General features: G+C 38.4%; 1 protein-coding gene and 1 long non-coding RNA gene across 5 annotated transcripts; one reads left to right on the forward strand and one right to left on the reverse strand.

Moving 5' to 3' along the window:
• Positions 1-32,662: 32,662 nt before the first annotated feature.
• On the reverse strand, positions 32,663-87,137 carry SFSWAP (splicing factor SWAP). 2 transcript variants are annotated; one of them, XM_067307273.1, is made up of 19 exons: positions 86,755-87,137; positions 84,196-84,365; positions 83,493-83,630; positions 79,952-80,037; positions 75,670-75,895; positions 75,090-75,205; positions 74,083-74,218; positions 69,506-69,743; positions 69,029-69,160; positions 68,545-68,638; positions 66,125-66,302; positions 62,516-62,749; positions 58,060-58,250; positions 46,793-47,058; positions 40,394-40,549; positions 38,907-39,032; positions 36,432-36,602; positions 35,511-35,583; positions 32,663-33,079 (listed from the first exon to the last, which is right to left on the reverse strand). In XM_067307273.1, exons 1-19 carry the CDS (start codon positions 87,015-87,017, stop codon positions 33,014-33,016), a joined length of 3,060 nt encoding a protein of 1,019 aa, XP_067163374.1. In that variant the 5' UTR covers positions 87,018-87,137; the 3' UTR covers positions 32,663-33,013. The 2 variants fall into 2 exon arrangements, with proteins under 2 accessions (XP_067163374.1, XP_067163375.1); XM_067307274.1 differs by lacking the exon at positions 40,394-40,549.
• Positions 87,138-87,560: 423 nt separating this feature from the next.
• On the forward strand, positions 87,561-234,099 carry LOC136993552 (uncharacterized). Of its 3 annotated transcripts, none has more exons than XR_010885925.1 (4): positions 87,561-88,822; positions 89,766-89,962; positions 196,671-196,741; positions 234,044-234,099. It is a non-coding gene; the product is annotated as an uncharacterized lncRNA (long non-coding RNA). The 3 variants fall into 3 exon arrangements; XR_010885923.1 differs by lacking the exon at positions 234,044-234,099 and adding an exon at positions 219,008-219,469; XR_010885924.1 differs by lacking the exon at positions 234,044-234,099 and adding an exon at positions 219,008-219,469 and having other exon boundaries at positions 89,769-89,962.
• Positions 234,100-288,358: the final 54,259 nt, after the last annotated feature.

The raw sequence follows: 288,358 nt of genomic DNA on the forward strand, positions 1-288,358 counted from the left end.
TCCGTGGCTCCTTCCGCGCCTGGCAGCTGAGCGAGCCAGGCAGCGGCCACACGCAGCTTTAGGCCCTCGCGGAGGAGGACGCGTCCCGGGCCCACGCTCGGGCTGCTCCCGGGCACGGGGGAAGGGGACGGCCGTGGCCGTGTCCCTCCGGGGGAAGCACGGGCGGCGATGGGGCTGGGGCAGAGCAGGACTCCGGGGTCAGGCGGTCTCGCCCCGCGCTGAGCCCGCGCGGCAGGAGGGGGCGAGAGCTCGACCCCCAAATTACCTCTTTGCGCCAGGGGCTCGGGAGGGAGGGGACAGAGAGAGACAGGGAGCGGGGGGAGAAAGAGAAAGAAACAACAACAAAAACCCAAAGCTGCTGCTTAACTATGGGAAAGGAGGAAGAAAGAGAACAGAAGTCTAAGAAGTGAAATAAGAAGTTAAAAAAAAATTAGAATATGATCAATACAGATCTGCATTCACTGGCTCCTTTGTTTCACTGATCTTTACATGTTCCTCATGGAATCGGGACCATCTTAGGTACCATGAGAAATAAGGATTCCTGGCTAGATAAGCTCATCTCCTCCAGTCATTTATCTTTCGCATCCTTTGCTCTGCACACAGCCACTAATGTGGGAGAGCTATCGTACCTCTCTGTCAAGGCTTCTATAAATTAATTCATATAATTATTTCCTCAGCCTTCTTAAGGAAAAAGAAAAAGAAAAGAAAAAAAAAGAAAAAGAGAGAAAGAGAGAAAATCTACTTGGAAAAGAGGAGACCTGTGGAGGTCTGATTTGAAATTCACCACACCATCATACCTCCTGCTCCAAAGTCATGCCTGAGGACAGACACTTAAGAGTATATAAAGCGTGTTCAGACTTGGCCATGTCCCGCATGCCTGCTCTGCTCTGATGTTTGCTTCAGGAGAAGAGCATCACAGAAGCTGCTGCAAGGTGGAGGAGAGCCCTTTGGCACCAAGAGAGGCAGCAGTCCCTTGGAGGAGGAAAGGCACAGCAGCATTTTAATCGACAGGGAATTTGGCCGGAGGACCGGCCCTGGGAAGGCCGGCAGTGCTGCGGAGGGAGGGAAAAGGCCGGCCATCCCGCCGAGCTCGACAAAACTGCAGGGTTAGAGCCGGGCGCTCGCAGACATTGCTCAAGGCTTGGTGCCCTCCAAGGTGCCGCAGGCCACCATCACCTCCCCGAAACCGGTCTGCGGCTCCTGCGTGTTACGGACAGGGAACAGCTCCCTGCCCGCCTGCGTGAGCTGCTCGGAGGTCACCTCGGCTGTTTGGTGTTAGTCATCCCACCCCAGGTCCCCATCTACCACGAGACACTGACTCTTCTCAGACCGCTGTGCCAAGCGGGAAGACACACGTACAACACACCGAGCTAGAGGAGAGAGAGGGGAAGAAGAAGGGGGCGGCAGGGAAGGAAGTAGTTTGTGATCTTTTGCCCCGTCATCAATACGAGGGAGAAAACTCCAACATTCAGGCCCCTATGGCCCTGTGCTGGAAAAGGGCCTCTGCTCTTTCCAGGAACTTTCCAAGCAGAAATGTGTTATTTTGACCACACTGCAAGAGAGCGAGAGCAGCTTGGTCGAAGCCTCCCCCTCGCAGTCACAGCGCACACGATCGCGTCTGCTCACGCTCCCTGCACCCATCGCCACCGCAGCCACGCACAGGAGAGAACTGCACCAAGCACCGGAGGCAAGCAGGGTCTCCGAGCAAGAACAAAGAGAAAATACATCTGCCTCCTGGGTAAATCCTTAATGGCATTTCCTTTTATTTCCTCCCAGCTATTTTCTCTGTCCACTGCTCCATATCAGAGCAACCAATCCTATAGACTAAAAATCTGCACTTTGAGTCAGGTAACAGCATTATGCTACAGCAAAGAAACCAGATTTAAAAGCACCATCTGAGCTTGTTTGCAGCACTTAGGAATCCGAGCTTTATTTAGACAGGCTGGAGCCCCGGGGATCCCTTTTACGTGGTTTGCACACCAGCTCCCCCCATGCTTAGCCCAAGTGAAACGCGAGTTTGGGTGCACTGGGCTTCGCCAGGCGCTCAGCATTTCCCAGAATTGAGGTCTCCCCGCCAAACTAGCGTAAAGGCAGGTTATCCCAAATCACTGGATACTTGGAGTGTGTCTCTCCACAGCCCCAGGAAACCTGTGCGAGTGGGATGGAAGGATGGAGGCAGGGTTTGGAGCAGTCAGAGTACCAGAGAAACGCTATCCAAGCGAGCTGCTGCAGTGCCTGCGCAAGCCTGGCAGCGCTTAAACTCCGTGGAAGTGATGCTCCAAGCCAGCCGCACGCGCTTTATGGGAGTCGGGAGCCCAGCAACAGCAGCTCCTTGCTCACAGATTTACAGCTCCCCACGCGGCATCTTCCACTGTCTCTACCAGAAAGCGGCTTTGGGATATATCAGAGCACGGCTCGCCATCAGCCTCCCCATCTGCGCGGTGCCAGAGCGCAGCGGGTCCCCCCTGCTGTCACTGCTTTCCCCCAGGGCTTTTCCTTCTCCTCCCCCTCCCCACACCACACGGATATCCATGCAGCTTAAGGGGGGCAGTAAAGGGGCAGAAAGGTTTTGCCATCTTACAAGAGCTGGAAACTCTTTCAAAAAGCAGCAAGATAAAACCTCATTTTATTGGCACCAATAACCAAGAGGAGGGGAAAAAAAGAAAACACTCCATAGAAGAGCCATAAATATAAATTGCACAGGAATGCAGGAAAATAAGTGCTTGTCGCGTGTTCATAGCCGCCCGGGGAGCCTCAGGAGCTCACACGCGTGGCTCCACAGCTCTGGGGCTGCTGTCCCGGAGCCGATGGCCCTGGCGCCCAGCTCCAGCTCGGGGCTTCCCCGGTGGCATGGCGCTTCCCACCAGCCAGCCAGAGTTTTGCCACCCTAAGGCAAGCCAGGAAACTGCAATTGCTCCCAATCCGTACCTAGGACTCGGCAGTTACTGCCACGGACAGATTTAGGCAGGAAATCTTTCACAAATCCCCCAAGGAGCCCTCGCAGGAATACCCCCAAAGCAGCAGTACAGGGGAGCGGGAAGCCACGGGTAAGAGCTGCTCTGGCTAGACACCCCCCCCCCCCAAAAAAAAAAAAAAACTGAAATGTCATGAAAACAATTTTAGAAGTTTATTTTCCTTATCTAGACCAGATGTTTGGGGAACTTCTTTTGTTAAATAAACAAACAAAACATGATTTTTAAGCCCCTCACTGTATTAAAAGTTATCTTTAAAAGAGGACCGTTCATTTCAGGAAAAACCTTTCCAACTCCAAAAAAGCAGAAGGGCTTTTCTTTCTGGTGCCCTGTGAGCTTCATCGCCACATCGCTTCTCCCCTTTCTGCTCCCTCACCTCCTCCCAGCCTCACTTCTAACACACCTAGGGAGACATAGCAGAGACTATTTTTTTTTTTTCCACCCGTGCTGTTTCCCTCACCTCCCCGAGCAGCTCTTGCTCTGTTTCTCCTCTCCCAGCTGCACCACAGGTGCCCACCCAGGGCAGGCTCAGCACAGCAACAGCAGCCAGCCTCCCCTGCCTCCTTAAATTGCTCTGCCGCACCAAAGCCCCGATCGCAGCCCCCCTGCTCCCCCCCCCCCCGGGCTGCCTCCTGGCCACAGCTTCCTCCCGTTAAACCATCAGCCTTGCCAGGCCTTACCCACCGGGTGCCGGAGCTGTGCAGACAGCCACCTGCCAAATATTTGGAGATCGATGCTGTATTTAAACAAGCACACAAAATTGCTGAAGAATTCTCACAGGTGTAGATGGGCACTGATTTCTTTCCTTTGGGTTTTAGCAGCCCTTGAGCTATTCCGTCAGAAAAGAAAGGCTTTAAACCAAATGGAGTTTTCTACCAAAAATGTTTTGCTTCACTGTTTAAAAATATCGGCCGTGCTTCTGCTGGGCGCGCGTTTCGCAGCTCGCCTGGCAAACGCCGGGCTCGTATCCGACCCCTCCCAGCAGGCGACCCTCAGCAGCTCCGAGGACCCTCTGCCGTGGTGGGGCGTCAGCGACAGTAACGGTGTTTTGCAGGTGCAGAAAGAGCCGGCCGGGCCGGGAGCCGGAGCGCACGGACCCAGCGGGGAGCACCCGGCTCCCTCCGGTGTGCACCGAGGCCGGGCCGGCGGCCGGCGCTGCCTCCCGGGGTGCCCCAGCCCCTCGGAGCGCTCGGAGGTGGGAGGCACAGCCGGAGACAGGGAGAGAGAGGAGGAAAACGCTTTGGGATGCTGGGCACATTCACATGTAAGTATGTTAACACTTTTGAAGAAATTACCATGCCCGGGGTTGAGTCAAGCTTCAGAGCTCTCCTTAAGAGTTTGCCTTTCCAGATGCTTTCATGCCGGGAAAGGAAAGAAATGTCCCCAAAGAGCTGAGGAGAAGGCTGGAAAGGTCAGCCGCCGAGGCAGCCAGCCTCCATGCGATCCCCTCCATCAAGTGCAGAGTGTCTAACGGCAAAGAAAGCTGCGAAAAGCAGTCAGATGTCCTAAGGGCAAAGACCATTTCATCTGCCACGTCCGCCCCGGCACCACTGGAAGGTGGGAAGTGGCTCCAGAGAGAGCTCGGCCCTGGCGCGCGGGGCAGCCAGCACCTCTCTGCTCTCCCCTCCTCTCCCGTCCCGGGAGATGGGCCCGGGGGTTCCCAGGCTGGGGGGAACCTGCTGGTTCAGATCCTGGCCCCGATAGGTTTAGTTAAATATTGCGTTTCAGGCTCAAATGCATAAAACAAGCTGAAGAAAATGAATCATCGCAGTAAATGATAAGGTGAAAAATCTGCTCAATAAAACCAACCGCCTTGGGGCCTCCTGCACATAAAAGAACTTGAAATAGTGCTCCAGCTCCGGAAAAACAATAGAGTTCCCAGAGGAATCCCAGAGCCGCTCTACTTGAGCTTGGAGTGCTTGCAAAAGCAGTGAGAAAACTGGTGCAGAAAGTGTCAGTGCCCTGGTGCTGCCAACAGCCACGTGCGCGTACCTCCTCCGGGGTCTGTCCTGCTGTTTCTCCCGGAGCCATGGGCGGCTTGGAAAGCACACGCGTGTGCAGAACCCCAGCCAGGACCACGACACCTGCGATCTCTTCTAAAAATATTCAGTTAACATTCAAAGTAAAGAGGAAGCTCCTGCCTCCTGTCTGCACTGCAGTAGCAGGGGTGGAGCTGGTCCCTTGACTAATCTGTCGGTAAGACGCACCTGCGAAATCTGAAATTGCCCTGTTTGAGGGGTGCGTGCCAGCTTTGGCGAATTTCCAACAGAAGAGATAAAGGGAAATGTCCTTTCCTTCCTGCCTGTCAGCCTCCCGCTCTCCTCGGCATCCCTCTCCCAGGCACTGGAAACACGGTGCGGGGGTTGGTGGCTGGCCAGGCGCGCCAGTGGCTAAGCTCTGGCCGACCAGCTGAGCATGGGCCACTTTGCTTCTTTCCTGTATACACATTCAGTGATTTTAATGTAAAACTTGGGTTTTCCTACAGAACAGGAGCTCCAAGTGCTCAGCACAGGATTCACAGCCAACGATAACACAACGATTTGAGCGCGAGGCTTCAAAGGCTCTTGGAAATGTCAGCTCTGTACAACTCCCGCGTGCTAGGGAAGCGTGTCCCCCGTCCGCAGAGCAGGCACAGCGTTAAATGTCAGTACTTGTAAGGCTCCTTTGGCAAACCTCAAAGTGCTCTCGCCAGCGCATGGATTCCCTCCTCGCTCCCCACGCGCAAAGGGAAATTCTGCCTCACTGCAGAGGACACCCCAGGGAAAAGCCAACTGCCTGCTGGATACGGCACTTTGTCAGCTAAGAGGCTTTCCAGAATTCAGCCTCCTCCAGGGAGCCGTGGGCATGGGTCAAACGCTGGTGTAGAGGTCTGAAAATCACATTTTTTTATAGCCCATCTTCCTGCAGGCTGGAGATCCACGTGCCAGCACAACGCTATGTGCTTGATCCCCATTATAATGCTAATCCTCTATAGAGTGTGACGTGGCTTTGCTCCTATTCCCAGCAGGAGCTGAGTAGCATCCCATTAATGAAATTATAACCACAGCTCGCACAGCGCATTTCTGCCGAACACATCTGAAATCTCTTTCTCTCAGAGGCTACATAACCAATGCCTGGGAGTTATCTCACTGCTGTTATAAAAGCAACATGATTAGAGAGCTGAACCTAATTTAAATCCCGTTCAATGCTATTGTAAAGCAGCAAGAGACAAGTTGATACGTAATCTGTCGTTGAGGCATCCTCAGAGTGGGCACGTTGGTTTGATACCCAAAAGTTTAAGGGCTCAATTCAGAAACTTTAACATAAATTACAAATCCTGTGTGAACAGGTTCTGTTTGATGAGACTTTCAGCTACTTAGGTACAAGTCTCATTTAACTGTATGACCACTCAAGTGCTCATAGCTGGGCACAGGCTGAAGTATTTTCTCAGCTCCTCAGTTATCCTGAATATGCTGTAGCATCTCTTACCCCAGTGTGAGCAGCGGGTGTGAAGCTGGGGGAAATGATCATAATAAATCTAAAACAGGGGGGGCAAAGTGGAGTATGGGGAAGTTTAATTGTACTAATCAGTTCTGATACAGGATCCTCTAATCCCTCGCTCTACGGGTACAGACTGTGTAGGGGACTGGCATGGGGGTGTAAGTGTGGGATTTTTTAGGCTACATTGGCTTCTCCAGAGAGACAAAAATCCCCAAACTGTCTGGAGGAGAGCGGCAGAGAAAGCTGACGGACACCAGCCTTGCTGCCCTGTTCGCCTCAAATGTGGGATTTGAGGAATCTCAATCTCACACAAATTGCACACAGAAATTAGAGCCCTGAGCCACCTCTCTAGAAATACGGGTGTGAATTAACTCAGAGCCCCCTGCAGCACTCTTGTTAGAAGCAGCAAATTTCTTAGCCTCTCCGCTGCGGAAAGGTGATGCTGCTCCCCACACGCCACCAGGACTCCACCCTGGAGAAGACAAGGTGGCCACCACATCGCAGCACAGCCCTGTTGACCTAGATCAGTCAAACTGGACACTGACATAAGAGATTTTTTCTTGCCCTTTCATAGCTCCCACAACACCCCAACAGCTTCTATAATCACCCCCCTGCAGAGCCTTAACAAATTGCCAATTCTTTTTCACATGGAAAAAGCAAGTTGGCCAGTACCCGAACACAACAGCAGACTGCAGCATTAAACTGCTCTCCTGAGCCTGAAATCATAGAGACCATCTCCTAACATTTGCATTTTATAATTGTTCCTGCAAAACAAAGGAGAGTTGGATCATGCCTTTTTCTCCCCTCCCTTTCCCAGAGCTCCTGAAGCCAGATCACAGAAATTTCGCCTGTCTAGCGGGTGCATCTCTCCCCACTGCCGAGCAGAGGGCTCCTCATTACCCACCTACAGTCACAGAAAATTTTGTCCTACCTAAAGTCAGACCCCGTTCCTGGCACTTGGCCATGCCTGACTTTGGATTTCATGCCCAGCAACCTGTTTTCCTCCCCAGGTTAGACACTATCTCTTACTACAAACTGGCTGCAGGGTGTCCATATCGGGCCATGCATGCAGTGTCTCGTGACCTTCAGCCCTTTATGGGACCTTTGTCCTGAAGCTCCTGTCTCTGGTCCAGCCAGGCTATGATTTCATACTGTATAACTAAACATCTTATGTCATAAAATCGTAATTTGATGGGGGAGAGAAAGAGGAAGGAGAAGCGGCTGTGAACATACAGGAAGGCAAGCAGCAGGGAAGGGACCACAAATGCAGCTCTGGGAGGAGATCCTCTATCCCCTATTTCCTCCTACATGTGAGGCGTAGACCTTACCCTGGGTTTATTTCTGCCCCAACAGGTTTTTCACAGTCTGTAAAAGAAAAAGCTCTTCAGTGTTGAAAAACTGAACAAGAGCTATAAGCAGGCAGAACATTTGTTTCCTTTGATTTGAAAAGAGCTCAGCTTAAGTTATCCCGCTACAAAGGCAGAGGATATTACAAAAATAAACAGGCAAGGGGGTCTGCTATTCTCCAGGTTCCCATCTGCGAAGCAAGGCTGATACTTCCCCACAGAGGGGGGTTTTATGGATTTCCTCAGCGTGAGCTAAAGGTCACCAGCCTCCCAGATTAAACCCACAGCTGGATTCCTTGAATAGCACTGCCTTATCTCCCGTTCTCACTTGCCAGGCTTTGTATCCACCTGCCCCAAGACTATAGCTACCGTGGTTGTTCCTAGGAGCTGAGGTAGCTCGGCTCTGCTCTGCGAATAACTTCAGAATCAGCGTTGAAGTTGACAGGATTAATGGACTTGAAGTCAGGTGAAGGGACAAGACCAAAGGAGTGATGTGACCCAGGTGGCCGCATCCATGGACAAAGGTAGCAACAGCCACCAGCCCAAGCTGGCGTCGTCTTTTTCAGATGTCCAACACCACAGTCACCCCGACCGCAAATGGCCCACACTGGGATCATCAATTTTCTGGCTTCAAATTCTTCAAAAGAGAGGGAGAAGACTTCTAGCTCAGGGAGTTCCCAGCACAGGACGATTGCCTTCCTTGAGGCAATATTTCTCTCTCTGTTTCTGTTTGTCTTCCCATACAGAAATTAGTATTTCTTTCTAGAACTGCCTTTCTCTGCTCAGATCTCTCACGCAGCTGCATTATTCTTCTCTGTCACTCCTGCCTCCTAGGATCTCACCAACCCTTGGCCTATTTTGGGGTATCTCCTGAGGACCCTGCAGCTGTTTCATTGCTTTAGGTGTTAATAATGCTGTAACAAGGCTGAATTTTTAATTCTGTGACTTACTGCACAGTCTAATCTTTCTCCAACACCACATTCAAGTCAGGGCTCCACTCTCACAATCTTCCTCATGTTGACTAACTAACTAGCCCATCACCCTCCCACTGAGATGGATGGGACCAGCCACATTGTACACTGTGTGAGTGAGACTGTTAATCTATTTATTATTTTATATTTACAACCCAATTAAAATGTTAATTATCATTATATTTTTATCTTGGTGCTGAAATAGGGCATAGACAACATCAGAACCCAGTTTTGCTGTGTCAGGAACAGCTTGTAATTCAAAGGGGAAAGAAGCACTAAAATCGAGGTATCAGACCAGAGTTCAGTGGCAGATTTGGAAGTTGGTTTCTTCTGAGCTTAAGTGCCAGACCAGTCATCAGCCTCTCTCACACTCCTCATCTTCGCCATCAACACCAGTCTGCTCTTAGTTGTTGGGACCAGACATATACCTGCTGCAACTAGGAACAGACAGCTAAGTATTTTAGGAAGGGAGTTAAGACTTCCAAAATGAACTCACCCTTTCAGTTCATGTGCTAACAGCACAGACTGTCACAGGTTTATTTTTAAATGGCCTTTCCCTCTACCGGTGCAAAAATTTCTTCCCATTGACCCGAACGACACTAGCAAAGTCAAGTGGAATATATATTCTTTCCTACTCACTAAATATAGTCATTGTTAATCTGAGCATGTTAAAACCAAAAGGGACGAGACCTGGAAAACAGTTAATGCTAACATGATGGGAGCAAAGGGGAAGGGGTGAGGACTAATCTTGTTGAAGGCAGAATCAGATGTTTAAAATGTAAGCAAGTGAAGTGACTATCTGTCTTGGACTTGCAATAGCTCTATCTGTCTCCGGGGACATGGCACAAAGACTCTTGACTGAAGAGAGACAGGTAAGCAATGGTCTCACTGAGTGAACAGCAGCGTGAGAAACAAGGACACATGTTCACATGGATAAAACTGTGGGAGATCCACAGTTAAGCAACCAGCAAAACCAGCTTGCATAGTGTTTGCAGAGCACGCTGCTGTCAGGTCACTAGGAGAACATTTTACAGCCACTTTAAAAACAGTGACCCAAGACAACAGATACTCAGAGTCTCTCTTTTTTTAAAATGTAATATCCTTTTCTTTTAAGTCAGACTTTGCATAAGTTCAAGGTTTCAAGGTCTGGGGGACCCAATGCATTTTTGATAAGCAATGACTTATTTTAGTCAGGTTAGTAGCCATAAACAGAAATTAGCTACACAAATGATAATTTGGCAATGGACTGAAATCATTTGCAAGACCCAACTAGACTACAGCACGAGAAGGTCAGTTCATAGCAGGACTGTCTCATACGAAGATAAAGGGAGGACCAGCCCTGCAGTCAAAAGATTTCAGACTGGTGCGAATGTCCACAGCTTTTTACTGGCCTGATGCCTGGTAAAACCAGCTCACCAGAAGCCCACTCTCTGAAGCACCTAGAAATGACCCTGCAAGCTTTAACAGCTCTCTCTTTCCCAGGAAAAGGAAGATGAGTTTCCTCATCATGGCACAGTGGGGTAGAAAAGCCCAAGAACAAACCCCAGCCCAGCGAGAAGATTTGGGGTTCGCAATAAATCTGTGAACTATGTCGGCTTTCAACATGTCTTTGAAATGGCACAACATCTCTTTAAGCACATTGGCCGCTGTCCAATAGTACCGATTAGCTGCTCCTGCACAGAAGGATGTCACATATGCACCAGGCAACGGCACAAGAGAATCTCCCCTGGCTTCCAAGGGGAACAAGGAGATTTTCACAGCTTGTCGCTTGCTACAGAGTGCTTTGTTAAAACACTGGTGATAATAAGCAAACAATAATGAATTTTTGCTTTCTGTTGGCTATAAAAGCATTTGCTGTTTTTCTTGAAAAGGAAATGACTCCCAACTTAAAACACTCTTGGAGCAACCCAAAAGCTTTTCTTCCAGTCAATGCAAACAAAAACGGGGGAGGAGAGCTAGAGAAGAGGTGAAGGGGTGGTGGTGGTATCAATGGGTACGGTATCTTCGTTGCACAGGTAATGCAACCCATTCTGAGATAACTGTAAAGAGGTGTTAAGGAGAACATCTCTTTCCAGCTTGAGCTTGCACCAGAAAGAAAAGTCAAGAGGAAGTTTTTTTAGTATGTAGCAAGTAGAGATGGGAATGTTTGACTATCTGAGAGACGACAAATGTACTGTTCTTTCCATCCTGAGAGTTTTATAGGAGTAAAATATATCTGTGTAATCCACCCAAGGCCTGACAGCACTTGTAAATCAGTCTGAATGCATCTATGATAGTTACTTGAGAGAAGAGTAGGACACTGCAGAAAAAAATGGATTGTTTCCTGTCGCAGGACCCAAAAAACATGCAAGTCTCCTCACCAAAATCAGTCCATATTAGCCTCCCACTAAATTTAGTGTTGCTGTGAGAAATTCATAAGCGGTAGCTAAGCTTATGCATTGGAATGATTTTTAACACAGCAAATTCCAGTTTTAACAGTGAATTTCATCTGCAGCAAAAAATGGAAGGAAGTACCAAATCACACCAATCCATCAGAAACTGTCAAAATTGACTTTGCTGGTCTGAATGGGTGTCTTTCTCATTCACGCAGTGCTAGAAGTTTAGGGCAGAGAAGAAAATCTGCAGAGTTTATTGGACGGTATTTGACCATACTACAAAATGTGGGTGTAATTAACCCTTGAAATTGGTGACACTACACCTGGGATGAGTCTGCCCATTAGGCCGGAGAGGTGGGAAGGAAGAGAATTTAAAAAAAACCCATGCATATGTTTCAGTTTGATGTAGATGTGGCCAAAGACCTAGCAAACACAATTGTTTATTAGAGGTTAGTCTTCATCTAAAAGTTAATTAGAACTGTACTGCAAAACTTAGGGGGCTCAAGATGCTAAAGATGAACTTTAACGAAGGTTTAATTACTAGAATTACCATGAAGCATTTTGGTTTGAATGCCCCCACTAACAGTATGGGGCTGTGGCATACCTGAGGAAGTCTCCTAAACAATTTATACACACTGCAGTGGCATCTCTCCTCTAGCTACCGCAACAGTGACAGTAGGAAGAAATAATTAAACACTGCAAGGAATACTGAAGTTTAGAAGTCCCTAGCAGATAACATTTTTGTACAAAATCATCACCAGTGCAGAGTGGGATTAGACTCTGCTTCACACATGGAATGATCATAATTCTGCTGTCAACGTTTTTCAACTTGGAAAGCCAAAGTGGCCTCATTTCTGGAAGCGATGAGCCGAGCTTCATTTTGGCTATAATGGCAGTTCAGTGCATTAGTACCTACATCTCCTCTTTAAAAAATGTATGTTACTGGTCTACAGCAAATTCCCATTAAGGAAAAAAAATACATTATGAAAATGTCCTAACAAATTGGGACACAGCTATTTTAATGAAAATGAATACAATTTCATTAATAAGAAAAATATTTGCTTTTTCCTTAGCACATCAGTGTAGCAGCCAGAATGTCTGCAAACCCCGCACTGAGCAACCCTTTCTAACTGGTAAAAACAGAAGCAATGCCCAGCACATCTGAAAAATTGATTTATCTTTAAGGCATTGCTAATAACAGCAACGAAGGCCACAGTCGCAATGGATAAGACCCATTCCATTAAGCTATAGCTTTAATTAATTGAATTACAATGAAATTGGAGTTCAAATTAACATGGAAACAACAGGTCTGACACTGTATTTTTGAACTATTTTTTAACTTATCAAAAAGATAGTGTCTATTATCTGCACACAAGTCCAAATGCGAGGTCCATCTGCTGTTCTCCAAGCTGCCAGTGCAGCTCTGATGCCGGGACAAACTTAGGGGCTCCTGCCGGAGCCCGGCCATGCGGAGCCCAGCACCCGGGGTCGGAACAGCCCCAGCATCTCCGTTTTGCCCATCTTTGCTCCGCCGGCATGGCTGGCCCCAGCCGTCCCCCGCATCCAACGGGAGCAGGGGCACGCATGGAGCTGCTCCCTCCCTCCCTCCCTCCCTCCCAGGAGGGCTCGCTTTTCCTCGTGCCCACTGCAGCCCGAGCTGCTCACCACCAGCGTGGTGGCAAATGGGTCCAGCCTTGGGCCACTCGTCGCCTGGTTCTGCTTCCAACCACGATTCCCTTCCCTGTGAGGGCTGCTCTTCCCCGTGGCTGCTAGGAGCATTTGATGTTTTTTCCCAGCTGTCAGCCAGGAACGGAGTGCTCTCGTGATTCTTTCAGTGACCGTTTCTTACGGGGTTTCAGCTTATAAATCGCACATTCTGGGGAAAGCAGCAGGCGACCAGGCACCGAAGGTCGTCACTGCTCTGCCGACGCTTCTCACCCGCCGCGCTGCGGCGACCTCGGAGGCAGAGCCGCAGCATCCGACCAGGCGCAGGGAGACCCCGCCGACGCCAAAGCCACCGCACGCCCGTGCTCTGCGCCGGCCCAGTTGGGTTGGACAGTCAGTGCCTCTAACCAGGTATCCCAAAAGATTTTAACAACATGATCATAGGATGCCAAAAATCCCCAATAACCCAAACGCTGATGTAACCTGTTTTTGTCACAGTCTTGATGTTCCTGCTTGGAGCAGATGCCTTATTAGCCATTTAATTCTCAGCTTCACAGCAAGGCACTACGAGAGGAAATATAAAATCAACAAGGCAGCTGCAACTATCTTCATGTTCTCTCTCAAATTTAATAGAGATTCATGAGGCTTTGCACTAATGCGATGAGAGAAAAGGATTACATGGCTCTCGTACCTCACTCGGATATAAAGGAGGTGAAAATCAGTAATCAGCACATGGATGATAAAGGCCAGGCAGAAATTATACCAGAAACAATGATGCTAACGGGAAGTAAAGCAGCGCCTCTTCAGCTAAGGCAGTATGTCCAGTTCAGGCCAACCTGTCTCAGAAGTATGTGGCCACAAATAAAGAAGTTTGTCTGCAGTGGTGGACGCATTAGCGTGGTGCGCGAGGAGAGAAAGTTGGACTATTTCCCTTCCAGAAGGGATGGGTAACCCGAGTCATGATAGAGTCCCCCAACCTAGTGGATGGCAGAGAGGAGATAAACTGGTTGTTGCTATTTCCCTTTCCCTGCGAGGCCAAACACCACATGAATTCAAAAAGCTAGCAAAATTTTAAAAAAGGAAGATTGCACTGCAAGGTTTTGTTTTAACTGAACAATAATTAAGCTGCGGAGCAGGGAGCGAGCTCCGACCAGGGCAGCGGCCGCAGACCCTCGGCAGCTCTGCCGCCCTTCGCGGGCACCGCCAGCTCAGGAGGGGCCAAGGTGCTGCTGGCATCTCCCCTTCCCGAGACGCTCCAGCAGTCAGACCAGCTCACTGCCACCACCACAAGGCTTTCAGCGAGCCGGGCAGTCACAACCCCACGTTTTCAGAGCCCAGCCAGTGCCAGCAGGCTGTACCGGTCCCACCTGGGGTCCTGAAGCGGTGCCACCATGTGGCTCCCTTTCCCGCAGGAGCAAAAGGGCTGCAGGCCTTACGGGAACTCCTCAGACCAGCAGAACAAGACCTGTGTTTCTTCCTCTCCACTGGCACCTTGCTGACGGCTGAGCCCTCGTCATGCTCAGTTAAAAAGCATGGACACAAATGACTTTACTGTACAAGTACTATTCTTACCTGTGTAGTCAGCGTTCACTTCCTTTAACCTTCCTCCTCATCTCCTGGACATATTTCACGTGATGCAAAAAGCAGCTGAGCATTAATCCTGCAGCCACTGATCCGTCCTAGTCAGCCCTTGCGACGCAGCCCAGCCCTCCTCCTCCCGCTTCGGCCCCGTTGCTTCCCCCTGCCGTCTCCCCCTCTCTCTCAAACGCATTTTTGCACCTGGATGCCAACCCACCCGAACGGGATCCGCAGCTAGCGTCGTCACTGCCGAGGCAAAGCACGAGAACCCGGCCCGGAGCTGGGCGCCCTGGCGGCGACCGTTCGACGCGCCGCAGACCCAGCCACGGCGTCGTCCGCCCGGTCGGTGAAGTCCCCAGCAGAAGAGGAGAAGGAGAGTCCCTCATGCCAGGGATCATGCCCTGTACTCTCGCCAGCACATCAGGAAAAAGCATAACCCTCAAACCGCACATGAAATGCCCTGAGAAACTTTCCACCTTGTGTCCTTTGTCTTAGATCAGAAAACTTGCCCCTATATATTTTCTTTGCCAACCAGGGAACCTTGTCTGTCATTCAGGAATGCTACTGGGATATAATGGTACCGCTCGGCCTCGGGCCAGCCCGCGTGTGACTATTTATCAGCACCAACACGGCCTGAAAGGGCTTAACTGAGGTTGGACCACAGTGTACCAGGCGCAGGACGCACAGCTACCAAGAGAGGATCCCAGCCCTAAAACGCTTAATCAGGCAGCAGGAAGGAGACAGGAGTTTTTTACGACCCTAGTTTATAGGTGTGGAAGATGTTTGCCAAAGGATGACATAAATTGCGCAAACCTTGGGCAGAGCCAAGACTGGAGCCCCAGAAATAACGTCAATTTATTGCCATAACCTGAGGTCCGTCCCCGTGCCTGTCCCGTGAGCGGCTTGGCTCGGTCAGCCCTGCTCCTCGCCAGGATGTTGGCTACGCGACCGCGCTTTCAGGGCTGCTGTAAATAAAACACGGAATTACACAGTAGTTAAACCAGAGCTTTTTTGCTGATCGTGTTGAAGACAGTGACCTGTTTATGCTTGCCGCATCTCTTATTAAAAATAATGGAGCGGATTTCACCTTCGTAGCTTATTTCCACGGAGTCAGCCTCCGCGCCCCCAAGTGAATGATAATAGCTGCCGTGCCATTGTAATTCCCGCGCAGTAAAGCATGTTCAGACCTGTTACCTCCTGTTTGTTCTTGGCATGGATCATTGCTTCTTCCACCGCTGCGAATGCCAGGCAAAAAAAGAAAAGTGGTCTCCCAGCAGAGGTGTTTAATAAATTTAGCACACATCTGTGAGGAGATCCAGGGACAAGCAAGGCAAGGGAAGCTCCGAGAGGCAACAGGGCTTCACAGTGCTGGCTCCGGCACCTGGAAACGGCCACACTAATTAGTCCGAGGAAAGCAAACATTGGCTGCTGCCGGTGCCAGGCGGCAACCCGAGGTGAAGGCAGAGCGAGAGCTTGTCTTTGTTCATCGCTTCTGTTTGCTACATTAGGGAAAGAAAAGCTGCTGCATCTTTTTTGTGCCTCAGAGGTACTGCCAGCCGCAAGCCAACAAGAAATAATGCAAGAATTGAGTAATTTGTTTTTTGTTTTTTGTTTTTTTTTTTTAAGCTTTCCAGCAGCAATCCATTTTTATTCTGCATGTGGACAATTCAATATCAAAACCACAGAGTGCACTTAGGCAAAGCAAAGGCAAGAATTCATGCAAAGCAAAAAATATGACTTTTTGTCCAGTCCTCCAATTAACTTCACTGGCAATTTGTAACATGAAATTCATAAAAATCCTGAGGCACTTTTTTTTTTTTTTTAATACAGGTAAGCATCTTTTATCTTGCAGGAAATTTCCTTTTTCTTTCTCTGCAGGAAAAGCAAGCGCATCAATAAATAAGCAATGAATCTCCAAAAATTTTCTTTGACTCAAAGGCAACGTGAAATTATACAGCCTAATTCACTTGGAGCACTCCCGCCTCGGCTGCGCACGTGCGTCATTCCCAGAGGCAAGCAGTCCGTTTCTAAAGGACAGTCCATTAACCGTCACGAAAGCCCCTCTCTGCCCCTTTGGCGCGGCCACTGACTCGCTCCCGCCATCCCCTCCCTACGTCAAGTTCCTTAATTCAGCTCTGGCTGCTGGCACAAACAGCCGCCCCCTTTGCAGGCATCGCTTCCCTTTCCAGAGGTCTCTCCTCCGCGCCGCAGTTGCTCTGCGTGCAGAACATCCACAGAAAATGACCCAGGATCTCCGCTGCCCTCCCTGCCCTCGCTCCGCACCGGTCCCTGCGGCCAGATGCAGGGAGCGTTCGCAGGCAGCAACTGCTGCTTCTAGCTCGGTGGGGACCACGTCCCGCTGCCACTGCTTCTGCCCTCCAAGCGCTTCGGTGCTCGACTGAAGTGCGTCGGCAATTTCAGCGAGTCCCTCGAGTTCCTGCAGGGTTTTTGTTACTGAGAAAAGAGTCAGATGGCATTTCCTTCCCAAGGAAGGCAAGTATCATAAAAAGACACTTTAGCTGTCTCAGTTGCCTAAAGCAGCCAGGAATTCGGTACGTCAGGTCACGACATGCACCTAGAGGGGCACCAATTTTGGCTTCCTGCCTGCTGAGCCCTCCAGGAGCTTGGAGTCATTTGGAGAAGGCTTAGTTAGTCCCAGCAGATGAGTCTTGGGATAGCATCAGTCACAGCTCTTGGGGTACTGCAGCTCAGAAGCTAACGGAGGGCCCGAGCCTGGGTTCAAGTCCTGCTACACGGTGTAGATGCACTGGAGATGTTCCTGTCTGCAGGAGAGCAAGGCCCCAGCCATCCATGTAGCACTGGTTCAATATCTAGCCAGAGGGAAAAGCTATCTAAGGCCTCCATCTCAATAGAAACTACCAAGACAGCTCCAGCCCCGTTTTCCTAAAACCTGCAAGGGAAAGGAGTCCTGAGAGAGAAAGAAAAATTGCAAAGCTCGACTCCAGTCTGCGAGCGGTAACAGCCAGCTCCTGACTCGCAGCACAGCTGAGCGCCGCACTTCCCCATCATGCTGGGACGTTGCCCTCAGAGACAGAGGATACTCGCTACCAGAGCTGCCTGAAACATCTTTGACAATAATAAACTGCTCCATCTTGGCTGATTGTCCACAGGAGGGTTTCTCACAGGAGAGACAGAGGATGGGGTGAGCATTTGGCACTAAGGGAGAAGGTGGGGGTTTAGGTCTATCAGCTCTGCTCAGGGTAGGTTTACTTCCTGCCAGAGGAAGGCCTTTACCAGTGAGACGTCATCAGCTTTTCCTTGATCAAATGAGCAGTTACTTGTGCAGAACAGCTCCAGCTGCTTCTCTCCCTGCTAATGTGGCCCAGGCAGTGAAGGACTCTGTGGTGATCGGTTGCATCTATGACATTACTGTGCAAAACGTGCAAGAAAGATTCAGTTTTCCCTCAATGGGAAAACAAAAACACATTTGTAAAGCTCAACATTTTCCATGGAACAGAGCTTTTCAGCCACCCTCTGTCGCCTCTTTCCCCTTCCCAAGGGAAAGCAAACTTGCTTGCAGAGCAAGCCCTGCAGATTCTGCTACCTCAAGAGCTGGCAGCCTTGGACCATTCCTCAGAACATCTCCATTCAAGCACCATTTCCCACTTTTCCTCTTCTGTCAACAGCTACTTCACAGGGTTTGCCGTTCCCACATTCCTCTTGCTTTTTATCTCCCATCTGTTAAAGCCTCTTTTATTATCCCATGCACTTCTTAAGTCAATGATGGTTATCCACGTTCCCTTCCATGCTACATCTGCCATCATTTGCAATTTGGACATATTTTCAGAGGCCTGTTTGAATGCTGCCTTAAAACTTTAATCACAACTGTTTCTCCCAGCCTGAGATAATTGGGTGTTAGAGACTGCTTTTCTTATTTATTTTTAGCAGAAGATAAGACACTTTTACAGGTGTTTCAGCATAGTAGGGGAGGGGAGGAGAAAGAATTCAATTATGTGATCAAAAATATTCAATATTCTTTCCCAAGTTTCCTTCCCTCCTATGCAGAAATTGTCAGCATGTTCAGGCAAGCACACATGCCCCAGCAGCATAAAGGTCATGTTTTACCTGTCTCAAAAGTCCTTCTCTTCAGCAAACAGTCAAATCCTCACCATTTCCAGACGTTATCAGCAATGGAGGGACAGGAAATGTTCCAATCTAACTAATTTTAAGAGAATGTAACAATTATTCAGCAAGCTTGTGTAAATTAGGATTGCCTTAGGTACATTTAGCTAATTATATTGGATTTTACGGTGGAAATATGATGCATTAAGAGCCAGCAACGAAAAGGATGCACTCTGACTCCTGCCCAGTTGATAATTCCTCTTGATTGAAAGGATTTAAATAATGAAGAATTGATAAACATATCTTTGTGCATGCAAAAAGAAAGGGAAAACCCACCTCACATCATAGAGATTTGCTTTCTGAAAAAGCAATTGGGCTTTAAACATCAGTTCTGTGATGGTTATAGGAACACAGACAGCTCCATCATACCAAGTACATACAGATGCACTCAAAGAGCATCCCTGCCCCAGCTGCTCACAAACTAAATAGACACGGCCAAGGGTGGAAGAAAGAAAGCATGAACATTTCTATTTGCAAATAGGGACCGTAGCAAAGAGATTGCCTTGCTGTAAGCCACTTAGGGAGTTTTATTGGGATTCAGAACTGAATTCATATTTCCTGAATCCCACCTGGTTCTGTAGCAACACGACCATCACCTACAGCAGGTGGGTTTAACTGGCTGCTGCTGAGTAGCTGAAATGCTGATGAAGGCGACAGAATGGCACCCAGTGACTGTAAATTGAGCCCAGTAGTGCTGGCTTTTGAAATAACCCACATGCAGTCATTTTATAACTATATTGACAGCAAGAGTTGCATGAATGCCAGCAAACCTGTCATTAGCAGTGTAAATTAGTATGATTTTTTTTTTTTTAATCATAACCATCAGAAAAAAGCCAATCTACATTTAGCAGAGCAAAGTATAATTATTTAAAGGAACCTCTTTGTTTTTCTTTTAGGTGCTGTGTACAAAATAATGTGGGTTATGTGAAAAGGTCATGGGAAAATAACCACATTAAAAACTGCTGTGCATATAACATTCCCCTTCTGCAGTGATGGAGGGGCCAGAGTGGAATACGTGTGAAAGAGATACCGGCTGAAAAGGGAAGTATGGGTGAGGCATACCATCCGGCTTTCCACGTAAGGCAAGGGTCCCTGAGGTTCTCTGCAGCGATTTGAGGTAAGGACATTACTTCTCTTCAGCCACACTCAAAACCACTCGTCCAGGGAGCCTACAATGTTCTGCAGCCTACGTTGGAGCCGTTCCAGTTGATCACACCAGTTGTCCTAGTCCCAGGCCTCACCCCATGCAACCTTCAGTTATTTGGGAACAGGAGGACGAAGAGCTCGGGCGCAGAAAGGATCAGGCTTGGTAGCTAAGAGAGGGCTCCATGGAGGAGGGTGGAAAGACAGCATAGAACTGGCAAACTCATCAGCACCTGTGGCCGGCAGCAACAGTGGCTCGGACTCCACTGGGAAGTCCATCATCGTAGTCCTCATCGCACAACCACATACACGGCCCCCATGGGAAGTCCTGGTTTACCTAAGATTTCAGGAACGGGCTCCTGTCCTGGAAAGCTGTTCTCAAGTCATTAGCCTATGTGAATTCACCAGCAGCTATGGAAATATTTGCACAGTGTAGTCAAAGGAGCGGATGGATTTCCCCATTAAGTCACCCATTTGCAATTTTTAATGGAAAATTATATGCATTGCTCCGATTCTACTGGGACACACTGAGAAGAAATGCAAGGGTCAACAAATCAGTTATTAATATTACGCACATGTACAAATGAAAGCAACAGCAGTTTGTCATTCATCTGAAAGCTGACAGGAATACGGCAGAATAATAGGGTCTTTCACAAATTCAGACTGCAATGCTGCTCCTGACACTGGCATCTAGCGATAGCTTTTTGTCAAGGAGGGGAGGGAAAAACAAAGCTTTTTTCCCCAGAGTGCTCTAGGAAGATCTGCAAGAAAAAAAAATACACAGCTTCTCTAGTTGCATAAATTATGTATCAGGAGCTTTAGTAGGAATGGGGCTTTGTCATAAAATAATTTTCAGAAGAATAAGAAAAGGGAGGCAGTATGTTTTTGAAGGTTGTAACAATGATATAACATGTTATATAGATGGTCATGAATGCCTGTAAGTATTTCCCTGCGCATGTCTATCCACACTTTCCAGGGATGGAGGCAGAAGAGGGGAGCGCTTCCATTAACCCTTTGAGCCAAGTGCCGCTTACTTGCAGTACAGCCTTTCAGTGCAAGCAAAATGCAGTTTCCAGGTCTCTCCCACTCGCACTCAACCTGTCCTGCCCAATGCGGTGAGGCTGTTCCACAGGCAGACCGAGGCTCTGCACAACTGTCTCCAGCGGAGCATCACGTCCGTGTACACCCTCCCAGGTCTTCGGGACAGTACTTCCCAAGACTGGCTTTCTGGATGCTCATGGTCTTCTCATGACTCACCAGCCTGCAGCCCTCTTGCAAACAGACCTTTATGGCTTGTGCTGACTTGCCGGATGCTCTTGCAGCTTGGACGATGAGCGGAGACTCCGTACTGATGTTAGTAATAGTGACCAAACACAGTGCCAGATTTCAGTTAGCTCTATCAGCGCTAACCAGTTTTCGTACTGGAGAGGCCATCACACAGTCCATTTACTGCAGTTTCTGCCCTGCCTCTCTGGAGAAAGCACTGGAAAACCTTCTGGTTTATATAGTAATAACCAATGAGTAGCTCACAGTAGAAAGAAAACTGTACGTTAAAAACCCAGCACAACGATTATCAAATTCATTGTTGGTTTAAGAGAGCATAGATTGAATAGAATGAACGAACTGTGCCAGCTGCAAAACTTCAGACAGATGGAGTATGAAAAAAGCAGCCCTGGCTTCTAGGAATGATCTTCACCTCTTTTGAAGGAGATATTTCTACAGTGAATGTATTTTTAAGTGATTAAAAAAAAAAAAAAAAAAAATTGTGCAAAGATGGTCTTGCTTTTTCTCAATGTTTCTCTGAAATAATTACAAACATAACAGCTCTTCAGAAGATCAATAGGCAGGATTATAAAAATATCCCAGCACAGACCGATTGTTGCTCAATAAAAAATATTATTACTAAGATTCAGCTTTACTTCTTTGTATTAAATAGAGAATATTTACAGCCCAAGGAAGTACTTGTTTCAAACTGAGATGTCATTTTTTAGCTACGTATTAATCTTTTAGGTTCACATCATCCACCATCATCCATTAACTATTTAGTTAACTTCCCTAGCTATCTCCAAGATGTTCTGAATGAACCTACCAGAGAAGTCTTCAATCTCCTTGCTGCTGGGAAGAAGAAAAATCCTACACTGCAGAAGAAACCAGGCAAGGAAAGTTTCTTCACATACCATCACTAGCACTTTGTTTTCTTAAACACAAGTACAAATTAGTGACTTATTTATATGAAGATATTTAAGATGCAAAACAAAGAAATCTGGTATGCCATATTGTGTACATTTACTATTAAGATTTTAATAGTCAAGAATTTAATATATTTAAAAGTAACTTCAAATCCAATTTTAATGCAGAGATGTAACTGAAAACAGAGCATGTTCTAGGCTCTAGAAAAGGGGGAAAATCCCCACCAAAAATGTAGTCTTAAAAAGTTAGAGGAATCCTATAAGGCCTCTCCGGTACTAGGAAATCTCATTCCATCTGTCTACACGAGTGGAAGTGCATTTCTCATCAAACATCTGTGCATGCCAGAACATCATGCTCACAGGACAGGGATACAGATATCCAGATGCAGGATTACTATTTGCATTACAGTATTGCCACCTAAAGATTTTAGCCTCATTGCACAGCACGAGTGCACAAGGTTCATAGTCGAGAGCAGCAACCTTCAACCATGTAATACAACAGCAACATCATACCCCGTTCTCCTTCCTCAGTTTAAGCTTTCACTTCTTGTCACCTCTACGCTGTGCTCAAAACTCTCAAAAGTGGTATGTTGCCCTTAAGCCAACGGTTACGGACCACTGAGCAAAGCAAAGTACCACCATTGCCTCCATCCTTCTCATGAGGAACCGAGCCCAGAAAGACTGAAGTGATCTCGTAACTTCACGTAGGGATCCTGTCGGAGAGTTGGGAACAGACCACACTCCCACCATAGGCCAGCCTGGTGCTTTAGCCACACTAATCTGCCTTACTTCTTGAGATGGATGAAGTTCTCAGTTCCCGTTCTTCTTGTCCTGCTTGGCATGTTAATATGCTGTCACAGTGGATAATACTTCAGCCTCCCGTTGTAGAAATGCGCAATCTAAGACAACGGTAACAGGTGACAGACAGAATTCATGAACAGGTGTTAATTATAAAAGCCTTTGGATAATATTTTTCCCAATGAAATAACAGGTCGAAAGGTCAGTGCAATTAGCAGAAGCGCCCAAGGCCTGACATTGTGCACTTGGCCAGACTTTAATTAGACAAATGGCAACATGTTTGTACAAATCTTGACAATTAAAGCCAGCAGCTAATATCACTCACAATACTTGGCTAAACTGTGTACGGATAAAAATTATAATGAATATAAATCAAAACTGAAGCTATAATGCAGCCTCTTAAACACATTTCCTTCTTTTTTTCCTTTTCCTTGTCTTTTCAAACAGTATTTGGCAACATTGCACAGTTGTATGCTGTTGGGGTTCAGGTTATATTTTGGTTATGGGAGGATTTTTTTTTTTTTTTTTTAACTCAAATATTGAAGTATTTCTAAGTTTTGTAGCAGCCAACACAGAACCAACAAAACACCTCTGAACGTCCCTTTTTCCTGCCTCTGTATTTTGTACACCCTTGTAGCGGCCTAAGGCTTCACAACGCAAACCTTCTAGCCAGGAGCAGTGCTCCTGCAACAACCCACTGACTTCATTCATGCTTAAAGGTCCTCCTTTATCAACGTGATTGCAGCACCTGAGTTGAAGGATACACAGATTTGAAAACCTGTCACCACAGTCAACCACGCTGCTCTACAGCGTGGCCAGGAGTAAGGGGGACGCTGTCACAGCAACCTCAGCTCCTCACACAGGAGTTACCGTCTCACGAGCCCACAGACATCAGCACTGATGCTGAGCACCATTAACCGGGTGCCTAATAACAAAACTCCAACATTTTTTTATGATCAGGGCTAATGAAGATAACAGGGAGATTCCGAATTGTAGAGGTCTTCTTTCTCACCGTATTTGAAGTATTTTACTTTTGACAAAACTCTACTTATAAGCAATATCATTTAAAATGTTAAATAAAAAGGGCAAATTCCTCTGTTTTTTGTGTGGTAGCAGAAAGCTTTTCCCCTCTCCCCGGTGTCACAGAGGAGTGATGCACTTCACTCGTAAGAGAGAAGCAGCACTATGTTTATTGCAGTAAGACAGCGCCTTAACAAAGTTCAACCATAAATAAGAATGATTTAACGAGGCTCGATTGGCAAGGTTCACTCAGTTATTTACTGCATGAAGGACAGGGTCAGATGCGAGCGCAACGGAGACTCTCCCGTTGAGTCATGAGGTTCAGAGAGGACCCCCTTGCTTTCCAAACTCCTCCTGAGAGGAGCCTGCGTGCAGCTGGATCCGATCCTAGTCTCAGACTTGGTCAACAGTTTATGTCTAAGGGATTATGGGCACAATTAATCAGAGATATAACTCAGCAAAGTTTCGCGAAGTTCGCAAAGGTTCAGCATGCTGTTAATCACTTACCAAGGATCTGTCACAGGTAAGGAATCTCTCAACCTGGAGGAGTAACCTTGAGCCCCTGCCACGCAGGAGAGCTCAAGGGGTCCGGGCTGCCCCCTGTTTATGGGGGGGAGATGACTGACTCAGTCATATTTGCATGCTAGACGGGCCTTAGTGGGCGCACGCTGAATCAGCCCCTACATACGTGCTGTTTACAGGGAGGTCAGGCTGAGGGGGGAGAGCACATCGGGGGGGAAGGAGCACACCATCACAGCTGGTCAGAGCGAACATTTTGGCAAAATAACTTGCAGCATTACTACAGGGGAATGAAATGATTATTTTTTTGTGATAGCACCAGCCCATCTCCCTGTTTTACACCTGATGCAGTTTTCCATTAGTTTCAGCCATACAAATAACAAGAACATTTTACAGCGAGGAATTAGCCCGTTATGATTTCTGTTGATAGGCAGAATGGAAAGGGCACACTGGCACTATGTTAACAAATCAGCCATTTCATTCCTTTTCTCCCTTTTGAGTTTTCATGGATACTTCTAGACACTGCAATGGCTCATCCTCCAGACAGTCCAATTGAAAAAAAAGTTAGATTTGGTGATTCAGTGTTTCAATACAAACATTGTTTACAGCATTTTTCCTTGTTATTTCATGACATCAACAGTTGGCAGAAAAAAAAAATCATTTAATTTCATTTGCTGTTCATAGGGCTGACTTCCTCTCCACTTACAGTCTGCTGGCTTTTTTGAAAGGAACATTTTTACATCACAGTGACAGTGTTTCATTTTCTTCATAAAAACAGGTTTTCAGATATCTGTGGTTAGTGTCATGCATTTGAATCAGGTTCTCACGTATCGTAGGTTTAACTCTTACCTCTCCCTCCCCACTTAAAAGAAAGTCTCCCAAATCTTTCGGTTATCAGTAGCGGTTTCTCAAAATGCTCCTGCAGGTTATTTGTCCCATCAGTCCCCTGGGAGCTCAGCACCACATAAAATATCATTCCTTGCCCACTTTGTCTCCTTATCTATAATGCCTTAAAATAGTAAGAGCTATAGAAAAGGATGAAAGATGTGTTTAATTTTTGCCATGCGTGATACCATTGAAGTCATTAGCCACTACTGGTTCCAATGGGAGATTATGAACAGCAGGAATTTAACACGCTCATTCCACAGGATTAATAGATGTATGGCTAACGGTGCCTTTGTGTGCAATGACAGCTTGAGACTGTCGATTTCTACCATTTCCTGATTCAAAAGCATCAGGCAAGCCAACATTCATTCAAGAAGCACAAATAGAAGATGTAACTGATGACAAACATTTGAGAGATGCATAAAAATTTAAAGCACAGGAAGTTTTTGACAATGCGATGTGTGAGTACAGGGCACATTTTAACCGGACCATGTTTTAAGAAACCGCCAATATCCAGCTAGAAGCTCTCCCAAATTATAGCATATCATCGTATTTTTAGATGCATCTTTTATGAAAAGGAAGGAGGTCAATAAAGGTTACTTTAGTATACTAGCTTTTTCCAGTCTTTCTTTGAGACAAATTCTATTGCCTATCGTGATAAGACAGAGGGCATTCACCTCTGGACTTAATATGGCTCTGTAAAGTTACTCCAAACACACAGGATATCACCTAGAATTTGCAGAGTAGATGGGAAAAAAAGAGTTATTTCCATCTTGATTAAGATAGCCAGTCTTTGAGAATTAGGAAACACAGAATTATTGAATAGTTAAGATTGGAAGAGACCTCTGGAAATCATCAAGCCCAACCCCCCTGCTCAAGCAAGGTCACTTAGAGCAGGTTGTCCAGGACCGTGTCCAGTCAGGTTTTGACCATCTCCAAGGACGGAGGCTCCACCACCTCTCTGGGCAACACTTAGAAGTAGGCAGACAGTAGTCAGCCAGGGAGTTAGACTTTAGCAGAGAGAGTCAGGGAGCTGCGAGGGCAGCTGCTCCCTGCAGGACAGGGAGCCAGGAGCTGAGCGTGGCCACACGGTTGACGGGCCAGGGGCCTCGCCAGTCTGGGCCCAGGCCCGCAGTACCTGAGTGAGCAGGGCAGCCCCAGGAGTGGCAGCAGGGATTAACTGAGAGTCCAGACTGCCAGACAAGTTTGCAGTGATGACACAGGTCTGAGGTCCAGCTGGTAAATCAGTCCATGGGTCATGAGCTGTCATGTTGCATATTCAGGATTAATTGTCAATAGATTATCAATCTTCATTCAAATTAGAGGTACTAAATTAACATCTTACAAGTTGCAAGTTCACTGGAAGGTAAAAGTGGATTTGTTATAAACAGTCAGGACTCACTTTAAGATTATACAAAATCCAACAGGGTATTTCCCCACCTAAATTCACCTTGTGCAATACAGAGCAGAGAAAATTCAGGTGAAATTAAAGACATGCTTTGCATTACATATTATCAGGAGTCCTTTGATAGTACAAACAGAATAACAAAAGCAATTCTAGACCAGCTGGCTACCAGAAAGATGGAGAAATCTAATTAGCAGGCAAGCAGGTATTAGCTTTCAACCAACTGCTCCAATAAAGCCTTTCCCTTTATACTTAATACTCAACCTAACTACACTTTTGGTACTGAGAGGATCTCTCTAGAAGCAACACAAAATACTCAGAAAGCACTCACAGTTAAATCACAATAGAAAATAAATCAAACACGGAGCTTTCAACTTAAGGGATATGTTTAAGGGAATTTCAAACAGATTGTCATAAAGTTATAGCCAAATTAATTTATGGTATCAAATAAGGATGTTAGACCACTGCAAATGCTGTATTTCATGCTTTCAGATCATGAGGCAAAAGAAAAATTAGCAAAGAAGTGGATGACTTAGCACTTTAACCTCAGTCAACAGGTCCTTCACTTCCTTGCTTCATATAATTAGTTTGTGGGTATGGATGGGACAAGAGGAGTATATGATAAACTCAACTTAATTTAGTAGAAATTTAATTAAATAGGACTTTGCAATAAAATTCTTCATAGAAGATAATAGGCATTGCCTTAAATTTGAAATGTTATCATTTGTTGTCCCATTTAAAAAAAATGGGCAGAATGGTGCTCAGTTATTTCTAATGCAGGAAGTTTATCTAGTGAGAAAGTCTATATTCCAAAATAATCGGTGTCAAACAAAATGTTATGAAGAGTTACAAGTGACAATTGATGTGAAATTATGATCAATGCCAAGAGACTGCAGATATATCTCAGTGGCTGTCAGCTTCTTGATAAAACCAAGTAGTTTTGAGCAGAACGATTATGCAATTTGAAGGAAGCTGACCTACAAGTGAAAGTAAGGTCTCTTCACCTATAGGAAAAAAAAAAGTATATACTGAGCTCCCCAAATAATTCTCTTTTGTTTTATTACCCACCAGCTGTCTGAACAGCTAATTATGAAGCTGTTCAATACATTTAATTCATTCAAATTAGTGTACCTTTAGAAGAAGTGAAAGCCATTATGAATCCAGCTTTTAAACTACAAAGAATATACTCAGATGGGTGGATTCCGAAAAGTTGATGAAGTATAAGTCATTCTTCAGACTTTCTGCATTGAGAAAGATGTTCTGAAGGAAACTGATTAGAGGATAGATGTGTAGAAGCACTTACTACTTACCTAGGATATTTCGCTTTCCTCTGACAAAGAAAAGGGGGGGGAAGCTAAGGCTACAGACTACCTTTGGTATAGCAACACCTTTGTTTGCCCTATAACTCCGTTTCATAAAGTTATCCATTACTGAGAAATTATTTCCATAATGCCTAAAGATAAAAACAAGGCTGCAAATGACTTAGCGGTTCAAAACTCAACAAGGTTCTAAGTAATTTTCTCACATCTCAATTGAAACAATCTCCACGGAGAAGAGAAAGGATACCACTTGAGCAGCTTCCACGGTCTGCCGGTGGAACTACTTTTTTGAGAGACAGCTGCTCTGCATGAATAGAGACAGATGAAACCTTTTTTTGTATAAAGTGACATTTTTTCTTTTTTCTAATCCACAAAACTATAAGCTGGAACTCCCAAGACAGTAAGGAAAGACTGGTTAACATATAAAGGAAAACAAATGCCCTTCCAAAGTGCTTTGGAAAGCTAGCATTAATGTTCTGAGTCCCTCTGGTTTCTTACATGCATGCAGGGGAAATAATTCAAAGCACCCACAGCTAAACAGTTACTCATATTATTGTAACCTGACTGAATTTAAAGCAAAGCAATCTCACATTACATTCAGTTTCCATAAAACAGAAAAAAAACACCCAACCCTAATACTAGTTACTGCCAACTCAGAGCTACAACACAGCCTTCCTCATGACTACTCAAGCCTACTTTTTTCAAACAAGTCTCTCTTGCACTTTCTAAAGTCCCTCTCGTAGCAACCTCAGGTATTTCCCACCAGAAATACATTTCTGGCAATATAACCAGGTGGTACAGGGCCCCCCTAAGGTCTGTGGCCACATCACAAAGAACTGAGCATGTACAGTTCTCAGGGACAGGAGACTGTGGCAGACGCAGTCCACTTCCCCCTTTCCTGCAGATCTCAGATCTGCTGCTCAGATGCTTAGCAGGGACCTGTATTTGGGTCCAAAGAGAGGTCTCTTTCAGGGGTTGCACTGAAAATCGATACCTGGGAAAGAGAAATTTGAAAATTTTCCACTTCAAAGTTCTGAAAACCCTTGCCTGATATTCAGCTGCACATTCTACTGATATATCAGACACCAGAAATCATACTGCTTATTATAGCTAAAGCTCCGTGCTGTATTTACAGCAGTTACAGCACAGCTAATGTCTGTGAAGACTCAGACAAAACAAGCAGAATCAATTTCTAAATGGGAATACATAGAGAGGAATTATTCTGGCAAAGCAGTCCAAACTCTTATATAATACAGTGAAAATGCCCATTCTGGTGGGAAAGGAAAAAAAAAAAAGAAAAGAAAGAAAACAGTAAAAACACCAGTACTTTTTAAATCCTGAAGAATACAGCCACCCATATGAGAGTGCTAAATGCAAACAAGCCTCAGTAAACAATAAAGAGTGTATAAAAATGCAGTTTAACCTAAATTTTCCTGGAGTTAAACACTCCATCTCACTTCATACCACAAAGGGGATCTCTTTTTCAAGAAGTCACTAAAGCAGGAACCTTCTTAAAGAGAATAAATCTGTAAAGCAGCAGCAAAACAAGCTGCCCAGCCTATTTTATCAGAGCTGTGATATTACATGACAAACAACTGGCAACCTAGCTGCCAGTTATTTAACCATGGTGAGACTTTTGACTCCATTTATGAGGAGAAAGATAAAACTGCCATAAATTTAAAACTGTACAACAATCTGCAACAGCTGTCTACAAAATCTACTTTACATCCTTGTTTATCTCTGTCTTTACTAGCATTTTCATCAACATTATAGAGAAAATGCTATTTCCTTTACACGAGTCAAAGGTTTTTTTAGTGCTAATACAAAAAATCTTAGAAGTAACTTTTAAAAGACGTAGGTAAACAGTGGATAATATGGATATATATTATTGATTAGGTGACTCTTTTTCATCACAATTTATGGGGTCAATAAAATTACTCTGCACCATACACTGAACAGTATATCGTTTCAGGGACTGCCAGTTCTGCCAGTTATTACTGGCCAAAAATTGAAAAGAATCACAGTTTAAATATCATTCTGTCACTCCAGGTGAGAAGTGCCAGCAAGTGGCATATTGACTGCAGTTTTGAACCACCATGTTACCCAAGATTTGAATCATATCAGTGGTGGGGGGGTGTTACGCTTCATTTGAACAAAAAGATTTTTGCGCTGGAGTTACTAATCTGTGTAGTTCTATGCAGTTAACATACCAACTAGTCGTGAATAGTTTTTACCACATGCATTTCTCTAATCCGATCTCTCCATCTGCCCTCCACAAAATTTGACACATTAGAAAGTGAGATATTATCATCACAATCTTTGTTTCCAGATCACAGAGATTTTTGGGGTTCATTAAAACTCCATTCTTTATGAAACCAGAAAACTGCCAATGAGGCCATCTTTTGAATACAGAGACTATTACAAAACCTCACAGTTCAAGCAAGCTTGGGGAAGCATTCGCACGAACCTTTTGTGTAGATAAGGAAATCAGTGCATGCCATCTGATCTATTTATATAAATGATCAGAGCGATGTTTCATCAAAACATACACTGGAAGCACTTTTACAGAATGTCATTAAGTGTTAGTTAAAATAGATAACATCCAGATGGAATAATAATATTTTGCTTTATTTTAAAGGGTAGTTCTGTAAAGGCCAAAAATAAAAATAGCCAACCCCAAACCCCTAAATAAAAGGCAAGACATGAAGACATTTTTGAAACTTGCTAAGACTTAAATCTTGAACCAGCACCATTTAAAATGGATTTACTTTAAACTTATGAAGTGAGATCTAATTAGACATGTTCCCTATGATCCTGAGCATTAGGGGATCAGTTCATTTCTAACTATATGTCCAAATATTGCTTGTGACACCTTGCTCTAGAGAGATATTATTTATCCCAGGCAACGAGGCAGTTCTAGAAATTTTCCTGCCTCACTGAAAATACTGAACAAATCAGAGTTTCCTTAGACTCATAGAACCTGACTTACTACAAAACTAACCATTCTGCCTTCCTTGATGGAAATCCTAATCATACTAACAAACGTCTGAGGTCAAAGTACTTGCCTTGTTTCTTAATCCTATTTTCCTCAACATCCATTAGCACCATCAAAAAGAAATGACCAGGGACTGACTGGTCTCTCAGTCTGAAATGGTAAAGCTGTTCAATCAGACACTGCTATATGTGTGAAGACCCTCAAAACAGATACTAAATAAACTTCCAATCTGCCTAAAATGGGTATGCTGTTCTCAAGAAACAGGTATTTTATTGTAATAACCACGGTATGCACTGCCGATCTGGTATTTGTCTGCTTCCCCACCCTCCTGGACAAAATTAAGGAGAAAAGCATCCAAACTTCAACACCATAAGACTGTGATTCAGCTGTGACCATTGTGTTTAATTTTCATGAAATTTGAAATGAGCTCAGCATACCAATTTTAGAGAACATATCTCCATTTCAGATAAATGCCTTGAATGAGATGCATCAAAACTAATGTAACTTTTTTCATAGAAGATCTTATGATGATGAAATCTATTTAGTATAATTATAAAGCATTTCTAATATATGTCCTTATACTCAGAAATCAAACTAAGTCTATACCTGTAGAAGAATACAGTATAAAATCCATTCACTCACAATTTCTCTTTCAATAATGAAGGCTGGAAAACACCCTTACATCATAGAACTGTAAAGATCCCTTACCAGCTTAAGTAAATTTTAGGAATAACTATGCTCCCACTATCTTTGTATCAGGACTCGTTAAGGTGTCTCAAGTTGTATATTCCTGAACAAAGTGGTATCCAAAGATGATCATTCAGTGATTTGATTCAGATCTTGGTCTACATATATGCCTTCTGATATGCAATGGTACTTATTGAGATTTTTCTTTAAAACAAAGTTTACAAATTCAACTTGACCATTTTAAAACATCAGCCCTCACTTAAAAAAAAACAAAAAAAAAAAACAAAAAAAAGAAAAAAATCATAAAAATGCAGTGTCCCAAGAGCATCATTAACCTATCATCTAAACATACTTATTGTGCAGAACAGCCTTCTTTTGCCTACTGTAATATCCATTAGTCTAAACATCACTCAAGATTTTCTTCCTTCCTGCAGTCTTAACCCCTTTAAACAAGATTCACAACAACCACTTTTAGAAGATTTACGTAACAGTAAGTAAAGATCACATAAATTCAGCTCTAGTTGCAAGAAGATTGGAGGATTCTTTAATTTTATCTTATTTTCAGTGATTGCTTTTTTATATACTCACTTTCAAGCTATTTTTCAGAACATTTTCATTAAAAAATTTCAAGTCTCACTGTACTACACAGAATGCTTAATAAATAAACCTGTAATAATACTGAGTTCACAAGCCTTCTGAAAAGCATTAACTGGTATCTGTCAGTAATTCATAAAAGCTAGTTAATAGCTTCCTCAAAAGTATGAAGGATACTTATATAGAAGAATGCTGTTTTTCTTTAAAGTATGCCTGCTGAACGACCACAGAAATACACTTGCTTCTCTAGCTAGCTAGAGAGAACAAGCACATAAAAAAAGCTACTGACTACTGGTTACCGAATCCAAAGGGTCAACACCTCAAATGGACGCTCGCAGACCATGCTAAATGATGGACAGAAAATTCCGGCCCTGTGCAAAGAACCGTTCACCACTCACATGCGCAGCAAACACGCATTCTTACATCACTGTGTGCACGAAGGAAGATGAAAAGTGTTTCTCCACTCAAGCTGCTCCCACAGGCAGGCTAGAGAGTTGCTACTTTAAAAGGACAAAGTATTAAAGAAAATGAATTTGTAACAGAAGTTAATCCAACAATTAAAGACTCCACAAGAACTCTGTAGCTAATGAAAGGCGTTTCCTTCTTTATTATTGTGTAATACCTTATCACAGAAACAGGATATTTACAAATATACACATATAGACTGCTGATCATAAAATGTTACTGAAGAATTAGTCAAAAAAATCAATTTACAAAAACCAAAAACTTTCCAAAGAGATTCTGGCTGAAAAAATTCAATGAAATTCCAAGGAGACAGTTCTGTACAGAAAGATAGGTTTTAGCTCCTTAAGTTCTGATAATATTAGACAAGGGAGTTGTGAACCAAGTGAGCTAAGCTCAGCTGTACATTTGAGATGAGGCAGTTTTTTATATAATTTTTCCCCCCACATAATTTCGATGGTCAGTTCTCAGGAGGCACTAGTTTGTATGTTTTTGGAAGCTGCAAGCATTGCTCTCACTTTGGCCATAAGATCCTGTAGAAAATAAGAGGAAAAAGATTAGACTTCTTGGGCTTTAAACAGCTGAAGCATGTGATAACTAAAACCTGCATGAAATGGCTACCTTATGCTCCAGTCACATAGGATACTCAGTGTCATGAGTCTCAAATTTTAACAGCCCCTAATCTAAAAGGCTGAAGGAATTTGGAGGAAGTTCCTATAACTGAATCTAAAATCTGCCTTCACTACACTGCTACAAAGTGTTTTACTGAAGTATTTAGAACAATTTCTACGTGTTTTTCTACATGACAAAAAGCATAAGTCAGCTTAACTGGAACTGAAAAACTATGGCTGTCTTCATGACACCCCAAACTGTTAAGCACTGAGAGGGCAAGAGGGGGGGAGGGAAAAAAAAAATGGTAAGAAGAAAACAGTAACAATTCTATACAGGACAGCTTTTACAAACCCTGTGGTCAAACTTTAAATTTCAAAGGCGATTTTAAAGCTGAAACAAAAATTAACAGTGCAGTGGAATTTCCACATATGCCAGAGAGACTGAAACACAAGACTGCTGTGAAACAAAATAGCAACTCTCAAACATGTCTGAGCATCCAGGGGGAACAGCATTACAAAAGCAAATGAAATTTCATCTAAATAGCATCCGATAATTGGGCTGCAAAAAAGTGGTCACAAAATAAAACATGTATATCAGTAATGAATTACAAATTACTTAAAAACATTTCTTCACAAATGCAATGTAGATGAATTAAAATACCTGGTTCTTATTAAGCATTTTTCATCTGAAGCTCTCAAAACACTTCATAGGGGAATTCAGCATCATTATTCCCATGTTATAGATGAGAGGATTTGAATGAGAAAACATACTAAAGTTGGCCAAAGTCAACTAGCACACTGGCAGCAAAACAATCTTGCTGATAATTAGGTAAATTGGATTTCTTTGCTGCCTCAGAGATAACAAGATGCTAAACTAATCTGTACTGGGACATATCTTGCAGGTTCACAGAAGTCCAAAAGCTCTTAGTTACTATTTGTGAAAAGTAAAACAAGAACCGTGTTTTAATGAGTTCTGGAAGCTGTTTGTCAGGGGCATTTTAAACTGTATTGCAGTTTGGTGGCCAGGACTAGTAATCTTTCCTTCTCTTACATCTGCATTTTGAGCAAGCAGACCAATATTAGCTTGCAGATGCTATGCCATAAAGAACATTCAATACAAGAAATACATGTACCAGTAACCTTTGTCTGAAAGGTATATATTTTTAAATGATGGGACGTTTACTCTACCTCAAAGACCCGGACATAGTTCATATCTCATTTCTTGTACTGGCGGTTTCCGTGTGTTTATTTGGTAGCTGAAGAAGTGCTATGGCTTTTGAGCTCTGTTTTCTTTCTCCAGTACCTATAGTTTTTATTGTCCATTTTACTACATATTCCTGTTCTTGGTTTCTCTTCCAAAATGAATCAAAGATAGTGTGTAAGGTACTAGTCTAATAGTATTAACTCCCAACTACCACTATTTCCCTAGGGGAATTACATCTTGGAACAATATTAATTTATTGAAAGAACAATCAGTTTCTATCCAATGAAAAAATAATATGAAGAGCAATTTTGATTTTGTTTTGTAAATTTTCCAAAGCATAATTCAGAAAGAGTGTTCCTCCTCTAAACTTGACATATAAAATTAAAAGAAAGTTAGACACATGTATAAACTGCGAGGACGAGTGAAATTAAAAACTGTAAACAGTGATACTATGTAATCGTTTTTTAAAAATAAATGAAATAATTTTGACAAAGGTTGAGTATCTTAACATTAAAACTGTTAGGGAACCTGAATACATGTAGTTCATTGCACACCATACTAAGGCATATACTCGATACTGTTATTCACAGATAGTCATGCAGTAGTGATTCACAGCAAACATAACATATCAACAAAATCATAACAACAAAAGTTCACATATGTAAACAGCAACAAGGGTAAAATCACTGACTTGAAGATACTGCTCAAGGCAAAGCATACTTGCTTTAGTTTACAAGACAACGTATTTTTCCTCTGTTGCCAGCCCTGCAAACTTAACCTCCGCCAAGGTGATTCTCCTTCGTTCTTTCTTCCATGAATGAAGTTAGAAATACTACCTGGTAAGATGGGCTCTCAATAATACCTGCTGTTGGTAACTGATGATGTTGGTTCCAGCATAAGGTGGACTTTCATATCTTAACAGTACATTAAAAATGAGCTTGACCTTTAGAGGTTTGATAACACTTGAAAAGACAGCAGCTAGAGAAGCAACAAATTTGTTTTTTTTGATAAGCAAACAGATTACGAATGACAATGAGCATGTCTCTACATCGTATGCAAAGCTCAGAATTGTACAAGATATTAAATGGAGAATATGACATGATGGAAATACTTAATCAGGCAAGATGTTCCAAATTTGCTTGTTTGTACCTGAGTGATTTTACTCTGCACTGAAGACACAATCGCTGAAGAGATCTGGCCATCTTTTTCCTGAGAAACTCCCCTAAAAAAGATAAAATCAGAATTAGAAATGTATAGTATACGCTTTCAAGATTCATTTCACTGACCATCATAATTTTGGGCTTTATTGTACAAGTCTCATACATTAGTCAACAGTTTCCTCATTCAACTGGAAGCCACGATAAGTCACAGTCAGAAGAGTCACTCATGCAACTGATATTAGAGAGAAATCTGAATAGCAGGCTAGGGATTTTCAACAGGAGTTTTGTATTTAGCGGAAACTTAATTATGAATCCCTCAAACACATTACAATTTAAAGCAATCCCCTAAAATTCCACTTCAAAGAGTTATCACATTTAGTGACAGTTACCAATTTCTAACCTAGAATTAGGTAGTAGAATTTTCAGTGCAAGCTTTACTTTAAGAGTATGTCAAGATGTTTACTTGAATGAGGTCCACAATCTCCCATTTTCCATACTAAATAATCACGTTTCACCTCAAAGGTAACAGAAACTTCTCTGACAAAATTTTTACTATTTTAAACAGGAAAAAAAAAAAGTAAGTATAGCATAGGTGATGTTAGAAGTCTTCCAGTATTTGAAATCTGATCCTAAAATTTCATTGTGTTGCATAAAAACTCCAGCAGATAACAGTTGCAACATCTTCATTAGACTCTGATGCACACAGTACTGTCTGTCCTCCCAGTGTCTTCTACTTTCAAAAACCCCCCAAAAAACAAAAAACAAACACACACATATATATAGATATCTGTATCTACCTACCTATATATTTATAAATAGATAATCTCCTCACTATACAAATTAGGTCAAAAGATACACTCATGGTCAAGAGATGTCAGCACTGTCATATTACAGTAAGAAAATGTATTACCTGGAGCGTTCCTGGCTGGATTCCCTACTCTCCACAGGAGAGACACTAGTTGAATGTACAGAATTTTTGTGTGTGGATGGTTTGCCTGGTGATGCAGATGGTGAAGGAGACCTAGCTTTGGATTTGGTACGTGATCTAGACCGCCTCTTCTTCTTTTTTTCATGGGGACTTCTGCAAGAAGGAAATAATTTATTGAAGATTTAAAGCAGTATTAAACTAGCTGGGTGGAAGCTACTTCTGATACTTCTATATGTAGCCCTCTTCCACATGATACTTCTCATGCACTGAGCAAGCATTAAAATCTTACCACAAACTGTATTTCTATGGTCACACAAAATACTCCCTCAGCAGCCCTTCTTAAATCACATTAGGTTCAGCAACTACTAGTACCTGAGCCTCTCACCTGGAATATTGCTTTATAGATACTCAGAAATTACTGTCCAGTATTTGATAGTTCAAAGGAAGACAGAGAAAAGTCACTGGAGACTTGCAGAATAACTTTGCAAGAGGAAAGTTCCTTCCTGAACAATACCAGAGAGTTGGTGTATTATGAGAAACTTAAGAGTTTATATACCTTTTATAATATTCATAGCCCACAAATGAACAAACTATGGAACATATATGCAATATCAAGCTCTAAGAGAATTCAACTAGTAATATACTAATGATAGAACTATTAACATCTTTTTATCTAGCTATGAATTTATGCCCTTATGTTTTATATACCAGTATTGACATTACTGTAATTAAAATTACTTAATTAACTTTGAGGCCAAATACCTCATTGTGGGCACATCTCTCTAGCAAGCTGTCTAGTGCATAACAAACACTGAGTTGACTGCTGCCACACAAAATTCAAACCTGCTCTCAGCTATCAGGCAAAACATACACTACTCGCTCACAGAAAATCTAAGTAAACTAGTTTATAACAGAGCTAGAACCCAAAGCTTGCTTCCATTACAGCATTGCGGAAAATGTACTCCACAACTGAAGACTGTGAAAAACGGTCCATCACAGCATCTAGATAGTTACTTGAAAAATTAATAAGTCAGTCCTAAGAGTACTAAAACAGTAGGCTTTCTGCAATCACAGCTGCAATACATCCTCATCTATGTTTAACTCCAGTACTATTTTTCAGTCTACATTTTTGGCATTTACTGCCATATTTTACTGTGCATTGTTCTGTTTTCTGTTTGAGACTTAACAAAAGTTCCCAATTTCTATCTATATAAACAACGTTGTCTGAGGAAGAATCTGGTTTGTTTCACAATAAATCATAAAAAGTCATTTATAGCTTAAATTGCTGAATGGTCAAGCAGCAGACACACCAACACTCTGCACTGGAAAAATAACACAGAGCTATGAAAAATTCTTGCCTTTTTAAGAGGAAAAACATTTTAAGATTCTGAATATTGAATCGTTTCTGCTTAACCAAATTTGCAAGGTGAACTCTACAGAAGCTTCTATTATCTCAAGTTGTTGAACACAAAAAACCCTCAAAGTTTAAGTATACTGATGAAGCTCTCAATTATATACACCACATATCAATCAATTAGAGGCTGACAGAGACTTCAAGTTATCTTAAGAAAAAAAAAAAGCAAACAACAAAGGAGTATTTTAAAAATCATATAGGTGAAAATGAGCTCTTTGCTTCTTACTCCACACGAGATATGGAGAAGAATGTTAAAGAATCTTCAAAGATGAGAAGAAAATTTCTGTATGCTTAGTTTAATAAACTCAATGTGTTCAGTTATGTGTACATTGTATGTGCACATGTATGTGTATGAACAATTTTCACTTCCTTTCACATTGCAATTAGAGGTGCAAAAGATAAGACTTTTGGGCACACACTTTGCAGATGCTTTACTTCTGCAATCAGTGAGCTGAAATAACGCTTGTTACGCCATTTTGATGATAATAGGCTCAGAAAGATGATATGCAAAGTGTGTGCTCAGAAAAGGCACCTCTTGTTTCATACTGCCCATTCCAGTCATACAGTAAAAAATTGCTGAATGTAAATCATACTGATTGCTAAACTGGAGTTTCCCCTTATTTGTGAAGATACGATGTATTCTCAAACAACTTCAAAATACCAGTATGAACAACAAAGTACCAATATATTGCCTCTGTGCAGCAGCCGTACAGCCAGCACAATCAAAGCCAGACAAAACGACCCAACAAGGAGGAATCTCTCAAGTCCAAACAAAATCTGAACTCTCACAGCTAGGAAACAGCAGTATATGTAAGGTACACTGATCTGGTTGTACATTTAGTGTTCAAGCATACTCAAAATGGGGGGAGAAGAATTAGCGCTTCTATGGTTTTTTCCACAGATGTTTCAAAATACCATTTATGATTTATAAAACTTCAGATCAAAAACCTAAGATTTACCTAGGCAGTATACAAAATATCAGACCTGTTTCAAGCCCCTCGCCAGGCTGGCACAAAACATTCTCCAGGACTGGGTACACTTACCTGGAACGTGTGCGTTTCCTACTATTTCCAGGACTATTACTAATGCGATAAGCCGTTGGAACACTCCTTTCCTCTCTCCGCCTTTCTGGTGTGTGAGCCCTCCTCCGAGGTGACCTTGATCGTGACCTAAGCAGGAAAAAACATCAAAAAGTTTGTTTTTTGTTACTTATGCTATTTATCTCATTACTTTTATTTCAGTGGAATTCTGCTGTCACCAAACCCAAATATAACGCCAGCCAAATGCCTATTTTATATCAGCATGGGGGTTTAGTCTCCAAGACTTGTCAGTTACATAAGAATTTCTAACCCATCTGGTACATTTAGGACAGAGTTATCCATTGCTTTTCACTCCCAACAGGGGAGGAAGCAGTTCTCTATGGCAGCGTGTGCTAATGTCAACTTCTACATCAGCAGGCAACAAGGTTTTTACTTTAGTGCAGACAGTCACCTTTTGTGGCAACAGCGTTTGCTGTTACTGTGCTGGCATGCACAAGTCCAATTTGGTTTGGAGCCTAGAATTATCAGGCCTGACCTTGTCCCAAATTAGCAGTACGTTTTCAGAATTGCTGCATCACAGAGATAAAGAGAAATTTTTGTTTTCAGTGCATCTCTAACGCTGACAAGTCCAGGAAATTTTGTCCCTGATGTTGCAGAATAATCCTAACACGGCCAAGATTTTCACCTGTGCAAGTGACTACCAACCCATGACCAGCATTGTTTGGCACTAGCACTTGAACTTGAAATACTTTTCCTATGGACAGAGAGAGACAGAAAGAGAGAAAGAGAGAGAGAGAAAGCATGCCCAGTTAAGATCAGACATCAATTTAAACAGCTTACGCTTTTTCCTCCGTGATTTGGAATTAAGTGGATGTACAAGTAAAACCTGATATTTTTTTAGTAACAAAATCAATGTAATGGGAAAAATCCTGAAGGACGGAGGGGAGGGGGGGAAGACGGAGAAGGGAGCAAGACAGGGACCCTGCTTGAAAAAACGAAAGAGAAAACAACCCCCCAGTCCCCCCCAAATTCTTGGTAGTGATAGTTAGTTTTGGTCCCACTGAGCTACATAGTTCTAATCATTTTACTCAGAAATTTATTTATTTCAAAGCCTTTCCGATTTATGTATTACAGACTTCACTCCATGTCTATTAAGCATTCATCTTCTCGAAAATACCTAATTTGTGTTGACTAAAAGAGAAGCATTTGTGAACCACTGCAGACTCACACCACATATATAAATATGTATTTACACACGTGTACACACACACACACGCCATTTCTCTTACACCTACAGTAAAACAGGCCTACTGAAAATAATAATGATTAAAAAAACCCCACAATGGCAGTTAAGTATTGTAAGTTAACTCCTTTTTCACTTAGAAATCTGATCTTTACCAGGCCTTTCAGAAAGATTAAAAAAGGAAAAAAAAAAACCAACCAAAAAAAAAACCAAAAACAGATCATAAAGTTGGGGGTCAGTCAGACACCTTGACGTTTTACCAGGATTTCCCTCAAAAGAGCTCCAGCAGTCAAATCTTTTCGTTGTCGAAGCTGACTGATAATTTTCCCGCTCTGTTGCTGCTGCCATTGATGAGCTGCTCAGACTCGGTTCCATGCTCAGTGTCCCTGTGGATGCTGTGAGTCTGTGATACGGAGGCACACACTTCACATTCAGAATAAAATGTGCTAGTTTTGGTATTAACTAGAATCCTGAAAAGGCTCAGTCCCTTAACCAAAAGCGGAACCTTAGTGAAAGAAGCTTATATGGACCAGCCTATAAAAAGTCCAAACAATCAGAAAGAAAAACGCATTAGCTTCATTTTTATGAACTGGATATGACTTCCTTGGTTCTACAACATTCTCCCAATTACTAATGTTAAGAAATTTGGCCATTAACTTCAAACAATTAAAAATAGCTTAACAGTTTTACTGTGACACATCAATTATTACTTAGACTAACTGGTATTTCATAAGACACACTATTCATTTAAATAAAGTTAATATCACTTGTGTTTAGTAGCATCCCAAAAGCTTGAAGTGTTACGCAGCTTGGCATGTCTCATTACAATGTAGGAATAGAAACTACATGGATAGACACTGCCTCAGCAGTAAGAAAACAGATTTGAAAGGAGAAAAAAAAAGATACCTGTTTTTACAAAGAACAACTACTTTCAAGTTTCTCTTAAATTTGTGAAACTGAGGCAGAAAGACACACATACGCTTAAGTATTCTATCCAAACTCACTCAAAAGTAACCCACTAATAAAGCATCCCACTACTGATTACTGTTTGTGACTCATTAACTAGATAAACAATGTACATGGCTTAGCACTGTTCCATTACTAGGCAGTATAAAGAAAAAGGATCAAACTGAACTTTAGACTTTCCAACTCTATTCTATTTTAAAATTGAACATCCAAAGTTCATCTGACCAAATCACTAAATCATACAATACATAATGAGCTCCTTTGCATCCCTTCCTCTCTTCTCACACACAAACACACTTACACACATACAATACACCATAAACTCAGATCAAATGCTTTCTATTTGATAGAAAATGAAGACTGACATTAATATGGTCATTATTGACACTTACTGTCCACCAATTGCAAAACCTCAAACTCTTCAGCTAGAGTACCAGTGACTGACAGTCTACAGTACTGTAAAAACCACCCTTATCAGATACAATTCACAACAAATCTGTTATAGTGCTTTAAAGTTAATCAGAAAAAAGGCACCAAAGAAGCACTCACTACAAGTGATTGAAAAGGTACCAAAGGCTGTTTGTTTTCCAAGACAGATTTAATAAATTTGCCTCATCCTTGGCATTAATTACTAATTCATAATAGCTAGTTATCTCTTTGGGACTAACACCTCCACAGAAAGCCATGCCGTAACACCTTATGGTGCTGCTGGACACGGTTTACTGCTTTCCATGATTTTTGTTTAAGTTTAGATCTGTCATACCGGTCCAGAATTAAAACCACAGTATATCAAGAATGGGACTAATTTTTGTACAAAAAGTAACATGCATTTACATAAAGGAACTGCTCTTAGCACACTATATGCCACAATAAAACTAATACACCTGGGTTCCTTACACAGCTACAATTATTTTAACTTGTTTCTATAAAATAGGTTTGGATGCACTAGAAAAATGAATATCCAAAACATTCTTTGAATCAATTTGTTGTTATCAGAACAGAATTTTTAACTTCAATACTGCTGAAGATACATTAGAAAATATGTAAAAAAAAAAAAAAAAAAAAAAAGCACAAATACAAAAAGACTATTTTAAATTAAGCAGAGCCGCTAGACCTTTAACAATTTAAAAGCAAATGATAAGCCAGTGATATAAGTGATATACACAGAGGTATATTGCAACGTTCATCTGTAGGATTTCTAAACACAAAACCTATTTTGAAAATAAACAAATAAATACAAAAACCAAAGAGTAAAAGCTTGTAAAGAACACCAAATTCCACTTGTACAAAGACAGCACAGAAACTTACAGTAAAGTTCTACGTTGAACTTCACTTCTCACATCTCGTCCCTATAAACTTGTCACAATAAGCTATATAGTAACTATGTTTTTTAATCTAATATTACTTTTTCAAACAACTTTTACAATTAACTACTAACTACCAAGAGTGTTTTTACATAGAAGCTCAACACATGTCTATATGGAGACCCCACAACATCTAAGGCTTTAAGAATATTTCTTAAATACAGGGCATGTGATGATTGGTCATTATCACACTTTAGAGTTTATTATTCATCGACATCCAACTGCAGATATTCTAATGAGAAATTATGAAACAAGTATAGCTTCTCTTTTGGTTGTCACAGTTAAGAATAATAGTTGAAACAGTTCCAAATCCAAAATACATATTTTCATTGTGCAGATACATCAAACCTAACAGAAAAGTTACGAAAATTTGTTTATTAAGAAAAAGATCTTGTCTGTTATTCTAAGTGACTTCATTAACAGGTTCTGTAGCAGCAATTACTACAGAAAGGGAAAATTCTAGCTTTTATTTTTCAGTCCACTCCAGAGGCTAAGTAAAACATCAATAATTGTTCTATATTGAGATTTGGAGGTTAGAATACGCATTTTGTACAAAATAGAATAAGGTGACAAGAGCTACACCATACAACATTAGATTGAGACATTCAAATAAAGCAAAGTTACTCAAAATAGGGACATTACAGTTTAATTTAGCACCAATATCCACACAATAAAGATTACCCTATAAGCCCCAATTCAGTAACATCAGGCGAACATCACATATTAACTTCTGCAAATAGTTCAGAACTTTATCCCGGGGGGAATGACTCTTTACACTATTCATTCAGCAGTAAGCTATAACATCTAGTGGTTTAGGAATCTTGGAAAGAATACTGTTCTGGGTCAAGCTTTGGGAAAACGAAAGAGCAAAAAGATTTGAAAGGTGCCATATCTGAAGGAGACAAAATGATAATTAAAGGAAATAAATTGCTCTGAATTAACACCAAATATATAAATAAAAAGGGGGAAAAAAACAACCATCTTCATAGCTAGGCACTAACATTTGCCTTTTTGTTTTGAAACCGTAAGACAAGGCATGTGTTTTAACTTAAACATTAGAGAGAGAATAGATCTATCTGGCTGGGTTATGAATCAGCCTCCCATTCTTGCTTCTTTAAAAAGTTTTCTGGTTTCAGGAGCAAAAGCCTTAATTTTGGAAGCACAATGAACATGTCAAAGCCTAACAGACACTTCCAGTAAAGCCTGGCTAACTATCATCACAATTTCTTATATAATGTGAACCATATGGATAATTTTTCAAGGGTGCTAATTAGAAAAACAGGGCTAGAAAAGATTACTCAGTATTTCCCAGCTATAATTCTTGATACAGAAATTTCCCATGATGGAGTTTTCACAAGCTGTATTAACTACCTTTACCACTGAGACAATATGAAAAGCTTTCTAGTCTCCCTTTTATCAATTTAAATTCATTATTCATTGCCCAGACCTCAGGGACTGAAAGAAGAATGGCCTATTCCCCTCTTTCGTGGCATATATGAAGACTCATTTCATCTTCCTTCAGTCTTCCCAAACAGTCACAATTCCAATTCTTTCATCTTTTTCGCAGCTTCAGTAATTCTTACAGATCTCCTCTAAACTTCCTCTAACTGGTACACATCCTTCTTAAGTGTCATTCACAAGGCTGGACACAATACTCTAGCTAAAGCCTAACTACTGCCATACAGAGCAACAACAAATTTACTTCCCATCTTACAGATATTGTTCCTGTTTATACATCTCAGTACAACCGCCTTCTTTGCAACTGTGGAACTTGTCTTCCGACTGGTGATACTTGATCCATCCTGCATAAGACCTGCTTGTCTTTACTGACTAGATCTTTTTTCAGGTTACAAAAATCATTTCAAATTCTAACTGTCTCCCCATCAACTTGCTCTTTACTGGTAAATAACAATAACAACAAAAAAAAGAGTTAAGAGTAACACAGCTCTACTAAGGTAAACCAATACTGTCACTATATTAAGTAAAAGAGTCAGGAAAAAGGCATTCATTAATTTGAATTACAAGAGGACACTGGGCAGAAGTTTAGGTTTAGCCATGTTCTTTTGAAATGCTGTAATTCAGATTTCTAACAGGTCTCTTACCTGCTGTAGTGGCTACTACAAGTGTTTTAAATGGTCTGCAAAAAGTTCAAAGGGAATTGGCAACCACTGAGCAATGATGATACTGCCATAAAGTCCCAGAGCAAATGGATTTCTGAATTGGAGAGACCCTCAAGAAACCTTGGCTTAAACTGGTAGAAAAGCCTTTTCCATTCAGCTCTAAGTTTGGTCAAGTTTTAAGATGTGGTGCAAAATGTCTTGAAATTTTGTCATACAAATGTAAAATTCAGCTAGCCAGCATCAAGCCTTTTGGACTTCTCAATTAAGGTGTAGGATTCAACAGCTGATCAAGAAAACAACCAACCAGATTTAATCAGGTGTCGTGTTGATTCCTTATGTTAGGGCTATTACATGCCTGTTACCTGATTTGTACCTGTAGACAAATTCAACATGGCACCAGCAGAACCAAATGTAGACTAGCTGAAAGAATTCAAACCTCTATAAAGGACCAGGTATCTTCTGATCACCCTGAAGTCATTGAAAACACATCTTAGTACACACCAAACTGATCTTGCAAGTTCTCAGTGCCAGATACAAGCTCATGCAAGATGCAGCACTGTCTTTATCACATTGAGCTGCATACCCAAGTACTGGTAAGGATCTTCTCAGGTGATTCTTTATCCTTTTGAAGGTACCAGGGAAGACAATTTCATTCTCTCATCATTACTATGATGTTCCTCCTTGATTTTACCATAAATCAATAAAATAGTGGACAAATATGTACAACATAGCTTAGATGAAATGGCATGGCAGCTCTGAGTGAAGATATGGCTTGACAGGGAGTTGACGAGTGATTCACCCGAGGAGACTTTTCCAAGATCTCCTTAGCCCTGAAGAGACTTGTATTCATTTCTTAAGCACAGAAAGCTTCATTCAGCATCACTCCCTTTAACACACTGGTATGCACAGAAAAGGAATGGCACAGAGTATTTTGGAATGTGTCCTAAAACATATGGAGTATCAGTACTGTCAAGGTCAAAGGTAGTCAAACAAGCAGCATGTCAGACCAATCATTTAACCCTGTGCACCAAGTTCTTTTCATTTAATTTCTTGAATCTCTGAATAGCAGAAATGTCTTCAGCAAAGAATCTTAGTTAACCTAAAAACGCAGTATAAAAGAACAAGTTCTAAATCATTAACACTTACTAGTCTTAGTGTTAGATACTTTGCTAAACAAACAAACAGAAAATGCACAAGGAAAATATGCGAACAGAAGTCTTGGCACGTTGCTAAAAAGGGGTAGGAAAGAACTGAGACATAGCTGAACCTGCTTTTCTCAGGAACAAGCATATAAGGCCATAGGCTGGGCCACAAAGATAAAAGGAAAAGAATATACAATTTTGAGTGCATCAGATAAATGTACAGCAATAGTAGCATGTATATGCACAAATCATTTGAATCAAAAGTTACTTAAATACTGTTCAGGTATTCTGTAGCCTGATTCAGAAAACACTACTCCAAGAATATGTCCTCCCTACTGACCACAGCAACTGCTATGTGGTTGGGCTTTGAGATATTAAAAGTTTTACTGACAATAAACTTTAAAGGTACTGAGACCCAAATGTCTTAGATGTGATTAACAGTATTAACAACAGAATATATATTATATAATCTTATAATCAGAGAATTAATATAATGAACTTAACCTCCTTAATGATTAAATATAGAGTTAACTGCACTGGGCAACATTCTTATTTGGTCTCTCCTCCTCCTCGTTTTCACCCTTCTTGGTTCCCTGTCATCTCTCTCCTGCCATTCATTCATCTATCTTTTCACATGCTACTCAACTGCTGGCTTCCTTTCTGAACTTTGCCGTTCAGCCACCTGGTTCTTTATCTCTCATCTTAATATTGTCTGGTTACTTTATTCCAGCAACAGCCACAAACTTCTTAGCAAGTTCTCTTCTTCCTGTTATAATCACATTCCTACATATTACCATGAGGTATTTTACTGACCAGACTGAAAGAGCATTTACTGGTGCAAATTTTGCATTAGATAATTAGAAGCTAATGATTATGTTGTTAAAGTTATTTTAAAAGATGTTTTACATTTGATTATTATTTATTCAGCATCCTAAAGGTGACCATGCTCTTCGTAACGGTTATGAAGAAGCTTACAAAATGAAAGAAGTGCAGAAATGTGTTAAGTATTAGCCCATACAGAACTCTAAAGAATACATTTGATTTCCAAACCCACCTTGAATGCCTGACAGTTCTATAGGCAGTGGGAAGTGAGTGCTTTGCTTTTGAGTGTGATCTAGATCTGGACTTAGACGACGAATGATACTTGGAAGGTGATCGAGATCTTGTCCGAGATCTTTTCTTGTGTTTCTTTCTTTTCTTTTCTTTTTCTTCATCCCTAGGAGGATCTTTGCTTTTGCTCAAAGGCCTTTCTGCTTGTTTAACTTCTAAAGTTGGTAAAGTTCTTACTGCAGTAACAGGACATGGTATACTACTGACGCTCTGCAATCAAAGGTAAACAAAAAACAACACAGTATTCAGTTTTCAAAGATACATACAAATTTTTAATCTGAGAAAGTCTTATATATATGCATAGACAACACAAACATCTCTAGTTCTTTATACTAAACAGAGGGCTAAACTTCTACTCCTGTGCACGCCACATAAATGCACCCTTCTTCTGGCAAAGAAACTTAAGATATCTTGCTCAGTAGTCTTTCCAGCTGTACTATGCATTTTTTGTAGAAATGCTGCATGACAAGTGCAACAGCAAGGAAAATAATACTTAAAAACTCATCTTACATTTTTTGACTTACAAAAGCACATGAGAAAGACGTTCAGCTTAAGAAAACATTTGATAAATCAATAACAATCTACCTCCCATAAATGCTTTAAATCTTCACAGTGCTGCATTAGTATTATTGGGTATGTAAGGCTGACATCTTCAAAACACGTATCTAGCAGTATTTAATAGAGGCCTATACAGTCCCCCAGAGGTATGTATGCAAGTTAGGATACACATGGTAAGACTGTCAGCTTAACTAGGACACAGTTCTGAAGTTTTCATCTGTGGTTGGTTTTTTTTGGTAGAGAAATGCATTCTAGAAAATGGGCACTATCAGATAACGGTTCATCTATGTATCCTTTCTATTTAAAAAGGGATAAAGTTGAAAATACAATCAGGAACTACTGACATTCAAATTTAAGTTCTAAAGCCACTTTCATCCCTGAACTGTGCTACTTCAATTACAATGTCACAAAAAACAGTAAAATAAAATGAAATAACGTTGATACGAAATATTTCTATACCTTGTAAAATAAATATTTTGCATGTAAAGAGCTGGAAAGATCATAAAATGTTATTAATCTTAAAGATAAATCAGGTCATTGCTTAATTCATACTCAGTGAATAATTCTGACTACAGTTAATTAAGCAAAGCAATACTCCAATAAATTTTCATATTATCAGTTTGCACCTGAGAAAATTCTGCTGAATGCCTTGTTTAGAACAACTCAAGTCAGGCACTATAGATATGCTCCTTATTTCAAATTCTGTCACTCCCCAAGCTGCCATTTCAAGGCAACTGGAGAAATCAGTTTCCTTCTGTCATAATTTCCGCTCTGTCTGGTCTGACACTTTCACCATTTGATACAAGGATGCTTACCATGATCAGAATAGAAACTAATCCATTAAAATGTGAAATAACCAAATTAGAAATTGGTGATATTTTCTCTCTCTTTATCCTTCTCCTGCTGTGAATATGTCAAGGCAATAGAGTTGACCACATTTGAATAATTGGAAATTGGGAGTTCCTTCCAGTATTAGAGAGCCATGATTCTTTTCTGAGCTTTAACTGATAACGGCTATTACAATATTTACAGAAATGGCAATGAAGCTGTATTAAACTTGTTTGCTTCAAGGATTTTAAACATTTCATAGCATGATCACTTGAGTTAAATGTAAATGCCCCTCCTATTTCAGAAATGCTGGTTTACTAGAGGCCCATTTCCAATTCCACTAACTTCACAATCCGCATAGAATTCTAGACACCTCATCTCCAAACTCCAAGGTTTCCTCAGAGACTACTGCAGCCTACTTTTGTTCCTCGACAATGTTATTCATCTCTTTATACAGTGTCTTAGTCTTCCCTTTGAAGATTACTGAATATGTAACAGATCAGTTTGCCTTGAAGTAGATACCTCTCCTAGCTTGAAACAAAACAGCTGTAGGCAAAGTAGAGTTAAGAGGGAAAACAAGAGAGAGAACTAAGAAACAACAGCCCTCAGTGCCCAAGTTCATTTAGCTGCATAAAATACAAGCTATCACACCAGTACCAAAAAGGAAATTAATACTGAACAACACGTTACTTTCAGCACAAATGTCGCGATGCTTTCAGCAATCGGAATGGAGAGCCCCAAACGTTCAGCGCCCCGACGCATACAGAAAGCATCGGGGTGCTGAAAGGGTGGGCTCTCCGTGACTTTCCAGAGGCTTTCATGAAGAGGGACAGAGCTGGTCAGATATCTCCCTTAGGTGTGGTCACAAGCTCTCTGCCTGTTCAGACAGAACCGCTTCAGGTTACTACTGAGTCACGTTTGGGAAGCTACAGTGGAAGCCATGCAGAAGGGACTTTTCCCCCTCGGTGAACACGTAGGTCCCGGAGCACAAGACGACACAGAAAAAGAAATCACCTGCTGGACCAAATCTACACAACACACCATTGAGACGGGGAGCTGAGATTATAGCCGTCAGGGCACAACAGCAAGATCAGCTGCGAAGAAAAGCACCGAATCCCTCAGTGGCAACTCCGTTTGCCTTCATGGAAAAAATCACTAGCAAAAGAGTCCAAAACCCCACCTGCGCGGACTGTAGAGCTAAGTGAAAGAACTTAATGCCAACAAGTTGCAAAGCCACACAGAAAAGTTTCTAGGTGTGTAAGTAATGCTGCTGAATAAAAATCTTTGAAAGAATCCACCCTCTTAGTTTCAGACAAATAAAAGAAAAAATAGATATAATTTTGCATTTTCAAGTTTGAATGGCCAACTACACACAAATTAATGGCCGTGAACTGGTGTTTGTTGTATGGATCAGTACGGCTTTATATCTCAAGTACTTTGAACAATAATAATAAAAAAATAATAAACAAAAGCAAGCCCCCCCCCCAAGTTCCAAATGCCAGCAAGTTTCCTCTCCCCCTCCCACAAAATGCCACATTAGTATGCAATTTTGTTTTAATGCTTTTGTCTGTTCTTTTTATAAAACAAGATGAAGAGAGCCTTCCCCCACAAATGGCCTGCCTCCATGCCAAACAAAGATATAAAAACTATATAGTAAAAAAATACAAACTAAGAAATGGATGACCCTGAAAGATTCAGTTTTCCCTAAAGCTCTTCTTTAAGTACTTGTCATATAATATTCATTAGACAATTAAGTTTTGCTCATAAATCAAGGATTTTTAAAAATATATATATATATACACACACAGATATAAAATTATATACAACTTGCACACGTTTATCATTCTGTAGATGCATACTGTAATACCTATGGTCCATTGCTAAAAAAAATAGGGTCAACTACAGCAGTAAGTATCAGAGATATACATGATCTGTACTAGTTGATAACCCTCTTATGCTTGGCAAATCTTGAATAGCATCTTATTTTTAAACCTGCACTATGAATTTCTGTCTCACTTGTAAACATATTATCCTCTGCAGAAGAAAGAATATTGTTATACACAGGACAAATGTAAGGACAAATCATCTGACAAAAAGAACAAAAACAAATCTTCAGAACTGAAAAGATGAAAGAAGCAAAAGAAGTATTGCCTTGTGCTATAGAATCTTTACATTCAAAGGCAAAAAGGCAGATGACATTTGGGACATGCCATTAAAACAGAATTACTTTCAAATTATGTGCTTGTCAATTTTTACAGCATTATGATTGCAAAATCTCTCCTTGTTTAAATTGGAGGGTAAGAGTTATATAGATAAGAGTTTGGGTATAACTAACTGTCTTTTACATGCAAATCAAAGTACTCATCACCCACAAAGCATTTCTGACACAGTATACAATATGAGAGATTAGCAGAATAGTCTGTATTAGAAACCCAGCAAATACATTATTGGCTAAATCATGGCTTGTATACAAAAAATATACTGTACTACAAACACAAACCAGCTGTCACTTACATCAAGTAGCTACTTTAAAGAAGTTAAACACACTGTACTACAGGGAATATATGAAGCCTTGTCTTGCGAACCACCAGTGCTGGCCCCTTCTCCTATTATTGTCAGATATCACCTGTCCCAGTAGATTCTGGGAGACACTGTATCACTTAACAGTCACTTAAGACCACTTTCTTTGAATAGGCCTCCATAGGCCCTCCTTTGGCAGGGACAGCAGGGATTGGACTTCAACTACACAAATTACATTTACTAAACATTTTTGCAGTAAGTAATGATTTAGCAGGTTAGGTTTTCCCTTCTGCAAGATATGTATAATCTGCTATGGTCGAATACTGTTAATAAAAACATTAAGCAAATGTTCAGAAGCAAGACAGACATCAACCCATGCCAATTTTCCTCCCATGAGGCTTGGCTACAACGAGCTGGAGAAGCCCTGGCCACAGATTCTTTTCCTTTTTCTCTACCTATTGTTCCCAGACCCATCTAAAAACAATGTTGTTCATGTTGACAGAGCTGGGAAGCATCAGAGCTTTTAGCTGGCATATGAGTAGTCAAACATTTTAACCCCGCAAAAAGGTGGTATGGCCTACTGTACGTATCCCTTACAAGTGTAATACTTGTATTCAGAATTCAACTCATGCAAAGAGCCAGCATTATTTTATTAAACTGAAAAAATTGTAAAAGAAACAAAACCAACCAACCAACCCCTTCCCCCCAATCCCATCTTAACATGAGCCCTCCCAATATTTAGCCTTACTTAAGGTTTTGGTTCAAAATGAATAAACAAAATTCATGCTTTGGAATCAAGCTTGAATTTCAGATTATGAAATAGTTTAGAAGAAATGCAATTTGCTTGTTAAAACAAAACAAAACAAAAAAACTCTTCAACCCAGCACTCCAAATCAGTACTCCAGTTCTGCATATCTAACTCTTGCAGTCCTTAAAACTAGAAGTTGTTCCCTATCATAAGCCAATGAACTTGTGTTTGTTGATGATGGACAGATTGCAACTAATAGATGTGTTAGTTGGCTTGCTACAAAAGTGTCTATGTGAATTATATATGAAAAAACAAAAAGTGAAATGCTACACAGTTATCTTTTACCCAAGACTTCAAAAAGGGCAGAGATTTGACTAGCTACAACATCACTAGAAGCTGATCCCTTTTGGGGTCTGAGCCCCTGGTCACTATGACCAAACTTGAACATTTTTCAAGTACTGGTCTGATGTATAACTGTGCTGCTGTAATGCATGCCAGTACAGTGAAAAGCCATTTCTGAAAAGCTGTGCTGCTTCATCGCTCAAGCTGATCTTTCAGCCTTCTGTTCCTCTTGCTTGATTTTACTTTAAGCAAAAACAGGAAACCATATAAAAAAAAGGAATTCAGCTACAGAAAAAGCAGATTTAACTATTTTTATGATCCAGGTGAAGGCAAAACGCATAAAAGCACGATAGTCTACGGTATCAGCTGTCCTCTACATGCAGTCAATAGAATCAATTTTGTTCAAAGGTAAAACATATATTCAGTAACAGCATTTCTTTTAAGAAACATTTGGTATCAGGAAAATCTGACAGAGGTCAAAAAAGCTTTGCTGGTCTAATGCATTTCAACAGAGTGTGATAAGCATGCCTTCAGCAAAATTCAGGCTGCGTATACACATATAAATAGCATTACTAGTTTTTACACAGTTATTAGGCAAAAGCAATCTCATAGGCATTATGCATCTCCCATGGAAATTTTCAACTCCTTTTCATGCTTTATTATACAACTCAGTCACTACTCCAATTTCTGAGACAGATTTTAAACTACAAAAATCATTCCACTACATTTCTTTTATGACCATTACATATCAATCTTTGTTTCCTGGACTCTTTGCTGGGTGCTCCTTCCCCCAAAAGGGGAACCAAATATGTTAGATGACATTTTTGGTGGACTTTTGAAAGTAATAATTATTTTTTCTTCATTTTGTGGAACATCCCTAATTAATTCCACTGACCAAATTGCATAACTAGTTTTTCATCTGTCACTAGGCGTAGTTCTTGATTCTAGCAGTGTTTGCATTCTGATTATATACCAACTTGTTGACAAACTGATTGTATATTGAGACCTATAACCTTGGTAATAAAAGTAGATAAATACTTTTTAAAACATGCATCATGTCAGATTTACTGAGCCACCTAATTAATGAACAAACAGACCTGATACAAAGAGGCTCTCTAACCAGTGTCATAAAAACATGAACAAAATAGGAAAAAAACAAACAAAAATCCAAACCAAAACTATGTATTTATGTATAAATGGATTTAGATATCGTGATGAAGCTTACGGGATTCTGAGTGTATACACAACAGAGGTTAACAAAACCACAATATGCTTTCATTTATCTTTTGCCACGAAAAATTCTTGAATCAAATGGTCTGTTATGAATAGGCAAACCATGTAAGCAGAACAAGAGCTTTTACAGCAGACAGCTTATGTACCAAACCGTATGTAGTTGGCAGAACTTTCAAATATGGCAAATCGAAACTGGTGACTCACTATTCAAAGATATCAGCTTGAAAAACATTTATATTTCAAACTAAACTAAAATCAAAACAAATATATACATATATACACGTGTATATAGAGAGCAAAAATGATAGCAAAAATGAGAGAGCATGGTAGGAGGAATATTTGTTCCCCAAGATATTAGGGCATTTTAGACTGTTCATTCACACAGTACTAGTATTCCCAATATAAATGTCAATTTTATTTCAAAAAGAAAGGTCACATTGGTGACATTTAAATATATATTTGAAATTCTAAATAAAACCATTTATCAAGAAAGCATTTCCACACCTTTCTACTGGTAAGAAGTGGTAAAACTGGCTGCTTCAAAACTCTCCTTAAACACACTGGATTTTTTTTTTAATGTGAGAAAAAGTGATACCTCCTCTGAAACTGTACTTATGTGAGAGAAAGAAAAAAGTTTGTAGCAACTAAGTTTACTGGGAAGAGGAATTAGGCAAGGTTTTTCCTGAAAAATTGACCATTTTCAGTAAGTTGACCTTAGAAGAAGTTCAAACATGAGTAGGGACACTTATCTGCTCTTCTGAAAACATGACAACTGTTAGTGAAGAGTTACAGTTATTTCAAGCATCCTCTTCATAAATATCAAAAGTATCTTAGCTTAAGAATGTATAGGTCCTTGACAAAACTCCTTGAGAAGGACAGTAGAACTGAAAGGCTGGGAAGTTTTGCGCTATCATTGTATGTGTTGAAGAGTGAATGCAAACAGAACTGGAAAAAAAAAAAAAAGTACTTAATACACATGCCAGTCATAGGCAAAAATTTGTTAGCAGTAGCAGTGATCCTAAACAGGATCTCTTTTAGGATGTGTCCACACTCAATTCACAAACCTGCTACTCTATGCTGATATGGATCACCCAGAACACAAATCTCTCTTTCAACTGCCTGTTCTCCTAAAACTTTGAGGCATAATCCACAATTTACTTAGGAAAAAAAAAAAAATCACAAACAATTGAGGAATGAATTATTTGTGATGTACTGGAATTCTTTTCTTAGCACTGTGGGAAAGGAAACGATGGAAAGCCACATCATTCATTCTACCAGTCTGCCACAAGCGAATCAATATTTGTGATTTTCAACAAGAGCCCAAAGATGAAAGTTTGCTTGATCAGTGGAACAAGAAACAGCTTGTTGGCTTTTCTGGGAGCGATGTATTTCCAGAACTAGGAAACTGAGGTTCTACTTCCCAAAGATACTTGTGTTTGCAGCATGCACAGAAGTCTGACTGCAGACCTGCAGTTTATAAACAAACACAAGAATTTTAATTTGGCTTGTGTAGGATCCAGCAACAAACCCCTGAGGTGTATGAATTTCAGGCCCTGAGTATACAGACTAGGTTTCAGGAAACCTTACACAATCCACACCAAAGCCCATTCCTACTTTGTCCACCTGCTGGTTACAGCTATTGCAGTGAAGATGCAAGTCTAAGGCGACTTTGTTGAAAATGGATTTTGACAGAGTTTTTCTTCCACTAAGAACAGAGATTGTCTGGACTTGTTGGAGGTGGTGATGCAGGTACTGAAAATACAGACAACCCCCACCACTAACTTTTTAGCAAGCATACATGAAATTACTCTGGATTGGGATATACTCATGATAAAATAATGCTTAGGCTGAAGAAAAGGAGTGACACTCCTGGAAGTAAAACTATCACTTCATAATCTAGGGCATGCACTATACCGGCAGAAAGAAAGAGAGAGACTTGCTACAGAAGCTAGCAGAGAGAGGAAGGGGGGGGGGGGAACCCAAACAAGTAGTAAACTAAGCTATTCTCCTCCATGGAAGGGGAAGAAGTCAAGTAACTAGGAACTCAAGTGGAAAATATACAACATAAAGTGGAAAGCGATTCTTGGACAGAGAATGTAGCTCTGCTGCCAAAACCTGCTGATGGAGAGAAAAGCCTCGGTACGGAGCTATGATGTATGAACAGATCAATACTAGAAGGTTTTTACATACATAATAAATGCGAATCCCTCATTTAGGCTATTAAAATTGTAGTTATTTTGTTGAAATCAGGAAGGTTTTATGTGAAACGCATTATTTCTTAGCTACTGCAAACAGCAATTTCCATTTATGTATAAGAAAAGAGCAAACTAGTGGCTTCGATCAATGTAAGTTTTTAAGAGTTCAGTTTTATATTTCTTCAAAAAATTGCAAAAAAGCAAAAAAGTCACCAATTAGAGACAGGAGACAAAGAATACAGTATTTATATGATTTCTACTTCTTCCAGCTTTCCACAACAAGCCGGAAATGATTAATTCCAGAAACATCATCTCTCTCAATCTGTTTACAGTGGCCTTGAAGACATCAATAAAAATCACAAATATACTATTGAAATAAACCATTCACTGGAGTAAGAGGACAGAACTATTTCACTGCTTCTAGAGTCTGCTCAAACAGGGATGAAGCACACAATAGAAAATTTCATTCTCTATCACAGAAAAAGCTGAGACCTTGACTATAGCTTTGTCTATGTTACTGTAGAACACACACTTGCGATCTGAATTTTTCTGTAGCTTGTACTTTTCCGATTAATTTCTTGCAGAAATGTCATTTCTCTCTTCTTTATAGCACAAATACAGGTATTCTGACTCAGTGCTTAACTTGCACATTACCACCTGCTGGCTTTTGTGAAGGCTCACCATTTCTATCCTAATGGAACTCTTAAAAGTATTAATGAACTAACTTGTACCAGGACTAGAAACCAAACTTAAAAATAAAATCCATGTACACATTCCTTACTAAAATAAGACCAAAGTGAAAAGGAAGTAAGCTAGCAAAATTTTACTTATCAGTTGCAGCCCTCTAACTGCTGTGAGAAGTACTATATATTTACAGTCATTATTTTACAAATTTTAAATTACTAGCTAAAGATTAGTCTGTATTTCTGTTGGGGGGGGCACATGTGCGAAAGAGCGTGCACACAAGCAATTACCTATATATTACAGCTATATACATGAGGTGTGTGTGTGTGTGTATATATATATATCATGATAACACCAACCTATTGATTTTTATATAACAAACTACTAGAAAACCCATGGACATTGTAAAATAGAATTAAATACTTTTACAACTTAAGTTACATGCCTTTTGGTCCAAGATCCCTCTTTAAGCTTACCTACTCAAAAACTAAGTGTTATAATGCAGATTTCAAGAAGCTCTAGCCAAAGAGATACTGTAATTATAACTGCTGATCAATAGACTGACTGGTAATAGATCTATCCACTGCAGAAGATAATGCCAGTTAACTGATTACAAGTTACTTCAGCATAATTAATCTTCTTTTTCTTCTTTGTGATAAATTCTAGTAATCCGGTGTACAGTGAGAAGAAAGTAACTCTTAATTTCCTTTGGCAACAATAGTCCAAACAGTTAAACATTATTAGCAACTCCACTATCTCTCTTGAACCAGACATAAAATTGTCATCAACATTTAGGTTACTTTTAGATTTGGCCTAAGAGTGCACTATCATGATGACCCACTCAGAACAGAGCTTCTGAAAGCCCCCAAACTGACATTATCCTATGGTAATATCTATTAGAGTTGAATATCCAAACACTGAAACCAAGTGTGAACAGACAGGAATATTACAGATGCAGAAGAAAGGTGGAAAGCAGTCTGGCTCTGCCACATGGCTATTTCCACACTAGGCTTCTGGAAAGCAGCAAAGTGTACAAATTTCTACTAATATATATATGTATATATATATAAGAAATTTTATTTATATATATAATTGAAAGTAGTGCAGGAATATGACACTCCATATTGATTTGCTACAGATACATAGCTGCCTCTATTGCCCAAAATAGAGATTCTGCTGAACAAACCCTGGGGATTAGATCATTTCATCATCAAGTAGGCACAGGCATGCCCTGTGGAAGTCAACTAAAAAAATTATTAGTCCCCTTAATTCTTTCACTGTGAGTTTTTTGTTTTGACTCTTTTTTGACTATCTGCACAGTGGGTAACATGCACATATACATCTCTTTGTATCATGTTCCACTATCTGTAAATTTAGAATTTTATTTTAAATCATCTCCTTACACTAAAATGAAGCCTTTTATAACTCCCCTACTAAACTGGAGTCTAAAGGAGAGAGAAAATATCCCAGCATTCTAAGCTTTTAAAGAATTTACATTAGTCATCTAACACAATGTTGACAAAGAACAATCATTATATAGTCCAGTTTTCTCCCACCTGTGTATTTACCTTCTCGATTAAGGATGTCCCAGCTGGAAGCTTTAAACTGTATGGATCAATTCACTAACTATTCACCTCAGGTTTATGCCAGTGTAATAATGAAATCAAACAATAAAACTTGAGAACAGTAGCAAAGTAAGTCTTAATGTTCAATTGTCTGTGAATTGTTTTTAAACTTGAAGATGTCTACTCACACCAAAATACACATTAAAAAAGTAAGTGTTAAAAAGCTATTCAAATAACCTTCAAAGGAAAGCATTCTAATTCATGGACCACTAGTGCAGACAAACTCACAAGCTTGTTTTACTTTCTGTAACTGACCTCTGTATTGTGCAACATATTTCTCTACCAATTCTGTAACTGACTGATATGAGAAATACCTAAGATAACTGAAAAAGATTAACAGTTCTCTAAATTCAAATTTCTCTCCATTTGCAAAAGCTTTTATCTCTTCAGTCAACTTCATAAAATACTGTCAGATTCACATTCTGTAGATAAGTTTACTGCTAGCTTTATGGTAAAGAGAAACTTATTTCCTGCTTACCTCGACATTGAAGGAATTCTCTTCAATCTTCTCAACTTCTGCTTCTGCCAGAGGATTTTTCAGGGTCTGCAAGAACAGCGCAGCTTTCCTTTTGCGTTCTGCTTGTAGTTGCTTTTCTTTTGATTCTTTGGAGGCCTGTGCAAGCTTCTCTCTTGCTGCAGCGGCTAGTCTATCCTCTAGCTTCTGTTTTGCTGAGACACAATTAAACATTAAGTTCACAGTGAATTACTGTTGAGCAACTTATTTCCTTAAAAACACCCCTTTCCCCCCAAATCCTCACAAGTCCTTCTATGACATCCATTCAAAGACATAACAAGGACATATCAGCTTGAAATTACAAAATTCCAAGCATCTTAATTTACAGATAAACCACTTGTTTGATGACAAGCATTAAAGACTAAGTTTAAAGAAACTGACATGAAAGTCCTAGTTACAGCTCCTGCGTCTGTATTGTAGCGTTTTATGAGTCAAACACCACTGAACTCTACTGAGAGTATGAGAAAGCACCCCACTGTTTTAGGCACCACATAAAAAGCTTTCATCCTCACAGCTGTCAATCTAGTCCTACAGTAATTTACACAGCTCCAGAAGCCAACTTCAAGCATTAGTACAGACCACACTACTTTTTAAAAGGAACCACCACCAACTTTTTTTCTAGGAAGTTATTAGTTTTTCTAAATAGCAACATTTGTGAGCAAGTCCCCATATCCTTCTAGTTTGGCCCAATATTTTTCAGTTCCTTTAAGGCCTTGAGAAATTCTTAACTAACAGAGAAGAGCAAGATCATCTTCAGAAAGAAAAGATGCAGAGGGATATTCGGACACAATCAATTTTACCACCACTCTTCCCTATTAACTCGTACCTCAGCCTGTGCAAGAACAGCAACATAAAAATGCTGCTGTCAGCTTTACCTTGTTAGAGTTCCGCTAAATGGATACTTGTCATATGTTTACTCCAATTTAAGTTCAGTACTTGCAAAGAGGTTTCAGAAACTGAAATCCCTTCCAGCCCTTTCCCTAGCTAATTTCTCCCAAAACAACCACACGTGAAAGAGAAAGAATCAACAGAAAGAATTTCGTTTCATCTTCAGAAGAGTGTCTCTAATGCCAGATCTGCACAGTGCCTCTCTGGATCTTCTTACACATCCCACCTGAATCCCAACGCTGTGGAAATATCTAATAAGTATGGAATTTAATAGGACAGTCCTGAGTATTCCAAGTCCATCCTCTGTAAACACATGGAAACAGTGCGTACACACTGTTGGGAGTGCATACAGATCATGATCTTAAATTCAGCTGTTTGTTAAGGAATTTATTATTTATCTTTAAGAGGTAAAAATCCATGCATACATTCACTTCTTCCTGCTCTTCTAAAACTTTCTTGCAAGGACAGAATCACAGCTACAGAGGAATTCCAAGGTGCCAGCCACAAGCCTCTCTGAAAACTCTCAGAGGAGGAAGGATGGCAGAGGCATAGAATTATCTGGGCACTGAGCATGCACCTGACTCTGGAAAAATGTGGACTATCACATGAGTTTTCTAAATAAATACTTTGGGGGGGGGGAGGGGAAAACACAGCCTACACACTTTTATAAACAAACATGCGAGAAAAAAAATTTAAACCATGCAACACACCTGGTTTAAAAGTCTCTATCAGTAATTATACAAATACACATAAAAAATGGATAAACATAAATTACAATTTACTCAACTAAATGTGTAATGCAACTCATATTGCTTCCAAAATACAGCTAAAATGGATATACTTTTTCAACTCACAAAATGCAATACTATGATATTGATATATCCGGAGTATATTTCATAGCTACAAAGTAGGCTTTTAGAGCTCTTATTAAACTAATTCAGTTAAGTTTGCAACAATTATCTTTCATTAACTGAAAGATCATGTTGATATTCATTAACAAAATGATAAAAATTTATCTGCAAATGTGTGGTTTCAGCTCACTTTAGCACAAGTGCAACAAACAACAAAAACACCTTATCTCACAAAAATTTCACCTACTGCATGTTGAACTGAATGGATTGTGCGACAGCTATCTTCTCTCCAGAAGATATCAGAAAGTTTTAAGGCATGACAATAATAATCTTAATTCTACATCTATATTTTGACATCATTAGCTCTATAACGGTGTAGCCATTGTTCTACTATTTTCAACTGAATGCAGTAATACTTCAAATATTTGTACATTTAACAAGAACTGAATCATTCCCTTCAAGACAGACAAGGCTTTACAGTAACGCATAAATCCCCACAACTTTATCCCCAAAACAAATCACAACCAGTAAATGTCATTCCCCAATTTAAACTTTGGAAGATCTCTTAACATTGGCAATTCTGTAAGAAAATTCCTGTATAGCACATGTAGGACTTGAACAGTCTCCCTGATGCATCAAAATGAAAGAAATATAAATGCAGTAAACTTAAAGTTTCATCATCAGCTGAGGTTAAGATGGGAAAGTGATTTCATAAAAGGGAACATGGTTACTCTTTACTGCTTGCAAAACAAGTTCTGATGTACAATAATATTTTTGTTTAGATTTACATTGAAAAAACTTATTTGGAAAATTATTAGTTTGTAAATAAAAATATGTACTAGTGATCTTTTAATGTACATAAAAGCAAATGTGTTACCTTAATTTCTCTTTAATATTCATGGATAAGTGATCTTTGACTGCATTATTAATGTAACAAAAGAAAAATCCTTAATTATGAATGCAGAAACTTGGTTGTTTGATCATTCTCACATAATAGTTAGTTTGTTTTTTTTTAATTAAATGATACGCTTATCTGAGAGTTTTTAGAAGCCTCTTCATTCACAAATTGTAACTAAGTTTTTATCTGGGAACTTTCTGGATAGACAAACAGAATTCATTCTGGTAAGTCCTTAATATCCATGAGAAATAAATACAGTTTCTGAAATTCTGGTTAAGGGTGATACATTATTTTCATTTAAAATAGACCTTCCAGAAAAGATGCTTAGATCACTATGCGTACTACGTTAAGATAAATGGACATACGATTTGAAATAGGTTAAGAAAAATCTTATATGTAAAAAGATACCAAAAGGCATTTTAAACATCATACTATATAAAAATAAACACACTTTCATAGATTGGTGCCCTTGTATTAGAAAGCACAGAAACTAGCTTGCTGACATCAAATAATTTCTCCTCTTCCTACATTATAGCTAAACCTCCTGAAACTGAAAAACGTGGGATACTTATCCTTTTCCACAGTATTTATGAAAACTATTTAAGTAGCAGTGTAAATTCAGCAACTTTTTCCTCATGCTTCTTAAAGCAAGAAGCAATGTCAACTCTCCATTTTGCTCTTTTCATGGCTCTGATTCTCACCTCATGTTTCCCAGTCCTCTTTATACACACTTCAAAGCGTTTACACAAAGAGCTGCTCTAGATAATCTTCAGAAAGTGTGCGCTATTGTTTCAAGCAACATTTACTGTTATGTGATTACAGAAAGAAAATAAACCAATCTGTTTACCTATGCATCTAACAAAAATTGTCTAACCTTTTTCATCTTACACTTCTAGATTTGTGTTCTGTGCACAAACAAGATGACTTTTGTTGAATTACACTTTTTCCCCACACACAGCTTTTTCTAACTATATCTTAAACTTCATTTTTATCATATTTAATATTTCCTATGTGCATTAGATGTGTGCACTACAGCACACTGCACCACAAAGTTTAAAATGGAACTGCTACTCAGGAGCAAAAAACCCCCTAAGTTTAAAAGATGAAAAATTACAGTTATGAATACACCACAGAAATATAAGAGCAATATTAAGTTTTTAAGCTGATAAACACTTACAGCACCTTACTTTAATAAACAATCTCTACTGTGAAACAGCCTTGGGGATGAAGGGGGAGAAATTTGATCCCTTTAAAAGAAAATTTAATTCAAATTCATAAAACATACCCTTCTGCCCTTACATGCATAAGCACAGTAACAGAAAAACCCAAAGACTTAAAGGCACTGTATTATAACAGGAACAAAACAGTAAAGAGTTGATATTAGTGCATACAGGCAGGTTATATAGCTGAAAAATAGCTCGAAGCATTTCATTGTTCTGGGAAGGAAAGCAAGTAATGGGCATGCTTTTTTCTGGACTGTGTTAATGCAATCTGGAAACTAGAAGTCTAGTGTTTTATTCAGAGGCTGTAATCAAAACAAGAATATCAAAAAGACCATACATTATGGCAAAGCACTCAAATCCGGTTTGACTTTAGCTGAGCAACCAAAGAAAACTTCATTCTTAAAAATAAGCAGGAAGCACTGCCAGGGGAGCTGATTCCTGTTAAAATGACATAGTGAAGATTCAAAATACCTGAAGCATCATACTTATTCACACAACAATTTTGCAGTTTGCCTGAAGGACTCAATCTTTCATTTTGCTTTCAGTGTAACATTGGATACCTTGTTTAGCTTCCAACTCCTCCTGTGTAAGTTGAGGTTTTTTCTCTTCAGCAGCAGTACAAGGAGCGATAACAGTTGGAGTATGGTTTGAAGCACTATTAGCATTCTCTTGGCCTTCCTTGCCCTCTTCTTCCTCCTCGTCACTGTCATCATCTAATTTAACACGGTTTTTCTCCAAGGGAAGAAGGTCATTTTCTTTGGCCTTGATTGCAAAGCTTATTGGAGCAAATGATGCTGTGAATGAACAGGTAAGATCTTACACATCATTAGACAACAGTAGAAAGCAGGTTGAATTTTTTTACTTTATCTATTACTCATGAAGACTACACCATGAAAAGATAAGGGGGAGGGGGAAACACAACACTTGAGTCATCTTAACGTTATGCAAATTACTTCAGGGAAAAAGGACATGACTGAAATAGGTTTTTTTGCTTAACAACAAATGTTTAAGTCTTTTTTAATACTTCAGTAGAAGCAGGAAAAAAGATACTCTAAACCACCTCAGGAACTGCATTTTCTCAAGTTAAATAAAAACAATTTAATATTCTGTCCCAAATAAATTGTGTTTGTCTAAGTAATTTTTCTTTCCCCAAATAAGCAATCTACTCTTTCAGATTCAGGATTTAAAAAAAAAAAAAAAAAAAAAAAAGGCAAAAAAAAGCAAAGCAACAACAACAACAACAAAAACCTTGTGCTCTTCGGAAACAACATGACTTTTACCATATTTGAGCTTCTGGACTCATTTAAGAAGTCTGTAGCAATTTACCTTGTGAATTTGTGGATATGTAAATATTTGGATCTATTTTGTGCCTTTCTTTTTCAAATAGCAATGGTATGATTAAATTGATCAGAGAACCCCTACTGTACAATCTTCTTTTTTGTCAATCTCCTATGAAATTTTCATCATGCAACCGAGTCAGATACATAAGCCCTTGGTTAAACCAAAGTATTAGAGGGGAGGAGAAAACGGAATGCTGGCCACAAATTTTAAAATTCTATGTTTTAAATGCAAGTCCTTTTTTAGAGCCAACCATATGGTTGTTAAAATGCTTATTCATTTATTCTAAATTAGTTAAGGGTCCCCCCTCCACCCAAATTACATAAGAATTGATCTTTGATTAAAGCATGAACCAGAAATGCTCCAGTCTAGGATAAAATATTTCATAAAGCTGTAAGAGGCAGAAGATAGTTGACAATAGTTTTGCATACTTAATCGTATTGCGCATTGTCATTACATTGCCAGTACCTCTACATTACCTCTATAATAAACCTTAAGATACATCTCCTCATATTAAATAATGCCTTTAAAAATTCTATTTTTATTGAAATCCGATATCTCAGGCCAAAAAGAAAATCCTAGAAAAGATTTCAGTATTTCCTCTCCACGTTTAATTCTTTCTTGTTGGAACTATTTTCCCAGTTTCTCCTCACTGAGCACTCCGTCAAGGCTGCTTTCTGAGACACTGTGTTGGATATGCTTGCCTACGTTTCCTTCACACTAAATGTGATGTTTTGCAAAATGATAGCATTTGTCAGGCTCACACAGCAGTACTTAAAGACTTATTTCCATCTATATGAAAATTAATTACTTTGGGGAGTTAACAGCATTTCATTATAGGAGAACTAAATGCAAAAGCTAAGCAGTTTTCCCCAAATACAAGTATTTCTTAGCCAGTCTTGCTGTGGCAAGATTGGTGGTCACCTATTCCTTTCAAGCAGCTGCTGTTCCCCCCCAAACAAAAAAGGCAACACAACGCACTCAGCCCAGCACATTCAAAGGAAGAAGAACATCTGCATATAGACAATAGAATGCTGCAGTAAAAAGGAAATTGTGGATCATTTCAAGCTAAGATTTACTCGTGGATTTTCCAAAAATAATAAGCAGAGCTAATACATTACTACATTTAATTCTGAACTAATCCTTTTCCCTCAAAGAAATTTCCTTGGAATAGTTTTGAAAAGCAGTTTCTGGAAAATATGGAATTAATCTGTTAACCGTTTATCCAAATGCAACTTTAAAGAACAAAGGACTGAACTTCTCACACATCTCAAGCAATAGCAATCTACTGCCATATGGTCTGCTGCAATATTTCTTCTCTCTCAAAATGCCTTTTGCATATATATCCTCTAAGCTTTCAGTTAGGAAAATTTAAATACAATAATTAATTTACACACCAAGGTTTATGAAAAATGAGCTTTGCAACTTGTAATTCTGGGGATAGAAAATAGGCTTAGAAATAAGGAAGAACCCAAGAATTACAAGATAACAAATAGCAACAGTGATTTTCCAGCTTTCTCATATGGCCAAACAAATCATAAGTGAGATTTTTAAGCCTTCAGAGGCAGAAGAAAAAAATCTGGTACAGATGTTATGTCTGTCTTATAGCCAGCTACTGTATTTTGGTTACAAGAAACTGGGATTTGTACTATATTAGAGAGAGGAAATGGGAATAAGTTTAGAGGAATAGGGCTGACATGAAACAACTCTTTGGTTACATTCCATAATCTATATGTGAGCTTAATTAAAAAAAAAAAAAAAAAAAAAAGCAGCACTCTGCATTGCCATTTATTAGTAACCTTAACAACAAAAAACATCATTGCATTTGCATTTTCTATTATACGTCACATTCTCTTAAAAGGGAATCTTTGAAGACAGGAGAGATTGCTCCTTCCCTGGGAAAGCTACTCAGCCTGCCCAGAGAAGAAACTGCAGCGGGAAACTGCAGGAAAGAGCTTGGAGCCTGCAGCCCACAGAGAGAAAGGAACTGCAGTGAGGAGCAGGGAAAAACAAAAAGAACTTCCCACAGATCACAGGGAGCAGGCAAACTTTTCAGCAATTAAGAAAGCCACCGAATTGGCTGGAAGGCAGTAACCACCCATGGGAATGCAGGGCAAGAGTTAGTTTTTTCCTGTTTTGTTTCTTTAATTGCTTTTAGTTCTACTTAAAAGATTTGTCTCTATTTTTTACTGAAAAAAGGAAAATTAATGATATATATTTCCTGACAGCCCAGGAAGTCAGCTCTGGGAAATATATAATATTTTCTCAAACTCAGGACAATATTAGTGTGTTATATGACTTGCTTGATTGGTTTCCAATGGATCCTCCCACTTGGTCCCTCTGCTGCTAAGACTGCAAGAGGAAAAATATTCTACTTAGAGAAGGACCTTTTTTCCAGCCTGACTAACTTCCAACATGGGAAGACGGAGAAACTAAGAGAAACTAAGGAATATGCCTAGCCTACTTCCTCCATAACGTACAGTTTCACTAAGACTACAGCTTCTATTCAGAAGAAATATCTCCTTTCTTGTAGGGAGCTTGTAATAGTCAAGTTTTAAATGGCTTAATGACAAAAATAAGATTCTATTAAGGCCAATGATGAAAGCCTTCAACTTTGTGCAAAACTGAAATAAAACAATTATTCTGTCAGACAGTTAACACCTGATATGATCTGATATAAAAAAATATGAAAGCAATCAAATTATTTCAGTCCTTTTTTGAAGCTTGTATTGAAAATATTTCTTCTACATGCTGCAATTCCTTTCCTTACTTTTTTTTTTTTTAAAGTATATTCCAACAAATATTTTAGCGTCCAAATCATGCCAACATACCTTTCACCAGTTTACCATCACTGACAGTTTTAGAAGGAGGAACATCCTTTTTAGTTCCTGGAACTCCCTTAGCACTTGGTTCAGATGCATCTTCAGGTGTATGTTCATCTGCAAATTGAGTCTCACTTGGTGTATCACAGGCAGTATCCGCTGGAACATCTTCAGATGAAGATACTCCCTTTTCAAACAGAAAAGGGCACGGTTACGAACTGGGTAATTCAGGACAGAATTGCTGCAGTATCTGTAGAGCTGCAATTCTTCCAGCCACTTCAAAAAAATCACATTATTAACAGCTAATTGTATATCAGTAATCTATTCTACGCAGTCACAAGTTAAAGTTTGCTTCTTTTAAGTACTGCACTGTTCCATATAAACCCAAAGGTTACACAGAGACCTGCAATAAGAATGTGTTGTGATTTTAAAGGAAAGAAAATGTTCTTCAGCTGGTTTGCTTTTGCCAACAACTGTTTTAAAAATAATATTTTTAAAATTAGGGCCAAAAAGTATATCTAAGGTCTACTCTTCTAGGTCTTGATCTTCAGGGTTCAGAGCAACATCCATTAAAGTTAATTCATAGTGGCAGAATGAAAGCTCATGACATTTTTGCTAATACACAATTGCATAATACTTTCTTTACAAACTCAAGTTATTACAGGGATGACCACAGGTTGAAGTGTTTGATTTGTTCCAATCTTCTGCTGGAGAAACAATGGGTCCACTGATGGCTTTTGTGGCACTAAATTGACAGAATACAGATGTTTGGGGATTTTCAAATAGGATACTGGAAGCATAAACTATTATTGGTTCTACTATTACATGACCATATCATTCTAGGTGAGCTCTAAACTTGTACTACAAAAATATTAAGACGTATATTGTAGAACATTAAAAATATTTAAAAGGTGAGTCAGGGTATCATATTAAATAATGTAACATTTAAATGAGCCTCTCAATAAGTTGTTTGGTTGCTTCCAACTGGCGGCTGTTAAGTATACTGAATGTTGGTATTGAAGAGATCCTTTCACTGCTCCCTGCAGCTGTGCCCTGACCAACAGCAGTAATTTCTGAAAACCTTCAGAGAGGAAAAACACAAAGGAATCTAGGGCTTCAGCCTAAATTTACTGAAGCCAAAAGTCCAATTTCCTACTAATTTTAATGGCCAAAGGGAGAGCAATCAATTGCAGTAGTTGCCTATACTTACATTATTAAAGTAAAAAAAAATAATATTGAAATCATTATTTAAAAAAAAAAGTATTATCTGCAAAAACCATGCAGTAGGAAAACATGCATTGCTACACAAGACCTCAAGGGACTTAAACCAGTTTCTGCTTGCTTCTTAGCTATATTCATTTGAACATGTAAAAGAAATCCTTTATTACTACATTTTGGTTTGTGTACATTTTTCCCCAGAAAATAAATGTTAACAAGTCCTTATTAATTATGTAACTACTATGAATTCAAGCCCATTGATTTGCAAATACAAAATTCTAGTATAACAGTCAGCATTGTGGTAAAGGACAATTTTGCATGTAACACAGCAACTGAATAATCTATCATATTTACCACAACTTGTCTTTAAAAGCAGTGTTTTCAAAACATTTTTCATTAAGGGAAGTGTCCCAAACACTAACTAGTAGTGAATTGCATCATTTTCCAGAAAGCTATTTTGAGGAGTTAAACCGAAAGAAGTCAGGTCTATTTGTAATTATTCTTGAGCCTCCAATCTAAGCCTTAAGATGACAAATGACCTAAGGCCTAAAAAGAAAACAGCTCTTCCCCATGAAAAGTTAAGATGATCTAGATGAAGTGTTTCTGATGCTATCTGTAATTTTCAGTAAGAGAAAAACCTACTCTAGTGCTATTAGCTAATGTGAGAATGGTTTAAAAACAAGGATGCAAAGTCTGGATATCATCTTCTAATAACCTGGACTAGAAGTAGTGAAGGAAGTAGGACACTGAAACGAGATTTTGAAGCTCCAATATTGCTTGTCAGCCATGCCAGGACTCCTCCATAACAAAACCTCCCTCAGAAGCAGCATGTCAGAAAAGTAGTTTAGCTACTATTTTATGAAGAACCATGAGGCATGCGAGAAGATGGGACTGTCAAAAAGCCAAACCTAGCCTTTCCAAGGACAAAACCCTAATCCTAGAAAGCTCTAGACCTCCTCAAGGCATATATTCCCTTGTGTAGAATGTCAGAAATTTCTCTGGTTGCCATTTCATATCGTAACCACGAGGTTACAATATCCCCCAAAAATGCAAAACAAAATTCAAAAACAACAAAAAAGCATTCAAGCCATGAACATCTTTATACAAAGAGTTCCATTTTTAAAAAGTCTCATGGTAACATGCCAGAAAAACAATTCCTTTTCCCATTTACGATACATTTTTAATATATCTATATACAAACATTTGTGTACCTGAGAGTTGTCATTGCTCTCTTTTTGAAGGAAGAACTGTTTTTTAAATTCATAATAAGCATTATATTGGTGCCACGGCTGCAGAAACTCAAACCTGTTAAGAGAAAACTGAATTTGTGAAAATGCACATGAACACAGTAAGAACAAACAATCATTTACCATCTAACCATCTCCTGCAGAGGAAATGCTATTTAATGTTTGGATGCAATACAACTTATGCCTAACATACATTCATAGCATGGTTTCTAGAGACATTTTTGTTTCATTGATTGTTCTGGGCAATAATGCTTTAACGTTACCTTTAGATAGGTCCCTGAATTTCACACACACACACACACACACACACACACACACACACACACACACGATAGTAAGCTAGTACACCCCTTTTTGAGATATGCGTGCCCTGCTAATATATTTAAAAATGAAACCCTTAACTATTACCAACTATTAAAACAAAAGTTAAAATAATGCCTTCTCTTACCTAAGATCATTCTTGGCACGAACACTAGTTTCAAATTTTATTCCATTCCTAGCAACATACTCGGCGAGCTTGTCAATAACAGGCTGGATATCTGGGGGTGGAGGTATAATGGCAACCACTGGAGCAATTGTGCTGAAAACATCAGAAGTACATCATTTTTACAAAGAGAATATAAATAGCTTTCAGACTCTCATTTTAACAAGTAAACATTAAATAGAGGTTTGCTCTCTGGGTTCATTACGCAGTTAAAGCAGCTACTAATTTTCCATCAAGCAAAACGTTCATAGTAGCTGAGTAACAATAACCACGCATAATATCAAAAACCAAAGTGGAACCAGGTGATCGAAACAGTATAAACACTGAAGAACACTACTAAGGAACCAGGAGTAATAAGATTGTTACTGAGCATTTCATATCGCAGTGCAGGAAAGAGTCCCCTTCACTGAAGCAGCATATCTACACAATTACACGCGGTACCTTGTAGAAGTTGTGGTAGAAGTCAACCCACTGCTGCTATCAGTTGTGTCTGGGGGAGGCGGAGGTGTCGTTCCAGGGGGTGGAGGCACTGTTGCTACCCCTGTGGTGCTTGACACAGTCACCCCCGCAGGCAATGCATTGTAGTAGGTGGCAACGTCTATTCCTGGAGGCGGAGGCGCAAGGCAATAGGTTCCGTCAGGTAGCATGTAGTAACTATAATACATGGCTGCCACGGTTGCTATGAAAAACAACAAAAAAACAACAAAAAAAAAAATCCAAAACATATTTAATATCAAAATTTTAATTAGAAGAAAAAAACCCAATTAGAAAAAAACCCCAAACATTATTGCATCAGTACAAAAACATCTAGATTCTATATTCACACATCACATTTTAACACAAGAATATATAAATAATATTTTTCAAAGAAAAACGTTCATATTAATGCACTTAGAATGAGTAAGAAATACATACATCAAAGGACATAATCAGTACTTACTGAGGATCAGATGAAAACCAGATAGGTATGAATAAAGAAGTGAACCAGAGAAGGCCTACAAAAACCAATCATTTCATATGAAATCATTCTTCCTAAACTAATTCACCTCAGGCATTTTAGTTCAATTAAAATCGTGTATGCACTAAGAAGGAAACGCACACAGATTCAAAACTAACTTTGAGAAATTAAACCAGTAGATACTAGTATCACTAGTGGTTTAATTAAAGCAATAGTATCACTATTGGAACAAAATTGTTTTTCAAAACAGAAAATTAGAATAAATATATACTTAGTTCTACGTTCTGGTTTATTAATAGTCTTTGCTACTACCACTGATGAAAATAGAAGTAACAGCTTTAGATAAAGCTAATAAAAATTTGCTTTGAGCATTCAAGTAATTCTTGTCTTAACTGGTAAACACATTTGCATTACAAGCTTTGGGATCAGAGTTGTGTTGATTGTATATCCAGTTACATAAACAGTATATCCAGTTAAATAGAAATTAAACGATGTAGCCTATTAACTCTGAAGCTACGTAGTCATTCACATTCACAAAACGTAGAAACTTAAAGCTTAGAGGTGATTTTCTTTCGGTATAACAGAAAACATTAAATTATACTACCTCTGTAGGAGTTACAACTGTAGTTTGGCTGACCTGAGTTGGAAAACGGGTAATTTACATATGCTACAGTCATAACAAAATTATGGATATTTCACACCCACACACCAAAAAACCCCACACAAATTCACAGTGGCCAATATTTTATTCCATTCATGATCTAAGTACAAACTCTTCACTGAAGAAATAGCTGCATACGTCACTGGTATTCATTATGAGCAGAACAGAATTTACTTTTAAGAATAACCTTATTAGGTAACCTTAATCTATTTTATTGGCAGTGAATTTTTCCTCTACATTTGATGGGTCAAACGTCAAGTTTCAGATTTGGGGTCACTTAAGTTCATCTTAAATTTCTGTCCAAGCAGATGTCAGAAGGCACATATTTCACGTTGCCCTTTTTTTTTTTTTTTAAATAAACTTGCTTTAAGACTACAGCTGCTTACTTCAGTAATGTGCCATTGCAGTTAGTACCATAATTTTGTATTTCAAAGTACTATATTTAACTTTGATGCTTTTTAATTTTATCTGGTGCCCCTTTTAGCCTTCCATTAGGGACATACACAAGCCAGGCACTGAAGCGCTTCATGATTAGCCATTCATTTTATTCTCTCCAATGCGGCTCCTTACTTTAACCACATCTCCCCCTACCAAGGCTTTCTAGCAGAGACAACCTAATCGCTTCCTGGTCCTGTGATGGCTAATCTATTTTGTAGTAACAGAAAAACAGCTATTTCAAAAGAAAAGGTTAATAAAACACACTGCTAGTGAAAATTGCCACTAAAACCTGCTAATTTTGTGTGCTTCTTAAAAATGGAGAGAAAAAGCTTCTATTTAAACTGCATTAGTTTAGATGAATTATCAGGAGTTACAAAAGACACGTGCAAGTGCAAGTTGTATTTAACCATATTAGCTTTACCACCTTACATTACATCACAGAAACACTACAAGAAATTTTTCTTTTTAAACATGGGTAAGAGTTTTACTCTTTCCATAAAAGCTTGAAGCTGAACATTAACTTTCTTTGCATACATTTATAAGCAGCATTTTTCATGCAAATATATTAAAATAGTTTAAAATGGAAGGGAATTACTAATTATTTCCAAGATAATTTTAGGACAGAGAAATAATAGTAGTTTGCATGTCTCAAATTGGATCCTTTTCACAAAATCAACACTGATCTCATTAACTTAGCACAAAAGTTGCACAGTATCAAAAAATACATGTAATTTATATATACTAGATAATATACATCTACTTACTGAAACCACAAAAACCAGACACGTTTTGCAATTTAACACCAAGACAAAGAACAATTGAATTGATTAAGTTTTCCACACTGGAGGTTTGTCAGATTCTAAATGCGCATTTGTAGAGAGTGCAAAGGCTTTTTTTTTTTTTTAATTAAAACATAGTATTTAATAAGGGTCTAGTTAGCCTAGCACTTTTGCATAGCAGTTACGTCTTGTAATACTAAAGATTTTCCACATAAGGGTGTATAAACAAAAAGTATTTAGGTAAAAATATCACAAGGTATTTAGAGGAACAGTTTATGTCCCTGGAGGCAAAGCTTAACCAATGCTTCAAATTATAAAGAATTATCCTCTTAAAGTGAGTTTCATAAGCAATCCTGTATGGCAGTATTGACTTTATTCAAAGAATAAGTTGTCTGTAAGGACAGTAGAATAAAGATCTGTTGAGTTATAAAGGCAAGAAGAGGAGCTGCAAACTTTACTATTAAATGATAAACTTCTACTTTGAAGTTATGCATCATATTCATTCAGATCCAAGGCTGACATGAAAGTAATGCGCCTCAGTTTTCTGATTACTCTAGAGACATACTAATTCTACTTTTAGTCTTTCTTGAAATATCTAGCAATTTTATTAAACAAAGAATAGCCTCTGTGGCTACGGAACTTAAGAGGTAGCCCTCCAGCTCAGGCATTGTAATGAGAAATACATTTTAAAGTTCAATTTTTAAAATTTGAATCTTGTGTTTTCCTGAATTTTATTTTCCATGAGTAACATTGTACCAGTGCACAGAATAAAAGAAAGGTGAAATGATGAAAAATTATATGAATTGACCATATAATAAAAGATTTAAATATTTTTTCACTTTAAAACTACTGCCAACGTTAGAGCAGAATATCATACTAAAACCTGGATTTACCACCTAATCGAGATCTTTCAATATATATAATTGTATCTTTGCAGCGTTTTTGTAGTGTCAGACAGTCCACCAAAATTGTTCAAAGCAGATTTACTATATGCTTTTTTGCTTAATACAGCAAGCTTTTTTTGATGGAACTCTTGTGAATTACCTTATAGAACAGTTTTATATTCAACACTGAAGATATTTTATAATCTCAGTGCACTGCTTCAGAAGGTATGACTGAATTAGTTTATCCGACTTGTTTATTACTACTTGCAAAAAAACAGCACTAATGAGACCTCACTAAAACAACTATTTTACTATTATGAAAAAAATGGCTCGCTTAAACAGGTACGCCTGTACTTACAGCTTGACATGAAAAGGATTATAGTTCATATTAGGTGCATTCCAAATCATTCAACATTTAAGTTTTTAAACATTACGTTTTACTAAAGAAATGAAAGATCTAAAATCCGATCTTTAAGTATGAATCACAGATGATAGTATTAGATAATGTAATCACATGATTATCAGTTAACATAAAATATTTTTTTGAGTTATACCAAAAGATGTGCTTTTGAACTCAGATTTTGCTCTGCACTTTTTTCCCCTTAAAAGATTTTACAAAGGTAATGACCTGAACACTAAGCTACTCATAACAAATCAGTTACAAGACATAAATGCACAGGGAAACATTTTCAAAGTAAACAGTACTCTTTAATCTTTCATCATCATCTTACTAACGGAGAAAAAGAATGAAAATTATTATTTAGTATTTAGTTTAATGTAAAGTTCTAAAATGCCATTTGATTTAATAGCTACTAGCACCAGATACAAAATGTCACAACTACAGAAAAAGATTATGAAAAGAGCAAGAAACTTCCAAAAAATTATTATTACAGACTATTGCATCTGGGCTCCTGGCTTCTTAGGAAAAAAAGCTGTAAATTTGTGTTGGGGGATTGGAATAGACTCTTGTTTTGGAAGGATTATCACCTTTCTTACACAATTCTGCTGCATTAGGCTTCATTAACAGCAACTGATTGATCAAAAACATTAAGGGTCCTGTGCTAATCATACTTGCATACTGAAGAGTTGGCTGCCACCCCCAGTTTTTTTTGCTAAGCAACTAACAATGTGACAGATACTCTGTGGATAAAAACACCTTCAAACATTCAGGAAGTTGAAATAGAATAAATATTAGCTATGAATGAACAAATATGAAGCTAATACATTTTTCTCCCCATCAGCATTCACATACAATTTAACGTGATAAACTATCAGCTGCCTAATCACAATGCACTTACAATCAGAAGAATATTCTACTTGTGATGTCTGTACAGCTGCCCCATCTGTTGACTGTGGTGTAGATGAGTTATTATCTGATTGTGCTTTGCGGACCAGTGCTGCAAGTGGATGATCAGGGTCCACTACCTTCAAAGGCTGCAAGAATCATGAAAACAGAGAAGAGATTAAAATTTGAAGTGTATACTTGAAACATAGTATCATAAATCTAATTTTGGAAGGCAAATCTATCTAAATTAATAGACATCAATAATACCATCCACGCACCAAAATTCTTGTTTCTGTAGCTCTCTATCTCACATCAGTATCAACTTGATTCTTTCTTGTATATTTGTCCAAAAAACCCTCATTTAATGTGAACGTAAATCCATGACATGAAAAAAGTGTATATTCTCCTTAGTTTACCAAAGTTGTGATCAAATACAGAACTTGATTTGTCTAAATATTCAACAATGTCCCTGCCATTCCTCTGAAAGCCTCAGATGTGTACAACCATCTGTCATTCTCATTATTCCACTATCGAGCAAGCTCAGAAAACAAACATCTTTAATGCATCCAGTAAAACTTAGACTTAATGAGCGTTACTAATTCTGCTGAAATATTAGTCACTGAAACTATTATTTGATGTCAAGATTCTATCTACTAAAATCTAAAAAGAAAACATTCTATCTCGTTTAATATATGAAAAGCATTAAATATCTTAAAATCTTTAGCTTCAGAACAGTTTGTGGGATAAGTTCTTGACTGATATGCTGCCCTTGATACCAGAGCACATCAAAAACAGGAACATTATGGCTTAAGAATGGAAAAATAACAATTTATGTACTGGGAAAAAAGTAACTTGGAAGTTTACTAAAATATATTTACATTTCCAAGTAACTCTGAAAAAAACAAACAAACAAACAAAAACTTTGCTAACAAAACATCTTAACTCCTGCATATTAGAATTTGTGTGTCCTGTAATGAGACATTTTACAAGGTAGAAAGTCATTTTAATAGGGTTGAGTACCTTCATGAGCTCTTCAAGTCTACTACATTTTTTAGATGCAAAGAGACTTGGATGCAGATAGTTTCCATCATCATCATCGTCATCATCATCTTCTTCCTCAGATTTGACTTTTGAATCTAAATAAAAGCAGTGTCTGAATTTTATCTGAGTTTTATATGGATTTGCATAGGGGTAGGAAGACATGCACAGGTGATGCATATGTTCTTCCTTTAAGAAAACATGATTTTCATAAATTTGCTTATTCACAAAAAGTGACAGATACAAGAAAACATTGCTAGCCATCAATAAAACTAAAACTTAAGTACACAGACCAACTTTCTTAGGGTGTTTCTAAAAGCTCCAAGATCATAGCAGCTTTTGTATCTGAAAGTCTCACCAAAAGATCTTTTTATAATACAAATCTTTTTCTGTTTAAGCAAAATTTCCTCTTATTTTGAATCACCATATCAATCTCAGTTGCAGGATGACGGTATTGCCATTCCAATATGTCAAAAAGATGTGTCTTTTCTACCAAATAACATCAGTGGACATTTCAATGACTCACATCCTAGAGTCAGCCATTTGACAAGCAATCACTTACGTTTTTTCTCTTCTGTTTTATTTTCAGAAGGAGCAGCATATCGTCCCTCTTTCATAGCTTTCTGAATGAATTTGTAGTAGGGATTGAGGTAGTGATCAAATCGCAGGAAGTCAAACTGGGAGTTGCGTGCTTGCTTGGCTTTTAGCATAATCTCGAACTGTGCTCCCTGCTTACAAACAAAGTTTGCAGTTCGTTCTATAATTGCATGCATTTTTGCTGTTGGTGGCTGTGGGAGAAAAATAACATATATTTTCATAAGCAGCCTGTAAAGTTTGCCAGAACTCCAGAGAGAATTAGAATCAGCATCAGTTCCCTGCCCCACTTCTAGCTTTCTTTAGCATCATAGTTTCATAATCACTTTCAGCTGGTGGAAGCCAATCATTACTGAAAAAAGCAGTTCATCCTTCCCCAGCTGGTCATACATCTCCTCTTTGCAACATCCTCTCCTTGTACCAGCGCAAGTATTTTTGCCATTGCACACCAAACTCAACTGACAAACAAATCCAGGTTTGAGATCAGGGCAACAAAGAAATTCTTTTAAGCCAAGTATATTCCATAGCAATAAAACACACTTCTGCCGCCACCAGACAGGAGACAGATGTGTTTCTTCACGCAGCAGTGCCAATTTCAAGTGGCTCTATTTTAAAATAACTCAAGGTGCTCTGAAGACTCACCATGCAATTTTTTCTTCCCAGCAGCTGTTCTCTATACTGTTATCACTAAACATCCGAATATTGTTCCCTAATTAAAAAAGCTTGTTACTATGCATTTTCTTGAAGGGGACATGTTGCTTCTCAAGACCAACATAAGAACTGCAATTCCTATGTGCTGTCACATTCTCACAAAGAGTCAATGACAACACTGAATACTTCATTAATAAAATAAAAAAGAATTTGAATAAAGGTAAACAGCATCAATGCATTTCCATTTCTGAAATTTCATGTAAGGAGCATTGCAACCTCAAAACCAAAAAGTGAAAAGAGGAAGAATGGATGAACTTCACCATTCCTTGTCTTTAATTTCATACTCAGATAGGTCTGTTTTGTCCTGTGCTCAATAACCTGTAGAAATGCATAGTGTATACCTATGAAGAATGAAGTGTCACATTAATGATTCATTTTAGCTTTCACTTTTTTTTTTTACTCTAGAATCAGAAGTACATTGCAGAGCTCAGAAAATCTTTTTTTAAGAGATCAGAAGCACACCAGACATTGATGCTCTATTTAAGAAAAAAAAAGTCTGAATGTGACCAAAGAACACATTTTTTAGAAATTATTTCAGCTGATTAGATTCTTTATTAGAACAACATATTCAATCTGGAAAATAATTAGCTGTTTCAAATTTTATTTGTCCCTCTAGAACACTATCAAAGATTCTTTTAATTAGAGGCAATGTAGTTCTCAACAATCTGACAGCACTTTCTGCATAGTCGGTTTCACAATTTAATCCTATGTTGAGTTTTCCTATTCCTGCGCTTCTTATGCAGAAATACAAAAAACACTTTAAGGCCTAGAGATTCATGAACGAAGCTAAAAAAAGAAACAAACCCTTGAGCAAAGAAGATCAAAAATGACTGTATCTGAAATTACTGTCTGGTGTTGAATTTGCAACTGGTGCTACTTCATAAGCCTGGGAAACAAACACTATGAGTATTAATATGCTTCCAAGATCAGTAGCAACACCACTGATCCACAAAACTTTCCAAAGTTCATGAAGTGAGAAAAATTAAACGGCCATCAAATAGAGAGGCAGCTGTAACAGACCTAATCCAGTTGCTATTAAATTTAATAAAAAGATGAAACATTTTAACTGATAAGATCTATTTGTTAAAATTTCCGCACATAGGAGTAGCTGTCAGAATAGGGAAGAAACTGTTCTGAAAAGTACTCCAGTTACATTAATGCTATAACTTGGTCAGGCATTCCGATCTTTAATTATTTTTGTAGTTAAAAGTTTTTCCTAGGTGAGTTTCCCTTACTGCAAATTAAGCAACTATCCTCCATCCTTCATCAAGTCCAGAAAATAATTTAAGTCTCATTTTGCCTCTCAGAATTCTCACCTAGAGAAAACAAAGCAGTTTTCAATCTTTCCTCATAATTTTAAAAGATAATATGCCCTTATTGCACACTTCCCTGGCATTCCAGGCTACTCAGTTTATCCACAACCTTCTTAAAATGCAAAAAAATGCAAAAAATTAAAGTTTTAAGTTGTAGAAGACTTTCTGTATCTTATATACAACTCCTGTGTTATAAACTCCAGAACGACATTACTGTTGCAATGGGTGTTACCATACTCTTGACATTCAACAGTTCACTACAGCCTCTAGATCTTTTTTGCAGTAGTGCTGCTTAGCTACTTAATCTTCATTTAACATTTACACTTTGGACTGTTCTTTACTACAGGAACTATTTTATACCTGTCTTTATTGAACTGTAGCTTACAGATTTTGAATGAAGTCTCCAAGTTACCAAGTCGATTCTCAAATTTTATCCTGCTTACAAGCACTTTACAGTTTCCCCCGCAAAATGATTAACAACATTTACAAGTGTCCTTTCCCACCACTATGAACACCATCAGCAAACTGTCATAACTATACCTCACAAGTCTTTAATTTAAATGTTTATTTGCAATAGACTCGGGAGAGACCTAGGACATCATTTTGTCATGTTCACAAAGTAACAATGTATCGCTATGCTTTTTCCAATCACCTGTGAACCAACATCACGGCAATCTAATTTATGAGGTGTTTCTCTGCGCTATGGGAAGAGGGTACAGTAACAAGTACTTTTTAAAATGTCTGTGAAACCCCACCAATGATTTTTATTTATACACATACATTTATTTATACACACACACACACACACACTCCCCCTCCCCAGCATTTGCTCTCTGTTCATTTGAATATACTGGAATTCAGTAGCTGACTTACTGAAGTAATTTTGCATTTAGATCCCATATTGTATTTTGCAACTACATGTAAGAATATATCTTAAGCTTTAGAAGAAAACAAAGCAAAGCAGCTTTGTAGAACGGCAAAGTATCTTTCACTACAGTTAATTCTTGAAAGCAACATCCAAAAGCTAGAAAAACAGTGTCTGACTGAAAACTCAACATTCTTATTCTAAGACTAAAGTATAACTCATAATACAAAGGCAATAATGTATAAAAATCTTCACTGAACTCAGATGTAGGTTTTTAAGCACTTCACTATTGAAACGTTGTAAGATTTAATAGAAAATAGAGAAAATAAAACTAGAAGAAGTAAATAGATTTGTTAAATGTCTCTTATTTCATAGACATACAAAACAAGATGGATGATTTTCAATTAGTATCTAATTAAGTAGAAAACATCTTACAGAAATACCCTATGTTCAAGACTAATTATTCTAACAAATTGACTTGAATCTTTACTGGCAAAGGTTATCAAACTGAGAAGGCAGCCCCAAAGTAAATTAACACTTTCACAACAACACTGTACAAGACAGAATATTATTTGACTTTTCAGTATCTCTTATAAAACTTGAAGCATATTGAAATTCCTCATGTTTACAACTGTACTCAGATACCAATATTACCTCATTTCACTGAAATACCGTGAAAGGAGAAGACTGTTCAGGCCCCTTCAGGGAAAATATGCAAGCTGCCATCAAGTTTACAGCTTACAGTGTAGCAAATTCTGGTAACATCACATGAAGGAAAGAACTTCTGTAATGCTATTTGTAATTTTCTAGAAATAAACTATTACTTTTCTCCTTGAATAGGCTAGTCTTAAACACAGCTTTAAATACAATCACTTCCTCCCCCCTTCAGATCAAGACTGAAGTAAAAAACACAGAAAGAACCTCTAAAAAAAGCAATCTTTTGGTTTAACTGCCCTTTACATTTGGAATGCCAACCCCGGAGTTTCTTTAGGATTTTCTTAAAAAGAAATCTGCCATTTCATACACACTTCAACTTGTGTGCTGACTGATGCAGAGTGGTTACCTTAATAATGCGCAAGAAAAACAATTGCATTTTTCCAGATTATCTAGAAATAATACCACAAGTGATGCTAAAAGCACTTAGCACAAACATTTTAATATTTTCTATGCAAGTTTTCTATGTGAGAAAGAAGATTTAACATAGCTGTCTAAATTGGAACAAGCTACTATACTAGCTAAGCTACTGTTCTAGAATGGTTTAAAAATCTACCAAGCTAAAGCTAATGGAAAAATGCAAGTAAGGCACCATAAATTCATTGAAAGTGTCAGAAAAATAGGCTGTTTTGAATACACACACTTACCAATTCCACATCAGAAGGTACATTCAGTCCTGAAGGTGCAACAAAAGGTTCCTCATTTTCTTCTACATTTTCTGTCTGAACTGTTTCTACAAGAAATGACAGAGTAAAATACTGTATGATGAAACACAGTAAAGTACACAAATATTCACAAAAAATTATTGAAACAAAGTGCATCTAAAAAGATGTGCAATCCAGGAATATCTCAAATGAAATTATAACCAGCATTAGCACTAAACATATATTTAAATGTCTCCTCTCCCCTATATTACATGCAGTCTTGTTTACACTAAATATGAGTAAGATTGTGTAAATCATGTCTTAATGGAGATATTAAGAAGTCTAAAACCCTATAATCCATAACCCTGAATACAGTACTGAAGCTAAACAGGTGTCAAATCAAAATGCAAATATCCTTTCTCACATGACTACTACAACTTTTTTTTTTTTTAATTAAATAAAGGAAACCTACCCAAAATTAAGGGGATTAAAAGACAATGATTAAAGTCTTGTAGATACCAAGTTTCTCTAAAGCTATTAAGACCCAGGTAGGTGGTAGCTGAATCTAGCTGTCTGTTAATCTACCATTTCATCCTACGCAAACAAGACAAGCACTTCCATCATCTTCCTAACCCTAATGAAAGTTGTAGAGTAATGCAATAGGGAGGCTAAAATCTATCTCCCACAGAGACAAACCAGTAGCTGACTTAATAACTGATTAAAATAAATGTTGCTAGTCACCTGCAAGGTCAGTCTTAAATTTGTTTGATTATTCTTATACCAAGTTTAACATACCCAAATACTTAAACAGATTCATCATGTGAACTGCTTATCTAAAAATAGCTATTCTTTTATAAAGGTCAATTTGTATTACATTCTATTATGTGGCACACCAGAAACATTCCTCCAAAAATATTTTGTTTTAAAAATTCCTACACTTATTTATGTGGAAAGTTTACATTTTTAAAACTTTGAGTATGATCTATTCTACTAGCTTTGTTTTAAATATCTTCAGAGAAACCAAACTCCAATCTCACCCTAACAAGTCAGGGAACACAAACACTAGTAAAACCCAAAGGATGAAAATGTAACTTATACAATAAAGTTTATGTCTGTATTTTAAAGTAATTCATCATCATCCTGACATTACATTTTTATTAGCGCTCAGCTTCAAGAACTTATGAAAAGTTACAGGCAAACTTGAAGGACAGGGTTGAAGAGAGCAAATAAAGCAATGAAATTTCCGTAATAATACATATATTAAAATCCAAGACAATGTGTGTTTTCTATTCTTTATGAATTTAAAAATCAATGGGTAGACGATGTATTTACAAAGGATAAACTATTAGTTACCTCATATGTTAAATGGCATCTATGGATACAGACAGCAGAACAACAGCTTATCATGTGTCGGTGTCATAGCAAGTATTTGCACAGAAGCTCCTACCCATGCAAGAAAGTTAAGTCTTTGTTCCTTAACCTTTTTTTTTTTTAATGGACTTAAACAGATTAGCTCCAAAAAGCACAGAGAAATTTTGGCATCAAGGAAAGGAGAAAGAATAAGCAGCCAAGAAAGAACAGGACTGTTTCTTTTGGCAGGAATTCCAGCTAACACTTAGAGAGTTCACAAAACTACAGTCTGGAATTCACATTACTGTTACCTGCATCTTCCAATACTGAATTTTGTTATACTAAGATTTACCAAAAAAAAAAAAAAAAAAAAGAAAAAAAAGAAAAAAAAAGAAAAGAATTTACAGGCCTGTGTTATTGGAAATTCTGGTCATACAGCATTCAGTTGAAAGACTGTATAGTTAAAGTACAGCAAAACATAATATAGATGTTGCTATCTCACTCCCCCCCCCAAGTACTTTTCCTCCCAACTTCCTAGAAAATCCTCTTTTGTTATCCATCATTACTAAATATATTCTATAAGACACAGTTCAACAAGAAAGTTCACAACTAAGACAATGTTCTAATGATCTGCTACGAAGGCCTCTGCTTCCCATGAGCAGCACCGAAAATTCTCAGATTGCACTGCAAAATTTTGTAATAGTTTAGCACAACACTTCCTTGCTGCATCAAATATTAAACACAATTTAACTTGTAAGGAAAAACAGGTAGTTATATCTCTTTGCCAATGATTAACTTGTCATATTTTAACATCCATAAGGAACCACACTCCTAAAAATATGACTTAAGACTGGAATTATTCTAGATACCTCATCAGTTTAGCAAAGAAAAATAACGTGGAGCAATCCAGACCAACAATTTGGACCCATGACAGCACTCTTACCAACTGGAATTTCTGCTTGTTCCCCACAGAAATGATCAGAGGTAGATTCCCTAACATTATGGCATGTTTTCATACAAAGTTTTGCAAACAACTCCTACCATATAGGCATGCTATAAGGTTCAATAGATTCTTGTTTAGGGACCAAAAAGAAGGGGACATTCACTTTTTTAATCTCTACGCAGGAGAGAGAGATGTGGGAGCTGAACAACAAACATGCTCTCTGTTATCCCCAATTTTCCAGTAGGCTTATCCCTAGCTATTTACTGGTCTACATAACATGCAAAACATCCATTTGACAAGCAATATTCAAAAACTGCAGGCAAAGAGAACTTTGAAACTGGTTGGTTATGCAATTTACCAAACAAATGGGAATAAAACAAATCAAAGATAACCCAGAAAAGACTGTGCAATTCAGTATGAGTAGTGACGAGTACAGGGGAAACTTTTGGCAGAATGCAAGTGGTAGTGACAGTGCCCTGACGTAACCTCCCATACCAAACTGCAAAAACAATCGAACAATCTTTAAAATCTAAAAAGATCCTGCATTTTCTTTTTATATCACACAACTTGGTAAAATAAATACATCTCATACCATTGTAATCCACCAATATGTAGTTAGACAACCTAATTGTTTATTAAACGATCCTAAGTTTACTAAGACATAGTTCAATAACACTGTGAAAGCTTCCTTAAGACTTCATGTTAAAAATACAAAGTTATTGTAATTAAAGATGGGAAACTGAGAACTGGAACTCTGCATTTTATAAGATCCTGGAGAGGGACACACTATGTTAAAGAGAGATTAGTTTTAAAAATTAAGGTGACAAAATCTAAGCTTTTAACAACAACAACAAAAAAAAACCCAGAAAACATTGTATTCTGGTTAATTATTGTTCTGTTGTTCTATGTTTGTAGTCACATTTTCCTTCTTGACCAAGAAATATAGTGGTAATAGAAAGCCATGTGAGGAATTACTATTTATGAATAGGAATCTGCAAGACAGCAGAACTAAATTTTCTGACCACTGTAGTATTGACTATGAGGTACCAGGAAAACATTTGAACACATCAAGAATAAAGTTTGTAAGAATTCAGTAAAACACTTCCTGAAAGATTTTGCTGAAATGCTTTGAGATTTTTAATGCGCATTTTAATGAAACACAGATTTTTAACCTTCAACTACAAGTTAACATGGGAGACAAAGGTGCATGTTCTTCATCTAAATTAACCCCTGGCTATGTTTACCTCTTACCTCTCTGTTTTGCAGGCTGATGCTCCTCCTCCTCAGTGGGTTCTGAAGGGTCATAATAATCACTGCCATAACGGAATCCCACTGCATTATATGTACCATCCTCTGCCAAAGCTTCACTCAGTCTCTTATATTCCTCCTCTTGAACAAAAATGCAATTACCAATTAACACAACATAATAAAAAGCTAATTTCTCAAAAAAAAAAAAAAAAAGCAATGCTTCTCACTTAAGTTTTTAAAAATTAAGAAATTTTCACCTGTTCATTTTAACTTTAATTAAAAATCAAACAGAAAGAGGCAGCATTTATATTTGCTGACTATTTCTTCCTGAAGAAATAAAGGCTGGGGGTTAAAACATTCTAGTGAAATTATGGACACAAGAATACTGACTTTCAGTTAAAAAAAACAAAACAAACAAACAGACAAAAAAAACACACTGAAAAAGAAGAAGAATGTGTTTATTTGGGGTGTTTTTTTTGGTCTGAAATCCCAGTCTGCCCTCAGAATCTGGGCAATTTCTGTGTGGATCTATATTTAAACTATCCTGAGGTCCTCTCACATACGCAAAGACTCCCGTTTTTCGAATCCACTGGGTACTGTCAAGATAACATCAGAAAAAGTGAGTATAAAATAAGTAGGAGTAAATTTAATTTCGTAATTATTTATTTAAACATGTGCTAACTCAGGAAGTTTCCTTGAGCAATACCTTGCCTCGCCTCCTCCTCAAGCAAGTCCGTATGCAAGGCTAAATACCTCTCTTCATCACAGAGGGCATCTATTCTAGCTTCCTCTTCAGACAATTGATAATCTCTGTTCCACGTGGAATATTCAGCGTCATATTCAGAAAGGTCATGTAGGTGACCACGCCCATCATACCTGCAAGATGAAAGAACTGGTCAATGCAAAAAACTTAGGGCTTGGGTTTATGTGACTACTTAAATACTTACCCATTAAAAATGAAAAAAAAATACTTATATGTTAAAACATATTTCCTTTTAGAAGTTACGTTTAATTTTGCTAATCATTTGTCACCAACTATTGAAAATTTGTTTAATTGTCTAAATTCCTCTCAAAGAAAATAATAAATTACTACAATTAAAGGCAAAGGTATCCTTTAATAGTTTAAATGGGATCCATTTCCTTAACAGCTCTTACCGTATGTGGTTCAACCAACCAATCAATGTCACTTGCAAAATATGTTTTTCTGGAAAGTCAAATAGCTTACATTCACACAAACCCGAATACATAAATACCTATCCGTAAGAACCAAACGGTCGAAATTTCCTCGCTTCTTTCTGCTAGTCCCGAACTCTCAGGAGATATCTTCACCATAGAAACTTGCGTCCATTGGAGGTAAAATCATGGCTAGGCTCGGCCCCTAGCCATTTGGCTGAGGAAATAAGTTCTGGGTTATGTGATAGAGAGACACACATACATAGGAACAGTAACATATACATGCAATTCAAGGAGGTTCACCGTAAAAACGGCAAAGATCAATGACGTACAGTTCCTTTCTACTAAGCAGAAATAATTTTATTTGCAGGAAAAGCATTGCATTGGGATAATGTTTATGCATCAGTAAAAGAAACTGATTGAAAAGTAAAGTGACAGTAAGCTCGACTCCGCTGAGGTGTCTTCCCACACACAACTCTTGACTTGTGCCAACTTGCTAGACCAAAAACAAAGAAAGTAAATATTCTAATAGCAAAAAGTTAATGAAACACGTAGGTCTGGTTAATCAAGCTCTGTCCACAGGCAAACTTCAACCCATGTCTTCTCATAGCAATGTGTTTTTCTCAACAGGTGAAAACGAAGACTTCCTGCTGCTGGAGATAAAAAAAATCTAAGCTTCCAAAGGAGTTTATAAGATTAGTAAATGCAAACTTCCTTAACTTATAAATGTAGGTTATTTGCATTTTTTGGTATTATATGCATATACATGCACATACTTAGTTTTTGTTCCCAACAATTTCTGTAGCTACTCTAATTTGGGTTACTGTTACGCAGAATCATAAAAATGCCTCTACCTGCTAAAGAAATCTGTCATAGAAGTGAGCTGCCATTAAAAGACAAGCATTGTAACACTTCTATTTTTATATAAGAAATAAAACATAACTAACATACGTTTATGGTTATTTTTTCTTCTCTTTTTGTATTTATTTCAATGTGGCAATTAACTTCAATCATAAAAATCATAAATGGGGGAAAATCCAATATAGTGCCAGGGTATTTTCTCCAGTCTTCTGGAAGGCAATAAAAAGACTAACCCTTTTTTTTCCAAGCCAAATACACCTGTTAAAATTGAAACATGGAAAATCATGTTTAGCACCAAAACACTGATGAAATTGAGGGAACAAATGTCTATAGTATGTCATGTGATCCTTTTCAAACCCAAATTCTTCCATCTTTCCCACTGAAGTTTTCAGGGACAGCCACAACTCCTCTTAAATTTATTCTGAATAAATTTATTTCTAAATCCCATTCTGCACTGCTGATGCTATTGTACCAAAAAATTCTATTACTCTCTCATGCCGTAAACCAGCCCCTACTACAAAACAACCAAGAAAAAAAAAGTCACACCTGACATAAAATTTGAAAAGCAAGCAACTCCAAAATACAGAGCCATTCTGCCTAATGCAGTCACTCACAGCACAAGGAGAAAGCTATCTGGCCAAGAATTGCTCTGGAGGGATCCCATAAATAGCTTGCAGCCAGATTACGTAGGAGAAATAAGTAAAGTCCAGTTTCCCCTTACGTGGATAAAAATCTTTCCACTCCCCACACTGCACTCTACTTGCTTTGGGGACACAACCATTAGATGTCTAATAAGTATTCCCATGCAATAAGACTCCCTTAGTTTCCAAGTGAAAAAAAGATGATGTTTGGGGTTTGCATTGAAAACAGCAGCTCATTCCCACTCTCCACACCACGCTGTAAACCCTACCCTAGCAAGTGGAGGAGGAAGCCTCAAAACACACTGATTATCAGAAGGGTTCGGAGGGAAACTCCCGAAGCTGTCAGAGAGGAGAACCCCAAAGTTCCCCTTGCCAGGGGGAAAGGCTCTGCAATGTTACAAAAGAAGCATCATTACCAGGAGGAGCAGCCCTCCAACTCTGCCAGCGAAGAAAATCCCCACATGTCTGCCAAAGCGAACCCTCCTTTGCTCACACATCCCCCCTCACTTGCCCACAGCATAAGGGGAGGAACAGAAAGAGGCTATAACAGGAGATCTCGCAGCAGAGGCTGGGGGTTGGGTTGCACCGACCTATCGATCATGATCTTGGGGTCTCCCATCCAAGGAATAAGGTGTCGCCCCTGCTCCTGGTACTGAGCCTTCTCATCATCTCGAAACAGCTTGCAGGCATAGCCGAACACCAGCAGCTCCACACGGCTATTCCCACCTCCACCTCCTCCTCCTCCACCTCCTCCGGGGGGCCCAGGGACCGCTCCCCCGCCTGACAACAACATTAGGGGCGGCGGGCCTGCTTCTTCTGCAGTCCGTCGAGAACCCCCGACCCCTCCGTACATCACCAGAGGATGCAACGAGGAGGAGGAAACTCGCAGTAACAACGACTGTCCGAGAAGCGAGTCCCCCTAAAGGCCGGGGCCGCGCTAAACTCCCCAGCTCCAGAGCAACACAGTCGCCATCACCCGAAACAAAATGGCGACGCTTCCGCTTCCGCTAGGAGAGTAAACGGCACCCGGGTTTCCGGTAGTTAGCAGATTCGCCTAACGCTTCAGGAAAACAAATATAAAATAAAATGAAAACGCAGAGAAAAGCGGATTTATGTTGTCGCTGGCGGCTGAGCGAGGGTATTTGGGCGGCATGTGGTGAGCAACTGTCTGGCAGGCGGGGGGGGGAGCAGGACGCCCCGGCAGTGGTGAAAGTGCGCAGGGCAAGCGGAAGGCTGGGGTGCGCGTGGAGGGCCGGGGCGGGGGCTGCTGGCGCCCGAGGCGGCCCAGGGCGGGGCGGGGCGCTCGGGCCCGGCGGCGGTTAGCGGCTCGTCACGGCGCCAGGTGGCGGCCGAAGCGGTCGCTGTGGGAGCCCTGCGCGGGCGGGGGGGCGGACGGGCTCGCCTAATGCGGGGTTTAGGCTTAAAAAGGCGAGTGACGCAGTGCGCCGAGGTCCTCAGGGCACCCCAGCGAGCCTGCCCCCAGGGAAGGAGGAGCTGATAGGGCTAACCTGAAATGAAGAGACTGACCAGTGCAGGGCTAGGCAGAAAAAACGCGGTGGAGTTGGCAGCTCTCGAAAGGAGAAGAGTTGTTGCGGGACTTTACTGGAGAAAAGTAAAGCAGGAAGCCAGAGGTGGTGTCCACTTAAGGCTCTGCGTGGGAAGTTCAAGGGGAGAGTGGGTCTGGGAACCAAAGTTGGAAGGGAAAAGATTGAGGAGTAGGGGAAGACTTTTCTAGAAAGGGAATTGGTTAGATGGCTTTGCTAAAACTATGTAATCTAGACTGAGCCTATAGAGCCCATAGGGGCAAGAAGCCATCTAAAATGTGTTCTGATGGAGAACAGTCTTACAAGAGATAAGAGGGGAGAAAAATGAATGTCCTGAAGTCAACAAATATATATCCAAGAAACAAGCTTCATGATGAATGTGTGGAAATCTTCAGTAATCTGCTTGCTTCAAAGCCTTCAGTGAACAAATCTGCTAATGGTAGATGCTTCTGACTCATCTGTGTTCCTAATTTTTAAAAATATTGACTGAGCTGTTTCAAAGAAGAGAGATGTTCCAAATATAATGCTAACCTTTGAAAAACATAGATTATGTACATGCATATCAAGGAGTGATTAAGAACAGCCTTGAAGATTGTGGAGCAGCTTGATACCACCTGGGAAACATTCAGAATAAAGAAAGGAACAGGAAAAAACAGTAGGAAGTACTCCAAGAAAAAAAATTAACAGCTCTTGATGGGGAGTATAAGAAAGCAATTAAATATTGATATGTAGCAAGGATTTGGTGACTTTTGTAAGGCCAGTGTTAATGAAAATGATTCAGCCAAAAGATAGAGCAAGAACCCGTCAAATAAGTATGGCATAAAAATGGCTCCATGCAGCTGAAGTGGCAGTGTAATAGGATAGCTTCAGAACATTTTGCTAGGATATCAGCATTTGAGACAAGGATATGAACTGTGTATGAGTCAGATAAAGGACAAAAATGGAAATCTTAGTTACAAAGAATGCAATTACAGAAAGATGGAGAGAGTATTTTAATGAGTTCTTTAATGGTGAAATGGATAAAGGTGAACAAACAGCAATTTTCCAGCTAGCTGAGCTGTTTGTAGAAGAACCAAGAGATGATTCAGAACACCCAGGAACAATAAAGCACCAGGTGTTGATAATGTTCTTACTGAATTATCAAGAATGGGGGGGGGAGGGATAAGCTAACTACAAGACTTTAAAAAACTAATTTGTGTTAGTTTGGTGATTTGAAAATAACCTAAAGAAATGGAAGAGGGAAACCATGTGTCTAGTTCTGAAAAAGGGGACAAAATGAAACTTGAGGCCTGTAGTAGCATCTTATTGCTTACTGCAGCATGTGATATTCTAGCCTATATGTTACTATATAACTAGTTTGCAATCAGGAAAGGAGTTGAGAGAGGTTTCTGGAAGAACTACTGTACATCACTTTCAAATTATTGATTACCTAAGAAAAATAAATAGGAACATGACCAGACTACATATGATGAGCCTTAGTGTATTTAAGAAAGCACATGATAGTGCATTATGAATTTGCACAGTAATCAAAAAGCACTCCCCTCATCTCTTCCTCTGGGTAGTTCCCTACCCCCTCACCCCAATTTATAAGAAAGTAAAGTTTATTTCATTTGTATTTTTTGTTCTAGTGTATGTCATCGTTGGGAAGGAAAATGAGATAATCATACTACAGGATTTTTTTTTTTTTACCACATTTAAAGACATGTCTAACTAATATCTGCTAGTAAGAAAAAATACTCTGAAATGACTATAAACTTCTGGTTTAGGGCCTTTATATGGTAAACCGCCCATGTTGGTTCAGATCTTTAATCAGCCCCAGTTGGCCTGACTGTGTTGAAGAGTAGTTAGCTATGAGGGGAGAAGATTACCAAATGAGTAATCTGTCCCTCTCTCTTTTTCTATTTTCTTTTTGTAGTCGGTAGGAAAGCAAGTAAAAATAAGTCTTTTTTTCCTATGCCGATACCAGGCTTTTTTCTCTTTAATAATAGAGCTGTAGCTTTGTGCTTTACCTTTAGCTGAAAGTGGAGAAAAACATTTTTTTTTTCTCTGTTCTTAAGTAGGTCTGAAAGAAGAGCATGTTGTGCTGATTCTAAAGAAAGAAAAATACCATTTGCATCATGTTTTGTCCTTCAGCGATAAAAAGAAATTTTCAGCATAGCAAAAGAACAGATCAAATGTTATTCCAGATTTACAGGAGAAAAGAAATCACAAGTTACAGAGTTGGAGACCCTACAGAAAACAAAGCAAAGGAGAGGTAAGCAGCTCTGTACAGAAACTTGCAATTTTTCAATAAGTAAGAAACTGTCATTTTTGGGATGGGAATTGGTATAGATTCCAAGAATGGACTTAGATTCTTCTATATTGGTTATAAGGGGACAAAACTATATGAAAAAGCTACTGTAAAAGATTTTATTGGTCAACACGTGAATGGTGCTTTCTGTAGTAAAAATGGAAAGCTTGTGCTTCACTATACTAATCTTGACATTGGCACTCTTTTAGAGTAGGTCTGTTATTTTTGTAGAAAATGCCATGCTCAGAAGATCTTAGCTCCAGCCTGACTAAGGAAAGTGAACGTAAGGGTGTTTTTCTTCTTGGTCACCATTTGTTCATTACAAGACTTGGCATGAGCCTGCACTGACTTCCTTATTCTCCCTCAGTGGTATTTTGTAAGAGTAGAGCTGCAGTGTCCTTTAGGGAAGGATGCACAGAATCTGTGAGGTTTACTTGAATACTAAAATTGTACATAATTACTCTCTTAAAGAAGATGGCTCTCTAAATTCTCATGATTTTGAGTAGGTTTTATTGTTACTTTTGCCATTACAGTAGGATCCACATATAAAACATTTGGTAGTTCTCCTTGGACTCGCATTTTAAATACAGAATTGCTGTAACATAGTAGCTAGATAAACAACTTATGGATACGTTAATGACCACAGTATGTAACTGACTGCATTAATGATTGGGTACCAAGTAGTGGTTGAGGATTTCCAGCTTTTTTTTTTTTTTTTTTTTTTAAGTTATAAGCTTGCTGCAGTTCATAGTTTAGTTGCTCACTTTATTTCCAGAGTTACTTACCTCTAGTATGAATTGTATAGAGCTTCTATTTATCTTTCCAAAAAAAAAAAGAAAAAGGGGGAGGTGGGGGGGAATCACCTGTCTTTTTAACACATTGATTTAATTTATTGACTACCTTTCTTTTTCTGGCAATTTACACAGATAAACCATGTATCCTTTGGTGGATTTTTGTGTGTGTGTATTGCATAGCCTGCCAATTCTATGACTAACTTATCTGGTTACTTTATTTTGGGCAAACTGCTTCTTTCATGATGGTGGTCACAAGAAAAAAAAAAAAGATGTGCTTAAATATAAACAGAAAGCAGTTTACACTAATGCAAAAAAAAAAAGTATCCAGAAAAAGATTGTATTTTTTTTCCAAGATGTTTCCCTTAGGAATGTCCATCAGGTTCCATCAGGTAGACCTTCTTGCTGAACTATATATAGTTCAGCTATAAACTGTCATAATTCGGTTGAAGTTTCAATTCCTGTCGTTTTGATGGAGTAGAGCTTATGATGCTGATGATGACAAAATACTATAAATGTAGATGAGGTTGTCCCTTATTTTCTTCCATTTACTTTATTTTTTCTGTATTCAAAAATATTTTCACTGTTGTATTATAAAAGTTATTTAATTAATGTGCTTGAGAAGGGTAAATTAAAGCTTATGAGTCGTACTAACAGTCAATGTTGAATTTGCTCCTGAATTCCCTTATATCAGTAACTTCGTTTTTTTCCTGTTTTTCTCCAAAAAGTGCTTGTCTATGAGACTTTTCAGCTAAAATCTGTATAATGTAAGCAATTTCTGTTACTGTGCAAAAGATTCTTAGAGCAAATGAAATAGCTTTAAAATAAATTCAGTTTATAATTAACCAAATTGTTTACATTCAGCTTTCATCTCTTAGATTTGATTTTGTTGTTACTAGGGAAACCCATGGCATTTGCATTTTGGCATAAGTTCCATACAGACTGTATTATGGTTTTGTGTGCAAAACAGTATCGTGGATAGTAATGTACATTCTAAGGGTTTGGGGGGAGTTTCCTCTTTTTTTAGTAATGCTCTGACATCGGATAAAGTAATCAAAATGAACAGCTGCTTTGTATGTAATACTGATGTATTTAAGGGGAGCCTTCAAAGTTGGTGGTATATCTGTCTTACCTCAAGAAAGTTTTGCATTAAGTTCTTTGTGCAACAAAGCAGCCAACTCTGTGTTGCAATCTGGTCAATAGTACTTATCCCTCTTGATTAAGAAAAATCCCCTCTGCAAAAGAAGAGGAGGTCATAGCTCGGCAGGTTTAGTATATTCAGATAATAAACTTATTTTTCTTATGAGCAAATTTTGTTTTGGGATGTAGGTTAATCAGTGGTTAATAGGCAGTACCATTTGTCTAACGGTGTGATAGCATTCTTAATTAAACCTTGGAAATCTCACTTCATACATGAGGAAATAGTTTTTTCTTTTTTTTTTGTGCTTTGCATCATTGAAAGTATATGAATATCAGAAGGAAAGGTCAAAGTCTGCCTTCATGTAACTGTGTATTAAAGCCACTGTTATTTATTTGTATTAGTGGCATGCCTAAGGAACCCAAGAGAGATTCATCTGCCTCAATGGATTGTGAGGACATATTTATTACTAATAACAACAAAGAAATAGAAATTATTAATGGTTTTCATTTTATATGATAAAATGAACATCAAAGCTAGGGACAGGCTTAGTTGCAAACTTCATGGTTCTGGCAATTCTTGTTGCAAATGAAGTAAATGTTGATCTTCAGCCACTGCTTTTCTGAGGCTTTTTTTTTTTCTTTTATGGAGGCGGGGGGACATTGGATGGTGATCTTGTTTGATTTTTAGTGCTGGCATTTGAATGTTAATAAACTTGCTTCATTGGTTCCTTTAATCCATAAAGAAGAGAGACATGAATGTGTGGAGAAGAAAAATTACTATTTTTCCCCCCTTTGTTGGCATACTGTCTGCAAACTGATCAGAATATCCTTTACTATCTTTGTGGATTTTTTTTTTTGCCTCACAGTTACTTTCTAATTCCTGTGAATGTTCACAAATAGCAATTTGTTAATTCTTTTAATCCATCTGTGCAGTGAGTCATCGGCTTGCTAGACTGCTGTTCGCATCAGTGGGGGTTTTATTGATCTGTAATGGAAAGCAGAACATTAAGTCCACATCATAGGATGTGAGCCTAGAATACAATCATTTGCTTAGTTTCTATGGAGAATTAAAGTTTGAGTAGGTTAAACTGTAATGTTTATTGTTGTCAAACAGAAATCAGCATTTCCCCACCTTTGTGTGGGGGATAAGTGGGGAGATGTTGTCTTGTGAAAGGTTTACATCCAGAATTGCTGCTGGAGTCTACCTGCACTGTGATAAGAACTGGCACATGAACAGTTTGCCTAACAAGCCTGTAGGCAGTAATCTTGCTTCTAAGTCCTTGACAGTGTCTGTGAAATGATGAAGTCATATGAACTTCAGAGTAAAGGTTTATGTTTGTTTGAGGTCCCTAATACGCAACTGTTGTAACAACGTGCTAGTTCATACATACTTTTGTATTGGATCTTACTGCTGCATTGTTTAATGTCTGAAGTCTAAAACATTTTAAAAATGCTGTTTGAAATCAACATTCCTTTGAGTCAGAATATAACTTCAAGAAATTGTAGCTTTTGGGTAGACAGCTTACAAATCAAAGCGGACTGCAATTGCACATGTCAAGTTATGTGGCTGAGTAAGAGCTTGTCAGAAGTGTGAAAACAGTCCCTGATAGATACGTTAACCCAGTGTCAGATGGCACAGTTGGGCAATATACTGCATGCTGTTGCTTATGGCTCTCTGCATCTTGCAGTTGCCTATTGTGCAGAGGAGAAGATCTCCTGCAGCACTGTCTTCTGTAAGGCTGTATGATTCACAAAGATATCAAATATGAGGCCTGAGGGCCTCGTATTGATATTGACAGTTTGAGTAATCAAATCAGTTAATTTTTTTTCCCTAAGGGTTCACATTTCCCTGTCAGAAAGTCCTTAGGTTTCTCCTTCAGTGATCGATGTTTGGTTTCTAAATGTCTCAAGTGTGAAGTGTTTCATACTCAACAGCTGGTGCTTTCAGTGCATGCTATGCACTTTGGCTTCAAATCAGTCAGTGTAGAATTTGTCACTGTCTTCCTCTGCTTTTTCTCTGGTGCAGCTTGTCATTGTCCCTTGCACACAAGTCTTGCCTTTCCCATTCACAGTTTGACTGGGATCAAGTAAGAAACTTGAAGCCCTGTGGAGTTGTCATACCTTTGTAAGGGATCTGCTGGGATAAATTATTAGTGCTTCCATAATGGCAAATTCTAAGACTTGAATTAAAAAAAAGGAGAGGGAGGGAACTCAGTGCCACTGTTCATTGAACCATGCTTAAGTACTTTATCCTTTGCTATGTTTGATTTTTGATAACATTCTTTTCTGAAGGAAGAATCTGTGCTAATAAAACAATAAATACCTGTATGTAAAGGTATGTACTTGGATCTAGTGGTTTATTTCCTATACTTGAAGTAGTCTGTGCTAAAACATTGTAGAACAGAGTGTGCTGATTGGGTGATGAAGAAAACATCCTACATTGGAGTTCATTATTTTAACATTTATTGACACTTTTTTTCAAAGTTGTATCTGTCCTGCTGTCTTGTAATGATGTTGCTTTCCAGAGCTTCTTTCTCCAATTTTTGGATGCTGCTTTTCTTAAAGGATAATTCTACGCACAAGGCTCAGAGCATTATTGTTCTAAGGGGAAAATCCTGAGCTGCCAAGTCTGGAAGTAGACTGCTCCAGGATCTCTTGATGCTTCTCATAAAGAAGCCCCTTTGCCTAATGCAATAGTTACTGTTTTCTTAGCTTGGAAGTCAGAACTGTTTAAGGCACTCCAGTTAATATAATTTGCCTGTACAGGAGAATCAAAAAGAAATACTTCTCAGTGCTGAGTAAGTTAATAAAATCTACTGTGAGTAACAAAGACACGCAAGATGCTTTTGTCTTCTCCATTTTGTGTGCTGCTTTGATTTATAAGGAAAGCACATGCTATAAAAAGTGTTGATCAGTGTGGTAAGCTGAGGTCTCGGCATATAAGCAATCCAAGCCTTATGATGTTTTTCCTATTCTTGTAGGCATCATAATATAGGAAAATCTTCAAAGAGGAAGATCTCAGCCTAGCAGCTGGCTTTACACAGCCAAAAGTAGATCAATGAAAAGCTCTTAATTTCAAATAGCATGTGCATGAGTGTGTGACTGTCTTGCGAGCAATAGGAGAATGAAGAGCATTTATTTCCTTGAATTTCTGGCTTTGTCTTGTGATCTGAGAGCCTATTTAAAGGGTCTTGACAAGGAGTATTAGAGGAAGGCCATCAGGGATTATATTGTATTAATAATCAGCTGTGTTTGGTTTGCAAATATTGATCACAGAACTTCTTTTTGAGTGTGAAGACTAGGGGATGGGCCAAGTTTGAGTTGTGAAGCTAAATGAATATCAGCCTTGATCATTGACTTAGTCTCAGAGGTGCAAACCAGGCACAGTACAGAGCTACCAGATGTACGCTTTTTTTTTTTTAAACATTAAGCCAAAGACTTAGAAAATATTTTCTTTTAGAACACAGTGGCTGACTAAAAGATTTGAAAGCCTTTGTGGGAGAACTTTAACAGCAGACTGGATGCTTCAAAGATAAGTTTATATCATTTTAAGTAAACAGGACATCAGGATTAGAGAAATTCTGCAACTCCTCAAAAGATAAAATCTGCATTGTCAGCCTAGACACAATCAAATCCACACTGGAAGATGATGTTAAGGAAAAGCTGCTGTCAGACCTAGCACCTTAGATACCAAGTCTGAAGGAAACCAAATTTACCATGCTCAAAAAAGCTACATGATTTAACAGAGACAGAATGTGAACATCTTTTAGTACTGTGGCATAGCACAAACACTTCTTGCTTTTTTCAGTTACTATGTCAGTGACTCCAGACAACCTGCTGCCTTTATAAGGTCTATTTCTGGATCGTGCTACATTAGTTAATTATTGGCCTGACTATCTGCAAAATGTCAGTGTGGTTTTGGAATGGATTCTAGCAAAGAAGCACTTAAACTTGCAGTGTTAATCTTCCCAACTACACTCAAAATGCTATCTTTGACTTGTTTCTCCTAGCACTTGCTAATTCTCATGGCCACAGAGTGGAAGTGCTTTCCTCCTGTGAATCCAGTCACTCTCTGACTATTGGCATGAGATGCTGTCTGCTCCAAAGGTTTGAAGCCGGATTGGATGAGATGTACTGATTTTTATTTACTTGTTGATTGCTTGTGTCATCCAAAGCCTTTTGAGGCCAGTTCAGCTTTTTAATAAACACTTGGACAGACTTCTCACTTTTTTTTTCCTGATTCTAATTCTGTGATGTTGAGCATTTATTTTAATACACTACCAGAAGGCAATTCATTGTTTCAAACTATCTCTGTATGTCTAATTTCATGTACTTGTTTATGAACTATGGGTTATTTTAGGTTAGGAGAACCTACTCAACTTTCCTAATGCGTTGATAGGGGGTGGTATTCCTTTAAACAATGTGTAGATATTCTCATAGTTGCCGTTGTTTTTTGATGTTTCAGAAGCAGCAAAAATATATCAAAACACCAATGCAATATGTACAGTGTAAGCATGTTGCTTCAGAATTTGGTAAATGTAATGACTTGGACCCTACTCTGTGCATGTAGTTCTTTCATATTATCTTTCATGTGGAGGAAAAAAAAAGTAACAATTTTGTCTTGTTTGGCATCTGATATTAATGATTTTATATATCTAATAAATCTGGTAGGAGTTTTGCTGTTTTACCAAGCTCTAAGTCCAGTGGTGTGATGTAGGGGTAAGACAGGTGGCCTTTGCTTTCTTTCCGGTCTTCTATATTTATTCAATGGAACCCATGAAAGATTACACAATCCCTAATGTTCCTGTTTCCCTTAGCACTAGCCGGGTAGTCCAGTTCCTATAAATGGAGCTAAATTCCTAAATATATTAGGAACTATATTGCAAAATATGGACTAAACTCGAATATAATTTGTCTGTAACTTTTTCAAATACACTGTTTTCAGGCTTAGATAAAGAGATCAAGTTGATCAAGTTCTTAATTTTTCATGATGGACAATTAAAGTGGAATTTTCTTCACCAGATCAATCAATTTCTAGGGAAAGTGAATGCATATGACTCCACCTGGTTTCAACAGGGGCTATTACCTTTTGGGATCCTAAAATCTGGAAAAATATAACTCATTCTTTGTCATTTATGTGAAGAGGAAACAGCTGTTTAGCAATTTAGAAAACTAGAAAATCCAGGAATTTAGTTATTTTGAGGGAAAGGTCCTGCTTATAATAAAGCAAAACCAAAAAAAGTTGTGAAAGCTTCACAATTCTATGAAAACTGTTTAACTTAAGTTTTGAGCATAAGCCCCTCAATTGATTTAGCTGATTTCCTGGTAGATTATTGTGGTTCATATTGTCTGTAAAATTAATGCATTTCTTAGTTATTTGGTTTCTGCTCTTCAAAAGGAATGGGGAAAGGTTCCTCCAAATCATAGCATCTGGCTTGTGTTGGTTTCTACCGAGGGCTGCTTTGGCTAGAATTAAATTCATTATTTTAGTAGTTTTGTCCCCTGTTAATCACAACTGATAGTCTCCTGTGAAACCCCTCTACTATTTTCACTACTTTAATAAAACTGCCATGCATGTAAAGCTGTAATTCTACAACAGAGCATGTCTTTTGATATTTATTCTTGTTCTTTGTGAAATATGTTTTGTAGGAGTTATTCAGGTACAAGCTATTTCGGCAAATGTTATTAAAAATGGTATTTGAAAGGAAATGGGTTAGGTAGAGTTATATGAAATACGGTGAAGCCTAAAAGCAGGATTAGGTCTATAGCTTTGCTATGGATCCAAAAATCACCTTTTGTCTGTTGTGGGGCCTGGATTTTCATATCCAAACCTATAGCATCTGTTTTCTTTATTTTAGAATTTGCTTTCTTGTGGACTGATTAATATGATGTTTTTGTCACATCTCTGATGCTCAACTGAGCATCCTATGGATGGAATATGTTCCTAGATAATTTCTTGTTGTTGTTTTCCTTTAACCATTTTGTTCTGGGACTAATTCTGGAGTAGAAACATCTGATGTGGCATTCAGTAGAGATGCTGGAGACCCAGGCCTAGCTTTGCCTGGTTTGGTGCAGGAGGTTAAATCTGTCTTCCATATCCTAAGTGCTGTCATCCTTGGGTAGTTTGCTAGTCTGGTGTGGTGCACTTCTGATTTCTCTCTCTGGATTTTGTGTGGAAAGGGGGAAACTATTCTGATCAAACAAACATAAAGTGAGGTTTCAAAAGCCTGTGTTTCACAGAACTGACATTTTCCAACCAGGGAACAAGAATTTTAAGGCTAATTATAGTTAATTAACTCTGGATAGAGATCTTCAAGTTATGCTAGCTGGCTATGTCATGCCTTTGGGCCTCCAGAAGAAAGAATGGGCTTGCAGTCTGTCCTGCAAAGATTTGAAAAACACAATGCTAAAGAGAAAATTCCTGCTTCTCTCCAATTTAGGAACATCCTTGGCTGTGGGAATTAAAAGAAGGATTTAGCTAATAATTCATCTCTGGGAGGTAGAAATCTGTAAGTGACTCTTGTTCCTACCTAATTAACGCTTATTTATTTGGAAAAAGAAACAGTGCTTATGGTTGTAAGAAACTCAAAATTCCAGCAATGTCAAAAATATTCACCTGGAGGACTTCAGCATTCTTTTTCCTTGTTCTTTTCTGTGGGCACTACTTATTACTGCAATAAGAAGTTTGAGGGTGACTGAACATCAGGTGTTTCAGGAATGCAAGAGACAGTGCCATTGTGTTCTCAAATGGATAGGTGTCTGCAGAAGTACTTCACCTAAGGAATCATTGGGTACAGTTTCGCCATGAGACAGGATCTGACCCTACAAGCACTCAACATACTGCATGCTATGCAACGTGTATGTTATTAGTGTTAGTACAGCTACCAGGCTAATAGCGTACTGTGAAAACATCTTGAGATGGGAAGATTGTGGCTTCACGCTTGTGTGAGCTATCCAACCTCCAAAACAGGATGTTTCCCCGTCAGCTGTTAGTGATGGAGAGAGAATGTCCTGTTCTAGAGACTCCCTTTCACCTTATGACTAGTGGTCACTGAAGAGTAGACACTGAGTATGCATAAGGAATCTCTACAGACTAGTCTATGAACCAGAGCATTTTTCAACTCTCATATGTGATGTGTTTGCATGGATTAAAAGTATGTGTGTCTTTGCACATCTCTGCATTAGGCATAGCCCCTGCTACCTCTTCACAGCTTTGATTTGACAGTGATGACTTTCTACACATGCATCCAAATGTGGCAAGTGTATCACTAAACATTATTCACAGATAATTTATTGATCTTCATTCTCAAAGCAGTGCTCAGGAAACCAACAACATAGAATGTAGTGAAATATCTTAGGGTATCCACACGGGCAATTCAAATGCTTTTTTACTCACATATAGTGGATAAACTGCTGTGCCAGTACCCGTGTTGTGTATTTATTAAAAATGTATTCTTGTGCTTTAAGGTACTTGTTACTGTCTTCATGTCTGATAGCAGAGAGAAAGAATGACACATTTACTATAAATCAGCACATGGGTACTGGCTTTCTGTTGAGAGAAATATTATTTATTAGAGCAGCAGTTGGCAGCACTTACTGCCAACTTTTCTCATCTATTTAGGTGATGGATAGTAGTAGTCTCACTGCATTGCCAGATGCATCTTTGGTCATGTGCTATTGTGCTCTTTGTGTAGGAATAATGTACTGTTTGAAACACTTTATGAAAGTGTTGCAGTCTGCTATACAAACCTAACTTCCCAGTAATTGAAACATATTGTTTATTTTAAGATTTGTTCTGTTATTCTGTACAACATATGGGGATTAAACCCATATAAAAATGTACTAATGCTTTGTAAAGAGAAGTCTGATTGTACCCTGAAAATGCAAAAAGGCAAATATAACGTCTTGGATAACTTCTGTCTACTTACTGTTAGTGATGTATCTGTTAAAAAAGAGTGTGTTCTATGGAGACAGGGCATGGCCTAACTGGAAGAAAGCAAACTTCTATTCTTTTCCTTATTCAGAAGATGTGTTACACTGAAAGCAATACAGGAATGGTATAGTAAAGCTGGGGACCAATCTCCGGATTTTGAGTCCTAGTCCTATTTTGAGCATAGGCACAAATTTCTTGACTACCTAAAACTAGCTGTCCCTCAGAGTGGAGTCTGCATTAGGATTTTGTCTTAGAAAATTTTTGATAGCTTTCCAAATTTTCACATGTGTGTTGCACTGAATTGTGGTCAGGATGCCAGGAAACATTACTATTTTCTTCCACACTGAGTAGGAAAAGAAACTGAGCTATTTGGTTGCTGCCAAGTTTAAGATTCTGTCAAGTACCTCATCTTCTGGAGCAAGCCCACAGAAAATATTACTGTAACTGTGAACTGAAGCTGAGCAATAAACTTGGATCAAGGTCAAAGTTGAATTATACCCCAAAGTGTTTTGGGGTTGTTTTGGCCTGATCCTTGGGTATAGTGAAAGGCTACTCACAAGCCTGGCGCAGGGCTGAACCTGGTTGCCTTTCTTTATCTGAACCTTGAGCTTAGTTTTCATTCGTATTTTAAACATCTTAGCTTTTTTGCATGTCCTGAGTTTAAACACTTCAGACTTGTCTTCATGGCCAAAATGACTGCATAGCATTATATTTGAGTTACTCCTCTAGTGGCTGCACGATGGAGTTCCTTCAGCTCAAACTAATTTAAATGGTGCTGATTACACAGTGCTTAGATAACGGTGCTGAAGCAGTTGAATTTGTAGTTGGGAATAGCTAAGAGTCAGGGGCTCTCCAGCTCATCTGTTGAGAGGCATGCTACTTATAACTGCTTTACCAGGTAAGCGACTGTTAGTTGTGGACAAGAGTTTGCCTTATTCACTTGAGTTTTGCCCTGAAGCTGTTGGTTATTCTGGTCATTATTTTCCTTACTCAGTAAGTCAGGGATAGTTGTAACGGGATAGTTTTCCACCTTAGGGGCTATCTGTTCCTATGCAGTATATTGTGCAGTACTGAGAAAAGGCATCTCTAAAAGGTCTTTGGGGCAAAGGTGAATTAGACGCTGTACAACTTTCGGCACAATGGCACAGAGATCCAGGACATGAGGCCTATTCTTAGGCATGCAGCAGTAATAAATGCAGGACAAATGTTTCCAATTATATTCTATTTATTGCATTGCCTTAGTGTCCTTAGCTAAAGCAATAGAACAAAACCAACTCTTGACAGCAGCAAGTAGTAATATCTTAAGAAAAAAATCCACAAAAATATGCACCAAACAAGCCTTGGATTTTCTTCAAATGAGGAGCAGGGAGGGGGGAGCTCATTATTCTTCCACCATGCAGCTGCTGTGCTTGGTAATTAGAGAAAGAAATGAAAAGCTTTCAGTTCATTTCTGTGCTTTGTTTTTAATGCACCAGTGGAGGAGCAGACACACCAAAAGCCTGTGAGAGAGATCTTTTTGCTTGATCTTTGAAGGGTAGGGGAGTTCTTCGAGCTAGCTAATGCTGCTTCTAATAATAGGTGTGAACCTTGCAAATCTATTGAGAGTCTACTTGTGTTCAATTTAAATTATTCAGTTTTGGGGTACCTCCATTGCAAATACATGTAAAAGCTAATTTACTCGCCTTCCCCTCCTTATTTGTCCTTCAGGTTATGTGTGTGAGCATCATACATGCTTGACATTATTGTGAGTTTACTTGAAAGGAGGTATGCATTTACTCTGCAATCTGTAGGACTGAGTTTATAAGGCCCTTCCAAGGGACAGAATAAGGCGTAATCCCTCTAGCCATGCACACAGGCACATATCCATGCTTCCATTACTCTGTACTGTTAAAGGGCTACATAGATGCTTGCATATTGCAACTCAAAGGGTAGCATAATTTGTAACTAAATCAGAGGACTGGAAGTCAGAAGTCTGGCTTCACCTAGTTGTGCTATCAGTTTGCTGTTTGTGACCGTATCTTGCTTTATGTCTACCACTCAGTGCAACACAGTGACTTCTGGAGGTACATAAATAGCTGAATGAGACTGGTCTTATAAGATCTCCCTCAAGGAATACTTCTGGCTTTGCAGGGTTTCAGCAGAGTCCTTTTTGCGGTGTACAGGCATCTATATTTTCATTTATCTGAAATGTTTTCCAAACTGAGAGTTTCAGCACATCAGTAGTGGTGTCCTTTTTTTCCCCTCCTCCCTCTTCTCTCAGTTCAGTTCTAATATCCAAACAATCCCGAGTTCACATGTGTTTTATGACAGTTCTCTCTGGTAATAGTTTGGAATTTGATTAGTAGAATAGAAAAGTGTAGAAAATATGCCAGTAATCTTCTGTAACTGTACTCCTTTAATTGCAAGTAGGTGTGTGCAGCGGGGAAGAGACCAGGGAAAGACAATTGTCCCAAAGAGCTTATATGCCAACAAGAGAGATGTCAAGTAGAAGCTGGGAATCATAATGAACAATCTCTCCTTGTTTCCCTACAATTATTGATACTGGCTATCTGTAACGTATACTACAGTTGTCTTCATTTCAAAAACAGTCCACTGTCCTCATTATACAACTATATTACAAGATGCAAGTGTACAAAAATACTAGGCATCTCATAGAATAAGCTTTTTTTCTTGTCACTGTTTTGTTGATTCCTTCTGCCCCCATCCCCCCCAACCTTCATGGGTGTAATCACTAACTGGACTTTGTAATTAGAGAAGAAACATGAAGGATGTGCTGCTTGTCTGTTTTTGGCAGAGAAAGGCTCTAATCATTGATATAACTGAGAAGGGAATTAGGAGGGATGGTTAGTTTTTGTAGACGAGGTGAAAAGTCATTTGCAGATTTTCTGTGAATGTTAATGATTAAAAGAGACAATCAGTTGCATCCATTCAAATCAAAGTGAGGACTGCTGGCTGGCAAAGATTTCACATTGGTCTGCTTGGTGTGTAGGAGTAGTGATCTTTGTGATTTATTCAGAAATTTTCCTTTCAGATACACTAACTTGAACAGAACCAGCTATTGATGTCATATTTATATTCATATCCTGTTGACTGTCTGGCATGTGTAAATGACTTCGGAAATGTGCATTTTTCAGCAATTTTGAAGCAATAAATTCTTTGCCAAGAGATCTAGTGTATTTGGAAGGTGAGAGGGAACTGAAAGTTTCTATGTGCAGATGACATCATAAAATAACAAAAAACCATGAAGCACTGCTTGTAGCATGCGAAGCTGTTTGGCCAGATTCATATGTGCACTATGACCCACATTGTCTGTGCAAGGCAGAAGAGGGGCCTTGGCTCCCTGGGAGTGGTTATAGTTCCTTGATACTCATGTGCATGCTGATAGATTATTACTCCTTCCCAAAGTTGCCTCTTTATTAGTGACACAGTCCTTCTCTGCAGCTTTTCTTGTATGACAAAAATGGCTGGTAGCGGGAGATAACTTTGGTGTCCCTGTGTCATGTAAGAGCGGATCTTTTTTAGGAAGTAAAAGGACATGCAAATAGAATGAATGGAGGTTCAGAAAGGTTCATTGTAGAAACCAGTATCTTGATTTTTTTACTTTTTTGAGATGCCTAAAAAGGAAGCCATTCCAAACCTAGGTTTTGCATCCTTTATCACTTCTTCTCCCCGGTAAACATTCGGTTATTTGAAAATGAAATGCAAGCTTTCATGCCAACAGTACTACAAGAGGCTGGAACCAGATGTTCATTTAAAATTATTAGCAGCTAGACAGTAATAAGCACATTAATGTTAGGGTTAGAGTGTCCCTAACAGTGCGACATCTTACTTTTCCCAGGCACCTGTGTGTCTGACATATCCCAAATGTTTGCAGTGACACTATCAAGTGTTCAGAGGACTGAGTTCAGTCCTATTTACAGATGCGATGTATGTGTGTGGAAATTTCTGCATATGAAATGCAGGGTGCTTTCCTGCTTAGGTCAACAAAGTCTATTAAGTTTGCTTGTCTAACGTTTGTTAGAGACGCATGATAAATGCTTATTTAGTTAATGTCTCATGCCTGTCAGGATGAGCTGAAGGAGATTAGTTGCAAATAATTGCCATTGGAACACTTGAGTTATGTGAAACTGAATTAACTGAGAAAATTTGTTCTAGTCTGCATCAACCACACACCAACCTCCTGGGAAAAAAAGAGCGTGAGAGTCTCTGCAGGCTAGTGGGAGTGCTTTAGGCAGCAGCTATTAGTGAACACTATTGCTTACTAGCTATGGATTTTTTTTACTCCTGTTTGGCACAATCCATTATTTGTGCCTCTCTTACAATCTCCCAATCAGCCAAATTATGATCATGTTGAACTCTTAAGCATAAGCATTACAAAAAAAAGGAGAAAAGCTTTTGAGAAAGGTGTAATGTTTCTTTGTATGCATAATGCATTACCAGTGACACTTATGTATGATTTGCCTGAAAATGTGCTGATTGTAGCAGCATATTTATTTGCAATAAAGTGTTATTCTATGCCTGCAGGTTGTGTATTAAACAACTTTAATTAGAGAAGATAGATTAACCAGGAAACTCATACAGATTAACATAATATGGGTAAAACAGTATTTATATGGTGCAGTGTCACTGTAACCCTCTTTCACAACTGTAATCTCTTTGTTGCTTCCTTTACACCTCCAACCTGCTGATTGTATTAGCAATTTCCAGCAGGGGCAGAAGCCTTGGATAATTCATGCCGGTTGTTCAGAGTATTATGAAGCTATCTCAGTTATGTGTAGTAAGAACCAGATCTTGATTTCATTAAAGTAGATGGCAAAGCTCCCATTGACTTAAGTGGGATCAGAATTCTGATTTCAAAGAGGAAATGAATTGTCCTAAGTGTGTGTTCGTAAATATGCAAAGCACCTCAGGATAATTTGAATGGTATAAGATTGAAAATAAAATACCACTTTAACATGTCACAAAAATTACGTGAGTAATATACTTTCTTATCATCAGTAGATGACCTCTCAGAATTGCTTATCTTTTTTCTTTCTACTTAGGTTAAATAACCTTGATGTGATGACAATCTGACCACAATTCCTTTCAAGGAAATGGCTTGAAAATACAAAGTATATTTAATCTTGTTAAGGGTGACCACATGGAAAAAAAATTAACATCCCATGTAATGAAGCTGTCAGTGATGTCATATGGCGAATGAATACTGCGAATCAATACAAGTTGTTCTGCTTGTCAGCATTCAGGAAACAAGTATGTTAAAACTTGGCAGCAAAATCTTAAAATATAGGCAGGAATTGAATTGTAAAACTATTAATTTCCCTGTCTTATAATAACTTGATTTAGCCAGAACAGATTTACACCAAGCCTATTACTAGCTACGGAGAGAATTATTGAATAGGCACACAGAATTTCAGACTAACACAAACATGAACAAAGATGATATTTCATTAAGACACTTGTACTTTACAGCTCGCCAAGAATCACTGGTAAGCCTACTCTAAGCAGCACTAGATAGTGCTGCATAGTCTTCAGCTGAGCTCTTCGGGTCCACATATAGTATCCTAAATGAAAAAGGCCCCCAAAAAGTGGCATCAGAAAAAATTTCTCTTGAGTTTTGTAACTGTTTGTTTCTTTAAAGTAAATTTCCATTCTTGCTACACTTGGCTTCATAGATTGTTCTTGTACAAAGTATGGGATAACTTTCAAGAGCAAAAGGGAGGACATCATATTTGAGTGCAGCACAAGTAGCTCTGAGACCACAAAGAACTCCAAAGCCTAAATGACATCCGAAGAAATACATTTCCTCCAAAAAGAGATCTTGCATTGTGTTGGGACTCTGTGCACTGAAAGGTACAAATGCTCATGAACAGTGAGTAGATCAGACTTATTAACCCCCCCTCCCCCCCGGTGTCACCGGTTGCGAGTCATTCACAGAATTTGCTCTCACTGTGGGCTATGCTAGCATGCCATGTTCTTAAGGACTCTCAAAACACTTTCTACACTTTAATAATATACGGGTGGTGATTTTGCTACCAAAATGCTGTCACTTTTCAGGCAAAGCCTGGCAGCTACTTAGGTGCTATTAGCAGTGCTATGTAGCAGCTACAGCAGCTAGCACAGCTGCTTACATGCAAAGGAAATGTGGATAGCCAAGTAGCAGGTAAATATCTTGGTAATTTAAGATCATGTTAGAAGGAAGTTGTACATTATGAAGAACCTATTTGTCACAGTATGAACTGCTCTATATGTCTGTATAAATCTCTTCATGAAGTATGTGGGTTGATGCCTCTTCTGTTGGGAGAAAGTAATTTGTGATCATAATGGGCATCACAAGTTTTTATCTCCTGTCCAGTGGGGAACAGGATCATTAGCATAGCATACAGAACAGCCAGGCTTGGACATCTAGTTCTTGTATCAACTGTAGTGAATTATCAGTTCCAGAGAGTGCTTAAGTACTATTGTAGAAGTCTTGTCTGTGCTCTAATGCTGTCTGATTCTGCTTAGTTGGGAGATCTGGGTGATTTGTTCCCTGAAGAGTAAGCTACATAGTTTAGACAAACTGGTCACTAATTTTTATAGAGCTGTATTTTTTTTCCACTATTGTCATCAGTCTGAGTGATTTTTATATACCTTTTTTAATGGGTGCATTTGTAGTCAGGCAATTATCGTTTTGTCATCGTGGCTAAACTGAAAAGAGCATTGTGCAAAAATGACAGCGCTATCTATGTTTCAGTATTGCTGAACCTAAGCAATACGCTCTTCATCTCATAACTGTATCCGTCTGTAGTCTTCCCTTCCCTGTCTCTAGAGCAACAACAGCCGAGCAGCTGCTTGATCACATGTGGATTGCATATTATAAGGCATCTAACTTGTATTCTGATCTTGAGGTGACTTACTACCTGCAAAGCTAAGGACCCCATGGCCTGCATGTATGCTGCAGTCTCTTGTGTAACTAGAAGACCTGTAACAACACAGCATTAATAATAAGTTTAGGTTGGATTTTTTTTTTTTTTTTAATGAGTAGTTATTTTACACTCATGCCCCCTTTATTCCTAGGTGGCAGTGTATATTGATAATAAAGATGCCATCAGCTAATCATAACCACTTACAAAACTAGGATGCTTGCAAGCACACACTGAATAGCTTAGGGACCTCCATTAAATGGAATATTACTGTAATTATTAATGTAAGTAGAAATACTAGTAGAGCCAAAGTGGAAATACTAGTCAGTATTTTGATTTTAGTTGTCACAGCTCTGACTTTACAGAGTGCTTGTCAGACTTGCAGCTCTGTTGTGAAAAGCAATATAGTTAACATAGCTGGGCCAAATGTAACTTAACGAGTTCAAGCGATATAAAGCGAAGGTGTTGCAGCAATAATCCTGGTCACTTACTGAGGTTCTAGCTTGTACTGGTATGCGTGCCCTATATGTGCTGTGATGTCTGCCTGGAGTATCTGGACAGCAGTCACACCCTTCACAAGAGTGTCTTGTGCAAACTGATGACTCTTCTCTGAGAAGGTCCAGGGATGCTTTCATCCTCTAATGGTCCTTAGTCGCACCTCCCAGCCTAGTGCTTGCACTTCTGAAAGATGTGTAGTCTAGTACAGAGTAATGCAGAGATGCTGAAGGAACTAGCTCAGAACCACAGCTGAACAGCTGTGTCAAGGCACTGCTGCTGCTTCTGGACCTACTGGTCCTGCCAAGGGCCCCCTGTTCTCACCTACTGACACTGCTGTGATACTTTCAGGTATTTCCACATGCTGCTGTTCTGGACTGAATAGACTGATTTCCAAGAGTGAGCTCAGAGGTTGTTCAGCCCATATCAGTTATAACTTATTTTTCCCTCTGAGACATATGGATTAATTCTCCCATAATGCTAGATGTTGCCTGAGCATGTATATAGCTACGAGAATACATAGAACAAGATTTAAAAGTCTTGTTAAGCTCTTGCTCTGTTCTCTTTGCTTTCCTCCTTAACATTTTCGGGGGGATTTCTAATTAGTAGAGCTACTTAGAACACATGGGAGAGGACTGAAAGAAGAAAAAAATAAAGGGGGAGGGAGCAGGAAACATGTAGTAGAGAAAAATATGTTCTTGCAAATTTTGTTTTTTAAATGAAATCTTCAAACAAGCTCCCCTAGCATTTGGAAAAAATATATAAAATCACTCATGCTAAATTCCATAAAGCTCTTGGGATTCCTGCTCTTTTTTATTTGTGAATAGTGTTCTCTCATCCAACTGTAACATAAGATTCATGAAGAGCCACAGACCATTTATCCTCACCTCTCCCTACCTGTCTATGGTAGAAGCCGGGTATCTTTGTTTCACTTTGGAGAGGAGATCCCAATCAAGCGCATGGTCTAGTTATAAATATGCCATGACTCAGTTTCTGTCCTGGAAAGGTTACAGTCTTCATTTCCTGTCTTTCCCAACCAAGGACACTGGGAGAAATCACTTCACTGTGTTTCTGTCATGTCCCAGGCAGTTGGCAGAGCTGGGAATGAACCCAAATTTCCTAATGCCAAATGCGGTGTTCTCCTCATTGCACTACATTTTGCATAGTATCTGACATGTACTGGCCTTTAGTTTGCCTTGCACAGTTGTTAATCTGCAATCAACTTAGTAGATGGAACAAGCTTGCTGAATTTGTGCATTTGCTTATTTAATCTTTTGTAGATATGCCTGTGTAATGAAAACTTGATAAAATTTTAATGGTTTAAAAAAAAAAAAAATACAACAAACCAACCCTTTCATCAGCAAATCATTATCTCATTGTAGACAGGTCATGCCAGAGTGTTTTCTGGCCCAGAATCTGAACAGCGTCTAACCAGGAGAAGTCATTCTTCAAACATGAACCCCAGAATGAGCAGTAGCATTATATAACATCTATGAATTATTCATCAGCTCTGATTTAACATTCATCCTGACACTGAGTCTAAAGCAAGCCACGTATTTGCTGGTAAAAATAACAATTTGCATTACAGTAGATAATAATGCAAATTGTTATTTTATCCTTAACTGACAATATTGTTACCTTAACTTTATCTATACATAAGAGTTGTATCGCTTCATACTTTGAAGTCCTCTGAGACCCAGTAGTCATTCTTTTGAAGTTGTTTTATATATACATATATGTGTATGCATGTGTTTTTAGATGTATCTACACACACATGCACAGCTGAAATTCTGCCTTTGTTTTTTGAATAATATCAAAAAGGCAAAATAAAAGAATTGTGTAAATGATATATTCAATGTGTTACACTTTCTACAGTATGCTAGCAATCCTTCATGTATGCTTCTCTTTCTCCATTCCTTTTTCAACATGATTTTTCCTCATTCAGTGCACATTGTGCATTCAATATCTCCTTTTTTCAGCTGCAAATGTTGCAAATCATATTCTTTGACTTTTTCCCTTTGTTTTTGCATAGCAGTTGAATACATTGACTCCTGAGGATAATAACTTAAAATGGCCAACTCTGCCTGGAATACTGAATGTATAAATCAATATCATTGGTGGTATTAATTTTTTCAGCAATTTCCCTGCCCTGTGTTGCAGTTTTCATTCAATTATGTGGTGTTTAGTGCTGGGTAGTTATATAGGACAGTGGCAACGTGGGTTACATAACCTAAAAGGCAAGTTCTCTTTACTTCCAGAGTAATTAATGCTGTTTTCCTACAGTATAGAGTCAAATCCTTAGCCACAGACCCATTAGGCTGACTACAGAAGGCCCAAAACAAAGTTCATGGAATTTCAGTTGCCTTACAGCACTCCAAGTGTTCGTCCATTGACTTGTGTGAAGCTTTTCCAGTTTGGGTCTGTTTCATCATCTTGTGGGACCAGAGGGCAGTGACATTAACACTCTGCTATTTGCCCATCTGTCCTGCTTAGCCTGCATGACCTTCCTCTGTGCCTCTAGAAGACTAGTCCTTGGCATACAGCTCTGAAACACAGCACAACAACAAGCACTCACTAAACCAGCGTGGAGGTAAGGACAAGTTCAATGTTGACCTAAAGAGGCAATATATTTAATTTTAAAGCCAACTGGAGTTTATCCAAGATGTTTGGCTAACAGATATGGTATAACTTTAAAAGAGCGTGATTGGTGAATACAGTTCACCAAGATCTCTGTTTTATATTGCGTTGGTGAATAATGATTGAGAGAGACTTTCACGGCCATTTGTTATGCTGTTCAGTTGCTCCCGGAGCAAAATTCTGCTTTGAGTGCTCTTTCAGATTTTGTTACGTTTGTCTTTGCCTGAAGAGATTTGTATGCAGGGAGTGCTGTAAAACAAAGAAACAGAACTCCAGTGCAAAACTGATGTGAACTACTGTCTGCTAGTCGCAACACCGCTGGGTTCTGGACATGTGAGGCCAAAACAGCTTGCACAGACATCGCTTTTCCTGGCCCTGTTAATATTCTGAGCAAAATCTGGTTTGCATTTATTAGCCATCAGAGATGTAAATATTGCTGTTTGCACTATCAGAAGCAGATGTTTCTCCTTGTGCATAATGGAGGAACTTTCATATGCAGAAATAGAAATGTTTCTGAGGAGAGCAGTGTGTCATGGGGGCAGGAAGAATTATCATTTCCTGGTCCATGCTGTTTGTAATTTGTGGTTTTGAAGCAGATTCTTAAAAATCATTTTTAATAGCTGTGGGTGGGAGAAAAATAGATTTGTCCCCTTTGTCACAGGTGCGTGCTGCTTTAATCAGCAAAGGCCTTGCTCTGTAATGTAAAAGCCAGTATGTCTAGCTTTAATTATTTGTATGCACAGACTTGCTTACATGGAACCCATTCCATTAGGGAATACTGTAGCAGGTCTGAAGATGAGACTGGAGTGTGATTTGCTGACTATTTCTAGCAAGTATATCAACTGCTGTTGTATACAGGGCCTGTTAGGTCTGTTACAGATCAAATTAGCTCCTCCCTGGTGCTTTTCCAATCTGCACATCCTAATGCCACCACTCCCACTTTCCTTTACCTACAATCCTCATATTTACAATACTGAACTCTTGAGAGATTAGTTAGTAGCATCCCTAAAGAGCTAGAACAGGGTAAAAGTGTGAAGACATAGATGGGAAGAGGAGTGGGCAGGAAAGGGGAGCCCTCCAGGTATTTGACAGTTGCCAGATCCCAAAGGAATTACCCCTCTAAAGATACCCATTTCAGTAGACATGTTTGGATTCAATACAAGTGCTTTATTTGTGGACCAAACCTCTGAGGAACCAGCCTGGCTAGACTTCAAGACTGGATTCCCCCAGTACCTGTGCTGAGTGTTTGAATCCACATTTAGGAGCTTAGAAGAGGGCTAGAAAATGGTCTTATCTGTCTTATACATGTGTGAAACTAAAACTTAACGTGAACAGGTTTTGATGTATGAAACAGTAGGAGCACCCTTGCGTGAAAACTCAACTTCTCTCTCCTGTTGTTAATTTTGAAGTACCTGTCACTGGTACTTGCACATTGTGTACATGTGTGCTAAAGCACTGTTTAATAACCTGTGATTAGGTTGCTTTCATTCCCCCCACAATTTCTTGTACTCTTCTTTCTCTTCAGATCCTTCACCATTCTGCTGGGCCTAATAATTAGCATGGAAAAACTTTAGAGGAGCCACACATATGTATTGATGTGCATTTAGCCCTATCCTTTCCACTTCAGATCAAAGCTCTGTCATGCAAGGCACTGCAGAGGCAGTTCCTGTCCAGAGAATTTACTGTCAAGGTAGAGGCTGCAAGCAGGGGGATTGAGATAGGATGTTTGGTTTAATGCCATGCTGCCACATTCTTGGGCCAAGTGTGCAGCTCTTGAAGAAGCCAGGTGTCTTCAGTGGTCTCAAAAGTGGAAAATAGCTTCTGTAAATTTCCCACATTGTGGTTCTATGATATTGCTCATTACAGTGGAAATATAGCTTCTGCTAATTAAAATAGGTGCTAGCAATTAAATTAAACAATACCTTAAAATGCTCAGCTTCATGTGGTCTTCAATAACGGCTATTTCTGCTGGGGATACTTTCTCATGTGTGTATATTTTTCTAAGATGATTATGCCATGATTTCATTTGTTTCAGAGCACTGAATTCTTCAAGGGCATAAGCAAAACTTCAACCTCCTATTGAGATAGGGCATAGCAGAAGGGGACGAAGGAAGGAAAGAGAAAATAGTCAGCTGGTCAATAATGTGGAAAGTAAAACTGAGGAGATCACACCCTTAGATTATTGGATAAATAGCTAATTTCAGTTTTTTTATTAAGGCCCATTTGATATATGAATCAAGGATATATACGGCATCTTTCTTGATCTCACTACTTTATTATTCAAAATATAGCTAAAGTCTTTCTCTATTATATTTATCTCAACTATTGTGATGAGCTGTAAAGCAACAGAGCATTAGATAATGTGTGGACCTGTATATTCGGATGCGTTCTAGTAATTCTTACCCTATTTCAGATTAGAATTCGGATGGGTACCTGCTACTGAAACATATTTTAACTGGTAAAACTGAAGTCTATGCAAGTGCTCACTGAAGAAGAGAGCAGAAATTTCAGCAGATCTTGGTGTCAACCTCTCAACTGTTTTGAGACGTTACCCATCCAAATCTATTCTTCCAGCACTGAACAAAATGAGATTTCCCTCATCTGTTCAACACACAGGCAAGACAAAAAATGAAGGACAGAGTTAGGATTTTAAAATATCACGTCACTTGGAAGATGATCCTACAAATGAACCATCTATGACTAAGACTTTTATTTTCTGATTGCCAGTCTTCCAACATTGACCGCAAGACTGGAGAATCGTTGTGGGTTATGTGTCTCAGATGCCTAATGGTAACAGGCAGTTCACTGGCCAAATTCTGCTTTATCTCCTTGAATTTCTCACTAATTGCTGATGGTGCAAATGTAGCAGGACTTCTTTCTTTTTATTTCAAGCACCCCACCAACAGAAGAAACCTGCTGTTCAAGCCAGGTTTTTATCTGAGTTTGCAGGGCTGTCATAGTTTACAGGTCAGAAGACGTTTTTCCAAATTTGAGCTGAATTTGTGAAGGAAAGCTGAATGGAAAATTATGTGCATGGATTTTTTTTTCACTGTGGCTTTCTAACCTAGACCCCGTTATAAGAGGGGGTGAAGTTACTTATTCCTGGAGCTTTTCCTGGGGCATGCTGGCATTTTTTTATGAACCAAACTGGAATGCTAAATTATCTGAGTATACAGAAGTAAGATTCAAATCTGCATTTGACTTCAGTTTGTGTTGCTTCCCCTTCCCTTGTCCAATACATCTTTCCAATTGCAAAGTGCGCATATCCTATGGTATGCTGTCTATTGCAGTATACACTTGTGCCTTCCAGTTGACTGTCATATGGAACTGAATCCCAGTTAACTTTTTCCTGTTTCTCTGGAAACAGAGCCAGCTGCTGTGGCATTCATCCTGAGCAACTTGGCAATTAGAAAGCCCAGCTAGAAGAGCCAAATGTAGCGGGTTTCTGTGGTCTGTGGACCCTATTTTATTTTGTTTGGCTTCTAACTGCTGTCACGAGTAGGTGTAGAGTAGAGGAGATTGTTACCGCTGGCAGATATAACCTCCTGACATCTAGTATTTCTTTGTTCAGAGAACTGTCCTGAGAGAGAAACTGCCTGACTGGAATCTCTGCTTTCCTGTTCAAAGCAAGTTTCATCTCCTGCTCTGAATGCTATTTATTTTGGGGAGGAAAGGACCATGTTTTTTACTAGATTTTTCTGACATAGAGTCCACTTTTGATTTAGACCACACAGGTGAATTTACAGACATAGTGGTATCTTGCAGAGCTGCACAGTAGAAAGCAGCTGTCACCTAAAGAAATTGTTGGAAAGCAAAACCCATCCTTCTAAAGTGCCTTTGCTTTTTGTAAAGCAAGATTCTCTGACTGCTTTCTTATGCCTTCCCTCGCCAAACCTTTCTTTATTTTTCCTCGCTCTTGCAACACTAGTCAGCAGCACAACTTTAATTGATTTCAACAAGTGGGAAGACCAGGCCTACAAAACTCCTACAGCTATGGGGTACAACAGTCAGCTTTCTCAGTGCGCTCACATGCAGTAATTGGTTTGTGTGGAAGAAACTTCTGGGCTCAGCCCAGTCGTACGGGTTTGCTAGAGAAAGACGGGGACTATGAGACGCACAAGCCTGGGATCTCATTTAATTTGCAGCTTCTGGGTGGGGAATGTGAAATGGATTGAAGTGAGGGCAGGTTTCTAGTGGCAGCAATCGGCATGTCATTGTTTTCATGGCTGGCATCTCCTTGGCCCCTCTGTAGGCTTTACTTTCTGTAGAGCTGCTAGAGATCTGTGAGGTGACAGAGTGTGAATTTACTGCTGTACCATTACCATTTATTTTTTGGATCTTTCCTTAATTTTCATAAGAACGCATCACCCCTATCTAGAAATACTCTTTACAGTAAAAGCAGCCAGTTCTTGCTGTGCTCACAGCTATGTTCTCTTTAAAAATGCATTCAGCACGCCTTAAACAATCCTAAGCTGATGAAAATGATACCTTTTTCATTGTCTGGTTTGTAGATTCCACAGCAGGCCTATTGCATGTTCCCTGTGCAGACTCCTCAGGTAAAAGCACAGCACATAATTTGCATCACATGGTCAATGTCACCCAATTATTCCCCTGCAATCTAGTTTAATAGTGGAGAGGAAAATTACCAGGGTTTCAGTTCAGATGAATAGCAGAGAGTGTAAGACTATAGTTTACTGCAGGGAGGGTCTGAAAGAAGGGGATGGAAGGTGAGGAGGGAGTTGCTGGTTGTCCTAAAGAAGGCAGAAGCAAGATGTGGTGATTATCATCTCGAGGTCAAGACAGACTGAACGAAAAGTGATGTAAGCACTGGGGATTGGAAAGAGAGAACAGAACTGAACTCAGATATTGGTGAGTGCCAGTCTCAAGCGAAGGCTGGCTGCAGAAAATTTGGGAATAGCTGTGTGAATAAAGATGGCATAACCTTCTGTTTGTCTGAAAGTTTTGCTGTGCTGAAGAGCTGTTTTCCCAAAAGCCCAGTTTCTTTCACCTCCTTTGAGTTGCAGTATATTCTGTTGGCTTTTGGAAAGGACTGGGATATGCTGCTTCTTTTGAGAAAGGTCCATTTTATTCTTGAAGAAGTCATATATCATATCATCGCTTTATTCTAGTGTTCTGTCAACAGAGAATGAGAATATCCTCAAAGTGTGCTGGGATTTCTGGAAGTAAAAACTGCAAGTTCCAAGCGCCACTTCTGGCTGTGGTAGAACAGGGCGACGTTTGACTCACAGCACAGCCCTGTGATAAGTGATGTGTTCATTACTGCATATCTGTGAGATCACATTATTCTTTTGCTTCTGTGTTTTGTATTATCAGACTAGAATACAGCTTCTCAGAGGACAGTGTGGATATTAGCTCCATGTATCTGTGTGTTAGAATACCTTAAAACCTTAAGTTTTCTCATGTGCAGCAGACCAGCTGAAGCCTGTGTCCTTATGGGTTAGTACACTACCTACAGGAAATGCTGCTTGCTGGGGTTTCTTTCCACACCCTCTACCTGTTTGGCTGAGCCAGCAGCCTTACGTACCGCAGCTACTTCAAAGCTGTGTGTGCAGACCAGGGAGCTTGTCACTCCCTGTCAGAACAGGAATGGGGGAGAGGTGCAACTTCTTTTCTCTCGTTAGAGACTATAATTTGCGTCTTTCTCCCTACTTAGCAAACAGTTTTTATTAAGCTTAGAGGCATTCACTTAGAGACCTTTTCCTCTGCCAGTTTTGTTTGAAACCAGCCAACAGGTTCAGAAGTTAGATGGAGGGAATATTAACAGCACATGAATAGACAGATGGCACAATTGTATATGTTTCATTTCCTATGGGAAACCAGGCACAATTTTCCGTCAGAAACTTGCACTTTTGAAACATTTAATGGGAAGTTATTCAAACCAAACTTTTGTAAATTGCAGGAACTTCAATGTAATGTACTAGTCTTTGCATATAGTTAAGTGCTGCCTGAATAATACATATACTGAAAAAGTTGGATATTAAGTGACCCACATTCCACTAAATTTAGCGGAATATTTGTCTCTGTGCCTGCATTCCCCATCTGTGAAATGGGAATAACGCTACCTCTTACTTCTTGTCAGCCCTGTAGAATTAACTTCACAAAAATCCTGTAAGAAGTGCTACTGAAAAGCTGACAAGGAAAACGGAATTCTGTTTTCGAACTAGGATTTACCTATGGTGCAGGAAAAAGGGTCAAATGTTAGGCAACACAGAATAGAGATTACATATCTGTCAAACTGAATGCTGCCCGTTCTATGTACTGAATGAGGCTGGAGTCCTGTGGAAAAACAGTATGTGGTCAGATGACTAAAGACACTGACATAATGCATTGGTACAAGATGGTTTGACTAAGGTTGTATAAATAACATTGGTTCTGACATCTCCTAACACCTGAATGCTTGGCTTTTAACTTTAATAACACTCTTGCAAGCTTCTTTGCATGTGCATCTGTGTACTAGGTAATTTCTTCCTCCCCAGTAGAAGTGCCTCTCTGCAGAGGAAATACAGGGGCATGTAATGCAGAAGAAAGTCAGACAGCAGAAACAATCTGATTTTGGTTAGCATTTCCAGCTCTCATTTTCATTTCCTTTTTATGAATTCCCCTTGTGTCTGAAGTTAACACATGCTCTGTGATTTAATTTTTTCACTCTTCCAGGAAGTAGCCCTTTTCATTGCCAATTTAAAAAGATATGTTTATCTTTTGTCAGCATCACATTCAGAGCTTTGGCTTTAAATTCAGCCTGTCATATGAACTTAATCGAACAAAACCCTGTAAATCCAAATGCTCAATAGCAGAGAGAAATGAAATTTGTTTAGGCCATCTGTGAAATGTCTATCTGACCATAATGCAGTCCTAAGTCCAAAATTTCACTGGAACAATTGCACAAAAATCTCTGCAAAAGCCCCAGGAACACCACCAATCTTCTGTTTCTTTATAACTTATATACTGGAAGCAGAAACTGTGTGCAGTTCATTTGCATTTCATAGTTGGAAGTGGTCCTACACTTCATTGACAAGATAAAAATACATGAGAAACTTCATGCCACAGATATACAGCTGCTCTGTATAATGTTTTTTATTTTTTATTTTTTTTCTCCAACTACACAGATCATGGATTTTAGGAATAAATAACTCAGTATCTCACTTGGCTTTTTATGTCAACAACTTGCTCAAATCACGAGACATCATCTCCAAAATGCAGTGGAGGAATCAGTCGTTGGTAACATTCCCCTAAATGACTTTGACAAATGGCATGTCATTCTGAAAACATATACTCGACATTCCTCAGTGTATCTGAAGTGCTACCAAATGTGTCTACTCTTCCATGAGAGCTTAGATCTCCCTGGGGCTAACAAGCCTCATCAACTTTTTAAAACAGAGTTTTGGAGATTAGCCTGCTATGAGAGAAATAAATTATGTACTGCTCTGACGCAGAAAGGAGTTCTTGTTCTTATTTGGCGTGCAGCTGACATGGTGAGGATGTGTTGGGAACACAGGGTTTTAGTCTTGCAAATCTATTACCTCACTTGTGGCTAAGGCTTGGATGGACTATGGAGGAGAAAATCCATGTCAGTGTATGTCCATAATTGAAGTGTTTCGAAGTTATGTGAAATCTCAGCAGGCCAGAGGAAGAATTCTCTCTCTCTGTTTTTCTCAGTTAGGGCAAGGAAAAGATAAGGAAAGTTTACAAGATGATGGTTTAAAATAAAAGAAATCTCACTCCTTCGGCAGCCTTACATTCAAGATCAACTATTTTGTTAGTGCATCAAACACAGAGGCACACACTTTGTTTAAACTTATTCTGTCACTGTGAATATGAGATTTTTTTTATTTATCGATTATATGTAGTTAATGGGGGAGGTGAATCACAATTGTTTAAGTTTCAAGTGAGTATCTTCTAACCATGCTAAATACTTAACAGCGGGACAGGCTACAAGGAAACACATGAGCATGTATTCAATTAAATCACTGAGCTACCTGCATGCTAAGAGTCAAGGATCTATGTTAAATGTTCCACAGGACTAAGACATGGGAGAGTGTCTGGGAGTTGGATGCTTGAACAAAGAGGTCCTGAGTGGAATGCACTGTTATGTTAATGGCAGTGAATAGTACACTGGCCTGGGAATCGGGAATTACCCTGAAGAACCATTTTGATGAAAAGTTTTCTACAGAGATTAGATAGAACACTCTGGGTGAAACTGTTCCTACTGATACCGTAGTCATTTCTTTGGCAGTATTAAATGCCAGTGTTGGGATGCCCATTCAGATTGGAATTCAATTGCCTATTGGATCACTGACACCTGAAAACACACATGCTTAACAAAATCTAGGCTCTTTTGCAAGCTCTTTTAGATTTGTCAGTGTTTTTGCAGTATATGCTGCTCATGCCAGTGATTGCTTGTTTTAAATACTGGAGAATCAGCGTTAACTGCCAAAAGGACATAACTCTCTTAATAAGAACTTTTTAGTCCTTAAGTATGTGCTCAGGTAATAACCTTGCAATCATTACCCTAAACTGCTGAGATACAGTAGAACAAAGACAAGTTTTGAAATTTTATCCTCTTACTGCTCTCTCCTATTTGGCTTCATCTTCTGAAAAACATGAGGAGGAAGAAGAAGGTTAAAACCTGCAGTGGTTTTCTGTGTTCATTTCTTTGAGCCAGAAGGCTCATCTTTGATCCATGATATTAGTTATGTGTGGTAGATAATAGGAGTAGGTGATACGAATCTCATATGGAAAGAAATATTCCAAGTAAAGATTAAGTACAGCTGCTCTCTTCTTTTGCAAAGAATGTCTCACAGGGGGCTGTCCTTTATTAGGACTGTACTGAATCCGGCCTCTTCTGTTTTACTTTCTCCTTTGCTTAACTTTGTGCACAAGTTTCTATATTCTAGTTTGAATGATCATGTGCCCTCAGATGCTGGGGTATTCCAAACCATGGATATTTTAACGACACATCAAGCAAAGTGCAATAAATGATGACAGAAGGGGTCAGAAGAGTAGGAAATCAGGTACTTTAGACAAGACTTTCAATTGTGACTGTTGACTCGGTGCTCAAGTGCATGTAGTTTGAAAGCATAGGCTATATAGTCTGTAAAAATTGTCTTTCTAAGATGTCTCTGAGTTGGTACCCAATATTGAACAAATGCTCTGAAAGTCTTTGTGCTACCCTGTTTTCTATCAGAGGTTTTTATCTTACAAAGAGAGGAAAAAAAAAACTAGGAAAATCTAAAAAGCGAAATATTGCAAAGGCTGAAAAACTTATTCATAAGAACTTTTCAAAATTCATCACCATCTACACACCTGAAAATGACTGCTTTTTTGACCTTGGAACAACAGATAGGCTCAGTTATTAACTAAAGCTTTTATTAAGGGGCTACAGGGGGAGCATAGACAACTTAAGAGCTTCTGTTCCTATTACTGAAGGAGTATCTCCTTTGTTTTTCTAATCTTTAAGAGTAAAAGGTGCAGCTCCTTGATAAGAAGCAGTATCTGGTTAAAGATGCACCATCACTTCTGCTTTTCTAGGGAATTACTTCAAATGAAGAGATGGTCTCTATCAGATCTCAGCAAAGAAAGGTCAGGCCATCAGCCACCTTGCATGTCTTATACCAGTCAAATGAATCGTGAACAGATTGCTGCTGCCTCCCAAGCTCCTCAGATGTATTGCAGCTTCTGCTGCCAATTAGGAATCCATATAGGACCCCAAACTGGTGATTTCTATTCACATTGGGCTGTGCGTAGAATAGCAATTTTTTTTCTCTCTGGTGACTCTCTGAAGCCTGTCCAAATGTCTGATGTGCTTCCTTCTTTTGTGCACAAAATAAATACTTTGGGGAATTAAATGATCCTGCAGGATTCTGGGATGCTCTGATGACAAGTGTTTTGACTAAAATGTGTTTCTGCTTCCTTGGCATTCAGGCTACTAGGTGAATGTCAAACCAACTAAGATAGTAGTTTGCAGTCATGTGAGAACATGTAGGTTATGGACTCTCAGGCAACATGCATGTTGTACCAGTTTTGTTTCCAGCCCTAGCTACATCATTCTACCTGCTTGTGGATTGGTGCTGATTGTTGTACTGAACCGCTAGACGCTCACCAAATATGAAGACTTCTTATCTGGGAGTCTGGATTAGTCAGTTGCCCTGCGATAGTGAGATTATAGCATAAAACAATGGTTTCCTATTAAAAAAAATTAAAGCATGCTTTCCAAAATGAAGTGTTTAAGTTCACTGTGAACTGTGAATGACAGAACACCAAAAATGAAAATGACATTTTGAGACAAGTAATCAAAGCTGGCAGCATGCAAAAATGAATTAGAGGGGTAGGTGACTTGTCCCAGTGCCAAGGAGCAATGACAGGCAATCATGTTCACTGACGGAAGTTGAGTAATGAGGAGCAATCTACGGAATAAGTGATAGAAGGTAATAACTGAGGTGAATGGCAAAGTGTTTATAATTCACCTAGGCTTTATTCCTTATTAAAAATAAACAGCTAGAAAACTTAAATAGAAATAGCCTATGATGCTGTATTTCTAAACAAACTTAGCAGTACATTAGAAGCTTTCACTGTGTTTTGAAAAAGTTAATTTGCACAGTGTTCCTATGAACTAGAATGAGTTTTATCTCCATGTTGCACTTGGAAACTAAGGCAGAGAGGGTGAGATCGTTAAGTGATTTGGTTAAGGTCATGTAGAGTGTGACTGTCACTAGCTTGGGCAGGGCCCTTAACCAATGAGTCTAAATGACTTGCTGGTGCTGAATTGTGTTCTGCCAGCTTCCAGGCATGAGAGAGGTCTCCTGATCGTCTTGCACCCCCAAGGTACTTTCTCTCATGACTAGTGATCATGATGGGTTGTTGCTTGCATTACACTAAAGACTAAAGAATCAATTGAAATCACACTGTGGAAAGTGCTGTATAAACATAGTAAAAGTTGACTGCGTGTCCTGAAGCTCTCATACCTACAATCTGAACAGGGAAGCAATGTCTTGATCCTACCAAAAGGATGTACCATACGCTACTGTTAACTGGCACCCTCTTTGCTTGGATGTAGGTTTTCATATTGGCTGCAGAGTAGTTAGGAATTACCCGTCCAATTAGGCATTAATTGGAGTTGTTGCTGCTTCTGTATTGTCTGAGGACTCATATTTAAGATAATTATGCACAAAGAAAGGAGGAGATTGTTTGTATCCCTCATGATATCTAAAGGAGAAAAAGACTCCAGACAACTCCCAAAGTTTGAAAGCTATTTTGTATTTGTTATTCCCTTATTAAAAACTAGTAGATCCTAAATAATGCAGAACCTCCTGACTGTTCCATTTGAGTAAGTTTCTCTTTTGCTTGCATTTTATTTACTCAGCCATAGCATTCAGTGCCAACCACTGACTGCACAAGTGCATGTGATGGTAAACGTGCTTTTCTATGCTTAAGCCATTTATTGAAAAAAAGCTTACTTTTACTTTGTTCTTAAAATACTTAAAGAATTAGATGTCCAGTTCCATTTGAAATTCAGTGGTTGATGGATATCAATTCCCTTAGGCATCTTTTGAAAAATCCCAATTACTCTGTCCTGTGACAACTATCAAATGGCTGTCTTTCAGCTGATAAATAAAAGTAGGCAACAAACAGCCTGCATCCTCCTTTGACACTAAGATGGTGATGTCTTTACATGCATCTATAGGAAAATTGTGCAATGGAAACAATAGTAAAGGATTAAAAAGGCTAAAATATGGATATCTTTTGATGTTCCTTGTCCAACTGTTCCTACATGTGCCTGAGAAAAGTTTGTATATGCAATGTAGTGTTTCCATGTAAATTTAATAGTAACGCTGCTGAGAGCCTAATGTTAAAAATGTTTTTCTGATACAGCAATGTGTACACTGCTTAGCAAATATTTGTGGATCTGGCTTTACCCCTAGGTGTAAGAAATTAAGATCATAATCATAACTTGTCAAAGAAAAGGAGGATTTGGTGGCTGCATCTAGGGAAAGCTAGAAGGCAGGAAAGAATCATCAAAATATGAAAAGCCTTGAATGTTTTGAGATTGCTTTGGAAATCATGCGGTAGCAATGTGTGGTTCCTTCCCTCCACCCCAAAAAATCTGTGCTTCAGTAGAATGGAGATGGTTATTGAAAGTCACAGTGGAGCATAGGTCAAAGCCTGTCAAGGAGAGAGAATGATATATGGGAAAGCAGCAAATCTTCTTACACACAAAAAGGAGAGAGATGGGGAAGGACTGTTGAAAGAATGAAGAATGTTTTGTATAGGTTCTTAATAGTCTGGCTTATATTTGTCAAGAAGGTCAAATGGGAAACATACATCTCCACCTCCTCACGTATCTATCTCCTCACCTTGCCATTTTCTCCTTTTCTTCCTCTGTGCACTCTTAAAGTGACTGAATCTTATTAGAGGGAAAAACGTTACTGAGATGTAACTGACTTGGAGATAGTTTAAAAATGGACATTGAGACATACACAGTGTAATTTATGCACTTAGATTCCTATGTTTCTTTTTCTCAGCTGTAGATATAACGAATGTGTAATATATGTTAGCAAAAAACATTTCCACTGTTTATTTGTCTATAATCCTTTCCAGGTTGCCTCATTTAGTTGTATAAGTAGGGGTTATAAGAGCATGAGTTCTTTCTGTTTACGTGTACCCTTCTTGGCTGTGAGTGGCCACAGCTCAGTAAGAGGAATAGATATAGTTGCAGAGGATCAATTCAATTCTTTTATGCTGAAGACAACTGGGCAAGTATGTTCCATTTTTGATATTGTCTCTGCCTCTTTCAGTCCTGCATTCAGTGGCCACCCAGTAGGATCTGGCTAGGTAACTTCCTGGGTTTTGTGTTTTCTCAGCATTTATATCCTAGTAATGTGTAGAGGGTCCAAAAACCAGGAACACAGAAAAGAACTTTTTTCCTTAATTATTGTATTTAAATGGTATTGATTGTGCTGTCAGCTGAATGTTTGTGCTTATAACTCATGAATTAGGATGACATCTAGCCCCATGTGACTTTTGGCATCTGGGAGCCTCAAGTGCCTCATTTATGTATAAAACAAAGTTGAAGTTGCTTTTGATGGAGGAATAACGATCTTTTCACAGAGAAGTAGTGATAGGAGAAGAGGGGAAGTGAGCTTTTAACTCTTCAGCAATGTATCTAATAAGTTTTGAAAAAGTAAAAGGAAAAAGGGTTCTGATAGGTATGTTACCTGGGAGGCACCTATGTGGAGGGGGGGAGAGAGCTCCGGCCTACATTCCTCTTCTCCTACACCATGTTTATACCTCAGCTTTTCGAACTTTCATCTTAAGAGCGTGGTTGTTTGTGCAGTTAAGGGTTAACTGATGATCATTGATATAGTCAATGATTGTAGGAGGCAATGGGTTACTATATAAACGTTTCAATCTGTGTGTTTATAACTAACCCTGTCTCCTGTCTGTGATGTTGTAAACATACTTTTCAGTTTCCCACATGATACTGTGAGATGCTTAGACATGAGGGGAGGTGAACTGTCTAAGGTCTCAGATTAGTAGCTTTGTTTCTGCAGTTTCTCTTCATTATTTTTTTAATAGGCAGAGGGAATTTTTTCATGGAATGGCCTAAGATGGGACTACCTTTCAAATGGGCTCCTTCTTTCTCACGAAGGTGAATGTGTGTTTTGAACAAATGCAGGCAAGAAGTCACAGAAGAGGATCACTAATAACAAGAAGTTTCAGCTATTAGTTTTATGGTTCAAACTAATGTCAGAACCACAGACCACCATTAACTTCCACTCTAATGAAGCATACTACTAGCCAGGGATGGAATGCTTGGTTAGCATATGTCAGAGTAATTACAGAATTTGGATGAAAAGTACAGCTTTTAATTAGCTGTATGCTCTAAAGGAAATGAATGACAAACTATCTGTATAATTCATGACCCGTCTCTGTTAACTTGATGCTGTGATGCATGAAGTTCAGCTCCCTTGTTTCCTACCAATCAATGAAAGTGTTTATACTGATGCATCTCTGAAAGGACAGAGATACAAAGGAAAGGGATGTTGTATACTGTGACAAAGAATGAGATGAGCAAAATGTTCTCAAACTATGGTGCAGTGTCTCCCCTATTTTAAATCATGAGCAGAAGAGATAACGCTTGCACAAGCAATTGCCCTAAAGATTTTATCAAAGTCTTGATAAGAATGGAGTTGGTTCCTAAGTCAGTCTTCCTATGAAAATGCATTTTGGTGTAACAAGTATTCACCTCAAACATCTCATGCTGCTGAAGGAGACGGATACCTTTGTAGAAGACTGAGAGTGTTATCCTTCTGAAGTAAGGTAAATCACTTCTTAATCTGCCTGGGTTTAAGAGTGGTTTTCCAAGAAAAGCAGGACTGCAGTAGGCCGTTCTGAGGAGGGACATTACGAGAATCAGCCTACTGTCAGGAAAGAAATGGAAGAGAGATGGAATAAACCAGAGCATCTACAGAAAAGAGCAAAATTGCTTGGGGATATAAATCTGAAGATACAAAATGACTCTGCCAAGTTAAAACAGCACAGTAAAACAAGCAAAGGGGAGGCATTAGGAAATGAGAGTGTAAGGTAAAGGACTGAGACATAATGCAGCTCTGAAAAATCTGTTATTTGGAAAATAACAGCAAGAGATAAATACAACTGATCTGTGAAAATAGCTGTTAGGTACTGATCTAAGGGCATGTCCTGACATCCATGAAGTTTGCTGGAATCTTCTCAGTGGTATGAATGAACATTGAATATCACTCTAAAATAAGGAACAGTATAGCTATGTTCATGTTATCCTTTCAACCAAGACAGAAAAGTAGTAATTTTGGTTTGAAGTTGCTTTGTTGCTGATGAGGTAGTGTGTATACAACTCCGGTAAGTGTAAAAAGGAAAACTTGTCACTGCTCATGACTGCAAATGAGAAGAACGTGAGAAAGTCCTGATGGGGCAGAGCTTTCTGAATAATGCTTTTTTCCCCCTATTTTGTTTTGGGGCTCCTCAGATTTCTAGAATACTGCCTGCGGAACTCCTCCTCTCCACCCGTCTCCTAGCATAATGCTGTTTCCACACTGTTCCAACCTTGTCCCACTATCAGTTCCTATAGAGATGTAGAAACAATTTAAGTTTGCAGGATTGCTAATTGTTCCATTTTTATTTTTATAGGTAAAAATTTAAATAAAAACCCCCATCTTTTTGCTGTGAGATAATGAGGTAAAACCTGTCAGTCTGTTGTACACATTTTTAGGTAGCAGATTTTTATTACAGTAGCACTACAGAGTCCCTTGAAAACAGCAGTATTAGCTTGGTTTAATATACCCCCTTATGATTCTCCTTCAGCCTTTTTCTTCAGGTTTCATATTGTGCTCTTCCAAAGGCAATGAGAATAATTTCATTCATCTCTTGGCACATTATGAAACTCTATTAAACACTCTCACTGTTTTAGTTTGCTCTGTTTCTCCAAGACACACAGCACTCATGCATATTTGGACATGGAGGAAGTAGAGGACTGAAGGGAACAGATGCTGAATGCTTATAGAAATGTAGTGGTATCTTCATGCTGCTGCTTTTCTTCCTCCAACCCCTTCCCTCCAGCTCCACCTCTGTCTATGAAAACAGTTTGAAATGCAAATACGTTTATGTTACCCTTTGATCTAATTTCATCTGAGTAATTTCTCATCATGTTACAAACCACTCAGAGTGCATAAACCAGTAATTAGACATTATAAATGGAGTTAGGTGTAATTAGCTATTGAAAGGAGAGCTAATAATGCTGTTAATGGAATTTCTCATTGTGGGGAAGAAAGGGGGATAGTGTTAAAATATAAGAAATTCCAGTTAATGCATAGAATTAGCCCTGTACTGATTTTGTATGTTTTGTTCTGCAATTCTTCAGATAAAAGATGTTCCATTTTACTGAGAGATTAACTTTAGCTTATGGCAAACTTTCTTGTTAAGTTAACAATAATGTAATTTTTTTATGAACTATGCTGCACACACTGCAACTACTACTTGCTTCTAGAGTGGATGTTTTGTCTGATCATTTTTTGTTGGTTAGGAAAATATCTGATTATGTAGCATGGGTCCCATGGGAGGAGACATTTGTATATTATATATGAAACCTGCCTTAGATAATGTTTTTACATCATGTATCTTGAGCCAGCCTGCAACATACTGAACAAACAGAGGGCAACCAACTTAGCTAAAAAAAAAAAAACATTTTGCATAATGTGACTCTCCCTGGCTGTCTTCCCCGCTCTCCTTGAAGCAGATTAATTGAAAGTGTTGCCTAGTGATGGATAGTGCTTCTTCTAGCTGTACCTGAAAAAAGCCTGGACTGTTACTGCTTTTGATTCTGTTTTGCTTCCCATCATACTCCTAAATATCATTTGGCAGTAAGTGATCCTCCTTATTTCAAAAATTATCTCTATAATTTAATTCATTTTCTGTCAAATGGCTCTGAGTAGCCACATTTAACTCCTAAGGTGCCATGGTTTAATTGAGGAAAAGATTAACCTCTCAGGGTCACTTTTTCCTTGTAAGAACTTAAAACAAACAAACAAAAAAACCTGCCAATCTTGCCTTCCAAATCTTTATAAAGTTATTTCTGTTTATTTAGAAAAGCTCTTTCAGTAAGTATTTCAAAAGATCTTGGTTCCCCTTAGTCAAAATGCTAAGAACGTGTTTAGAATCTGATGCACGTGAATGTCAGAAGGTCAGGCAAAAGCTTCAGTTAAAAAGGGATGTGGACAATGAGGTGAAGTACATAGGTCCATAGAATAGTTCAGGTTGGAAGGGACCTCAGGAGGTCTCTAGTCCTACCTCTTGCCCAAAGAAGGGTCAACTATGACCCTTCAGGGTCAGACCAGGTTACTCATGGCTTTATCCAGTCTGATCTTAAAAACCTCCAAGGATGGAGACTGCACCACCTCTCTGAGCAACTTGTTCTACTGCTTGACCATCCTCATTGTGAAAAAGCTTTTCTTTACATCCTGTTTAAACCTCTCTTGTTCCCACTTATGCCCATTGTTTCATGTCCTGCTATACCATGCAGCCCCATCAAGAGCCTGGTCCCATGTTCTTGATGACTTCCTGTAGGTATTGGATAGTTGATATTAGGTCCCTCAGAGCACAAGGTGCTAGTGACTGGGACTGATTACTGCTCATGCTGGCTTTTCCAAACAAGAAAAAGATTAAAAAAAAAAAAAAGACCTTCCTCAGGAGAGGATTAAATGATAAATGTGCCCTCACAAGCTCATGACTGTTTTTGAATAGCATCCAAGGATTTATCAAACTCTAAGTTTTGTGCAAAGTAATAGCTTAAAAATAACAACACTGGAGGAAAGGAAAATGCTAGTAGCAAGCTTGGAAAGATCAATTTTCTGTGAGTGTTTCCTATGATAAAGAGCTAACAAGCCTCCTGAGAGCTTGGTGGTAGAAACAACTGTTTCAACTGTAGGATCTTAGGTGCTGGGACCATATTTTATTCGCTTTAATGGGTTGAAGGCTTCAACTACTGTGGTACAAATTATATTATTAGTGAAGGCCGTTACTTTCTAAAGTAAATTCTGCTTTGAATTTGACAAGGATATTGTGAATAATTCCTTGAAAATAAAACAAGGATAAGTTCAAGCTACAAATCCTCACTGACATGCAATCTGTGCCTTTAGCCTCCTCAAGATTTTTCCAAATATAGTTGCAAGATCCAGCTGTGGGCCTCGTCAGAGGCCTCTACCATCCAGCTTCTTGAACAGAGGGATGTAGGCAAAGGAGAAGAAAAATAGTTTCCTTCAGCCAAAACTGAAGGGGTCTGTCCATACAATTAAGTGTTGGGAAGGATGTCCTTTTCCTTGACTAGCAAGTGAGAGCTGCCACTTTTCTCTGTCTCTCCCTTTTAATATCTGCTATGGATGGAAGAACCTTTGCTGACCTCAACATTAAGTAAACTGTGGTTGAATGAACAGAAAGACAAAACCCATTCTGTCCTCTGGGCACCCAGAGTACATGGATGATCAAGGCTATGGTGGTCCGAATGGAGTGCAGCAGGGCTTCTGTATGCTGAGGTGCCCAGCTCCCACCTGATCATCATGATCAGTTTTGAGGACTCTGTGTGTGTGCAAGGGGAAAAACAGCTAGCTAAGGAATATAAAGCAGATGTCAATTTATCAGAAGGGTTATTACTACGAGTTGCAATATGGGTCACCAGCTCTTGGAGATCTTTTTACTGCGAATGATTTTATTAGCATTATGTCAAAATAACATAAAACAGGCCAAGGAGAGGGAAAGGGGTTTTGGACAACAGCATATGCATGAGAACTTCCCATATCCGTCTTCAGCCTGATGTAGGCAGCTGTGTGCATCTAAGACATTTGATTCACTTTGACTTTGGCCTGTTGACTGAAAGTCAGTGAAGCAACTTTTCTTGTCTCTCTGGAAGCTTTTATACTGTATTCAGTATGATGGTCTTTTAAAAAACTGTCAATAGTTGACTGGAAGAAGGGATATTAAGCTACTCTGGTCTCATGAAAACCTATGCTTAATTACATTTACGTGAAGTAGAAGGATATTGTGACTCTATTTAAAATCAAGCACCAAAGGCAGGGATGTGTTTTCAAGATTAGGATCACTGGATTGGTTGTAGAAGGATCAGCTAGGCAGGACAGAGATTTGTTTTTTCCAGGAAATACCATTGGGCTTTTAATTTGGGTTAATTGAGGAATATTTTTTTTCTTTCCGTTGCATTAGTGATTCACTCCACATAGCATCCCACTTAGTTTCACAGTGAAGAAAGTTCTCTTGTGGCTCTTAGTAATGTAGTCTCAGAAGAAAGGATAAAAGGCTAGCTTGTTCCTGTCCCCCATTAAAGATACATGCTTGTTACAGGTATTGCTCAGCCTGTGAAAACTTACCTATAATCCAGCTACTTCAGGGTCCATTGGTTTGTGTTGCTTTTTCCTAGAGCCCATAGGGAAAGAGGTTTCTCTCCTTCATATCCTCTGTGCTCTAAAAGGAAGTTGTTGTCCAACTGTTCCTTGCTGTCTTTGTGGGCCTTCTTTTTAACTGCTAATCCTTCCTTGAGGATTCAGGGATGGAGAGAGATGCCAGCAAGCAAAAGGCAGGACAGACAAATTTGTCCTGAAACTTTTCCAAGAGAATACCTACTCCGTCTTGTGGGTATTTGAATGGCAGCTATTGTGAGTTGCAAGTCTCTAGCATTAAAGAGAATTAACTGAAATGACATGTTTCACCGCTGTGGTGCCGCATACAAGTAGATGACTCCAAAGTGGAAGCTGACAAGACTTGGCTGCTAGGAAGTGACTACATCAGATTCACCAGCTCATTGAAACTAGGTTTTTGGGCAGGGATTCCAAAGATATCAGAGGGACACATGCTATTTAAGAGTAAAAAAATGACACACAAAACAATGTTTTTTGGCATTAAAACTAAATTCAATTTTTAATGAAAATGTGAGGACAGTAGATGGCAGGGCAGGCAGTTGAGCCAGTTTTTATGAAAAAAAATGTACGGTTGGGAGCATTTTAGAACAAAGCAGCGATAGCTGGGTCCTGTGCAAAAGTTATTAAATAACTTAATCATAAGTAGAGATGGGATTCAGTTTCAAATGAAAGCTACATCGAACCTAAACTCATAATCTCTTTAAAACATAAACGCTGAACAGTAACCAGAAAATGATTGAGCTTTTTCTATTTATGCTTTTAAAAAATCAATTAAAAACCATCTGTCTGCTTTTGCAGAGCAGTGAAGAGGAACCAGTACTAAAATACCAGTCAGTGATTTGTACATCTTCCAGCCTATAGCTCCAGGCAATACATAATGCCATATTTACCTCCAGATAAGGTGGTATATTTTTCTAGGAGAGCTGCCCATCAGCTCTGTTTCCCTGTGTTCAGGATCAAACTGTTGTGAAGCTTGGCACAGAGCGTGGAATGAGGTGTGCCTGCAGCCACCTTCCTCTACCATCCAAGGGAGCAGTGAAGAGAAGTGCTTGGCCCACTCTGCTGGGAATGGCAAGCGGTAGTGTGCTTCCAGGGGACACATGGCATCCCCTGGTCACTTGTTTGGCCCGTGGCTGCTGGCTGGAGCAGTCACGGAGCCTGGGCTATGGCCATCTCTGCTGAGTTAATTCCCCAGGCAGGTGGTCACTGCAGGAATTATTTGCTGGAAGTGGGAGCAGCTGGGGAAGGCAGATATGCCCTCCTCTTTGACTATTTTGTGATCTGCTCTAGGGCTTCCCTGGCTGGTCATTTCATTAACAGAATGAATCACTTCCTTCACTCTTTTTCTGCTGTCTGGGGGAAAACAGCAGCTGGATAATAGGCAGGGACATACTTGAAGGTAAGCCCAAGCCAGTAAGTTTAGCCACCTCTGATTTAGCTTTATCCCAGTGTAACATTTACCACATCTCCTTGTCAATATGAGTGGTTTATAGAGCATTGAATGGTCCAGACTAGAGCTTCAAGGGGAAGCTATATGGGAACACAAAAAATTACACACGTCTGCTAAGGCATATCTAACTACACAGAGACAGTTCATGAAACTCTTGGTCAGATAAGGAACCCAGAAAAATTCACTAATGTACCAGCAAACAGTTCTATGGCCAGCATCAGGAAATCATTGAAGAGGCCTTCCAGTAAATGAAAACAAACCTCTTTGTGCTGAGAAGTGAAACCAATTATCTTCTGGTCATTTAAAAAAATCAATTGTTAATTAATAGTCCCAGGACATCACATTGTGAGTGGGAGATTAAACCAACTTTATCAAAAATGAAAAGGAAGAGAGCTAGAAATAGTTCCTCAAGAGAAAACTTTCCTCATCTACTCTTTAACTTATTAGAGGATAGCAATACCAAACCATTGAAATGTTGTTTGTGATATTATTTCAGACATAGATTTAGTTTATGTAAATACTTAATTTGTAAAGTTTCAGCACAAGCAGAAATGAATCAATGAAAACTTTTTTTAAAAAAAGGCAACCAGAATTGTCATTTTATAAACCCTGTTAGACAAATAGCTTTCCATATTTCCTTTTGCACAAATTAAATGGGGTAGGAGTTGAAAATGAAGTGGGATCTTCATTAAACTAAGGTTTTAATGTAGTTATTAAATGGAAGAAAATGCAGTTGATGCCTCTTTAGAGAGAGGAAATTGGTGGAGGGAGGAATGGAGAAAAAAAAAAACTGGGAGAAAGGAAGAATCCATCTTTGAAATGCCACACATTGTTCCTGCTCTGGCTAGAGACCAATGCATTCTGCAGTATTCCAGCCCATTTCCCCAGCCTGCTTTTCAGGTATCCCAAATAAGAGAGCTTCCACAGATTCTTTTGAGGATAATGACTACAGTGAAGGTGGTGGACGTGGTCCATTTTATTCACCCTAGACTTTCCATAATTGTTCATATTGCTTTGTGCTCCATAGTAAATAATTATTTGTTCTCCTTGTTGTTTGCTTTCAATTAGATAAAGGCTTTTATTTCGATTAACACTACTTTATTGTTCATAAATCAATTCTTTCATGTCCCTGATAATTTTTTTCTCTTTTCTTTCTTGAACTGCTTACAGTCTTTCAGCACCTCTGTGATAATTAATAATAATAATGACAATGAGGGTAATGAAGCTGAGTGCTTACAGCAGGCTGGAGAGAGAGAGAGAGAGAGGAACTGATGTGGTTGAAACTCCACTGTATAGCCCTAAATTCTTAGGACGCTTTCTGCTGTTGTGTAACTGAACTTTGTAACTAATTGCTGTCCTTTCACACTCTTTCATTTCTTTTGTTGTTGCAGCTTCCTCTGCATCTTTTCCACTGAGCTTTATATTTGAGATGGTTTCCTTAGATGATGAACCATGTTTTTTGCAACTTTCCTTTATTTAATCTTCTTCCCATGTTTTCACCCATTTCCGCTACATTTCTTTAGTGTACTCCTGTAATTGGTTGCTATTTCCATTTTCCATGTTAGGGTAATTTGCCAAGAAGTAAAACAACCCATAGACAGTATCTTTTTTCTACTGCAATAGGCTTCTCGGGAAATGTGGCAAGGCATTTTGGTCCCTGTGGCATGGTGTTGCCACCACTCCCTCTGCAGATCCCCACTGAATCTATGGCATCCAAAGTAGGACTGTGAAAATGAGGTCCTCTGTCTTACAGGTTGCCCAATCTGAGATGCTCCTGCAAGGCTCAGAAATTTTGCTCTATCTCCTGACTTTTAGGGAGCAGAGCAGATGCAGGGAAGGGAGGAAGACCATCTCTGGTGGGGGGGAGGAGGGAATCTTGGCAGCCAGAGACTCAAGGTGTTAGTTTTTATGGTTGTAGCTACTCTTTCTGCCAAGACCTGTTGGCAGAGGCCTGCAAATAGGCAGTGGCTGAACAAATAACAGCGGAAATGGAGACTCACGCAGACCCGCTTCCTGAAGCAAATCCGTAATATGCAAGTAACAAGTCTGCAAATTCTTCCTGTGCAACTAGCATCAGTCAGAGTCTCAGTACAGGGGGGAAAAAAAGCACAGCTCTGGCTGTGTTCAGTCCCCATGTGCAATATTCTCACTCTCCCCTTCATGTGGCCTACTATACCAGCCAAGGCAATACAAATATGATCCTTGCCCAAAGAGCTCAGAGATCTTTATACCATGTTCCTAGCTTATTTCGGGAGAAGAGTTTTGAAGGTGTTTCCCTATATCTCATTCCCCTGTGGGGGGTTCTCCACACTTTTATGTGTGAACACTCATTCCTAAAAGTTCAGGCAGCTGTGTTCATGAAGTAGAACAACATGCACCCTTTATGCTTTCCTAAGTGTTGGGATGATGTTTGGTGTTTAGGTTTGAAGTGTTTTTCAATGAGTTAATGAAGACCGGTAATGTTTTAATCTTTCTGTGTGTGGTGAGATTTGGATAGAGATGGAAACCAAGTTCTTCAGAGGTATTGCTGCTGGAACTAAATGATGCTAGTGCTATATATGTCTACAATTTTCTCATAATAAAATCAACAGTAATGCCAACAGCCTAAATAACCAACAGCCTAAATAAGAGTCTCTGCAGAGCTTTAACACCTCTTCCATCTCCCAGGTCTTCCAATTTTTGCCACTTATTTTTGTTTCCTTGCCTCTAAACTATCTCCCATTAACCTGTATGTCTGAATCACTTTTCCTTTCCTTCAGCCTCAACTTGTTTTGCTGTTATTCCATCAGATTGGAAAAGAGAGAAACAGTTATTAAAACTGGAATGACTTAGTTGAACATCTTTCAAGACTGCAACTACAACAGCCATTCAAACTTCTCTTTCTAATTAGCATAAGTATTTAATAGTTAGCCAAGAGCAGGATTCAGATAAATTAATTACCACCAAAGTTTTTATCCAAAATGAGACTTTGGCCAAATATTTAAGGTAACTCATTATAACTTTAAAGTAGGAAAGTGGCTACAGTGTAAATAGCAGTTCAGTTAGTAAATTTGTCAAATTGTCTTCTGCCATTTCTCAGTGTTGTCCAAGAGAAGGCAAAAAGTTAAAATTTCTGCACTGGATAACACTGTATTGGCTTCTGTTTCATACATTATCCCTCTGAATAATTTAAAATGGCATAGTTATGTCTTCATTAAAATCTTAATATAGGAAGAAAAAAATAACCGAGTTATCTTAATTTGGCCAGTCAAATGGACAAACCCTAGGTTATTAGTCATCTATTAAATTATTTATCCAAATGTACCCAGTGAAGAAATGAAAATAGACCTCAGAAGTCTTTGCTGTTGACTTCACTGGTGTACCACTGATTTTATCATAAATGTGATTTATTCTGCAATCCATACTGTGTTATGTAGAGGACTGATCTGGTGCATCAGCACTGATAGCTAAAATTTGTTGCTTCGGGCGTTTGCAGAAATTTAGTGATGAAGCCACTGCATTTACTGTTCCCAAAGAGAGCTATTCTTCCAACTCATTGTCTTCCCAGAACATGAGCCCAGATTCTTTGCTTACCTTATTATACAAGGATTTTCCATGTATTTTATTCCAGGGCCAATTAAAATCTGTTTTAAGTAATCTGAATGAATATCAGTTTTTCTTCTTTGAATCTTGAAACATAAATCAGTTGCAGATAATCTTAAACAAAAGGCCTGCCTAGTGGCACTCGCTCTTGAATAGTTATTTAGCAATAGCTAGATCAACATGGCAGTCCTCTGACTTATAATGGCTTCAAAGCTGCACCGTGGATATATCCTTGAAAACTTTTTTCCTAGTGTTTGTTTTAGGTGTTTTACTTTGTCCTTGTCTATCAAATGAGGTAGATGAGTACAATTCCAAATCCTCTGTGAGGATTACGTCACTGCAAACGCTGGGACTTCGGGGAGAGTGTCTGCCCCTATCCACTAAAATCTATCTTGGGAGGATTTTTGTAATCTCTGAAATCTTGGATTTCCAGAGCTGTTCATAGAACTCAGTCAAACCTTTTCTTGTCGAGAGCTGTGCAGACTGCCAACTATGTTGTTCCATTGCATCTGGCTTTATTTGTAAATAGTTTCTCTAAAATCCATTAAATCATCATGCATTTTTTTTAGAAGTCTTTTTAAAGAAAGAGTGATGGCATGAAATGCACAGAAAATCTACTTTAAGTCTGAGTCTAGCTTTCAGTTTATGCTTTTATTTAAGGATGGCAGTAGACATTTTATTTGTCTAAGAATATAGAGAGAAAAAAGGTTGTAGGCAGAGGTAAAATTTTTTAACAGATCAAATGATGAAGTTGGAAAAATTAGTTATGTATATCCAAGAACTTGTCTGAGGAAGGGATGTTAAGAAGAACTTGTGTGACTAGAAGCTTTTCTAATTTGTCCAACAATATCTGCTGGTCTAAAATAGCCAGTTCTAAACACTGCCCTTTATTTAAAGGTGAATTGAATAGCTCATATATAGCTCAGTCTCTTGAGTTCCTTTGGGATGATCAAGGCTCCATGTAAAAATCTAATTAAGTTAATCACCATTCAAATGGCAAGGAGTAAACTACAGAGCTGTCATTTAAGGGTAACAGTAGGAAGATGTCAGCAGTTATATTTGGTTTTGAAATGCATGATTTTTCATGGTTTATTGAAAGCAGCACCTCCCCAGAAATAAAAAAGGCTTGAAAATCAATGAAGTCATTGTTATTGTAATTTAGTGTTTTGATAAAACTAAAAATTAGCCAGTTAAAATTCTTGTCAATAATGAATAAGAAACATGAATGATTGTAGGCACAAACACTTTTCTGTACCATTGTTGATATATATAAACACACACACACACGTGTACTTTTGCTCTAGCCACAGAGAAATAAGAAATGTTATTAGCAATGGGAAAGACAGCTCAGAATCAAGATGTGACTAAAAATATTTCTTTTCTTCATAGTGGCATTGTGCTAGAGTAGGAAGAGAATAGAGAGTCTTCAGAGCCTGCATCATCATGACACTGCAGCAGACAGGCAGCAACAAGTCTAAAAATAACAACGTATGGGTGGAAGTCAAAGAACACAAAGCTCTGTCTCTGCAAGATGTTGAGCAGCTTCCAAGCGTTTGGTACTTTGCAGGGCAGAACTCCTGAACAGTGGCACCAGGCTTCTGTTCTTCCACCTCACTTTGATTTTTACCTTCATCTTTCACAATTGAAACAGTGAAACAAGCTGAGCTGAACAAGAAAGCTAGAAATGCGTAAAGTTATATAGCAAATTGAAAGCGAAGGGGTCACTGTGGTTTTGAGTTGTTGAAAGGAGTTGCCTACAAACACAGGGCAGAGAGTAGCCCAAAGCTTATAGCACAAGAATGCAGCTGAGGAGAAAGAGTCTCAAGTCTCCGACAGATTTCTCTTGTAACTTTAAACTAGCAGCTGGGTTTCATGGGGGTCAGTCCTGTATTTCTGACGCTGAGGTGGCAAAGCTTCTTTTCAAAATCTGCAAGGTGCACAGACACTATGGTATGGCAGGTAGCATGGGGTAAGTGCAGTCTAAGCGTGTTGGAAATTCATCAGATTTGGTTTCTACGTCACAGCCATGTCTTTCATTTCCATGACTGTGATGGCTAATTTGTCAGAGACATTCATTTGTATCAACAATAATCGAAGTGCCCTTTGCTTTTCTGGAGCTGCTTGCCGTGGTGCAGCTGCCACTGTTTGTGTGCGGGACCAGCCATCATGTGTTTGAAGAGGTAGCAGGCATCACACTTCTACTGTGGCAGCTCCCTCTCTGATGAAGAGCATGGCCTATGGCTTTTCTTGGGGCAAGATAGGAAAGGACCTTGTTATAAATGCACATTTCAAAGTAACATGGCACTGAATATGCGGAGCATAGCTCACATCAGTCATTAAGTGGGCTGTCTTAAATAGAGCAGATCTAATAAGGCTCTTCTTTAGAAACCTTGTGAAATAGCAAGATAATTGTCTGTGGATGGTTACCTGAAAAAGTTTTAGACTACATTTGGGAGGAGAGTCTGATTCTGTATGTCAAGCATGACTGATTCCCACTCCCGTCCTCCGGGTGATTCTGAAAATACTTTCTCTTTGACTCAGAACCCAGCCAATGTCTCAGTAATAGTTAGAGGACATTTGTTTCTGGGGCTGTTGTTTTTCTGATAAGATAGACAGAATCTTGTTTTATGTGTTAGCGTATACACCGTAAATCTCATGCACTTTACACAAGGGTGCTATTTCCTGTATTCTGGCTCAATTCCATTTCACACAGTTACTACGTTTTGTTAATTAATCAAAATTATTTTCAGTTAATGCTTGCAAGGATGTGGTGACATAGATTGAAGGATGATTGAGAAGATTACAAGTGTTCTAGAAAGCAGAGGAATAAACAGGGACTTGAGTAGACACCATATTTGCTAAAGGATACACCTTTCTCCAAATATAGATTCAGAAGAGTCTGAGTCAAACTGAAGATGACAAATTCAAAAGCCAATGAAGAGAATGTTCTTAATACACAGTATGTAATTACCTCTTGGTCCATATTACCCTGAGTTATGTATTTGAGAAAGAAGTGCTGAATTAGATGACATAAGGAATTACCATTACATTAAATTGGAAGCAAAAATATACCTCTGTAAAAGCTCTCTCTTCAGTTTGACTCAGAAAAAATATTAAACCACCCACTTCTAGCTCATCAAAGCCTTGATTTATTAGACTGCTTAAGCACACACCTGTACGCTAGACTCTAAGTTACACCATTGATTCCATTAGCATTCTATGCTCACTTGAAGTACGTGAAGGGGTTTATTAGCAATTAAAATTATTTTATTAAATAATTATTAAATAATAATTCATTATGTAATTATTAAAATTATTATTAGCGCAATGTGAAGGGGTTTATTGGGTGTTAGCCTAAGAAAACTGTTAATTGTATAGAGTAAGGAAGTGTGTTTTTCCATGAGAGCTCTTTTGGAATTTGTTCTGGGATATTGCTTTCTCTTGTTGTGCCCATTGGGGAAGAAGGAAGATCTGAATGTTTGTGTGGAGCTTGTTAGCCTTATTAGACTATATCTAACATAAATGTCAAGCAACTAAAAAGCACAGTCTGTTCCTTTCACTGGAGTCACAACAGGTTCTGCTTGAAGAACAAAGACTTAGCATTATTCCTGGTACGGGTAATGATGGTTCAAGCAAAAACAGCTTAAATCCGAATTATTTAGTATAAGAATAAAAATATTTAGTATCACATTCAGGAAATTAATGAAAATTAGGTTTAAAAGTGAGAATGGAGCTTTGGTATCTTTGCAGGAGAGCATGCATTTTATTTAAAATGCAAATTAAAATCAATACTAAAGAGTGTGTTCATTTGGTTTTAAATCTTTGTATATGGCTGCTGAGCTTGCTTTCTTCATGGAATTTCAGAATGAGACCGATGGTCATTAACATAACTTCATGCTGGGGAGTTTCCTCTTCCCTATAGCCTCCTGCCCCCATTATAGGTCTTCTAAAGAAAAATTCCATCAGAGCCCAAGAGGCTCTTAGTGGGGTGGGCAAATGTCATTTGTATCTCCAATGAACTTTTAGCATCTACAGCTCTTCTAATTCAGTGCTGACACCTTTTCTATGCATGTATATGATACTGTGGAGAAGGCATATTAAGTTGTCTCATGTATTACAGCACAGGTATTTACTATTTAACAGCCCTTCATCTGTTGGCACTGTTATAGTGAGAATCACTGCAATTTCTCCCCTTCTCAATCCTACTCCCTTCCCCCAAATGGAGACAGCAACCACAAAAGAAATGATCATCTTCTTTAATTTTAAAAATTCTTTATTTTTTCTTTTTTAATAGCAGGTGGGAAGATCTTGAGAGCCTGACTTAAGTGCTTGACACTTGAGATTGCCATTTATACCAATGTATTGATATTAAATATGATATTGACATTGTATAAATGTGATTGATGATGAGAACAGTAATAATTTGGCTTGAGACAGATGTGCACTAGCACACAACACACCTGGCAGAGAAGAACTTAGTACTGAATATTTTCAGTCAGCACCTGTTTTACAGAATGTGGTTTATACTTGCAATTTCTGTGGGTGAATTTTGTTAGATATGTGTGGGCCCCTGAATGCTTGGGGCTAACCAAATCTTACCTACAGCATCGTCAATCGGTAGAAAAGATGGGTGCTGATCAGCATCAATGTGGAAAGATAACTAACTCTGAGCATGTATAGTACATAGCATTTTATTATCTTTACAAAGCCTTACAGTAAAGTATAAAGTCCAGTGTCCTATAACACATAAAAAGATCACCGAAGAGGAACAAAGTATTCTGTTACCTTTCTCTTGTGCGAGTCATTACAAAATCAGTCACATGGTGCAATGGAGGCACAGCACCATGTTTTGATTTCATTGTGTATCAGTGATAAATGTAGTGTTCTCTGTGTAAGACATCTGATTACATGGATTCGATTAAAACTTAAAAAAAAGGCACTGATTGACCTCCTTTGAAAAGGACTTACCTAAAAAACTAACATGATGTGATCCCCAGTAAATTCTTCTAACTTAATTTTCTTTGCAGTGTTCATTTTTATAAAGCAAGCTTTACTCTATTAAGCTGTCAGATAAAAAAGAAGCTAAAGGCCTGGCCGCATTTTCATCTGACAAAGGATACGTTTAGCTAGCTCAATTACTAGTGGAAGCTGTAGATAGAGACAAAAAGGAGGACGACAGAGCAATTTATTTTTACAATAAAACTATTAATTCTTGCACCCCCTCCTTACTATATTCTGATGCTTAACACTACATTAGTAAGGCACTTTTAATATAACTATGGTTGCTTTTGTTCCAGCTCTTACTGATTTTTAGATGTGGCCTTAGAATTGACTGTCCTTGGCCAGACCCAATGTTACTCTCTATTGGGCTGAAACGGTTTGATTTTTACAATTTCCTGCAACACTTTTTTTCTTTCGCTATTTTTTACCCTTTGGATTTAGGCAGGAGAAAGAAAAAACATAATTTCATAATGCTCCTCTCTTCAGATAGTTTAATCTAAAATTTGTAGTATCATTGCTGGGATTTCCACAGTCTAAAGCTCAACATTTGGTCTCTTAACTGTTTTTCTTTGTGATCTTTATATGCCATGTAATTTATTTTCTTTTACAACAGGCCAAAGGATACAGAATCTAACCTTTAACACAAGTAATGCATTAGGAACCAGCTAGATTGATCCTGCCTTTTAACAATTATTTGAAGGAGTGGGTTGGTATACATATTTGGTAACAAGATGGGGAGTGTTTAATCTTTTAGTTGCTGGTCACTTCCTTAGCTAGGGTTGTGCTGACTTTATTTGTGGGTGGGCTGCGACTAAGTGGGTTGGTGTTGCACACAGCCAGCTAGTTTGCAGCCTCAAAGAGGAAGGAATAAATGGACCATAGCAGCTGAATTCCCTTTTAATTTTTAGCCTGCCTTTTTCTGCTCAGCGTAGGGAATATAGTCCTTTGTAATTCAGCTCGCCACCTGTGCTGTGGTGGTTTGTTCATCATTATGCATGCCACTAGCTGTAGCTGGTCTTTGATATGGTTAGGAAATGGCAGTATGAATTACATATCTCTCTGGATGTATGAGTTTTATACCGTTATCCCCTTATGCATAATAAGAGAGAAATAGTCTTATATTTTGGGACATAAGGTGATCTTTGAAACATAAATGAGGAAACTCCTCTTGCTCGTGATGGTGCAGTTCACCCATGAATCACCACCACAGTTGCAGCCCCAGCAGCTGCAGATGCTTTGTATGGGAGGCTGAGCTTTCTTTTAAGCGTGCAGGGTTGGACAGACTACTGCTTTTGTTTTATATTGCAAACTTACCTCCAGCGCTAGAAACTAGCTGGGTTTCTGCTGTTTACCATAATGTATACACGAAGTAACAAAGTTAATGCTTTGTAATTGATCAGTAGCAGGACACTTGTCATCTGCTGCCTCCTTCCTAGTGAGCAGTTCAGCCTCAACCCCCTGAGCTTGGCTCGTGGGGCCTTTCTTTCCCAAATGAAGCAGGCATTGCTTTTTGCTGTTCGGAGGTTTGGCTCAATGAAGAGGGTTGGTTAGGGGGCACTCAGCTAGCAGGACAAAGGCAGCGTGGGCTTTAAGGATGTTTCTTTCTTCTGTAGAGACTCTTGTATGAGGTAGTTGATGCATGTTGATATAAACATCCCCCTGGGAATATGGCACGTTACTCTTTCATAAAGGTGTAAGGACAGTTCCTTCAGTGATCCTGGAAAAATTCAACATGTGTGTTTCTCCAAGAGGAAGATTTTAAAACTGTTTCTGTTTTGATAAACTTTCATGCAGTGATTGGTAAAACCAAGCTGTGTAGCCCAGGGATAGGGTAGAGCTAGTTTGATAAAATGTGGAGCAGTATATGTGGTAGGACAGCTGTGATGGAAAGCTAGAGGTTTTGTCTGGGGGGGGGGGGGAAAGGGGGGGAAAACAAAATCCACAAACATTTATTTGTCTTGTCCTGGTGGAATAAGTGACTTGTCCAAATAATCTGTCTGGGATTTGAAGGAATTCCTTTGATTGAAAAAGCTGATAAGGGAGTTGTTAGAATTCCCTAGGTGGAAGTATATGAGATGAACTGAGGCCGTGTGGATGGAATGATAAAGGCTTAATCTGAGCTGCTTAGGCAAAATGCGAAGGGAAAGATTAAAATTAAACTAGGCGATAGGAAGCGGAGCTCTGGTAGAACAGCGGAGGAGTTCCCTGGGGTTGCCCTGACAGAAAAGAACAAGGGTTTATAGGTTTCATAATCCCGTGCTAATGTGCTGCGCTTGCTCACTGCAGCACTCATCTGAAAACTCCACAGCTGCGTATTGTGACAAAGACATCAGGGAGGTAATTTTGTGTTGGACAAAATGTGGCTTTCATTACCAAGGCTGGCAGGAGAGGATAATAGAGATTTTCCTTACTTTCCTATCAACTCTTGGAGACTGCCCAGAGCTTGATAAAATTTGCAAGGATCACTTTTTTTTTTAACTGCCTAAGACCAGGCGTTCTGGTTGCTCTAGGGTATAGATTAATATTTAATGACAAATCACTTTGGAACTGAAGAAAAAATTAATGGTCGTCTTTGGCCTGCTATGTTCAGGGTTTAGTAAGACTGTAATTCTTTATAAGACAAAATCTTTGCCAGATGTTTAAATCTGGCAGTGTTCAATGAATCATTCAATGATGAAATATTCTGGAACCATTATAATTTTAAAAAATTAAACACATTAAACTTTTCGCACCACTTAATGCAGCAAAGAAGGGTGCTATTTAAAAATTACAGGCTTCATTAACTGAAACTAAATTATTGTTCAAAATCAAGTGCATCAATCTCATCCTGAGATGCCTGACCCATATTGATTTCTGCTGCTGGAGTAATCGTAAAGGAAATTGTACTGCTATTGTTAATTTTAGTCGTGTTGTCAGGGAAACTTTTAAAGCCGGTGTTCACTGTCCTGGGGTGCAGGATGGGCTTCGGAGTTCTCTTGGCACTGAGGGAGAGATTCCATGAGCTTTACTGGGGTGTTTTTTTGTATTTTCTTGGACAGCATTTATAAATACATATTCTACCAACAGTGCCCAAGAAACTCCATTCTGCACAACACCTAAAAGATAGTCTAGTTCCAGAAACAGGAGTCAAGCATTCACACTTACCCGACTGAAGTCTGTGTAGTATGTAGTCGTTTTTATTGATAAGGTGAGAATCTGGTTGGTATGATAGGCCTTTCAAATCTATATACTCTCTGAATGTAGTATTTCCAGGAAGAATTAATTTAGTCTAGTATGCTTTCATTCTGCTTTTGTAGATTATCTGTCTTCATGCCACCTTTCAGTAACTTACTGTATTCTGATAGAATTATACACTGCTGTAGATAGTTGAAAATGCTATGCCATAAGCATGCTAATTTTCTCTTACAGAAATACAATGACTAGGTTCTGTTTTAAATGAGATTATGTGGATGCAATTGGTAACCATTACCTCTTCAGATATGCCCATACTGTTATGAGATCAATAACTGGTGGATCAAAGTGATAAGAGAACTACCATTAGATTTCATGAAGCCATTAATTAACAAACTACCAGTAGTGCTTACTGAATCACGAGGGTATTATTGCTTAATTATAAGCCTAACTAAGCATACCATCTTGCTCTAATTAGTGAAAAATGAGTTAAAAATATACAGGATATGGCCTACTTCTGTATCCAGTTGCAACTTAACTCATTTTATTTAATTTCCAGATATTATATCAACATTATAAAATATTCAACACACGTATTTCATAGCTCTGCTACCATTAGTGTCAAGTTTGTTGATGCAGCTTAACCGATCTAGAAATAAGTTTAGAAATTAATATTAATATATTGTTTACAAAGACTGCAAGTTGAAAAAGTACTTTAATCATAAATAAAGCATATTAATTTCAAACATCTGTGCTCAAATACCATTAAATGCTGAAGGAAAACATATTCAAGAAGACCAGAATCCTGAACACCAATACTGCATATCTCAGAGCCCCTCTTCAGTATAACAGAGTGTGATTCCTCACTCTTTTCATAGTACGTAACTTCCATTTAGGATCCAAAAACATCTGTCTTGAGTACGGATTGAGTGTGCTTTTAAATAAGATGTGTTATTTGAAAATGTGTTGAATAAATTTTTTCATGAACCAGTTTTGTTCTGATTAGCTGGTTACTTTAATCAATATCTAACGTTCTGTCAGCCTCAGCATATGCCTGATGTGAAGAAGGCTGACATCTGAACTCTGCCTGTTTTGCAAGGTGTCAACTTGATCATATTTGGTTATAGGTTTTTTCTTGCATCTGTTTGAAAAGAGTAGTAGTCGCAGGTGTTCATAGTTCTGAAATTCGAGCTTTCATCTGGAATGTGCCTCCATTTACTGATCTGTAAAATAAGTGTATCTATTCTACAGGATGCCTAGGAAGTTCATGCAGTATTTTAAATAACTTTGATTACTAGCTAGAAGTTATTTTGGAAATGTAAAGTGTTATCAATGAGTGAGGGGAAAAAAATATAGAAAAAGAGTCCATCTGAGGCTGTTAAAACAAAGATACCACCTCCGGTTTAGAAACAGACTGAGCTGCAAATAGCTGAAAGCCGGGAGAGCATATAGAGAAGTATCACTGTGTATTTGCCTTGTTCTTATAGTCTTCCTTAGGCATTTGCTGTTGCAGACAGAATTCTAAGTTAAGCGGGCCTTAATCTGACCTGGTCCAGACATTGCAGTGTAATTAATGCTTGTCAGAGCCTCCAGCAATCTGTGTAATCTGCTGTATTTCCATGGCTGGATGTAGGCTAATGGGTGGTCTCTTGCTCTATTCTGAAATAGTGCAAATTACTGTCTCCACTGAAATCATTCTTTAGGCACTAAAGTCAAAGGCACTTCCTTGGACTGCACCAGCTGATAATTTGGCCCAGAAAAATGAGTGTCCCAAATGACACTTATTTCCTAAAGGATTTTTATATGGGTGCATGAAAACTGTGAGGGCTATAAAATTTGAGTGGATCATATAGGTACAAACCTAATTCATATATATTTTTGGGCCTCCTTTACAAAAATTAGCATTTTAAGTATTCCTGTGCTTCAGGTATCTTCATTTTAAATATTTTGGTTATCGATATAGAGTTCTGTCTTGTGTGAATATGTAGCAACTCATTTTCAGCACGAAGTCTTCTCTTAGAAGTGTGTTCTGTAGCAGGTTTGATATAAAGTTTTACTTCTACACAGACAAAAATCACTTTAAAACTGTACCTCCTCAAACTGAAGTATGTAACGAAGCTATTTACACAGAAATCCTTGGCAATTAAGACAAAATAAACCTGACAGCATGGAATTAAACATGACAATAAGAAACCAAATAAAATTTGTAAGTATCAGGACAAAGGGAGAGTGAGAGAGATGCTAGAAATTTGTACAGCAGGAATTGATGTAGTCAGCTTGAATGAGGAATATAAAACCAATGATGTGTGGATACCCCTGCCTGAACAGCACGTAATTCCTGCAGAAGGGAAAAGGTTTTACGGAGTCATGGTTAGCCCTCTGATGATCAGAGCAATAAAATCAGTTCTTCTAAGGTGATCCCAGTAGGCATCTTCTAGTGTGTATTGGCAGGACAGGCCACTGAGATGGCCCACTTGTGTATGCTTTATTACCCTCTTTCCTTCTCTACCTCCATGTATATTCAGGGCTTTCCTTCCACTTATTCCCTGTAGGGGACTTCAGCAAATGCATAGCCCAGTGCTGGACAAGCAGTGGGAAAATGCAAAGCCGTCTCACCATAAAAAATTTCCAGCGGAAACAGAGCAATGAACTAAACCTGAGGTCTAACAGCAAGTGATCCTTGCCAGAGGCTGGACAGTGTCCTGAGCAACCTGCTTTAGTTAACCCTGCTTTGAACAGGGTGTTGGACTAGATGATCTCCAGAGGTCCCTTCCAACCTCAGCTATCCTGTGATTCTGTGAAATGAGGCCTGCTAGAGTGCATGTCAAAGCAAGTCATCTTGTGTATGGCAGGACAGCTCCCAACAGGGGTCCAGAAAGAGTTTAGGTTCCTCTTGAGAAGTCAATTGCTCATGGCAGTCATCCTGATATGTATGGCAAATGCCTGTGGGGAGATAGGCAGCTCTGTGTTATTGCATGCTGGCAATAACACACTCCTGCAAGCAGTTTTACTGCCATCAGTCATATTTCCCTCAACTGTGCCCAAGGGGCAAACAAGTCTTGAATATCTAGGAGATGACTAATGTACTGGTCTGGAAGCAAACTTCTTCAGCACTGCCAACTTTTGATACGTAAAATGATGTAATGAACATACATCTGCACTGCCACCCTTACAAAAACACTCCAGGGAAGTGTAACAATACCTTTCTGCATAAATCATTTTTCTCATTAGCTAGATTTGGGGTGTCTTAATAGTCTTGAGTCATACTGATCTGAAATAGAAGAGGAACCTTACATAGCACAGGAATTTGCTAAATTATTAGTGCCCACCTTTCCCACCTTTGAATGGTGGGAAAGAACGTGCCACACGGCTACTGAGATTTCTGACGCCAGTATCCCTGCTGAAATATTTCCGATGCAGACATCTAGTATTTGTCACTGTTTTGCTGAAGGGACCTTGGGGAAATTTTTCTTTCAGATGGTTTTCTTAACAAGTTTCTCAGCTTTTGCTATCTGGTGAAGTCAGTTATAAAAACTCTGTGTTGGGTTTTGCTGGGTTTAAGCACACTGTAATGATATCTTTGTTTAGGCATTAATTGCATCCATAAATGCACATTTGGAAGAGCTGGTGAGCAACCTACACCTGAAAATTGCTATTAATAGTTTATGGAATAAACCAAAGAGGCTAGTGCATCTGTTTGATTACACATATGGCCCTCACTGTATTACCTTAGTGCCCACTATGGAGTACTTCTGAGGAGAAAGGACAATTGGCAAGGAGGAAGGACAGCTGGCAATACCATTCCCTTTCCCACTTTATGTTGTTAACTACCCATACAGTTTCAGTTTGGGGATTGCTGTGGCAATCTTACATGATGCCACTATATATTGGTACAGCAAGATTACTAGTCCATCCTTCACTAACAAAAGATAATTTCCATATTCATCTTTCTCTGAGCTTTCTATTCATGAATTATGCCATCACCATCAGAAAGATGAATCTGAGAGTGGGTGCCGCAGTGGCATATTTTCTCCCAGTTAAGTTACATCCACATACATCCACTTGGAAGAAGGGAAGAAATGCAGATAACTTAAAGCATAAAAACAGCACAGCAGCAGAATGCTCGTAATAAGGTGTTTAGATGTGCTATGGTAAAGGAGCTGCTGGGCAACTGAAAGCAGCAAGTCTGCAGGCTCTTCTGATTTTCTGTTACCTATTCTGAGAAGTAGACCTTAGCATCAAATGTTTTGAAGCGCAGCGGATTGGGAATGGAACATTTTCCCTAACAGTTATCCCCAATTTTATACTGACCTATAAAAGAAGAGAACGTTATGTAGTCTGTCTGGCTATGGAGAAAGGTAGATTATGCTGACAGATGATTCTGCTAGAATGAAAAATGCTCCCAAGATAGTGGCTAAAGTGAGCCTATAAAATTAAAGTTGCCATTGGCCAACTACAGTTGTTTTGTTGACAAGGGACAAGTCCCCTTTCTCGCCTTGCTGCACAATTGTAAGCCATTCCCTGAGGTACACAAAATATTAAAAGAATATTTGGATAAGGTGATGACTGTATGCTTTAGTAAGCACTAGAGATACGTGCATATCTATTGTTTGAATTAGAAAAATACCTAAATATGAATTTGTTTTTAAATGCATTTGATTTGCATAGTCTAATGATATAATTTGTAGCTGTTTGTTTACCATTCCTATCTTGATATTTCAGAGTAAAAAACTAGTTTATTTATCAAAACAGGTAGGTCTTCAATTTCCACTCAATTCAAGTCTTTCAGAAGACAAATAATTTCCTCCTTTTCCAATTTACAGGAAAGCAAAGATAAATATAATCTTCCCTACCTGTAATTGCACTGATAAACTATATATATATGTGGCTACAGATAAAAGTATCACATCTGTTTTAGTGACATCAGCACTATAAAGATTACCCTATTTATTTCTAACTGTATGAAGTTGACAGTATCCCCTTCAGATTTATGCTCTATGGCACGTCAATAATCTGTGAAAAATGCATTTCTTTGCTCTGTGAGACAGGGTTGATAAGGCAAAATATTAGAATGCAGTTTAAGTATTTGAGGGAATTTCAAGGACATGTGCTACTGAAGAAGAGACTTCTTAGTTTTCTCTGTTTGTCTGACATTATTAGGTGCGTATGTGTCATGGATTAGTGGTATTTAAAATGATCTGCATTATGTTGTCTTTTAAAGAGTTCTTATGAACATGCATATATGCATAGAAACATGCAGTTGAGCTTTACAAATGAAAGAAGGCTTCCTTCCTCCTTCCTTTCCCAGCCTGGGATTTGCAGGCAACGTTTTACTCGGCAGGCTCTGCTCTCTGGTGCCATGCATCGCCACGGGAAGCCAGCGCAGTGCTGCAGGCCAGGAAGAGTGCCGTTCGCCCGCAGCACACCGCTTGCTCTGTATCGATGCCTAGGGATCAGTGAGCACTTTTTTCCCCTCAGGCTTTGACAGAAGCAGCAGGGCTCTGTCCACTATCACCTCTCACTCTTCTGGAAACTTTACAGTTAACTGGATAGAGCATTCCAGACTTATCCTTTCCTACAGGTAGCTACCTAACAGGCAAATTAAGAAATGCTTCAAAGCCAGAGACACCAGCCTTTTCACGCCCTGCTGGATATAGCAGAGCAGAAAGGGAAGGAGGAGTTGAATCAAATTAGTTATTCCCCTCTGCATGGAGTATTATTCCATCTGATTTTTCTTCCTGTTGCTCTGTCCTGTTAACTAAGTCTTGATGGAGAGCTCCCACTGTTTTCTCCTGGAGTTTGTTTCATAGTCATACAGATCTTAGACAATTTTTCCTGGTATTCACCTTAAATATTTCCTTCCTTTTCTTGGTGTCATTACATTACTCTTAGTTATACACTCACTGATCCCCTTCAACGATCTCCAAATGCTTGTTAATTTATCCCACAGAAATGTTGTGTTATCTTGATTTGTGCTTACAGTTGGGCAGGGGGGAGCAGAAACACAGACCGTCAATACTAAGCTGGAGCAAAATTTAGCCCTCCATATACAGTGCAGTGGGCCAAGGCATCATTTAACATATTCTTTGATTTATGTGGGAATGTGAAAGCTGTGTACACTTCATAACAGATGTCTGCACATAACTGGATTTCATCCCCAGCAAACTTCTAGAGGCTAGAATTGAGTTCAAGAGTCCTTGTATTCAGTATTAGTCCTTGTATTCAATCTTACACTGCACTACCTTCTAGTGGCACCTTAAAATATTTCTCTCCTTACTTTTAACTTTTTAGCACTTGCTGACAGTGATCAGGAGATTCCTAGGCACAGCTAAACTTAACACAGGTAGCATTTTAGTTCCTACTAAATTAAAAATCTTACGTTTTCTCAGGAGCAGCAAAAATAACATAATTGAAAACTCATTCTATTTCTTGGAACTTTGTTTCCATCAGCTTGTAACTGTGAAATTTCAAAAAATGTTTTTGCTTTTTTAGTGCCAGTCTGCGTATCACACAAAATCTGATTGACATAAATGCAGCATTGTTTACAGTTAGAGTTAATAATGGGTAGGATGGCTTAAATCTAAACCGGCATTCACCAAATAGCTGAAGTTAGAAGTGCTGAAGTGTTTAAGAGCCCATGAAGTGTTATTGGAATAGATACTTGCTTGTTATTGGTTTCATTTACTTTGTGAGTTATTCTTTTGTAAACCAGAAAAAGCAATAAATTATAAAACCAATTGGTTTAGATTAAACTATAATGAGAGTATTTCAGGCTATGTTTTGCATGGATGACAGTGCAGGAGGACTGTAACTAACTGCAAACATGCTTGCCAAGGCCTGGGTTCTGGTCCTCCTTTTCAACTTGTGTGTGTAAATTAACAAGTAGCCCAGCACTGAGCTGGCTCACGGGTGCCAGCTGAACATGCACTCTCATTGAATGTGACTCACTTGCTGGAGGCCTCTTGATTATTAAACCATCTTTTGACCCAGAAGATAAATATGCAGGAGACAGAAAAATAGTAGTTTCTTTCCAGGGGCTGGCCTGATGCAAGGTAATTTTATCTACCAAGGTGATGCAACCTGTTTGTAACAGTGTAACAGTACTTTTGGACAGACTGCAAGAGCGGATCTTAGAATCTAAATGAAGACAAACCACTAATACTGCTGTTAAAGAGCCATATAAAAGCTCTGTGAATTATCTGGGCACTGGTCGGAAAGGAAGAAGGGTAGAAACAAGTAGAGCTATGCCGGTTTATTTGAGGTCTTACTTAATAGCAACAACAAAGGTGTGATGATCTGATCTATTCTTTATACCCATGAGCAAAAATTAGTCTGTCTTTTCCAATTCTTCATAGTAGCAGGGTATTATTACCTAAGTATCTGATACTAGAAAGATACTAAATGCCTCTACCATAAATTTCATCTTTTATGAGGGAGACCTGTTAAGAGTTTGGCAGCATTTTGATTAAATGGCTAGGTGCTATAATGCAGTCAGGAAGACAAAGAAGTGAAATCTGTTTTCTATTTGGGGCATATATATATGTATATATATAAAAACACATTATTATATATATATAAAACATATGAATATATAATATACATATAAAATGAACTATGAAACCAGCCTGCACAACTGGGTAAGCTATGGAAAAACTGAAACCCAACTGATAACAATATGTTGCTCTTCAGATGGGCTTAGGATAGTCTTGTTCTGGTCTTTCCTCATTTTTTTCCTGCCTAAGCTGTAAAATATTACATAGCTGTTCAGACAAATAACATAGGACAACTGATCCCACTGTAAAACTCAGATGTTGCCTGTCTTGAAATTAGGTTTTATCCTTCAGAGAGTTATTACCTGCCTAAGTCATGTGACTTACCATATTAGTTTCTCCAGTACTAAGATCAAGGAAATAAGTTCCTACTCACTTGTGTATAATGTGGCTTTTAGAAAATAAGATAAAGTTTAGCAAGATCTTTGAAATGCCATAGTTTGACTTTAAAATAAACCACAGTGGAAAATGTCAAATTACATGCTTTTATGATCACTTAAGATCAGTCGGTAGAGAGTTCTATCACTCCTTTCAGTAACGGTAGAAATACATCTGTAAGATATTAAGGCTGGGGGGGAATATGATTGTAATGAAGTCAGCAAAGTATTATGGTTGTCTCTGAGGTATTTGCTTGCTTCAGTGGACAACAGGAAGCAAAATCTGCGGGGGAGATGCCCAAATCAAAATTCATTTAAAAATACTCAGATTCAGTTGAAATAGGCCAGATAGTGCAGGCCAGTTAAATGTTTACACAAATCATAGTTGTAGCACACTTCTTTCCCTGACACCAGGTGTAATACAGTCCCTCTGTCTGAACCCAGTGGAGATTTTGTAGCTTATTTTCATTAATTAAAGCCTTTTAGACATTTATAGAGACATTTTCAAGAAGGAAAATTTGCAGTTTGATTGACCAGCTTCATGAGCATTAACTCATCAGAATTGAATGTAATCAACAAAACTTCTTGGTTTATCTGTAGATAGATTATATTTTTTTATTCTAACAAGTTCTAGTATTTAACTAAGTACTACTACTACTATGTGAGTTTTACGTCTGCTCTGTAAAATTCAGTACATTGAGCGCTGGATAGAATAGGAGAAAAGCCTCCTAGTTTTCTAATAACATTTTCTTTGTTAAGGTTGGAGGAACTAAAATAGATTTTTAATCTTGTAAGCACCTATGTGGTGGTTACAAGATGTGGTGAATATAAAGCACTTCCATAGTGACCTAGAGTTTCGCAGTAGAGCTGAGACTGCGCTGATCTTGTCTGAAGCAGCTCCTGCTGCCTGTTGCTCTCTGTCGTCTTGAGTTTTGTGGGACCGTTCCTTGTGGGACTGTTTGGCAACCCAGATCAAGAGATGATTCCAGTTAAAATTAAAATAAGCCTCAAAACACTGGAGCAGCGCAAGCAAAAGGAGGACTGTTGCCAAAAGAAATGGAAGAGCCTTACTTCTTTATTGACTTTGCGTTGATACGGTTGAATATTCAAGGGCAGAGCAGCAGGGAATTCCCTTGTTACTGTTGGTGCGTTATGGTAGCAGCTGGAAGACTTGGTCATGGACTAGCGGCAATGTCATGCTTGATATACTGCAGAGAATAGATGCCTTGTCATGAGGAGCTCCGACCTAGGCATACCTGTGTAGAACCAGTCTTTTTATATTTTGCACTTCCGAAGTAGTTTCCTTTTCTGAATCTGCCATTCAGCTGCGACAATGAATGATACATTGTTTTACTCTCCCCCACCCAATGAATTTTCATGGACTCATACTGATCCGCTTCACAACTATGAAGGAATGGGTTTGAATTAAGCAGTATCTGCTCTATTTATATCTTTAAATCATTAACATTTGGTTTTTTTGACAATCTTATATTTTGTTTAAAAAAAAGAAAAACTTGACTAAAAAAGTAAGAGTCTCAAGGAAATTCTTGGCTCATTACCAATTTGAATGAATTTAGCACTAGATAATCCCATTGACATCCCAATCATTATTATGGTAGAAGTGGGAGGAGAACAGATCCTCTGAGTCAGATATTGGGAACAGAAAAACAGATAACAGTTGGGGAAGAATGTAGCCAGTTGCCTCCTCATAGCAGCTGAAAATAAGTTAAATAAGAAATAACCTGATCTTGTGGTTCTGATGCTTGAACTTAACGTTTACATCAAGTTATCTGAACGAAATTCCTGTCAGAGTGTTTAACTTCTAAATATTATTTTCCTACCTATATCTCAATGGAGTTGCTAGCTATGGTTGAGAGATTCCAGGCGGGTTGATATGGATGGTGATTCAGAACCCATCTCAGTTTGTACCAAGAGTATTTTTGAACTGATCATCTAGTAAAACAGGCAGATGAACCTTCTTTAAAAAAAAAAAAAAGCTTTAAGTGTTCTAATCATTTGCATGCTAAGGTTCATTCTCCTTTCCTTACCCAAATATAATTTGCAATTTAATTCAGTTGTGAAGGTTGTAAATGCAGATATGAAAGTAAGCAAAAATAATCTTGGTGCATTTCTAACACATCATCTGGGTCTTAAGCAAAGAGTCAGGGAGATTCAAGAGGCTTTTGTTTTGAACACGGCACTCATACCATATGCTTTCCAAAGAGGTTTGGATAATCTAACTCTGTGGTGCTGCTGAGTGGGTAGGGAACCTGCACCACAATCTAATCCTCTCCCTTATCTCAGCACTAATTTTTGTGCAGTCAAGCAATCAGCCAGTTCAGGAAACTGATCTGGCCGTAAGCAAAAAACTATTAATATTCAGCTTAATCAACTTCTTGATTAAGCTGGCTGCAGGGCCCAACATGCCATGCTAATGCTAGCACAAGAGAGAGAGAATGCAAGCTTGTAGTTGGGGGAAAATGGCAAGATCAGCATTAAATCAATTTGACCATGAAACTGCACTTCAGGTCTAATAAACTGCATAATGAATTGCTGTTCAAAGCTCTGGTATAACAAGCTTTAATGTGTGTCTAAGACAGAGCTGTATTCAAAAATAATTGACAGAGAGCAGCTAGTAGGTCGATGATGTGCCTGCATTAAGTTGTGTTTTTACCAGTCATGCTATTGGAGACGCATAGATCTTGTACCTGCACTTCTCTGTCAGCACTAGTAAAAGATGACTGTCAATCCAACATGAATTTGATGATGTGTGAATGATGGGTTCATGGCTAGACACATGTGGATAAGTGAGAGAACCTTTCTTTAGTGAGTGCATCTGCAGTTACTTTTTATTCAAATTTCTCTGCTCTGCCTTTTGAGCATTCTCTGGGGGCCCTTCTACACTTCACTTTCAAAGCCTTCCCAGATGGCTACTCTACAACCCAGATGTTGTTTATTTATTCATTTGTCACTTTAAAAGGAACAATACCAATGGAAATGAATAGAATGAGACATGTTGTTCTCCATCAAGGGAGAAAGAAGGGGACCTGTCAGAGTTTCCAGCATATACATTTTTCAGCTTGAGAAGGTCATCACGAACAGTTGTTCCTCCCCTAAAAGAACCTTTCCCATTATTTTTCTACGAGAAGGCTTCTGCATAGTGGGAAGATGGGCTTTAGAAGCCCCATTCCCAAGAGGATGTCAGAGCTGGAGGCTTTCAGTAAGAACTATTTACATGTTGTTCACGGGATGTTTCTCTTTGCTAATACTTAGGTTAATAACATGCTGTTTGTGACAGCCTGTGGTGGAAATCCATGAACATCTATGGAATACTTCTGTGAGGTATGACCCTGACTCTGGTTATCCTTTCACAGGGTTGAAATACATATAGTTTGTAGACATGCTTAGGTGGCAATGTGTCACACTCACTGTACATAGGAAGCTGAAGAGTGTTGCCACTTCATATTCAGGGACCCATTTCAAAGGCACAGTTAGCAGTCCCCTTATGACAGCCCTGTCAGATCATAGCATCTTTTATTAATATTGCAGAGAATCCAATATTTATGAGATCAGCCTTTTGCAAAAATTTAGATGATAGTGAGTGAAGGAACCTTGGGTGCAAAAGTTCAAGAATCAATAGCCTTCCCTCTTGGGCATTCAAGACCATTCAGTTTTCTAGGGCATTCAAGACCTTTTCTACCACACTGCTGTGCTGAATAATGGGACTTTCAGAGATTGCATAGTTCTGTCAAAGTGTTGCTAAAGAGATTGGGAGGACTTGGGCTGCAATCAGTCTCTTTAATGATATTACTATAAAGATTTTATTGCTTGTCCATTTATTTGTTTGAAGGTGTTTTTATAGCAGATATAACTGTAGAATATTTGTCGTCTAAGACTGAATATAATAGGAAAACCTCACACTTCACATGCAACTCCGTTCTCTATTTCTCTTTCTCTGAATGGAACATAGGTATTCAAGCTGAGACTGTGGTCTGCAAGATTTTGGTCCGTTGATGCTGTTGCTCAGTTTCTAGACTGGAAGTAGATCTGTTGCTATCTGAATGAACACGTGCCAAAGAAACATTCAGGTCTTCCATTCAGTTGGCTCCTGCAAGTTCTATAACAGCCAGACTTTTGTTTTTGTTTGCAGATGTAAAGAGGGGAGGGTTGAAGTATTTGTATCCTCCATACCACTGATTACAGCAGCAGTTGAAGTAAATCTCCATCTCATGTTTAGCAATGCTCGGAGCCTGAAGTTCAGTTTTAAGTGAGTTTGCAGAAGCTTTTCTTTCATTAGAAATTGCTCATATCCATTTGTTGAAGCATCTTCTAGGAAAGCTCATGGGCAATTTCAGGCTTTGACATGACAGAACTCATTAACTTCCACTCAAGTTAAATGTCAATTTACATACTATTGTCAATTTTCTCTTACCTCTGTATCTCCAGTGAGATTTTTTAGAAAACCAAATGCTTAAAGTAATTTTTAATCCAATGAAGTCACAACAGTTAAGAAACTGGTCCCAGATGTATTTCTCCAATAGGAGCTATTATATAGGGCATTACAAACTGTGGGCTTGTTCTCTAGCTACCTTTGAGGAGAAAGTGGTTCTTGAAGGAATTCTAGTAAAAGTAAAAATTTTTTGATGTAGTAAAATACAATAAAATTTAACTATGTGAAAATTCTGGAGAACACTGAACTACTTTTTTCGGCTTTAGATCGTTAGAACAAATCCAGATGTAATTGGTAGTTAAAAAGATTAATGGCAATGGTGTAGGAGGCAATGAATAACAATGAAAAGCAAGCAAGAGACCATATTTCTCCTTTTGCGGTACATGCATGTAGTAGGTAAATTCAGAAGATAAAAAATAGGAAATCTTTTTGCATCTATATAATAAACATGCCAAATTTGCTCCCAAAGGATGTAGTTAACAGAAGTTGGTTCACATTAATTTAAATGTCCCAGTCCTTTGGGTGGACATTCTTTTTGTTTTAAGGGGAAATTTAATGTCCAAAGATTTATGGTATTAGCCAAATAACAACCAAGCGGGATTATAAAAACGATTTTTAGAAACCATTTTCCATAACTTATTTTTTTTCCAAGTTTCTTGCATTTTTCTTTAAAGCAGCTTGTGATCTTGCTGTGTAAGGTAGGATTTTTCTAGGAAGATCTTTTTCCTTTTATTCTGCGTTTTAGAAATAAATTTCCTCAAGCCATATTTTTGGTTTGTGTTTCTTTTGAAAAGAATCATTTTGCTGTATTTCACTGGTTCGTGGAAAACTCAAAGCAACATGTTGCCAGGATCAGGAGAAATATGCATGCAGCACATCTGAGCCAGAGGAGATTTAGCACTCATCCAAACAGGAAACACAAGCAATGTTATACCAATTCTTTAGCCACCAGCAGCAAGCCAATATAGCTTGTAAAGGGATGTTTCATATTCATAAAAGTGTTAGCAATTGATTTTTAGTGTACATAGTACAGCAAGAAGCCCTGTTTTGACTGAGTCTGCACCAGAAGGTGCAGATTCTCTTTTCAATGAAAATTTCAAAAAAGAAAAATATTTGTTTAGAAATAATATTAGAATCACTGTGGATGGGTATATTTCTGCTCCCATGGAAATAAGGGATTTATCATGATTAAAAAATGTAAGTTAGGCAAATTTTGAGCTCAGAAACCTTCCTCTCAAATATGCAGGGTGAGATTTGTTGTTGTGTATTATTGCTGTCCTTCAACAGGGCCCAAGAGGTGCTAATGTTTGCAGATTAGTGGGTGCTCCAAAATAGGTAAATTAATAAGCTCTGCTAAGTAATATTTGCACTGCTGCCACTTTTGGGCGCTAGTTGATAATCTTGGTACATATGCCAAGAACTAAGAGGAAGCTTTCTTGACCATGAAGCAGGTCCTTACAGGTAAGGTGAGAGGGGAGGTAAAGTAGCATGACTAAACTTTTCCATTTCTATTGTTAATAGCTTGTGGTTTCGGTCCAGTACCCTGTGATCCAATTTCTAGGTTATGGTGTGTGTATGATATATATTTTTGTCACCTTAGAACGTGAAAATACTTACTAACTGGCTGAAGAACTTCATGGTGATTGGAAAGTAATTTTTTCTAGCAATGAACACTGGAGTTTATAGACCTAAGCATGGTAGAAGCTACAGATGAAATAGCTGCATATGGAGATTAGCACATTTGTATTACATACTGATAGTGCCAGCCAACTTGTCTGTCCTGTGCAGAAAGAAATAACCTTGAATTCAAGTCATATGTAGATGACATGACAAATCTCATTCTCCATGTATCTCTAAGCATCATGCAAGATTTCAAAACGAGTAAACATGCAGTCTCATTTTCTGCACACCACATCTGCAAGTGTTTGGAATAGTTTTTTTATGGTCTTAGTGTTGGGTTTACTGGAGGTACATTTAAAAACCTTAATTTTACTGTAGATCTGTGTGAGTGCTCCAAGATTAATGTGTAAATACTGTTTGATGACAATGTTCTGCAAATTAAAAGCACATATAAGAAAGTCATGATATGAGCATCAGATAAAATATGATGAAAAAAGTCTGAACAAATTACAGGATAACGAAGAAGTATGCAAAACATTTTATTTTCAGCTATACCTGCAAAACTGTTGCTAGTCCTATCAAGCAGTGATGGGTGCTGGGATGCATCAATGCTGAGATGCATCTCAGAGATGCCAGGGATGAGAACTTCTGTCTTCCTAGAAGACCATTCCAGGCTGATTTCCAGAACATAAAGGGTTTGGCCAACCTCCAAATTAATTTTCTTCTTCTCCCCTGCCCCCCCCCCAAATGCTTATTGCATATAATGTCAGAAAGAAGTTTAACAAATCTCATTTCCCCTTTTCAGTTGTTCCATGGTGAAGATGCTAAATGCATACACAAGAGAGAAGACCACAGCCCCTTGCATATGTGAATCCATTATACATACATTATTTATGTTGCAGACTTAGGTGAAATTTTAGTCTGCTGAGCACCGAATTTTTATGGTAGAATGCAGAAGAGTTATTCAAACCAGGTGTTTCTGTAATTGCAGTGCTCTGGGGACAATTCTGAGGACTGAATAGATCCCAAATTCACCCTTTCAGCTGAATGATGCAGCGGTTTAGTGTTAGTACACACGGCAATAAAATAAACTGCATTGGAAAACAAGGCAGGCTGGCTGGGTTTAAACTGCTGAGTTTTGTTTGCACTTTGTGTCTTTATCTTTTGTTTGCTTTTGGTTTGGCCTGTATACCGGTATCATGCTATGAGGAGATGAACCTGGCCATTAAAACTCCAAAGAAACTACTTGTAATGGCTGAAGTCAGCACATCTACAATCTTTCTTCTACTCTGTCCACTGGCCTACTGTGTGGTCTTCATCAAATGATATAGTGATACCCAATTGGAGGGTTATTTGCCTCCTCACTCTGTGTAGGAAGAAAGGAGCGGAAGACAGGGAAAATAGAAAAATCAACTGTTACTTCATAAGTTTTGAAATGTCGGGTAGCAGTTAACTTTAACTACATTTTAATGCATTGCTGCAAATTACTTACACATAGGCTGGGAGGCTTAATTCCCCTACAATGTAAAGCATGTATTTTATCCATATTTTAACGCAGCTTGAAACTGCATGTTATCTAGCAGTGTGTATCAGTTTAGGAAAAAAAGCAAATACTGTACATGATCTGCAGTGTTATTATGCAGATGATGTCTTGGTCTGTTTAATATGGTATTCCACATGAAAATATCATCTCTTTGTGGAGTTTTTCACTTGACAGCCACATCTGGGTCTTTCTGACGGAATATTAAATCTCTGACTTTTGCCACCTGTTTTATACAGTCAGCCTGTGTTTATCATTTCCAAGTAATATTCAAAAGGGCAGAAAAATGGAAAGAAAGCAATCCATGTAGATGAGTCTCTGCAAGGCAAGAAAAGATCATGAAGCCTTTTAAAGTTCATCTAATTGAATCCCAGATCTTACAGGTTAGCCACCAAGATAGGTCACCAGACTTAAAAATAAACAAAAATGAACTCAGGTCCAGCTTAGCTGCTGCTGCTAATGTAGTTTTGTTTTATCTTTGAAAGCTGTCTTGAATATCTTTTAGTTAAGTGATATAGTTTATTTTGAATTTGGATTACTGTGAGTCTTTTTTTTTTTTCTCCTTTTCTGAAAGATTTAATAAGGTTGCTGTGATAAAATCTACAGGACTGAAACTAAATCACTCTTAAAGAGTGCAGAAAGAGCTGATTTTCCTCTGTGAATGAGGTCCAGTTCTACAGAGGATTTTATCCCTTTTTTCAGATCCAGGACAAAAGTGATGCTCACCTTGTTCTATTCTGATAGTTGGCACTTGTATATGATGTGAACTGGCCTTTTCTGCTTGATTTCAGTGTGCTGGAGTAAATGGCATTCTGAGAAAATAAAAGCATGGATTTTTACATGTCTGCTGCTTACTTTGACTAAAAATTTCTTAAAACATTGATATCATGATGGAATCTGGCACATGAGCTCTATCTCTTAATATGATGTGGTCTTCAAACAGAAGATTTATTAGTTAAACTGCATGTGTGATCAAGTATTGAAGATGATAATACTGGAATAGGGTCCCATATAGGACTTTAACATCTAGAAAGGAAGATATACTGGACTGTCTATAAAGTCTGCTAAAAACTTGGTTATTGATTTTTTTTCTATTTTTTTTAAACTGAACACTGCGATACTATAAAGACTATTCTAGGATAACAGCTACATCCTGCTTTACAGAATATTTTTGTCACAAAAATAAGTATATTTACTGTAAGGAAAATAAACTATTTACTGTGGGGAAAAATGTGCAGCCCTTGTTTCCCATATAGATGAATGTTCTCATAATTTTGAACATCTTTTCTTACAATCCTTAATGAAGGGAAGAATATGATTTTAATTGCAATATGCTTGCTAATAATTCCTAGATTCCTTTGTACTTCTGCTCCTCTATTTTATTGTTGCACTAGATTTTATGTAATCCACCATGCTTCATGGATACTGCCATTTGATTTTAAGCAGTTTCTCTTGTATTGCCTGAGTACTAAGAATGAATTAAAATTAATATATGTAGCTCTCACCTCATTAACTTGAATGATTTTAAGTAAACATGTCTGATTTCTGTAAAATGAACATTTTAAATTTATCTGTCATCTCTTAGTTTAACCAGCTCTGTGCTCGTTTTTGTGCATTAATGTGTGAGTATGAGAAATGTGGAAAATGTACAGTCTATATAAGGAGCTTTGTCCTTGAACCAGTATCACAGATAATCCTGCATAGGAGTCAGGGTGAACTAGACAATCAAAGATAGGTTTGCAGTGATGTTTCTGGATGTAAAATAACACACTCTTCTAAAATAGAAAAGTAGATTTTCATATTTTAACACTTAGTCTTTAAGAACTGAGCATCTCTGTCATACTAACTTTGGTAAGCTTTCCTTGTTTACAGGCTGAAGTAATTCGTTTATCTGTGAGAATCCTTGTACTCCTTTTGTGCATCATCTGCATTATATTGCTCATGAAGAGGACAGAAGCTTTTATGTTCATAAATCAAGTTCTTTCACCTAAACTCCTGAAACTCCATCAACTTCAAAAGATTTTTTTCCCGTAAAATGAGGTGTCAGGAGTTTCCTAGTTTGAGGTATTCAGACTTCGCCTCAGGAATTAATCCTGCAAGGCTGTTTTTGCCTCATTTAGTTGACCTTTCAGGCAGTTTAGAGTTTTAGAAGCTTTTTCTTCTACCTTGAGTTCTAAAGATTTAAGCAAACAAACAAAATTCAACTATGCAATGTGCTGAGGGGAATTCACGTGCACAGGAGACCATGTTGTGGCTGAGATACTGAGGTAGTGTGCACTCCTGATAAGAACTTAAACAGTCTAAGAGTCTCAGTGCAGGCTTTATTCTACCTTGTTGAAACATCTTGCTTTTGCTAAGAGAGGTTCCCGATTAATTTTACTCACATTGACTGGCCGTATGGCGGCATTTGAATTCCTTGCTTGCTACAAAGATACATTATATGCCTATTTTCTTTGTTTTCACCCCTCTCCCTGAATTCCTGACAAATGGCTTAAAAAATATCAAGCATAATCCCTTTCCCATGCAGCTTTTCTTTTTCTGTTCAGCAGTTAATTGAGACCTGGAGCACCTAAGGGTGCAATGAGTTTAACATGATCAGTTGAAGGCCACTGCAAATGCAAGAGCCACCACTTCTCTCCATTAACTCTCTAGGGAACATAGATCCTGTTATAGGTGCCTAAGTGAGGTATCTACAAGTGGATGGTATGAAAACACCTGTCTTCCCCAGTGAAAATATCTGACCTTTGCACATCAGAATTTGCAGTCCCTGCACTGATCATCTCTGCTTTTCTGAGAGACAGACAGTAAGCTGCTTTTGGTGGGAAACTAAAAGTTCAGTTGAATGCTGAGTTGAATGCCTCAGCAGGGATGCTCATTCCCCTCCAGAATCCGCCCAAAAGGCACTGTGAAGAAGTCAGTCTTGCACCCAGGCAATACCCTTGGACTGCTGAGCCTAGGCCGCTGGCTTTGCCTCATGCTTCATGCTACTAGGATAGGTCCTGATACCCTTCTTCATTCCCCAGATGTAGGGGGAGCTGATGCTATCTCAATGAAGGTTAGTTGATTTTAGAAGTGTTCAGATTCTAGGGAAATGGGTCCTGTTAGAAAACAATGTTAGCCTTTAATGCTAGGGTGAAACCTGTACTTAAGAACCAACTGCAACTACAGAATATCCAGAAAGCGCAAATGAGAGAAAAATCTTATAGCAGTCTCAGCAATCTATGTGACAGAGCAGGAATGTATGCTCTAAGAGGCTACTACATGGGCCAACTTCTGTAACCAGTAGCTGTCAGATATCCAGAATCAATCAAGGGAGGCAAATATAATGAGGCTGAGGCATTCAGCGAACAAAATTTATATCACAAAGCATAGAAGCGGAAGGCCCGGCACAGTGCAAGTTGTACATTGCTTTTTCCCGCCTGGCTCTCAGGAACAGAAGGGTAGGATAGCAGGCAAAGAGCATGGGGGAATATGTAAAGGAGAGCAGATGAGAAAACAGGGGATGTGGTTATTATAAAAAAACAGAATAAAATAAAAGCAGGAGTAAAAGCTACAAGATATAAAAATACTTGGGGTGACAGCTATATCTCAAAGGAAGTGTTACAGTGAAAGCAAGTAATTCTGTCTGCCCTGACAGCACATCTTTTACTCTAAATCCAGTTATAATTTTTTTTGCTCTCACTGATCCTTTTGTGATAAAGAAATAGTTCATCTGTCTTAGCTGGTTCCAGAACAATGATTGTAGTAGTGCTTCCAGCAAAATGTTTAAAAATGTGCTTAATTTGAAATCCAGCTGACTGTAATGGGGTTACTCATATGCTTAACATTAAGTATGCTCTTAAGTGCTTTGCTGAATTAGGCTCAAGATTTTCATCTTCAGTGTTTCCATATCCTAATAAGAACCTCGATATTCCACATAACACACCGAGTTTGCGTATCATATGAAATACTACTGCAGGGAATTGACAGGCTAAATTTCATTGTAAATAAGGAGCATTAATTCAAACCCCATTGGTATTATTGAAAAGACTGCTACCGATTCCATAGCTCCTGAATATGGAAGAAGTGAATTAGATAAATATTGCCTTGGAGAAGAAGTGGGAGGTTCTTACAAGCTACAAAACAGCGGATGTCTTTGTTCTGTGTCCATTATTTCATTTGTGATTATTCTGCAGTGTGACTCTGCCTATGATGAGTTAAACGATAGCATCTGTGGAGGCCTTGAAAGTCTTCACTGCATTAACTTTGTGACATTGTAACACCTGAGCTGAGCCTGTCTTCTGGGATGCATTGGATAAGATGTGAACATAACATGAAACACAAGAACATCAGTGAAACTCCCACTGTAAAATGCAAATATATACTGAGATGTTTATAGGTCATTCTTGCTGGTTTCAGCTAATAAGATAAATTTTTATGCTTATTTTTTTCTGTGCAGTACAGTGTTGCATTGGCCAGGGCGTTACTTTAATTCTATATTAACTTTCAACAAAATCTTGCAAGGAAGTTCTGTTAATTTTTTTGAATAGAATCATAATAATGCTGTGGGCAAATATAAGCTACACTTAATCATGCATCTCTGGTGTAACTCATCAACACCTCTGAAGTTATTACAAGGATACACTTAGCACAGTGTTTGTAATGCAAATTAGAATCCAGGATATATTTTTTCAAAGGTTCTTATAGATGTTTTATAAAGCTGCATAACAAACACTATCAGAGTATAAATATACTTTCGTTTCTTTCAGTTTTCTGTTGCCTATTCAGGCTACAGGGAGCACTGCATAGTAGAGGATCTGTAAGCACTTGCTTATAAAGTGATCCATGGAAGAGTAGGGACCATTTCTGAGTTCATATACTACTCAAATGTATTTAGTAAAATACTGGCTTTTTGTGTGTGTGTGTGTGTGTGTGTGTGTGTGTGCTTAGAGGTTGAGAACTAGAGTTCTGACTAGACTCAGGATTAGTTAAAAGAAGAGCAAGCTCTTTCACCTAGAGATCTTAAAGCCCTTTACAAATTAAATAAAACTCCCATCTTATGTGCAGGAAAAGTGCAGCCCAAAGAGGTTTAATAGTTGCTCTTGAATGACCATGGCCATGAATCAAGAAGCGAGCAGGGGTGTCCTGAGGCCCAGTGTTCTGGTTTGTCTGGGAGGTCATGCTGGTTTTCTACAGGAAATGCCTGGGAAGAGCCTCTAATTTATTTCTCTTCATTTTTCTCTTCAGTTCTGTTTTCACATGCACTGGTGCCTTGACTGGGGATCTGAGCTTGTGTTATACATTGAAGTTGGATAGTAATTCCAAAATCAGTTCACTTTCCTTAGCAATTAAGATGGCATTGGGAGCAGCATAAAATGTGACAACCATGGAAAGGGAAGAGTTCTTTTTTGTATGTGAAAAAAAGCAAACCAAAATGCTTTTGTAACTGATTTGAGAATAAGTCTCTTTTCTGAATTGGGCTAGCTTATCTCTAAAGAAGGGCTTACAATGATAGTGCCTTCTCTGCCTCACTCTTTTCTCCTTTCCCCCTTCTGGCTATTATGAAATTCGTAGCATCTCCTGTTTATCCATATCTAGTTCTCGAGACTAAGGCCTGCATTTGCATTTTTGTCTGTAAAACGCCCAGCATCTGATTAATTCAAGGAATGTGACCTGCTGACTGTAGGTAACTCAGCTGGCAAGACTGTAAGGACTGCAGGAAGAAGATGAGGCTTTTGGCAATTAGTTATTTGTTTGAGGCATTTCTTAATAAGAAGTCCAAATTAAGAATAAGAATACAACTGACCTGTTTGCTGCAGAGTGGCATAGGAAAGTGTCCTTGCAAAGAATTTAAAGGAAGAGGAGGGTAGTAACTGTGTCTTCTTGACTTGATTTTTATAAACCGTGGCAATATTAGTGGTTGATGCTGTTATGCTGATTTAATTACAGCCAAGACTGGGTCTGTGGTTCATATGAAGTGCTTCCTTCGGAAGCAGGCTGTGTGTGGGGGAGCGTTCACATGGACGCGCAGGCTGTTGGAAGTCACTGAACAGGAGCCTGCTCTGAGCTCCCGAGCGCTGCGCTGCCAAAACATCCCTGCTCGCTGGGCACAGCACTTCTCTCTGGACTCGCTCCAAAAGCTAACTGCTCTCAGCCCTCGCAGATTGCGATGGGAATTGCTGTTTCGGTACTTTTGGTGGGAGACACTGCTACTCCCATCTAAACAAATGTTTTCATTTGGCATTAAGGTCCCGCAATCGAGTCCCAAAATCTCTGCTTGCTGAGTTATGTCTTTTAATTCTGGTGATTACTCCATTAATATGCAAACCATGCAAGTTGTGGTAAGTCCTTTCAGAACTATTTACTCACTGGAATACGTAATGTCGATGAGGTTTTTAGCTGTGAGTTTTCCTTTAAAAATACTGCCCGTAATTCTGCCGCAACCTTCCTGGTTCGTATATGTAAAACCGACAGAGTCATATCGTTTGTTAGCCACAACTGCCATATTATGTAGTTGCTTCTTACTCCCCTGAAAATCACAACTGTTGTATATTCCAAAGAGACCCATTTTGGAGGCAGCAATAACATTAAAATTGTACATTCATTTAAAAAGTATTATGTGGTGAACTATATATTTTCTATTTTAATTAGAAAATTTTTGTAGCAGAAAGCTGTAAAGCACCAGGATTCCAAAACAAGTATAAAATAACAACGTCTGGAACCATGTTGCTGTGTATGAATCAAATGCTGTAATCAAACTTTTTAATACCCTTATGCATTATCAAAGTTTAAATTAGAAATAGCCAGGCAACTGATTTACCCACTTCCTCATTTGTATGTTCATCAAGAGATCAACGATGGGGAATAAACTCTTGTTTGAATCATTTATAATCCTTTAGGCATGAGCTGGATGTTCCTGTACACACCATGGGCCTCTTGGTGCCATGGCCGAGGGCGATGTTCAACTGAAGGGGATGGAGCTGGGAGAAGCCGTGCCGTGCACACCAGCTTCTGCTTCCGCTTTTGTGTTTGCAGCTGCACAGCAGGAGTGATTAGCCAACCAAGAAATTTTAGGCTTCAAATTTAATAATATTTTTCATAGGCTATAGAAATGATTTTCCCAATTTTTTACTGAGGTGTAAATGGAAATGCAGTGTTTTAATAGTTTGTTTGGAGCTGTTAGTTTTGCTGCACTTCAGAAGACAAAGCTGTTTGTTTAAGTATCTTCATATGGGTATTGAAGCCTTGCTTTAGGTAACCATTTAAAATATTTCTGCTTTTATCTTTTTCCCTGAAACTGCTGTTTTATTTTTTGTAGAAAATGGAGTAGCAAGCCAGAAGAAACAGTTAGAACTGTCTAGTCTGACCTATTCCAATGTAGACTGTAGACTTTTCATTCATAACTCATTGATGCATGGATGTCTACCTAACAAGTGATCTGACATCACTAAAATTCAGCTTAAGATGGCCAATGTGTAGTTAGTTATAGATGGACGATTTCCTTGTGAAGATGAAAGTTAACATTTTCAAAGGGAGGAGGGAGACAGATGGAAAGGAGAAAGCAAAGCAGCCTTCAGAGTATTCATTTAGTATGTCAGTAACTCAGAGTACCATGGTATATTGAGCAGCCTGACAAGTTTAGGGATCCGTTGCTCTGCAGACACGTATAGGCTGAAGCAGGAGGGAATTCTTTTGATCAGAGTTGAAGATCCAAATCCCTGTCACCAATGGGAAAAGCAACAAGAGAAGAACTGTAAGAGACAGTGACTGTATCCCCTTCTCTGTACTGTTTTCCTGCTAGCAGGGATGTTGTTCCCTTCTCCAGAGACATTCTGCTCAGATCTGTGGATGAGGATGATTTTAAGCCCACAGGAATGATAGTCTGAGCAAATACTGGTAATAGCCCTGAAGGGTCCTATCATAAAACAAAAGGAACCAGTGCTGCATAAAAGAGCAGCAGTAAGTTGCTTTACTGGGTAAATCTGAGTGTGAGAGGGTGGACACAGCTGGAAAACATGGCAAGAATGGAAGGAAAAACTTTTGCTCCAACAGCTACTTCATTTTGACATTTACATTGCATCTCATCCACAGCTAATTAAGGCCAGCTCCAGGGGTGACCACTATTTGCTGCATTAACAAGAAAAGAAAAACACTCATTAGGAATACTTTAAAGTTGCCCATATGAATCTAATAGGATTTCTAGTGTTATACCCTTTTCAGTCTGTTGGACAGAGAAGAATATATAACCAATGAGGTATGATATGTACAATCCAATCAGATTTTGAACAAAAATTACTCTTCTCTGTTTGTTTTCACTTAGTGTGTTAAAATATCTGCAGTTATAAACAGCAGAAGGCACTGTGACTACTCGCAATCACCAGGTATGGTCAGACACCCACGCGCTGCTGGTGCAGCAAGGCAGTCTGTAGGGTTGCCTGTCTGGGAAACCATTGCTCCCTGAAATCTTTTCTATGCTACTTGCATACCTTTTGGTAACAGAATAATACCAGACTTCAGTCTGGATAAGTTCTAATGAATATTTGCTCAGTTATGAACCTTGGCTGCTTCTTTACAAGAGCCCTTTTCACTTAGTATGTTCCCCATTGTAAATTGTAGTTAATGTTGCCATTCACAGTTGTGGGGAGAGAGGGAAAGAGAATATAATTCTCTAAAGGCTAGTTTCTTAAAAGCTAAACTATTATCATCCTTTTCCTGTTTTCACTGGAATAGCTTTATCAAGATCAGTGATTTGCATTTTCATAAGCAAATAGAATTATCTAGAAGCGGGTGTTTTCCTAGCTTAGCATAGATATGACAGAAGCAGGATACATCAGATGTACCTGCATGTTATGTGGCTTATTTCTGTTTCTTATAAGCCAATAATTTCAAGCCAAGTAATAAATCATTACAAAAGCTGAGAGAAGGATTAGCTTTGGGCTGGAATGTGTGGGTTTAAGGAATGGAGGAGAGAAAAGGGACTTAAAAGAAAGCGAGCCATAACTTCCTGGAGTAGAATGTTGATTCTGATCCTAAAGATATTTTACCTGGCTCCCTTTGTTTCTGCTGCTTAGGGTACTTGCAGCAAAGTGCCTATGCTGTCCTCTCTATGCCATGTAGCTAGTGAGTGTACAGTGCCCTTACCTCTGCTCGCCGCTGTGCTCTAACTTGCCAAGAGAAGGAGATAAAAAAAATATGCTGGAGATTCAAAGGGAACTTAATAGTGGAGCCATCTCAGACTGCAATAGCAGTGTGTCAGCATCTTGCCGTTGCATTCCTGGATTGGGTGCTGGGGGGGAAGACGTTGCCATACAGAGGCTTTGCTTTGAGGCTTGAGCAGACTTGATTGTTAAAGCTGCTGCTTGAAAGAAGAGGTGAGGTTCCCATGTTTATGCACCGAGACAGCTGAGCTCTTCCTCTGTGTGAGCCAGACCTCACCCTCCACCTGAGCTGGTACCTGAGGAACAGTGACAAAACCACACTGCCACAGGGACTGCTTCACTATGCAATAAGTTATTATTCACCTAAACTGTACAGTTCTCCTTACCTGACAGAAATCAGGAGCTGTGCAGACAGAATAGTTTGTTTATTTTTTGGGTGCTGGAAATCCTTCAGGCCTAGGATGGCGACAAGCATCAGCAGAGGCAAATGACAATTGATATCAAGCATGGGTAGGGTCACCGACAAGAAGGCTAGGTTTAGAATGAATGTCAATGTTTAGAATGGCAAAGCAAGTTTATGCAGACTGCTTGGTGTTCAATCCTACAAATCCTGAGCTTGCAGGATGAGCAACACCATGCCTTGCTTGACTGCTTACCCCAGGATCAACCTTAAAACGTTTGTCTCCATTTTAGCTTTGTGGCCTTGAAGAACAGGCTAATAAACCGAACTTGTCAGTCTTTGCTGTGCCAAACTCTGACCTTTAATCATTACTCAAACCCAAACTCTCATGCTAGCTGTTATAGAGACACACCTATACAAACTGAAATTAACTTTTTAAGTTGGTAGAGCACCTGGTGCCAGCACTCATGAGTGAGTAAACCTGTGGCTCTCTGTTCTTCTGAAAGCTGCTCCTCTAGATAGATGCCCACTGAATACCCCTGCCCTCCTCCTCCACCCTTCAGACCCGACATGAGTATTACTCATAAACATTTCTGTGCTGGTAGCAGTAGACCATACATTGCATCCCTCTGTTTTACAATATACAATACTAAACCAAAGTCTTCGTGCTCTGCTCACTCATTCAAAATACTACAAAAATGTATATAAACCTCTAGAGCTGGTCAGAAACCTGTAAGTAAGGAAACTTAACCAAAGCATAAACCTCCGAACGAGGAAGAATCCTGTATGTACCCAACTACTCTGAACCGTGACTTTCAGGAATTATAGAAATTTTATCCAACAGACAAGTGAACAGTTCATTTTGTTCATTTGTTTACATAATTTCCCATATTAATTTCTAACACAGAGAGAAAAATATTCTAGCACTTTCTGCTACACTGGAATTTTGTATACAGCTTCATTTTGGAGTTATTCAATACAATTTTTTCCCTGTATTAGTTTTTGCACAGGATTCCTCCTGCTTGTTTTCTGCTTACACAAACTGTAATCCTTAAAGCAAACTTTTCTGGAAAGCAGTAGGTTTGGTCTTGAAGTCATAAATAGAAATTTGAGATCAGAAACCACAGTGCTGGATTTAGTTTGGAAGAAAATCCAAACCCAAAACCCTAAGCAAAGTTACCAGGTACAGAAGAGGATATCAGGATAGATTTATCTGTACAAAATGGGACTGAAGATTTTCTGATGTTTAGTACTGTCCTAACTTGGAAGGTATGTGCTGATAGCTGGTGCACCAATACCATCTTTAAATGAACTTTTAATTACTAACAGAAAGTTCAGTTCAGGTAATTTTGGGGACTTGGTGCTGAACACTTACCCCAGTGTTCCTACTGTTTTTTCATTAACGCTTACTGAAGTTTTGCTTGCGTAAAGAGGATGTGACTGTGTCCATTGTGTACTCCAGCAGAGGAATAATGAGAAAAGAGGGTTTTTTGTTTTTTTTTTTAAGAAAGAACAGAACTAAGAAGCCAGTGGAATAGAGCTCAGTGAGAAACAAGGAGGTTCAAGGATCCTTTTTTAATGGAGAGAAAACTTTTAGAAGAAACAAGATTAACTAGTTTAAAAATCAATTTCTCTAATATATTATAAGAAATGTGATCTAAGCCTAATTTTAACTAAAGATTTGTTAAGCACTTGTCAAGCAAATATGGATTTTTACAAGCATTCTGTTTCAACTCTTTGTGCAAATGAATTAGCAACAGTAACTGAAACACAGCATGATTTTCTCAGGTATTTGTAATTCTGGTTGCTCTTCCCAACTTTTGGTTCTCTCTGGCTTTGATTATAGACTTGTCAGACATATTAGCTCTTCAGTTCTCTCCAATTGCTTCTCTCATCTTTTAGCCTATATAGTAATGGAGATCTCATTGGACATGCATTTATCAATAAAATAAGAAACCTTAAAAAAAACATAAGTGGTTTTCATGAGATTCCTATTTGATGTTGATGAAAAATTTCAGATTGATTCCACAAGAAGCCAATCCATAGAAGGCCAATGCTAAGCACTTTCATTGGCATCAAGGGACGTATTTTTCAGGAAAAATGTCTAAAATAATAGGCAGTATAAACACTGGATGAATATGGGTGTGATTTACATACAGAGAGGGACTGAATAGAATTGTAGAGGAATGCTTTCAAAGTGAGATCCAGGAAGCGTTAATGGCAAAGGAAAGAGCTGAAGCCCTCTTGGATTGCCATTAATTTCACACCATGACACCGTGTTCCCATGAGTTTGACAGCTGAAGTCATGGTACTAGTAAATGCTGTGAGATTCTTGCTGTTAATGATTGGCCCAGGATTTCATCCATTCTGTAATTACACTTCATTTATCTTTTTTTATCGCTGAAAGATTAAAATTACCAAAATTCCCTTCCAAACAAATATGTAGAGAAAAGAGAGAGAAGTGACCCATCTGTAACTTTAGGCTAATTGTTTCATTATTCTGTTTTCCTTTTTTTGTCTGGTTTAGCTTGTTTAGAAAGAGGTGTTTAAAGATACAGAGTCTAGGCACAAACAGTGATGTTAAGTCATATAATAGTTGAATTAGTATAAAGCTCTTTCACAGTGCGTTGCCTGATCCAAAAATGTAAAAATAAAAGCCTGTACATATTGATGCTTGTGTTTGATAAGTAAAGAAGCACCCAAAATCCTTATTAAGAGACATCATATAGGTGATCATACAGAGTTCTGCATATCACACATGCATACATATATGGAGTTGTTGGTCAGGAAAAGTGAGAATGTAAAGCTATGCAGACATTTTTATATTTAGAGCATGAAATAGGGGGTTATGTTGACTATTATATTTCAGAGGACATCTTAAAGCATTTTTATATTACCTGCTGCTAGTATTGTTCAACTGTTTTTATTGGCAGTCCAGAAAAACGCAATGTTATTTCTGGAGGAGGGATAGTAGGAAACTTCAGAAATTTCAGAAGTGTTTTTTTCAGGTCAGATGAAATTGTTTGTTCTGCAGCCTCCTTTGGGAAGGACTGGTGAAGTCACTCAGGAGTAAAACATTTAACCTAAAACCTTTTTGCAAGCTCTTCTTTGTACATACTGAGAAAATAAGTGACTACTCTATTTTATACATGAACAAAAACAGTCATATATAAGTTAAATGGCTGAATTTGTACAGTGAGCTAGTAATGAAACTAGATGTCTAATACATTGATGTATGATGATAATTGTTTTTCTATCTACATACCATTGCTATGATTAAAGTAGGAGCACCCCACGATCCTTCTAGTATCTTTCCTTAGGAAACGCCTGAGAAATCAACAGTGTGATCATGTCCACTTTGGAAAGATCACAGAAAGCCTAGAAGAGTGGCCTGTGATCACTTAGATCTGTAGCATACTGAGAAACCAAACCAGGTGCTTACCTATCTCAGAATATCACACTAGTCACTACACATCTTTTTTCTTCCCTGGTTCCTATTCTGCCTCCTGTATATACATTTTTTAAAGTCTGCATTATGCATGCTGTTGAACAAGGATTGCTTTTTTTCTCTGGTGGCACAATGTCAGTTGTAACAAGGCCCTAATGCCAGTCTGTCCAAGCTTTAGGCACCGTCTCAACCAAAATAAGTAATAAAATGCAATTTCTCAATGTGTATAATAATATTTTTCTTTAAATTTTTTTGAATTTTGCTTTCCCAGGCCAGTTTGATTAAAATGACCTTAATATTTACTTTTTTCTTTCATTGGAGCCAGCTAAGAACTATGATTAAGTATCATGAAATGATAAATGGTTCCTAAGTGAGGATCAGCAAGAGCAGTCCAGCCTGCCTCCATCTCAGAGGGCACAGAAATCTGGTTTTCTCTGTCATCGGTGACTTAGAAGAACATGAGGAAATTGAAGCCAGAATTCTGGTCTGGCAAACAGAGTCTAGACAGCTCTCATGTATCAATAGAAAGATAAGTATTAAAGAAATATTATTCAGCCTAAAACAAGATCCAGCTGCAGCTGTTGAAGGTGGTGGTTTTACTCAGAGGCTAGTGTAGAAGAGATGTGAAGTGAGCAGTATGCAGCGGAAGATGTATGATTCATTTCACGATGAACCCCAAGTGCCAGGTATTTTATTACCTTACACAGGGAGTTACTTCCAGAGGTAGTAAATTTTTCATTTAAGCTTCCTTTGCTGGCTGTTATCCCTTTGATTTCTTCCTTTAATTAAATCATACAAAATTTCTAACTGTTTTTCCTTTGTTCTGTTTAACCACTCGCAATCCTTTAACGGTGATGGGCAGAGGAAAAATAAATACATGACAAATATACCTTGGCAGCAAAGCCGACTACAGTAAATCCTGTGACTGAAATACCAAGTTTTACTCTGAAGAATATTTATTGCATTTAGCCACCCCAGAAGACAGCTATGAAAACTCTGATCTCCCCCAGAATCCCAGACTGGATGCAGTAATATGATAGGAGGTAGATACAGTGTTCAGGAATGGATTTTCTTCTGTGTGTTGAATCTCTGGTTAGTAACCTTTCTGGCAGCTTATACAGTTTGAATGTGTCAGTATTTCGGTAATTATAGGCTCTAGGTATACATTCTGTCTCACGCTCTATCTAGTGTAGGTGTCTATTAATAAAGATAGTTTGTGTTCAGTATTCTTATTGTTTCTCCTTCAGTAATGCAGTGTTCAAGTAGTGCCTCTGTTCTTACTCAAAGCAAGTTACTGTGACTTTAACAGGCACAAGGAAAAAGAAGGTTAATGGTTAACCTCAGAGCAATAAATAGAACACACTGATAATTAGTTAATGCATAATTTGTTTTTAAAATGACAATTATGTATTTGATTTTGAATATAGTAGGTAACTGACTTAAGCGCTTATCTGATTAAATATCACTGGTCAGTACCATATATTACCTGTGAAATGAAATGTCTATGAGCATACAGAATGTATAAAATTCTGAATTTTGCCTTTTGAATGAATATGGAGGAGCTTTGACATTTGTTTTCACAGAGAGCAGTTAATTTAGAGTCTAGGTTTTAATCAATTGATGAACTTTAATGTTCTCATCAGTTGTTTGCAAGCAATTGGAGGCATTTTGAATATATGTTTTAAATTTTAGATCTGTTCCTGGGTAAATGATTTCCTGAATCACTGATTTACTAGATGGGGTGTTTTAAGATTTGTATTTATAGAGATTTTGTTTAGACTTTCCATGAGTAAGGAAAATGAAATCACCGTAGGATCTTTAATGAAAAACAGAGCATACTTTTTATAATTGGTTCAAAAAGCTTTGTTTTTACATTCCCAAATTATCTTTTGTCTGATACGCTGGGAACCTAGAATCCCTAATACTAATCACTTTAAAGAGATGGAGGCAGGACACTAACACATAGACCAGTCCAACTTTTGAGTAGTCTGTCACTGCAAAACAAGGAAGCCCACCACTGAAAAGCACTGTACCGATACATCATCAATGACTGACTCCTTGACTTCAGTTCCTGCTTTTTTATGAGTTTCCAAAAAACTGAAGAATCTGACTATTATTGTGCCAAATACCTGGCACTACTTTTTATATATTCCTTAATTTTAAAGAATCAAACTGTTTTTGTTTTTAGGATAAACACTGAAAATCCATGCAAAGAGAGTGGCAAGAAAGATTCTTAAGTTTAAGCAACCCAGCATATTGTCACAGGTATTTATCATAAACTGATCTCTGTATGTTCCTTTAAAAACAGTAATTATCTGGCAAACAAAATCAGTCAAAGCTCTGTTTTGATTAAAAACTGTATTGATGGTGTCTGTATGGCAATATTTCTGATTAGAGGTGCGTCAAGTGCAAAGAGTCATCCTCCACATGAGAACAGGATTCTAACAAGTATAACTAGTAATCAGCTTGTGGTAAGAAGAGTAGCTAATTTTGTTTTGATACAAATGGTTAACCAATTCTAAGCTACAGCTTTTTTTGTGTTTGTTAAAATGTTGTGCTTGTGGTTTCTAAAGAAGTAATAGAGTAAGCTCTGTACAGCTCTTTTTTGCAGTCAGGGCATGCAGCAAAGGCAAAGCGGAGCAGAATTGCATGTTGATCTCTTAGTGAGACTAGGAACATAATGCTTATTAAGAGTCTTTGTCTAGGATTTGTCTAGATCATTTATTAGAAATCTATCTAGGAATTTGCAACAGATTGTATGCTGAGTGATTTTGTGAGATTTCTCAAGGCAAGTAACAATGCTCTACAAGAAGCTTGTTAGAAAACTTATTGTCATAATTGTTAGAACCCTTTCTCAGCGATGGTGGGTTTGGGGGTTTCTTTTGGAAGTCAATGTGTCTGACACTAAGGACTTCTGTATAATAGATGCTTTGATTTATGAATAGATTGGATAGAGTTTTGCTTTTAAAGCTGATATAGAAATTACATAATATAGAATATGCATAATACAGTACAGAATATACAAATATACATAATATAGAAATTACATAAATAAAAAAGCAAGGATTAGCCTGATGAAGTCAGTAATTGAACAGCAACTCTTGTACTTGACTGTTAAAAAGTATAGCATAAATATCAAATCTCTGGATCCCTAGTTTAATGATATGGTGAGAATCATAATCTAAATGTTAAAGTAAACACTCTTTGAATAGTTGGTTGTCCTGGCATATATGCTTGATCCAAAAATCTATTGGATTTCCACACACCATTTGAGAGCACAGATGAATCATGGCCAGCTTAACACTCAGCTTCTGAGGATCTCCAGTGCTTTCTGAAGACACATCTAAAGTCTCTCAAGCTATTTAGGGACTGAGATGAAGTATTTAATTTATTGTCACTTAATTTGGCATCATACCATGAAGTATTCTTCAGCAGCATGAACATAAACAGTTGATTATGAGTTCTGTAAAACTCCAGGCTTCAGCCTACCTTCAAAATGAAGGTTCACAGTGAATGACTTCACAACATTACGTTTCCTATTCCTGGACAAAGAGAGACTGTGAGCCACGTTAGTGCCTTTTTCAATCATTTGCTTATAGCATCTTGCATTAAGCCATTTCTGATATCGTCCACTGACTCTAAACTGGTTTATATTATTGAAACTTGTTGTAAAAAACAAGTTTATTTGTATAAATTGTTAATTTAACTCATAATTAGAACTTCCTCTTCATTTAATACTAAGGTAGTAGTGGAATTATTTCCATTTTAATAACAATAATAATATGTTCCTGAACAGTGTGGACTAATTAAAAAGAAAAGCTGGTGGAAAGGACCACTTTAGCTCTGATACTTCCATTTACAACTTTTGATAGCTAAAGTATAAGTGATGTAGCCTTGCGAAAGTCAATGATTCTACACACATAGCACACCACCTGCATGTTCTTAATTGAATAAGGTCTTTATGTAGTAACTTTCTGATGAATGATGGCATGATATTGCTCTTTTCAAGTATTTATGCTAACAAATAGTAATCTCATTCCTTGCACTCCAGATCCATAGCAGGGGGAAGGTAGACTGGAAGAAAGGGAGGAAGGTTAGACAGCTTCTCCATGATCTGGAGTTCATACTACCCCAGCCAGTGCTAACAGTTGGTCTGTAGCTGCTTCAGGACCCCAGCTCTGTTCCCAGGGCCCTGTCTTTTGTTCCCTATGATTTAATCTATCACAGCTACTGTTGGTTTGTGGCAAGGAATGCATTTTGGCAATAGAGTTAGCTCTTTAGAAGACTTTAAATAACTTAATGATTTGTAAGAACAATTTGCTTGGCATTCTTTCAAAGTTTTGATATAGGGCTGTGTAATTAGATGTTGGTTCAATTTTCGTTTTTTAAAACTGTATAAATAATCATGGACACCTTTTCAGTTTTCTTAATAAAAATAATAAAACTGCCACACCATTTGGAGTCTAGTATCTGGAAAGGGTGGCAAATACTTCATCCTCCCCAATTCCTGTAGAAATGCATGAACTGAAGAGTATGTTAAATTGGCTAGCTCCGTTTACTGACAATAAGATTCAGAACATTTTTTCTTTAGATCACGAGTTCAAGTTGGATCTGTATTGCAGTATTTAGTATTTGACATTTTGTGACAGTGTGACCTATCCCATGAAGAATCGTGCTGGAAGGGAGGGGACTGAATGGTTGGCTCCAAAGAAATGTTAATTTTCTCACTGGTGGCTTGAGGGGGGGGAATGTGGGGACTAAATAAATGAAATGAATTTGAGTAGTGAGGGAGTATTTGTTTTGCATCTTTTACCCCTCTACAATGTGAGATGTAGGATCTGTATTTTGTCCCACAGACGTTCCAAGTATAACTGCTGGTATGTGTAAGATGCTGAGATGCAATGATAGGGACTACCATGAGAGACGTTTAAATAAGGTGATAAAATGAATTTCCACTGTGACTCTGCATTTAAAAGGATGCTTTAACTTTAGTTAACTTCAAGGTAAAGAGTTGTTGTGAGATGCTCATCCATCTTCATTGAAAGATGAGGAATATCCTATAAAAAAGTGGACCCTTCCGTATATTTACCAGTAAAGCTACTGCCAATGGAACTTCTTTGATCATATAAATACAGCTCTGTTGTAATTTCAATAGCCGTCTTCCTACTAAGTGGTCCCTGATATCCCAAGATGGCTGGATAATTGCTTAGGGAGGAGAGTAAGAGTTTGACTGTTGTTATTACATTAAACTTCAAAGAGTTATTTTCTGACTGACTGTGATTCTGGCACTTCATTATTAAACTTGTGGAAGATCCAAGCTATCATCTCTGGCACCTTGGAATGGAGTTGGATTTATTCATTTCACATATGTACTGTGTTATTCCTCCACTTCACATGTGCCAAGCAAAATACATATGAAGAATACCTCTCCAAAAAATAGTGAAAGAGCAGCTTTGTTTAGCTGCTTAATAACTAGCCTAGAAATCCAAATCAGAGTTCTGTTGTCAGCTTTACCACGGTCTCAAGCATGACCTTAGGCAATTCATTTAATCCTTTAGTGATTGTTTTCCAGCTGTAAAAGAGCATCTGCCTTCCATCCTCTGCCTTCTATCTGCTAATGTCTAGGCTTTCTTTCTTTAATATGTACAGTATCAGTTTTACAATTTCTGTTTCCAGAGGAAGGCTCCAAGCATCACTTCAATGCAAATAGTAACTCTTGTTTTCTAGTGCCTATTACATTTAAAATGAGTTGAAGGGTTGGCAGAGAGCACTTAGTGCAAGTCAGAAGAATCAGGGAAACGGAGACTGGTATAGGTGCCTGAAGTTTTTGGCAGGTGTCGTGTTTTCATGGCAACCCTTTCCCCTTCCTCCTCTGTTTACCAGGACTTGGTACAGATTCAGTTACTGCCAAGACATGACCTTTTACAACTGTGCTCACAAGGGTGTATACAAAGTTAGGATGGTGCATTGAAATGGTTAGTTTTCATAGTTGAGAAAGAGGGGCTAATTACGTGAGGAGATAGAAAAATGTCTTGCTGAAATTTAGTGAAATGTAGCCCTTTTCACTTGGATAGAACTTACTGTAACCTTAAAAGAGAATATATTTTTATAAAACTCTTACCTTTTGTCATGGAGAAACAGCTTTGCTATCAATTCTGTTTGAGAGAGTAAGTGAAATTAAATATAAGTTGATGTCTTGGATCTGTGTTGAATTTATAAATGAAGGAAAAGATCTATTTTATGCTATGCAAAGCATATGTGACATATTTGCTGTCAGTACTGATTGTGAAACTATTGAAGAAAAACAACATTTATTGACAGCATTGGTATTGTAGAGTTAAAAGGATTCTACAAGCTTAGATAAGCTAACCTTATGAATTCTGCAGGGGAATCCATCTAGGAAAGCAAAACCTGAAAGTATTACAGGTTTAAATTCCAAACAAGCAAAACTCCTCTGCTAGCTACCAAAAAGTGTTGTTATATTAAAGAGTTACAAAATGCCTTAGATGCTAGGAAACCTCAGGGCTCCCTGTCACAACTCTCTAATGCATGGATAATGTTGAGTTATGTTTGTGGATAGCCTACCTCTGTGTCTGTGACTTTGACTGTAGCTTTTGGATGATATTGTTGCAAACACTTGCTTCAGAATCAGTTATCAATTAGCCATAAAACGTTCTGGTAATTTTATACCTAAACATCTATATAAAAGTAAGTTAGCATGAACCAAGTGATGAAAGGTCTCCTCTTTAGGAAGTCTTGTATTCGTATGGCTCCAGTCCTGCCCTATCTTAAGGTGTGGTGAGCAGACACAGAAAAACTTTAAAATGATTTCTTTTAATGTGCATGACTTCTGGGCCCTTCTGAATCTAGAACTACAAGTGTGCTTAATTTGGTTATTACACAGGAGAGTTGTGGGGTTAAAAGCCATTTCTCCTTACAGCTTTGGTTTTAGTCCCTAGTTTTCTTATAATCCAGTAACCCTGGTTGCTTTGTTGTTCTGGCCTTTAATTACTTACTGCACATTTCAGAGGCACCTATCATTTAATTCCCAACTTGCATCAAATAGTGTAGCTGTTTGCCCTCAGACTTCCAAATGTTGGAACTTCTTGATTATGTAGCAGTCATATGGGAGAAAGCTAAATCTTTTCATTTGGGTTACTCAGCATCTTCCTTTGTGTGGTGCACCTCTTGTTGGTACGTGCTCAGGGAAACTTCTCTGAAACCTAGAGTATTGATTTGATTTTAAAGTGCAGTGACTCCTGGAAGGGAAACAAGCCTGCTGGTAGACCAGCTTGCAACTGGCTTAAAAAGAACTGCTCTTAACTGTTTTTTTTTGTTTTTTTATCACTTCTTAGCTGATGGGTTTTGTTTGCCCCTAGCAATACCTAGACTGATGGCATCTGTGTTGTACAAATCTGTTTCACAACCCTGAAAGCCTGTTTTATTGAACAGAACATTTCTGCATTGATTATCTTGAAACTTTCTGTTGTATTTATCACTATGAAAGTGCTATTTAAGTAAATGAAATGGAGGAAAAACAGATCAGTCTTGGCCTCTGTCAATAAAGTAGCAGTGAAAATCAGTTTAGATCTATGTATATACCAAAGTTTCAAGTTAGAGACCAAGCTGGTGGAAGAGCTCTAGCTCAGGTCCTAAGATATTTATAATACTGTCTATTTTCCATTTTCATTCTCTGCTACATTTTACTTTCTGGGCCATTTTATCTGCACTCCTACAGTGCAAAGTGTTTTGATTTCAGCGTTTCATTGAGAACTCTGGAAAAATTATAATAAAGTTCCTTTTTTTTCAATAAAAATGTCAAAACAAAACTTCCAAGATACTTCTCAGACTTTTACTCTATGCCTTAATTACCTCATCTGTAACACAGGGGTCAAATAATACTTGGCGAGGTGCTTTGAGGTCTTTGGGTGAGAAGGTATTAAAATGCCAATTGCTACTAGTCTTTGGGAGATGATTTCCCCCTATGCAGCCCTTTGACAATGAATTTCCTTTTATTCTTTGTTTAGATCTTTTTATCATACGACAATGCTAAAGTGCAGCTTTGGTCTTAAGTTAGTTCTGTCCTCTGATTTTGAGTGAGAGCAAGACCTTGAGGATTGTGCGTTTTAGGTTTCTATCTCTGTTTGCATCTGAAATGGTAATGAAGTAAAGGATTCAGAGATGCTTCCTTGTCATGTTTGATAAAACTACTAGAGAGATTATTTCCCCTTCCAAGACAGTCCAGTGCTTTTATTATGTGTATTACGATGAATGCCCTCAAAACAAACAGTTTTTAAAATTAATCTCTGAGATTAAGTAATTTGACTTTCCTTCACTAATGAGCGTAAAAACTAGTGCCAAAGAGGCAATACAATGGATACTACTCTCTATAGTTTTATGCAAATAAATGTACTTTTTATTGCAGTGAATGAAAAGTGAACAGCCTCAACTACTGCTTCTCAAATGAGAGCAGGTAACATTTTAAAACTGCTTTACTAGAAGTGCAGACACTCATATGATCACACCTTTGTTCTTTTCTGCATCGGTTTAAAAAAGCAGGGATTGAGAAGGGAGGAAATGGATAGCAATTTCTATAAATCTGATTCTGTGAAGCCCTTAGGCTCACCTCTAGGGATAACCAGGTGGAATATACACAAAATAAAAGTAGATGATGTAAATGTACTTCTGGCCTTAAGCAGGATGAAGTCATCCTTGGTGGATAAAACTCTTCCTGCTAAAGGATCCTGTGCTGTCCAGCTGAATATATGCAGCTTTCTTAGAGTAGCCTTAAGATCTTGAAAAAGCAGCATGTTTAACAGAATGAAAAAAACCCTTATTTGTTAAACTACATTTTTTAAAATGAGGATAAAAACTGTATAGTAACAATCAAAGGAAGGTTGTGCAGAGCAAATTGAGGTGATTTATTTATGATTCAGCTTAATGATGAAATTGCTACTCTTGCAGTTTCTAAAAGTGGACCCTCATTACAGTGCTGAGCAAGCACTGGGTGGTTTTAAGGCAAATTACTGGAAACAAGTTTTATTCTAAATTAGTGAATTTAGCTTGAAATATCATTAAATACTGCTCAACATAAAGGATATGTTGAATCTATTTATCTGTCCTGTGATGCCTTACATGCGTGCTCCTTTGGATTGTTCTCTAAATTTTTTTGCAGTTTTCTACCTTTGCGCGTGCACATGTGCATGTGATGCAACTCATTCAAAGCTAACTCTGGGCTGACAGGTCTGCACACTACACTGCAACATCTTGCAGTTTCAACAGCCATGGTCCTGGAATCAGGGTGCATGAAGGCATTGACGTGGCAGTAATAAGCCCTGCTTGCTTGCACAGTGCCATACCGACAGGTATTCTGGTACTGGACTTGTACTTGTTGCAGGTGGCACATGTCTAGGCACTACATGCCATTGCCTGCTGTGGCTATGCCTTGAAAATATGGAATCTAGCAGAAACACGGTACTTGTATATTAGCCCTATAGTCCTCCTGTTGCTTTTTCCTTTCCCTGTTTATCGGCCATTTTAGTAGAAACACGAGAAAATAAAGGTGGAAAAAATGTTACATACACTCAGTGTGTGTCTAAAAGAAAGGAGTAATAAAGACTTGGTGGTATTCACTTTTTTAAAAAAGATATTCTTTGCTGAATCATATGTACATAATAACTTTTAACTAAAGGAATCTGAAAGGTGAAATACAAGAGTGATAATGGTGCTGTACTCGTTTTAGAATTGAGCACTATTTTGGTTTAGCATAATAACGTTTCCTATTGCACTTCACCTCTAATCCATATGGAAAATCATAATACATTGCCTTAGATGTTTGGTTCTGTACTTAATTTTTCTGTGAATTTTTAAAAGATATGTAGGAAGATCTATTTAAGTTTAAAAAATTAGTTAAAATGTAGCCTTGAGTTGTGGCCTGTGTTTCCTTTAGTCTATTTGTGTTGGATACTATAAAAAATCACAGAGAATCTGGTTTGAAAGGGACCTCTGGAAGTCATCAATCCAACCTCCTGCTCAAAACAGGGCTAACTTTCAAGCTCTAAGAAAGCAGTTATAGAATAAACCTTGCAATGAGTGAACAAACCCTCAGCTCTCATACTTGATTCTATAACTCATTTCAGCTATTTTGTAATTAGCCTTTTTGTATTAAATAAGTTTAATACAACAATCCCAATGTTTTAAATTGGTTGGTTTATTTGTATAATTTCAGTCAATTACCTATATCATCTCCTAATTGCAATTAATTAGGGTTTTTTTAAGTCGGTTGTAATTTTCAGATAGCATTAGCTTTTTATTTTTATTATCTGCTTTATTTTTAATATCTTCTGCTGCCTGTGAGCTCTTCCCAGCCCATAATCCCAGCAGCACCGCTGACTTGTCTCCCTGCTGCTTCCTATTCTGTTGAATTTTCTCTGCTTAAATCCTTGGCAGAGTAGTGGGAGGAATTTATGCTGTTTATGTCATAGCAGAAAAGAAGCCCTCAGGACAACAGGAGTAAAGGAAGTTTTGCAGTCACTTAGGTTCAAATATCGAAAAAGAGATCCTGTATGAATTTCTGCTTTTATGTCCAATTCTAAAAGTTATGGGAAGGTAGGAGGTGCTCATGTAAGGGTGTATCCTGCAGGTGCCAGTACCTTGTGATTTTCAGTGAGTATTTCAAAGGAAATAAAAATTGGTTGTTTTCTGAAGACATAGTGTTATCTTTTCTTTCTGGCTTTTTTAACATTAAATCTTTACAAAGTGCTGTTTCTAGAAAAGGGTCATTTTGTTATCATTACAGCATAGATTTTTTGTGAAGGGAAGAGCTAACTGCTTCTGTGGAGGTTTTTCATTAGCTCTCTGAGTTTGAGAGAGGAAATGAGAAAGACTTTGAAAATAGCAAGCTTTTCCCTGGAATCTGTTACCCAGTTCCAGGACTGGTCAAAAGAGAGGAAATTCAGAGTGGAGCAGCAATGTGATGAAAGACTTAAAACCGTATTTCTTTAGGAAATTTCTCAAAGGCAAAGAGAAGTTTTGTAAGTGAAGGTGTTATAAAGGAATACAAGTAGTGGGATTTTGCATCCCTCCTCATGATTAAAAAATATAATTAAACAATGTGCTGTAAATTTAGTGAAATGTGGGAATGCAAATGAAATTCCTTGATTAAATAATGCAGTATTTTATTCAGAACCTGATTCAGGAAAGTACTTAAGTATAGGCTTCAGTCCTGCTGATTTTGAGTGTTATCTTCTGCATTTAAATATATGCTTAAGCATTTTTCTGCTTATTTGCACTTTACTGAATTGAGGAGAAAAGGACTGAGACAGTGATCAGATTGGATTTTGAAAGGAATTGCTTGTTTATATAGTTAATTAAAAAAATCTATTTTGGACTGTCAAATAGAAGAATAAAAAAATCTCTTATTTTATTAGGCTGAAACAACTGACTCTTCCACCAAAAGGATATGTCACAGCCTGATTATCAGCTTTGGGATTGCCATGTTCTTCTGAGACATTTGAAGTGCAATGTGATTTGAAACAGGATGTTGAATCAGATGGCCCATTGACCATATCCTGTACAGTCCTTTCTGCACCTGTAGGATTGATGGGGAGGGAAAGAAGACAGAAGGAATGAGAGGGAAGATGGCAAAATAGTGAGGGAGAAGAAAAAGTAAGATGTCTTTTTTGAATCCTTTTTAGCAAATTCTGAAAAGACTGTTGCAAATAATTGTATGGATCTATTCAGGATAAAGGAGAGGAATGGAATGATAAATTCCATATTCATCTGAGGTACAACTTGCTGGGGCTAACCTGCTGGTAGTAAGCATCTATCCATATGTTAGTTATGGATCATAGCATTAAGACCCTTCTTTGTTACAAATTGATCTGTTTTGTAGTCAGCTCTAGAGCTGATACGGAAATTGCTAACAGGTTCCTACTTACAAGGTGGCTTTAGTAACATAAATACATTCTTGGATCCAGCTTTAGTTCCTACATCACATTGAAGCTATAAAAAATAAAAATGCTGCTTATGAGTTGATAAAGTTGCTTTATTTGAGATAAATGTATTCCAGAAAACAAAGCCAGGGAGAAGGATTAATTAAGATAATAAGCTGTGTTTACATCAAATAAAACTCAAAATCAGTTCTGTTTGCACTCAGCTTTGTTAATGGAAATATGCATTACTTTATTAGTCTAATGCCACAATTAATTATAGGGGAGATTTTTCTCTCTGGGGCTTCTTTATGACTCTGTTACACTAGTTACAATTAATCCTAATGGAAAGATCAAACATGGTCTCTTGTAAATTTTTATACTCCGATTATTGCTTCCAAGTGCCCAGTACTATGACACTTGTTTCAGAAAATAATGCTTTCTAAATTTTATTGATATTAGTGGAACATAGTCCAAAATCACTGTTTTCCTATGGAAAATTTTGCTATTGATCACTGTTCAAAATATGCACCTCAGTATAAAAAAGGCAAAGTAAAAGGAGGAAAGAGGGAAACATGGGGAAGGAAAGAAATGGTCTGACATCACGTGGTTGCTCTAAGGCATGTTTGCATCATGTTTATAGTCACTGTATCATTCTTCGGTGACTCTTCCTCCTGTGACTTTTTCAAAATGAAAGAACTCCAGCATCACAACAGAAAAACAGCTTATAGACTCACAACTGTGTTACACTTTTGGACTAACAACAGTGATGACATTTACCAAAGGACCTGTCCTGCCAAGGTATTCCAGACCTTCCTATTAAAAGATGACTGTTCTCAAGTTTCATTGATTTCCAGAGGGACTGGGAGCCATTGCACTTTGTAAGATTAGACCACTGAAGTTTCAGCTGCATGATTGTGTCCAGTAAGTCTGTGTCTGCTAATGTGGCTAGCAACCACATATAGTTGCTGTTTAATCCACCATAAATATTACCACGCATGAATTTGATTAAGGTAGACATGTAATATATTAGAGTTCTGTCTTTAAAGTTAAATTAATTGAAGACCACTAAAATACTGTTAGAGGAATGTTGTGTGCCCTCACATTCACTGATCTTGAAATACAAATAGACAGCTAATGGCAGTGAAGCATGTGGGAAAGAAAAGAAAGGCTTGTAGTGTGTTCCTTTCACCCTATTGTTTTACAGACCTTGACGTGTCCTTCTAGTTTATTGAAATTGTGGTTACTTTTGTAGCTATGAAGGTTGGCATTTTGGAATATCATAACTCAGCTGTGACACTGATGTGTTACTAGCAAAAAAGTCTTGCAATATATTGTAAAGTGCTTATGATAATGTCTGTCTCCTCTTCCCCTGAATGAGGTGGGAGGACTTTTATGAATCTTCCAATATTTTGATTCAATTTCAATAGTGAATATATTATTTATTCCTTTAATGGAAAATGTAATGAATTGGGATGGCTATTTTACTAGGACATCTGCCAGGGAGCTGCTCTAGTGTAATATGAGTGAATAGTAATGACCGTTGCTTATTGGAGACAATGTTAGCAAATGTTCTACTTATTAGAGATACGATTAACGAGTGCCGAGAGATTTACTGGTGATCAGTGAGACTTCAGGAGTTAAATTAAACTAGTCCATCAGAGAAATGAAATTGTAAGCTCAGATCTACTCTTATACCAAATAAACATTAAATGCAGCAAATATTTTCATACATTATTCACTATTATGTTTTATTGTCTGCAACCTTGTAGAAGTTTCTCTGACCATTTTTTAAATGTTATTTCTGATTCCTTGGTCCAAAAGACTTCAGTAAGTGAAGGGCCACTATCTACTGCAATCTAGTTTTATTGATTTTAGTAGTGTGTTTCCAAGTCTTTCCTGTGTGATTTTCAACTTTGCCATACTGTGTGGTAAGATTCAACCCAATAAGTACAGTGGATGGTCACAGACTCATCAAGGAAGACACTACTTTCTGTTCCTTTACATTTCTGTTGAGCTCATAATTGTAATACAGGCACTATCTCCAAGTTTTGCGCTCAGATGGTGTTTCTTAGTCACGTCATTTTGCTCAGTTGTTGCCTCAGCTGGACGAAGAGAAACCTGCACTTGTTCAACCTTTCCTCAAATGTAGTGGATCTAATTTTGAAGTTGACCTTGCTTTGAGTGGATGATTGGACCAGATGACTTCCAGAAATCCCTTCTGACCTAAATTACTCAGTGATTCACTGTTACGATTTTCTCTGTTCTAGTGATACTAGAAACAGTAAAGAAGTCCATGCCCTGTCTGAGTGTTGGGAAGGGAGACCAGAGATAGTATGCCTCTCTGCATTGCTCCACGGCCCTTCGGAAGGCATCAAGGGCCATGGATAGCCTAGAGAGCAGGAGCGTGCTGCAGCATGCAGTCCTGCAGGCCAGGCTCGACTATGGGAGTGCACCACAGCTCCAGTTTGGCCTGTGCCGCCAGGTTTCCTCGTCAGGGAAATGCGGGGTGTATCTGTGTGGGGGCAGCGGGAGGAAGGGCGGAGGGGCTTGTCTCGGAGGGCAGTCAGTGCTGGAAAATGTTTGCTGGTCCCACACTAAAGGTAAACCTAAAGAGTTTTTGGGTATCTAATGTGTTACACAGGCTGAATAAAGAATTTTAAATACACAGAGCTACAGCTTGTGAGCGTAAATGGGTATGGAGCTTAAAGCACTTTAAGATGCATTGCGTTGTCTGCAAAACTGTGGTGCTGCCTTTTGAATGTGAAAGTTACAGGAAACTTTAAAGACATGGATCAGAAATCTGTTGAAAATAATCTGATGGCTGTAGCCAGTCTTAACTGATTCTGAAAATTTAATGGTTACAAATGACATAAAAATTGATGAGATAAAATTACCATTTCATTTGTCCCTAGTGATGTGATTTTATATTACCATTAGTAATTTCCTGTGTTTGGACAGTTAATGGTTACAGCATGAGTAGAGGTAACCTCCATCGTATTTTCTTTTCACAACACTATACTTCGTAAGTCTTCCAAGTGTAGTCAGGTGAAAAGCTGACCTACTTCTGCTTCCTCCACTCTCCTAGACTTCAGCCTGTCCTCCATTAGAAGGGTTTTGCAGAACTAATTGCGATAGCTGATGAAAAGGAGAATGAAGAGAGAAAGATTCTTTAGTTCTCTTACTGTATTTATGAAGCTAAAACCCCCTCCTGTGCCATTGACTGAGGTTTTTGAAGTAAGGGTGAAAGTGGAACAATGGGAAATAATTTGATCTTAAAACCAAAATGTTCCAATTGCATAAGTCAGACCTTCAAATCATTTTGGCCACTCCCATTTTATCCTAGTAGTGCTAATGAGCAGTATTTATGAGGACATGTCCAATAAAAATCAGGAAAAGTACTTTTAATAATCTTGGTGCTTTTCTCTCTTACCTAAACCTATGATGTGAACTTGCTAGGAGATGCAGGAAGACACAGTATTACTGCACACAAATTTCAGCAGTGTTAAGTGTAATTGATTCATCAAAGACTTTTAAATGGATGAGACTCATGGGATAGTGTCTCTCATCTAATATATTATACCCACCAGAAAACCATGACAGCCTGCAATTCAGCCCAAGAAAAGAAATATAAATCTTTGAGTTCACTATTTTTCAGCTAAATAATGCAAAAGAAAGCATTTGTTGATTTCTGCCAGCCAAAGAGAGATTTTAAACAGCTTATCCTTGTGAGAATACTGAAACTTAAATCTGCTTTTACAATAATTCTGTAGAGTAGGTCTAGAGAAAGGCTGCCAACAACATATATCTGTTCCGCTAATGAAACCAGTTCATTCAGACGGCAATCAAATCACTTTTGGTATATGTTGGGTGGGTTTTTTCTTTTTTTGGTGAAAATTTTACCTAACAGGCTTGGCTGGAGAGTGAAGGAAGTCGTTTGGTAGAACTGACAGAAAGGTTGATGGCATGAGATTTTCCTCAGAAAATTCAGACTGTCTGGAAGTAATGAAGCGAACTGGGGTAAGAACCTTCCGGAACACCACCATTACCAGCCCTCCTGGTCCCTTGGGAGCTTGTGACAGCAATTTCACTCATTCAAAATGGACCTTTTAATGTTTTTCTCCTTTCTTAAAGTCTTCCTATGTTTTCTTTGATGACCTGAGGGGATTTTGATCATTTTGCATGCTGAATCCAGTACATTTCGATCAATGGAGACAGGCCATTAACTGGTAACAACATATACTGGCAGAAAAAGGTACCCCACCACCACCTCCAACCCCTTTTTTGTAACTTTACCAGAGAATAGAAAGAAATATTTCTGACAACGAAGGAAATGGTAATTTTTAGTGAGTTTTTTAGTTATTAATAGATACTTTATAGAAACTTCTGAAATGCATGAGGAGGGTGTTTGGGTATAGTAGAGCTTTGGAGTAAGAGGATATCTTGTAATATGTTAAATACAGATAACAGGAAGATTCAAAAGCTCTTGATTTTTTTAATTCCGATATAGAACTGGAAATTGGAAGGTTTTATAAAAATGTGTGTCAAAAGCCATTTCCTGCCCAGAGCTGCTGTGCTTACCCCGAAGGCAGCACTGTTCCTGCTTCCGAGTTCACATTTTCATACCCGGCAATGCCATGCCAAGCCCTGCCGTGCTCTCAGCACTGGGAGCCTCCGGGTTCCTCCTCGGCTGAAGGCCATCCGGCTGCATGACTGTTATGAGTGTGTTTGCTGTACATCAGTGTGCTCAGCAGGCTATTTTGAAGACATCCATATTATATGTTTCCAGTCTGTTTAACAATAACTTCTAATGCAAAATTCCCAGTAAAGCTGACTTGATTTTCATTTCGGTGTGCAGTGTTCTGCTCCTATTGATTTGTATGGTTTCTGAATAACTCCAGGATGAGTTGTGAGGAGCTCTAATTTTTGTCAAGAAAGGATGCAATAAATACAGCTCTGAGCTCTGTTCTGAAAGGAGTTACTGGGTGAACTGGGAGGAGTAGGTGGAAGAACCTTGGCTGCAAATTTTAGGAGTCAGTTACTGTGTCTGTTTTCTCCTCTTGAATATAAAACATTGATTAGTCTCAGCAGACTGCTCTGTGTTTCAGCCAGACGTTTCTCGACTAGGCAACAGTTTGGCCAGTTGTTCCCCTGTGTTGTGTCTGTGGATCAGTGCTAACAGATGGGAACGGTGGCGGAAGAATTGCCAGGCTAAGACTGAGCTAAAATGCCAGATTTCTCCCGTATCCTGGCTTATAAAACATGAGCCCAAAGGCTTCCATTCTGCATTCGAGAGATGCGTGCATATCACAAAGGCAATAAATGTCCTCCAACAGTGACATGACTATTAGTTGTCTTGAAGTGAATTCTGTTGCGTGCGTTCTTTAATCAAACTAGCACTTGCTGTACAATGATCTGAAAAGCACAGTTGGCCTGTCTGCCATCTCTTATAAAGCAATGGTAAAAACTAGAAAAATTCAAAACCTGTTTTTATTGTACTCAATCAATTCTTTTTTTTTTTTTTTAAGATACTCATTATTATAGTTTCTAGTGCCCAGCTTAAGATATGCAACTTTTTGTGGCCAGTACATATTTTGCTCCAGTTCTGTATAATCTCAAGGCCGCTAAATAAAGAAGCGCACCATAGCTGTAGGGTATGTTTTGTTCGTTGTGTGCTGCACGTGGCAAGAGGGCAGGACTTGCCCCACCACCGGTGGGGCCCCCTCTCAAGAGGAGCTTTTTTAGCAGGGAGGCAGCCAAGCCCCTCGGAGCAGGGCCGGGAGGTGGGGGCCCCTGAGGAAGGGGGGGGTCTTGCAGGGGCAGAAAGAAAGAGGCTTTCTGAGGAGGCGGCACTAAATCTTGTGGCCGTGCAAGTTGCTGCCAGGCTGAAAGCAAGGCTGAGGAGAAGGATTTGCCTGTTTTGGATGGTGGGCAGTGGCAGTTTGTCAACAAGCCCTTTTTTTCTGTTTTTGCTCTGATTTTCTCTGTTGAAAAATTTGCGTTCAGAGGAGAGCTGGCTAGAGAGAAGCTGAGGCAGGGGGCCTGGCTGGGGACCGCGTGCCTGTCAAGAACTGCTGTATTTGAGCTGCTCGCTGAGGTAGATCGTTCGGGCCTCTGGAGGCCGCTTCGGAGGAGAACCGAGCATGTCGGTTCGGCGTGAGAGGGGCTGCAGGACCTCGTCTCTGTTCCACGATGTGTGTGGTTGCTTTTCCTGTCCGGGTGGCGGGATCTGGAAGCGACGTCCTCTCATCCTGAGAGAGGCACAAGGGATGACATGGGGACGGAGGAGTAGGGAACGAGGGACTTAAGAGGGATGTGCCCCTCAATGAGGCAGGCTTGGTTTTTAATATCAGTCTTTTGGGTCGCTCTTTGTGCAGGCCTTTGGGAACTGTTGTTTAGGGTTACCTTAATCAGCAGCTTAGAAGATTTACAAAGGATAAACTGTGGCCAAATCCCAGTGGTGAGGACGAGTCCTCCTTGGTTGGGCAGTGGCAGTTCTCGTTCATTTTGTATCGGTGAAGCTCGAGCACTTCAGCTTTTGACCTGAAATACTGGCATGATTTACAGCTGTCTGGAGTTGTGGTGTTTATTACGCTGAGGATATAAGACGAATCAGTCATCCTTAAGGTTTTGTTGTCTGACCTTGTCTCTTCCACTCTGACAGGGAAGAGGTTCAGCAATTCCAGGCTGTCTTAAGGTGTGAAATGAGATTTAGGTGGGCTTTGGGAGTTTTTTGTTTGTTTGTTTTCCTGGTGGTTGTTGTTGGTGGTGGTTTTTGTTTTGTTTTTGTTTTTACTAGTGAGGCAGGACACCAGGGGGGCAGAGAGTCCTCTCTTAAAATAGGAGATGTATCTGTGTCTCTCTTAATTCACACTAGGTTTTTACTATTCTTATGATCTTATATAGGATGATACCATACAAAAAAGCCAGAGAGCAGAAGAGTTATTAGGCCTTACTTATAATTATGGTGCACTAGCTAGTTCTTACACGCTGTGAGAACTATCATCTGTCATAATAGTGTACCTGTTAAGGAAAGAAAGCAAGCCATAACTAAGGATATCTTTTCTAATAATGACTTATCAACAAATATATTATGGAATAGTTTTTCTACAATAGCTTCCTAGCTATTTGGCAGTGAGTATGTGCAAATCCTCTGCATAACTTGCAGCAATAACAGGTTGTAGTGCGATTCTGAGAAATACCACAAAAAAGGTCAGAAGAATAGTGAGAAAACTTCTAAGAAAAGGGTGGCAGTGGTCCAGTAAGGACCTCCAGGGTAAGACTGACCAGTAATGAGAATAGTGCATTGCTGGAATTATGGCAGTTGAGATGAAATCCTGAACACTTCAGTGTTGGATCCCAAACACGTCTGTGTGTGCCTTAAAAAAATCCAGATTACTTTTCTTCTTGTTCCAAGTGTCAGTTGTTCCCCTGACATTCTGACTAGATTCCAGCCTTAGCAAATTATCAGTAATCAGTATCAGTACCTCACTTTTCCTCCTCAGTCTTCCTTTGCTATGTACTTTCTGGAAAATAGTTATGTAGTAGTATTCTGCATTTGTAATTAACATCTTGTGCCAACCAAAAAAAAAATTTATCTTCTTTTTAGCATTTTTGATCAGTTTTCCAGATGTTTCTTTGACAAGGGGAAGCCAGGTAAAATAGCTTCTGTTTTGTGTGCAGGAAGGTGCCCTGTGGTCTTCCAGTAAATTAAACCACTACACGATTAATGCTCACAGTCAACAAAAATTCAGTTCATCTAGATGTGAGTGTGCAGCATGGAGTTAAAGGGCACCTTGCTCCTGCAGCTCTCATTGCTTTCCTTGAGGAGAAAAAAAAATCATGATGCTCTGTAAAGTTATCAATAGAGCTGCTGACCTATGTATGGAAATAAAGAGACTAGTCTAATGAGTTACTATTTTTAGGAGGTTAACTATTTGTAAGAATTATAAATAATTCAGAAACTTCTATTAGTGCTTTAAATAAATAGTACAAAATTACCCTAGAGATCTTTTATGGTCAGGGTAAATAGGAAAGATTTATAGCAGCTTAGAAAATATTGAACAGGAAACACTTTGGTGTAAGTGCCTGAAGCACTATATGCAGTGAGCAACACAGGTTAATGAGCATCACCTTCAACTTTCAAAGGAGCTGTATAGAAAGTACAAGCTATTGCAGAATTGGTTGTGTGGAACGTTAGAGTTGTTGCTGCTAGTTTCTTTCAGAATATCTGTGGGTGAGCTGACATAATGACTAAGCTCTGGGAGAGACAACAGATCTTATTAATTCATCACAAAAACAAATAGTGATTGCTTAAAAGATGATGTGAGTTTGCAGTCTGAAACGTTACCCAAAATCCTTGCTTTGCCTTTCAGACAGGTAGACATCTTTTGGAATTTACGTGATTATGGTAGAAATTATTCAAAACTTTTGTCAAGAACTAACCCCCTCAATATGTGTTTTAAGGGTTTATTGTCCTTCATTAGCACCATCCATGTGTCATGAGTAGTCATTAAGTAAAACATAGAACACAAATAGAAAGGTGAAATTCAGCTTTAATCAGTTTGGGGTGTTGTGCATCATATTAGAATTCAGGATTCTTTTCCCCAAGAGCTAGATTACCAAATGAACTGCAAGCTTATCTAGAAAAATACTTCTAGGTCTTTTTCACTTGGTGATCTTCCTTGTGTTTAAATGGAGGGTCTTATTTGCAGGGCTGTTTTGCAAGAACCTTTAAAATAAGCATAACAAAACCCTTAGTGGAGAGTAGCAAAAATGCTGTATAAACCAAAATGAAGGTAGGCAGCTAACTTTGAGCTCTTGTGAGAGAGAAAGATTAAAGCCTTCCATCAGTGAGGAACTGATTGATCCTTATTGAGGAAGCTCCTGCTGCGGGCTATATTAATTTGCTTTGCCACAGGTAGTAGGTAAGAAGTCTTGAGTGATATAAATCAAGTTAGTTCTTCTGCAGATCTGTCCTTCTCACTTATTTAAAAGCCTAATGCGCACTTCTGTTATGAATTAATTTGTGCATGGAAATGCGATCAAATCAGAAAGGTATTATGCTGGAATATACAGACTACAGCAGGGTTTTTGACACTTTAGTCCTTTGGATCTACTTGAAAATATCAGCCTTAACTCTTGTGCATTAGTTTCCCATATGTGATATTCTTCCTTTGTTAAGCACTTACCTATTCATAAAGTTACGTGTTCAGTTAAATTTATGTATGTTCATTATCTGGTTTATTTCAGTGAACCCGTTTATTTGTACAAACTTAAGGACATACAGGACTAGTTGATGAATCAGGGCCTGAGATACATAGATGGGGATAAAAATGCTAAGTATTTATTTTCAGTATTGCCTGATTTGATGAGACAGACTTAAGTACCCAAGTTAATGGATAAATAGTTGCTCAAGTGGAAAAAGTGTGTTTTAAAAATAATAATCATGAACAAGGAATTTTGATGAGCTAAGGTACAATGTAATACCAGGCATAATTAAAGAAAAGTTTTAGCAATTTGATTCATTAGTTTGTGGCATGAAGATTAATGTGATGCTTAATCTCATAAATTATTAGAACAGGATGTTTCCTTTCCAGGATGTTTCTGGGTGGAATTCTAAACAAAGGGTAATGAAGAACCTGTCATATTTTCCACCCCAAAGTCAGCAGATTATAAATCTGCTGTAAGAATCCTACATAAATCTCCTTCATTTGATCTGACAGTCTTCCCTCATATTCAAGTCGTATTTAATATAGATGGTTTACTGAAGCTCTAAACTTAATTGACAAGCTCATTAATTTATGCAGCAAGTTGTCCAAAAGTGTAACACTGAAGGGGAATACGATGATCTGTCTGGCTTTTGCTTGATGTTTGATTTAAACTCCTTATTTGGCTGGTCCAAGGCTATTCTGAAGTTGGAACAATTGTTTAAAAATTAATATGAATTAAATGTTCCTAAGGGGAGGAAATGGGGGGAACAAAAAGTGACAGAAGGGATGAAAAGGTTTGTTTTGTTTTATTGCTAAATGGTTTGGTTTCTCCCTTTTCTCCCTTTTCCAGTCTCCAGCTGCTCAGCTCCTTTGAAAAGCTGGATCCTAAACTGGAGTTGGAATTGTTTTTCTGGAAATGACAATACAGTTAAGTTTGTTTAGCTGAGCACAGAAAATTATCATTCATGTGTTTTCAATCCTATCTAACAGAACCTGATGGTCAAAGCGCTCCAAGTGTAACTTTTCAACTGAAATGCTGTTCTTCCTAGATTTACAGTATGAGTTTAGGCTTTTGTAAATATGTTAATTATAATAGGTAGAATATTATGGGAGGGGTACATCTGGCTGTATTACAACCATGGTGCAACCATCACTTTTGAAGCCATGTACAGCATGCTCTGAAACTACTGTTCTACTCAGTAGTTTTCTGAGCTTCCTGAATAGTAGGCCTAGTAGTTTTTGCAATGGAGAAGCCACAGAGCTTTGTTACACAGACTTTTGCATAAAAACAAAACCAACTGCTGCACTGTGAGGTTTTGTAGTAATATTAGTCACTCTTTATCCACTTTGGGAACTCTTCTGGTAGATGAGTGGAAACTCTGCGCGTCTTACAGAACAGATCAGACTTTTCCATTTGTTGTTTGCTCTGTATTTGGTCATCTTAGCTTTAGCAACGATATATTTAGACAGTCTATAGAAAAGGTTTCTAGAAAGTTGGTCCTTTTATGTACAATACCATACATCAACTTTGTTCTAAATCCAACACATACAAATAAAGCTATTTGAGGCATTAATTTGGCAGCCAAAATTGCACACATGTTCTATCAGGTCACTACTGAATTCTTAAATGCAGCAAACTTGAGAAAAATAGCTGAGTAGATCTTGCCAGTCTTTTGACCTGTTTTTTCTGAGAGTTTAGGCATTTGGAAACACAAAATTCTCTTGTTTAAGTAGCAGGTTTAAACGACAGGGTTTAAACTGTAAAATATCAGGTTGGCTGATTCAGTGACAGTGTCTAAAGAATATAAATGCTTGATTGACATAGAAGGTGGATGTAAGGAGCCTGTGGGGAAAAGTGTTTACTCATTGGATGATTGAGAATATAGTATTTAAACCTTTTTGGATTATGGCAGTCAAATATAGCGCTTTACAGTGAATTTATTGACCTCTAGAGAATGTGGCTTCCCATTCCCAATCAGGCTGTTGAACGTATTAAAATGCAAATAAGGGAAATCTCACTGAAGGGTTGATTATCTCATCTCACGTGAAGCAGCTGATACAGAGCATAACTGAAGCAGTGCTAAAAAAGCTTCTCCGAGTCACTGGAAGGATTCCCATATTTAAGGAAAAAGAAAAAAAGAGCACTTGCATAGCAAAGATATAGCATGAATCTTCTTGAGAAAATAGGTTCGTTGGTCTAGTCACAGGATTTGATTGCAGAACATAGGTGGGATATGCAACAGAAACTTCTCCCAGTATGGTGTTAGCACCAGTTAAGACTTTAAAATGAGTATTTTTTAATATAATAAAAATAAAAGAGCTGCCTTACAAAAAAACTAGTTTAGACAATAAAACAGACTCAGTGCTTTGTGAAATGCTTTTTTTGATAGGAGATATTTTGATCCCTTGCTGAAAAAGCTGCAGCAAATATTGGAGAGTTTGCCAGTTTGCCATGTTCTTTCTTACTTTTTATATTTACTTCAAGTGACTTAATTAAATTTTATTCACTCTTTACATGTGTAAATACTACTGAGGCCTGGAGGATTTTTTTTTCATTAGTATTTTGTGTAGAGGAAGGAAGAAAGGGAGGCAGCACTTCCTCTGTACTGCTGGTTTTATGAATTTGACCTAATCTAAGTGTTTGTCTAGTCCACTGTCTTGTCTCTTACAGTGGCCAGTAGTAGATATAAGAATAAAGTGTACATGGAGTTTCCTTTCTCAGCAAGGCATGGGAACAAGCACTGTGCATATATGAAATACATCTTTCTTACTGTTGTTGTTTGGTTTTTTAATCCATCCAAGAAGGATGGCAGAAGTTAAGTGCGTAGACTACTCATAAAGATTCCCATCATCAAATAGTGGTAGCTTGTTTCGGAATGGAAAGCAGAATATTATATGTTTTAAACTTACTCTTTCAGTATGACATGTGAGATGATATGCTAGTTCTTTCACTTTTTTCGTTCTTAGATTGTAAAAATAAGGTTGAATGTGGTGTTTAAATTCACAAAAAGCTGTTTTTTGAAATGATACAAGAGTCACATAAAGAAAACTAAGTACTTCTGAGGAAGGGTTTGAAGATTTATGAAAAAGGTGCTCTATCTCACTTTTTTTTTTTTAAGTTCAGAATCTTAAATTAAAAACGCCCACTTTTTGATTTAGCTTACTCTACCGAAGTGTTTTGTTCAGAACACAAAACACACATTCTAGCAACCTATTAGTGGGTAGTTTTGATGTTTCCTGACTTTCCAGTGATGACTAGGAAGACTCTCTATTTTCTATTGAGACTAGTAGTTCAGTTACCAGTAGGGAAATGGAGCATTCTGAGATGAGTTTGGCAGGCGATAAAAGGTGTTCCTGCAGATGAGAGTTGGGAATAGAGTGCTTACATGCGATACTTGCATTTAGCCTACAAACATTAGAAAAGAATGATCTCAGGAAGCAGTCTGATCATTTGTAAGTATGGTGAGAAAATCTAATCTATTCTTCTGAAACAAACTGTACCAGTCTCTGCCAGCTGTGCTGCAGTTCCTTCTAGCAGCAATTAGATCATCTGTCTAATCTACAGAACTCAGGCCATTACATTTCATTCAGTAGTTCCTGTGTTGCGTCCAGTAGCTCATGTTTGATCAAAGCCTATGTAATGTTAATTTTGAAGGGATGGCGTGTTTCTCATTCTGGGCTTTCTCCTTACTATTAAGCGTTTCCATTCTTTTGTCTGCTTTCCGCCTTTACAAATCTGCAAGATACAATATGGAGCATGCAAGTGGTTACAAGGAAACATGAACTGAAGTCTGATGCTTGTCCTTTGGACAGTGGATCTGTGTAGAGTATTTTGCAGTCAGATGCTCTTTTTTTTTCCCATGCTCCCCAAAACGCTGTGGGGCTACAGTCAGTGCAGAGCTGAGTCTGAACAAGTAAAGCCTGTAGAGAAGCAGCATGCTCTGAGGTTGGGTGCAGTGCTTCACCAGCACAGTCCTGTGGCTTCCAGCCAGCCTAACCCATGGGCAGAGCCAGCTCATCCCTACTAGCAAAAAACTGTGTGGCACAGGCTTACTTATGCATAAGTTTTCATGTCTAGTCTCCTTCCTACTCTGAGCTAAGTGCATAGAGGTATTCTTGTGAGGGACCAGGCTTGAGTTTTTGAGGCTGGTATACACATTTGCCAAAAGCACAGTAGGCTTGAGCAATTATTCTAATTAGAATACTGTTAAATCTTTAAAATTATGATATTAAAACTTAGCATCAGGTTGATTGGCTCATTGATGTGATCAGTCTAAAAGTAAATGTGATTCATGATTAACTGTGCGAATACTGGTAATTTGTAACCTCCTACTTTGAGTCACTCATGCATTGAAAAGGCCACTGCACAAAATTTAGTGAATGCTTTCAAATACCTGAGAAATTGGAAATCTGCACATAAGTGGTAGATGTTTAGAAAAGTACAGAAAATCAGTGAATAAATTATTGTTATTAAAAATGGAACAAATAATGACCGAAGAGTGGGATTGAACAGTCAGCCTTTTATGGAATTTCCTGAATAATGGAAAATACAAAGGAACTTTTCTCAAATGCAGAGCAAGTTGGGATAGAGTTACACCATGAGTAATGAGCTCAACAAATGATGAAAGAGAGTAGAGATTTATCATGAATTACTTTAACTGAATATATTCATTGCGACTTTCCTGAACCGTAAATGGAGGGTGACAGTTTGCTAAGTACAGCGTTTCACTTGTTATTTAGCCTGTTATTTTTCATCCATTGTTCATACACCATACATGGAAAAAAGTGGAGAAGTGGTGTAGAAGGTTATTAGAATCATCAGCTGTTGTTAATTAATAAAGGCTAAAACAATTTGGAAGGAGTTGCTAGAGAATTTCAGAATTTTCTTCTGTCTTTTTAATATAACGTGTTCCCACTGACACTATTTTCCAGGTTTTGTTAAAAAGATGTCCTGGCAAGATCTCCTCCTCCTCTGTCCCAGATCATCTAGCTGCAGTTACCAGGTAGGCTGCTTAGTTTGTTTTAAGTATTTGGAGGTGTTCCAACAGTTGCCTCCATTTTCACTGTTAGACTTGGCTTTCATTGAAACTGAGTCCTCTTGCAAAAGTTCTTAAGGAAGATTCAGCCTTATGCTTTATTCTTCCTTCTTGCTGATGAGGCACTGAGTATGGGATGCCTCTTAAAACGGCTTTTGAATGCTCCTTTACACTGACACAACTGTCTGTTAGAAGAAATTCCATTCTGTAGCTGTATAAATGTGATTTATTTTTTAAAGATTACAAGTCTACCTCCATAGTTAGAATGTTGTACTAGCAAAAGCAGAGGGCTGGGTTTAGAAAATCCCTGAAATTTAAACTCAGTTTTAAAATCTCATTGTTGTTATGTGGCCAGAAAGATGTGCATAATTGCTCTTCTGGATAAAGGATGCTTTCCTTAATTCTGTTTGTGAGTTTGAGGAAAATTCACACAAATGTGGTCATCCCCTGATATATTTTCTCTACAAGGGTTGATTGACACAATACATGTTGGAGGTCTTGCTCAAGCTAGTAATGGAGCCTGATCTTGAAAATAACTTGAGGATAGAAATTACATACAACCTTAGATATCTTATGCTAATTTATCAGCTGACTGGGACAAAACGGGGAGGGATGAATTCTTTTTGCTCTGCATGTTGCACCTAACACATCTATTTTATTTGATGCATTTATGAAAGTAAGCTTTTGGAAAAGCTACATTAGCGTCCAAAAATTATCTGCACCCAACCTAAATTATTTCTATCTAGTATAAACTAGGTATATGAATGAAGAATAGGGCCATATCTGTCTATGCTTTGTAAAATACAGCAGCAAACAGTCCCTGCCCCAAATAATTTAGAGATGATAATCACAGCTTGTATAAGTAAAACTGAGCTTTAAACCAACTGACTTAGGAACTGCCAAGAATGCAGTAGTACTTGCTACAGAGCTTATCCAGGAATCTTGGTAAATATTCAGCTTTACATTATTTGGCTTGGATATTATTAGCACCATTGTACAGACAGTACTGTACAGGTAGTACAGACAGTGTGAACTTACTGTTGTCTCAAATACATCTGAAAAATCTTGTAGTCACCAGAGAGTAGATACACAAAAGTAGCAGAGTGTGCCAACCTCTAATTATATGACTGTCTCAGTATAAGACTTCCACCACCTTCCCTGACCTCCCAGACCAATTCTTGCTGTACGTTCTGGTTTTGAAACATCAGATGATACATCAAGCATCAAATTATTCCCTCCCCCCCCGCCATGACAGCTGATATTCATGGTACCAGGAACTGGGACTTTAGTAAGTACAAGTATCCAGAAATTATAAAACTAAAAGTTGATGACAGACAGCATGAGAAAGAAGGGAGAAATACTGTTACTCCTGTTTTACACAAGAGCAGCAGATGCACGGAAATTGGGCCACTTGCTAAAGATCATAAAGAGCTTGCAGCAGAAATCCAGGCGAATTTCTTCTCACTGTATTAGCTCTGTGACTACAGATTGAAAGGGCAGCTTAGGTCCCATCATAGGTCTCAGCATATGCTTAAAATGTTAAAAGCTTTTGAATACAGTTTTTCCCCTAGCTCTCCAGGTAGCAAAACCTCAACTATGACTTAGTTAGGGATTCTGTTGCTTTGTGTTAGTTGTCAGGGTGAAACGGGTATTGCTATTGCAATCCTAAATGAGGCAGATGGAGATCAATTGCTGAACTAATTAGCACCAGTACTATCGAGAGGTTAGAAAGAAACATCTGTGAGAAACAGTGTATGCTTTCTTATCATGCAGTCCTAGGACAGAAGGTACAGAGCACATAGATCAAAATGTAATTTAGACCTTGATCAAGAGCATCATTGTCATTTAGCTACACTCAGCGAGAGTCAAAGAGTAAGGAACTCATCCATATTTCTTTAAGCTGAAATTGTTTTCTTCCAGTATGTGACTAGAAACTTACTTAAGTTTTTTACTTTATTGGCATATAATTCATGTGCTGACATTATTTCTGTTCTAAAAAATTTGGTAAGCAAAAATCATTCCATAAATTACTTTTTCCTGGTAACTTTTTTTGGCACAGCCTATTAAGAAAACTTGGATTAATGGTCCAGGAAATTGGAAGCTAAATGTTCATAAATGCTGATAAATGAGAACTTTGTAACAATTTTTTTTAGTGAGGTTCATAGAATTCTTACTAACTCATACTGTTAATGCTACATCAAATGTTTATGATATGTTAAGATGCAGAAATCCGTTTCTCAACTCAAGAATTGGTCAAAACTCTAGGCTGCCCTGTCCTATCTGTGCTTGAAACTTGACAGGTGAGGCAGGCAGTCCAGAAGTAGTTAATATCTGAAGAATTGTTCTTGGTCTTTGGGGTATAAAGGGGATCTTTCCATGAGGAATAATTTGTGAATTGAAAGCGTCCATGAGCAAGTTGTTTGAAAAGGTTGTCTGTTTAATAGAATAAATTCTGCAAATAATGAAGTGACACAAACTGTTTACATATTCATGGCACAACACTGCAGAGCGTTTGGCAGAAGCTGTGTAGAAGCTCCATTGGAAACAATGGCAACTCTTGTGTTAAGTTGCGCTCCTGCTCTAACTGAAGATAATTATGTAAATAACTTGTATCTTTGTTCTTTGATGTTAAGGAAGAACTGCAGTGCAATAGAAAAGGTTCTGATCACTACATCTAATTACACTGAAATGAGAATTACTGAAAATCTCTAAGTGCTAATTATTCTTTTTATTATATTTAAAGCAATCAAAGCAAGAGTTGCCATGTTCATAGTCTAATATAAAAAAGTCTGATTTAGGGAATATCTAAGAACTTTGAACCTACTGAAGCTTTGGTGCTGTAATGTTTTGCCTTCTTCCTTTCACCCAGAAGTGTCTAGGACAAACACTTTTAACTTAATTATTGGTTCATGTTTTAAAAAGCCATGATTTCATACCAGGCTTCCGTATCTTGTTAAAATTAGCTCTGCATTTTCTCCACTTGGCTTTATATGACTTTATACTAGTTGGCTTTATACTATACACAGTCTAGGTAATTGCTAACTCTGTGCTAATATGGTTATAAGCCAGAAAATTTGCATGTTGCTCTTATAAAAGAGGTCCTGTTTGAAATGAGGACTCAGTTGGGCTGAACATTCTGTGCACACAGTTATATGCAGACATTGCCTGAAAGAACCGTCTAATTATAGTTAGCATCTTTGCCAAACATTGTTCTAAACAATTAAAACTACTATAAAACCATGCTATAATCCAAGTAAAGTACCCCACACACTGATAGAAAACTATTGTGTTCGATTCTAAACTAAAATTCTAAAAAGATTCATTTCTCTGAACAACTAACACAGGTAAATAGGTGAAGCAGAGACTCAGCACGGAGTAACCCTCTATACAGATGCAGAATTTTTCAGAAGAGATCTTATGCTTTTCTTATCTTCAGACATCTCCCCTGTCATTTGAGCTTACAGAAAGAAAAATGCTAGGAGAGGCTATCAGGAGACTTAGCCAGCAGGGACTGAGTCTGATGGGGCTCTAGCCTTAGCTGAGTCTACATTCCTTGACAAAAGAACAGTATGGCAACTACTACAAGGTATGACATAAAGCTCTGTTGAAAACCAGTGCTTTTTCTCTACAGGCATCTTCAGCAGTCTGTCACTGAATGAGGGATGGGGGAAAGGACCATACTCTGTAGCTCTAGCATTAGGAAACTGTACTGCCTGGAGTATGCAGTTCCTCATTATTGCTGTTCCCAGGTTCCCTAGATACTTGACGGACTATAGGTTTTTTTTTTTTTTTTTTTTCTCTATTAACTTGGAAGTTCAGGATTTTTTTGTTCTTCTTGTTTTTCTTCCTACACTACCTGAGACCCTTAGAAGGAAAATTTGCCATAGAACTTGCCCAGTCTTGCCTCTCTGTCCCCATATATACTCATTTCTCCATTTGCTGGCAAACAGCACAATTCTTTGCAATTTTTCCCTCTGTCTTATGGCTCTGTTTTGGGTATAGACCACTGTTTGGGAAATGTAATGAAGCATATCATTGACTGAATTAGGACCATGAAGGGTTAAAAGCATTTGTGAGCACATTAGCTAAAGCCAGAGGGCAGGAGAGACAATTTATTTTTAAGAGTTTGCAATAACTTCTGTCCTCTAAAAACATTTACAGGAGGATTGTACGCTCATCGGTTTTAAGTATCACTAGATGCAGGTCCTAATCTGTGTTTGAAAATTCTATTTGTCTGGCTTGTCGTGACTGAGGCTAAGTAGCTTCTCCAGTTACCGCTTTCTCTTTAAACTTTTTTGTGTAGACTGACACTATATATAGAAGTTTTCCGTATAATTTTATTCTGAAGACTATATGATACTTTTTCAATATTCCCCATAGTAAATAGCTATGGGATTTTGACTGGGAACCTGAATGGACCAAATAATGCAGTCTAATCCTACCATTCCCAGTTGCCCTGTTGCCCGTCCCAACCTGTTTTTTACCACAGAAGATAAGGCAGCAACTGTTTCCCAGTGGCCATTCTCTACATATGATTACTGACATAATGATAAAACCATGGTGAGAAAGAATGAAACCCCATAACAAACATGACCTTGCAGTAGCCCTGATGTCACCAAGTGTGAGAATGATGCATAACAAAATATTTGCCCCGGTGTTTGAATCTGGATCTGAATTCCTTTGCAAAGTCACCTCTTTAATAGCAATATATTTCCCAGACTACTGATTTTTCTTCTTTAGCTTCTTGGCCTACATCTTTAGAGCACAGTTTTCAAAGAGATGTTTCTTAATGAAGCAGCACACATTATTCTGTCTCTCTTCTTCATTTTATATTGAGGGTTTGGTAGATTTATAATGATACTTTCATTGTTTTTTTGGGTCTATTTTCCAAGTTCAGTTGTCATATGGAAGACAGGTTTTGATTGCTTTGTAGTAGTATTATAAATATCATATTTAGCTCTTTTGGCTAATTTTTTAAAGAACTAAATATTTAGCTCTTTTTGGCTTTCACTGTTTAAGATCTGAGTCTGGGCAATGAAATTGCTATTTTGGCTGCATGTGGCTGCAGTATGGGTCCAGCTATTGATACCAAGATGACTTGTCATTAGGCACTTTGGTGAAAAGATTTACATGACTGCCATCAGGCTGATGCCATACCTAAAAGAAATGATACCCTTTATTGTCTGGAAGCTTTTCTTCCTTTTTGATTTTCATCACAAATTTCAGTATTGTCATCATCCATCTGTCAAACTGTCTTTTGTAATATTCTTGTACCAATGCTGCTTTCCTGGACACCATTGTCAGCATAAAAAAGATAAACTGCAGAATATAATATGTAGAAAACGCACAGACAAGTAAAGCCAAATGAACTCACACAGGCAGTTGAAAAAGAACAAAAATATGTAGACAACATTGGAAGAGCATTTCTCACAAAATAGTTATTCTTTGTTGGCTGTTGTAATGTCTAATGCAGACCTACAAAACACCTTTCAAAGGCAAGCCTGGGAACTAAAATTTGTAATTACTGAATACCAAGAATATTTTTTCCAAGAATACTGGTTGGTCTGATAGAAAGTATTACCTCTACATACAAATTTTGCCTTGGCTGTGTCCTTAGAGTGTCATTGCTACAACAGCACTACCACTGCTTTGTTTAAGTCCTCTCTTTTTCATGGGTTTCCTGCTGCAGTTTGAGTTCTTAGCACTTTGTGGTTGATGCTGCTTGTGCTAGTCATTGTATCAGATCAAAAAAAGGAATTAAAGCATTTGTCTTCACATTGTCATCTGTTGTTACATTCCCTTCCCGCTGTGTCAGCCTAGCTCCTATTAATTCTGTCAAGGGCAGGCTATTCCTAAGGCTGATCTGGAATCTTGGAATTCAGGCGAATGTGTGCATTGTTGGAAGTCCTACTCTGAGAGCCCACTGTGGGGAAAAAAGGATAATAAAGGTTGCTTTATCTGTGGTTGTGAAGTGGCTATGGGATATTTGCTCCAATGAGAAAGTCTAACTCTATAAATTTAACTTGCATTCTGGCTCAGACAGTAACCTCGCACTGTTCTGTGCTGTTGAAAAGGGATGTCTTGCTTTCTCTCTCTTGAGGGAGAGCTCTTGTCTTCTTTCCTTGCTCTAACCCCAGCACTTTCTGGTCTTTTCACTGAACTATTTCAGCATACTATGTCAGAAGAAAAATAACCACTTCCTTTTGTCAAACTACACAGTCGTTCCTGTTAACTTCATGCTGATCTGCATGCTTTGCCTTGCTTTGCTTTTCAGATTTAGCTTTTTAACACTTTTCAGTTAATTTCCTTTATAATAGGATTTCAACTTAGAAAGCAAATGATCTCTTTGGAAATGTTCAAAATCCTAATCCAGCTATATAAATCTCTCTTATTATCTAAGCATTTCCTAATGTTGATAGTTATTTTTAAAGCATTAACTTTTTGTGGCTTTCAAGGAGTCTTGATTTGCATGTAGACATTTGGATCTGTTACAATATACCATTTCAGTGCATGCTATTAGTGTTAGCAGCTTTTTAATCTGGAAGATGCAATTGTTGTATTCTGTGAAATGTGGAAGTAAGAAGCTCACTAGCCGTTTTACCAACTGAGAAATTTAATTTAGTGAACATATGTTAGCATGGCCACCTCTTCTGAAGCCATGACAAGTATATTTTGGTAGAGTGTTTCTTGCAATGTCAATAGAAGGAAGGTGACCAAAGAAAAGGCAGAAGTCAACAAGCGGGAGCTGACCCTTCGCTCTTTGCACTGTAGAATCTGTTATAAGTTCCTAAAACAACAAAAAACCTTACAGGTCTCTTCTCCAGGGAAATCTGACAGAATTGAATAGAAAGTTACATTTTAAAGCTTTTGTGAAGTTTAGCAAAGCTTCCATTGCTAACAAGCAATTTGAACAGCATTTTAAAAGTATCTTTTTTCTGATAACATTCTGTTGATTAAAATAGAAGTTGCTCTACTTTGAATAACATCTGTAGAATGCCACTGGTGTGCGTGTACTTAGTGAAAGCATTCTTAGAGGTGTTTATGTGTGCTTGTTTGTGTACTACCTGCAAAGGGCAGCATGTAATACAATCTAAAGAAAACTCCACTAACACAAACATTTGTTATTAAATATATGAATAGCATATTTTATGCTTGCTAAAATTTCTGAATATATGTATAATTACTCATACAAGTACTTTATTTTAGTCAAAGTGTATATGTAATCTCAGAGGAAGAGTGTTGGATATTTCAGAAAAGCAAACAACAAAAAAAAGAGACTTCAATAGGTGCTGAAGGGTTCTGTTTTAGCAACAAAGAAAAAATGACATATTTACAAAATACTGTCAGGAAAGTCCAATTAGAACTAGGAAACCTTGAAATGTTCTGCTGATCTGTTCAGTAAACCTCACAGGAATTTATATGTGCTTGTGTAGTACCATGAGAAGCTGAAGCAGAACTTGAGCTCAGAATAGAATTGGCTAGGAATTACTTCAGGTCTTAACTGCAACTGATTTTTTTTTCTTTTTTTTTATGAAACCTTAAGCTTTTTTTTTTTTCTGGTGTTACAATTTAAGCTATAAATCTGAATATGGAAAACCTAGCAGAACTTAGATTAGTACAAAAGGAAATGCAGAACCATGAGTGATACTGACCATGATTTCTTGCACTTCTGGTGTTAGTCTGCAGAGAAAAATGAAAGAAAAGTGGCTATCTTTAGGGATTAACGTAGACATGAACATTGCTGGTGAGAGAGAAAAGTACAGTGTTGATGAAAGTGCTGTCTGGATCCCCACCAAATTACAAGTTTTATAGTTGAAGAATTGGAGAAAGTCAGGGAGAAGAAAGGGACAGAATAGGGATGGCCTTCATGCAGAGCAAGTTATGACAGTTGGGTGGTTTAGTGGTGGCTGGGGGACCCCAACTGCAAAGCGTGCAAGCTGAGGCACTCATAAGATGATTTAGAGGACAGTTTGTGTAGTAACATTTAACAAGATCTTATTTTTCATTCTGAAAGAATAATATATGGATACTAATGATGTCCTCAATGCTGTCCTGGTTTTCATTTTTACAGTGTCTTTTTCTGTGCTAATACATTTTTCATCCACTTGCTCATGCACAGAAGGCAATCAGCAATATATTCTCACTTGTCTTGTCTTACATTTCCTTGTACAGCAGATACTCCTATATTATCATTCCCTGTAGAAGACTTCTGCAAGGAAGAAAATAGAATCCTTGTACACTGCTCATGGTTGTCAGAATACTTGTCTGTTTAGAAAAAAGTATGCATAGTATTAACAGATGATGCATATCTCATCTAGAAGGCAGTGTCTTGTTACCTGTTATTTACATTTTATTGCCCATTCTTGGACTGCAACATTACCTGTTCTATCAGAGATGATAATAACAAAGATAGTACAGTAGGTGGTAAGTAGTGTGGTACTAGGTGTAGGAAAAGTGCTGTCAGGTTAAAATATGGAGTTAAAATATTGAAATTGGGCAGAAGATGTCAAGTTAAAACATTGCAGTGCAAAGATACCAATAATGTGGGTGGTGGTGTCTGTACAGCATTGTTCCTTGATATTTAATAGTCCGTAAGACAGTACTGCTCTTTCATTTACCCCTTCTATACTGAATAATAAGCACTCAATCAGATGAATTTAAAGAGAGTGAAAATAAATTAAAAACATTTTTACGCAAAGCTTGATGCCAAGAATTCATTGCTGAAGTATATGACTGAATCTATTTACTTAAGCTCTAAAAACAACTTTTGCCAAATCTAACATTAGAAAAGACCTTATCTAATGGTGTATAACCATTATATCTTTGACATATAGCCATGACAACGTTCTTAGTAACGGATTATGGCATTACATTAGGCAGAGGAGAAAGCTACTTTAAGACCACAGTATTAAGCCACCACAGTGAACTCTGTAACAGCACAACTTATCTAACACATTAAGGACAAATTCAGGTTGTTAAGCCTAATTAAATCTATTTTGACAGGATTTTGCAATGTTTATCCAGAAGTTACCAGTCTTGATTTGAATTTGTCTAGAGCCTTCACCAAAGGCTACAGAAGTCATTGAGAAGATAACTGAGCTTTGGCAGTCTTTGGATCAGGCTGATCTGAAGAGACAGATGCACACAGAGACATCAGCATAACAAATGGCAAAATACATATTTTTGCAGCCATCCTGTTATCTGGCAGCTGTTCCATTAACATCTTTCTGAACCTATAAGATTGTGACCCAGTTAATGGCTTATAATGCAGATATATAATTGTTGACTGTTTCCTGTTATGCAAGTAATCTCTGTGTTCTATTCACAGTTATTTAACTCTTCACTTCGCATTTCTATAATAGAGTTCATACTCCAAAAAGCTTCTTCCTTTCATTCAGTGTTAAATCTCCTGGCTGCTGAAATGCATATTTATAATCCCTCTAAGCTGTTTTAGAGATAATTGTTTTGGATCTCTCCTAAGCGTTAGTGGGATTTGTTACTATGCCTTAATTTGTGCTGCTGCTCTGTTGACCAAGTTTTCCTTTTATTTTAAACCAGTGTAAAAGCTAGGATATATACTAGTTGTCTCCTACATTGATAACTTCTACACAAAATAAGCTAACTGTCATAAGGGAAGACTCTGAAGGAAAGTATCAAATGACTAGGGAGAGCAGAGCTGTTTCAGCAAATGGACTCACAAAATAAAGGCAAACATAAAACACACTTTGTGATCTGAAGTTTTTATTACCTGTGACATTTTCCATGAAAGTTGATCTGTAGTTTCCTTTTAGTATGTAAGCCACAACCATAATTTTTTGTGAAGAAAAATTCTGTTAAAAAATGGTAACAATGCTTCCTGAACAGCGTCATCTCAATCATTTTGAATAAAAAAATTGCAAGTCTTTGTATTGCAGGCTTTTGGATATAGTTGAAAGTGTACTATTTTGCAGTCCTTGCAAAAAATGGGAGATATATGCATGCACATTCTCTTCTCAGGAATTAAACTGTTGAACAAGTTCAAAAAGCAACATTTTGTCTGGATTTTGTGCAGTATCCTTTCTTTCTAATATAGCACAGAGGAACAGAAAACTTGCGTTCTAAAATTTTTGTAGAAAACTGACAGAGTTCTCAGACCTGGGGATTGCATACAGCATCTGCGCCTGCTTAAATCCCCTCTCTTTGTACCAGTCCTTGTTTAATCAGATAGCGCTTAATTTTTTAGTGGTATATCAGCTTTGTATACTCGCACAGTATGTTAACATTTGCAAACTGTCAGATTCGAAGCTGAATTGGTTGTTGTCTTTGCAAATCATCTAACTTTTTTGAATAATTTCCTCCACAAAAAGATGATCAGAAATCCCTGAAGGTTTCTATAACATCAGAAATGGGTTCAGTATTCAGTAAGTAAATGCTCTTTGAAATGATTGAAAGAAGTTTATTTCAGCAGATATGTTTCCGTAATTATGAGAGGCCTGTATATACAAATTAAATTAATTTCAATTACTCACCTTGTGGCAATGCCAGCTTTGCTAAAGTGAATGCCCAGGTTTTGCTTCTGAAAGTTCTCTGTCTTGCAAACACTCATATAGCATATGCTTTTGCAGTGTCTCCCTAACATCCTTAATCATGTCATGATTTATGTTCTTTGCATTGACCTCATAACTTCTTCTTTAGGTGCTTTGTAAGATGACATGTTGTGATACAGTGCAAGTACTGTAACGCTAGGGGCTGGTGATAAGAAAACTAGCTACTCATCGTGCAGTGTCAACTTTGTTTGCCTTAGGAACATTTTATTGATATATCAGCATTCTTGCCACTATGTACTACAAAATAATGAAAATTAAGTAGTTGACCTAGTTTTCCAGGAATCTGGATTTAGATTTTGATTCAGTAGTCGATTCTCTGCTCAGCAAATGCATGCTTACATTCCGTGGACATTTATTATGGAAAAAAGAGGTCCAGAGATAAAGGCACTAGCCTGAGGCTCAAGAAGATGCATTTCCTTGTTCTGTCACAATATTTGTATGTGACCTTGAACAAATCAGACTGTTTTGAAGAATAATTTAGTTATCACAACTTCACTTACTGAAATGTGCACTCTTAAGAACTTTTAAAAATATTGTAGTTGGTCTTTCTGTACCCCAATACTCAGTTCATGAAAGAAAAGTAGTAGTACTACCTTACCATTCGGCTCTGTCATAAATGCAGTAGTAAGTATGAGTTACTCAGATACTAGGATAATGAGGATTCGAGAGATTTCTCTCTGGGTATCTTAGACTCCTAAGTACATGTTTATGTGCTCTCCTGAAAGGGAAACAGAAACTAAAGAACAGGTGAAATGGTTCCTCCTAATTTTCTAGACAGCTATGAAAAATAAAATATGCACTCTTTAGAAGGCACTTGTATTAAAAGTTTCAGAGTCTCCTATCTTCTGAATTCAAGCTTCTGTGGACTTCTTGAGCTCACTTATCTTATGGAATTCAGTGCAGGGAAACAAAACCAGTGACTTAATCTGACTTTGCTGAACAAGCCCAATAGTATTGTTTTATATACAGTATTTAAACTGGACTGTTGGTGGAAATAAGAGGAGACACCTTTATGTTTTTTTTTTCCCTGTGATTAATGACTTCAAAAAATTCATGTATTATTACTGACTTAATTTAATGCATCTTTGTATGCATAAAGAGATCATGCTTACCAGGAGAACTTCACTTCAGATTGGAGTCGGTGGAAAAAACTGAAAAATACTTATTATGATAAATAGTGATTATAGGACAAATTAAAAAATACCCAAGGATTTGGGCTAAGGTTAGTGAATAGTTTGTGCTAGAAGAAATGGAATGGATATGTGAAAATGTGAAAGCGTTTCATTTGGATGTTTTGTTAATATTTCATTTCAGAAATACCAAAAAGTTATCTTGATGTTTTTCAAAATAAAATTTCTAGAGGTGCCTGTCCTTTCAAAGGGAGTTGCATTCACTGCTTTTATATTTGAACTTGAGCCAATAGCTCTTCACCGACGTTGGTAAAATATTCTGATACAAGTGGTTTGATAATCCTGATTTTTCACTGACTTTACCATTTAAAGAATATGAATTTTTAGTCAGGATTGAAGCATTTAAACTTTCCCATACTGTCTACATTTTGAAAAATGTATTTGAAATTACTGTCTCTGGTGCTTTAAAAACTAAAGTGAAAGCTTAGATCAATCTCACCTGCTGAAAAGGAACTAGAGTATCCAGATAGTATGCATCAATGTAACTTGGTTGCTAATACTATGTAAAATTTGTTAGAACTCTAATATAAAGTCAGCTGCTCCATATAGGAAGATAAGAGTATGTAGTATATCAGAGGTGAAACAAGAAGTACCATTTTAAATTGAAGAAGTGCAGCAATAAATTAAAGCTGCCCATTAAAAACTTTGTGAAATGTAATATTATTTTAAATCAGAAAAGGTTTCTGATGACATAATTTTTGCAAAGTTGGAGAATTTCAGCTTATCCTTAATATACATCATCTGATAATTAAAGAGGAATATATCATTAGACTTTTCAATAAAAAGGTAGTTAATTCAGTGTACAAAACCCAGATGAGTTCTCACTTTGAATTAAGGTAATTTGTAAAACCCTGGTTTGCTATTAAATACAAATAGGCTTCCTCTTTCTCGGAAGGCTAGTGTGGAAGATACCAGCTGTCTTTCCAGGTATCTTTGCAATACTTTTCAGGAAAAAAAGTTTTGATTTGCTTAATAGTACCAGTTAAAATACCTCATTTCTGTATTTGAGAGCTTCAGTCTTCTATTTACTATTGGTGTTTTTCGCACAGAATAACTGAAATGTAATGCTGTTCATACAACATTAGTTCTGTTTCCAGTGTATAATTGAATGAAAGATTTAAATAGCATCTGTCAGTGAGAGGAGAAATAAACAGGCCAGCACACAAACATTTCTTTTTCACGGTTGATAAGTGGATATGCCAGTGAACTGATGAGGCTTGCTTTAGTGCAAAGAGAAGCACGTATTCTATTTCAGAATACAATGTAGCGATTGCATGGATATTTGGTAAATATTTGAATCAAATTAGCAGTCAAGTGTATGACTACACTGTGAAGAACAGGACAGTGTTTAAAGTGTACTCATCTTGGAGTTAATGTTACATTAGTCAGAGTCCTCCAGAATGGTACATTGGCATTTTGCCCTTAGTTCACATTTTTTTCTCAAGAACCTTCCTGCCTGCCTGTGGTTTTGATTCCCAGCTCTGGAGGCAGACTCTGCCGCCGTCGCACAGAGGTTCAATCAGGATGCCTGAGGAGCTGCAGTTTTGTTTGGACTTGATCTTTGTTAAGCTATCATCTAACTAGACCCAAAGATGATTTGAGAAGTGTTAACTACAGGGATGCCTGATGGCTTTTCTGGGTTTACAGCCTGCGATGTGAATGAATTGCCTAACACGATGCTTGCTTGGTCCCTCCCTCTCTCACAGCTCAGACAGTAAGAGGCTTTTAGGCTGTCAGCACGCCACGCACATCACATACGATTTTTGCTATGTTTAAAGGAATCAGTGGAGTCGAAGGTAGGACAGATGTTCAGAAGCAGCTTCCTGTGGGAGCTGGACAAGTGACAGGGGTACGTGTGGGCATGTCCGCTGTGGGCACTTCTCCACCACTCCACCCGAAGAGAGCTCTCGTATGATGTTTATCTGTCCTCATAATGATTAATAGGATTGTTTCGATCCGAAGTATCCAGTACTGCTTCAACATGGTGACAGCTCTGACACACATAACTTAGTTTTGAATCTCATCTCTGTGATGAATCTTACTGTAGCTGCTATGGTACTAAACTATGAACTAACTGAAGCCTCAAAGAAAGAAAAAAGCTGTGACATAAATATTTGAACAGTTGTAGAGGTGTTCCTCTATTTTTCAGCTAAATTTCTCTTTGTAAATATCTGAGTTTTGTAACTGAAGCAATCTTAGTTGAATAAGCAGCGCTTTAAATTCCTCATCAGCTCCAGTTGCCTAGCTGGCACCAGTTCCTGAGACATAAAACCATTTCTTAATTAAATTGGAAAAATTCTTCCCCTTTCCTTCTTTGTATTTGTCTATTGAGCAACGAATCTCAATCATTTAGTTTCTTTCCATGTGGCTACAGTGATTCTAAAAGCCTTTTAAGAAGCAGCAGTATATCTTGTTTGGCTTTAAAGATTAGAAGATTTTAAAAATAATTTAGTTTGTGCAGGAAATGGACTGGATATGTCTTTTTATTTTTTTTCATATTATTGATTGTTGTGAAGTCAATGACTTGGAAAACATGAGAAAGGGAAGAGAAGTCAAGATTTTGTTCTTCAGTGCAGAGAAAGTGGGGGAAAAAAAGATTCTTGCGTTATCTACTGAGAAAAGTTTGGGAGTAAAAATTTTGCTTCTGACATTTTGATTTGCAGGGGTACGTATAAAACAGAAGCCTGTTATTAACAATCAGATCTAGATTGTGGGATTAAAGACAATTTCTAAATTAATTTTTTAACTTCTAGCATTTTTTTTTTTCACCTGGCTGATTTATGATTTTCAAAGTGGTAGCACTTCTCTTTTTCAACTAAGGTTTTGCATCTCTTCTGTGTGCCTTGACTGAATTACTGTGTCCCAGGAAGGTATTTCAGGGATACTGCATAGCTGGAGGATCATTTTGAGAAAGATGCATGTTGAGGTCATTACAAAAAACACCCATGGCTTTTTCATCGTTTGGAGCTAGGGTTCCACTTTATTTGCCGTTTTTAGCCAATGGATGTTTTTCACAGCCTGTCAGTTGTATACAGAATATGCAGAATCAAATTATTGCTGTGTCCCACTTTATTTTGATGCTTTCAAGGATAAAGTGTCCGTTCTCTCTACTTTTCTTGCAGTTTTTTTGCTTTCTAACAAAAAAGGCAAAACACTTTTTTTTAAGGGATGTCTGTGCTGTACTTGCTTGCTTGAATCATTACTTGAGGCTTCAGTATCTCCTAGACCACAGCTTTTCTGGCCCCTAAATACATTTAAAGTGTCCAGGCATGCAGTGCACTGAAATCAATCCAGCAGAACACTTCAGGGCCAACTTAGCATTAAGTAGTGGAATATTTAGTTTCATTGCAGTCTAACACTTGTGCCTTTAAGCTTTTCTGGATTGAGAACAGAGCTACTGCAGTCTTAAGGCATGGGTCCCTGGCACTTGTGTCCCATTCCCAGTTTGAGAAGACTGCGCTGATCAGCAGGCAGACTTACTGTACACGCCTCACATTTGGCTTCTCAGCACAAAGCTGAACTCCCTTGACTGGTTGAACAGAGTACTGAAAGCCCCAGGCCCTACAGACAGCTTGGCACAGGATGACATTCAAAGACCACAGGTGTAAAAGAACATAATTCCTTGCAGCCTCTGTGTAGTTTTATAGAGAGTGTTTATTAATAATTTCTCTGACATGAAATAGAAATTCAGTCCACACCAGCTATCCTTCCAGACTTCCTATCCTTTCCTATGTCCATGAAATGGCTCTGAAGTGCTCTGCTGGCAACATGTCTTAGGAGTAAATAATAGTTATGCTTTATTAATGAGGATGTTGGCTGGCCGTTGATCAAGACGGCATCTCTAATGACAGCAGGCTTTGATTGGGGGAGACAGAAGTAACAAATTACAGCACGCAATTGGACTGCCGTTGAATTTCATTCAGAGTAATGTACAGTCTTCTAAGAAAATACCCATAAAGATGAGGTATTATTTTTAGCTGACAGCAAGTTGTCATGAGGAGCATGGCAGCTGAGGAGCATCCTTAAAAACAGACTGCAAGAAATCATAATTGAAGCCTTACAAGCAAACGTTAACAGTGTTACAGATCTCATTTGAACTGCTAAGGAAAAGGGTTAGAAATCCACAGGAAGAATATAACTATCAATTCACTTCATCTAGTAAAAGCTGGGGAACTGACAAGCAGCATAATGTGCTGCTAGAGCTGGTTGGAAAATGCCGATTTGTTGAAACAGAAATGTTTCATGAAAACATCTATTGTGATGAATTTTTGATAAATGCAGCAAGGTTATTGTTTGGCATCCTGCTGTTTGGCTGGGGAGCCCCAGCTTTCAGATGTGTAGCTCTGGGGCAGCTCAACTTCAGCTGAGTTCAGAAAGCATGGATCCCATGGACTACTAGACCTGGAAATCAAGACTGCTATTAAACCTCAACTTCTTCCATAGCAAGAAGCTAGGAAGCCCCTGAGAACTGTAGCTGAAGCCAAGACTCCAAGGAGTGTGGGTTTGTCCTGTTACTCAGGACTTCAAAGGTCTGTGCTCCACAATTGGGTTGGCTGACAACCCAGGATGCAACAGTTGAGAAGCCAGCTAGTTTGGAAGTCTGGAACCATGCGGTGGTACACACAGATCAGTCATAGGGTCTAATGGTAATTTAGGTTGGAAGGGATCTCAGGAGGGCCCCAGTCCAACCTCCTGCTTGAAGCAGAGTCAGCTATGAGATGAGACCAGGTTGCTCAGGGCTTTATCCAGTATGGTCTTGAAAACCTCCAAGGACAGAGACTGCACTTCTCTGGGCCTCTTCCAATGCTTGACTGTCCTCAGCGTGAAGAAGCTTCTGCTTATGAGAAAGTTTCTCCTAATCTGCATGGGGAGGTTGTCCCACAGGGAGAGGTTGCTGGGTTCAGAGGTCCTCAGAAGCAAGGCAGTAGCTGACCAGGCTGGTCTGTGCCGTATCCCTTCTCAAGGGTATATAGCACTGGACCTGCTGGTTGCATCAGTTTTAGTGTGCATCTGTCAGGAATGCTTGGGAGCATATTTCATGGTGACAGTACTACTTCTGAAATAAAATACTGCAGTATTCCAGTTCTGTAAACACTTTCAGAGGGGGGTTTGTATTCTGACCTGTTTGGGACAGAATTTTCCCAAAGATTATCCATGGCCAATTCTATAACCAGACTTCTGTAATTTGTGTGGAGCGTGGAATATCATTTCTATTACAAAAGCTCAGCATAATATTCCCCCTAGTCAGGGTCTACTTTTGCATGACCGGCAAAATTTTCCCAGTTCCCAGAGCAAGCAAGAGACATGTAATGTTAAAAATAAAATGCAAATGCCTGAGTTATTTGAATATAATCACTTTATTAATTTAACTGTCTAACAGATACTGATGACAGTCTAATAATGAGGTCCAAAATGTTCTTTCTCATTAAAGGAGTTAATGAACTCACATATCTAAAGAATTTCATTTTAATTAATTAGGAATAATTTATACGAGAGAGGGAAGTGCCAAAAAATATTCCTATGAGGAGTGGAAAATTGGTAAATCTGTTAATGAGGATGCTGGGTGCCAAGACTTTCATGAAAGGATGCCTACAGTTCTCTGATTCCTGAGTAGAAAGTCACTAGGTGGCTGGGTGTTTTCAAAATTTCCCCAAGTTTGGTATTCCCACTCTTTGCTGGTGTATCTTCTAAATAATTTGTAATACCTATAGCGGACACAACAAACTTTTGCTTCAAGATAAAAAATGCCCCTACACATAGGCAGTGTATTAAAATGTAATACTTGCTGCAGGTGCCACTTAACTGTTTTTTAAATAGTAGGTTAATTAGGATCTCTTAATAATACAGCTTTTAATTTCTCCATAGTTTCAAACACATAGAACTATTGAACACAAAAAGTGTTCTTTAATTCTGAAGTATGGTGCCTCTTTTGAACTCTAGGCCCTTCAAAAATTAAATTTCAAAAGTTTCACTTATTTTTATACTCATTTTTATATCTAATTGACTCTTTATTTCTGCCCAGCAAAGATGCTTTTTGTAACTACACTGCATTATAGAATTTTCTGGCCTTTCAGGAGTTAACAAACAGTATGGTGGTAGCAGTAAGCATGTTACTCTAAGGAAGCAATTTCAGTTATGAAATTAATTTCAGTTATGAAATTTTCCTGATCCTTTACGTCCTTTACATCCAGAATGAACTTTCATGACTGCCTAAAAATGGCCAAACTATATGATTGTTCTATGCTTTATTGTGCTGTCCTTCAGCTGTCATGCCCAGATTTCCATATATATTGGCTTCAGAAGCTTGTTAATATTAAAAATAACTAACTTGGAAGTGTTGAAATCATGGCTGATACCACACAGGTAAATTTTAAAATTGCAGGAAACGCTGACAGAGGTGAGTTAGGAGTGGTATGTGAGCAGATGTTTTCTAGAATTGGGATCAGGATGTGAAGTTGTTGTTCTAAGAACGTAAACCAAGTTAGGATAGTACCTAAGGAGTCTCTATCTCTATTACAACCTTTTTTGTATTGCATGCTGCATGTACACTTGAGGAAGGGTCATTCCAACTATAGTTTTATAATTTGAATGGGCAAGAGGGCGGGGGATAACTAAGGATGAAGGGGAAATGGCCTCCCCAGGATTAGCCAGCAGCTCCGTGACAGAGGCAGGAACAGTGTCCAGCCCATCAGCTTTGCACTCCTGTACTCTGGCAGGCTTACTGCACAATTTCAGACAGTATTTCATTTTGGGGAGCAACTGATTCATGGTTGTTTTTGACTTCTGTCTGGTCTTTCTGAACCTAGAAATTCTGTTATGCAGTAACCAATATGTGGTCACTTGTGCCGGTGTGCAGTATGTGCAATTACAGTTTAAAGTGCTGTGTGCCAGGAAGGAATTCTCACTGCTCCAGGGAGACCCACAACCTTTGTGCAGCCGGTGAGAACGTACTGCCCTTCTCAGGGCATGTTGCTTTTGTACGGCAGGATTAACTGCTAATTTTACTGAAAATTGTTCTTTGTAAAAACACAAGGAGAGAAATCAAAAGGAAAACAGTGCTGAATGCCCACAAGTTGCCCATAAATTACCCATTGCAGATAAACTCCATTAGCAATTATTTTACACTAAGACATGCAAATGTATACATAAATACAAACATGCATACATATATATGAGACAAAAGCTTTCTTTGACTGATTATCTTCAGATCATTACACCTTCCAAAGGGTTTCAACATCATGCTAAGATAATACACAAGCACACAAACAAAGAAAAGTTTGCTTAGAATACATCTCAAAAAAGAGTAATGTGATACAGCTATAAATGTTCTGTTTTCTTAAATTTTTATGTGGTCAAGCAGAGGGGGTAATAGGCTGGAAATGAGAGACCTGCTTCTCCTCCTGATCTGCTTGCTTCACAGTTGGGCAGATAGTTCCATGGTTTAAAAGCCCTTTTGAGCAAGCACTCCTTCATACCCTGCATTTGTGTGTGTAAATACAGGTGGTGTGTATTTCTCACCTTTTTGCTTGTTGCCTCTTGTTCGGACTATTATAATAACAACAACCACAAAAGACAAGAAGGACTGTGTAAGCTTTTAGGCAGAAGCTGTATAGTAAGGGTGAAAGCAAGTAAGTAAAATTGTAGATTTACAATTCTACAGTCTTGTGTTCGAATAGCATTCCTTGTTCAGCTGTAAAATAAGGACTGCCAGTGATTCTTTCCGTCGAGCTAGGTATTTGTACTTTCTTTGTTGTAATGTTGAACAATAAGTGGTGCAGTTTTCTTTCTCTTCCATTCTAAATGCCAATGAGAGGAAAGCTGTGTTCTTAGGCAGGCAAACATAATTTTAAAAATAAATATGTTGTTGAATTCAGTAGTATTGGCCATTTTGATGGATAGAAATAGCTTGGAGATGTATAGAAAAGCATAATGAGGAGTCCTGAAGAATCTTTTTTTGCTAACATTCAAGCAGTGATTGGGAAGAGAATGTAAACTGGTGAAACCAGGGCAGATTTTAGCAAATTGAGGACGAACAGTGCAGCAAAAGACAGAACACAGTGCCACCTAGTGTTTTTGGCAAATCCAGCTGAATGGTCTCAATGAACTTTCAAGGGGGTATGGCTTTCAAAAAAGAAAATACGTGGAAGCAGTATTAATGTATTAGTATAAAATGAGTGGGCTGGATCCTCCATTGTTAGGAGGCAGGTGTATAGGTGTATTCTGGCTTTCTGGGAGAGCCTCCGTGGTGTAATAAACAATCTCAGCTTGAGTAGATCCCTTCCAAGTCCCTTCTTGTTATTGAAATATGGGGTGTCACCTGAGCAAAGTGTATGGCATGATCACGTGTCAAATCTCAACAAACATTTCATTTCTCGCAGGGTGCTAGGAACCATGTGTATATTAAAGGAATCTTTGCATGGTCTCAGCCTCCTACTGAGACACAAGATCTTTTGAAATCAACACTACAAAGTTGAGATTTTATGTCATATTTTATCAGTCTTTTTTCATGAACTTAGCAGAGCACATATTTTTCAATGAAACTTTTAAATGAAAAGAGGGTAATTATTATACAAAAATACATTGTGATATTATTAGTTCTGTGACATTTCTACTTGAAAATAGATGATATCGTGCACAGACCAGTTCTGACTTTCAGTGGGTTAAGTTGCCCTCTGGACATCCTCTGTCCGTTGACTGCGGAGGGAGCTGGAAGTGACTGACTGCTTGGATATCTCACATCCATAGAATGAATCCAAACCAGACTGTGCAATATTTGGGTTAGTGGAAGTACATATGCATTTGCTATAGTAGGCTGCTTTGAGTTTTCAGTTGAATATCAAATACACAGGAAGCTTTAGCTAGGTGACTGCACCTAGAGGAAGCATAGTAGCTAGGCCCTGTGTGTAACTGTCTGGTGATAATATTCATATGATAATGTAATAGTACTGGCAGAATGGCAATCTCTATACTTTTCAAATCCAAAGGAAATGAAACAAACTTGAAGCATCTGATAAAATACTGCTAATGTGATTCTTTTTCACTAGCAGCAGAGGAGTATCTCTGTCCTCTTGGCAATGGTTAACAATTAGCAGCTGTCGCTCTTGTATTAATGGGTCTCAACTCTCTGATGGGCAAATCTGAAGTAGCAGAGACTCTTTGAATATAGTGCCATGGATTGAATCTGTTTAGAGATGAGTATAAAATGAAATCTTGACCAGAGACATCTTAGTTTGGTTTGGGTTATAATCTTTGTGGTCTACTCCTCAGGGACTGCCTTCAACAAAATGCTTTGAAACTTGGGAAGGCTTAAAAATTCGGAATGTTTCTTTCTGGGGTTAGGTCTAGTTCAACTAAGGGAGGCTATTCTTTATTGGAATGCTATAGACTTGTAAGCCATGCATGATGTATAGTGCTAAAATAAGTGAAATGTGTACAAGTATCTGAAGGGAGGGTGTCGAGAGGATGGGGCCAGACTCTTTTCAGTGGTGCCGAGCGACAGGACGTGAGGCAATGGGCACAAACTGAAACACAGACACTTCCATCTTAACATGAGGAAAAACTTTTTCACTGTGAGGGTGACAGAGCACTGGAACAGGTTGCCCCGAGAGGTGGTGGAGTCTCCTTCTCTGGATATATTCAAAACGCGCCTGGATGCAATCCTGTGCAATGTGCTCTAGGTGACCCTGCTTGAGCAGGTGGGTTGGACTAGATGATCTCCAGAGGTCCCTTCCAACCTCAGCCATTCTGTGATTCTGTGAAATTCATCCTTCTGAGCAGAATCAAGTCCCATTCATGGCTTAATAGGGTTTTGTGCTGATTACTCTGCTAAGGGTTTAACTTTACCTTTACTGCTTTTCAGAACAGCAGAAAAAAAAGTAATAATTGGTAACTTGTGGAAACTATACTGTTAAGTTTGGTTTACTGAGATTCATAGAATCCCAGTATTTGATATCTGTGATATGTTTTATTCATCAAAATTATTGTGAATCCCCAAGGCTTCTGTAATCTTAGCAGTGAATGGGATTTCTACAAAAAACTGTTAGCTGTTTGTTATCCTCCCACTTCAAATGTCCCAGTCATCCAGCACAAGGGCACGAACAGTGCTCTGTGATGCTGAGTGATCTGTCAGACAACATGACTAATCCATAGCAGATAGTCTAAGGGAGCAGTTCATGAGTAATGAATGATTTAAAAGTTATTTGTTCCAATTATTTGGTAGATGCTGGAGGACAATCAACAAATCTAGAAAGAAAAAAGAGCAGTAAGGTAGCATAATAAAGTGTGATTTCCCTAAATCCCATTCCTGCCTTGACTAGTTAGTCTTGACAAGTAGTGAGATCAGGCCAACTTAAAAGATGTTAATTAATACCTTTTTCTTACTTGTTTTACTGAAATGTGTTAGTTTTTGTTCTTGTGACCTTTGTCATTTGCTTTTTTATCCCCTTTGAATTTATCAGAGTTCTTTAGTCAAAGTACAAAATGAAATCTGCAGGAAAAATAGATGTGCATAAAGTAGACTAAATGAAAGACCCGTCCATCCTGCCTGGAGCGCCAGACTTAGGGGAACCCTGCAGCACTCCAAGAGTCCTCTCCTTTCCGGCACAGTCAGCCCATCGCATGCTCAGACAGTCCTTGCTCATGGTACATAGCTCATGGTCTTAAATCACAAATAGTAGGCAGTTTTCCCACCTGAAGAATCAATTAGATTTCATTACTGGATTTATATTTCTGAGGGTTTTGACACATCCATGTTACCTGAAGACTTTTATCTACCTTTGCATATTATTACAAAATTTATTTTACAAAATTCTACTGGAATAGCTATATTAATAGGAGGACAGTATTGCTGAAAACAATCTTGACTTTATGTAATTGCAACTTGTACAAGTGTAATGTGTGTTGTTGGAGGTAGTTTTGCATTTGGGAAATAAAATGCTTTGTTCGTTTCAGCCTTGCCTCTAGCCTTTGCAGATACGTAGCTGGAAGTATGCTGCCAAATCCAGCATTGCGATTATTTTATTAAAACCCTTTTTAAAGTGAAGTCAAGAATTCTGGAGTATAAAACTGCACACAGTATCAGTAAGCAAGTTGAGTTGAAGCTGGAGTCTAAATTCCTGCTCTAAGGCATGTTTTGTAATACTTAAATGCTAACGATAGTGGGCTTGTTATGTTGTATGGTTTCAACTTCTTTTGTACTCTTTGTTGCGCTGTGGCCTGGCTGAGCCTTGTGTTTGTATTTTATATGGATTAAAGATATTGCATCTATTCTTTAGGAGATACCTGGAACATGAAAGCTGTTATATTAAATTAGTTCATTACAGTATTACATGCATAATTACATAAACATCCCTTAGGTCCTTGTTTTGATCACCTCCGATCTGGGTTGTTGCTGCTACTGACTTCTAGAAGCCTCTTCTCCCTAGTATATTTTTAGTTCTAATTTGAAGTTGTCTGGAGAAGGTTCTGTTTATTTCCCATGGTAATGGCATACCTATTTTTTTAATAGTTCTGAACTTAAATCAGTTCTATTGGGACATTTACATTAATGCTGAAGAGGCATCTCAGTGTTTTGCTGCTAACTGTGTTTCGCCTGGAAAAGCACCTTGGTCTGTCAATGAAGGGTACTGCATAAATGTCATATATTATTATTTCTTTATTTTCATAGCACCACACTGACATGCTACCTCCCAAATACATCAGTAACCAATCTACCTTGGCACTTTTGTCATTCCAATTTTCTTTGCATTTTCTCCCTGTGTGTTTTCTTTACTTAAGGCTCCTTGGAACATTGCTTTGGTCTTTCTCTATAATTAAACACCAGCAGTTTGTATCAAAGCTACCTGTTTTGGACCTTTGGGTCACTCATCTTTTTTTTTTTTTTTTTTTTTTCTCAATACATAGTTTTTAGGTGGCTCATTTTTCCCCTTTATCTCATCAGTATTTTGTCATTCCCAGGATAGCTTGCTTACTCGTTTTTGTTTAGAACAGGCAGGAACATTTCAGTCCTACATTCTCTAATGCCTGATATTGCATTAAAGATTTATTGTATTAGGAATTTGCTGTTGCACCCTAGTAATTTATCATATTATATTACACTTCACTTACGATATGCACGATTAAAGTAGACAATAGGTTAGAACAGACAAAAAACAGATTTCCCAGGTTAATAACTGAAGACATTGACTGGAGAGTTAGTTACGTATTAGTGGCATCAGACCAAAGAAATGTTTGTTTCATGGAGATAGAAAGACAAGAGCAAACGCAGCAAGGAAAAATACAGGCCTTGAGCATAGACCTTGAACTTGATTAACACGGTGCCTGTATTGCTATAGGTAAGACCTAACTGATTGTCTGAGATTTATACATGTTAGTGGAAATACAGCTTTTTCCATGGCCAGTCTTTGGATTGCCCTTAAAATAAATAACATCTTTATTGTCCTACCAAGGGAAATAGACAGTCAAACCCTGCAGAGACGTGCTGGGTACATTCACACGTTCTTGCTAAATGAGGGATGGTGCCTGAAGTTACTAGGAAGGGCTTGTCAGAGTGAAAGTGTGAAAGCTAGAGTAACAGCGCTCCAAAATTACTCCTAGCGAAGGATTTTGAGACAAGCATGGTTGTGAGTGTTGCAGAAGGAGAAGAGGTCTGCATGTTAAAGTGTCAAAGTTGGCATGTCAAGCCACTTCTAAGCGATGTATTGGGTGCTGCTTCTGCAGCAGGTTGAGTGGAGCTGTCCTCCCTTCCAGTGAACTGAATTGTTTACCTGTGCTGAGATGAGATGCCCCCTGGGTGCAGGGAAATAGTTGCATGAGCTTAACACATTGAACTCAGGTTTCATTTTGGTATCTGTGTAACTATTGAAATAATTAACTCAGAAGGTTTCCGTATTCATTCAAGAAATTTTTAAACACATCATAGTGGTATGATTAAGTCCTGAACTTAAATGTTGAAGCTTTCTTATTGTGGCATTTTCATTTATTTCATAAAGCATGCGATATTAATCTACAGTATTACTTCAATAATATATAAAGTACTTGGTAAAATGATTGTAGAGATTTTACTTTACATCTTAATCTTATCTCATCCATAGTCATAATTAGTCAGGTTAAATTCAAACAAAGAGCTTTGCTTTTTGCTCAGATGATTGTTTTCCTAATGGTAGGAGTTCTGAAGGAGTTATCTTTTTTCATGTTGTGTTTTCCTGCTAAATGATAGGGGAAGCTGCCATTGCAGTAGATGGCAGAGTTAACACAGTATGTGCTGAACTTTATTACTATTTACAAAAACATCTTGTGCAGTAGAATGTGGTGTGTAGTTTTGGATGATTACCTCTGGCTTCTGTAACTGTTGCGCTATAGAGCCCAAAGTATGAGCACAAATTTCCACTGGATATCATTTGGCAAAGTGGAGACTACTGAGTGCAAAAAGAAACCCTGAATAGTCAGGAAACAAGCTTATGAGATGAATGGCTTTAATACTTTTGTGAACCATTCGAAGTCTACTCATACTAGAAATGCATGCAATTATCCATAAAATAAATTGCTTTTGTCTTGTAATTGTCTTGGCTAATTACCTTTTTAGCAAATTAAAAGGTGAGGGGGATGAATGCCTATGTCTACGTTTCTTCAGAATCGCATGATTATTTTGTCCCTTCGCATTGATGTGAATCCCCATGTTAAAAATGTTAGATTTACACTTTTCCCTAATACCTCCGGCAAAACTTGACTGTGCAATCTGTGCTACCTGTAAATAAGAATGTAAATGTTCTATAATTGATGATATCCATAGGCCTCCCCCCTTTTTGTGATACTTTTTCCAATTGGGAGAAAATATTCCAACTAAAAGCTTCTTGCAATTAAAAATCATATCACGCCTTCACAATGCTTGCAGTGTCTTGAGGGCTGGTTTTCTTGTTTTATACCGCAGTTGAAGGCTGTTTGGATTGAAAGGAAACTATATATTATAAAAGTGGAAAAAAGCATACAGAAAGCTTCTTTTTTTCATCAGTTGAAACATTTGTAGATGGCTGTAGAATTAACTTGGTTCTCCTGCCTTAGAAGTTAAATCTTTTATACTCTGGAATTTGCATGAGCCCTGATCTGTGAAAAGGAAGAAATTTAGCAGCTAGGCAGATAGAGATCTAAGCTGCTTAGAGTTTGGTTCTTCTTGTTTGGATAAGATTTATCATAACAGCATCGAGGCCATGAAGCAGGGCAATTACAATGCTACCACTGTCACTACGATTTGCATTTCTGTGGCAAAACTTCTAGATAAATAACAGAAGATTTAGAAAATGACATGAATTTAAACATGTAGCTCTTTACTATCTGCCTGTAAAATGATACGTGCATGTCATATTCAAAGAACTTACAAAATATAATTCCATGTGTCTGTATTTTAATGATTTAGTTTAGCTACACCAGGGAATCTGAGTGTCAGCAACTGTTCCATAGTCATCCTGAGAACAAAAACGTATATGGGTGGGTTTTGCTAAGTCTAGTCTAGCTCTGCTAGTTAGTGATGCCTCAGAGGTTAAGTTCATCAAAAGAACCAAAATATTGACTTTGCAGAGGAAAATTTGCACTACATGGGAATTAGTGAGCTTTTCTATGCAGTCTGTCCAGTTTAAAACCTGAGCAGAAGAACTGTGACTGCAGGAAGGAGTTTTCAGGACTGCTCCTGTTGCGCTGGCAATCCATGTGGGAAGCAGGGCTCTCTACTCGTCACTGCTAAAAGTGATCTTTCTTGAAAAATAAATCAACATCCAGGTTAGCTTAGTTCTGCTGTGATTATTCCTGCTTCAAAGCTGTATTGGAGTGATTGTGTGATCATTTGTGCTGTACTCTTAGCACAGATATATGTTCTCTGACTTCTGGAAGCAAATGCAATAAAGCAGAAAGAATCAGCTTTGATCCTTTCCCGCTGGATTACAGGATAATTTGCTTGGCCTTCTGAACATGTGACAAATTATAGGCTGGCACTGAGAAAACCTCGCTAAGCCACTATCTGGAATGAAAGCAGCGCTCTGATTTTCATTTATATCCCCAGAACACCCAGATTAATCAGACAGTAAATGCTCCTGTATTCAGTTAAAAGGTTTTTGTGCCTGGATGGGAGAGAAGTTGTGGGCACCTGAATGTGAGCCTAGGTTAGCGCTGCAGTGAAGACTGACTGTGCAACATGGATCGTATAATATACCATAAAAAAACAGTACTGCTATTCCACAGATGACAGTTGTACCCTCCTTTCTCTCTTTATGTAATTTCAAACAGTTCTGCTGAGAGGGTTTCTATCCCATTGGCACTTTCGCTTTGAGCTTTTTTTCCCCACTGTGTTTGCTGAGAAGAGACTGAAAATTCAGTCAATCCTAGGCAGACTTGAGATAAGGCATCAGAATACCCATATGAAACATAATCCACTACAGAGTCCTGATAATAAAACTGAACGCATAAAAATATTGAGAATAGTCAGTGCCCTGGAACTCCCCTTCAGCTAGAATTGTTAAAGCTGTGTGAGTTTAGAGGAAAAAATCTGCCTCTTCTGCAAGTTCCTATTCCTGTTCTTATTTAAAAAGCTTTGAGCTGATGAGCCTACACGGAACAAATTAATTAAAATCAGTAGAGGATTTAAAACATGAAGGTGATGCAAAATAATAATGTTAGAGGCCAGATCCTCAGGTGGTCTGAGCTAATGTAAGTCAGTGACTTCAATTAAGCTATGGTAGTTTCCCTAATGTCAGAGGGTCTGGCTCCAGATTTTGTGATCTGTCCAGAGACCTTCTACTTAAGGAGTCATTGAGCCAGAGAACTAGTCAGGACCAAGTAAAGGCTTTTGAATTTTTATGTCAATATTAGTGGTTTGGCCAATATTGATATTTTTATTTGTTTGGACCAAACTTTTTTTTCCCCCCCCATTAATTTTCTGGCAAAAAAGAGAAAAAAATCATTTTGTATTATACCAAATCTTTTTGCATTTCCTCATTCATCTAGAAAGACCTAAAGAAATGGGAGAAAAAGATAATAGGGTCTGTTCCACTCTCGGTGTTCAGCAGGATGTTACAGAAAGGATTGGAATAGGCTGCATAGAGCTGTCAAGTGCCTCTGCTATGTTGTGAAGGCATTTGGCTTATGTTGCAGGTCTAGCCATTTCCATCTGTCCTACCAAAACTAAAACTGTAAATCCTTTTTTTGTGTGTTTTAACTGGATTCTGAATAATTTAGCTGCCATGTCTGTTTTTTGAGTTCTCCATTCATTCATTCTGGCTTGCTAATTGTCACCTGATGAAGTGCTGTGGGATTCCTGCTTGGAGGAGGATCTACTCCACGCTGGAGTTCCCTGCCCTGGACTTGCGTTGGCTGCTACTTACCACTTCTGTCAAACTGCATCAGTATCTGTACTGCAGAGTCAGAAGTAGCAACTGCATGTCTAAGATATCCTCTTTTTTTTACCTTAGTGATGGCATAGTCTTTATGTAATGGTGTAGGTTAGTACCGCCACTCCAGCTGCATGTTTTGAGGGAGAACATAGCTACCGTATTTTGGCAGCAGTTCCAGTCAAGGCAGACTAGGTGACGTGTTAAAGATTGGTACGTGCAGGATCATAATGTGCAGCAGTATCTTCTGGGGCTTCAGGAGCGTGATGTTTATTTTCTAAGGGGTATTTGTGATGAGTACCTTTCTTTGCTCTTTACTCTGCCCTACAGTTCAGAAGAGGCAGAGGAACTGCTGGGTGTAAAAGACAGAAGGGGACAACCGAAGAAAGTCTGTTTGTTCTGTTAGCCATCCTTGTTCTCCCTTGCTTTCCTTTAGTGGCATCCCTCTTAGCACAGTGCTGCCAGGAAGCAATGATAAACTACAACTGAGGAAGAAAGTGGTCCTAGGTAACATTTTAGTCTGTAAAAATGTGTACTTCTTCCAACTCTGTGTCGTTTTTGTGAGAATATCTACAATCAAGAAATAACAGCACATTTCTTTTGTCAGTTTGCTGTCTGCTTCAAGATGTGAGTCCAGATGTCTACCAGAAAACAGATGTACATACTACATAAAAACACATATGACAACTACATTATTCAGTATATACATAAATTCTACTACATCCCACATCCTCTGTGCCTAAAAAATTGCTTCTTTTTTTTCAATCAAGAAAACACTTCTGTTCATAACAATGATATCCCATTTTCTTTGTTTTTGATATCTCCCTAGTTTTCCTGCATAATAAATTTCTGAATACTTACCTGAGGAGAGTCAATAGTGTAATGCTGTGCAGAAGCCACCTGTTCTGTTTATACACAGAAATATTCGGTGCTGTCACTCTTTGCTAGTTTTACTTGTTATTTCGGTTTCTTTTACTATTTACAGCAATGAGATACATGTCACTTTTAACATCATTAATTCTTTTCTTGCTGACCTAATGTTAATACTACAGGGAAGATTTGAACCTATAAGTCTGACAAACATAAGGTACCATGTGTTTTTAAAGTCCAAACAAAGAAAGAATTCCAAAAAGTAAGAGAAAGGCAGTGACAAACATTAGCTGTCTCGGAGATGCCAAGAAGAAGTTATCAAGGCTGATGCAATGAATGAGAACAGCATCAAATCGATTTAGACAGTGCGGACAAGCAGAAAAGCCAGTACGAGAAATCTCACAGCTAGCAAAGGGCCGAGAGGCAGGTGAAGCTGGTGTTCCAGCCCTCTGCTTCATCCTCCGCACTTGTGTTGCGTTATCTCTGGGGCGGCTGTAGAGAAAAGGGCATAAACCAGAACGTGGTGCTAGGTGCCCTTCCCCAGCGAGCCCAGCCGCGGCTCCCCGGGTGGGCTGGAGCTGCTGACCCAGCTGAGGTAAGAGGAGAACCGGTAGTAACAGGCCAATGTCCCGTAGTTTCTTCTCACGTATGTCTGGGTTACCTCTTCCAAGCTAAAGTCAAGGTTAGGATTGCAGTGAGGGGCAGCATTTCAAATAGGATTAGACATTGGGACCAATGAGTAAGAAGCTACAGAGCATGTGGCGGTAAGGAAGGGCTGGAGTTAATAGGAGCCAGTGCAGTTTATTGGCTTTTCTTATTCAGCTGGACCCGTTTTTCCTGTTGAGACTAAGGTAAGAATCACAGTTAGCCTTAACTGTTGGGAGCCAGAGTGTCAGGCTTTCAGGTGAAAACTGGAAGATCCAGAAACCTGGGATGTAGGGGGAGATGTGGTATTGGCAAGGGCTGATGTTGAGCGGTTTTCTGTGAGGATGGGTCGTCTCTTTATAAGAAGACTAGAGTTAAGCTCTTGTATGTGTGTATTTGGGAAAAGTGTTGCTTGCTGCCTGAAAGGCGACAGATTTATTTGTTATTTTGTTTCTTAGTATTTTGGCTGTGTCCCAGAGTATTTCATCTGTTCCTGTGTCGTTATCAGTTACCTAAATGGTTTTGCTTTCTTGCTGTGTAGCTTTTAGATCATTAATGTTACCAGAATTCTGCAGTAAAATTATTTCTCCATCTAAGTTCCTTAACTCCCTCCTTATCTTTTCAATAAATAAGACTGATAGCTTTACCTCAGAGCATAGTCAGAATTTAAATGCCCTCCTTTTACAATCTTTTACCCTCCTTGTCTGTATTAGATCTGTTAGTAATAGATCCATTCAGGACTATGAGTGTAGAATGTGAAAGTACATTTTAGACTGGCAATGAAATCTTGTCTTTGAGTGTTTAAGATAATTAAGGCCTTATTTGTTTACTTCTGGCTAGTGAGGGCTGCTTTTTGTACTCCTGACTAATGAAGCTGAGAGGTATATCTCCTCTCTTTGACTACTAGTGTTAACTTTTTCTGTCCCTAAGAAAGAAGTAACTCAAATGTTGAATGAAACTGTCAGGTAGAGAATATAATTTTTCAAAACATGAGTGTGACAAAGATCCGGTTACCTGTCACTAGTATATTATTAGCTTATGCAGATGTATGCAGTGACATGAATATCACAAAAGCATTCTTGGAGATCCCTTGAATTTCAAGCCAAGTAACCCGAATCCTAAATTTGTTCCTCAGTCACTAGATAACCTCTCTCTATATAATCTTAGTATTCTAGTTGCTGTGACAGAAATATTTCACACAGTAATCGCTGATTTGCTTCATGAAAGACAGTCAGAACATGATTAAATGTTTTTCTGTCTAGGCTCCTCAAGTTCCCCATTAGTCCGTTCTTTAAAGAATGAAAGTCCATTCATTAGTCCATTCTTTAAAGGTCTGGATTATAAAATATGTTGTAGTTTCCTATTCTTTTTTGCAGAATTGAGAACTTTTAGTGATGGTGGTGTTTGAGTAATGACTGATGGATTATCAGTCTCTGCCAGTGTTTTCTGATCTTCCTCGTTTTCCATGGAGTGGTGTTCTGCCTGAGCTTTCTCTCAGAACTGGGATTTAACATTTTCATATTTTTCAAGTAGAAATTCAGTGATGAGATCAGTGATGAGTAAGATGTTTTGTTGTGCTGTCAAAGAGCTCTTTTTCAAAGATGCTCCTGGAGCCAGCAGCATGTGTGGTTCCTTTATAGAAAGAAAACAAGCAGCTGCTAAAGGCAAGGAGCAGTAAGGTAGCAACAGGGGGCTTAATTATGCCCAAACTGCTCAGTATTTAGGTGCACCTGGCACTCTTAGGTAGAGTACATAGGTTTTTATTACAAAGATGTCTGTGAAAAAAGCTATTTAGGATTTAGCAAACATTCTGAAAAGGCATTTTATCACTATAAATGCTAATTCACTGAATCTGATGAGATATGATTTTTGAAGTATACCCTCTAGGTGTCAGGTAACGCTTCTAGACATAAAGTTTCAGTGTGTCAGGTCTGTTAGGTAAAAAGCAGGGCATATTATGGAGAAGCCTTTAATTACCTGAAGGAGTTATATGCAGCTATATAGCACAGAGTATTGCTCAGGTGCAACCTTGCTGAGACAGAACGTGTGAGATGAGTGCCCAGTACAAGAAAATGAAAGTTGGAAAGAAAAATCATCAGATTGGTGCATACAGCATTCCCAGAGGTTCAGGGTAATCCCACTCCTACTCCAACCGATTTGGAGCAGTGGATCTCCTGCTGGAACACTTATCTCCTACATCTGGCGTAAGCGTCCCATGCAGGGGTAGCAGGACTGAAGAGGCTTTTTTTAGGTCGGAGACTTCTGTTTCCTCTTACTGCAAGCAACCATGCCCTTGTTTGCCTTCTGTGACTGAGCAAGCTTCAGACTAAGCAGATCTTTTGTCCTACTGCTGGTGCTGTCATTTCCTGATCCAAAACCTCTGAGTCAATGGAAGGACTGAATTCTGCGGCTTTTGCTGATTCTGTCAGAAAACAGCTGACGAATGAGTGTTAAAGTGTAATGGGATTGTTTTCGGTTTTCTGTCAATTTTGGATTAAACAAGAAAGAGATCCAGCATTTTTTTAGTTGGTACAGTCTCATGTGTGTGTTCATGATTCATTTCCCACCTCATTGTGAAAGATAAATATGAAATAATACTAACAAAGTTTATTGTCCGTCAGATTTTAAATTGGGGTTCAAATAACATTTTGAGCAAATATTATTTCATTTGGAGTTTACTTAGTCCCATTTAAAGCATATTCATAAAATCATCTCCCACTTGATGAGAAATAACTTTGATAGTTTTATAGAATGGGACATTGATGTGAAAATGAAAATCATGAGTCAGGTGAATACAGTCAGGCAAATGGCAAAGGCTGAAGGATTCGCTTTATTTTCTTTGAGTGCAGTTTTACAATACTTAAGAAGGTTTTCTAAAAATGTCAGTCATCATTAAAAAGGATATCGGTACTCCTGATGTTTATTAGCATTCTTATAGTGTTCCTCTAAAGGAAAACTTCATTTTGAGTGTTTGCACATTAACATCAGGCTTTTCCCCTAAGCTGGACATGCTTTCTGCTTACTCGATGTATTTTCATGTGTCTAACTTTGAGCTGTGCTGTGTTAAAACTCCGATGTGTATTTTCAAGGGCATAAGCTGTAAATTTTTTATGAAGATATTAAAGTTCAAGTTAACTTCTTAATGCATCCTTAGCCTCCAAACCCTTGAGGTGGAAATAGCATGAGGGTGGGGGCAAGCATATAAGTTTTCTTAACTTTCTTATTTTGAGAAAGTAATAACATTCTGAGTTTTCATAATAGCGACAGTCCATGTCACAGAAAATAATATGTGACTTACCAGTAACTTCTGAGGAAAGATATATATAAAAAGCACATTTTCAGAGAAGTAAAAAGGAAGGAATCTTACATTAACTAAAGGCTTCTTAGTTTCTTTCTGTATGCTCAAAGTGAAACCATCTCAGTTCTGAGCTACAGTTGACCTAGTGTTCTCTAATACTGTCCTAGCATTTCTCTGGAGACTTTCAGTACTCAGGGAAAAGATGACCGTGGCAGAATTGTAACATAGTAAAATATATCAAGCTCAAGAGGTAAGAGCTTTGCATCTTAAAAAAAAAAAAAAAAAAAAAAAAAAAAAAGTAGGGATTTTTGGTGTATGCAGTGAAAAACTTTGTTATTAGTACATTCCTCCACATCTCATTATTTTGCATATGAAATTTGCATCACCTGAGTAGCTTAATTTATCATACTTGTGGAAAAGAGATCTTGTTCTATATCAAACTTCTAACCTCTGAATTTATTGTTGGAACAATGTCTGAGGCTTTAAGGACTTATTTGAGTTAAACTTCTGAGATTTTCTTACAGCCTGAAAAGGCTGGCATACTTTCCATAGCGTAAAACCAAGGCATCTTAATACTGTATTGTTAAATGACATTATCTACTACGTATTCTTTTTTTTGTTTCAAACTAAAAGGTATAAATCTAAGTTTGCTAGATTCCTCGTAGTCATGTTCTACCTTGCATAATTTTGAAACTCCATCCAATTGTACTACGTTTTAAATGGAGCTTGAAACATGTCTAATTTAGGAAATATTTACATATAATCAAGGAAACATGACAAGGAAATCTATTTAGCAGCAATGCAATCAGTACTGTAATTGATATCGGAAATCTTTCTGGGAGAACACAGCTAGTTTAGCAAAACAGTTATGTCTTCATATATTGCACACAGAGGAAACCAGCAAATTGCACTGCTTATTTATTTACCACCTTCATCATTATAAGTAATATTATTGTGTGGATGCTGACTTCCCCCATTTGCTTTGTCACGAATCAGTAGAACGAACTGCACTTTGCGCATGATGCATTTTTCAGCATTCATGCAGGAGGCTTTGATATTCAGTCTTCATGCAAAGGATCCCCGCTAGTTTTTTGGCCGTGTGATTTTGGCCACAGCAGGCGAGGCGCAGCCGTCACGATGCAGAGCCTGTCTGCATGGCCGGAGCTGGGAGTCACGTTATAGGACAGCACAGATCCAAGGTTTCGCCCCAGCTTGCTTCATGTTCGTCTGAACGGCTGTAGCTGAGCATAGGCTTCTATCCAGCCAGCCTTAAACCTGTTCTTTTGCATTAAGGCTAGACGTGCCTCAAGTCCCTTTGTGTCTTAGCTCTTATCAGTGCCACAAATCCTATTTTTTTGTACAAACATTGAGTCAAGTGCAATAGAGTGTGAGGGTCTCGAATACTGTGGTGTTTTGGGTCTTATAAGTGCTTAAAATTGTAATTTTTGGAATACGTAGGTAAGGCTTTTCCTATGACCCATATATATCCCATAGTGCTTTCAATTAACTGTGACGTTTTTATGGGGAAAAATGATGAGGATTTGTACTATGTGTATTGTTGGCAATTTTGGGGGCTGACTGGCTGAGGGGCACAGGTTTGCTGTTAAGTAAGAGGTTGACAGGAAGGATGAGAATGAAGAGGTCTAGAGCTGCTTGTTTCGGGGGTTTTCCTGCAGAAGGAATTTCTTCTCTCTCTTTCCACCTTCCTCAATGACATCTATCAGCAGCAGCATAAAATGCACTTGACAGCTGTAGTTACTTGGGTTGGGCCCAGTGTCGGTCACCTGAGGGGATCAGGGTTTGTAAGAGCAAGATTTTCTCCACAGAGGGGCTAAGACTCACTTCAGAGAGAATTTGCTTTCTGTCTATCAACAATATTGTGTGAGTATAACTTTGCCCAGTCTTTTCCCTTAATTCTTCAGTGTTAAATTAGTATTTGGTTTTATTAGAAGTATAATTTTCTTTCCACTTTCTATAGTTTCACTGATATACAGATATTGAAGAAGCTAATTTACTTGCCAGCAACTTTTTATTAAATACATTTATGCCATTCATGTATCTAGCAATGTTCTGATTCTTGGATAACAGCCACATTTTTATAATGCGCTAGCTTAGTGCCAGCTTTTATGATTTGTGAATTAGTGCCCATGAGATGAGGGTTGCCACTTACTGAAACTATCTGTGAAAATAATAGATACAGCACTAGGCTTGTGATGGATGCAGTTTATTTCCATTTGTTTTTTGGATATCTTGTTTCTTTCCTTAAGCACAAAAGTATATATCTGTTGTCTACCAAAGGAAATAGGTTATAAATCAAAATCGTCTTGCTCCTGTGTTCAGCAAGAACTCATAACTCTTCTTTTTTATTATTATTTTATTTTAAATATTGGCACATGCAACATTTTTTGGCGCAAACTATTAAAAGTTTCCTTTGTGTAACTTAGTGACAGTGTAAGTAGCTGTACCAGCGTAGAAGAGAAAATGAATACTATCTTTCCCTTAATTTTCATTGCTATGGTTATGTGAGTTTAATATAAAGTTGTTAGTCTGTTGGAGGTGAAGGCAGACAGTGTTACATTTAAAAAGCAATGAATGTTAATTTTGGTCCCAACAGAACGTGTAACATGTAATACCTAATGCTGTAGTGAGGCACTGAGCAAAACACAAAAGGATGATAAAGGAATAATGGAGATCTTAACTCTAGCAGGAAGTGAGGGATTCGCTTGTCTGGAACTAACCCAGGAGCTGATGGATCAAGACAGAAAAGATGTTCGTTCGTCATCAGTTAATGAAGCTCTTTACCTGTGACCTAGGTTGGGGTGTTTAAATCCCTGACAATTTAGTAGAGGTGCAATTTTAAGAAGGTATAATATATTTCTATAGAAATTACAGCAAATATTTAAAAATATTTATTTACATTTTTATACCTTTCTGTGTCCTCAAAACAATTTTCTCATAATTTCAATAGGATGGTTTTAAAGCAAATATAATACTGTGTTATTTTCTAGTCATTTCTTTAGTACTTTTAAATAAAGGTAATAATTTTAAAATGACTAAGAAAGTCACCTTTTCACAGCTATAACATACCAACTGAATTAGATAAGTCATTGGACTGGCTCAGATATCTTGTGAAGCATCACTTTGAGTCAGCTGTAAGGCTGTACCAGGAGTACGCTAGCTTAATCTGCATGAAGAAAATGGCCGTGTTAGACCATTCTTTAGTCAGAGTTATTTGCATGTTTTAAACAACGACAGCTCACAGACTGTGATTCACAACAGGGCTTTTTCTTTTTGCGTGAGCTGCCAGTAACTTGAGCAAATAAGGAAACAATTTCCCATACAATTCTTTCCCACACCAGGTCCAACTATTTTAGGAGATAAACTGAGATATACCAGGAAATTCAAAGGCATCGCAATTCCTTGGCTGCCAATGAAGGCATATGTTAGTAATTAAAATGTTCGTAACATTATTAAATGGAAATCTGCATCACCATAGCTGCATTCAGTTATTCTCCTAATGCTCCTTCTGAAGCATGTTGGTCATGAATGAGAGTCCATTCTGAACTGTACCAATGCTCTTCCTTTTAAAATTTTCAGAACAGAAGTTGCTTCTACATTTTTTTCAATTCTTAACTGTACAAAATTGTCTTGAGCTGTTTTTCTCTGTAAAGCTTAGATTTCCTTGACTAGGTACTTTTGGACAAAAGAGTCCAGGTATTTTATTGAAGGATATAGTAGTAGGTACATATACATTTTCATTTTCTATGCTTCTACTATGCGTAGAAGAATACTGTTGAAATTTCAAAGTGATCAAAAGATACACTTATTTTACCCATACTAGAGATTTTATTTTGCAGAAACTGGAATTATAATTCTTTGATCCAAGCTACCTTGTTGTTATTATTATTGTAATCCTAAATATTTTTGTGGGAGTGGAAAATCATTTCCAGCACTTTAATTTCCCAGATGAATTATATGCCTAGCTCCTGTGGCTTTGTTCATTTTCGGTGGTAGACACATTATATACAAACTTTCTCTGTAGTTAGGAACTAATCCCACATCCACTGGGATGTATATAGAGTTTTATATAGCGAATAAGGTCGGAATTCAAGCTGCACCTTTCTTCTCAGAATACTTCAGCTTTTGGGGTTATCTCAATATCTCACTTGGAACAGTGATACTCTCATCCAAGGATGTCTCAGCTAAGAAGGAAGGAATTTTCCTTCTTATTATGCAGATCTCATTTAGATGAATTACAGAAGGGTCACAGCTTTTCATTAGAGATAATCACTTTTATTAAATCGCAGGCACCATTGTTTCCTTCTTCATACGTGTTGAGAGCCAGACTGGAAGTAATCCAAGCAGCTTCAGTTTTGCCTGAAGTAGCAAAAGAGGTGAGAAATTGCATCTTTTAAACTTTATTTCAAGCTGCTATTGGTTAAGGTTCCGAAGAGAAGTGCAGAGGGTAATGTCAGTTAGTAAATTATTTTAAGAATCTAAGAGATACAACTCTAAAGAGATCTTTAAGGACACTTCCTAACAGCCTGTTTCAACATCATAGAACAATTTAAGCAATAATTAGTTGTAAAGAAGCATTTGGGATATATTATCCTCTCCTGTACCAAAATAGCAGGTTGATATGTTCATCAGATCCCTCCAGAAGACGATATTGCAGCAGTTCTCCCAGCTGCTCATTGTTGTATCGCTCAGTGGGAAAATAATGTCATTAAGCTGCTACAAGAAACCCTTTGGAGGCTCTCTAGAAGTTGGAGAGTAGAATCCCATGCAGTGTTGCTCTTTCTTCTTATATCACTTATTTCACATCTAGAATGAGTCCAATTTTTTCATCCTTTCTTTGGAAATATGTATTTTTTTGCTACTGGGCTAACTGGAGAAATGTATTTCCATTGACTTCCCTGACTGTGAAATTATAGATCTATTGGATTTCATTGTGGGGTTTTATTTAATACAGGTATACGTAGCAGAAATAAGAGATTGAAAACTTCCTTAAAATGCTCATAAAAAAATCATGCAGGAGAGAGAGTAGCATTATTAAAGTCCCATGGCTTCTAGTTTTCACATAAAAAGCTCTTTTACCTTGTAATGGATACTGAAGTATGAGCAACCAAACACAAAGATGATAGTACCAGAGAGACAATACAGGAGTGTTTTATGAATCCAGGTGGATAAGAAACAAGAATTGATCTAATTCTATAAAGTCCCTTCCTGACCATGTTACATGCTATAACTCAAACCTCTGTTTATTCTGTTTGAACTCAACGTGGAAAAAAATCCATAAAATGAAATGCAACAGTAAATAAAGAATGTTAGTGCTTGGAAGAAACATCAAGGCTGTCAGTACCTGCAGAGGAGTTACTTTGGGAAAACACTGTTTATCTTTATGTCTCTTTTATCTTTGTGCCTCTTGCTGTCAATTCCTGCGTCGGCAGAAGCGAGGCAAACTTTGCCGTTATTTTGCCCCTTCAGCGCGGTGCTCATTACTTCTTCTTCGTGTACTGGGAACAGCGTTTCAATAAGAGCTCACTGCCTGCACAAAAGGTGATCCCTGTAGTATATTACTGTGAAATTATATGGCTGTGGGGAGTAACAGCGGTAGCTGTAGCAGCAAGCATTCCTTAAAATGTTTTTTAGTATTTGACGTCATTAAAAATGATGCCAGTAGTATGCATAAGAGTTGTGCTTTGTATTGTTTGAAAGTGAACAAGGAATCCTTGTTCATTCCCCTAGCTTATGCAGTTCCTATGCACTTTAAAAATACAGGCTGGTGTTTTGAAAGCATTGATGAAATATAAGCGTGAAGGCCTGTTTTGTCCAGCATGCAAAATGATTTTGCTGCACACATTTCAGCTGGACCCTTCCAGGTTTATCAGCTAAAAGTTTAAGTCAGAGACAAAACAGAAAGATGGTCCAGCAACTGAGAGGCATGGATCAATGCCCAGCCCACTTCACATGCCCTCAGTTACCTTCAGCAAATCACAGTCAGATTTTTAAGAGTATTTAACCTAAACGTGCCTATGAATAGGTGCAGCACGTGTCAGACTGCCAGAGTCCTGGAGAAATTAGAAATATGCAGAAATCCTAGCACACGCCACATTTTACTCAGCTTTCTCATAATCCCACATGCAACAAAACTTCTTTTAAAGCTATTATAATTACTCGTAAGAATCCCATTGGTGGTAAATTTGTTTAGTTTTATTATAATGGTGCAAGAACCACTTGTAATGCTAGAGAGTCAGGGTTTTTTCGGCTTTGGCACCATGTTAGGTAGATCCTATAATTTCAAATTCCTCTTTAAAAATAAATTTAGGCGAGGTCAGATCATGGTGGAAACTGAGAAGTATTCACGTTCATACCCGTCTTTGACTCGAGCAGAGCCGCACACGCCCTTGCAGCTCCCTTGAAGACAGAGAGGCCTCATGCGCACTAAGAAGGTTACTGCTTCCCTGCAGTGGCAAAATGATTTCCTGCTGTTCATCTGCGCCTGAGGGTGGCTGAATAATAATCTGCAATTAACAAGCGTCAGCTCCTTCACCTTGACCACAGATACAACCATTATTCTTATTGCCGTTTTTTCAGGACACGTACTAGGTATTATTGGTGTAATTTTTTTAAAGACAGAACCAGATGTGCAATAGGGTGCTCATTAAACAGGGTAACAGGTACACCAACATGAAGACTTTTCATAGGCACGTCTCTCCTGCTGTTTTTAACAGATAGCTATAGGCAAGAGCTAGTTACCGCTGTGCTTTCTGTTAATTACATGCGTTTTTCTTCCTTTGTCTCCTAATGGATAAAAAGTAATTTACATATTCCTTTATATGAAATCTTTCTCTCAGTGGAGATGTTTGTTAGTCTAATTGAGGTGTCGTTTATACAAGGTAGTGTCGCTGCTGCTCAGTGACTATTATGTGCATACATTTCTTTTTGCAGGATGGTATAGAGAGCCAAAGAGCAATGATGATTTTCCAATGTCAAAGGGAAGCCCTCTCTAGGATGGGAATTTGTGAAGGTGCTGCCATTGCTGATGAGCACAGTAGAGTGAATCCTTCCCGGAGACGGGAATTCGACTGGCAGCATGGTCGTTTCAGTCAGGAACAAGCTCCCACATACCAGTAATGGATTTCTTTGCCTGTGTAAAAATTTACTCCTACTATACTTGTAAGGATGGTGGCTAAACAGGCATTGGAAATAATACATTTCCTTTTCACAATATGAATTCGCAGGGGTAGTTGCCATTTATCTCTAGTATGTCAGTGACATGAGTAGTAGGTTTGCTGATGGATTTGTGTGTTTTCTCCTAGCTAGTCCACAAAAGAATGAAACTAAAAAGCCAGTTATTAAAATTAACAGGGCTCTCAATGCCATTTTAATAGTATAATGTAATTTTAAATGAGAGAGAAGCAATCTCTGTGCTTGCTTTCTCCCCCCCCAGCCCCAAATGCGTTTTCCTTTGCATTTTGTCATTAATCTCTCTTCCAAGCTACCAGACCCAAAGAAGTGGCTGGTGCTTGAAAACCAAAACAGCAACAAGAAGACTGTTACGGAGCAGTTCCTCCTCCTTCCTCTCCAAAGGATTTGACTTTTGCCCTGGGAGTCCCTGATGGGCCTGTGTATGAGGTGGTGATGCTAAGGTAAAAGCCAAATCAATTATATTTTGGATAGCTTTATAGGTATTTGATACTGAAAAAAAATTGAAGTCAGTACAGTAGAATTCACAGCAAAAGGGCATCTGACTTTGAAGACTGAAAGAAAAAATAGTGCTACTAATACTTCTCCCCAGGTGTTTTGAACCTATCTATCATATACAGAATATCATGATATAACCCGGCGTGCAGGCTTTATGTGCTGTGTTTTGATGCAGTGTGCACTATCCAACCATCTGAACTATTAAAACTTTGTATTGTGCTATGGCATTGCATAATGTGCACATACATTTTACATCAAATTAAGGTTCAGCTACAGGTGATAGACAAAAAAAGGAAGAATTACTTGAGCTGTTACATTCCATTCTCATACTCTGAATTCTCTCAAATATATACTGGAAAAAATTTTTTAGAAACAAATCTGCATTAAACTTCTTGCCAAGCTATCGATGCTTTTAAACAGGTACTGCATGCTTTTCTAGTGCAAAGCCTGCGTGATGGAACTATTTGTTAAGTTAAAATACAAGAGAACATAGTTTACTTTCACAATCCTGCAGTGTTACTCTTTTTTCCCTTGCCAGTTTTAATGGAAAGTGAGTTGTTTCGTAAGGAGCTGAAATAATGAAGCCAATTTCCCATGGATTTGTGTCCTACTTTCCACCACAAATGTTCCTCCTGTTCTCGCAACTCCCTTCCTTCTTCCCCTCCCTCGCTGTACTGAATTTAACTCTCTCCTTTCCCCAAACCTCTGGCTAGGAGGAGGCAGCACGGCTGCGAGCGCGTGGTTGGCAGCGACAGGCTGAGCAGCACAGGCAGCTGTTCGGCTCCAGGGGAGACGTGCCATCCCTGCAGGTCGTGGGGCGCTGGAGCCACTAACCTGAGCTTCCTTCCTTTATCCGTCCTTTGGTTTTCTCTTCTAGAAGTCTCCTGCGTTTGAGATCTCTCCTTCTCTGTCAGATTCATCTGAATTCAGCCAATCAATAAAAATGTTATTAATAAGGAGCAGATAGAAAGCACTATCATCTAAGCCTCGTTGCCTTTGAAAAAATGGCTCAGTAATGGCTCATGCCTTTGTTATCAGAATTATTCATCCAAACTATCACAGGACATATTACAAAGGAGCAAGCTGCAGTAAGACTTTTCTTTCTCTGCATACACTGCGTGACTGGCATTGCAAAGTTCTTGGGGGGCTGTATATTTTTATCTGAAAAGACAGGAAAAGAAAGATTTTTTTTTTTTTACAAGTTTCTCGAGCTGCTATTTTCCTCTTTACTGAGCAGTATGATTTAGTTCTCAGTATATTAAAATGTATGAGAGAGGCCAGACACATGGAAGCTGAAATGCTAGCAAAAGCAGATTAAAGTACTGCAAAGACCAAACAGTTGACCGAGGACAGCCAGGTAGACTGTCCTTTCTGCACGTGGTGTTCCCTTCAAAACCTGCTTTGAAACAAATCTGCTCCCCAGCTATGTAGTGGTGCTGTTGCTGCAATGCATTTGTCAAGACACTCCTCTGTAGTTAATAGGATTCTGTATATTATGCACACAAACTAATTTGTAGCTGATCAGCAGGTAACATTATCCCACTGTGGGGCATTCATAGCAGATATGTACCTTTTGTTCCTGAACAAGTAGATTTTCCACTTATAAATTTTGTTTTCAGTAGTGGATTACTCTCATATTGGTAATTAAACTCCACTGCTGACATTTTTATAAATCTAGTGCAGCTCAGTTGCACATGGTAGCCAAAGTTATTGTCTTGGGGAGTCCCTGTTAAAATAGCTCTTATAGTCTTAGTCTAGTACAAATTCTTGATGTTTTTAAAACAGTAATGGATATCAGATGTAGAAGTTGGCAGGTAGTGAAGACCATTTGTTCCCAGTCTTTGGCCTATGTGGTCCTTGTCTTTTTGTAGCAGCTTACGTCTCTGAAACATTGTAGCCATACTGCCAAGATAGACATGAATATTAGTTGCAATAATTGTTTCTAGCAAAACATAATACTGAAATTAATCTAGATTTTTTCTTTATGAATTCTACAGTCAGGCTAAGGGCGGTGATTGTCCTCTTACATTTATCATTAGACATCAAAATCAGCAGTTTGGATTCTGTGTTGGAGGGGATGATAGAAAATAGAGAATGGTTTAAATCTGGCCTGGAAGTGCATTTCTGTAATCAGGTCCCTTTGGTTCAGATTTAAATAAAAGGTTTGCACAAACCTTTCATGACTCTAAACTGCTGGACTTGACAGTGTTCCAGTGAAAACTATAGAAATGAGAGTTTTTAAAATCCCTGGCGCACAGTCAGGTAGTTAATCCATACTTGTCCCTTTGCTGCATGCAGGTCTCATGTTCTTTGATTGCATAAAGATGAAAATAGCAAATGTTAAGAAAAAACCTATACAACAGTCAGTAACAGGGTGGGAAAACCTTCTAATGAGTGTGCTGTGCCTGTTTCTTCTCTCACAAATTCAGAGCTTCTAGTTTAGAATGGAGGCGGCAGGTTCAAGCAAGAAGGAGCTCTGCAGGCAAGGATGCACTTCGCTACAAGATACTCTCTTCTCTAGTTTGAAGGTGGGCAGGGGGGTTTTGTTTTTTTTTTTTTTCTGATATTACTTGTGCAGAGCTTCCCTGTTTGTTTTTGACGGATAACAAAGATACTTTGGGATTTTGAAAGGAAACTGTTGTGGCACTCGCTGTGTTGGCTGGCTGCCGTTGTTACCGGGGTTTAGGCAACTGCCACAGAGATTTTCTAAATATAACAGGCCGTTTTACCCCAGCGCAGTTCCACTGCTGGGAGTGTGGCTGCTGTAGTTGACACAGGTTAGTAAATCCAGCCCAGTGTGTTGACTTCAGTTTTCTTCATCTTTCTTTGAAGTGCAACACCATTACCAAGAGGGCTTTTGTTGCAGTCCGTTGTGGTGACTTAACATAGGTTTCATTATGCTTATTTTTATATACATGAAGAAAATGTGTATTTCATGTTAAAAATACTCAGCAAATCATATAGAAATAGTATTACTGTGAGAGGAATCTAGGCAAATTTGCCATTTGCCAAAGTTGGAAAGAGATCCAACTCCATGCTAATGACAGTGACTAAAAATGCAGCCAGCAGAAAGCCATTAATTATAGCAGCCTTCTGAAATCCACAGTTGATTGCAGCATGTTTTTTAATGTAGATGGTGATTGGGACCAATACAGATTTTAATACTTGTGCTGCAAAGCAGAAGATTAAACCATTCTAAATTGCTTTATTTAAATGTCAGATTGACCAGAAAACAACTTGCATTATGCATATAATATAGAATAAATGTAATTTGTATCCCTGCTGAGTTTCTGCATTTGCACAAGAGGATGAACTGTTAAGGCTGTGTTATATTTTTATATATCTTCATATGTTAATAAGGAAAAAGATCTAAGGGCTTAAAAAGTAATCTTAACAGTACCTCACAAATCTCAAATTCTTCCTAAATTTAAATAGCTATGGACCATGACAACTGTCTTTTGCAGTTTAATCTGCTTGCTTGTTAATGAGAAAGAATATTGTAAATTACAGAAGACACCCTTGAGATTACACACATTGTCATTGCTGCGTTGCAGAAAATACAGCTGCTGTGAGAGAAGAAGGGTGTTCGCACTCTCTATGAGCTGTTCTGAAAATGTTTAGATGTAGTCATATCTGGCATACTTGCTGACACTTTTCCTAATCTCTAATCCTCTACATTCACAAAATGCTGCTGAGGAGGGTAGTCCTGCACTGCAAGAAGTTGTCCAGAAGGTTTGGAGGTTTTCTGGAGTCGGCTCAGCAAAGCCGTGGCTGACCTCACCTAGGGCTGGCAAATGGGCTTGCATCAAGTGTGAGGGGGGACTAGGGATCTCCAGAGGTTCTTCCCAAGACTAGCATTTCTATCACTCTGTGATTATTCCCTCTCTAGGAGCAGTGCTTTTCTGAACTTTTTTCCCTTACACAAAATATTCCTGTGTATTGATACAAATCTACTGAAAGAAAATTTCAAGTTAACTTCTACATATTAGAAAAATGTTCTTTTTGTAAAAGAATCTCTTACCGCACTGGAAAGGAAGGAGGCCAGGATGTCTGTTGAGATGTCTATTCAGAATCTAGTGAAATTTAGAAGTAAAAGCTGTTTCGGAGTGTTATTTTAATTCTCTTCAGACTGAAGAATTCAACTTTTTCTTTGAAGAGACTCAGAATAAGTTAAGGGATTTTTTGTGAAAAGTTTTTTAACTCTCCCAAGCAAATTAATCCAAATGAGGAATAACTGACAGCCTGACAAATTAAATTATTCTCAGACAATATATCTGACAAGTGTATGAACACAGTCAGAATAGGCTAATAACAGTAAAATATTAGCAGCCAGTGAAAGGCAGTCACCTGTGCTCTCTTTTGGCTCTAGACCACGTTCAAAGATGGATTGTCACCTGCATAATTCATTTTATCTGATGACAATTGAGCAGACCACTTACAATCAGCCTAATGATTTCATATGTTTTCCACAGAAACTGTAATTACTGATTCAGAAAATTCAAGAAAAATAATCAATGTATTTTTGAAATAATTGTTCGGATGCTGCTTAAGAACTGGAAAGCAGGTAGAGGGAGCAGCGTAATATGATCTGCCACATTGCTGCAGCCTGGCTGTGTGATTCTGCTGTATGTACTTTCAGAAGCTTTGACCTTTGGTAACTAGAACAGTATTTTGCTCTTACATTGCCTTCTTTATTACTGGATCTCTTGAGTATGTGCTCAATAACGTGCTATTTCTAGCTCTTACAATCAATTAAATTCTTAAGTTTAGGAACCCACTTTTATAACATGTATATCCGCATTACGCTGTATAAGATGGAAGATAAGTTACCAAGAAAGGGGTGGAAGTCCAAAGAGTCCTTAGGTTCTTAATATGCTTCTAGGTTTTGAGAGCTGCTTACAAATATACAGAAATAAGATAGGAATATGAGCAATAGCTGACAATATAACAAAGAACAGTTAAATTATCCACACAGTCCAATTTTTGGTTGAGATAGAAGCTTCTACTCAAAGTATGTTGCCTCCAGCTTTTTAAAAGGACTGTTATTTAGTCGATACTGCTAAGCCTCTTAGTACATGCTGTTCAAAGTCTGTAAATATGGACAGAAGATTAAGATTTCTTTTTTACTAGAAGTAATCAGAACATGTTTCATTTAAAATGTAAAAGTGGGGAAAATCCGGGAAAGGAATTTGGGTAAACTAACTCAGCCCTCATCGGATTGTAGGATTTTTTCTTATCTTTCCACTGTGTGGAACCAAAAATTTATCTTTGTTTTCATCTTGTATCTGTTTTAATATCCACATTAAATTTCTTTTGACTTACTGTAAAGTATGAAGAAATTTTTTGAAGAAGAGGGTTGCTCTCAGTGGAAAGTAAAGCTGTTATTTCCTTGCCACACAGAAGGAGCAAGACAAAGAGTTTTGAGACGAGCAAGACCTACTACCTTTCCTAACTCAAAAGGAGCCAGCAGCAGGTCCTAGCTACAAGTCTGTTTCTCATCTCCCACCTAAGAAGTCATCAGTTGGTGACAGTCATTATATAAATACAATTACTTTTAAAGCAAATTGCAGTTTCCAGACCAGATGACTGACGTAGTCTGTGGAAAAAAAAACGCTTAACGGTTTTGATTAAACTGATGACAGTCTTACTTCATGTCTCAGTGTTCATGTCAAATGTGCTCCTCTAAATCTTGAAAGTTACTAAAACAATGAACCAAACTGTAGTAGTTTTTAGTATTGTAAAAACAAAGCCAAAAACTATCATGCCAGCTACTCATTCTATAATCAGACAGAAAAATCAGCCATTAATCATCATTATATTAAAATCACACTTTAAATATGGTATACAAGTTAGTCTAACCACCAAATTATGAAACCTGTGTTGCCAAGTGAAAACTAAGAGTTTAAGCTCTATTTCTTTACAGTGCAAATAGGTCTACTACATCAGGGAACTCACTGTGTATGAGTCAGCTGATAAACCTGAAAACCTGCAAAACCCCCACGTTTAATGGGGCAAGCTGCAAATTAAGAAGTTAATGACTCCAGATCACTTAAATTATATTTAATTGAAGATGATACTGTTGGACTCCAGTTTTCTCAATGCTTATTTCAACTTTTCTGTACTCTTGCAGGTTTGCTTGCTTTAAATAAGAATCCATAGTTCATTTCATTTTTACACTGCAGTAGAAAAGAGGATGAACTGTCCATACTGCAGAGCTTGAAATCTGCTGCCCACTACCGAGCTATAAGTCCTTGAAAGTCCTTGGCAGATCGGAGTTCTTTTTCCTTGTTGAATTTGATTTTTTTTTTTCCTTGTAAAGCTTATTCCTCTACATGAATGACATGAATAACAAATAAGCTATTTTAATTTTTAGATTCCCAGGGATGCAAAAAACTCTCAAAATCAGCATAACAAGTGATTCCAGGTAGAGAATATCCCACCTAGTTTTTGCTTCTTTTTGTTTTCCATTAATTCTGGCAATTGTTAGAGTCTGAATTATTTCTGTGCATTACAGTTCTTCAGTCATAACTCTATGCAGAAATGGTTAGTCATTTCTTTCTGACAGTATTTTAGCTGAATTCCCATGGAAGCGGGTTTAAATGTCTTTGACAGTTCCCTTTTTCCTCCCCTCTCTCTCCCAAATAACTTCTGAAACCTTTGAATCTGTAAATTGCAAAATTCCTTCAGTTTTCCTGATGATGTGATAATAGGAACATCCCTACCCTCAGCCCCCTGCCCCTCAGTTCAGTTACGTTTTGATTCAGGCCTTTACTGCAGCCAGTGTTTATTCTCCAGGCCTGACCGGTTGGAGATATTTGAGCAGTGACCTGACTTCTGTCCTCGTGGCACTGAACGCAATGAGGGGTCGTTCCATACAGCATACAGCTGAAAATCTATGTAGTGTTAGCCTTTGCCTTCCTCCTTTAAATAGGTGAGTTGTACGTCATGTAAGCAAGGATGAGAACTGCTGTACATCTTGATGGGTAACTATCCTTTTTTATATAGGAGCAAAGCACACCTATTTTTAAACTTTTACTGCATATATTTCTTTCAGCTGCATGAGTTCATATTTAATGAAAGGTTTATTGTACTACCAGCTCATTATGTTCTGATTTTATCATACAGCAAGGTGATGACATTGGAAAGGATGGTAGATTAAATGTAAACTTGTGTTGGATATTACATCTATAGGTATTTTTTATCCTGTGGCTCAAGACCATGTTAAGAAAATGATATGCAAGGTGGATAGAAGGGTGCAATGTGTAGCATACTGGTATTGGCTGTGATTTAAATGTAATCAAGAGCACCAAATATTTCAGTGTCAGAAAAAATTCTAATGCTGGTTTAGATTTTAATGTTTGCTAAATTTGATAGGCGTGGATAGTGATTTGTAATGCAGAAATAACATGAAGATTTTATCTGTATCCGTGTTTAGCAGGGCACAGGTAAAAACAATACACAGGTGCATTTGAAATACTTTCTTTTAAAGTATTCTAATTAAGTCACTGGCACACATCGGACTTCTGGTAGATCCTGAATTTCTGGTGGCTGAACATCACATTTTTGTTAGTTTTGAAAATAAATGAATATTCCTGCATATTGAACTTTTTCTGGACTCTGGAATAGAAAACAGAAAGAAGTTCTATATACAATAATGAAGGTAAATTATTTGTAGATAAATTAAACTTCTTACAATGTTGCTGTTCTTACTACATACATTAAAGTTTGGAATGGTTTTATATCTACAGACTTGCATTGTTGTAAACTGTGAGGTGAAGTGCAGCTGTATAGATTTTCTGCTTGTTGCTTTTGGACCATGCGGAGGTAGCTAGGTAGACCAGTCACACAAAAAATAATCTTGTCCAAATAAGACATGAATCAGATCTAAAACACACATTTTTCTGGCTGCAAACAAGTATGAAAGTTCAAAAGGCAATTTCCTTTTCAATTCTAAGGAGAAAAAAAAGGACAACACAGAAATGGATCAAAAAAGAGATTATTATAAAAAGAGAGCCTGATAAAGGTGAAGAATTGGCAAAGTTGTATTGATTTTTCTCTGTCAGAACTGACTGCCCCTGATGCCTGGTAACAGGGAATGTGTAACCTTAAAAGCAAAATATTTATCAGGGATATGACTGTTCAGAGATAAATCACATCTATACATTTAAGGCAGTTCTGTGTTTATGTAATACAGTTTTCAAGTTTGTCTTTTTCATCCCAGTCTCTGTCCTTTCTCTGTACTTTCTTTTGTGAGTGACTTTTAACTCCTAGACGCTTTGCTCTTCCGTTTGGTTATACTGGGCGTTCGTTTTGCCTTCCTCTTTTTTCCAGGCAGTTGTTGTGTGCCTCATTGTTTTCACGAATTCTTTCAGTGCGGGAGTGACTTATAATGGGCAGATTTCTTCCTAAATAGTATTAAGAAGGAAAGTCTTTGGATGAGCTTTCAGAACTATTCATATAAAATTTTTCAGTCCCGGATGACTGTAGTACAATGGCAAGCGGTTTTCCCCAGTATAATCTACTGAGTGAGACGATGTGTTGCAAGTAGTTGATGGCAAGCACTAATAAGCATGGAAATTTTCTTGAAGTAGGTAATTTAACTAAATGAAGCACATAGCTCACTAAAACAGGCTACTAGCATGAGTTTGCTTTATTAACCTGGTTGAATATGCATTAGGAAATGGATATTTAATCTTTGTATTTTTGGTTGACTTTTCTCATCATGTAAAGCAGCTTGTAGGGGAGCCATCTTCTGTATGGCAATGAGGTGAAATAAAATCTGGGTGTCAGACAAGATAACAGAATCATTATAGGCCACCAGTGTGATTTAAAGTCAAATGCCCTGCCTTGTCTCATGAGAGAGATTTCTACGGCCAGTAGAGAAATGTAACATCCATTGTATAAGGCATGACTGTGTCCTCATCCAGTAGCTATAGTGACTCATTTCCAAGCTAGATTAATTGAAACCGGTATGGGTGTAGAGTACTGGAATGATCATAGGACTAAGATGAGGAATTACAAGGAGAAGCTAGAAGACTGTGGGTTGTTTACCTTGACAAAATAAAGTCTGAAAGGATACGTTTGTAGTTGTAGTTGAACACTACAAAGGAGGAAGGTTATTGAAGTTGAAAGCGCTGGCACAAGAACAAATGTATATAAACCAGTCATGAAGACATTTAGACGTGAAGTAACCAGATACTGTTTGTCCTTAAAATATGTAGAATTGTATACTTTTTTCCATTGACTTAGGACTGACAGATCAGAGAAATTTTGACTCTGAAGCTTGCAAGAACTCTACAGTTACTGAAGATATTTCCCTATGACATGATACTTCCTGGCTTTCCACCTCCCTTCCTTGTCAGAGAAGAAATATCTGTTTTGATTGCTGTTTGAGACGATTGTGCCAATTTGTCACAATTGTATGTTGTATGTTGATGGAGAATGTGTTAGGCATGTACTTTACCATCTTGCAGGGTAAGTAAATTTTCTAGTACCTGATTTAGTTGGATGGTTCAAACATTCTGTTTCTAACAGTCTCTCAGCAGGTAACTCTGAAATAGAGCAGATCAAAGGCCTGGAAAGCGGCAGAAGCTGTGCTAAAGATCCGATCTGTAGTCTTTCCTCCCAGTAATAGGGAGAGTGGAGTGATGAATCCCCGTTTACTGATCTACGGCATTCCAAAACTAGAATGTGTTAAATAAGAATATGTGACTATTTTAAAGCTGATTGTGGGATTTTGTAGCTGCCTGAGGAGCTAGTTGCACCAAAACAAACCCTTTGAAGGTGTTTTTTTTCAGGAATGCAAAGAAAGATTAAATCCCTGTAACTAGCATCAGAAACCCTGAGGAGTAGCTCCAAGAGTTCTGCAGCTTTCAGCTAGTGGTTACCACTCCTTGCTTTTCCACTGAAGTGCCTAAAACCTTCCAGCGTGATGTTGAGGTTGCATTTAACTACCATGGAGTAAACTATGTGGTAGCCAATGGTCAAACAAAGCAGGACAAAATAATAATTGGTTTAGGTGGCAGATTGACTGAACTATTGTGCTGTACTTGTGGCACAGCAAAACATGTCAAAAAAGCAATTGTAAAAAATTATTTTATACTCCAAGGACTTCCATAGAGATGTTACTAAAAAGGCAAACCACAGCATGGAAAAGCTGATAGCATTACTTTTTCTCTTTCCTAAACAACTTCACTGTACGTTTCCAGAGTTAATGGTACAGAAGATTCATTCAGTATATTAATATTGATTGAATATTAATGTTAATATAAAGTAAACACAAGTTTGATTTTGGAGCATGGTTCTGTGTAAGTTCACCTGTTTTATTAATAAAATACAAAGCTCAGTAAGCTGTTGCAAATCCCATGGAATTTTAAGAGACCAGGGTGACATGCATGTACTAATTCTTGAGAGATGCTTCTTAATCTCTCAGGCATTACTCTTTGAGAACGGAGTGCCCTCATATAATAATTTGTAAACTTCCCTTAAAAAACGAAGCACTAGCATGTTTTTGTGTCCCTCAGCTCTATATGCTGAACTGGTAACCTTTCTCGGAAAATGTTTTTCCTGAACAGAGAACAGATTTCTGCAAGGACCTTGTCAGGAGCATTACTGGATTAACTGGAGTTGACTAAAGCTCATCATACAGAGCATACTGGGTGCTCTGATTTTCAACCTTCCCATATCCATACCCAGGAAAATGACTAGTGTTAATATGCAACCATTAAGCTAATTATTCACCATTAAAGTCTTCTGCTGGTTTAGCCTCCCTCTTCAATTCTTTTTACAGTATTTACTTACAATACTCAGTAGAATTCAGCCTTTCACCATCTTTTTATCTTAAAAGCAGGAATACCTAAAGCCCAAAGTGCCAGATACACGAATCATCATGATATTCTGACAATACTAAGGGCAGAACTATTAAAGCTCAAAACACCCAGACTGTCTGTCTGAGGCAGCCCCCACCATCAGCTCTTACTAAGAAAGCTCTTAATGTATTTTGCAAAAAATTAGTCACATAAAAAAGAAAGCTTAGCTAAGCTCCTTAACATAAGATCTTGAGCATCACAGAAATTTGTTTTACAAATTAGCATGAGTTAAAAAATACTTTATCTTATTACCATATGAATGTAAATAGATGTTTATAATATTGATTAACATAAAACAGCCTAAAAGAATAACAGTAGCTAATAATAGAGAGCTCCTTTGTCCATCATCTTTTCCAGATTCAGTGTTTTTCACTTTTGAGTTCTTCCAAGTGTGACTATGCATGCAATGAAATAATTCAGCATCTTTAGACGGAAACAACCGCTTTTAAGAGTTAATCTTTCATTGTTTTATGTTTTGGGCATTTCAGGCCATTTCCCCATCAAGCTTTCAGGGAATAATTGTAGGCCTGAAAAATTAGACTTTGTTTCATTCCAGTTTAAACTTTTACACTGAGAGATAGACTGAAACCAGTGTTATGTGGTGATATTGCTGTGTTGGAATAAAACACACAGCTTAATAGATTTGCTGGTATAAGGAATATTATGTATTTACACGGACCATATTCATGAAAGCATGATTTGAAAGACAGCAATACTGAAACTCCAAAATTTAAATTGCTGGGAATTTCAGTGCCTTGCAAAAGTTAATTCTGCATTTTTTTAAATCCAGAGATTTGAGTGGGAATTAAGGCACTCACAGAGGGGTCTACGATATCTTTTGTTTTTGGGAGAGATCTGTCTCTGTGTTAAATATTAATGGCCCTGAGTTTTGGCTACTTTCTTATCATTAGAGAAAATTTGTAGAGGATTTAATAGTAAATGATAACATTTGCAATAGATTTTAGATTTAGGAGGGAATGATATTTCACAGAATGCTTTAAAAAGTTATCTTCCTGCACCAGAATTCTGTCAGAAAGGTCATTCACTATTATATAATGAGTAAATCAGTGCATCTTCCCTTCTAAATCAGCCTATCTTCCCCACTGAATTCTGTAGGACCTTGTCTTTGAGGGTGTCTGTGCTGTAATTCTCCATTCCTACTGGCTCTAGTCTGCCTGTAATGTGTAGCGTAAGGTTTCAAACTGCTGAAGTTTATTAAAGGGATGAGCACAAGCAGCCTCTAATGCCAACAGAGCAACTTCAAACCTTTAATGTTCAAATCTGGATTTGGTTTGAGCAGTCAAGGCTCATCTTAGTTTGCAATTCAAATTCTGACATTTGCTTTTGTTATTGCTTTTTGTTGCTGTTGCTGTGTAGTTTATGACTTTCTGGCGCTCGGGGAAATAGGTAGAAGCTTGTAAGCAGCATCCTAGAGGCATAGGTATGTAGTGCTCTCTGCACAGCGACTGTCTTGGATGGTAATTAGTGATACATTATTTGTGGTTTTGAGTTTTAGTTTGTTAAAATTCTGGAAAAAGCAGCACCTTAAAATTACTTGTGTTTATGGCTCTTTGTGGGATCCATCTCTCTTAGTCATGAGATTCTCTCCAAATTCATCTTTTTTTTTTTTTTAACTTATCGCGCAGCTTTTTACCTAACATTTTGGTCTCTCAAAAGAACTCTTATAGTAAATGACCTTCCCTTGACGTACTTGGAAATCATTTTTTATATCAGTCTTTACCGTCACATCTTATTTAAATTACTCACAATCTTGAATTGCCAGATCTAAGCTATTCTGCAGAGATCTTGGGCAGCCCTGTGCTTGCAGGCTGAAGACAAGAGGTTGCACAGAACAGCCTGAAGCAGCCTGCAGCCAAGCGCTGGTGTTCGCGGGCAGCCTTGGGCAGCCTTCCAGAAGTGTCTCTTCCACAAACAGCGAGTCAGGGAAAGAAGTGCATTTGACTGGCTGCTTATTGGGCATCAGTCCCTGAATTGTAGTTATTACAGTGCTTATACAGTCACTGTACTAGCTAGAACTAAACGTAGTATCAGCTAACAGTTTAACTGATATTTTCTGCTGGTGCTAGGCATTTTCTTTGGTAACATCTGACCTTTTGCTGCTATTTTTCTGTTTAATTAATTGATATTAATTTCAAAGCACTGCTGCCACGTGCGAAAATAAAGAGGAAAGGTTAGATTTTTGTGAATTACGATTTTTACTATAGTTCACAAATAGTTTAATGTCTCTGAGATTCCTAGATGAAAAGTGATAGGTGTCAATATTGGCCAAGAACAGGTTGTTTCTCCCTCGACGTGCCCGTGTGCAGTGTCCTGCAGTAATCTGAGTTGCACTGGTTGGGGAGTGAACAGTTTCTGGTGATTTCCAGTTCTGCCAAGAGTTTAGACAACGTTGCAAACAACTGAATTGGAAAGTTATAACTCATGTAAAATTATTTAAAACAAGACAGAAAAATTAAAAACTGTCCTTTGGATCAGTATGTCTAAGTTTTAGTCAAATCCATCTGTATGGTAAACCTGCTAGAACCAACAGTTAAACAGTGCTTGACAATACGCAGACTCTGTGGGGATCCACAGCAAAATGAAAGATGAAATCAGAACTAAAAGCCACCTACGATAATCATGGTCTGTAAGATATGTTTCTTGTCAGATGTTATAAACATGTAGTTAATAACAGTCTGAAACTTCATGAATACAAATTCTGAGACATCAAAGTAAAACTACTGTGTATAACAGCAAGCTAATTTCTGAATTCAATAAACACTATACTTTTAATTTAGATAATGAAAGGCTTAACATTTTAACCAGTATAAATTTTGCATAGTGATAAAAGAATTGATAGTTTTACTATCCTGATTTACTCTGATGGAAATGCTGCAGCACCATGTTCTTTCTCTTTAACCCTAAGGCTTTTTATCTTTTTACAACGTCTGTTCCATATACGGATCACTGATGCTTTTAGGCTGATGTTTTAGGGTACCGCTGCCAGAATCATCTCTCTTGGAAGTTCCACCTATTTCAGTGCATATTTTACTTAAGGAGACCAGCTTGAAACTGTCATGTTCTAAATCACGTTTGAAAACAGGGCTTCGATGCTTTGAAACTCCCTATTAGGAATTGAGCCCCCAGTGTGAGACCGCTTGACGAGGCCCGTTTTTCAAGAAGTAGCTGCTCCTAAAGATGTTTCCAGCTTTGCTCTTTTGAAAGTCACAAATGGAAGCTGAGTGCCGCTTTGGGGAAATATGTTTGCTGTGGTATCTTAGGTGTTTGGAATCGGGGCTGGTTTTGATACTGCCATCGATATTGGCCATGCCAGCGCTGGTCTTTGCCTCTTCTGGTAGATGAATACCAGATGCTTCCTAGTGATGTAGGAACCCTTGTTTTATTTGCTAGTTTTGTTTTTAGTGAATAAATGAAGTAATAGAGAAAACAAAACTTAAGCAAAGTAAGAAAGACTTCAGCAAAACAGTGGAGGAGTTTAGTTTGTATTTGATAGCAAAAAGATTCTTTTCTATCCAAAGGTAGCTGGTAATTACACAGGAAAAACCTAAATAACAAGTAATAAGAAAATTATGTTGTTTTGTAAGGATCAAATTATATTTTAAAACACAAAATTTCTAGATTATTCTTGATAGTTTGTGTGTTAACAGAAAGATATTCTCAAAGCTGGCTGTGTGTTTCCTTATCAAAATTCATAAAATACGGAAAGTACTACAATGAGGCATTTTCTTTCTCACAGATAACATACGGTGTGTGTATGATTTTGTTGATTTAAATGTACAATTACAGTACACCATGTAAAAGAGGAAAAGCTAAATGTAAATAAAAAAAGCATTAAGAGGAGTAGAAATCTCTTACAAACATAGAAAATATATCTGTTCTTTTTCTTCTAAAAGAGCATATATTTTAGAAACATTTTTAAATATTAGATAAAATTGGACTGGGATAGCTTGAAGATATGTCACATGTGGTATAAGTAGAGGTATGAATAATGATCACCATAGATTAAAAAAAAGAAATACATCATAACCATTTAACAACTCAGGCTTAGTAAATAAAAAAGAAAAGGGAGGTCCATGTAGTAAGGGCTCTGATATACAGTATAATGGCCTGGTTAGAAGTTAAATGGAAGAAGGATATATGGAGGATGTATTTGTGAAATAGATATAAAATTAGTAATCCTTTTCTAACAAGTTGGACAAAAAATGTGGGCCAATTAGCTATTGGAATAAGCTGACATAATTTAAGCAGCTTCTGAATGGCAGTAATAGAGCTGATATTAATTAACCATAACAAGGATTCTGGCCCGTCCTATCCCTATTGATAAAGTGATATAAGCAAATCATTATGGCTTGTAATTCTAAAATATACTGCCATGTATCACTCAAAAAGCCTTAAGAATAAAAGTAGTGTAATAGATGTTTTACACAAAATTAAATGAATTAAGCAGTTTGCAATACTGCAAATGTATGTAGAAATTTACCACAAATATAGCAAGAAATCTGAGCTTGGGTTATCATCTGATTTTTGTATTCCTTTTGCATTGGCATCATGTAAACTAATTTCTTCCTAGCAAACAACAGTCAGACTGGATGAGAGGCTCTTACAGCTATTTTTATGACCAAAATTACAGCTGAAGTGGTGAAGTTAAATTTTTGACAATGGAGATGCTCTAATGTTTCCCAGAGCTCAAAAGCAAAAATGTATTTCCTAGGCACAGAGTTGCAGTGTGCCACTGGAGTCTTGTCGTCTGTCACTTAGGAAATTCACGCTCCCAAAGTTTAAAGGGTGGGAAGGACCAGCTAGTAAAGAATTACGTGATGTATTATCAGAGTATGTGAATGCTGCGCGGTGTTGCTGAACACCTTCTGCTTGTGCTGTCCTCAGCGGGATGCAAATGTGTCCACTACCTCTCAAGATCAAATTTAATATCATCTCTACTTTTCTCTCTTACACTATGACAGGATTATAAAATACTAGGGCAGAGTTTATTATGGAGTTGGCTCTTAAATAGCAGATGTTCCACACTGATAACAAGGATTGCATATTATAAATTGTCTGACTATTAATATGTATCTAAACCTCTACAATAATGAAATATAGCTAATCGTTCTCTCCCTACAACATCTTTAGCCCAGAGGCCCTACATGCAGGGAAAAAGGACTCAGGGTAGAGTCTGGTAAATTGTAGTCATGTAGGCATTCAGCTTTACCAGTGAACATGACAGTAGCTGTTCCACAGCATCAACCAACTGAAACAATTGTATGTCGTCTTACAGAACAAATCGGCAAGCTTCTAAAGCCAGCATTATCTCTTCATTTCTGTAGTACTTTTTCCTATTGTGAAATCTGCCTTGGTTACTAGGAAATGTGCTTTTCTCTGAGCCTAAAACAAATTGAAGAGAGAGCCCACAGAAGACAATTCTGGAGTTCATAACCCAAGCTGGAGCATGAAAAGTAATTTATAGATAACAAACCATTAACCTTGAAGAGGGGAAGGTCAGCAAACTGGCAGCACTTTTATTAAAAAGCTGTGTGGGAAGAGAAGAGCAATATCTCAAACCTATCACAAACACGTGAAATGCTATGATCATTTTACACCTCAGTAAGCAGCGCTCCTTAAAGAATCCTCTTTATGAAATAAATTAGATTGAATTATATGGGAACTTATAAAATGCTCACAATAGTAAACTTTTGCTAACAGTATTGGGAAGATACTGAGATGTGTGTGTGTATAAGAATTTTTAGCCAATTAAAAATGGAACACATGGGTGATGCTACTTTCCTGCTGATTGAAAGACTCCTGCTGATTTTCTTATGCGTACTGCCATCACAAAACACCAGAGCTGAGTCCTACAGGAATTTGACTATTCAGAAGGATCTGTTTACAGTCCTTTCATATAAAACTCTCCTGAAGTCCACTTCTTCCCTGTGGCTCTTAAATGCTAAGCTGCATCTACTCCACTAACACATACCATTGGCTTCTCAATTAGCATCTTGGCAACATCTTTCAATAAATTTCCACAGTAATTGGCTGACCCTAGGGACTAAAAATGAGAATGTCTGGCTACAAGAGTAGAGTAGAAGGTCCTGAATGCATTGGTGGATGACAGGATAACTGTCAGTGAGACCTGAGCATGGAACAGTGCCTTTAGTGTGCATTGAGTGAAGTGGTACCTCCAGGGGCAAGAATCCTTGCTCTGAAGCACAGGATGCAGTTTGCATTTTGGGCTTTTCACCTAACAAATTTCCCGCTACTGAAGGACTGCAGGACACTGGTAATGCCTTCACAGATTTTCTCCTGTTCTAAGGCATATTGTACATTTTGAGGCTCTTGGTCTTTTCTAAATAACTGCTTTAGGATGCTGGATTTTTCTGTGGCTTGTGATGTATGGTCAAGAACTTTCTGGATTTAATGCTGTTTGCATTAGTGTCTGTGATTGCAGGGGCTTGATTCAGTGACCCGGAGACCTCTTCTACTCTTATGTTTTAAGTCAGTAGCACTACGGTGATATTCATCAACTTGGGATTTGGACCAATGAACAGTATAGCTGCTGTATAAGTCACCTTTTTATGTAACAGCATTTATAAGCAGAAAGGCACTGAACCACAGGAAATTTTTAAAAAATAGACTAATAGTTGCCATCAATTTCCATATATCCTGCATAGGCAGTGACACCAATCCAGTGACATCCAGTTGGGGGTAAATCCCAGCAGACATGACTGCTCTTTAGCAAGGGTTTTCTTTGTTGCTGACTGCTGCAGCTGATAGTCAAGTCCCATTGCATAAGCATATTCAGTGCTGGTTTTCCTTCCTCTTAAATTGGTGAAAATTTAGATCTTCTGTAGTGCATACTCATGAGATAGCAATCATTAATACTATCATGTTCTATGGCTAAATATATAGCCTTTGACAGTAAAATTTTATTTACTGTCCCATCTCCCCCAAACAGTTATGCACACAAAATATCCATAATCAAGCCTGTAATGGGCTATACATATGTATTATATTGGCATCAACAGTAAGGAGAACTTCAAATACTGTAACAGCTGTTGATCTTTAAGAAAGAACATCAACATTATATACTCATTTTTTATAATCTACTTGAGAATAAATTATTTCATTAGGATATAATGATTAATGAGCATACAGAAAGAATAACTATGCTGCTTGTTGATGGTTGTTTGAAACTGGAGAAATGTTCATCATACACCAGCTGCTGAAGATGGACATGGGCATATAATCAAACACATCTGAGTTACAACTGAAAAAGTTACAGTTTGCCATCCAAGCCATTATAATTAAAGGTGTGCACAATTATAGACAACCTTTGGAATACCTTAATATGAAGTGTACTTTCACCTCTAATACTAGGTATGATGGTTATTTTTCAGAAGTGAGTAGTTTATTAATTGTATTCACATAGCTAGCAGTAATCTCAGTGCACTGATTTAAACATGATACTGTTCTCATTCTTAAAGAGACAAAGTGTGGGTTCAACAAACAAATGGTTATTGCATATCAACTTCTACAGCATTTTATTCCTTTTTGTGAAGGGAAGAAAAGGGGAGGATGATCTACCGGAAGCTTTTTAAAGCCTTAAATTTCTGGAAACCCTGCTTCCTTAGGTGAGGGAAGCTCTTCTACAGCTGGTGTGACAGAGCTGCTGTTCAGCTCAGGGGGTGTCTCGATGAGGATATTGCAGAGTGCAAAAGCTTTGTGGTACGTGGAAAATGTAGTTGTCCATTGACAAAGAACACACGGTGTGAATGGCTGCACTGGTTAAGATCAAGGGTTGACCCAGCCCAATAGCCTGTACAACGGTGGCCATAAGCAGGTAGTCACAGAAGAGTAAAAACCCGGAGCAAGCACGTGTGATATCCCTCCGACACTCCCCTAGCATTCAACTAGTTTTGTCTCAGGAAGCCCATAAATAGAGTGTAGTTTCTGTGTGTTTTAACTGGTTATCGGACTGGAATTATCCGAGGCAAGGAAGTGTTTCTGTAGCTTGTTGAAAAAGCTGTTGCCTTCTGAAAATAAACAACAGCAAATTCTCCTTGCAAATGAGATTTTCATTTCTTTGAAATTGTGTTCTATAGCTATCTAAAAAGTTAAACTTTTGTAGTGACCTTCCAGTTTCTGGGTCTGCCTTTTTTATATTACTGTTGGCTATCTAGTTTTGGTTTGTCATTTCACAGATGCCTCGAAATTGTTGCTTGTCTTGTTTTGTCTGCAGGTTTTGGCTTGTAAAAATCCTGCAGTCTCTCAGAAACCCTACCTTCTTTAGGGTAACATTCTTTACATTTGGCTTTGCTGCCTCTCATCGTTTTGCATGTTTTAAGAACAACTGTGGGTTCAGAAGAAAAGTTGGAAATAAGTATAATGCTCACATAATTTGTTGAAATTAGCATAGACGACGATATTAAATACGTACGTCTGCATTAAGAAGGAAATTAAGGAAATAAATATTATTTATCCTTTTAAATTGGAGTGATACATAATCTTAAACCAGTATTGGGTACATTGCTTTGGTATGCATTATTTAAGAGTGTATCTGGATATCAGGAAAATAGCTTATTTAACAACTAATTTCCTAACATTTGTTAGACTTGCATATTTTCTTCTGACTAGCATGAATTTTCATTGTACCAATAAAAGAACTTGGCTGAGTTATATGCAAATGACACTTTAAAGGAACTTTCAAAGAATTACATGAAGTAGAGGCATTTGTGCACACTTTGCAGCACAGTAGGCGTCAGTTATACAATTTGTTCTCAATAAATTGAGTTTCTGGACAGAAGGGTAGCCTTGCTTTACAGGAAGCATCAGGGTCTGAGGTCACAGGTTGTGTTGCCAGGTTTGCCACTGTCGTTGCAAAGGGGAGGTAGGAAAGAACAGCGTGGTTAAAAGTGCTGCCAGTTTTACTGATTGCAGTTCTGGGTACTTCATTTGAGACGGCTGACACTGGATTTCAAAAATGCTAACCAGAAGCTTTAAAAGAAAAGGAAAAAGCAGTAGCCCTTCCAAGGGAAATGGGACTTTATTGTGGTGACTCAAATTCTGGGGGAAGCCCTATTAGTAAATGTTCCTTGAAAATGTGTCTTAATTTCTGGGTTTTCCCCTTCTAGAAAATGTGGAATATCATACACACCTTTCTAAAGCATTGGAGAATACGTGAGTGGAAGACATTCCATAATTGCCACGAATGTAATCTGTTGATTATATTTTATATTTTATCTGATTTTCAGCGTAAGTTGACTACTGTCTGCAGATCTTGTATTAAAATGGCAAAAATATGACAGATAACGCAAATATTTTTCACTTCCCCTGTCATTTTATCCTTACATTTTCAGCTTTTTACTTTATATTTTTATTTTTCAGACATTATACTTTTCTTCTAATAGCTTATCGGCGCTGCTCACATAAGATTAGTAGACCTTCCATGTGTAAAGCAGTTTGTTGGTTTTGGTTTTGCAATGCCAATAGCAAATGGCAAAAATAATGTTAAGCAAGTAGCAATTGCACAATAAAAAGATTGCTCATGTCCACACAATTCCCCATTTGCAAACGATGCGTTCTGTAAGCTCCCAGACAGGAGTTTATAAAACTTTTTTTTGTATGATGGGCAAAGCCATTCCAGAATTTGACATAAATGCCTTTTAGAACTGAATCAATAGTTAGAGAAAACAGCCACACTGTCTGAAAAGGTTTACAGCCTGTTTCCATTTATTCATTAAAAAGGGAAAAGCCGAGATGAAGAAATATGTGCACATTAACTGAAGAGAGGGGCACCTTAGCGTAGTCAGGTAACCTGCCAGTTCAGGAGGAACCTTGTGCACAGATAAAAAAAACAAACCCACAATAACCAATTCTGTCCAGCCTTTCTGGTTGTGTGCAGCGGGAATGCAGGCATCTCAGTGACAACCTGTTTGTTTTTCCCAACACGTAGCACATTAAATGAAGTTTCTACGGGAGAGCCGAAAACATTATCTCTGCGCTGGCTTTTCCGAAGGTCAGAACCACGCTTTGCCTTTGCTGGTTGTTGCCCCTCACCCGGGTCCAGCGAACAGGCCGTGAACGGTAGCTGCCGGGTGTGAGGGAAGAGGGTGCTCTTTTCTAATCTAGAAGGAGAAGGACATTTCAAAAAGTCAAATTAAGGAATGAAAAACAAAAGAAAGTGCATATTACAAAGTGTTCTGTCTTTATGAGTCTCTCTTTCTCTTTCTGTGGACGAAGGTCCCCTGGGTTACACGCAGGTTCAGAACGACCCAGCTTTGGCATTTTACGTGGATACTCAGCGCCTGACAATGCTGTGGGTGGCTCGTTATTCTCAGCGGACGCATTAAGGAAACAAAACACCATATGAAGCCTGACTGCGGTCAGGACTGCTTTCAGGGAATGCATTTAGGCACTTGTTCTTGCCAGAGCAAAACTGCACAAAGGCTGCACTCCCTTGGACTCGCTTTTCTTCAGCCATCTCTAATCCTTCACCTTGGGAATGCATGACAGAGTTGATTAATAAATCGAAAATAAGAATAAAAAATGAATACTGAGAAGAAAGCACTTGAATTGCTGCCTTGCATTCCTCTCTAAGTTCACATAAAGAAAGCAATAGCATGTTTTCTCATCTGTTTTTATTTTTAACTAGCATTCTAGTTATCAAAATGTCTTTTCTTAATTGTTTCAAATGAAAAATTCAGCAGCTGGAGAGGCATGAGTTGAAACATAAATCCAAGATTTTTCTGTTACCAATTGTGAACAGTGCTACTTTCATAAAATTACCTTTCATAAAAATGAGATATCTGTCTCTGAAGACTATCCCAGTGATCAAAAAAGTAAATAAATATTAAGGCAGAAAGAAGAATTGGTGACATTACTGCTGTTGTCAAAACTTTCTGATTTATTCCCAAAGAGAATGATGGTGTTTTTATCTATTACTACATTAAAACTTATTGTCAAAGCTACTCATTGATTTTTAGACTTAAACATACTTCATAGGCCTAAAAGTAGGGCGTGTATTTTTCTCTTTGCTTGCTTGCTTGCTTGCTGTGTCCTGGTATAGCCCAGCCTTCAGAAAAGTTTGTAATAGAGTAGTAGTCATTAAAAAAAAATTCTGAGATTATAATTAAAATAGAGGAAGTGTGGCCAGCAGCACTATGCTTCATTAAACATTACCTTGAACATTTTAATTTAGTCAGTTTAAAATTCTATTAAAATGTCATTTATTTCCCACTGAGAAGGTGGTGAAATGCGATTAAAAAAGTCAATATTAAAAGAAGAATAGAATTTTTGCTGATTACAAATACGATAGATCAAGTATTGCCTAGTATAGTGTGTCGGAGAGATTCCTCGTCTAGGTATTGAGTTTGTCTACAAGATAAGATAAGAAAGCAGCTTTCAGAATATTGAGCTTGTTATGGTTCTGAAAACTGAAACTAACAGTAAAAAAAGTCTGCCGCTCCCATATACGTGTGAGCAATGGTGGCCATCGCCTCTGTAGCTGACAGGCTCTAAATTGTCATTGCAATGTCCCAGTTTGTATTGCCGCTGGCACCACCGCACAAACGGCGGCAAGGGGGGGATCGCAAGGTGGGCACAGCTGAAACAGTCTCAGCATGATAGTTTTCTGCATCACGTAGATTTTTTTTCAAGCTTACCAAAACTTCTGATTCTTAACCAAGATTTGTATCAGAGATGATATTTACCTGAGATGATATGAGATAGCACACTATCTTTTCTTTTATAGATGTGATATGAAATATTTATAATGTAGAGGCATCCCTGATGTCCTGTTCCCAGTTTCTCTCTCCTTGAGGGATGTAAATTTTTCATGCTAAAAGTTTCCTGGTTCAGTTTCAGTTTTTATAAAAGCTAGATAAGGATTTAAAAGTTCAGAGAACTTCATTGTTTAATGTTTAAAGTAAATGCTTAATATTTAACATTCTAGTTGTTTCTGATTGTTACACTTTGTTAAATCACATCAGGAACTGTTTACTGAAGTTGGAATATAAACCAGAAATACTGAAAACAAGTGGAAATAATTGTTGTAGGTCTGTGCACAAGGACAGGTTCCTCAGCAGCTCAGGAAAGGAAAGGTTAAGCATTGTGTGACTGGCTCAGAGCTGCCCACCTACGGAGGCTGGAGTAACTCAACAGCCGGAGGGAAGAGAAGGGAAGGAGAGAGGACGGACGTCTGCTGAAGCGATTCCCTTTTGGGGGAAAGGGAAAGTCTGCCAAATGCTGCTAGTCAACCACTCGGAAACAGTGTTCAGAAGGCCAATAGGATTAATATAGATGCTTCAAACTGAGCTTGCACTTGGAATGTGACAGAAGTGTGGAGTTTAAGCTATTATTTGAAAGTATCGTGGTATGTAAATGCTTAGCAAAAGTTAAGTCTGCAAAGACAGAGAATGAGAAGGTCAGGAAAGCATGGTAGCTTCAGACAGCAGAGGTGGGGAAAATGAATGCAGCTCTCCTTTAAATAGGTTTTCTTCCTTTAAATCAGATTGAGTTGAGTTCAGGCTCTTGCAATTTAAAAAGATAACTTTGTGAAAAGATCACCTGGCTTCCTGTAAGAACTTTATTTCTCTCTGTTAAGGAGAGCTTTGTCGCTGTGGATTTGATGTTACTGCATTTTCAATCTGATCCTTTTGTCCTGTCAAAAGAAAAACTATTAGTGAACTTGCTGAATGGCTTTAACCTCTAAACAGAATTCAGGAAGTCTCCTGCTTCATTCCTCTAGTTCTTAAAAGCACTTTGTATGTTCAGGTCAATAACTACAATATGCACTCAAAAATCAAAGCAACTGTGTCAGAGAATGTAATCTTCCTGCTGCTGCGCTTGTTTCTTGGTATAACCCAGCTTTTCTGACCACACTAAAACTTCAGAAATGGCTCCAGTCATGTCGTAAGGTTGGGATGAATGTGTTTGGTAGGATGTTCCACTGAAACGAATGTTCAGGTACTGCTTGACTTTTGGGGCTACCTGAACTGAAGTACCACTTGCCAATATTTGCTAATTGTAGGGTCTTTTGAAAAACATCTTGTGAAGCATGGCTCTCAATGTTTTTCACTCTTGGGATATTCCTCAAGGCTGAAGTATTTTTCTGTTTATCAACAAAGTGAAATTCATTAAAGACCCAGACTGAACATCTCAATGCAAAAGAAGAAATTTAACCTTAAACAGAAATTCTCCACTGTACAGATTTTTGTGTCATTTGAATAGATAATAATGTTTTCCATGAGGAAGCGTGTACCAAATAATGATGTTGGAGGGCAGAAATATTTTAAAGCAATTTAATTTAGTGTTGTCAAGGTTCTATAATAAAAACTATGTTTGATGTTTACCCTGAATTATACTCACTCATAGATCAAATGTTGTGCTGATGGCTATACCTGTTGACTTAAACTTATTGGATCTGTAAGCAACCATACTTATGGAAGCTATTGTAAATACTTATTTTCTAATCCGCAAATACTGCCTTGATATTCTCAGCACCCTGGTGTCTGTGGCTTTTCCACCAGCTATCGCACAGGATGTGCTTATCTAGCTCAAGGAATGCCTCGGTGAAGATAATCAGGCGAATACAAAAGTCTGTGCAGTACAGCGTGCTGCACCGCGCAGAGCTGCTAGCTTGAGCCCTGGAAACAGTATCAGGATGGTCTCAAGCCAAGGTAATTAGTTCTGCCTCCCTGAAAGGGTAATTAGTCAAAATACCACACTTAGGCAGCTCTGCTGCTTCTGGTTCCCGAGATAACTCATCGCAGGCAGCGCAGGTAGCTCTGCGTGGTGCTGCTTCAGGGAGCCGGCGCACGCCGCGTTGTCCCCCCGCCACCGGCATGGCTTTACCTCACTTGAATTGCCGCATCTCTTCATCATTTCTCTTTGTAGTATGAAATAAGCCAAGCAGCTTGTGGTTGTGCTTTCCGTGAGAAATGTTATTCTGATTTAGCTAAATGAAATCTTTCTTCTCTTTCTTAATAAGTTCTTCAAACAAGCTAAGTCTGTTATGAAACTATTATGGCTGACCAGAGGACAGTCATTAAAAATACATGGCGTATTGCAACACATCATTTATACTTAATATTTGCAGTAGGGTGATCATTTATATAGTTTACTTTACCACGTTTGCCCCATTTAGGCTGTGCAGTTACTTCTTAAATGTGTTCTCTTGAAATTACATTACTGAAACAAAGTCTACTCCCTCCTCAGCCCTGCACCCCACATCACTAATAAACGGCTTGGCAGATGTTTCATTTGCCTCTCTTCCCTTGGTTTAATCTGTATTTTCAATTTTTTCTGTTTAAGTTCTTTCATAAGGCTTTTTTTTTTCTTTTTTAAGCAAAGTGTAACTTCTGGTAGAACCACCACTGTGGTTTATAATATAATGTTCAGAGGCTCAGTCATGAAACTTATTTATACTTCTGTGCAATCCAGTTTCTACAGTGGTCTCCAGAAGATCTATTAAAAAAAAAACAAGCAGGTACATCTGTACAGGTTGAGGTCTTTTTAAAAACTTACAGGGCTATTATAAAATTATCCTTGAGATTACTGACCAATGCAGCTCTTTTTCTGAAGATTTAATTTTCGTTATGAGGCATTAAGGCATGTGAGGTGTTCGGTGATGTCTTGGTATTGCACGTTACAGGTCAGCTCCTCTTTGCTGTACTGACTGGAGAATCTGCCAGGTTTTTCTCATGAGAGTTCTCAATGTGAGTGTTTATCAGGCATGATCTCACGTGCTCTTTCATTTCATGCAGCATATAGATCAAAACAGTGGTTTTAGCTGAACTGTAAATCCTACGTGTGCCTTAGTTGGACTTTTAGCTGCAAGTCAAAAAAAAAGTTGTTAGTATTTCAGCCCAAACTCCCAGGTCTTGAAATGGTCTTCCTGTGCTAGCTCTTGTGTAAACACTACAAAATGACATTTATAACTGCCAGGCAGTTTTTGCAAATATTGAAATCACAAAAATCACTGCTGGAATGTGCCAGAGTAAATACAAGAGGTTGAAAAATGATCCAACTATACTTTTAAAATAAATACAAAACAAGCAAAATAATTTTCAGTAATGTGGACAGTTGTCTGGGGCCAGTTTCTGTCTCTTGTGGCAGCTTAGGTGCCTACAGAAGCTGGCAGAGTCGGCTTCTGGGGTTTGTGTGGCCTCTGTGAACTACCAAAATCTCCTCCTCTAGTTGAGGATTTTGTCTGTGTAATAGCAGAAGAGCGAACCAGATGTGCATAAGTGACAGAAAAAATCTTCCTCCCAGGAGGAGCTTGCTACTGTCATCATCCCTTTCACCTTACATGTTCTTCCGTCCGGTGAGCACATTGCTGTTTGAGCTGCGGATGTCTCCCTTCATCTCGGTGTGTCAGTGTTCAGTCGTTTTGTAATGACTGCGCAGTAAGAGTCTTCTTTAAACTCTTTTTAAGAAAGCTTAGCTCTCTCTTGCTCAACTACAGTTCCCCCTAGAATAGCTATTTGGTGCATCTTAGTCTGTCTTCTGTCTGTATTATATTTCCAGCACAATCTGAGCCCTTGTAATCAATTCATTCTTCAGTAGTTCTGACATTGGATTAATAACTAATATGATAAAGATGTGAATATTTAGGTTGTGTGTCATGCTATGGGTCAAAAGAAGGAAAATTTCAGGGATCTTTGGTTGCAGTCTCTCTAGCTAATATATGCCTTTCTGCATATTGACTGAGTCTCATAACTTCTAACTTAATAGAATTTTCTCTCCCATCTGACTATACTCATTTATTGTTTGCCAAAACCTGTAAAGGCACAGTCGTATGCTTCATGGTCAGTACTTACTGATGCCTTGAGTATCTCTGAATCGAGTTATTCCTCTACCATTTTTGATAATAGAGGCTGAAGTGATATAATCTGGAAAACGTGGATATTTGTGATTATATTTAATGACAGTTCTGCGTTCAGAATTTGATGGACTGGCTGAGTGTGTAGCACCAGGTACTCATGCAGTCACCGTATGCATGAGCTAGATAAAACACAGCAGACAAGAACCTGAAAATCACCTAACTACCTTGACACTGATGTCACAAGATTAAAACATAAGATTAAGATTTAGTCACTGGTTTTCCATTCCATTATACCCTTCAAAATAATTACTAATCAATACTGAACAGCAACAGAAGATAGATTTTCTGTAACCTTGTAGATTAGCTAGATTGAAATGAATAGGAACAAAAGAATTAGTGTATTGGATCAGATTAGGCCCATTTATCTTGTGGCTGACAGAGGTCAATATCAGCTCTTTTAGACAAAAAATTTCAGAAAGCAAACTTTATTTAAGGATGTTAAAGATGACTGCTACCTTAGAAAGGAACCATCTACTTTCCCATTAAAGTACATCTGAAGAAACATGGTCATAAGACAACACAATTTTTCTGTGTAACTGAAATCAGTTGGAAAGTGTGAACAAAATCCTGAAAGCCTGTTTTCTTTTTTCTTGTTCATGCTGCTCATTTCTTGTTCCTCCTTTTTGCTTTGCTTTTTGATTCTTTTACTTTCTGTTGCAAAAATACCCTAGAGACAGAGTATAGTGTGCTTCCAGAACTGTCTGGTACAAATTAAAAACAAAGCTCTACTTCCTTCTCCCTTTGTCTTGGAGCTGCACGCTGGAGAGCAAGAGTACCCGTTTTACTGTTGCAGTGCAAAGGGAAAATGTAGCTCACGATAATTACAGCGCTTTCCAAAGGCTGATCACACTGTAAGGAATTGTCCTTCCATCTCCTGGATGACAGGTTCTGCTAAATAAAGTAATGACAAGTCAATTATTTATCATTTCTGTCAGTAGCATCTCCACAGAATCTCTTGGAAAACAAAAAGAATATAGGATTACCATTATGTGTAAAACCTGTTTTCATCACCAGTACGGTACTACTTTATTCAGGTGAATGTGCAATCTGAAGAATCAGCTAAAGAAGACAACACACTTCCTATCTGAAGCAAACTGATGACAGACAGTATGACAGTCTCAGTCTTGCAGAAGAAAAACTGAGGGGCAGCACTGCAAAAGCAGCTGTGCGAAGCACTATTAACCTTGACCTTTTTAGAGGGGGAAGGTAGCGTAGCAGGGTGTTAGTATTTTCCTGATCTCCCGATTCAGCCAGAGATGCAGGTACTGCAGTACTGTTTTGGTAGTGTCTCAGTTGACTTCTGTATAAGTCTTCCACAGCACTATAAAGAGGTAAAGACTATGCAACTTAGAAAATCTATCAGACAGCTAGGGTAATGCATCCTGAATATTCATATAAGCAACTACTGCCTGAAATTTTTTTATCAGTTTTAGGTTTGAAAATCTTCCTGAGAATCAGCATAAGTCTTACATGCTAAAATTCTCTCTCCTAAGGTTATTTTTCTTGAAAGTAGGTGTTTTATAGAGAATTTTTCAGACCTTTGCATGGGGCAAAAACTGTTTTAGAAACACACACATAGCAAATGAACGCGAGGGGCAAATCAGGACTGCTTAAAGAATCATTCTCTAACCAAAAAAGTGCTTAATGTATCATGAAGATTATCCCAACATATAACATGACCAAATCTTCTTTATATTCTACTCTTCAAAAACCAAAATAATAGCTACTTATTATAACAGGGTAGAGAACACCAACAAAAATTGACTTCAGTTATTTTCCTGACTAAACCAAACTGACTTTGGGCAATGCTGAGAAGTATTAATCAATTAATATGGCTGTAAAAAAGCAGGATGTTCTTTTGCGTTGTTGGTTTTTTTTTTTTTCTAGGTAGGCTATATGGAAGGTACTTAGCCCTAATTCCAAAAATAGTTCATGTTTTCTAGCATGGATAAAACTCTCTCCAAATAATGCTTTATTAGAGACAATTGACAGTGCACACACTGCTGGTCTGGTCACATGATCTTTGAGGGACAAAAAGCAGATTAAAAGAATAATATGTTAGATTATGTAAAGTGAGTTGAGTTGTACTGTACTGATTCTTTCCCTGTGTTTTCAAGCTGTAAAGATTGGTTTTGTCATTTCTGCTTCTGTCTCCTAGAAAGGACAAAACAACTCATCAACTGACAGGCTTATGATGGATTTCAAAGTCTGTACGCAAAATAAGTTGAGTAATAGATGCCCGGCAACTGTACATAAGTAGGATTTACATGTGACATGAAGAAAAGACTAGATAATGCGCTGAGAAAAACCCATTATCAATCACAATCTCTATTCAGTGGAAAAACACACCATTCCCTCAAAGACTATGACATGGCGGGTGGTATTTTGGGAAAATATTTGTGAATAGTGAATAGTTATTCAAATGACTGCTACTGCATTCGCTAGGTTTATGGCTTTATGACATGTATTCTTGCTAATAATGTTGTGGAGGATAGAAAACATGTTTGGCATCGAACAAAGACATTGACTCTTAAAGTATATGCTTACGTGCTATGCTTTAATCTGGTCCTGTATCTGCTGTGAGTCCCTGAAAATAAAACCAGTTATGGGAGAGGATTCACACATGATTTAACTTTTTTAAAAAAATCTTTGGACAAAATACCTATTCAAGAATTTATTTTTCATTTTTAAAGGAGCTGATTTAAAAAGAGAGTAGCTAAACATTACCGTGATCTTTTTATATTTTTGAGACAAAAGTTAAGTACAGTCCTCTTGTGCATTCAGATTGCTAATATTATCAAGCAAATATATTTTAAAGATGTTCTCTTCTTGCATTAGGTAGAATTGAGGTTATGTCTCTAAAAACACAAGAAAATGTCTCAGTTATGTTATTGGTTAACATTAGAATTTTCAAAATCCTTGGAAAGATTTGGGAACATCAAATGTCACACACCTGTATGCCCAGCACTGCTACTTCCAAAAATCCCAGCATCGTGCCCTGCTTCAGGGAAGCATATATACTTACATGAGCTGAACTGTGTATTTGGAATTGAACTTGTGTGTTAGTGTTTGCCTGAATCTGAACTGCCAAGAAAAACTCAGAGTGTTGACACAAGATTTATTATCCTGGTCATACACCATTTACAACAAATGCTTCATATTTCAGCTTTATCAAATCTTGGTGGGTGTACCTGGCAAGACGTAGGTTAAGAAAATGAAGTACTAGAGGGGCAAGAGCTAATGCAGGCATAGCGTGAAGGGTATGGGAAAGACTGTTTAACCATACAGACGGCAACAAATGGTGCATTAAAGCATGCAGACCTCTTTAAATTCAAATCTGCTTTCGTAAGGCCCATCCTGGGCCCACCAGAGTCAAGGAATTTTTTTTTTTTATTCATTTGGAACTATTAAATCAGTTTTACATGGTGTCTTAGAAGAAAGAATTTTTTACCAGTTGCATTGGCAGCAGGACTGGTTAAACAGTCCCAGTACCTGTTACCCTTTTGTTCTCCCTAAGTTATCAAAGTAGGTGCTGCTATCAATACTAACTGTTCCCTTTCCTCTTTCTTCCCCACCCTTTTTCCCCTTTCTCCATGCAGGCCAAGTCCAGTTTAACAGCAATTCAACCTTACTGCCTTTCATATTTAGTAAAAAGCTCAAGAAAAAGTAATTTCTTTATGTAACAGTAATATATAGAGTAGAGATGTGTAAGTCAGCATTGATTACCTCTGTCCTTGTCCCTCTTCTCTGCCCAGAGCCATGAGTACCAAGGGAACTAGCACAGATGAGGTCTGTGTTTAAGGTTTTGAAATATTCATACAAATTCTGAGGCTTCTGGCATGAAGCTGAACCAGAAGCTGATCATCAGCTGTTAATTGGGAATGAGTAAAATTTTAATCATTTCATTTGTGTTCTGACAGCTTACTGCAGGGAGGGATAATTTCCCCAGAAATGGAGAAATTTTATTACAGCAGTTGTCATGAAAAACTCACAGTTGAGCCCCATATTCTTTAATCCTTATTTCAAATGTTCAAATAGCGTTAATGTAAAGGCTTTGGCTACAGTTGAATCTGAGTTTGAGAACCTTTGAAATTTACCCGTCTTTTCGGTAGAACATATCAAGAAAATGAAAATCATACAAGTATGAGAAAATTTGTTTTGCAACTAGAAGACTTTTAAAGATTTGAGAGATCCAGAAAATTGAACATCTAAAAACTCTTCAGGATATTTTGTATTAATTAGCAACAATTGTCATTTCTTGCATTGAAACTAAACGAAGTGATCGCTGCCTTCGCCTAGTAATGAGAAATGAATCCTAAAAAAAGTGTGAAATCAATTACTTCTATGACTGTTGTGTTAAGCGTTATGCAATCAAAGGCTGCTTTGCATTCGTAACACATCCAAACTCTCCTTTCTGAATAAGCTCAATTATTCTAGCTGTTTGTTCTAAACCTTTGTTTCTTCTGAAACTAAAATCTTTGATTGCAATAATAGTGCAATTTACTGCAAAACTCTTTTTTATCCTATGCTATAAATTGGCAGCATCAATATGTAATAATATTTTGAAGGTCATACATTTCAATTATACTCAGACTTACTCATAGGTTACAAATTGCTTTAATCAGGGATGTACGAAGCAAATACGTAGTCCCCGAAAGATTATTTCAGATATTGTGTTATTCTTGTCATTTCTTTATTTTTTTAATAAATGTTTCCAAGGACAATGAAATTGTTTTGCCTGAAATAGCAAGATAGGAAACATGGACACTAGCTCTAGTGACAAATTCTGATTCATTCCCATAATATGAGTGTAATAATTGGAAGGATAAGACCAAATAGTGGTGTCATCCTGCCATGAAAATATTTCTATACTTAAAACTATCAGAATTTTCTTGAATGAGAATCGTGAACAAGGTTTTGCATGATTCTGATGTAAAATTAATTTTAATTTTCTGATTCATGTGATGTAGTTGATTTCTGAAAGGTTTGGAGTACATGCTATACCTCCTTCATATTTCAAGTTCACAAACAGGAAAATAGATGAGCAACCTTGTCCACTTACTTTAAAAAAAAAAAGACTAAGATCTTTAAAAAAAGTAATATATAATATTTACAGACATACCCTCCCTGAATTATGATTATTAAAATATTAGATCTTATTTGCTTTATTTCATCATTGTAAATGTAACAGCCTCTTAAGGAGTCGTGATTGCTGGAGGAATATAAATTGGAGCCCTTCTGGACTAAACGGAAAGGACCTCTTGCAGTGTGTTGAGTCCTTAAAGTTCACTGGATTTTTTGATTTTCTTGAGGACTGGGAGAGATGCATATGTTTGTGTGGTGCAGTCATAGTCCCAAGAACAGAGCTAATTAAAAAAATAAAAAATGACTGAGACTTTTTTACAATGAATGTGCTGCTTTGCTGAAACCAGGAGAGTTTCACAGAAATATACTGAGGTGAATATTTAACAGATGGGGTATCTGAGGTTCAGGGTAAAATGCTGAGAAGATAAAAGGAGTTCTTGCAGTAGCTGGTAGTACTAACTATACTCTTTTATACTTCTGTACATGCATGGTATGAATAAACAGTATGACCATGGTTCTTCCAGCATTCTAGTTATCTTCAAACCATCATTTATCCCTTTTGTCTAGCAAATCTCTGGATTTTTTCATGGATATGAAATTGGGCTACTCTGGTAGATGGCTTGAAATGGTCCTTTTTGAGGCAGCATTTCGAAGGATAGAGGTGATAGCTAGACAGAAGTTGCGTTTGCAAGTACGTGAATGCAGGTGCTACAGCAAGGATAAAAATGCCTGGCTAAATCTCTGACCACACTCCTTGCCCTCTAACTTTTTCCTGACTTCTGTCACATAGGAATTCCACAGCAGCTCATCTTGAGTCTTGGCAGGCACTCGGATTGAGTTAGAATAGGAATATATAGGCGTTATGAAATTCTGCAATAGCTTTTCTTCTGTCAACTCTAAGGTAATCTTAAAATAAAGTAGGAAGCAATACAGCTGGGAGAGTTGTTTTGTAAAATCAATCAATGCTGAAATGGTGATGAATTTTACTGAGGTTTAATTCTCCTGTTTTCTTGAGTGGTCAGTGCACAGGCAGCAGGAACACTTGGATTTTACTGATGTCTCTATTCCAGCGCTGTTATAGTGATGCCAGAGTAGGTTGAACTGTTCCCTTCTTTGTCAGGAATGACTGTTGCTTGCAAAGTCTTTATACCTGATAACACATACAGGGTAAAGAACGTACCTTGCTTTTTCGAAACAGCAGATGCTGCCTGCAACTGAAAATGGGCTTGTCAGAAAGACGGAGCTCTCTGATAGACAGCATTACATGGTAATAGAGTCGAATACAGAGTACATTTTGTAGATGAATATGCAAAGCGGTTTTGGTGTGAAAATCTCAAAAGAAAATATAGATTGCTAATAAATAGTTATTTGATTAGAACTATTTGTGTAATTTGAAATCCTTGCAACAACACAGGATAATTTCCCCAAATTTTCCTTTTATTTATTTCGTCTTGGTTTTTCCTTACCTGCTTTTATATTTTTGACTCAGCAGTGTCAGAGAAAACCTTCTAGATAAGAGAAATTTTGAGAAATGTTGATAAAATTCACTATTTAAATGTACTGTGAAGTTAACTGTATTACAAAGAAATATCCCTTTTATTTCTTAGGTGGAGAGTTTCTGTTTTGAACCTGTGACCAGTTAGTTTCATTAGATGTTCCCCAGTGCTTGTATCATTCGCTATTCGGCTTTTCCATGCTGATGGTGATTCTGTATAGCCCTGTCATATCAGCAGTTGTGTGCTATCAAGGCTCAGGATTCCTACTCAGTTTAGCTGTTCCTTGAACAGAATTTGTTCCATCCCTTGATAATTCTTTCTCTTCTCAGTTTTCTCTTTCTTTTTCATTTTTATTATATCTTTTTAGAGATGGAGGGAAAGGGAGGGAAAGAACTCCATGGAATATTCAAAATATAGGTTTTCTTTAGGTCATATCTGAATTTCTACATGAGCTTGTACATGCTTGAAAAGCCAAAGCAATCATCAATATTGCCTTAAAAGCCAGTCTTGGAAATATTTATTACCAAGCAGCAGTGCTTGCTCCTAAGAATGAATACAGTGCAAAGGCAGTGTTAACCTCTACGGACTCAAAAATGAAGTTTCCTCAAATAAGTATCACAAGATTTTGTTTTACTAAAAATTTTGCATCATTAAAGGTATAGCTTATTGTTGTTAGAGATTAGTTTTTAACAAAACCTTAGTTAGAAAGTGAAGGTGCTTCATTATAAGCAGTCAATACTCTATATTAACTTAGAAAATTCTATTTTTTGTAGTTCAAATGAATTTCAAGATTGAAGAATGTCATTAAATGTGAAATTGGTTAATCATTTTAATACTGAAATATTTTCTAGGTAGTACTGGACACGGGTACATTCATGTGCAGGTTAAAATGCTTCATAAAGAAAAATTATTTCCTCTGTAGGTGAAATTTGAGCAGATGCAGATGAGTCACTGCCAGTTCCTAACAGCCGAGGGGCTTCTGCATCATCCATATTTCATCAAGCATGAACAATTCCCACTGAAATCAAATGGGTTTTATCTATGGCATCTTTGGCTATGCTGGGGCTTAAATGATGTCTCTGATTAACTGAAAATGTACTTTCCTCTGCACGTTTTACAAGGCATTCTGCCAGGTTCAGGAAAGCCTGATTGTCCCTGGCAGTCACCAGTGTCATTTGCCACCATTTTGCAGGTGGGAAAATTGAGGCACAGAGAGGTTAAGACACCTGAAACCAAGAGACCTGAATGCCGATGTGCTGTGAGCGATAATCCAGAGGTGAAATTGTTGCCCCTCTGAGTAGGAACACCTACTGATTTCAGTGGAGCTAGCGACATCGCCACAGACTTTGACTTTGAACCTCATTTTTGAGACTTCTCTAGCCTCTATGTACAGTGAGGAAAGCTGAATCCATTTCCTTTTCTGAATTACAAAAGCAACATAACCCTTCCCTGCCCTCCCTCCACAGGGAAGGGCATGGTTCCTTTTTCCCATTAGGCAGCAAAAACTTATTAATTTCAGAAAACAATGCTACTGAACCGTGGTTTTTAGGGATACAAGGACAATAGTAATACTGCACCTTAACTCTGTTAGAGGCCTTTAAGCATAGTATAATAATCCAAAATTTTTAGAACTCATAAAAAGCATAGTAGAGACATACTGAGAAGACATATGTCCAAAAAGTCATAACACCATGCTGACGGAATTGAAACAAATGATGCATTTTTGTCTAGAACAAATGAATGTAAAAATGTGGTCTAGTGATCACAGTAGAAAGGTGGGAGTGAGGAGACTCTGCCACTGAGGACTTTCAAGTTTCTCATAATGTTTAATCTTCAACTGGAAAAGACCCTCAAGAAATATAATGCTGTATTTTGACATGATTTTCCTCTGGACCTTTGCAAAAGAAAGTTTCAGCTGTGATGTTTTGTGTAATAGATGTACATTTCCTTTCAGGTGAGACTCCCAGATATGTTTCATACAGGCAAAAAATATCCTTTTCCAAGACTGAATTCTTTATGCTTCAGCTGTTTATTTGACTATAGCCATCATTTACATTGCTGTCTATTAGATAGCAAAAATAGCCATTACTAGAAGGAGTAGCTGTGATTTCTTCCAGGTTCTCTCACCATTTCCAGCTGAAATGAAATGCATTGTGTGAAATAGCAATAAAAGTTTTCTGGCCTTTCTTTCCTGTGCTTCCAGCAGGAAGCCTAAGGCACACTGAAAGATGAAAAACCTCTTTTTCTTGCCCAAAGGTATATCATCAATAATGTCAGCTTTCCTCATTGCTGATGTCTGCTTCCCTGGCCAGTGATCTACCCTTTCTCACATCTTTTTGAGGTAAATGTAGCAGTAGCATCCGTAGCTTATACTTGTAAACAGTGTTCTGCTCTTTTGAATGGTGGGTTTGGTCCAGCCTGCTGGTGTATATGTGAATACTTAGATCCACAAATGTACTTAAGCAATTAATCACAGTTAAAAAATTTCAATGAGAATTCGATGCTTAAATGGCATTTTGGAATGTGGTTTTACCCTCTTTGCTTTGTGCGTGTGCACAGAACAGAGAGCTGGCATGCAGACCCACCTCTGCCTAAACAGAGGGATGCGTGCAAGGTTTTCCAAGATACTGCTCCTGCCTCTGTCAGACTTCGCCAGGATGTTTTACAGTAAAATACTCCACTCTTGCCTTTTATAGAGGTATTCATCCAAAGCTCCCCAAAAAACTCTTGCAAACAGGAGTGACTTGAGTCTTGTGATTCTGCTGGGTTAGTATTATTAAACATGTTTTGCTGGTGAAAAACCTCAGGCAGAAAACATGTTAATTTTTCCACTTCTGGTTTGAGAGATAGATCCATAAATAATACATAAAGCCATGGCTACTGGTCCTTTCCTCAAGCCGTCTCTTCTTATTTTTTCAAATGTACATTTTTCTTAAAGGTTAGTAGGGCAACAACACAAAAGAAACATTATAACCCTAGGAAATATAATTGAACTTATTTCTAAATCTTTGTGACCTTGTGACTGCAGCTGCTGCTGAGCCACTCTGTTTTTGCTGAAGATTATGAGTGAAATAACATTCTCATACCTTAGCAGGAACCTCAGTTAATGTACCAATATGTGGAGAAGTAAAGCAAAAAAAGGTTTTTTGACTGCTTCCCAGCAGCATTCAGAGAAATTCTGAATAGTGTTTGGCAATCTGACATCAGTATTGCCTAGCAGTTGTCGTGTAACTGGGCTTTTTGCACTCCCTGATGGGCTGCAAATAGCTAATTTAATGTTCTCTTTCTGACCAGTGGGTTAATATGCAAGCTCTACATTGGGATGCATAATCTAAGTTGTCCTGCACGTCTCTGGTTTCATTGTTGAATTTCCCCTGTCCCCAGCCCAAACTACTCCTCACGGCTGAACACTGAGTAAGGTAAAAGGTTTGGTAATCTCTGAAGCTGGTTTAATTCCAGAAAGACGGGTGCTTATTTTTTATTACGTGAGAAAGATTTTGAAGATAATGCTAGAGCTCTCTCCTCTGAAAGACGCTTCCCCACTCCACAGCTGGGAGAACCTTGGCAGCGCTTGGTTAGCCTGTGAGCCACTGTTGGAAAGCATTTCTTTTACACATACCCAATTTTCAATATCATTTTTTTCAGTCAGAGACTTGCTGCAGTCATTCTGATTTTCCAACTGGATAAAGCAAAATTCTTTACCTTGGTCTAAATTTTCACCACGTTTTCACCATTCTCACTTGACACCATTTTCCAGTTAAATGCCCGTCAGCACCTGTCCTTGATGTAGAATATGATAGCTGATTTAACGCATGTTTTTAGCCTCTGGGAGTGATGCTACTTTAGATACTTCTAGAGATCTATTTTATCTTCTCATTATCATAGCATGGTTTTTCCCTCTTCAGACTTCTGTTTGAGATTCCTGCTTTGTCCGTGTGTGTCACCCAGGCAGCTGAGATGAATGGATCCCCTTTTACTGACCGCCTTTGGTCTTCTGCTGGCATTGCCAGAAGGATTTAATGGCTGTGTGCCCACCTACCACTGAAACCGAGCAGCAGCACAACACACAACTTCTGAGAGTCCTTTCAAAGCCTGAGACCAGGGCTTAAGCCTGATTTGGTCTTGACAGCTCCTGGCAGTTGATTTGACAGAATCTGAGCCACTACCTTTATAGTGAGTGCAACAGCCCTCGTGTCTTTTCTAAGGATTTTGCATTACAAAGGAGTTTGGACTTTTATGCCTATACCAATGAATCAATGTAAAGACAGAAAATAAAACCAAATTCTTTTGGACTTAACCAGCAGAGAATCTTTGCTATTGACAACCAACTTCGTCGTATTTGCTAAGATATTTGGTATAATTCTGAGCCTTTGTCAATAGTTAAGCACCTGCATAAAATCTGAACTTAGAACTACAGAAGTGGAATACGGTTACTGTAATTCACTGTGTCCTTGCCTTCACTATTACATCTGTGAATCTCTAATGTTCCGCAGAGCTTCATCTCTACGTGTCTTTCCTCTGTGTCTTTCTGTGTATGTTTATGTCTAGATAATTGATTTGAAAAATATTGTGAGGGCCTTATGAAAGGCAACAGGGGCCTAACTCTTTTTTCACTTATCTGTGTCTACATATGAAATAATTCACTGAAATGGGTGGACTTGATGAGGTAAAAGCAGATTAGAGTGGAAAATCTGGGCACATATTCCTATCTTTATTTGCAAAATAAATTTGGTGGCATATTTTATAGTGAGATCTGCTCATAAAATGTTTTGATTTTGGCCATTTTTGTATATTTGGTTTATGGAACTGATTTTCTAATAGAAATATAAAAGTTTACTATGCCATTCAGATTGATTGCTCTTTTCAGTATTCAGTATAGTGGCTATGTGAATTGTATTAAAGGAGCAGTGGAATGACAGATCTTGATGGCTACAAAGTTAATACCTTGACTGATCAAACATCAAACCAGAGAAGCTATTTTTTTAAATGACAGATATAGAGCTGGCTAGCTGAAAATTGCTTTTGCAGAACCAAAGTGATCCATTGCCAGTTAATATATACTAGAACTTGGCAGAGTAACATCGGGTATGCACCTAGGAGTTTGCTCTGTGTCCATCATTGGTGTAAGAGTGAAGAATATTTTCCCTGTACTGCCATAAAGAAGAGTGGCTCTCCTGGGTTTTTTGCTTTTTGCTTTTTGTTTTTTTAATTTATTTCACTAATCTATGGAGAAGGAACTTCTTGATGCACATTGGAATAATTTTTCTTCACAACTAAACTCTGATTTACAGTCCTAGGAATTTAGTTTCATATTTTGAAATCCCTGGAATGAGTAGACATGATCAGTTTAAGAGAGTGGGTGTTGAGCATGAGGTTTCATGGACAAGATGTTGCATGTCACATTTTATTTAGCTCAGTGTGAATAGTTAGAAAGTGAAAAAAAACACAAGCTAGGGTAAAATTAATACTTGAAGTTCTATTTTGATTTGGAAAACTTTTAAAAATCAACTTTGTTTTTTGCCTAATGATGCTCTGTCTATCTTCACTGGGAAATTTGTCTAAGGCATGCAGGAGTTGTTTCTTTGTGTGAATTACCAGAATGTTTATAACTAATGCTGAGTAGAATATGTTCAGCAAATAGTGAATAAAACATTTTAAGACTGTCAGCCATTAATTAACTCATTCTCACCTATACAATTAGGAAAGGAGACATTATATGTATGATTTTTCTTTGAGAAATTAAGAAACAAACACATAATATACAATTTGTCCTCCACAAGCATTTGGCAAAGAGAGAGGTAAACATTAGATGAAAAGGAAGTTCCTATAACACCAATAATTCCTTTAATTCATTTTCAAAACCAATTCATTTGCAATGTTTGATGGAAGAGCACATATCTTAAATATTGCTGGGACTGTTTATTTGCACGTGGTTGTTTATGCAATTATTTTTTTAATTGCAGACCTGATAGTTCTCTCGAATGCTCGCTGTCCATCAGTCATTCTGGAGGGGTTTTTTTAGTATCCCAAACAGTTGGGAATTTTTTTATTTTATTATTTATTTTTTTTTGAACTGGTGCTTTTGAATAAGTCATGTTCTAAACCAAAGCGAGTTATCAGAGAGTAATTGCTAGGAGCTTTCTGAAAATCAGGCCTTTTAAAATTGAGTGCTAAGTTCATTAGAAACTTTTGAAAACCGTGTCCTTTTCTCTTTTCCTCACTAGCTTTGACTGAAGCCAAAGACAAGGAGAATCACCATGGCAGCTGCCGCTCAGGTAAGCAGCGATGATTTGCGAGGAACTTAGTACAAGCAAGTTAGGTAAATAGGGATTTGAAGGAGGAAGGACGTTCTTGATATGTGGAAAGTGATAAGCTGCAGTAGGGGTAAAGAATGGCCATAAATTCCCACTGGGAAGTAAAGGACTAACTGATTAGGATGCAAACAAGTGTAAGGGAGCGTCTTAAATCTGATTTAAAGGCAAGAACAGTTTCCAGGAAATGGTTGGATATCATGACAAGGCCATATAAATGAGATGATAATCCAGAAAAAAGTTAAACTGATCTATTAAAAGTATACTAATGTCTCTTATATAAAAAAAGCATACTAAAAAAAAAAAGCATACGAATGTCTCTTATATACAACACAGAATCGTATACCAGAACAGAAGCAATACAGAAAAAATGTTATAGATTTCATAATAGCATCAGTGATCTGCAAGGGACTAAGTATGTAATACTTCATGATATGTGAGGTGCTGAGATGAAGGGCTCGGTTGCTTGCTGCTTTCTCTTTCTCAGATACTTTCTCAGTATCTTTGCTGGTTCCTTTCTGCTGTCTCTTTTTTATTCCCTTCCACATGGTGAGAACAGTAGAAGGAGCAGTTTTGTAAATTATCACATAGAGCTAAAATGGATATCTATAAAAAATAAAATTATGTAGATAGGTGGCTATAAAATTAAAATTGTGTAAATGGCTATAAAAAACAGGTTATTTAGATAGTCTGTGGAGATGATGACAATACAGTTAAATAAGGAAAACTGATTGTGGTGAGGTGACTAACATAATGATTGTCTGCTTACATTCTTTATCTTATTATATTAATATGACATCATAACGAGGACTATAATTCTGGAACGTGTTTTTTAGTGTTTTAATTTTACTGCAGATGAACATACCTCTACTTCTGTACATAATATAATGTGAAGTACCAAAATGCTCTGTGACTGTTTGTATATTTTTGTTTATTGGATATATTAGGAGATATTTTCTTCAGAAGAATACTCCTGCCTTTATATGCAACTTCTAGAAAACAGGCTGTTCTCATATTGAACCTAAAGGAAATTTCCCACTTTGTATTGTAAACAGTTATGTTTGAATTATGTTTTAGTTTCAAGTATCTTCATTCAATCAAACACCTAGGCGGTAAAGGCACTCGACTCATATTCAGCTCACTGGGGATTTGGTACCTAAGTGGCTTTGTGGCTTGGTCTTAAGCCTTGTTTAAAGCTCCTTGGAATCGATAATTGATTGCTAGAGATTGCCGTGGAAAAGCATCTTCAAAGGCAGGTTGCATTTTGAACTGTAGATGAAGGGATGGTCTGTCTCAGACGCTGTGACCGCAGGCTATGCTGGCCCCCTTCAAGTCCGTGCTGGAAAAGTGCGTGTGCAGCCTCAAAAAAGCAATGCATATCCTAACCACATCCACAACAGCAGAGCAGCCTGTCACATGAAAGTGCAGTCTTTTCACCAAGTCTTCCTCTACTCTAACACTCAAACGTGGCAGACAGAAACTGTGTCTAACAGTAAGGAAAAATCAGTCTCGATTCAAAGATCTGTCTTGTCTCTGCAGAGATACTAGTGAAGCCACCTTAATAATGGAAGATTCTCTGGCTTTAAAAGTAGACTAAGGCAAGCAGATGTATAGATCTCAGGCTACACATATATATTTCCTTGATTTGGGAAAGTAAAGCAAACCAGTAGAATAATTTAAATATGCTTTTGTTTATTTAGATTGCTAATACATTAGGTTGTAGAAGTTAATTGAATGGCATCCTTTGGAAGCTAGGTATTAATTAAACACTCGCTAAGTGCAAACACGAATCAGGGTTAAATTCAAAATTATGATGTTTGCTGAGCATTTATTGATGGTACAAGGTTACAAAAGAACTATAATCCATCTATTATTTTATTTGGTTGGAGTGCTGATTAGTGAAACTGTTGACCAAGCAGAAAGGAAGATCACCCCTTAGAGCATGATCAAGAAACAGATGAGACTGAACATGGGTCAGGTGCCTAACATCTGCATTATGATTTCTGACAAGAAGAGACCAAAATGGCCAGGCTCATTAGACACCTCAGCAGAGCCTGACACAGGTGTTATTTTACCAACTGTTACCCTTGAGTTGAAAGCAGATAAATTTACCTCTGTAGTTATATGGGTTGTTCTAGTTCTTTGCCAAAGGAGGAGTCTTTTTATTTCTGGACACAAGAAAATTCTTGCTGAGTGGATTTGCCTCCCTTCTGAGATTTGCCCTGCCACAGAAGGTTATTCTTTTAGCTTTACTATGTGTTTTTTAACAAAATGTTTGCTTTTTTTAGAGTTTATACTCAATTGGCTGTAACTGTTGTAAAACAACATTGAGAGACATGTCCCATTTTAACGAACATTTAGCTCTTGTATCATTTCTGTGTGGAAAAGACACTTCGGACTTCTAAAACGTATTTTGCACCAATTTCTAATATCTCTGCTTGATTTGTAAGGCTATCAAAGAGAGCAGCATGAACAGTTCTTGAAGATAAGAGTCATGAAAAATCTTATCTGTAGGATGCTTTCAGGTCTCTCTATCCTTCTTCCTTCTCGCCAGTATCCCCCCCACCTTTTTTTTTTTTTGACTGTCCCTCTCTCTGCTTTTACTTTAAGGGCTACCAATAACAACCTAACCACTGTTCCTCTCATCAGGACTACCTGATATGAGAAGATGCTGTTCTCCTTTCTTACTGCTCTTGTCTGCATTCATCAAGAAACAGCAGTGATGGTCAGTGGTGGTGTTATGGCTTACTCGCATCCTTAGGCAGCATGATAAGGCTCTTGTTTCACCCTGCCTTAGACAAGGACTTCATAGGCATGAAAGTTCAACTTAATAAAAAAGGTGACCTTACCATCATATTTACTGCTCCCACTAGATGTGCTCATATTATCTATTTGTTGTGAGTTTCCAGAGAGGAAATCAGTATGTACTTTCCAGCTTCTTTCGGAGGAAGGTAATTCCAAGAAGGCGGTGGTGTGAAAACAGACTTTCAGAAAAGATGCAGAGTCTTCCATTAGTATTTTGGGATGCTTGAAGAGAAACATCTTTCAGCATTATGTCTGATATCTAAAAGCTAGTGATGCTATCACTGTCTTGAAGACAAAAGCTGTTTACATTTGTCCTGAAGTAATAATTTTCCCAGTAATTGATTTTGTTCAAAAGATCATAGTGAAATTACAAATTCTGTGTTAGTCCTCTCCAGATCTTATGCACTGAGTTTGCACACCACCTCTAGATGGACAATTCTCTGAAAAGTTGTTAGTAGTGGATTACGTGGTCAAAGTAGCTGCCAGGCTGTGAGATCCAGCCCTAAGTAGAATTCAAAGAAACGTAAGTATGCAGAAAAAGCCAGAACCTTTCTGAATTGGAACACAGATGGAATTTCTTTGCTTTTCCATTTTCCTGTTACTGAGATTTGCATTTTATATGATCTACAGTAGACAGGTTTGCTTGAATCTTATGTGGCCGCTAATTACATGGTTTAACTTCCATCCATTTTGCATTTCCCACAAGTGATTTTTTTACTATGAAAGTGACCAGTTCTATGAAAAAGTTGAAATGAAAAAATGAAATATGAGAAGTAGAAAACAAAGTGGCTCAACTCCAATAAAAAGTTTAAATATTCCATGAAGTAACTGTAACACGAACTGGATAAAAGATGTTTTCTCTTTAGCTAGGATCGAAGGAGTCTGGTAATGCTATTGACAACAGTTAACAAGTTCTTCCGTGGGTCACAAGAATTTAAACAGCTGAAAGTTGCCTCTGAGTCAAAAAGTCAATTTTATGCGTATCTGGGGGAAAAAAAAAGTGCATTATTTTTCTCCAGGATATGGTTAGAGCATGTAGCACAATCCCAGCAGCCTTTGCTCATTTCCGCTGCGTGGTGGATGTCTCACTGCAGTATCGTGTCCTTCAGAGGGACAACAGAACAGCCCTGTAAGACAGAGAGGGTGACGTGAATGTTCTCAGAATGCTTATGAAGGAATTTTCTCCTTTCTGTAGACTTTTAACACTATTTAGTACAAAAGGTTAATTGTGAGATAAGCTTCTATCTTTCTGTTTTGACTTTGCAGCTCTAGTAAAAATAGATGATGGGAAATAATTGTGATGATCTTTAGACCTCAATTTTAAAGATTTCATTAAACTCTAGACAATGCAATTCCTTTTAAACTTTTTGTTAACATCCATTTGTCAAGCAAGTATTTATCTGCTTGCAGAGCAGTGCATCTGATAGAAGGTTGCTTACTGAGTGTTGCTTCTCTGACACTTTAAAGGCATAATTTATCCAATTAATAGTTTTCTCGAAAACTGTGTGGATAAAATATCCCCCAGAATAGTTGATATCCAGATATAAATTATTGAATGAAGGTTAAAAAGTGTGTATCAAAAAAGGCTATCTTCAAGTGAGTAAAAATGTTCTTACAGAGTAATCTTTCCAAAATATGGTACATAACAGGTAGCAATCCAAAATAATTTAAAGAACAAAATTGATAACATATTTTTTCCTGTTTTGCTAAAATCCCATTAGCTGATTAATCATATTATCTTGGAAAGGTGATTTCTTCTCTATTTTTTCTGAGCATAGAACAGGAAGTGATTGGTCTAATTTACACTAAGGGAGATGTAATTTAGAAAAGACTTTCAAATTTAAGACTTGCTGAAAGAGGATGCCTCTTCAGGTTGTGGAAGGCCCATAGCTGGAGACTGGCGTTGTTGAATGTTTGCCAGGGGTGAGGCAGATGGTCAGATGAAGGGCTGGATAGGAGAAGAAAAGGTAGACTGTGTGATGCGTTTGAGCTCTCTTTAGCTCTATTTCAATGATTACATCAACTCAAAATCAGTTTTTTTAATTTGTATTTCACATTTTATTTCGACCAACAAAATATGTTTATTCAAATTTAAAAGGGCTGGTGACGTTAACCACAAAATTTTGACTGCAGTCCTCCACTCTAGCAATGAATACTGCAGTTTCTTTTATGCTGCCCACTTTCCAATATATGAACGATTGAAATGTTTGTTCTCTGATCAGAGCTGTCTTTGTATTAGAGTGCCGTCCTGTATGGACTGGATTGATGCCAGCCATGGCAGAAGGCCATTAGAAGTTGGTGTAAAGAGTGTTGAAGTGTTTTCTTTTTATATACATTGGGGTGTTTCAGTATGAGTAAAATGTTTCTATAGCAAGGTGAATTTGCAGAAAGCTATTATCTCAACAGTGCTATGATTTTTTTTTGGTCAGTGAAAAAATTATTTTAATCGTGCAGTGATTTTAATTTCCTATACTGTTGTGGTGAGTGAAATTTCAGTAGAATGAAATAGAGATTGCTGCTGCAGTTTCTGTTAAGCACAGTTTAACTGATCTCTTGCTCTTAATAAAACTTTTTATTGTTATTTTTCTAACTCATCTCTGGACTCTTAAATTTCAACCATGACAAATATAAAGACTTTACATATAGATCCATTTCTTATTTAATACCATTTATATCATTATGCTTGTGTCTTCTGTATTTATTGAAAGAGGCCTGTTTAGTAATCTGTATGTTTCCTCTCCAGTGCAGGAGTGTCTCTTCCATTTCTTATCTTTTTTTTTTGCTTAAGGAGTAATTGCTGCTCCGGTGTCTGAAGTTACTAAATCATTAAAATATGTATTAAAAAATTAAGTAATCTACACAATTCATTCTGATATTTTAAGCTACAGAAATTGATAGAATTTGGGGCCATTTTATTTCGTAAATAGATTTCTTCAAGAAAAAGATAAATGACTTGTCAAATTATACCAGAAATTGATAGATTGTATCACTGTTCAACGTAACTAACATTTTTTAATAGAAATGTCTGATCTCAGTACAGATGGAAGAGCAAGATTTAATAAATGCGTTTGCTACTTTATTTATTTACTTTGTCAAAGAAAATTAAATGCCCTTAAAACAAATGTGTTTTCATTCTGTTTTAACAGTTAACATTAAAAATGCATATCTCAAGAAAAATACACTAAATACATCAATTTAATAATTGTATTGATCAGACTGTCCTGGTAGGCAATAGATTTGTCTTGTTCTGCTGCCCCTTAGCCCTGTTGTAATTTTCTACCACTTCTATTGGAAAAAGATGTTAACTTAAAGTTTAAAATACATTTTAAATAATCAACTGTCAAGGAATTTGAAGCACTAGAAGTCAAGAATAACCCTGCAACAGTTAGATCTTCAGTGATGTAAAAAAGTCTAAAAACAAAAAGTCAATTTTGGTGAACAGAGGACAGACTAATAAATATACATAGAGTGTCATGTAGTTAGCTATATCTTTTTACTGCATGTGGTCTTTGTTTCTCAGAATGTTTGCATTAAATCAGTTTTTCCCTTCTGTTTATAAGTGATACTTCACTATTGAATTCCTCTGAATGTTTGTTTACAAACAAAGCCAAAAAATAACTGATATTGAAATGCAAATGCAATATAAGCAACCTGCCCTCCATTGCATTAGGATGCATAGAATATAACCATATTATACCATTCTGTGCTCTGAATGTGCAGCCAAAATAAAAACAATCCATCACTAAATACTTTTTTCATCTCATAATGGGCCATTAGTGCGTGTCTTCATATGCCAAATAACAGTTGAAAGCAAACAGCTAGGAAACGTGCTGCGCCTGGAATTGGGCAGGAGGCAGCGAAGCTCTGGCTCCCTTCATGCTCACTCTGTTTCCCCTGGCTTGTAGGGAACCATTCGGGAAAGCTTACCAGTCTCAGGGAGAAGAATATCAGATGAAAACATAGTTTCAGAAAACATTGTAATGGAATGCACAATATAAATAAAATAGGACATGCTGCAAATGCTGTTACCTGAAAGTCATAACAGCAAAGGAGCTATGTGATGCTTAAGCATTTAAAGCCTGTTGAAATTTTTCAGAGAAGACAGTTTTTCATTGGAAAATGCATATTCAGTAGAATTGAAGCATTATGTCAGCTCTGCCAGGTCAAGTCTGCTGGAAGAAGGCCCTAGGCCAGCCTTTTCTGGGCCACTCAGCCCCCTGACCCCATGCAGGATTTTTGCTCTGGACTGCTCAGCTGGCGAGCGTGACTGCCGGCCCCTTAGGGTGACTAGGGGACCCCCCTTGCCATCCCAGAAATATTCACAAATCTCTATTTACGTTCTTCCAAAGTTTTGGGTTGTTTTTTTTTTCCTTTCTGTGGAAAATTTCTTATTGCTGAGGTTTGGTTCTGATACTGAACAAAAAGCAGCTTCACACCCTCCCCCATCCTCTTCCTACTGCAGTTTTGAAAATGAGACATTTCTGCAGGATGGAAATTTTGGCTTAGTAAGTGTCTGTCCTTTCACAAAACTACCATGGATTTTGACAGAGCAGAGTAATCAGCAGGCTACCACTGGAGCAGTAGATTGAACGTTAGATTGGCAGAGTAATTTTAGGGGAGAGAAGTGTTTTGAGGTCTCGTCTGAAAGTGGGAATTGGCATTACAAGTCGGAGCGATGGTGCATTGGCAGAGCTGTGTACTGGGAACATGATCTGGCTGTTTATCCTTCTAAACAAGTAAAGCCTCAGTAAGCTCTCCCTGAATGATTCAGTCTAGTAGATATACCCTACTCAGAGTCTAAGATGGAAATTATTGACTATATTTTCAGTCTAATTTGTGATGCTTGATGGCAATTTGTATTTTACATTGGAATCCTTATAGATTGCTATAGGAAACAGAGACCGCAATACAGAGTTACACGGAATACATTAGCTTTTGACTGGATGACTAAAGCTATTAGCAATTTACTTCAAATCATCAGCACTGACCTATTTATTCTTTCTGTGTTTTTAGAAGTAATGCAATATTTGGGCTTTAATCTTATTTGGCAATCTCTAAGCATCATTAGAATACACTTCCTTGGCTGAGATGGTAGAGAACTTGCCAGAAATATTTTCTCAGATAAACACAGACTTGCTTTTGGTCATTCACTTATTGGTGTAATTTTTCATCTTTAGTCTTTTCTTGCTAAATTTGCAACAGGCTGTGAATCACTTAATTAAGCCTAGAATTGCTTGGATGTTTGGAGGGAAGAGGAACTTGAGTTTAACTATAAAAAGATCAAGAAGCTTGACAACTGTGGAGTGAAGCATTGAGATGATCACTAAAAATACCAAGTAAGCAGCATGCTAAAATGTAGCTTTGCAGACACTCAACCTCGTCTTTTCAAGCTATCAGCCAAGTCAACTCAGCATCCAGGGAGGTAATGATAAATGAAACTGGCTCTCTGGGGCAATGGAATAAATGCTACATAGTGTGCTTCAGTTCAAGTTCTGGTAAGTCCTGCCTGCCTGCCTGCCTTCCTGTGCGGAAGGAGGGTTGTACTGACGTTTTCCAGTTAGATCTTTTTTTCTTCTCCCTGAAAATTTTGTCTGCACAAAAAGCAGGAGAATTCATTAGGGTTTTCTGGAATTCAGGCTGCCTGTAGACTCAATGAATAGTGGGTTATGGGCATCTGGGCTGCCTCATACTTCATAATACTTTTGACTTATGACACACGCTCTGGCAAACTTCATGGCACATGTGCCCTTACCCCATAAAAAATTTCCTGCGTCAAATTTGGGACTTCTGTGTGCCAGGCTGAACAAAAGCTTTGCTGGGAAACTTCTAAGATCTGGGGTGGTTTCTGGTCAGACTGGGAGCATTTATGTTAATTACATTCTGGGAGGGTGAAAGGATGAGGGATGAGTTCCCTCAAATCCCAATGCTGACAGAGTTGGACAATCAGTCTCTTTTTCGTTTTCTCCTTTTGAGGCTATTGTATTCTGTATAAATAAGTGAATATGAACCTGATTTTCTCTTGACCCAAAGGCATACATAAAGTCAAATCATGCAGAGTATTGACTTCCAGTGAAAAACTTCCAAAGGTCTCTGAGTTCTTTAAAGATGGGATAAAGGCATCATCCAAAATCTGAATATTATTTGAAGAATAGGAAAAAAAGAAACATCTTAAAAAGCATTTGAGTTTGCCTGAGTTTGTATTATCAACTGTGGATATGTCCTTGCAAATTTAGAAGCGCTTACAGTTGAAAGAAAGCTGGATTTACAACTATAAAGTTTAAGCATATATTATGTAGGTTTGGAATTTTAGATAAGCTTCAAATCCTGACAATGCTAGTACATAAATATGTGTTCGGATTATATACATCTGCTGACAGTTCAGAGTAGATAAGTAGTGATTCACATAATTAATCATGCAAGTATTCAGTTGTAATTCTGTAACTGATTTAGGAGATAGTAACTCTTTTAATAGTCCATTGGTTTCAGAAGTGGACTCTGTTGCCTTCAATTATATGGAGTCCTGAGCTGACTGTTTCTCATCTAATAAAAATTTTTATTGGCCTTTTGGTCTGATGATCTGCATATCTTCATGGAAGATATGGAGAAAGGGAGAGGGATATTTTGGGAGTTTTCGTCTGCTAGTAAAATCTTTGGCAGGGAGATGGAATTTCCCTCTGTTTGTCAGCATGACTATTCTGGCTGCACATGCCAGGTGCTGCAGTAGAAAGGATGGTGGTGTAGGTCCATGAGATCATGCTTCAGGCAGTAGCTCAATAGTTTCCAAGAATCAGGTGGAAGTTACAGGCACGTTGTCTTATTCATTTCTATGAAGCACACAGGGACAATATTTTTAGGTGCAGCAAAATGATGTTTTTCTGGTCAACACTAAAACCATCTAACAACAAAAATTCCTTGTCCTATATTTGTACCTTGCATTAGACATTTGCATTTCACTGAAGGAGGAAATTAAATTATGTTTACATCACTGACTTCTGTGATCTTGCTTTTAATGAACATTAGCTGATTAATTCTCCTTCCTAAAATGCCATTTCTGAGCTGGAACATTGCCATTCCAATCTTTATCCCTCCTGCAAATTACACAAAACAAAGGATGTTAAAAAATAGTTTTGCTATAGGTGTTTAGGACATCATTTGCTTGCAGTGTACCCAGAAACCTGAAGGACCAGACTCCTTTCTGGCACAGTACCGTGTTAAAGAATGTTTTGCAGTGGTTTGTTCAAAAAGGACTTGCTGACTGATTTTTAATGTGCAAGAAGGAGAAACGTGGTTCAGTGGTATTAATATGGCAGTTGGAAAACCTGGGTTCGTCCGTCTGCTGTGCCATTCTTTTCTTCCATGACTTTGAAAATGGCAGTGGATCCTGATGAATCTCTTCCCCACCTCGGCAAAACAGGAGCAGCAGTATTGCCATATTTCAAAGCATTGTGCTAAAGAGCCAGAGCGCTCAAAGTAATAGGATAAAAGATACTTAACAAGTTAGATACAGGTTTTGCTGAAATTTTAAGTGGTATCGAGTCCTGCATATTTACAAATCTTAGTATTTGTCATTACTCTGCTGTATCTGCATTTGGGAGGCAAATGCCTGAGTTGACAGACCATAAAATTTGATTTCCCTCAATACAGCATTTTCTGATTTGAAATACCTGCTGTCTATAAGTGTACATCTATATGTATGTGTGTATGTATCTATATATGTGGATATTCATGCATTACTGTTAGCCTCCAGACACGTTGTTAAAATTTCCTATCACTGAGACGTCTGAATACATTGGCTTCCCAAATGTGAGCACAGTTTGCATTGCACAAGTCCTGCATTCTGCCGCCTGCGGTATTATTGACTCAGTGAGGGACTGAAATAGTCATACCTCATAGCTGCTGCTCTCCAAGGAAAAATTAGGAATCAGTCCCTTGCTCCTTCAAAACGAAGGATCTGGCGGGGAGAGCAGGGAGGGACTAAAGTGGTATGTGCTTTTACTTCCCAGCCCTCATGCTCATGTAGTTCTTTGTGCATGAGCTATGCTGGGTAGGCGCTACGGGGAGCTTCAGTTTACAGCAGTATTTAATGCATTTTTTCTGTAAAAGACCATTGTAACACTGAAAATTTCAGGAGAAGATTGAAATTTTAAGCCCATCAGTCTTGAAAGTTCTTTTCAAAACATAGATTAAAATGCATTTGTTATTAATTTTATAAACTGTAAGCACAGGTGAAAATTCTGAAACATTCTAGATTTTGGGGGCATTTTTGCATATTCATGTGCACACAGGAGGTCGGATTTTCAATTTGTGTCGTAGCCGCCCTCTGGAGCTATGCTTATTTAGCTCAGCTACAGTCCTGGGACATGTGTAATCGTTTTCAAGTAACATAACAGAGGGTTACTTTATTGGCTATACCCATGTTTTAATGGAAGTACAGTTTATTTTAAAAACACTA

The sequence above is a fragment of the Apteryx mantelli genome, chromosome 17, assembly GCF_036417845.1.
Source record: "Apteryx mantelli isolate bAptMan1 chromosome 17, bAptMan1.hap1, whole genome shotgun sequence".
In the NCBI taxonomy this organism is placed as follows: domain Eukaryota; kingdom Metazoa; phylum Chordata; class Aves; order Apterygiformes; family Apterygidae; genus Apteryx; species Apteryx mantelli.

Bases quoted from the DNA above. Each gene is read 5' to 3' on its own strand.
- SFSWAP (XM_067307273.1), bottom strand. From the start codon at position 87,017: ATGTACGGAGGGGTCGGGGGTTCTCGACGGACTGCAGAAGAAGCAGGC. The intron at 84,366-86,754 runs GTCGGTGCAACC...TTCATCTTGCAG, and splicing joins CCCAAGATCATGATCGATAG to GTATGATGGGCGTGGTCACC. The intron at 58,251-62,515 runs GTATCCAATGTT...ATTGTGTCTCAG, and splicing joins GGAGTTGGAAGCTAAACAAG to CAAAACAGAAGCTAGAGGAT.